The sequence below is a fragment of the Pholis gunnellus genome (genome assembly GCF_910591455.1).
Source record: "Pholis gunnellus genome assembly, chromosome: 15".
Classification (NCBI taxonomy): domain Eukaryota; kingdom Metazoa; phylum Chordata; class Actinopteri; order Perciformes; family Pholidae; genus Pholis; species Pholis gunnellus.
Window position 1 is genome coordinate 12020634 of NC_136542.1, and position 246544 is coordinate 12267177.

The following is a 246544-nucleotide window of genomic DNA, read 5'->3' on the forward strand; positions in this document are numbered from 1 at the left end:
CATCACATCCCAGTCTACCAGCAGAGATCACCTCCACAGCCCTGACTTCTTAAAAACTCTGCACTCAGGGAGACACCCATGCACTGTGTTATTGTGTTTTCCAATTTGCAAAATGTTGTGGAAGTAAAACTTGACGATGCAACTGTTTTCCTGTATAAAGACTTTGATATGATATCTGCTGTGGTATGTTTTATTTCTAACATTTATTTTTTTAAATAATTAAAACTTGTTTGACTGATCTGACTATTGTAATGTTTGGGAAATGCTTGATATTTGCCTTGATGTTTGAGCATAAACAGTAGTAAGAAGCAGAGGGGTCATTCCAGGATGTTGCTCCCAATCAGCTGGAGATGAGATGGAAATATTCCAACAGTTCTTGGCACACACTGCAATGGGAAGGGTCTGTCAGTTCAGACCCTGGAGTCTGTTTATCCTTCACTTGTATTTTGCTGTGACAATTGTAAAGAAGAACGTTCGGCTCAAAGAATGGCATATAGGTACATTTGTAGATAAAAAAAACTAATAGTGGGGATATATTTTGCCTAATGACTGACCAATATTTACTGCTTAAATTAGGAAGAATTTCCAATCACAAAGGAACAATTTAAATATTGTAAAACATGCAAACAAAACTAAGTGAAGATATAAATATTCCTCCAGGACATGTCATGCTCGTGGTCATGACAGTGTGACAACCATCTGTTGCACGTTTTATTTTATTTTAAATGCAGCATTATACAAAAGTGCGTGTGCATATATCGCAAATTCACTGATTTCCTTGGTATTTCCCTCCTATAGGCTAATCAGTCCAAATCGGACTGATACGGTGGTTGGAAATCTTGAATGACAATTTGTCAAAGGTGGATCAGTCCATTTAGAAAGGTGTGCTGTGGCGGGTGTATATCAACATTCCTCTCTGACACGAAAGAATAACATTCTTAAAATTAAGATCACACTCACACAATTGACTCTTCGTTTTATTTCGGCTAAAAGCGACCGCACCACCGCTAAAAAGCCACAGTGTATTAATCCATCGCGCAGAGTGGTACAATCATCCGAGCCTGGGCTGTAAGGGGGGTATATTCACTTTTTCACGACTGAGGGAAACACAACGCCGGGGAGGAAAAAAAACCCCACTAAAACAATTGACAGTCTGGTTTTTATGTCTCCTCAAGTGTCTACGAAATGTCTACGAAGGCAGAGCAGTGTAAGTACGGCTGTGTGTGTGTGTGTTTGTCCCGTCTTGTCGTGGGGGGTTTGAGCACTGGGAATGTGATTTTTGTTTTAAGAAAGCGAATGAGGGGAGCTGTCCTTGGTGATGAAACCGCGGTTGCCATGGCAGGTTGCAACACGTCCTCTCACTGCAGAGTATGGCTGGAGGGCTCAGCGTAGACAGGCAGCCGCTGTGTATTTCTCGGCATGTTAAGGGGAAAAAACAATTTAATGGCTACATCGTCATATTATCTTTTTGTATTATTTTTTGATTGACGTGGCTGGATGAGGCGCGTGCAAAAAAGCGGGGTGTGCTGCTGGTCTCAAGGTCGACCTGACAGATTCTTTACTGAACAATATGGTGGTGTAAGATTGATCGATCATGGGGTTTGATCACACCGTCCTGATGGCGGTTCTTAATTTCCTCCTCGTTCCTCCGATTGCCTTTGAACAGGTGGGAAGCAGCCTCTGCCTCCAGACTCTATTCCATGTTACTGACTGATCTCTGCACAGTTTTAATCAGATTTTGCTCGATTTAAGTATGTAACAGGCATACGATATGGGTTTCAAACTTGGTGTTTGAGGCTTCATTTATAATTGGCTTAAAGTTGTGTGTGGCTGATGGTTTAATATATGGAAGAATTAATCAGGCTAGTATCAGAAAAAAACAACAGAAAACAACAAATTGGCAGCTGTTATCTCCATATATATATATAAAAAAATGTATTACTGTGTTTATTCATGAAAATGTCCCTCAACATGTTCAGATTTAAGAAGAGAGAAGCTGGTGTACGACTGTATGTTTTGCAACACAGGCTCTGACAACACATGCTCAAAGCCTGCGGCTGTTATTTTTATTTTGGGGTTTGTCATACAGGTCAGGGAGGAAGCTAAACACCACTGCCCAAAGTCACAGAAAATGGGTCAGCAATCACCCACTCCAACTTCATTTAACCAGGCAAAAATAACACTGTCATATCGTTAACAGTAACGTGAGGACAATGTTAAACCGAAGGGGTCACTGCTGAAATGTCTCTCAGTATCATCTGCTAAGAGATGAGTAAGCCCTCTCTCGTGTCTCATGCTGACTGCATTTTCCCAGCTTGTCTTGAGACTTGAACCGGCAACCTTTTGTACATGAGCGTGTTTCTGTAAGCAATAGGTTGCTGCGTCCTCAAGGGTTTCCCGTGACCTCGCTGCTGTACCAAAAAGGTCACCTGCTGAAGGCCATAGAGCCATGAGAACACAGACTCTTTGTTTAACTTGATAATTGGAGCATCTGCTATACATTACATGCTGTCTTACATGGATCTTAACCCAGAAACAACAACAGAAACACAGCTCTATGCATCTTCTTCCATTTGCCTTATCTGTGTACTCAGATCCAAATAATAGTCCCGTGTTGATTTGCTTGTTACTCTGCTCTTTATTTTGTCTAGTTGCCTCTAAGATACGATACTTGCAAGAGTATCACAACCGTGTGCAGCACAATATTTATCCTGTGCCCTCCGGAACAGACATTGCAAACACACTGAAATACTTTTCCCAAACTCTGCTCAGGTAAGTACCCTGCTCTGGAGCCAACAGGTGAAGTAACAGACTGTAGAATGTGTGATATCTAGCTTACCTTCTGGATCAGACCGGTTAACTTACAGCAGGTTGACACGCTCCCTGAGAGGGATGACAGTGATATCATTAAATGGCTAATATGAATTTAGTATATCAAGACGAAGTGAGGGAACTCTGACTGCCTTGCCTGCACTGCTTTGAAAGATAGAAGAAGATGGAGCAGATGTCATCGTGTTGTTTTGAAGTAGCTGCATATTTATTGATTCAGTGGTCGCCTGCTAAATGAACGCTTCCTTGGGACGGCCTGTTGTGTCCTTCCCAGAAGGGGGCTGTTGGAGGGCAGCTCCTCGGGCTCTGCAGTTGCAGGGTCAGCCTGCTCCCTTGGGTGCTGTGAAAGCCAGAGGAAGGAACAGCATGTTATTTCCTCCTCCAACACGGGTCAAGTAGGCAGCCATTTTGGACACATCTTATTTCACAATGTGTCACGTCCCTGTTTTTCCAGCTGGAGCTTCTTCACATAGAAAAGTAAACTGCAGTGATAGAATATGTTCGGATGTCTTAAGGTTGGTTTAATCTTACTCCCTGCTGGCATCGCAGACAATATTACTGCTGTCGAAATGTATTGGCTAATTTACAAAAAGGGTGGGATTGCTAAAGGTTGAAGTTGTATGTCCCACTTTTATCATTATTTTCAGCTTAGGGTGCAATCTATTTGAGATTGGCAGCCGGCCTCAATTCTACACTTTATGCCTCAGCCCCATAAGGATTATTCCTCTGTTGAGTGATGCTCACAGAGTGGTTACTTTGTGCTTAGCCTTTGCTGACGGGCTGTCCAGCACCAGCAGCCACTGTGCTGTTTTAAACATGGCCTCTCGTATGTCTTTCGCACAGATGGATAATGACGGGGGCTGCGACTGTGGGAATCACTTTGATTCAAGTGACGATTTTGTCTCTGAGGGGCAGCGACATTCTAATGCGAAAGGAATGACTCGCTGTGATGCCACTGTTAACAGTTGCATGATATTTTCCCGAAGCAGAGCCTCTTAGTCTCAGATATGCAGAACAAGTAATTCCCCCCACTATTAGAGGGGTCTGGTTTCCTCAGCGGGGACTGCAGGATTATCCATACACCTGTGCCTTCTGAAGCCCGGGGTGAAACAACAGAGAAGAATTAAAAAGAAAGAGAGGGAGAAAGTGGGAGTAGTGAGCCTTGAAAAGTGGAGCAGGCATGTGTCATGTTCCTGGAAAGAAAAACTGAAATGGCTAAAGGAGGTGGTTGCTGATTCATACACCAATTTTAGGTTCAGGTCAGATGTAGAACAGAAAACGAAGAAAGGTTAACATTTTCTGTTTACTGACAATTACATATATGCCTCCTATAAAATGAGGCATAGTTTTTTCATATTTCTGCAAGTCAGATTGAGCTCTCTGCATCAGTGCATCAGATGCTGGCTTCATGCCAAACTGTATCTCTCTGAGAAGAATGACTGCAGGGAGCAGAAATCATGTTTACTATTGTTTAGTCATGGTATTCTCTAATTCTGTAAATTGATGAAGTCTGATTGTTCTTTGGATTACTGCTGCATAGTCAATGATTTCGTATTGACAGCGCAGGGTTTGACAGTCAATGTATGTCATGTGTCTGTATCAGTGCATTTCTACATGTGTTTTATGTGTCGTACATGTTTGTAATTTTTCGTGTTGTTTGTACGTACGTGTGTATGTATGCACACGTGTGTCTCTTTGTGTGTAAATCTTCAGTGTATGCGTGTGAGCGTGTCTGTTGATCTCTATGTTCATTGTTCAAAATAATGATGTTTTCTATATGAGAAATTGGCAGTGAAAAAGTCATACTCTGAGATACGGTCTGTTGTTTTGAATCAGTCCTGTTTGAGTTGACGCTGTACAATACGCAGCTTTGTGAATGAATCTACGCTGACTAAAATCTTACAGAGTATAACTTTGAGGGGATAGTTCAGAAAATGTTACATTCTGCTGTTGACAGTATGAACTGTCAAGCGACATGCTCAACATTATGTATCTAATGTTATGTTAACCAATTTTGAAATCCCCTTTCTCACTTGCCGAGAATGCTGTAACTCTACTTTTTGAGTGACCTTTCAAAATAAAATAAATAAATAAACAATACATCAGCATTTATAATCTGGGCTCTCTTGATAAATCCCAATCATTTGCCTGATAGAACAGCTTAGCTCTTTAATAATGTGCAGTAAAAAGAGCAATGCTCTCTGGCCGCCCCCCTCCCCTTCCCCATCCTCACCCTAGACGCTCCACACTCAACCCAACTAGTTTTTCCTTTTGTTTTTCCTCTCTTAAAATTGAATATGTCCACCACCTTCCCCAGGGGACAGCAAACACAATTGTCCATCCTGCATTAGCTCACAAACATAATGCTACCAGTCATCTCCCCCTGATACAACCTATTCCTTTGTCATTATAGTTTCTCCTCTACCGTAGATTAGTTGTTACATTTATTTTAGAAACCTGAATCCATATGCCTGTTGGATCTCATTATTTCTCCTGATGATACTGGTACAGTATCATAACGTATGCACACGGACATTATTTCTCTGGTGCAATAAACATGTGCTGTGACCTCGGAGCACTTGATCTAACCTCACACACATGTTTATTACTGGCTGAAGCATGTTTCAAAAGTGTCACCTCTGTATTTTCCCGAACCAATTTGGTGTCACTCCCATCCTTGACAGCCCCACTAAAGACAAGGAAATTTCTTTTTTTTATTTCTTTTATTCCACGGCTCATTGGCCTTTTTTGCATGGTAGCCTCTGACCTTGCTGATTGGAAGATGGCAGCCATCGAGGGACAGTCGTTTGCACTGTGCCTTTTTGGAGAAGTATGGGGTTGCCACTGAAAACATGCCATTTTTTATATTTTTGCTCCTTGTCACCAGATACGCATGAGATGCAGTGATCATTGCAGTTTGTGCTCATGTTTTTTTTGTTTTCCAAGTGCAAAGATAGACAAAACGAGATCAATTGAATCAAAGTCACTCTGAACAGACAAAGCAGGGAAAAATTGCCCGTGCCTTCAGTGATACAGTCAAATAGTGAGACACTGCATCCTATGTGGGGTTTATCTGGGTTTGTTTTTTTCTATTTACGCTGTCTCTGTAGTGCCATTTCAATGTAATGTGCTGTTTTTTTGTGTCTTTGTTGTCTCTTTTTTTCCCTTGTTCCCCTCCCCTACCCTCCCTCCCCTACCCTCCCTCCCCTCCCCTCCCGCCCCGGAGCAGCATTCTGTCCCGCACAGGCAGGAAGGAGAACCAGGAAGCTTCCAATTTGGCCGTGCCCATGACCATGTGTCTTTTTCCTGTGCCATTCCCACTCACCCCATCTCTAAGACCACAAGTCAGTTCCATCAACCCTTCAGTTACTCGCTCCCTCCTTTACAGCGTTCTGCGCGATGCCCCGTCAGACCGCGGGGGGCAGGGGCAGCAGAGTCGGGACGCTCAGCTCTCAGAGTACCCCTCTCTGGACTATCAGGGCCTCTATGTGACCCTCGTGACCCTGCTTGACCTGGTGCCCCTGCTGCAGCACGGTCAGCATGGTGAGTCAAGGCCCAGTGCACCACTGTTTGTCATCATCATCCCCGAGCCGTCTGGCCTGCATGAAGCCACTGCTGCTTTTTTGGCCTCTTTTGTAACTGGAGGAGAGAAGTCCTGCTGAGGATCTTGAGGGATGCATGGGGTGATTGGGAGCACGCTGGATCCTGTCAACTTAATCGTTCATAAGCCATTGGATATACCAGACATAGGCCTTCTCTTCTGTGTATCATATTTGACTGCATGTTTGTTATGTAAAGTGGGAGAAATGTTTTACTGATGATGTCATGTGCAAATATACAAGTTAAATGGAAAACGCACATTGGCAAATGTAATGTTTTATTTTTTTCAATACATTTAGAATACATCTGAGAATGACTTATTTCCACACTGTTTTTTCACGGGCTAAAGGCTGCATCACAGTCAGTGCTCTTGTTTTTCATGAATATTTTACCACTGTTAAAAAAAGCTCAAAAGCATGAAAACCCATCTTCTTGACGAGAATGCTCTACTTTTCCTGAAGGCAAATTGTACCTCAGTGGCTTTTAAAGAAAGCTCACTGCCCTCAGCTAAAGTTCATATTCTAAATGTTCTCTTTTTTTACTGTTATTACTGTTATAATATATAAAATATGCAATGTCTGAAATGTCATGTAAATTTGCCATCTGTGGCTGCATACAGTATGTGAGTACTGTATGTACTGTTAATTGAATGAGTGTCTGTGTATCTCTCTTTTTTTGGCCTTTTCCCTTTTTCATCAGATCTGGGACAGTCCATATTTTACACAACAACATGCCTCCTGCCCTTTCTCAGTGATGATATTCTGAGCACTTTGCCCTATACTATGATCTCCACTTTAGCCACATTTCCCCCTTTCCTCCATAAAGACATCATTGAGTACCTGAGCACCTCTTTCCTCCCCATGGCTATATGTGAGTATGATCATTTTGACAACTAATTCACTTTTCGTCATAATAAAACTGTACCTTTATGTTGATATAATTGGTGATTTATGATGTAAATCATGAATCTATAATATAAATGTATAAAAGTAATTTCATTTATTAGATGGTATTTCATTTATAAATAAAAAAGTGAAGTCATTCTTTCTCTTGCTTGCTTGCTGTAGTGGGCTCCACTCGGAGGGAGGGGGGAGTCCCTGCCTATGTCAATCTGTCTGCCTCCTCTATGCTAATGATTGCAATGCAGTACACCACAAATCCAGGTAAACCACCACATTGGCTGCTTTCACGCACATATAAATTACACTGTGATGTTGTGTATGGCTCTCTTTTTAAGCTGGCTTCTTCTTCTTTCTAGTGTATCACTGTCAATTGTTGGAGTGTCTAATGAAGCACAAACAGGAAGTGTGGAAGGTAGGCTACAGATATGAGGTCTTTGTAGCCTCTTATTAAACTATATTTAATTTGTTATGTCATTGTTTATTTATCATGGTTATGTACCTTTTTTTTTACATTTAATCTAATTTATTTACTTTTCATATTTCATTTGATTGTCATTCATTTTTTATAAACTGGCATTGTGCTAGATTTGTGCTGAATGTCTGTTAGATCACAATCTTTAATAAATAAAACTATAAAATTAGACAAATAAGCATCCACCAGTTGCTATTATAAATCAAAACCTTCCTTCAGCTTCAATTTGTTTATGTATTTTACTTTGGAAACATACACTGTATGGCCTAAAAATACTATTTTCAAAATATCATTGCACTTTGTAATTACTGTTGGTACTGTTTAAACTGTGTGCAGGACCTTCTGTATGTCATATCTTATGGCCCATCCCAAGTAAAGCCTCCAGCTGTGCAGATGCTGTTTCATTACTGGCCCAACCTGAAGCCACCAGGAGCCATTATTGAATATCGAGGGCTTCAGTACACAGGTAAGGTTCTCTTCGTGTCACATCTGCTGCTTGATCTGCCCTTGACCTGACTAAAGGTCTAACACAGCCCCAATGTTTCTTCTTTTCTCCTCCCCTACTGCAACTCTTCAGCCTGGAACCCCATCCACTGTCAACATATCGAATGCCACAATGCCATCAATAAACCTGCTGTCAAGGTGACTTCAGTCTTAAAAAACCTGTTAAACAACCCTTAAACATTAACTATTGCATCACAGGTACATGCATGGTTGTTGGATCCCACAACCCTTTATTACATTATTACTGTAAGAAGACAGATTAGCATCACACTCTGCTTTCAAAAGCTGCTTACCTTGAGAATATCTTTGGGAAGGCATGGAGCATGTGCCACATTGCTTTGCCGAGTTCAACCGCGCGTGTCAGTGTGCTTGCTTTTGTGAGCCCCCTTGGTAAATAAATCAGTGCATGCCTGGGCAGCTGTGGGAGTGGGGTAATGATATCAGCTTCTATGCTACTTTACAACAGCCTCTGCTGTTGCTGCTCTGCTTTATCAGCTCCACCTGCTTTTATTCAACTGTGCTCAAAACCGACAAATAGACTAGGAACAGGGGCATTGACAGATTTCAATTACCAGGAGCAGGGAGGGGGTATGGAGGGAGGGGAGCTTAATTGGAAGCCGTGACCCTGTGCAGCCCTTGAGGATATGGGTGGCATCAAGTGAGCACAGTAAATTACAGTGCACCATCTGAACATTGAGGCCATGAGCATTGAGGTTTAGCACAGGGCCAGGCACAGGTTGCAGGAGAACAGAGTGCAACATATGCACGCAGCCATCCACGCAGAGGCGTGGGGAGACAGGTATAGGTGTCGCATGACTTCTTTGGCAATACCATCATAACGCACCGTTGGAGAGTGCTATGTGAGAGGGACAAATGGAAAAGGCTTGCATTCTGAAAAATGTGACCGGATGCACTAGGACATTCTGGTATTATGTATTGGGACATACTACTTTTATTCTGGTATACTAAATAGTATGGTAGTATGGGTTTTGGAAGGTACAGGTAATGTATGATATGTTTTATTCCACTTCAATTGGTGGCTATGTGAAAATGACCAAACCATTAACGAGGTTTAGCTTCGGATATAGCATCTTAAACTTTGTCATGAGTCTTTGGTTAATATTGGCAAAGGGATTTGTACCAATTCCATGGAGTTATATTGCTTTTTTAACATAATGCATAATGTTCAGTCCCCCCCCACACCCTGATGGTTTTTGTACAGTCCCTACATGTGCAGAAATGGTTTTCTTTCCCTCTTGTTTGTATGCAAATAAAACATCAAAATACCAGTATGTTCATCCATATTCTAACACTACCTGTCTTACTTTTGCAGATGTGTATAGATCCTACTCTTTCTGTTGCCCTGGGAGACAAGCCCCCCCCTCTTTATATATGCGAGGAGTGCAGCCAGAGGATAGCAGGGTATGCATCTGTTTCACCTCTTTTCTCCATCCCCCTCCCTAAACACAATGCCATTCAACGCCTACATCACCTACCCCGTGCCTCATTATTCATCTTTAACCCAGGGGAAATGCATCGCCTTGGTTACGTAATTCCCTTGCCCTGATAATGAGATCGTCGTCACGAAACCACGCAGCCACTTGTTTGTCTTTTCTCCAGTGTTTCGCATGCAATAATTGCGTGACTCTGCAGTGTTACTTGATATTGAGCGAAGGTATATTTGTGCCCCAGCTCTGTTAGGAGGTTAAGACTGCTGTGTTTACACTAGGTGGAATTATATACAGGCTCAGAGGAGCAGTTTGCCTCTACATCATGCATTGTTTATACATTTCTGTCACCTTTTCAGAGACCACGCTGAATGGCTTGTTGACGTACTCCTGCCCCAAGGTGAGCGTTCACAAACAAAGAGGTGTTTGATTGTCTCTCAGTCGGTCTTGCTCCCCGCAGACAGTGAGACATAGTGTAAATGTGACATACATGGAATATATTCAGTGTAATCTACAATATACAGGTTTTTAGCATAAATATATTAGAGAGGGGGTTAGTATAGTTACCCATATTTGTTCCTTTACTTTGATAATGTTTATAGCTATAGTTAAATCTGATACTCACAGTCTAGTCGTCTGAGGATTAACTTAAAAAGATGTTTCCATTGAAACGTGATCCATTTAAAAAGCTACTTCTGTTGTGTGCAAACTAATAATAATAATAACTAATAATGCAAACTTAATTTGTCTTTGCAGCAGAGATATCTGCAATTTGTCAAAAGAAGGTAAGACTCTCTCATTTGCTCATTTTTTTTCTGATCCATCCCATTACAGCACGATGTCATATTGAACATTATCCAATGCTTCTCCATATTGAGGAAAGAGAAACCTTTGCAGTGATTTGTTGTTACTGATTACCCTCACTCACCTTCAACTTCACATACAAACACAAATCAAACAGAACACGTGCTTTAAATGGTTTTTATCACTCAAAACAGAAACGAATCATGGAATCCATTGGTACCTGTGATACATAGCAAGGTCATTTATTTATGAAACTGACATGTTTTCCTCATTGAGAAGTCCGAGCAGCTCAGTAAAGACCACGTCATTTCAAATGAAGCTGCTGGGGCGTAATGTTTGTTTGCTGTTGTTGAACGCACTGCTGAGGGCAAGTGCTCCCTGAGGGTTTCCAGGGAGACAGAAGTAAAACGGTGTGAGATGATCTCAGGTATATTCCCGTCAGGCTGAGCAGCCGCCGTCAGTGGAAACAGCTGGCCTCCATCCTGGTTTGTCCAGCAGTTTATAATCCACAGCCTCCCTTTCTGATCAGGCTTTGTCACACTCATTTTAGAAAGCCCTTTCAACTCCCAACTGGATTTACACCAGCTCAGTCATCTTCATCTGAGAATAGCTACTTATAAATACACCATGAGACCCAAGATAGAACATACTGTAAACAGCCACAGCGTCAGTAATATTTGGGAGGTGTTTTTTGTTGTGGAAAGCAGGGTGGGTGAGAGAACTCATCATCAGAGGACAGATATGTTAATTTGATAGGGTGCACTGCATCCCTCTAATGGCACAAGATTAGAGGCTGATCAGATTAGGATGGCTCTCTAGGGCCATGCCTTTTATTTTTAGAAACCTGAGACACCGTTGGGATGCATAAAGACTTTTTCTATCGCTGTAGATGTGGACAGATTAACATCCCTAAACAAACGCATGTCGGAGAGGACGATATTCAAAGCCAAGAGCAGTTAGTTGCGTTTGAAGGGTCTGGAAATATGCTTATTTTTAGAGGCTTGTCATAAGGCATTATTGGCTGATTGGCCGTGATGGTGGCATATTTTTATTTCATTGCCTACTGATCTCCTCCTCCTCCTCCTCTCTCTCTCGTGTCTTTGTAGAACTGCAGCTCTCATGTGAGGAGGGCTGTGGTCACCTGCTTCTCGGCTGGCTGCTGTGGGCGCCATGGCAACCGGCCTGTCCGCTACTGCAAGCGTTGCCATGTCAACCACCACAGCAGCGAGGTGGGGGCTGCGGCGGAGACCCATCTGTACCAGACCTCGCCCCCCCCCATCAACACCCGGGAGTGCGGAGCGGAGGAGCTAGTGTGCACCGTGGAAGCCGTTATAAGGTACAGCTGACATGTCACAGCCACAGTCACAGGGCATATGAAATGAGATTATAAATGTCTGTGCCATGTCAGGATGTTTGTGTTTTCAGCTTCTTCTCCATCGATATGACTCTCTTATGTCTTCTCTCCTCCTCTCTGAATCCTATGCTATCCTCTCCATATCCATCCAGCCTTCTCAAGGAGGCCGAAATTCACGCCGAACAGCGTGAGTTTGAGATGAACAGACGTCGTCAGATGGGCCTGTCCGCCTCCCACCACTCTCTGGACAACATCGAGTTTGACAACAAGGAGGACGACCAGCACGACCAGCGGCTCCTCAGTCAGTTTGGCATCTGGTTCCTGGTGTGTAATCAATAACAGGGAGTCGTGAGATAAGGATGTGTACAGTGCATGGCCTGTTATCACTATACCTCGCTAAATTTATGGTTATCTGACTGATTAGTTTACTTCTCTGACATCTGCAGGTGAGCCTGTGCACACCCAATGAAAACACACCGACAGAGAGTCTGGCTCGGCTGGTCAGCATGATCTTCCAGTGGTTTCACTCCACCGCCTACATGATGGACGATGAGGTCGGAAGCCTGGTGGAGAAGCTCAAGCCTCAGTTTGTCACCAAGTGGCTAAAGACAGTGTGTGAAGTGCGATTTGACGTCATGGTCATGTGTCTGCTGCCCAAGCCTGTTGAGTTTGCCAGGGTAAGATCGATTATAGAGGATGTGCAGGGTGCTGATGAGGATGGGAAAAGGTTATATTCAGAAAGCACAACTAACATGAACATTATAACTGCAAATATCCAGCCAATGCACCTCCAAACTTCTGTTTATCTCAGCCATAGCTCTTGTTAAATGTTGAACATATGTCATTAAATCACCATGTCACTAAGGGCTGAGATTTATTCAAATGATGAAGGGGAAGGTCATCGTCTCTTGGCTATGTCTGATCTAAGCCAGTCCGTTCACACTTCTTCCCAGGTGGGAGGTTACTGGGACAAGTCATGCAACACAGTGACCCAGCTGAAGGAGGGCCTGAACCGCATCCTGTGTCTGATACCTTACAATGTCATCAGTCAGCCACTGTGGGAGTGCTTTATGCCTGAGTGGCTGGAGTCCATCCGCACCGAGGTGCCCGACCACCAGCTCAAAGAGTTCCGGGAAGTGCTCAGGTACATCCACAACCTCAGTGTTTGCAAATTGTAGCTGTTATTCTTGTACTAAAGACATTTGTTATTTCAAATAAGCAAGGGTGAGGGTGATACAATATTTCCTCATGAGTTACTTGTACTTTGATTTCCGTTTTTGTCTTTTAACGGTGTATTTTTCTTATTCCTGGATATGACTGGCCAAATGCACACAACATGACGTCAAGATATTTACAGTGCAGCTATACAACACACTCTGATAGCGGATGTGTTTTTTTTCGTTGTCCAAACATTAAAGATGAATGATTGGTGTCATTCCACAGAATCAGCGAAAGAAGACTGATTGTGAAACGGTATCCAAGGAACATAATATTGTGCTCTGCCTTCTGCTTACAGTAAGATGTTTGATATTGAGCTGTGCCCCCTGCCCTTCTCCATGGAAGAAATGTTTGGCTTCATCAGCTGCAGATTCTCTGGCTACCCAGCGTCTGTGCAAGAGCAGGCTCTGCTGTGGCTGCATGTAAGCGAGCATAAACACAAATTCACACACACATGTCCAGTTCACAGCCTACGGTTCTGTCAACAGTGCGTGTGAATTGAACAGGTTATCATAGAGTGTGAGAGTCTAGGCAGGGGCCCTGCTGAATATGGATCTGGGTCACCGAATGAGACTGAGAGAGATAGGAGGGATTTTGCTTTTCATCCCATATGCACTCACAGCTTGCTGCCCTGTATACATGGATCAATTTCAAGTTTTCTGTCGCAACCGTGATCAAGAGATGCTTTGATTCGCCCACATTAAATAGGTCACATTCAAGAAGTGGTGAACATTTTGACTCTGTAAATCTTATACCCATATCTCTGCTTTAGTAACTTAACAGATTATAGTTTTCCATACCCTTCCTGTCCAGTGAAAACCATGTATCACCAGATGACTGTAGATAAACTGAAGGATGAAGTGGTCCTTTATGGGTTGAAAAAATTCTTCTTAAGCTAAATATACTGTTTCGGATCAGGTGCAAAATTAATTGAAAAGCGTCTGTTTCTCTGAGTTCATGAAAAGTGCATTCAGTTTATAAAACCTAAGGAAAGGATATGAACACGTCTTCCACCACAGCAGATATTTTAGCACTGGAAATAATATCAAAACTGTCTGCATAATATGTGGACAAATATTTTCTTGTAACTAATGTGAATGGACCTTTTAAATATTGTTTTGTTTGGACGCAGGTGCTGTCAGAGCTGGACATTGTGGTGCCTCTTCAGCTGCTGATCGGGATGTTCTCTGATGGTGTGAACTCTTTGAAAGAGCTGGCCAATCAGAGAAAAGCACGCGCCTCAGATCTGACTGGCAACACTGGGGCTCGCAGGGTGAGGGAGACAGCTGGGCCGAAACTATTCCGCAAAAAATACAAGATATAATAATGATAATAATAATAATACAGTAAGAAACAAAACAAAAACATACATAACCAGCATCACAGGTTAAAAGCAGATTTAAATAGGTGAGTTTGAAGTGCTGGGGGAGAGAGTTCCAGAGGGAGGGGGCAGCAATAGAGAAGGCCCTGAACCCTGTGAGGCTTCAAACTCATTTTCATTTATTTTAGATAGTTTAGCTGCAGAATCAGTTATAAGCCAGGATTTATAATATAAAAAAAACACTTCACTCAACTCAAAACAACACCTGATTCGATGTGTGTGAGAGCTTTTTTTGGGGCTATTTTTGTGTCAGATACCTCTTTAGGATGATGACACATTTCTATTCTTCTTTGCTTCTATTTTATACCATTCATTGGGTTGGACTGTGTGTTGCCATGGTAACTGCCAATGTCTAAATATAGCTTCCTTAAAGGGCTTAATTGAACTTGACTGTGGTGCAGATCTATCATTGGAATTTATAGCTGAGCAACTCTGCACTCACGTGTTATTATAAATGACTGGTGGAACGTTGGAGATTAAAAGACTGCCAGAGGCGTAAATGGTTTGAATTTTAAGTGAAACACATAAAACTATACTTTACTTTAGCGATGTGCTCTTTGCCTGTAGGTGAGCGTGGTGTCAGATCCGGGACGCCATGGGCAGCACAACACCCTCAGTCCGTTCCCCAGCCCCTTCAGGAGCCCGTTCCGCAGCCCCCTGCGCTGCAGCCCCTTTAAAAACCTGGGTCACGCCACCGGCCACTGCGCTCTGGATCTGGACTGTGACGATGACGACATGAACCTCGGCTGCTTCATCCTCATGTTTGACCTCATCCTAAAGCAGGTAACCACACAGAAATAAGAATAATATAATATTCCCAGAGGGACTACGGGTCTATTTCTGATGCCCCTTGGCGATGATAAATCTAAAAATATTATTATTATTTATTGTTAATATTTGTATAGGAGTAAAAAACGTCTTTTGACAAACAGTATATTGTACTAAATATGTGCCAAGGATGAACACCGAAGTGTAAACAGTCTAAAAAACAATTCTTCTTCTTGTTCATGACAACAATGCCCACAGGTGGGATCTTGAGATGTGTGCTGTGCTCCACTTTCTGTTCCCCCTGTTTTTATGGTCGTATTCCCTGCTGTCCCAGATGGAGCTCCAGGATGACGGTGTGATGCTGGGTCTAGACAGCAGCCTGGGGAAGGACATCGTGGGCATCGTCAACAACGTCTTCCAGGCTCCATGGGGGGGCTCACACACCTGCCAGAAGGATGAGAAGGCCCTGGAGTGCAGCCTGTGTCAATCCAGTATCCTGTGCTACCAGCTGGGCTGTGAGCTCCTGGAGAGGCTGACCCCCCGAGAGGAAATTCGCCTTGTGGTGAGACACAGCATGAATTTGTATGCATCTAATATAAATTAACCTTTGAAATGAATGCTATGCTAAGTGTTTGATTGCCTCTACAGGAACCTACAGATACTTTGGAGGAAACCTTGCTACTGGGTCAGCCAGATTTCTCCCTTGGTGCAGGGAATGGAAACGTGGAAGGAGACAACCCGAGCGGCGCGCACACTGACAACCCTACCAACCATTCTCCTGATAACTCAAGTGTGTATCAGTTCCGTGCGCAATGTTGAAAATCATTACATTTGTCAGTCATAACAAAACATAAGTTCATTCATTGTTAACTGCCAGAAGATTGCCATTAATATTTAAAGGAATCTTTTACCATTTTGAGAAATACACTTATTTGTCGTAGCTAAGCTGCTAGCTGTAGCTTTGTATTTAATGGAATTATTTACCATTTTGGGAAATATGTTTATTTGCTTTCTTGCGAAGAGTTAGAAGAGAAGATTGATGCCAAACTCGTGTTTGTGCTGTAGATATGAAGCTACCGCTAGTAGCTAGTAGGGAATAGCTAGCCAGGCTCAGCCTACAAACCTATCGCTCACTATTTAACACCATATATCTTGTTTGTTTAATTTAGAAACTGAAGTAAAAAGCATTCACAGGTAGTTTTTGTACCTGACTCTTTATTGGCCAGGTGGAGTGGCCAAGAAATAGCTGTTTCCATTCATTATGCTAAGCTAAGCTAACTGACTTCAACCACGTCTGCTCTGTTACAGTGCATGTAAGTAATGAGAAAGTTGAGTTGTTTCTAACGCTACCCTCTTCCCTCCAGCCATGAAGAATAACTCTGATAAGAAGTTCTCCTACCAGCAGCTCCCTGTGTCTTTGAAGCTCATATACACCGTTCTGCAGGTACTTGGATATGAAAGACTGGAGGCATCCAAGAGTTTTTCTGTGGTTTATTTTAGTGTGGAACACTTTGAGTCACACATCTCGTCTGTATTCAGGACATGTCCAAGTTTGATGAGCCTGACATCTTGTTCAACATGCTGAACTGTCTGAAGATCCTGTGTCTCCATGGAGAGTGTTTGTACCTTGCCCGCAAGGATCACCCTCTGTTTCTGGCCCACATCCAGGAAAAGATGCTCATACCGAGGTGTGTGCTGACAGTTACTTTAATCAACTCCTTGACAGCAATGTGTGCGTGTGTGTGTCTAAATTGGTGTTCTTTGTTTCAGTCTGTGGTCCATGCTGAAGTCAGAGTTTTGCCAGCTGGCCTCCTTGGCTGTGCCTCAGCTTCTCCACGCCCTGTCTCTGTCGCATGGGGCGGACATCTTTTGGAACCTCATCAACACAAACTTTAACAGCAAAGACTGGAAAATACGATTTGAAGCAGGTGGGTTATAGGCTTATGGTGGTAAAATCACATATGTTGTGTATCTGATATCTGCCGTTGCTTCTCAAGATGGTTTGAGAGTATCACCGCCTCATCATGATGTGACTAAACCGTTCATATTTGGTTTTATTTAATTATTTTGTAAGCAAAGTGGTTTATGAACCATTAGATGAATACCCCCAGTCTGCTTATGTAATATGCTACCAAAACCACTGCCTGCCCACATCTCCTCCTTCTGTTGTCATGGTTACCTTGTGGCTCAAACAGGCGGGACAGAGGAATTGTGGGATTGATTGAAGGTTTTTTTGTCTCCTCGTGATTGGCAGAGACGAGCTGTAAGACCTTGAGACAGAGGCAGAGGACTCAATGCATGAATACAGGGAAACAGGAGAACAATTGAATTGACAATAGCCCCAAACAAACGGGAAACATGAGAAGGTGTAGTTATTAGCTTATATATTTGTATATAAATAACCTAGAAAATAGTCATTCAGTGTTCCCAACTGGTCAAATTATGCGTCATGACGGGTTAAAATGCTGATGGTCTATATCGTGACCACATGCTCTAACATTGTTACACCCTCTTCTTAGTAGTGTTGAAACAGATAGAACTGTTGAGTCATACATACATACACACACACATATATATATATATATATATATATATATATCTTTAAAACCTTTAATGACCAACAGGCAATGTGGTGCAGCTCTGGGATTTGTCTTAACCTCCACACTGACAGCTAGTGGTCAACACTGGGTAGTATCCATCAGCCCAGAGAAGGGCTTTATGGATTTCAGAATATAGCGTCTGTTTTTAGATTTTAATCTAAGTGAGTCATGATAAGTAACACCAATGATTACTGGAAGGATCGTTTTTTACTGATTAAAAAAATGTATTCTACACACGGGATGCGGGACATTATGATCTGAACTTATGAGTATTATATTATAAATAAATTAATAAATAATAAATATATTATTACAAACATGCAGATACAGATATTATGTCATTCAAACTGATTTTAAGCAGATTTTATATTATTATCATTTATTATGCCATTTCTCAGTGAGTTAACAAACACAATTCATTTTGATACAATGTATTATGTAAAGCAAAATATGACTTTGAAATAGTTGCTAAGTAATATTTTAACTTAACGTCATCAATGAGCTCTTAGCTGATTCTCTTCATTATATTTAGGTAATTATGGCCGGACATGCAGGAGCTTGGTTGTCTCTTCTTATTGTGAAACGTGTCTGTGTCGCTGATGATGTTCCTGTCCACTTTATATTCTCATGAAAATTCCCAGTGGAGAAGGTAGCGGTGCTGTGTCGGTTCCTGGACATCGGTGCGGTGACCAAAAACCACTTGCTGAAGTATTCCCTGGCCCACGCTTTCTGCTGCTTCCTGGCCTCTGTGGAGGACGTCAACCCAGCTGTGGCCACCCGGGCCAGACTGCTGCTGGACACCATCAAGAGGCCAGCCCTGCAGGTTGTTAGGCCCCAATTAAAGTCAGATGCTTATTGGATTTAAATGCTGCATATATGTTTATGTCCCGCTGTATATTTACATGTGTGTGTTGTTTATTATGCAGGGGTTATGCCTGTGCCTGGATTTCCAGTTTGACACTGTTGTGAGGGATCGGCCTATTATCCTCAGCAAGCTCCTGCTGCTGCACTTCCTGAAGAAAGACATTCCTGCGCTGAGCTGGGAGTTCTTTGTCAACCGTTTTGAAACATTATCTCTGGAGGCTCAATTACACCTGGACTGCAACAAGGAGTTCCCTTTCCCTACTAGTATGTAGCTGCTATGTCCTCATTCAGAGTGTTTACAGCTGCTCCACCTGCTCTGCACTTTTCTTGACAGACTATTTATTGTAACATAAACATTACAGCCTAATAGTGCTTCATACTATAATCTTTGTTTTGACAGCCATCACAGCCGTGCGAACCAATGTAGCCAACCTCAGTGATGCGGCAATGTGGAAAATACGGCGCGCCCGCTTTGCCAGGAACCGGCAGAAGAGTGTGCGTTCCCTCCGTGACAGTGTGAAGGGAGGCCCAACAGAGTCTAAACGGGCATTTTCACTCCCCGAGTCACTGAGCAACCGAATTCGTGAGTAGCACAGATCAACTTTCATTCAGTCTGTGGTCGAACAGTGTTTGCAACTACTTTAAGTGCCTCATAGGTGCTTTGTTCGACTTGAAGTTACAGGTTCAATCCATGACTTTATCTAAAGTCAATTTATTATCACTTCGTATGAAGAGAAGCACCTGACGCTGTCTGCATTGTCCTGATATGGTGATCACGGCCCATTTCCTATTCTTTGTGGGTGAAATTAAATGCTTATTTGCAAATACTATTTGACCAAATTTGACCCATTTTCCTAATGTTTCTCTGCTCACTTCTTTTTTCCCAATATTCATCACACATCTAAATATTGCTTTGTTTAATAAAGGAGGAACTCCCAACCATGTCATTCATTTGATCTTTGGCTCTGCACAGAAAGCTCTCTTTTGGAGTCTTTGGGAGATTCTACTTGTGTTGGCTTCTAACGCTGAGATTTCACATGTCTGATTAGACCTAATTCGTCAAAACACTTGGATTTTACACTGTTCCGAGGCCATATAGTGTGTTTTTCTTTGTTTTTATGTGTTTGTGTGTGCACATGTGTTGGGTGACCATGAAGCTCACACATGTGTCCTGTACTACCTCCCCTGTACATTCTCCTGAATTGTGTTCTTCGTATGTGGTTTTTAGCTCTAAGGCTTACGAGGCAAGAGCACTCTGCCCCGACACTGGGAGATATGATAGAGAAAGTCCTGCCAGGTAAATAACAACCTAAATCTGAAACATTAGTTTTCATAATCACATTATATTGGAGGAGAATGCAGTATGATTATCAATAACGCCACGGTGAAATTAGGACAGAAAATATGAAAAAGCAATGTTTGCTCTATGGGGACAGTCATTGTTTTTTCATTCTGTTCACACAAATTTTGACACAGGGTACATATAAATTAAATTGACTTGAAATATCATAAAGTTGCAACACTCTTGCTAACAGTTAGCTGGTCTTGTTTGTGTTTACCCTGTTTACATATTCCATAAACACATTGCACTGATGTATGTGTATTGCATGATGATGTCTCTGCCTGTCTTGACAGAGAAGTGGACAGGATGAGTTGACTCCTCCCACCTCTGTGTTCTTACCCCGCCGGTCCTGCACCCTTCCCTCTGCCCATCTTTTCCTCTGTCTGCATCACGTTTCCTCCCGCACTTTAACCCTGACACTCCCTCCCCTCTTGTAGGCCAGACCCCGTCTCCCGAGGACGACACCGTCATCAGAGACCTGCTTCCTGAGGACGCGGGCATCGACCACCAGACGGTTCACCAGCTCATCATGGTGCTCATGAAATTCATGGCTAAAGACCAGAGCAGCGCCGAGGCCGACATCGGCAGTGCCAAGGCCTTCAACACAGTGAAGCGTCACCTGTACGTGCTGCTGGGCTATGACCAACAGGAGGGCTGCTTCATGATTGCACCTCAGAAGATGCGCACCTCTACCTGCTTCAACGCCTTCATCGCTGGCATTGCACAAGTGATTGACATTTTTGTTGGTATTCTGTGACTGCAGCTAGAGATTAACTGCTATTTTCAACAGCACATTGTGAAGAATATGACAGTATAACATGAATGCCGAGGAATTTAACTGGTGTCTCTTGCAGGTGATGGACTACAATATTGGTTTGGGGAAGCAGCTGCTCCCCCTGGTGGTCCAGGTGTTAAAATACTGCACGTGTCCCCAGCTGAGACACTATTTTCAGCAGCCGCCTCGATGCTCTCTCTGGGCCTTGAGGCCAAACATCAGACAGATGTGGCTCAAAGCCCTGCTAGTTATCCTCTATAAGGTATTGTTACTGTATGTTAATAATAATTTACTTGAATGGATTATTCTTTCAGTTTCCTCGTTGATATGTTTTTTAAACTCTAAGTCTCTAAGGCTGTTACATATTTTCTTGCGTACAAGCTTATAATATATTTCTATCCGTCTAAGTACCCTTACAGAGACATGGACGGGAGTAAAGTGGTCCTCCATCTGATCCACATCACCATCAACACACTGAATGCCCAGTATCACAGCTGTCGTCCCCACGCTACGGCAGGACCACTCTACAGCGACAACTCTAACATGAGCCGCTACAGCGAGAAAGAAAAAGGTGAATCAAATTAAAGTTTGTTTTTTATATCAACACCAGACTTCTAAAACACCTAGTCTGCAGTACATTTTTTTAATTGTTGATTAACAATTGTGTTGTGGAACTCTCTTCTTATGAAGGATATTATTTATGACTGCAAATTAGGGGAACAATTTAGAAGAAAAGAACTTCTGTGCAGGTTATAATGGGATTAAATGACAGTCTTCCCTGTGAATATCTCTTCCCGAGGGTGTTTGTTTGCCTCTGAAATACAGCACTGATGTAAAAAACATTTTCTCCATCTTAGAAGAGGACAGTGTATTTGATGAGTCAGACGTCCATGACACGCCAACTGGTGCTGCTAACAAGGAGTCACAGACCTTCTTTGCCCGCCTGAAGAGGATTGGCGGTGGCAAGTCTGTGAAGTACCAGCCGGTAGAGCTCAATGCCAAGAAAAGTAAGAAGCAGAGGCTTTCAGAGTCAAACATATAGTATAACAGCAGAACATGTTTTCGAGAGGAGAGTCTCACTTTATCTGAGTTTTATCTTTGTGTATCAGGTGAAATTGAGCTGTCAGAGTATCGTGAAACCAGCGCCCTTCAGGACAGCATTCTGCACTGTGTGAGGGAGGAAAGCACCAGGAAGAAGCGGCTGCAGGCCATGCACAAACAGAAGTCTCTGGACATTTCCAACACTGACTCCATCCTCTTCAATCTGGACGAACACCGACGTAAATCCTGCATCGATCGCTGTGACATGCAGGTGCCCCCGGGGGACCTGCCTCCATCCTCAGCCACGACGCACGGCAAGCATCATGGCAAAGGATCATCGGATGGCTCTTCGGTTCGGGTGGAGGGCAGTGATGCCGTGGACCGGCGGGGTTCCAAGCCTGTCATCCCAGAGGTTCGCCTCAGCTGCATGGAAACCTTTGAGGACAAGTTGGACCTGAGCTCACTTGGAGGATCAGCTCAGGGGAAGGAGGACCAAGACCTCATTGACCTCTCCTCTGACTGCACCTCCATTCCAGAAAAACACTCACTGCTCTCCATGTCCGACAGCGACTCCTTGGTGTTTGAACAGTTGCCTCCTCTGAGGATCGTAGAGAGCGATGAGGAGTTTGACCTTACCACCCTCATAGCCTCCAAGTTCAACGGGAGTCCTAAGTTCTCTGCGTCCCCTGCGAGCAGCAAGACTTTGCGACTGTCTCCTGTGGTGCAGGTGAGTGTGGAGGATTGCTCTAGTGACGTTAAGACCGCAGACCTGCTGGTGGGATTGGGAGGCTCAGAGCAACCATTTGAAGCAAGGAAGCCAAACCACATGACTCCCAGCGCCTCTCTGGATCTTCCTGACCGAGTGGAAAATGTCTGCCATGAAAGCCCGATGACCCTGAAGCAGAAGAGAGACCTGCTGAGAAAGACGGCACATGTCCCCGACACCTCCCTTGACGACATGTGTGACGAGGTAAAGACCGGGATCGTACCAGGGACCAGTCCCTCTGGTCGGACAATCTTCTTGGACATCCCAGAAGACAAGGCAGAGCCTCTGTCCTCACCAGAAAAAAGCAAGAGTGATAGCAACAATGAAGAAGAGGATGGGGATGACGAAGAGGATGACGACATGGGTGACGAAGTGGACAGTGACCAAAAACCTGACAATGCAGACGACAATGATGAGACGGAGTTTAAAATCCAGATTGTTCCTCGACAACGGAAGCAGAGGAAGATCGCGGTCAGTGCCATCCAGAGGGAATACCTGGACATCACGTTCAATATGTTCGACAAGCTGAGTGGTGAGCAGACCACAGAAACCGGTAAGAAGGAAGGTTGGATAAAGATAATTGTTATTTTCAATAATCACTTTTTGGAACAGTGTGTTGGGAAATGTGTACGTCGACCATTTAACCTTTTTTTAACTAAACTTAAAGGACCATACCAGTTCTTTTTTTTTTAAGTGTAAGCCTGTTTACTACAAATCATCTCGACTTTAGGTCAGAGTTAACCCTTTTACAAACGATGCTGATGTGTTTTAGAATTCATTTTTACCATGGTTACAGGCAGCCAGTGGTTACATATTTCGTTACAGTAAAAAGATCAACTAGAGTCTATGAAAACATCACTTACAGATCACATCAGGGCCTCACCCCAGACTTAATCACTGACTCACAGCTTATGTTCCGAACAGATTTTCCTGTCAGTCTGCACTTCATTTACATTGCTGCATAATGACAATACAGCTTTGACTAAAATGAATACAGGCTTAATGTTCGCTGTGATGGATAGCACAATTCAATCAAAGACTACTGATAGATTTTCACACACTACTCCAAATAAAATGGAAGCCAATGGCCGTAGTAAGCATTTGACGATGGACAGTATGTTATTTAATGGCTACATGATTTTTGTATAGAGATGAATATTGACAGACATGGGTATGCTTCTTAAATTCTTTCTAATATACAGTATGTGTACTCTAAACATCTGTAAGCTATCATATCTGTATCTAACCATCCACTCCAGCTGTGTAGTGTCCTGTTGCTTGTTTCTATGAATGTGTTCACTCCTCCTTTCCTTTCATCCTAAAGCTTTAGAGCTTCAGAGCAAAACCAAAGATCAAACTGCAAACTGTGATTTTTTCTAAATTTGAAACTGGTGGTGCGGGAAACCAAACACTAAACTTCACATAAGAGACCGTTATTAAATTGGTACTAAATCAACTTTAACTTTAATCTCCTAATTGTTGCAAAAGTAGTGCTTATTACTACTGAATGTCCATATCTTAGTCGTTTTTTGTATCGGTAGAAAAGGGCATATACTCTGATGCCAATGCCCCGCCCATTATTTACCCATATTGCCTTGCAGATCACAAAGTTCTGTCTACATTGGAAAAGCCAAGAGAATCTGCCTCAGCCCCAACGCTCGAAGCTGCTATGCCTGAAACAAGCCACCGCTCTTCAGTATCAAGTAGGATCCGAATACTTTGCTTCTCAGTCCCCTAATAAACCTCATTCAATTTGACTGTTGTGGTATCATTATTAGGGCCATAATTGTCCATTTTTAGATTGTTTAAGTGCGATCTCTTATATAAACTGTACAGACAACAAAAACACTTTCTTTTTGCAAATTATCTTCATATTGGAGCTGGAAATATCCAATAAAATCACATAATATTGTTAGACATCTTATCCTAAAGCCATTAAAATCACTGAGAAAAATGCAAAACAATATGTTTTAGAAATTCTTTTTTTCAAAATAACTTCGCTCAGAAGTATTTTTTAATGTTGCAGTCCCTCAAGCAGACTAAATGCTTGACTTAATTTAGTCCTCATGACATTTAAAAATCACATCGACAGTCTCTTTTCATGTGTGTCTTACCTAGTTCTTTGTAACCACACACACTTGATGTCGAGCTGAAACGGTCGAAGTAGGTACTTCACCCCAGGTGTTGTTTTTTTGTGATGTGACCTTTAGCTCAGTACCGTCAAGTGAAGCGAGGCTCTCTGGGAGCTCTGACCATGAGCCAGCTAATGAAGAGACAGCTGGAACACCAATCCAGTGCGCCACACAACATCAGCACCTGGGACACGGGTCAGTCACTTAAGACTTTTCTTTATCCTATAATGACCCCTCGAGGAGACATATGGACATACAGTAGTAACATATTGTATCTACAGAATTCAAATAAAGTAAATATTCCTCATTGACCTCATTTCGCATCTAATAACTGACTCTTAACAAAAGCCTTCTGTTCTTCTTTCTAATCACTGATATTCTTCATTTTCTACAGGGCCAACAAAGACCAGTCTGCTCTCTGCACCAAGCACAGTCAGCATGTTTGTCCCTGCGCCTGAAGAGTTCATTGATGAGCAGCCTACCACGATGTCTGACAGGTGAATCAATCGATCAATCAGCAGCTGTGCTCGTCTTAAAACAGGTTATCATAATGCTTAGACTGGCCTGGTTCCTTTCCGTGCGATGTCCCAGGTGTCGGGACTGTGCAGCCGTGCTGGAGGAGTACGACGAGGAGACTCTCGGCCTAGCAGTGGTGGTTCTCTCCATGTTCATCCACCTCAGCCCTGATTTGGCTGCGCCAATGCTCCTTGACATCATGCAGTCTGTGGGCAGGTACAGCTGCCCCTGCAATCTACATCCACACAGCACTTCACCTTTAAATGAAGTTTCATAACTCACACTCAGAACTCATGCATAATTCATCCCAAAGCCCTAATCCACTGCTTTAACTTCTTTCAGGTTGGCATCGAGTGCCAATTTTTCTGGACAAGCTGAGAGGTATGAGACATTGAAATTGTCATAACGGTGTTCACTGTGCTTATGGCTGGGTTTAATAATAAATGTGAAGTGTGACCGCATGTCCAACACAGCCTTTCTCCCTGTGACATTTTGCAGTATGTTGATCCCAGGGAATGTAGCAGGTGTAGCAAAGCAGTTCCTCCGCTGTATGTTTCACCAGCTGGCCCCTAACGGCATCTTGCCCCAACTCTTCCAGAGTAACATCAAAGGTCTGCTCATACCACCGACTACTGACTCAAAAGTCCTTCAAATGTACCTGCACTATTTCTATAGAGACGTACAGCATGTCTTAGCTGCTCATTTCTGTGTGTTTTGACCGTGTTGCACAACGTTTTATAACCTATAGTAGATTTATATTTAAATACTTCACTTTACATATTTATTTGAATGTATCTAATTTTCCATAATGATAAGACGAACTCAATAGTTTCCCACTGGTCTTTCTGTCACATCCATTCGATAAATTCAATCTTTCTTCTTTTGCAGATGGAAGTTTTTTGCGAACACTTGCGTCTTCCCTGATAGATTTTAATGAATTGAGTTCTGTTGCTGCCCTCAACATGCTACTCGAGGTGGGATTTTCTTTTTTCTTCATGCAATCGTGTTAAGTCATTTAACCAGCAGGAGGAGCTCTTGTCAAAGCAAAAATCCTTTCTGGTTACAGCTACATGAACAGCATAAGCCCATCTAAAACAACAAATCATGAGGGCATTCAAGAAAACCTGCCTTACTCTACGCCAGTGTATCAGTTTATTGTTACTGTTAAAGTTAAATAAATGACACAGATAAGAACCCATTGATGCATGAGCTCATCCAAGCAATCATTTGTGCTTCAGCGTCCTAAATCCCCCACTCTCATCATGAGCATTGTGATTGATCAGGACTGAATGATCAGTTAAATGGAAATATCTACGCTTATAGAATTTCATTATATAACCCTGCTATGGTTTATGCCTCTGTGCCCTCCAGGGTTTGAACAACAAGAAGAGTCTACCAGCAGGGGGCACAATGCTGCACTGCCTGGACAACATTGCCACCTTCATGGAGGCTCTTCCCATGGACTCTCCTAGCAACTTGTGGACAACCATCTGCAACCAGTTCCAGACCTTCCTCACAAAACTGCCCTCTGTGCTTCCTCTAAAAGTAGATATTGACTCTCCCGTTCACTTAGTAATGGTCTGATATGGTCTAATTTGATTATGGCTGGAGGAAAAAGCATCTAGCAGTGCCCTTGTCGGGTTCAATAGGATAGATGTAATTGATTTGACTCTGGCAATTTTGACCTCGGAGGTCAAATTAATGTACTCTAATCAATTTATCGCTGCACCCAAATCTAAAGTCCGGGAATATGGCTGTGCACCATGCAGTACATTTCAACTTTTGCATTTTAAAACCTACTTATAGTCAAGATTTTTTCAACTGTTTTTTTTGCAATATGTGTGTCTCATTAGTGCCCCATGGATTCCAGTTTGAGGATAATAATTTGTCTCCTGAAAATCCCAACAACAAACGCAACCCGGGTAAGCCACCCCAGGTCAGAATTTCATTTACTGATATGTCCAAATTTGAGTAAATGTCTAACCCTCTCTCTTCTTCTTCCACACCACAGAGCCTCCTGGAGTCTTTCTCCAAGCTGCTGAGTTTTATCATCCAGTATGGCATGTTCAGCCTCTCCTACCTCGTAGAACTATGTGGACTGTGTTACAAAGCCTTCAACAAGGTACTCTTGAGTGTATTTACATATAATCCTTCTGTGTAGGAGGAGTTTAATATGTAGGAATGAAGCCTGTGTTAATATCCAGTGTGTATGCAGTGTTGAAAGAGTTAAACCTTTTAAACTAATCTGCAGTGTTAAAAATGTTGAGCTCCTGTTCGCAGGCCTCTCACTCATCACTCTTTTGGTGCTCTACCTACTTCCCTGACTCTCCAGTCAGCCAGAAATGTGGCCATGTGTCAAAGATGATTAAGTAGGCAGTCAGCTAGTATTGATTAACATGATTAGTTGATGTGCGAGGGCCGACCGTGTGTTTCTGAGTGGCTGTCTCGGACAGAGATGGAGCCAGGGCTGTCTGCACTGTTGGGCCAGATGGATCCTCAGTCTTCCACCACTGTCAGCACTGCATGCTTTATGTCTCCTGCAGTATTGATTTTCTACACCCTCTTTAATTCCTCACCGTATATAATATCCGCTTTTCAAAACCCAGAGTCACCATGAGCAATTGCTTTTGGAACCTGTCCTGTGCAGTTGCAGTTGGAGAGGAGAGGTTTCTGGGAAGCGCCCGCTCAGTTATCTTTGGAGGTCAGGTTTTGAGGACACAAAGTCAGGTTCTCTAGTCCGACTAAAGTTTGTCACACCATGCACCATTTGTCACGGGCAGCCGCACTGCACTACGCGCCAAATGCTACCGGGCCCTCTAGCTTAAGAACAGCCTATAATTTGCTATTTACCAAACCGACATGCTCCACTAACTTTTAATTATGAGAGTGCGGCGCACAGGTATGCACATTAACAAGCCACACAGTGAGAGTCGGAGGCAGCTCTGCATTCTGTAAGAGTGGAAGAGCATGTGCCTGCGCCTAACATAAGCAAACACGACTGCATAGAGAAAGAGAGAGGCAAAGTGGAAGCCAGAAGATGACAGTGTGGTTTGTAAACAGGCAGCTGGGCTTTGTGTGGAAGGGATGAACAAAGAGAGCAGCCTGTCCTCGGGGAGGGAGAAGGCAGCCTGACAGCCTCATCTGAGCTGCCTGGGACTCTGGGAGGAGAGATCTGGACTGGCCTAAATCTACTCCTCAGCTTCACTATTCTCTGTCTATTCTCTGTCTCCCGGCCTAGCCTCCCTCCCCTCTCGCCGCCTGTCCTTCCCCCTCTATTCAGACTACAGAGTTTATGCTCTCCTCGCAGCATGAGTAAGGGAGAGTGATAATAGAAAAAGGCAGCCTTGCTGCATCAGTACATTTACTCCACTCTTTTATCTCCTTGCATCCAGGAAAGAGATAAGTTCTACATGTCCCGCATTGTGGTGTTAGAGCTTCTGCAGGCTCTCAAGTTCAAGTCTCCTCTGCCTGACACAAACTTGCTACTGCTGGTTCAGGTAAAAAAATATTGTTTTATGCCCTTCAGTTTACAAGAACCAAATAAATCAAAGTGTTTCATCCTGAATACAAATATAAAACCTGCTGTGGAATTTCTCAGTTTGTTTGTGCAGATATTGGTACACGGCTGGCAGAATCCACCATCATCCAAAAGCACATGATCTTAACGCTGCCGGGGGTAAGACTTTATAAGATGTGTGTTTGGATCTTATTAGAATCAGCCTCATAAAACAGCGTGAAATAATGATAGTTCCCCCACTGGGATTCCTCCTAAAGGATAAACCGTTTTTTGTTCACCACAGTGCACAACAGCAGCCATGGAATGCATGAGACAATACATAAGTGAACTCCTGGACTTCATTGCAGATATGCACACGCTAACCAAACTAAAAGTAAGTCTTGTTCTCCGAGTGAGTGCCACAACTCTCAAAGTTGTATTTTTCATGTTTTGCTTATTATCCAGCCTTATCTTTTCCTGATTCATAATGTGTCACTCAGAGCCATATGAAGGCTTGCTGTCAGCCGCTGCACGAGGACACCTTCGGGGGGAACCTGAAAGTAGGCTTGGCACAAGTCGCCGCCATGGAGATCAGCAAAGGCAATCACCGTGATAACAAAGCTGTGGTCCGTTATCTTCCTTGGCTTTATCATCCGCCATCCACCATGCAACAAGGGTAAGAATGAAGAAACGTCAGTCGACCCAAATTACATGAAAACATATTTCCTCACATATCTCTTGCAATATTTACCATAAATCGTCCAGGTAGTAAGATATCCGTCCATGAGGCAAAAGAAAAAACGGTTCACAGTGTTTTGGTGTGCAGGCAGAAATCTCAAAACCTGAAACATTAACATTAAGTAAACATTAAGTATAACCGTGAGAGGTATGACAATAAAATATAATCGAATATATTGTGGGCTGATTTGTGAAACTGAATTTCCATGTTTTTTCTCTGAAGGCCAAAAGAATTCATCGAGTGTGTGTCCCACATTCGTCAGCTGTCCTGGCTACTTTTGGGCTCCCTGACGCACTGTGCCCTGCACCAGGGCTCCACCTCCTGTATGCCCATCCCTCTAGATGCTGGCTCCCACATCGCAGATCATTTAATAATCATCCTCATTGGTTTCCCGGAACAGTCTAAGGTGTGGCAGAAACAAATCCCTTCAAATTGTTCCCAGGTTTGGTCAATATAATCTATAACCTCCTCACTGGCCTTTTCTGTTTTGGTCTTGATCTCTGTCCCCAGACGTCGGTGCTGCACATGTGCTCTCTTTTCCACGCCTTCATGTTTGCCCAGCTGTGGACCATCTACTGCGAGCAGGGGGCCGCTGCTCCGTCCCTGCAGAACCAGAACCAGACAGAATTTTCGTCCAACGCCATCCTCACTGGCCTGGAGTTCTGGAGTCGGGTTACACCCAGCATCTTGCAGCTCATGGCTCACAATAAAGTGGTGAGTGCTCTGCCAATTATTTAAGGAAGCTACGGTAGAAGAAATATGCATGGACATGTGGTGTGTTTGGATTGATTTCTATTTCATATGTGATGAAGAAACTGTAACTATATTGGAGAAAATCACAGTTTTGATTGATTTTCTTTTTCTCTTAGATGGTAGAAATGGTGTGTCTTCATGTCATTAGTTTGATGGAAGCCCTGCAGGAGTGCAACTCAACCATCTTTGTCAAGGTTTGCTATAATTCTGGTATTCTGCTACATGGTTAATATATGATCACCTAAACAGATAACATAATATGTATCCATTCTCACTCTTTCCTATAGTTAATCCCTATGTGGCTACCCATGATTCAGTCAAACCTTAAGGTAAGGCTTTAAGAAAAAGCTCTGATGCAGATTAATAAAATGCAATTTGCTGTTGACTCATTGCGTGATGTCTAAAATGTTGTCATCTTCCATTCCTTCCTTCATCAGCATCTGTCTGCGGGGCTGCAGTTGCGTCTCCAGGCCATCCAGAACCGTGTGAACCACCATTGTCTGCAGGGCCAGGCAGCCGGAGCCCCTCCGTTTGCTCTGCGCAAATGGCTGCAGTGCACCCAGTTCAAGATGGCTCAGGTGGAAATCCAGTCGTCTGAGGCTGCCTCGCAGTTCTACCCCATGTGACCTGCTCTGCCCGTCGCCTTGGGTCCAGTCTGGGTCCTTAGACCTGCATGCATCCTCTCTGGACGAAACCCTCTGACCAAAAAAGGACTCTTCTGTAAACTGATGCTGTGGGATTCACTTGGACTGGATCATTTTCAGCATCTTTAGTGTAATACTTGTATATGTACAGTAAATCTATGCTATTTTAAAGTGCTATCACTGGAGCTAATAATTAAAAGTTTGGCAGGCTTGTGGGAGATATTTGCATCAGGTGCCTAACTGTTGTTTTCAACAGATTTGAAGAGTCTGAGAATTTCTATAGACACATGTTAGTATTAGTGAGGGTGTGAAAGCAAATGCTTGTTGAATCTTACAGTACATACGCTCACTCTATTATATATATATATATATATATTCTATCACTTTTTAAGTTGCTTGGTTGCAAGCTGGATAATAAAAGTATGATTTTTTCTAAACATTGAGAACACTTTGTCATTTCATATCAATTGCCAACCCATTCAAAATTCAAATGTGACATTTACTGCCCTTTGATGTCCCGGCTGATGTGGGAAATGTCCAGTTTACCATAATGCAGATGGCAGAGCGATAAAGTCGGCTCTGTTGTTTTTCCTCCTGGACGAGAAACCGAACCTCAGGTGTGTCCGGGAAAATCACATGACATGCATTACTCAGCCCCCCGTCTGAGATCCTTGTCAGACTGTCAGTCATGCTGCCTCTCGCCATCAGTACTCTGATCAATCAGAGGCCAATCTGAGTCGCAGCAGCAGCTTTGTAACTCGATAAGGTGGAGCCAGACATTGGAGGTAAACAAGACTATTTTGGTTGTGCCCCCCTCCCCGCCCCAAAATGGAAAGCCCACCCCACGTCTCCATGCCCCTCTTCATTGGCAGCAGCGAAACAGATTGGCCCACGCATATACCAAGCAAACACAATTACCTTTGGCCTAATGTGGTTTGTTGTGATTAAGCATTGTTGTGAGGTCTAACCGCATTACCACGAAGCCCTTGTCTGAGAATAACAGATGACATGACAGCAGGGCCAGAAAGTCGAACAGCACATTAATCTTTGTTTTGATCTTCACTGCTGCAAGGATTTCATTATCAAGCTTTAAAATGAATTAGATCTGATGATATTAATGTATTCTGCAAGAAGAAATTACTTTATTGGACAAAAATAAGTCAAATTTGATTTGCATATATTTTTCAGAAATGTGCTTCTAGTCACTGCATGTGTAAGAGGACCCATGTTGAGAGGTGTATGCCAAATGAGTCACTAGTGTAATGATATCACACATTGTGACTAATGAACACACGCGCACAGACACACACACACACACACACACACACACACACACACACACACACACACACACACACAAACACACTCACACACTTTCCCCGGTGAACCCAGGCTAGCTGAATCAGGCTGCAGTGCCCCTTCTCATCAACCTCTAGTCTTGGCTCATCAAAGAGCCGCTCTCCTGCTGTGTGCCTCTGTGTGTGTGAGTGTGTATTAAAGTGATGCTGGATGCAGGTGTGTATGTGCATGTATTCCATCATGTGCACAGGTGTGTGTGTGTGTATTTAATCAAGTCCCCCTTGCTCTGGCGTTGCATCTGTCAGCCACTGCCACCGTTGTGATCGTTTGAACTCGCAGCCCTTTACGAAAGAACCTCTCTCATTAGCAGCAGCTTATGTAATCAGTGTCCCACAGGTATCCAGCACTTTCCCCGCCCCTGCCTGCTGCCTCCTGGAGGACCATATGGAAGCGCTGACCTGATGAGCAGGCAGCTGGAGGCAGTGAGGGTAATTAAAGATGACCAAATGCCTCTCAGGCAGAGAGGGGTGTGAGTGGGTCCTCAAAGATTGTGAAGGTCAGCTTTGAAAGGACTTTTGAGCTCTCATACACACAGACATGCATGCACCAGCATGGTGTATCACCAGGTGTGTGCAGTGGTGACATTTCTTGATTAAAGAGCAGGTTGAGTGAGGTAGTCTCATACAGGGTGCAGCACTATTCTTTGTACGGAACCAATTTTTAAGAACCCACATTTAAAAGAACCTGTGTATCGGCGCCCTTTTGCTCTTTGGAAATACCTTCTGAGAGGCTCACAAAACTTGTTGAGACAGTGACAATCCCTGGTCCCCCCGCCTAGTGCTGTCACATTGCTTTTATTACAGTGAAATCCACAGCGCCCTGGCTGGACAATGCATGAATGTTTAAATTGCTCAGAGTGTCCATTGGCATTACCATCAAGTGGCACATCCAAAGCAGGGCAGGCAAAGCACTCTATGGTCCCTCATTCACATTATAATTCATTGACATTCCTCTTCAGTGCTCCTGTGCATCAGCCTGTAGTACAGGTTTGTCCCCCTTGTTTGTTTCACATAATTAACTACAGTTAATGTATAATGTGCAAATTAAAATAGAAATAGAAAAATGTCTATACGATTGAATTGAAGACAAATTCACAGAAGTGTTTTTGAATCTAATTCCTTCTTTTAGCTTCCTTCTAAACCCCAATTTCATTCTTGCTTGAGCAGCAGAAATCCTTCACACACATCCATGAGGTTTCGTCACGTGATTATTTATCGAGCCCAGAGCGAGCACAATATGCAACGTATAAGTTTTCTTGTTTGCGTCATTAAGCCCCATGGAGAGCAATATGCTTGATAACTGCAGCTCATTAAAGATGCACTGTGTGAGACAGACTGAGAACATGTCCTCCACTGTGGGGGGCCCAGGAGACACGGCCAGCACAGCTCTCTGCCCAAGACATGAACGGCGCAACACAGCACATTGCAGACAGGATGGGCAGGGGCATAATGTAACAAGCTCACTTTTATCACCTTGGCCACACACAGTCCAGTTTGTCTGCCATAACATAACAACAGATTTATATCATATGCCTCTTTAAACACAATAGGCTGTGGGTCTGTTGTTATGTACAGTTTTATTTACAACTGAAAAACTCAGCAATTAAATCAACTTATGCACATCTTTCGGTTTGGTATAATGCATAAATTGTGTATGTACTATTGATTGCCATATATACATTAATGGCTTGCTCCAGCAACATGACAACATTGACATAACTCTAAATGGTAGCACATTGTTTAAGTTTTACTATGTATAAACATATGTTCTGTTACACTGTACATTAATTAACAGTCCAGAAGGCAGATATTTAAATATCAATATTTACATTCATGCATCCTTCATTTCTCTCATATAGGTACATGGTGGGGTATACTGTTAGCTAATATCTGTGCATGTTTCGATGCAAGCATGTGTTTTTCCAAATTTCCACAGTTTAGCCAATATCTATACTTAACTGACAGCCACAGAGTACAGCCCACTCTCACTGAGTACACTCATCTGCATGCACGCTCGCAGACAGACAGACACACAGACAGACACACACACACACACACACACAGTCAGTCACTTACACTCACTCTCTCTCTCACACACACACACACACACAAACGAATGCACTCATGCACAGACACACACAGCTTTAATGTATAAAAGCAGAACAGCGTTGAGTGATGCTCCAGTTCAGCTCAGTTGTGTTTTTCCAGCGGGGATGTGGAGGATGCCTGCGACAGCACAGACACAGAGTCACACACACACACATCCCTGCTGAGGCCATCCTCTGTGCAACCTGATCTCTGGCTATTGGCTAAGTCTCCTGTCTCTCACCAGTCACAAGGTCAGGCCTGGGCTCATGTCCCCAGTTTCTATAGCGATGGGCTAAGCCCCTCTTGACAGATAGAAAAATGAAGATTGTCAAATCCAAACAAAGCATGACTGAAGGCATCTAACTGACCCCAAGACTCTGAAACAACAAGATTGAACCAAAAGGCTTGAGATAGCAGGTTTAAGTTGAAGGGGAGGCAAAAACGGGGACTGGATTATGATGCAGCACATTAATAATGTTTGGAAAACACACATTCACATAACATCATAGAGACCCCTGACGTTTAAGCAGAAGTCTCAGGGAAACAGAGAAAAGCATATCAAACACCCAGAGACAAAACAACCGATACCAAAACTCAAGCGTGTTTTCTGCATCAGTGTCTCAACAAACTGACAGCAGGCTTAAAGCATCGGAGCATCACAAATGGATAATACGGTTTATAAATGATTCACTTAAAAAACATAGCTATTAAGAAATCAAATTAGTTCATCAAGATGTTCAAGATTTGTAAAGATGTGAGTAACTTACAAGACAGTTTATTTTTTCTTTTAAGTAGAAAAATAAATTCAAAGGTAGATAAATAAGTAAAGAAATTGAGCAAATAATTCAATGAATGACTGAAGTATATTACATTGAGCCTAAGTCTTCGGTGGCATTTTTGGCATGTTAAAATAACCAGTATGTCCCACGTTGATGTCGTCGCTCCTCTTTTTTTTTTTTCATATGGATTTCTTTAAATTGCATAGTCAGATGAATCCACATCTCAGAGCCGACAGGAACATAATGCCTCTCACAAAGCATCTGTCTCAAAAATGCAGAACAAAAGATGGACCGTGTGGGGATTGGAATATAAAAAATGTTGCATTCTCTGTAAAAACGGCATGCACGTTATTTATTTTGTATGATGGGCTTGTCCTGTCTGCTGTATCGTCTGTTGTTCCATTGCAGATGTCAACAGTGTGTGAGGTCTGGATCTGCGGCAGACTGGCAGACGGTCCCTCTCCAGCCAGCAGCCAACCAGCCTGTCAGCAACACTTGCTGTTACTAAGAGCATAATGTTCAGCCTGCTGTGCCACTTTCGACACCATGGGGGTTTGTGGATTTCTCTCTCCGTCCTTTCTGGCTTCCTTTTTTTTTTTACCTTCCATCTTTTGCAGCTCCTCTTGAGCTGAATGGTGTCTTCAGTCCAGGCAACATGCCAAGCAAAGAGGGAAGGTTTACCTATTTGCAAACCTCGGATAAAACCCTGTTGCATTCTGGGTGAGAAGGGATTGTTGTATTTGGGGTTACGGTGTGAGACGGTAATGGTGATGTCACTTCTTACGTCCACCAGGAGACAGTCTATACCACAGTGTTGTTCGTACCCATGGCCTTCTTGTTACGGATGCTCATGGCATATTCCCCACGACTTGTCCCGTTCTCTTCCTTTCGTAGTGGTTTCCTGCGAATAAATATTTTCATAAAGTAAAGTCAAATTCCTTGACAAGAGAGTTACATTTTTCTTCATTAAACAGAGTTTCTAGACTGTTAACCTTCTGGCTGAATTGATTTCTCGGGCCGCTCTAGATGGACTCGCTGGTCTCAGCGATCCTTTCTAATAAGTTCAATGTTCAAAGGTCACTTTTGCAAAAAGACGGGGAAAAGACACATTGCAACACAAGGGATATGGCAATTACCTACTCTGACTGGCAGACGCAATCTTCCCTCTAAGTAACGAGTATGTGTGTGGCTGTTAAAAAAAACTTTGGAATACCATCAATACGTAACCTCCTCTTGCGCTGTAGTACCCTGTCCTTTCTATGAAGACGTTCTGGTGCAAAATAAAGCTGCAACACATGATCCCCTTGCTGCTACTGGCCTGTGAAGAGCAGTATCATTCAAAGCAGCCCTTTTCATGCACTACTCGGTGCCTTTGTGGTTATTATATTTGTCCAGTGTACTGTGGCTTCTGCACCGACCCCCTCAGCTGCTCTCTCCTGCTTGGGCTTATGTAACTCGGAGACATATCTGAATACAGTTAGTACAGTCATTGTTCCACTCAACACTGTACTATGCCTTCATTGCCACAGAGGACCCTTGAGCGACATCTTAGCTCAGTGTCTCCTCTCCCCTTCTCTCCTCTGAAAGCCCTGGCTGGCCAGTCCAACTTTGACAAACAGTCATTCCCAGTCCAGTCTTTTTCCCTTGTCGGCCATCGTGCAACGGGGGAATCCTTACAGGGTGAAATGAGCTCATACTCGACACAATGCAATCTAATCTAACAACCCTGCAAGAAAAACTATGTTTGTTAAGTTTGTAATGAGAGAAAGTCAAAGAAACTATGTTACTTTAGAAAAAAATAAATAACACAATCTTCCTCTCTCAAATGAAAAGTTGAATAAACATAAACAATAAAATTCATACAGCTTATGGCAGCTTATGTCAGCTAACTTTGGATATATGTGTAACTGAAATTACTGAGTTAGTACTCTTTACCAATGCTGTACACAACATTTTATCATGTTGCCATTATGCCCTTATACCATGATTGCCACTTAAATACAAAATACATTGACTATCTTTCAGACAGCTTGTTGTGCTGCTGAATTACGATATTAAGTTATATTCTCTCTGTTATTATATCCATGGACTCAAAACGTTACCACTGAGTTGAGTCAATACCTTTGACAGGATCTCAGTAAAAATGCACCATGCATCGTGAGCTTCATAATTGTAGCATTTATTGTGCTTCACACTTTGGATTGCATTAAAGTTCTTGCCCCCATGTGTATTCACAAACATTCAAGACTGTAAAATGAAAAAGGACAGCTGATCAATTTCCGTTATGTAAAATGTGTTTTCGTGACATTTCCTGGAGGATTTAACACAATTGATAGTCTAGCAAATGTGTATTTTTCATGAATATGCTAAATTTGCTCATTTCCTCGGCTGTCAACTCAATTTGTCTACTTTCTGTTTTCGTTGCTCCCTTAAACATTAGCCAATCTGATTCTGCCACACCTGTTATTCAACCATCTTGTTGCTGTCAGGTTTTAAAACCGTTCCTGTCTTGGCTGTTTTTCAGCTGTCATTTCAGCGCTGTGAACCACGTCAACCCCTCCACCTCCTGGGTTCCAAATACTTTCATCTGTCAAAAAAGTCACTGTCAGAGTCTTCACCAGGCTTTAAAGCTTTCGACTAAAAAAGACATCACAATGGGGTCTACATAATAAACACTTGCAATATGCCTCCTTTGTCATTTTTAGCTATAGCAACACGGCTCTAAGGACGGCATTTGGCATCTGTCTGTCAGTCTACAACTTTGGTCCAGACTGAAATATATCAACTGATGAAACTTTGCACACATTCATGATCCCCAGAGGATGACTCCTACTCACTGATCCCCTGGCTTTTCCTCTTGTGCCACCATTTGTTTGTTGTTTTTAATGAAACATGATTGGATGGATTGTCATGGAATTTGGCGCAGACCTTCATGTTCACCTCAGGATGAATATTTATTATGAATGAATAATAAAATACCTGCAAAACTAATGACATTGCCACTCGCCCTTGACTGTACTTTGCTGATTAGCAAATGTTAGCATGCTAACACACTAAACAGAGATGTTGATAATGGTGAACATTACACCTGCTTAACATCAGACCAAAGACTATAAGAAAACATCAGAGTTAGCCTTGCCACAGTGAGCATGTTAGCTTTAGCTCAAACCACCATTGTCTCTAAGTAAGGCCTCACAGAGTTGCTAGCATGTCTGTAGACTCTTAATCTTGTTATAAAGTTATCAAAAAGTATACAAGTCATTTAAATAATACAAGCTCTTACTTTTATTTGACGCTTAACTTTGTACATTGAGCTTTCTTTTCTATTACAAAGTCTCAGATTGATTATGATATTTGTTTTTATATTCATATGATTATGAATAACTGTTGAACGACAAACAATGAACAACAGATCTTTTGTGAACATCACACACTGCATTTAGTCCATAGTTTTTGGGGTTGTTTTGGGGATGCAAGTAAGTGGCTCTTGAACAAAGTTATACACAAAACGCGAGGCAATGACTAAGACTTCCTGTGGGACTCTGTCAGCTGGGAGGGGTCATATGTCTCAGGACACAAGGGATCCATGCCGGCCATGTAGGACAGATTCAGCTTGCTGTGTCCCTTGTGGGACCCAGGGAAAGACTCAAAATAGAAACTGTCCAGCCCCAGGGTGGAAACACATTGTGCCGCGGGGGAGAAGATTGTCTGATGCAGCTACAGCTAGGGGAGTTGGGATAGACCAAAGTGTTCTCCAAGGGACAGGCGGCAGGGTTTACAGCCAGTCTGGGAATTCTTCTACTTGGAACAAAAAGTCAGCAGGGTTTTTGTCGTTATGCAACATTCTTGCAGCTAACTAATTATTTTAATTTTAAATATTTTTGACGGATCAGTTATTTATCTGTTATGTTGTAAAAAGGCCGTCTGACACTGTTGATTTATAGCCTGCTGGAAGGTGCTTCGGCCCTGTTCATTTCTCCCAGGACGTAATCTCTGCTCAGACTGACCATGTCGCTTTCGGCCACCACACAGGGCAGAGCAATGGGGCCTCAAACCGACCTCTACCCAGGCCTTCAATAATAGATGCCATGCTGTTGACACATGGCAGGTGGCAACACAACATTTCACAGGTTAGATGAATATTTCATATCAAAGCTGTGCAATCACAGTGCACATTCCTGTTTGAAGTTTGGGGAATGGATCATGGTGAAATTGGGACATGTGTTGAGCTGTTTACAATTACTCCAGCCATCTGGAAATTAGAGTAACATGCTATGGTTCAAAGAAAGCACATTAAAAAACAGACTGTAAAAATCTGCCACCGGTTCTGATGGTGCTGGTGTAGTCATTTTGAAAATAAAACAGAGATTAATTATGTATTAGTAGATATTGGATTTTAAACCACTTTGCCTGACAAGTAGTTTCCTTTTATTGTATCTCTGGCTGAGCATTTTGGATATACTTTATTGCCCTTGGACAGGAGCAGCTGTGATGTATTATCTGTCTTTGGACAAGCCTCCCAGAGCGGTAAGTGATTGGAAAAAGCATCTAGCTTCATTAGTCAGTTGGTTCGAGTTTTGTTTGTTTTGGCTTCTTGGATGGCTGACAGCCTGGACTGCAGCATCATGTCTTTTGCTTCGGATGGCACAGCAACACTGGAACGCAGCGTGTGTCTGAATCCTCTTCCCTGTGCTTGCACACACCAGCCTCCCTGGTGCTGTGGACTCTGAATAGAATTGTATGGAAGTGTTTTTCCTTTCCAGCCCCTTTGCTTCTGACACATGACTGGCAGACAAAGATTATAAAAAATAACAAAAGGCCAGGAGGGCTGGGACCCGCAGAGCTAGCTCTTCTGCTGTCTGTGATGCTCAGGCCTGGGCCCTCGGCCAGCTGATTTTCATTGGGAAAGCCCGGAGCACTGAGGGGCTGGAAGGGCTATATATAACTGGCTGTGTTATTCTCACTGACAAACCCCGTCTCACACTGTTATTGACTAAGAAGCTCAATTACTGCCTTTGCTTGCTTTCGTAGACAACATGTTTTCTGTCCTTTTCGCTGTGTTATTTCCTCAACCTTCTACTCAGGAGCGATGGATGATTTGAGCAGCTGTGATAAATGTGATGGAATAAAAAAAAAGAAATTTCCCTGGACAGCTCTCCTATTGGCCGGTGACTAATGAATGTCTAATGAGGCCAGTCTGGCTGGACCTGTGTATTTTTCCCTTCTCATTCAGAGTGGAGGGCAGCTTGGCGTGGCACAAGGTCTGCAGTCTAGAGTCCACAGAGTTTCAGGACACGACCCGCTTGCATGTATAAAAGATGTAGCCTGCGACTGAATGACTGCGCAAATTAATTCATAAATAATGACTTCGGTTTGGGGCTGGAGCCCGTATTGCAACAACACTTTCTTACCACTGCTGCATTAAAAAAGGTGCCCCTTGGCTACACAGGGGGCTGGAGAATTGCCATAATGAATTTCTGAGCCAACCACCCATTACTTCCGCTGCCTGACTTTGCCTATTTGTTGTTTAAAGGAAGGAGAAATAGAGCTCTAATGAGGAAAGCCATGTCTGGCATGCAGGTTTAATGTAATTCCATAAATATAACAAGGTATGATACTAAATCTATTTAAATACACATAAATAAAACATAGAAGTAGCTCCCTGATTTAGCACACACATCTGTGGCTACTCTCACATGGGTGTGTGAGAGTCAATGTTTATGCCATATTTTATAGAGTGTGTAAATATGCCAAGATGATGTATCTGTATGTAAAGATGTTGTGAGTATATGGATGGGTGCACACAAATCGCCCCCTCCTCCGCATGCCTCTCTGTGCATGTGTGCTGCTTTGCACGATGTGTATGTGTGTGTGTGTGTTTGTTAAATGTCTGCGAACATTAACATGGATGTCAGAGTGCATGTGTGACACCGTGCCGCCTGAATGTCACACAGAGAATTGGGTCTGGGTTGTGCTGCAGGCTAAAACCTCACGCAGCCTTTTCTCTAATAAGCCAAATGGGGGAAACAGTTCCCGCTGCAATAGCGGCGTCTTGGGATTCCTCTGCTCGCCTCTTGCTTTCACTTTCATGAATCCAGCTGCCGCTTTAGGAAGCTTTAGACGCTTATGCAAATTAAAATCAACACAGCATTGTATGGTCGGGTCATTATGCACTTCAATAAATTAATTTATAGGATGTTTCTTGGTGACTCAGTGTGTTGGATCTTTCTCAGTGACATTTATAACCCATTCCATTGTCTAACCTCTGACCTCAGTGTGACCCAGCAAGGTGATAACGGGGCCGTCGTTGCTTCACACACAAAGGCAAACAGTCTCCCATGGGTCAAATTACATATGACATGTTGAGTAGCCTGTCTGTGACAGTTCGTATTTCAATTTGTCATCACCTAAGAATATTTCAGAGATACGTGCGAATAAGATCTAACTGGAATACTATAAGAACAGAAAAGAGTAAAGTGACATCCAACCTCTTGATGGCCTTGTAGCAGATGATGATGGCTGAGAGCAGGAAGACAACCGAGGCACAGCCCACCGTTCCAAGCACTACAATGTCCATCTCCATCCACCACGGCCTCAACAAGGGCACCTCGGGATCTACCACTGAGGAAAAAAAGAGAAGAAGAGGGGACAGGAGGAAAGAAATGTGGATACAAAAGTAGAGAATGAGTAGAACGTATTTAACAAAATAAATTAGATTTTATTTTTTTATTACAGTGCTCATCCCTTTAGACACAAAACTAACTTGAGTTATTAGTTCCTTCGTGGTTGTATCATACGACATGATAACACGGCAGCATGAAAGTGATTTTCTTCCCTGTTCTGAGTTGGGAAGTAGCTGTGTCCTCGCCTGTTCTGCAGGTCTTAGGTTCAACGTTCAAAGATATCCAACCCGACACAATGAATCATTTAAGGTCCCGTCAGCCTTCCTTACACCAGCACTCTTGTCCACACCAATTACTGTTGCAGGAACCTCCTGCTCTTTCCACATTAGATTTGCGGTGTAAGACCACTCACCAGGAATGTTGTATAACATTGTGTGCATCAGCAACTTTGTGTCTGGAATGCAGAACTTATCTCTTCTCTTTCTGCAGCATTTGATGCTGTACCAGCATCTATTAATCAGTTTAGTCATGTGCATATCCATCCATCTATCTATCTATCTATCTATCTATCTATCTATCTATCTATCATCTATGAATGCCGGTTTGTTCCAGTTTTGTGCGCCTGAGAAAATACACTGTGCTGTATATATCTTAACAAACTCAAAGCTCCTGCGTTTACAGTTATTTTGTTATGAATGAGAGGAAGGGTTTACACCATAGCAACAAATACTCCTTAGTAATGCTGTGGACTATTTTCCAACACAGCACATTTCTACGGAGCAAATAACAAGACACGGCTCTCCCCGGTACAGCAGACCACGTCATAAGTCACTATGAATTTAAAAGCTCCTCTCAGCCAAACTTCCATTTTAATCCTGCGTTTTTGTCAACGGCTGTAGGATTTAATTCAGTCAGTGGTAAGAATGTACTTCATTGTGATAAAGCACACTCCTTTGAAAGACTTTGGAAACCATTTTTAGCACATACAGACTTACCTAACAGTGCCAATTTGTCTCCCTTTTTTACAGACTTTTAGCAGATAGATAAGGTCTCAGACATTGTCCCAGTTTTTCATATTAGCTGTGCATATTCATTGCATTTTATAGACTACAGTTTAAAGCCAAATTTCAGCTCTAATCGTTTTGCAAATTGGGCTACTGAAGGAATATGAAGATAATTATGCGCCTGTATGGATTAAATTGAGAACTGAAGAAAAAAAACTTCCTTTAAATGAATTATTCATGGCGTCTCCACCCTCTGCAAACATTTCTGTGTAAAGTTGAAAAGGAATAGAAATTGGCCTGCTTATCATGTTTATCGTGACACACTACTGTTTATGGATGAGTTCAGAACTCCACTCATGCGTTGGCTGTAATTGGGCATTCAAACCCCCACCTCAGCTTACAGTCAGATGGTCCTGACAGCATTCATGCAGTGCCCAACATTTACAGAATAACTCTCGATAGGTAGCTCCTACAGTGAGTCAGTGGGGAAATAAGGTCCATTTAAATTGACCAGACAGAAAGAAATCATTGGAAGTGATTGATTAAAACCTTTACACTGCTGCCTGTTGAGACTTTGATGATTTAGTTCTCCTCCCTACTCATAATATTAAGGGCTCAGGGTGAGTGATGCTAAAGAGTCACAGTAATAGCTCAGAACGGCTGCATCATCAGAAACGCCTGTCCCATATTTCAGTGCACTGTTCATTAAGGTGCTTGAGACTACATACAAATCATATCAACTTTCAGCGAACAGGCTGGTGAAATATGTTTGCCTATCTGTCAATGGATTTACCATCTCAGAGGGAGTGTCGGAGGAAAAACTGCTGTAACAGGCAGCAGATCCACACAGATATACACGCTTGTTGTATGCAAGCACTAACACACAAAACACTTACACACACACCCTGATTGCCGCCGGCTCAACTTCAAAACGAAGCTAAAACTACTGGGCTGCTTCATTAGCTCCTTATCTCTATCAAATTAAAGCTAATTTAATTAACTTATCTGTATTTTAATCAGGGGTCCTCCGGGGGAAACCCTACCACTGAACCATTGCGGTTGGCAGCCCAGCAGGCATGGATTTCACAAGCAGCTGGGTACTCCCCAAGGTCAGACCCGGCATAAATTAGTCCTGTGTTCAGCTGTCAACATCCTGCTGGCTCTATCACACGCACAGACGCACTCTTGCAAAACAGTGCCCATGCACGGCCTCTCACACAGTCATCTCAGGGGGTCGATAGTACATTTTTCTTTTGAGCATAAAAGGAAACACTCCACGTCAAAACAGTTTCTTCAGACTAGCCAGTTGCTTGACACCTGTGTTTGGCTGGGAATGAGATCCAACTGTGGAGCGAGAGCAAACTGAGAGAGTGAGACAGACAGACTTGGAGCGAGACAGGTGTGAAACCTGGGAGTGTGAGCTGGGAGCTGGGAGTCTTACCTGTGGTGCCCAGTAGCCGTGGGGGAGGCGGTGGAGGCGGTGGAGGAGGAAGGGGAGGGTATCTTCTACAGTGGCATGCCAGCTGGCACTGTTCGCTAACTTTCTCCGCCACAGTCCGTGAGCATGACCTCTGGAGTTCTCCCTTATGGTGAAGGGGAGAGAGAGAGAGAGAGAGAGAGCCATTGAAATGACTGAGGCACTGTCCTTCAGTGCATTACTCACGAGTGCCATCAGCACAACACTGTGCGGCACAAATGGAGATGCTTGAACACTCAGCAGCCTCTTAGTTAGCAGCACCGTGGATATCCTCTCAGCATTCTTTTCGTAATCGCAGCTCCAGTGTTGTTGTCACCGGGGCTGCTGTGTATGTAGTACATGCAGAATAGTATCACGTCTATGGCTGTAGCCCGCTCCCTGTAAGAAACCACCCACCAACAGAGTGGGCAGCAGGCTGCCCCGAGGAGTGTGCGTGGGTGGACTTGGAAACTCAAGCAGATCACATTACACATGAACCCTGGCAACACTGCGTGCGTGTGAACAACAGCTCACCACTATCTGTAGGCAGCAGCACAGGGCAGAGGTTAGCATACTCATCACTAACATATGCCTGCTGCAGGGATCCTGGTGGGATAACTGAATATTGTTATTATAAAAACACAGTTGGCCACTCCATGTTACCACTACAAGAGAGCTGTGTATGCGTGTGTGTGTGTGTGTGTGTGTGTGTGTGTGTGTGTGTGTGTGTGTATGTGTGCAAAGCTATATTTCTCATGCCTTACTAAAAACTCTACATATGCATGCCAGTCTGTATTTCTGAAACACAAGTGTACCCTGGACTTGTAATCCCAACATCTGGTGAAAACACACTAAGCAATGCTTTGCATAATAATCGTGACATAATGAGTGCATAAGTTACTTGAAAACAGTTTCACCGTTTTTTTTTATCCTTCAGAAAATCAAACTCCTGTTACATTAGTGCAACATCTTCTCATGCGTAAATGGACAAGTGGCGCGCATGAACACGATCCTTACCTGGCATGAGAGTAAAAACAGTGAGAGAAGGCAATGACCGAAGAAAAAAGGCCAAAAACTTAAAGTAAATGGCATTAGATCTTGGACCAGCATTCCTCTTGCGCTGTTCTCGAAGATACTAGGCAGCGATTCCAACAAACGAATGCAGTATACATAAGCTTGAACTGTTTGGGAAATAACCATCCACCTTGTCCAGTTCAGCGGCGATATCTGTGACAAGCGTCTCCAGAAATAGTTTATGCCACAATCATTTTCCTCTTGAGATCCCGTTATCGATAGCATAGGACAGGCGAGCTGGTGGAGTGAGTAGCAAATCTCGATAATTCACATCTCGAAAGTAGTTTTTTTTCTTATTGGCACTCAGATAGCGACCTGAATCACGCCGCTACTCCGTGCAATGTGAGGGCGGTGGATGGCCCGTACCTTACATCCCTCCTCGGCTGCAAGCATGAGTGCAAATGGGCCACTCAAGCCATCGAAGTTGAAGAAAAAAAAAAAAAAAACGAACAGAGAGAGATCCTCAGTAATATCGTGCGGCAGGATTCCTCACAATAGGATCACACATCCCCTCAAGTTATCTAGGCTGAAGACTGTATGGGCGAGTCCGGAGGGCAGAGCCGAGGGTTAAACTGATGCATCCCCCCTCTGTGCCAAAATACAGCGGGCTGTTTTATACGGGAGCATCACCACCGCGCACTTGATGCAGCGCTCACATCAGCTCATCCTGACAGTGTGCTCAAACAAATTCACCCTCCGCTTCTCAAAAAGTCCCCCCCCCCCCCCCCCCGCCCCCCCCCCCCCCCTAAAACAACACACACGGAAGGTGGTAACGTAGGCGTCGTTAATGTCAGCGGTTTGTTTGTGTTTTTGTTTGCTTGTTTATATTTGTGTTATTTTTTTTATAGTGGTCCAGGCAGAAAGTGTAGCCCTCAATGCGTGGAGGCGAGTCCGTAAGGATGACGCGTACTAGACCGAATTAAAGTGAAGTGGAGAGAGAGAGAGAGGGAGAGAGAGAGAGAGCGAGAGCGAGACGCCTACCTACTGAAAACACTGCCGTACCCATGTTTGATGTGCTGTGTGCCTGCTAGAGCACTCTGTGGTCCAGTTTCCCAAAGTAGGCTGAGATAGGCTAAACAATACTGATGTAACCTGGCATTTACTGCTAAAGCTCAACTGCAAAGACATCTTTAAGATATGTATTAGATGTTTATTTATAAAAACAGGGCTTTTTTTTGCCACCATATTGATATATTTTATAAGAGGTGATGCTAGGCCAGAGTGCAAAGAATCAGTATAGTTTTGTAAGAGCAGAGTTGCATAATATTGTTGGTGGTCTTCACAAGGCACAGTTATGAAATTACCCCACAGCCCCTAGCCATGTACATGGTACCAGAGAGCCAACGTGACATTCACAGTTTACTGAATTTACTTAAACAGATAACTGTCAGTGGGAATAAAACCTTGATGCTCATCTTAGTGTCATTAATAAGGGAAGCAATAAGGAAGAATAGTTGTTTTGATAATTATTTGAAAACATGTTATTTTACATCACTTGTATAAGAAAGTCTCACACTAACTCCTAATGCTGACAGTGGGTTACTTTATTGATCACAAATCTAGAGCAATTGTTGATTATGGGATTACAGAAAATGAATCAGTAACTATTTTTTGTATAATTGTTGATTGTCATTCTAGAAGAAAAAGCTGCAAATTATACCAAGTTCAAATAGAATTGCTGTTTTTTCAGTCTTATATAATTGTAATTTGAATATCTTTGGGTTTGGGACTGTTAATTGGACAAACTAAGACATTTGGAGATGTTACTTTGGGATTGAGAAAATAGGGATTTTTTTCACTACTCTCTGACATTTTATAGACTTTCATCAATTATGAAAAGAATGGTTAGTTGCAGCCCTACACCATTTAAATACTTTCCCTTCAGTATCCACTGCAGGGATCTTTGTTGCTGCCGCAGCAGTGTCCCTTCAACTGTTAACCATCCATTGTCTTGCTTGAAGGCATTTGTTTGCAGGTTTCTCTGCTCAGTACACCAACATGCTGCCTGGCCTGTATGACATTTCCATTGCTTACTCATGTTTCATGAATCCACAATAATTTGCTTTACCCAAATGACTTATGTTTGAAAGTATTGCTTGTGGTTTAAATAACAGAAGTGACAGCCAATTGTGTCACAGTCTGCTTATTCCAAATAACACAAACAGCATCCAAGCCAATATTCAAACTACTTTAGACTAAGATCAATGGAATAAGCATCCAGCCCATACAGCCTTTTGGTCAGCTGAGCATTTATCCCATCTCTCTTGCCTATCAAAAAGCTCTTCACCGACAGTAATGGGGTGAGCTAATGCACAAGAGCAGTAGATGACTTTTGGAGTGGAAAATCCACATATGACGCTGAACTGCATTTGTGCATACAATGCAGGGATTTCTCAGAGTTTCTGAAGTATAGAGCAAGCCTGGATTTGGCGTATAGTGTGCCTGGCGGTTCAGCTCGTCCATCCTCTACGGTCTGTCCCAGTATCGATTATCTGACAAGAGGAAAGCACTACATCCTCCTGGTTCCTTCCTGCTGCCTCACCTCCTTCCAACTAGCAGCAATCCGCCACAACATGCATCACTGTCCTTTTATACTCAGATAAGAAAACCTCTTAATAAAATTACTGTGGTCTTTCAGTGTTGTTATTCTTGCTGCGATATTTAATCAGCATCTCTGGAAAACAAACAGAGCAAATTAACTCCACTGCATTTATGTGTGTTTCTCCTTCATTGTATAGCCCAGCTTGGCTGTATCATTGTGGAGGTAGATTGCCATCTAGTGGGAAAGTCTGGCAACACGATTAAGTGCTCTGTAAACATATTAACAGATCATTGGAACAAGTGGATACAGTAAGTAGTGGAAAGGACAGAAAGTGCATTTTTGTCTGAAGTTGGTTGCTGGATTTTTGTTATTCTAGAGGTTTCTATTAATTGTAAACTCATCTGTTCTTATGTTGTATCTGCAGATACATTTTTTGTCATTTCTATCCCAAATCAAATATGTTTTTTACAAAAGTAAAATAGAGAGAAAACATGAGTGCATCATTGGAGACCCCAAACACTCCCTGACTGCAACCTTTTCTCAGTGGCAGTTTGCCTGTGCTCCCAAGATATACAAGTAAGGTCCATATATTGGGTGCACATGCAGCAGTTAAAGTATCACTTTAACTTGTATGTTATGTTGGTTTCCCTGTACAGACTTCCATGACCCGTTGGATTAAAGTGTAAAGGTAAATAAAGAAATAAGTGAATATTGTCATTTGGCTCAGTGTTTTTCAGTCCCATAAATCAGCTCAATCCTCGACAAACATTTCGTCCACCTGTCTTGGCACCAGGACAGCGTCACATTGTGGGATTTAAGGATGCCACTATGCTTCCTCTTTCTCCCTCACTTCAAAAGCACAGGAGTGGGGTGACAGGCCAGGGGAGGGGAGCCCCATTGTTAATTGGCCTTTTCAGCTGAACAGAGAGGTGAAAGGAAGAAGAAGAGAGGAGGACAATAGGGTCCCATTGCCTCTCCAGAACAAGAGGGATGCACTGCCTAAAAAGATAGACCAGTCAGAGCACATATAGACCTGCGGGGCTCTCCTCAGACAACCCCAAGCTGAGTGAATGAGGCAATCAATCATGTTGGCTGCAGCTCCCTTGGAATAAATGGCCTGTAGCCTCAATGTAGACTGCAGAATGTTTTTCAAAAATGATCTGTCCTGGTGCTGGTTCAGATAATGCTTTCAGGGTAGCATAGTGCACAAGCATGAGGTGTTACCAGACAAACAGTTTCCTCACATTTCAGTCCTCTGCTGCTGCGGTTCAATGGGACGAGGTACTCTTTTTTTTTCACTTCAATAAGGGGATGAAGCTCAATTAGCATTTCACAAGTCCCCTTTTCCTCCTCCATTGCAACCTTCCCCGCGGAGCCCATGCTTTCTCTGGGGATTGTCCTGTTTTGGGCCCTTGTTGCCGTTGGCAGGGTGACAGTATTCGAGTGTGCAAACTTGTGCTATTGTCCGCGGGCCAGAGGGAGCCATGGAGACCCCATAATATGACACAGGAAAATGTTTGCTGATGGCAATTCTATGGGCTTTGTCCGACTCTTTCTCCTTCATGACGACTCGATTTAAGTCTCTAAATGTTTGACTACAAATGCAGGAGTGCTATCCAGCTCCTTTCCCTTTGTCCCGCGAGGTTTGAATGAGTAATTCAGCCTTTGTGTCGCTCGATTGAGGGGGCAAACAGAAAGACAAGATTCTTGAGCGTTCAAGCCCCTTTCCATGGTTATGCACTCTTTAGATCCCCCCCTCACCAAATCCTACAGCTGACATCACTCTTGGAGGGGGGGGGGGGGGGATCTATGTTTAAGACTAAACTTTAACCGCTCCAGAATAAAGTTAGACTGCATGCCTATTTCAACAAAACTTGCGCTCATTTTTATTCATGCGCACTCCGGCTTTTGGGAGATGTTTGGCCAACGCGCAGAACCGTGTAGGAGAAATATCGCATCCCCTCATCGGCTTTTCTCCAGGTCTCCATGACAACAATTTGCAATGGTGAAGAATTCGATACCAAGGGCGCTTGGAGGCTGATTGGGTGCATTGTGAGGGGCCTGGGGTCGCTGATTGGTTCATGGAAAGCACCACAACTACAAGGAGTTTATATTCATTCAACTTGTTGAAGTGCTCAGCCTGGAGGGAAGTCTGTGCTTGGACTGTGGCTTCGAGTGAGTCTGGAGCCATCCGGCAGTGGTGAGCAATGGGTTATTATTACTCTGAAAAAAATATCAACTGAGAACCATCACATTCACTTTTGATGAATTTGCATTTGAATTTGAATTTGGTTGCAGAATTCCTTCAAAAGAGAAATGTGCAATTGCGCAAATTCTAAATTGTTTTTCTGATTTCCCTTCAGATCTTGATGGTGGACTAAAAGATCCAACATGGACTGATTTGATCAAAGTCTTTGCAAATATGGCGAACGCAGACAGTGAAGTCAAGACGTTGCTAAATTTTGTGAATTTGGCATCCAGCGATATCAAAGCGGCCCTGGACAAGTCGGCTCCGTGCAGACGCTCCGTGGATCACAGGAAGTATCTGCAGAAACAACTGAAGCGATTCTCCCAAAAGTACTCCAGAGTCCCGAGATGCCACACGCACAGGTCTGCCGAGTATGGGTGCGCCAAACCGGTGGGGACTGGTCACCAGAGTGTGAAGGTCACGGAGAAGGCCGGTTCGGATGCGCAATGTGCGGAGAATGTGGGGAGCGCCGTGGAGCAGGTGCCCATGAGGAAACGCCAACTACCAGCCTCGTTTTGGGAGGAACCTAAATTGACCCCAACTAAGAGGGAGCACTCATATTTAGGATTAAAAAGGAACCATGCAGGCACTTCCGAGGGCAGTGAGAATGACAAGAGGAAAAGGAGTTGCGATAAGGATGATACAAAGGCCGCTCTTTCGGCATCCAGTCGGCGCAGCTCTGCGGATAAAGAGACGCTGAAATTGGACCTGACCTCTCACCACTGCGTGAATGTGTGCGGCTGCTGCCCCTTCCAGTACCACGGACACCAGGTCCTCCACAGTCACATTGTTGTCCCACATCCGCCGCTGGGACTGTGGACTAAAGCAGCAGAGACAGAGCGACCTGAGCATCCTTATGGACAGAAAATCCACACGCACGTTGTGGTCAAACCCATACCGACCAAACCCACCGTCCAGTCACCGATCTTCAGTGTGTTTGGATTAATTTAATTTAATTCCCCTACTAATGGAGCGGTCACACCGAAAATGTGTAAATAGGACTAATTATGTAAAGCCAACTCTTCGTTTTTCAACATTTGTACATGAGACACTTCCTCGAGCACTTATTGGAAACTTAATCTATTTTTATTGTTTAAATCTAAAGGGCTAAGTTGCACTTGCAGAATAGCGTCTTCATGTGCACTTTCATGTCAGTCTGATGCCTTTCCAAGTATCTGAAAAGTGACAGTAATTTAAAAGGTTTCTACTTTTAGGTTTCTGCAGAGGATGAATGCTCTTTTTTCAGCACCAAAAGTCAGCAAATGAATGAGCACATCCTGTTTTACTTTTGTCTTTCAACTATGAGAATAGAATGTGGGACATAGATTGCTTTTTTCTTTGTCAAAGTAATGTATGATAGATAGGCCCATTTGAAACAGTGACTTTTATTTTTAAATAAATGATTCAACTTCCCTCGAGAACTCCTTTGGGCATTAGATTATTTTTGCTTTCATTGAGCGTTTCTGTGAAACTACAAAACACTCTGACTGACAGTTTAAAGAAATTTATTATCACGTTTTACATATGTTATAAATAGACATTTCACACATAGAGAATTGCATCTACAGACAAAAGATATTCGCTGAAGCTAAAAAAAGAAACACATATTGATACATTTAGTCACATCTATGATGCCTATTTTGCTTGAAGTTCCGATTAAAGTCAGTCAGCCAGGCTCAGGTATTTGATCACTCTGTCTGGCAGAGGTAGACTTGTGAGAGATTTCAGTCTGTGTCTCCCCATTTGGGTCCGAATCCTCAATCTGCAAAGGTGCAGCAGTGGACGAGGTAACGCTGTGGACAGGTCAAAGAGAAAAGATCAAGAGGATTGTCGCTTGCATAATTGTAGACCACATTTACGTTGTATGCATGTGTGAGGAAGTGAAAGACAAAAAGAGACATGTTTGCATGTCAGGATGATAAGATTTTGTCAGATGCTTACATGACTTCCTCTTAACAGCGAGCCATTCTTCTTGGCTGTCCAGCTGTTCAGTGAGCTTGCTGCAAAGCTGAACATGACCGACATGATCCAGCAGCAAGTTTATGATCGGTCCTGCCCATTTACACATGACGGATGTTGAGATCCACTCACAGAACTGAAAAAGGGAAAGAAAATACACTTAGAAAGAACATTTCAGTTATTGTAAAATCCCAGTCACTGTTTTTGCCTATTTTCCACACCTGTGTTGCTCTTTCTGGTGGCTCACTGCTTAAAGGAAGCATATTGTTGATCCGCAAAACAATTCTGTTGCTGCCATATGTACTTATCTCGGATCCTCCTGATGTTGGGTGAGGGTCACAGCCGTATGTGCAGGTAAAACAGGAGAGGGCATCACAGCCATTGTCCAAAAGACACTTGAGCAGAGGCAAATTATTCATGCAAAGGGCAACAACAGCGGGAAACATAGTGGCGTAAGAGGGTATTCTGGCGTTGATATCGGCCCCTCTCTCCAGCATCAAGGACACAGTGCTGACACAGCCCTGCTGCACAGCCATCAGTAGAGGATTGACTGGGTCCAGACTAAGATCAGCGCCAGCGTTCAGTAACATCTCTGCTGTCTCGGTGCTGCGGTTGGCAATTGCAAAGTAGAGCGCTGTTGCTCGTCGATCAGCATAATGGATGGAGCGACTGTTGGCCAGTGTGGCGTTTACATCTGCACCTGTCTCGAGCAGCACAGCTGCCACCGTGTGTCTGTTCTGCTCTGCTGCCAGGTGGAGGGGGCTGATACTACAGTGGCGGAGCCTGGCTCGACTTGTCACTGAGACAAGCAGGGACACGATCCTGCACACAGAGTGAGGACACAAAATACATGAAGACAACAAATACTAAGCCATTTCTAAAACTCTTGTCATGGCCTTATTCATAATAACCACTCTATTGTACATTATAACCACACATTTTGTAGGTGAATACAAATATTGCAACTTTGCAACCGTGTTTTCTGTTGTAATAACACCTTATCAACAATTTACTTACTCATGGTGTCCGAATTGGGCGGCAATATGCAGCGGCAGCAGTCCTGAGTTGGTGGGTTTGTTGGCATCTGCATAATTAGTCAACAGCGCTGCAACGCTTTCCTTGTGGCCATTTCTACAAGCCTTATGCAGAGCTGTGACCCCATCACACGTCTGCATGTTCACATCTGCACCTACAGAAAAGCATGGGTTTTTTATAACCTTGAAATGGGGATTAGAAACATTAAAAGGAGTAATATTTTTATGCAGAAAGGTACCTTTTCCAATAAGGTAGCAGAGCGCCCTCATCTGTCCTCGCTGAGCTGCTACAATGAGTGGTGAGATGCTGTAAGTATTAGGTGGATTGATTGTGGCCCCGGCTCTTATTAATATCTCACAGATCTCTGTGTTGTCCCTGGACACAGCCTCATGGAGGGCCGTCCAACCCAGACCACAGCGCTGGTTCACAGCGGCCCCATGGGTAAGAAGGAGGCTCACCATGTCCACATTCTCCAACTCAGAAGCTACAGAAACAGACAAGTCATTTGGCTGTTATACAGTTATCTATATTTTCTGAATAGTTCTGTTGTGTAGAACACTGCTGTACCTTTGTACAAAGGGGTTTCTTTGTTCTTGTTGCTGATTTCGGGGTCAGCGCCTGTCTCCAGAAGGCACTGCACACATGACAAGTGTTCACAAGACACAGCGAGCAGCAGGGCCGTCTGCTCCTGCAAGGTACGTTTGTCTACTGATTCTGGATGGGCTGGTGCAGAAAATATTCTTATCAGACAAACCAGTTTGGTGACTCGTTTTGCATTTTGAGAATGTACAGAGCACCAAAACGCCTCTTTGAATAGATCTATATTTTTTTCTTTCTCATATTGTCCCTCTGAGCCCATGCAATTCAAACAAAACAAATGCACTGCCTTTAATACTGCTTTTAATGTCATACCCCTCAGTATGATCTTCAAGCACTCTTTCTGCCCGCAGAAGGCAGCATCATGCAGAGGTATCCAGCCATCTTTGTTCTCCTTCAGCAGGCTGAGAGGAGCAGATGTTGCCAGATCATTAACAGCCTCCACATCCCCTCTCCTGATGGCAAAGACCACTGGCTCAACATCCCTTAAAAGGAAAGAAAAAAATGCAACCATGAGATCTCCAATATTTATATTTAGGCGATAAAAATAATAATATGCTATAATATAATAAACAATTTTAATTGGTATAACATGTTATTAATGTAATCAAAATCAAATATGTCCTACTCATATTCTACAACAGTTACACAGAAGACCTCATTTGAGCAGAAGGACACCCAACACACAAACACACACAGACACACACGCACACAAAGACAACAAAAGACTCACTCCGGCTCTGACGCTCCGTCGTTCTGTTTGTCTCCTCTCCTCCTTTCTCCTCGCAGTCGCGAAATATCATTTTTACATTTACGTCGACCATCACGGAACTCAGATAAGTATTCAGTATAGCTGAATTCCGTCATTACTGATGATGAGAGATTTCACGGCAGTGTTTCCTCTCACAACGTGACGGCGGAGCAGCGTGCAGCGCCAAGCGGGTCTCAGCTGTGCCGTCTCAGAGATTATTTTGGGACTGTCAGGCGGCAGAGTGACGGGTTTATCCATATATGACTCGGACATCCAGAGATAAGGCTGCACAGCACTGAAGATAATGCAGCCGAGATGTCTTTCTTTGCACACGAAGCCTTTATTTAATTGGCTGGTTTCCACATTAAACAATCAGTTCATAAAAACACTAATCTTAAAGCGTACTTTTGGAATAATAGGCCAGTACAAGAGGAAAAACACAGCGAGGGACAAAAATGAGTACTAGGGAAGATTAAAGGTATAGAGCCACCACAATTCACGAGACACTCATACAGAAAGCCACAGACATTGCAGTCCTGGACTGTATCCAGAATGCTATTTAAATCTTGCTGTTATGTCCTTCATTGCTGTTAACAGAGGAGGTAGCTGCTATAATGAAATGGACTATACAGCAATCAGTGCTGTAAGACTTTAGAAATACTGGGGCCACGAGTGTGAATTCCCCCCACTGATCCTTATAGGCTACACTTTTTGTTTTGACATTTTATGGATTTAATTGTGCAATTATATTTGAAGTACATTCAATTTTCCCAAGTGATAGTCGAGAAGCTGTTACAATTGTATGTTTGAATCAATTTAGTTTTGGGTCAAACTTTCAAGGTGAGTTAAAGACTCAAGTTTGCAGTCCTCCATCTGAGAAGCACCTGATTCAGCTGCATACTGCTGGGAGACGCACAGAGAACCCTCTCTTCACTCTTCTTATGAGAATCTACCTTTAAAACACACCGTATGTAATTTGTGTGTATTTGTAGAATGTACATTAAAAAAAACAAATTCTCAGAAACATGTTCGCTATACGGGCATGTGGTATTGTTTTCATATCAGAGAAAATGAAATAATTCTATACCCCAGGCATTTATAACAATACGTGTGAAGCACTGGCTTTATTTAAATCTTCAAGCTTTTACCTTTCCTTTTACCTAAAAGCGACAACAATGAAGTACTATTGAGGGCCCTACACAAATTGTTTCCCAACTTTTTAAAAATGTTTGAAGTGCCACTTGTAATTTACGCACTATATCACTTTGAGGGGGCTGCAGATTCTCCACAAGAGGGAGGTTCTTTTTCATTGACAGACCACATGCTAATCTATGGCATCAATTAAAGTAATAGCAGAAGCAGTTTATACCTGCAGATGTATACACTTCACTGTCTGCTTGTAGAAAAGTATAGCTGCTGCACACTCACAGGCCTCCTGCAGGCAATAAGCATTTGAGCAGTGCTGTTTTTCTTTTACATTTTTTCTTTGTGTGTATTTTCAAAGTTAGCTGAAAAAAATATAATAATTTAACATCTTTTTGAAACATTTTACTTCCAAATGATGTTAACCACTCAAATATTGTGGAACTATTTAGCTTGTTGCTGTAGACATCAAATGTTAGATTAAAAAGTGTTTTATTTCCCTTCCCTTCAACCAGAGATAACATTAGGCTTATTTTCAGGCACTTCACCACCATTTCTTTTAGTCACCTGTATACTGAACTAAGCAAATGAGCCACAAACAACGTTTATACTTCAAATATTCAGCACAGACAAAGTAGTGTTCTTTGTTGTTTTCTTTTGAAGACTAATTATGCTGATCCATTGTTGTGACAATTTATAACCATGCCATTTATAAAATACTACAATTTATATAGAAAATGAATAAGCACATGCCGTCACTAACCACAAAAAAAAGACTGATTTCAAAATTTCAAAAGGATTACTCAGGGATGGTTTTATTATAAGACATTTGCACGGGGGAAACTCATGTGCATACTATACAGTACTTCTCTTAAAAAAGGCGAGTCATAAAGTAATGTTATGTTTCCTCACCTGAGCAGGTTTACTGTCGAGTTGGCGGATGTGTGGCGACTCAGGGAGTAGACAGCCAGCCTGTCTTTGATATCGTTGTTTAGTCTCTGGTAAAGAGACCTGGATCTGCTGACTGCGATCATCACAGGAGGAGATGTGTTGTCCAGTCTGAGGACGGAGACATCCAACAGCGTGCTGCTGTCTTCTTCATAGACCAGAGATGAGCCTGATGATCCAGACCAACAGAGTCAGAACAATTACATCAGCAAATGTACAAACCTGCGTAAACACACATACTCTGCAGTCACACTGTGTGAATTAGAGACCAAGATCCTTTGACGGAGCTGAAATCTGCACTTGTAGACATCAGAGAGCAGCAGCTCAGGCAATGAGGATGGATGCCTTTTAAGGGCATGTTCAACTGTGTTTGATTCCACTTGATTCTGCAGCTCTAGAGGCAACGCTGAGGTGAGGTCGTGTGTAGTGTTACAGTGAGTTATGCAGCAGAAAGTTGGCACAAGAACAACACATAAAGTTGGAGTTCGCGTTTATTTGCTCAACTATGAGCAAGTGTTTTCTTAATGGTTTGAGAAAACACTGTTTATTTTAAAACAAAGATAAAACATACACAGAAAGAGGAGAGATTTGGAAGACCGAGTGTATCAAATTTGTCTTTTAAACTTAACTATAATTCAAAGACACTCACCACGTGTCAGTGTTCCTCGTCCTCATTCAAAGAAGTTGCTTTAACATTACAAACATGTTGATCTTTATAACAAGAGAGATGAATATCCTTCTGCTGTATTCGCTCTTACTGTCTTGACATGATGAAGTGTGAAAATGTGCACACAATGACAGCTGATTTTTGTTTCAACATACCTTCTTCGGAAGTGTTTGTGAAGAATGCTTCCTGTAATAAAACTGGAAGTTGCTTCTGGTTTACTTGACACAAACAAGTCTATCAGCATGTCTATTTACAGCTGGAGGAACCAGACTACTCTGAGGTTGTTTCCAAATTTCCAAACTATGTTGTCATTCTCTGATTCCAGGTTATGCAAAAAGAACAGCCAGCACCCACAAAACTAATTGTGATTTACTAGCTGTTGCTTTTATGTTCACTTTGAATGTGACAGGAACTACAGATACACTGCTAGTTCCTGTCGTACATCCATAAAAATAAACCGAATACGTTTATGGCAGTTACCTACATCTCTAAGCGATCATCACATACATACATAAATGTGTATAAATGGGATGTACATTGATGCCATGTGCATGTGTTGTCTAAAACATGTCTGAATGGGATCTTTAATACAAAGTTGCCAAAGCAGCAGACCTACCTTCATAACAAGAGATATGAATATCCTTCTGCTGTATTCGCTCTTACTGTCTTGACATGATGAAGTTATTTTTATTGTATATATTTTTCATTTTTTATACTTGTATTTTTTACTCTGTTACTTTAATTACTTAAGTATATTTTTTGCTGCTGTAACAAACAAATGTCCCCTTGCGGGATGAATAAAGAATCTATAAGGAGAATCATTTTTAAGGAGATAAGGAGAATCATTTTTTAAGGTATTCTGGTTCTACTTTTTTGTCAAAAAAATGTATCAGACAGAAATTATAAATCAAAGCAGAGTATGAGCATAACGTCTAAAACATGTCTGGATGGAATCTTTAATACAAAGTTGCCAAAGCAGCAGACCTTCTTTTCTTAATTATGCTTTTATTATTATTTCAATGTCAATACCTGGTTAACTGGAACACATTTCACTGGTAAAGTCTGCAGAGTAGTTTATCATGTGAGCTTTTAACAGAGTTGATAACGGTGCATCCCAAACCCTCTCTGGACTTCAGCAGAGTCTGGGGACTCGGTTCTCTGAAATTAGAACGGAGTGAGCGCTCTTCGTGTTCTCCTCGTGCCGGACCTGTGACGATCTCATTTCTGTGCACACGTTGCTCTCGTTCAACTCACTGAAACAGAAACCGCCCCTCTGGCAGTTGCCGTGACAACGGAGAAACGATCCCTGCACATTCCCTGTTGTCTCGCACGCGGTTCCAAGGAAACTGCAACACAAATCCAGGAAAACATCCGGAAAAGACGTGAAATAACTGCAGGACTTGTTAACTCATCAGGATTACTGGACAATATATTTGCAAAAACAAACAAACAAGCAAACACGATGACGTCCTCCCTGCCTGTCCTAGATGACAGCAACCCCCGACTTAGACTGACGGTGGAAAAAAGAAGAAGAAACATTTTTGTAACACAACTGCAGGACACCAGGTAGGCCGGTGCTTGTGTTATGCAATGGGAGGCCAACTTTGTTCCTCTTAAACCCATAAATATGTCAATTGAATTGTTCTGAAAATCAATTTCTCATCAGACACGGAAAGGAGGAAAATGTCAACTACCTACCTGTTGTTACAGAGGTGAGACAGAATAAGTAAGCGTGCTATTAACAAATGACGACCTAGGAAACTTTATGAAATGGAATATGACAATAGTGATACAGAAAATTAAGTTTTGTGGCCTGTGATGACACTCTTTTTTTTTAAGATAGTTTGCATGGAGCATTGAGTGTTTACTATATGTTTAGACTTCCAGCAGAATCCTTGAGGCCGGAGTGAACACTTTGCAAAGGACCCTGGTTCTGAAGAAACAGGCTGAGTTGGACAAAGTGAACCAGCAACTCGCACTCAAACGACAGGAGTTTAAGAACCGCGTGGAGGCTCTAGCTCGGAGAAGGTCTGAACTAGAACTAAAACAGCAGCAGGTGAATTGAAACCCCCTGAAACTACTTGAAAGCATGAATGATTACGCTCTAGATATCCACTGATGACACTGGCCAATATAAATACCTTTGGGATCTGTATTTTCACCCAGGCTAAAGAGAGGGTGATGAAGTTTGAGAAGTTTGTGGCTGAAAATGAAGTGAAGCGACGCCGAGCGCTGAAGAATTATGAGGCTGCACTTGAGCTGAACATTTCTAAACAGAGAGAGATAGAAGATCTGACAGATCACCTGAAACAACTTAGAGCAAGGTGAGAACTCTCAACCGACGCCTCAATGCAACGATCACGCCGTCACGTTTAACCTCAGTTTGCCCATATCTCAATTCACAGAAAACAAGTTTTAAAGGAGAGAATGTCAAAATACAAAATCTATGAGGACTACTTGATGAAAACGATAGATCATTTCCCCAGCAGTAAGTTAAACACACTCTTATTGGCCTCCATAATCAAACTTTTACATGAATCTGTTCTGCTTATCCTAATGAGTTAATTACACACTGGCAGTAAGATGGACCAAACTGCGCAATGTCTTTCAGCTTACCTTGATCATGGGTCTGAATCTTTGGTGACGCCCATCATTCGGCGTCACGAGATCCTGTCCATCACCCACCGGCAGCTGCTGCAGCGTTTGGGGCGTCTGGAGGAGGAGGTGGAGCAGGGCGAGCAACAACTGCTGATCATGAAGCAGGAGCACAGTATTAAAACAATGGTCAGACACACGCACACACAAACGCACACACACACACACACATATTCAGCTTGAATGAACGACCTATTAGAGTTTGTACGTGTGTTGCAGATGGCCAATAAGGAACTGTCTGAACTCCAGAGTGAGTTAGAAACCCTCAAAGAGAAAAACAAGCAGGCAGAGGTTAACCTGCTGATGAAGCAAGGCCTGAACAGACAGAAGGTATGCTTTCCAGATTATGAATTGTAAAGGACTCTGAGCTTTACAGATCGGAGTTCGGGATAGAAATGTTTTTAAATGTGCCATTCCTCAGGTTGAGGAAGTGGGTCGTTTGATCATGGCAATCAACAATCTTGCAGAGCAGTGTTATCTATCAACATATGGACCTCTGGAAAACATGAACATACTGACAATGATGGACATGGTGAAGGTAATATCTTAAGAAAATAGTTGCTTGCTATATGGTAGTAATTAACGTTCCTTTACCTACTTTTTAACGAACAAAGAGTATGATTTCAGGAGTACATCCTGGACAAGGCGGACACGGAGAGGAGAGCGAGGAGACTGATGGAGTCTGGTTCTGCCACGACGAGAAGGAAAGCTGCGACCGAGAAAAGAGAGAGGGGGTCAATGAAAAGCATCGGCAGTAAAACACAAATTAAAAGTTCAAGTAAAGTCAGCAGAAAGAGTGAGACAATGAGTTGATGTGGAACTTGAACAACTAAACATGGTGTCACTGCTTACAGTAATCTAAGTTTGTTGAGTGTGAACATTCATTTTTGACCTTTTGATGACAACTAAGCAAACGATGCCCACTGAATGGAGATGCATGGAAATTAAAACTCTGGGTAAAGCATGTAAGCGAACCTTGTGTTAAGATATGTTTGTCATCATCTAAAAGTGGTTTGACTCTTTCAATTTTGGGGGTTTGTGTAACAGAGTTTCAGTGTTCAAAACTCTTAATGCAAAATGCAATGCACCACATTTTGCACTTAACATTTCAAACACAAACATATTTTGAAAATGTCTTTGGAAATTAACCATTGTTGCATTTTAAAATAACAATGTTTACAATCAAATGATGCTGTCAGACAAGAAGTAGTGCCCTTCAAAACGGCCTATGCAACGGTATGTAAGCAATTTCTATCACATTTAGATTATACAAAGAGCAATGCGAAAAGACCTGTGATTTAATGAGTATGATGTATAATAAATGATTCTGGGATATTCTGTATTTTCTATTATTAAATCCTGTTTATATAGTTCAGCAGAGAGAATCTGACTTTCCTGTTATAAATCCTACACACCGTGCAGGAACAAATGCTGCAACCATTTACATTTTCTGTTCCACATAGTTTGTGTTTTTGCTCAACACACCAAACATTTGCAGCAAAGCAAATTCCTGAATCTGGCCTGCTCCATGTTCCATGCTCCATGGCCTGCTCCAACAGGTTTTAATAAAGCCCTTTAGTGCAGACAGTGATCAGAAATTAGGTTGCAATGCTACTCCTCTGGGTAATGCGGTTAAAGTAGCAAAACATGTTCAGTTTGAACAATTATGTAATAATCTGGGCTGTTAGGCTGTGAGTACGTTTACCCAAGTAGACTATTGTAGATAAGGATCATTTTAAAATACCCTACTTGTACTTTACTTGAGTATTTCCATTTTTATGCTTCTACTTCACTTCATTTCAGAGGTAAATATGAAACTTTTTACTCCACTACAATAACGTGACAGCCATAATTAGGCTACTTGTTACGTCAGCGATTCAAAACGTTTCTACAGAGAAATATGATGCGTTATTGTAGGCTATATAAATCAGGGTTGATATCGACCACATAGATCGTAATGCAGTAACTTTACCTTGAACATAGGCTTTCTACTTGTAGCAGCAGAGGTTCATTGTGGGTTGCCATTTCTCTCTTGCATAAAGTCTCCTACGAAGGTATGACTCACACTGTACTGTCCCTTTAACACGTGCACGTGGTATCTGCAAACATCCGGTTTCCAGAAAATGGAAATACGATTGCAACAATGTTTTGACACACGGCTTTGACAACCAGATTCTTGCTACATTGTAATTACGTTTTCTCTCTGACATTGTTTCCATGTTGCTGAAATACGAAGGGATGTCGTGCTGGTAGTCGACCCTTAAAACTGCTGCTTGGTCTCTAAATAGTAAAGCCGTTTGTTTCTCGACAGATGGAGGCAGGCAGCCTCGTCTCATGCAGAGAGGACATCTCTTCGCTGTTTCCTGAGCAAACGCCGGGTGCCAAATACAAAGTAGGACATTTAGTTGGGGTGGGGTGGGGTTGGTATAAAGGCTACTTCAAGTGGTCAGTCGCCCCTTTTAAAGGCGTCAAACTGTCGCATAATAATCACACCTATTGTCCTTTGTTAGGATTTAAGCGGTCAGTTTTCCACCGTCAGACAAGTGCGCGGAGATGGAAACTGCTTCTACAGAGCCCTCTGCTTCGCACACTTGGAGTCGGTGCTGCACAATGCCAGGGCTTTGCAGAGGTCAGTTGTCGTCATTACTGCCATTTTTAAAAAACGGAAGTCACCTCAAATGTAAGGTGGTCATATCTTATTGGTTTGACTTTCAGGTTTAAGGAGAAAATTGTTCAAACCGATGAAGACTTGTCTTCTGCGGGATTTGAAGAGAGGTCCTTCAAGCACCACCTGAACACAGTGAATAATGCATTTCTTTTTACAGATTTTATTGACTTGCCATGATGTATACGGTTAGGAAAGCCCACGTTTTAATAAGCCTAAAGAAGTCTTCATGTGAGCAACAACAAGAGGAATTTATTGTTGGGAACAAACCATTCAGATATTACAGAAGCAATAATACAATCAGATTACTAGTTTGGGCCTTTGGCTCCCACGAAAGTGGTGTTTATAACAATACACACGTAAAGGCACATACAGGTGTTTAGTGCAAAATAGATCAAGTTATGATAATTTGGATAAGTGACTGTTTCTATGGTGGCGTCAATCTCCGACACCTGAGTCAGCTCCAGAACTAAATTCCATTCACAAGCCATCTTCTGGATAGCAACGTCACTGATCTGGCAACATGTCACAACATGACTAATTTGGTAAAAGTATTGCAAGTCAAAACCAATTGTACTTGTTGACATCTTGAAGTTCTTGGAACGGCTGAAGGATCTCAGGGAATTAAAATCAAAGTATTGGAGGCACACTCGTCGAACTAGCTTAACCCAATGTGTGTAAATACCTCGCTCTCTTGCAGGTTGTTAACGTAGTGGAGCAGTGCCAGGCTGATGAGCAGGAAGACACGCTGCTCAGGCTCTTCAATGAGCAGATGACGTCGGACAGCGTGGTGCAGTACCTCCGGCTGCTCACTTCAGCGCACCTGCAAAACCAGGCGGAGTTCTTCTGCAACTTTGTGGAGGCCCCAAATCTACTAGTCTACTGTCACCAAGTTTGTAACAAAGTGCCGCTGCCATCTAGTGAAAATAGTAGATCCAAGGTTTTAGTCGAGGAGATATAACTGTCAGGTTTGGTAATGTCTTCGCTCTCTTCACTCAGGAGGTGGAGACCATGGCGATGGAGTGTGACCACGTGGACATCTTAGCTCTGTCACAGGCCCTGGATATTGGCATCCACATCGTCTCTATGGAGGGCGATGAACAGCAGTTGGCTCACCACGTCATTCCAGAAGGTGCTGAACCCTCCCTGTACCTCCTCTACCAAACGTCACACTATAACATTCTCTACCCGCGACCTCAACACTGACCAGAGACACACACGAGGACTCGGCTCAACTCAGGAATATTGACTTTGGTGGAATAAAAATCCTTACTGGGCTTTCAGACACTTATGAAAACAGATTTTTATAAAGTCTTGCAGTGTACAGCGATTCAACAACATTTGGAAATACATTTTTTTGTTTTTGCACATTGTGCAATAAGTATTTAAATGAATTCATGTAAAACATTTACATAAATCAGCAGAGATGGCCTCTCTAAATACACACATTCCATTAAACATGTCACTGCTGCTGCTCTTTTTTCTGCTGTTTTGCAACACCTTTCTTTAACTTCTGTTTCTTCTCCTGTAATGAAACCCTGGTGAGAGCATTCCCCCTCCCGGGTACAGGCATTTGAGGAACGGAGAGCTTTCCCATTTGAGTAGGGTACTTGGTCCTAATCCCATTGTTGAATACCGGCTGGGCGATCAGATACTTCAAATGCTTCTTCATCCCCTTTACCGCCCTCTGCTGCTCTCTGTCATCGTCTTCATCCTTTCCCCTGCCTGTGGACATAGATGGTATATTCAGTTGTCTGTATTTTAACATTTTTAAATAAAGGGAACCTGGTGTGGAACATGTTGTGTAATGTTGGTCTCACCAATTAAAAGATCATCATCCAGGTCCAGCTCCATAGCCTCCGCTGCCTTTCTGAACCAGGAGTTGTGCTGCTTCTCCTTGCCGTTGTGGAACTCAATCTTCTCGATCTGTCTGGCCAACTTGACCCGCTCCTGTGGCCAAACGCACTCAACAATGAACAATCCGATATAATCTCTTTAATGTCACATAAAGGCTCGTGCTAATGCTGGATCTCACCTTGATGGCTTCCATGCATTTGCTCTCTATGGGGAACATGGGAAGCTCCTCGTCCTTCCCCAGAGCCTTGTAGATCTTCTTGAAGTTCATCACGTCGTCGGGGCCTATCAGCAGCAAACTCAGACCCTCTTTGGTGGCTCTCGCTGTTCTGCCACTGCGGTGGACGTAAGTCTCAGACGTCCTGGGAACCTGATGTTCACAGGAGGACATGATTAAACACATTACACCAGCCTTCCATAGAACAGCCTCTAACACAATATTTCAGCTAACAGAGCTATGCAGCTACTCAAACTATGCAGATACTCATGTAAGGAAACGGCTTTCTAAAATAATGAATGCCGTGGACAAAGCTTACCTGGTAGTGAATGACATGCTCAACATTCGGGATATCCAGTCCTCGAGCTGCCACATCAGTAGTCAGCAGGACACAACTGGGAATGAAATTTTGATATTGTGTCAAGTGTCAATTCAGTAAGCAATGAGAGAATGGTGAAGTGTTGAGTTGACTACATGTCAAGGGATGTGACACTGAAGAGATGCTAGATAATGATTAATAGCAACTATGTAAGTATCACTTTAAAGACAGAGCTTATTACAAAAACTAGGGCAAGATGGCAGCAACACAAGCACACGTACAGACTATTCAAAGCGCACTCGAGTTGTTTCTCCACCTTCCACTTTGAGGAGTGCAAACTTGTAAACTACAGAGCATATATTGTTGACATGCATTCTGATTAAACGATGGAACAAGTCATGGGAACATAATCCTGGACTTTTCAGGCATACCAGATAAAACCCTGAAGGCCTTAGTTGCAGTTAAGACTTAAGACAGTTAAGACTAATCTAACCTGAGGTAAAGCCCTTCAGACTGCTAGTGCAAGCGTGTGCAAACCTCACCTCTCCCTCTCTGCAAACCTTTCCAGGTTTTTGAGGCGTTGCTTCTGGTGCATGTTGGCATGAAGGGGCAGTGGAGTACAGTCCAAGATAACCAGCAGAGAGTTCAGTCTCTTGATACAGTCGATACTGTTGGCAAATACCATGGTGCGGCCAGGATACTGGAGCAGAAAGTAATAAAGGTAGAAGTCCTTCTCTTCCTTCTGACAATGGATTCGGGTCTCAGTCAGGGTCTCCACAGTTGCCTCCTTCCGGGTCAGGTCAACGATTTTGGGTTTGGACCTGATCCCCACTTTGACCATGAGAGCTTCTAGCTTGCTCCTCTGGTCCAGATTCTTCTTCTTCTTCTGCAGAACGCGGTTGGGCAGGCTGCGATCCATGGTCAGCGTGGCAGAGAACACAAAAGTCTGCCTCCTGGGATTAAAGTGAACGGTGTTCAGCATCTCCAGCAGACTCTCCAGCTCCGCAAAGTGGCCTCTCTCTACCATGCGATCTGCTTCATCAATGACCAGGCACCTGCAGAATAACACAACAAAGGGAACTTAATAAAAAGGTAGCATGAACAAAGATCTCTGTGAATAATCAGCATCATAGAAATATTCATCACACTCAAACTATTCCTGATGTTGATCTAGCTTTCTGTTGGGAAGTCAAGTTCAATAAAAACTAAATCTGCTTTCAACACACAGTGTTCTGCTGCTTCTGGCTTTTTGTTTGACAATGATTGCACAGGGACCCCTCCTACAATAATATGCATGCAGTCAATGCCAGGTCTCTTTGATTTATTGAGCCTTTCACTGCTGAAGTTGTACTTAAGGCCCATTCATTCATTCATTACAGAGCTTTTTACACGCTGTAATTTTAATCTTTATATGACATCCTGTATGGTTCCCCGCATTTGAAAATTAGCTAATGTGGTCCCTCCGTACCGGCCAATAAAGCACATTCCATATTTCTTTTTCAGTGTAAACCGGACACTACCGTGTAAAAAGCATTTATGAAGCTCCGTCTACCCTCCGGCAACCCAAACCAGTAACGCCTTTAATCAAAATCTGATGAATAAATAAGGAAGTAGGGCTCGATGATAATTCAGTGCTACAGTTTATTGGCTTTCAATGGCGTAGTATTGTGATAACATGATCATGTATTTAGTATATTGTTATCAAAAACTAATACGTTGTACTGAAACACATCAAACTTGAGAAAATAAAATACTCAAGCGCTCTTTACACAAACCTCTCCCAGAACACACAGAATCCTTGACACTTAAACAAATTAGAAATGAATATAAAAAGTTATTTTGCATTGAATTATTGCAATTGTTTTATGTCTGATGACCTTTGTCTGTTGTAATGCAGCACAGTGGGACACAGTGTATTGTAATGAATATCTGAATATCTTTATTATTTTATTTATCTGTGATTTTCCACATATATGCCATATCTTGATGAATATAATATTGATATCTGAAATATATTGCAACACCATATAAGATAAAAGGTGTGAATAGTGACTCACCTGAGCCGTCTCAAATTCTGCAGATGTGGATGCCCCTCCTGGATCAAGTCCCACAGACGTCCTGGAGTGGCAATAACGATTTCTGGTCTTCGCTTTAGCATCCTTCGCTGTTTCTGTTGTGCCATTCCACCCACCAATATTGCCGTCTTGATGTCTACACAAGAGTAACACATTGAGTATCTTGACATTCATAATTACGTTTGAATTATCAAATACTTGAATGACTTTACCTGTAAATTTGGCGACAGCATCAATGTGGTGCTTGACCTGAACAGCCAGCTCCCTGGTGGGAGTGAGCACCAGTCCAAGCAGAGGCTGACTGCCACCACCGGCAGCTTCTTCTTCTGCTTCAGCGGTGGGCTCAAAGTCGAACTCTGCATTTTCGATTACTTGAACACACCCAAGCCTCTCATCGTCATCTTTTTCTTCACCGTCGTCATGTTCGTCTTCGCCGTCATGTTCATCTTCGCCGTCATGTCCGTCTGCGTCACCTTCATCCTGCTCTGTGACGCCTTCATCCTCTTCTCCCTCGGTGTCCACGATGTCCTCCTCGTCTTCTTCGATCGCGGTCTCGTCTACATCTGGCAAATACAAACTCTCCACCTTTGGGGTTGATTCAGTGTTGTCGTCAGTTGGCTTTTCTGGATTGTTCTTCCACTCTAAGATGGCGTGGATCATGGGAATACCAAAAGCCAGTGTCTTCCCACTTCCTGTAATGACAGCGCTCACATTAGCTTCACTGATGGACACATGAGGACATACTATTATAGGACAAAAACAAAGGGTGTTTTATCTTACCTGTCTCAGCCGCCCCCAGTATATCCATTCGATCCCTGATAGCTGGAGGCAAAGTCAGGGCTTGTATGGGACTCGGTGAGCTAAATCCAAGACTGCTCAGTGCCTTTAGCACAGGCGAGGGGACAAACAGGTCCTTCCAGGCACTCACATCTGCTTTTTTGTCATCGGGGCCAGATTGTGCCGCATTTGTCCAATTCTTGATCTGCTTTTTGCTTTTGGGAAGCTTTGTGACTTTATCTTGAGTGGATTTTTCTTTTTCCAGACCCTGGAGGTCTGACTCCTGGTTTGGCTGTGCCTCTAGGATTTTATCTTTTTTTATCCGCTGCTTCGGTTTCTTTTTCTTCTTTTTGTTACTCTTCTTTATGAGTTTTTGGACATCAGGTTCTGAACTGATTGCTGTATCTTTAGAGGAGTCTTCTGCAGGCCTTGCATCTTCTCCTCCCTCCTCACCTGCAGCCACATCCTTCTCTATCACTTCTTCAGCAGTGTTAACTGGCTGGTCCGATCCCTGTGCAGACACTTTCTGATTTTTCCTCTTTTTGGCTTTCTTCTGAACTGGTTCAGCTGTTTTCTCTCCCTCTTTGCTCTCCACAGCTACCTTCTCTCCCTCACCGGCTTTTCTCTTCTTCGTTTTCTTCTTATTCTTCTTCTTCTCCTCCCTTTTGAGTTCCTTTGCTGATTTAGCTGCATCCTTCCCAGAGTCTACCAACCGGTAATCTGTCAGCTCTTCAAAACACACCAGACCCTCCAGTCCCTCCTCGGAGAAGATACTGGGATCGAGCTCTAAAGCTTTCCATTTGCCTTTCATATGAATGCTCCGTTTGGCTGGCTTTAACAGCCCGGAGGACATGCGCTTGTTTCTGGGCTTCATCTTCATTATCTTCATTTTCCTACAAATATATACCGAGTCACGCCAATACGTTGAATTGCCTGCCTCAAACGGAGCAGTTAAACGCGTGGCGGTATGTGTGAAGTTAGCTCGCAGCTAGCTGAACTCCAACTATGTAGAAAATACCCGTAAAAATGTCAGAACCGATTGGCTTTTTAAGCCATAAACAACATTACAACAACTATAAGTAAAAGCAATCAACACAACGTACTACCTTGACTGGCTTAGTTGTTTTTCTATGTCAAAATACTGTTACAAATGATGACAACCACGCATGACACGAGGGCGCCGCCATGACAGTGTTGATCACGTGGTTTGAAAAAAACTTTATTTGTCCAATAACGGTGACAGAGTTTTCTGCGGGAGAGAAAAAACTATTCATGTGATATATTTGAAGTGATCAGGAGCGTGCTGTCTCTAGATATAGTGATCATATTCATACAATCAGTTATTGATACATTTCAGAGAAAGAAAAACGTTCACACATGTGTTTGAGCTGACACGTTTTTATTAAGACTGGATGTGTTATAAGGCATCTTTAATAAAAGGTTTATACATTCATTGTAAGTAATGACTAAATTCATTATTTAAAACCATCTATTCATTTTTAACACTTCCATAATGCCAGTGAAACATCTCTTGCTGGTGAGCGTTTGCAGGTATAAATGTTAAGTCAGTAAAAGGTAATGTTTCTCATTTTTTTAGCATCATAAAAAGTTAGTAAATCATCTGTACACATTTATAAATGTAAATAAATCATGGGCGAAGGATTTTTACAATAATTTGCCAAGCCTGCAGTTTTTAAATGTTAATACATATGTATATCTACATACATATGTATATCAAATACATATACGTGAAACATCATATATTAACATATACGTTAATACATATGTATATCAACCTATATATATATATATAGGTTGATTATATAATTAATACATATGTATATCAACCTATATATATATATAGGTTGATTTCCAGATGTAAAAGAGATGAAAAGCCAAAGTGCCCTTGTGCTGGTGCTCACATGCATATACCCAGCCCTGCTCATTTAGTTTGTGTTTTGCACACATCTTGGTCTGAGAGCCGATTAAATTCAAAGAAAGGCATAATAATGTTCATTCTTTATTGCAGAAAAGAACAACACAAGCTTTAAGATGCATGACAACAGCCATTTAAAAGCCTTAGTAAACAACCCAGTCATGACTGCTAGTTTTTGGTAGGGTCAATCACCCTGCCCATGAACAGCAGACAGTTTGTGGCTTCATGGTATATGAAGAAGAAAAACGGCCGGTTGACAATGAAGGTACTGGGTAAGGAATATGCAATAATGCCAGTTGTTGTGGCAGCTGCTGCAATGGTTCCTGTCTCGTCCACTTCGATCACAGCCTTGTGCAGCACCTGTGATTTTACAGTAGAGATTGAGAACAAATTTAACATCTGCAGAGGTTGGAATATGCAAGCATGCTGTTACAGCATTGTGGAATGGAAAACTAACCTCTGACACTTTGAGGCCTTTTTCTTTACTCAGCTTTGTCAAATTGGCTGAATTACTGAAGATACTGGCCATGCCCATATCTGGCAGAAGAGTTTGCAGGGAATACGACTCCTCCATCTTGAATTTGGGTAACTTGACATCCAGTGTGCTGTGAACATAAAGATATGGCCCTCAATGTTGAGTAGACTCACTTGTTATCGGTTGCTGTAGGTGTTTGAAATTATGTATTTGCATGTTTGTTGAAGTGCTTTTTGAAAAACCTTTCTAGAGGAAATGTCACAAAGTGCTTAATGGCTCAAATACAACAGAACACAGACGATAAAATAATAGACAAACTACAGAAAGATGAGTTTTTCAGGTCAGTGTAAAACATTTTTCCACATAATTACTTTCTATGCACTTACATTTTTCGCAGATTTTTGATCCAGCTGAGGAACTTCTTCGCAGTGATCCCATCATCAATTACAGTGTAGTCTATGCCTTTGTTTGGTAGCAGGATAAGCATGGAAACGCCTTCCTGATATGGTAGCTTCAACACTTTAGCACCAAGAGGAACATCCTCCATTGAGTAGAACTTATCCGCTAAAAACATCATCGGTACTTGCACAATGTTGTAGTTGTTAATGTAGAACGGTGCATTTTCAGTAAAATTGGGGTTGAAAGGCTTCTGCCAGGATCCTGTAGAGGAAATGATTCTGTTAGTTTAATTGTGACACCAATGGTCAAAGGTCGAAACACAAATGGGTGTCAAAGCACGGTTAATAACAACCTTACTAGGGTGATTCAACTTACCCTGGAAGAAAATTGTGTTGATTAACACGAGTTGGGTCAGTGGATCCAAGGTGGACATCATGTCTGTCACTTTGTCCTCAGTCTTGTTCTTGATATACTCATTGATGAACCTGATACTCCCTTCTGTGTCCGCAAAGTCTACACTTCTGATGTCAGCTTCAAAAAATGTCTTGATTTGATCTTTAAATACTTTCTCTACCACAAACTGCCGGCCCGTAAAGAGGGCCATGCCTTGGTCCAGTGTCAGTGATCCATTCTGTGTGATGTTCTCATGAAGGAGTTGAAAGAGCGTTGGGATACGTTCTGGCTGGTCAGCCCGCGCCAGCTGCTCCAGGTTGAGTCCCTTCAGTATTTCCTTGTGTGTGATGCCATCAGAAGCCATTAAAAGAGCAGCAAAGCTGGTGGAGATGCTCAGAGGTGAGAACAAGATATTGTTGTCATGATAGCCGGAAATTTTTCTGTATAGGTTCATGGCAAAGTCCATATTTTTGAAGGAAAGATCTGAGATGGTGGTGCTCGGAATGTGCGCTTGGTGGACAGGAGCGAGGAAGCCCATGCAGGCTACAATTAAAATAAATCCCATCTTCATTTTGTGTACCACCATATTTTGACGTTTGGTTGCACAACCTGAAACAGACATGGAGATGTCAAAAGATCATTTCAAAAAAGCACAATTGAACAGTGACACGATAAATATCCCATCTGCTAAAAATTAGAAAACAAGATTTGATCCCATAAATAACGTTTGTTTCCTTTCTATTACCACCAAAAACACTTAAATTAATTCAGTTTTGAATTGCAATAGATTGTTCTGACTAAATATAATTTTCCACGATTGACTAACTATCATACGTACCATTCAGCTAGTGGGAGTCTACTTCTGAAAGCTACATCTATTATTTGGGGAAACAAAGTGCAAGTGTGCTTTGAGCGTTACATATTAACCACGAATCACCGCCGGGTGTCTGGTTCCAAATGAAGTCAGAGTTGTTTTTGGAACATTCAGGGTCTATTTGCCAGAGGTGATGCCACAAGAACCGTCAATAATTGCATATTAACATTGACGCACAAAAACTGAGACATGAGAAACTTCAGGAGGAGTGAATGTCACTTTAATCCAAGAACTAATACATTAAATGAAAGAACGTGCTATGGTAACATGGAATATAAGAAAAATGATGAGTACTTATTGTGTGAAGGAAGTGAGTGAAAATAAAAAGATGATAAAAAACCCAACATTTTATACCCTCTCGCAAGTGCATTTTAAATAGACAAAGCCTAACAGATCCTAAGAAAATGAAAACAATATGAAGCCATCCAGCACAAGAAGCAACACTTTGCATGACATCTAATACTTATGTGGAGGCATCAAGATATATCCATGCTGAACATGTCAGCATGTTCGTAGGTTCCAGAAAATGTAATAACTGTAAACAAACTCAACAGTTTTAATGCTGTAATGTGATCAACGATGTGTGTTGCAACATGATATTGTTTTTTATGAAATAAAAAAAACCCCAAGAGAAAAACTCTTCAAAGCGATGTTCTGTTCCATCTTTGGATTTTAAATTACACAAATAATGAGGTTAAATAACAGTTGTAATTCATTCTCACTATTTGACCGTCATTTTGGAAGATCATCAATCAGCTGATGGCTTTAAGCCAAAGCAACCTCAGTAAAAATCTATGTATCTGCACAGCTAATGTGTATAACATTGCTCAAAGTGTTTGTGGAATACGGGATCAGTCGAATCAGTGCAATTAAAAATAAGTATCTCAGGGTAAAACTGTTGCCTGTTTGTGGAGGTACATAAAAGAGAGAATGATCATTTTAACAATCTTTTCTTTATAAATACTCATGAGAGAAACAACAGATGTTGGACATGTCAGACTTTTTTTGGTTTTACGTGATTTTACTGTGCTGGAAAAAGGAGCTATGTATTTATTTATCAGCTGCAGTTTCATGCCATTTACAGATTGCTTCTTTGTTCCCCATTGCATGTTAACTTATTCTGGACAAGACATGAAAAATATGCATCAGTCAAAAGCATCTTAGATTCAACCAACCATCAGCATCCATCAAAAGTGGACAGAACACCCTTAATATTGTGTGTGTTAATAAGTGTTTGTGAGCGGTGTAATCTTACATTTCATTATGCCTACTTATACACTTAAAGGTGATAACAAAACCACAACATCAACAATATGTTGTTGTCTAAATACCTTGGAAGTTCACTCTTTGACGTTCACAAGTCAAATGATTGATGAAGTCAGGAATTAATGACCCACACGTTTTAGTGCCGCTGGCTAAAAGATAGTTCAATAAACGAAATGATTCCAAAACTACACTGGTGTTCTGGTGTTCTGGCATGCGTTGGATTCACATCTAATGTCCAACAAACGCAAGTCCAATGGAAAGGTGGGGGGCTCTGTCATTATCCATCAAACTTTTATCTGTGGTCCTAACATTGGTCTCTCACAGAACAATCATCTCAGTGTAATCACCCCAAACAAGTAAACACACCCTGTATGCTGAAGATTCCTTTCCATCTCTTGCAGAGAAAAAACGAGAATAAAAAACAGTTTACAATAGAAATAGAAGGCGACATGGTACAAAGGCAATTGCAAACTTGGATTAACTGCATCATGAGTTCTGTAGTCACCCTTTTCCCAGCGTCAGCGTCTCACTGAGTCAGATTGGACTAACTGATGCCTTTTCTTTGTCGTTGTTCTCTTCTCTATAGCCTGTCAGCGAACTAATCAGGGGAAACGGGTCAGCCTTCTGACTCTCCTTATGTTCGCATGTGCAAAAAGGTTAGAGGAAGGAGCAAAGCTACCCCGGTATTGGGTCGCCAATCCTGGCAGGTGGTAAACAACATAGGCAAACCTTGCACACCTTCACTGGCTGGGCTTTTGTTGTTGGTCCTCTTCAGAGCCAGTGTTTACTGATCCTTAAAGAGGGGAGAGGCTTTTTGATTAAATGCATTATAATAATCTGCACTGTATGTATATTATATACACACACACACACACACACGTTTACAAAAATATATCAAAACTACTTACCTGAGCCACCTGATGATTTGGTGTCTGGTTGTTGAGGAATGTTCGGCTGAGCCTGTTGCTGCTGCCTGAGGAGTCAAAAGTGAGGGTTTGCATCAGAATCCATGCATTCATTTTCCGTTCACTCAAAAGGGGGTCGACACAACATCATGAATACTTCCAATATAAATGAATTACAACAATAAATATGATGGCCTAAAAAAAATAAATACCACCAAAATAATGTTTACATAAACAGGTGTTGATAGAAGTTGGTTAAATCTACCGATCAAAGTAGGCTTGTCTCCTCTTCCGCAGTTCCTCGGCTGTGAGAGCCTCATTCTGGCCGGCTCGTTGTCCTCCTGCAGCACTGCCTGCTGCCTGGCTCCCCGATTTCACATTCCCCATTTCAGACTCTGAGGACTTGTTGCTCATCACTGCACCTAATAATAATAATAATAATAATAATAATAATAATAAGACGAACCAGGGGCAAAATGTGCTAAAATAAGACTGAAATCATTGATATGATCAATGGAAAAGGCCTAATTAACAGTGCAATATATATATATGCATATATATAGAATCGTGAGTTTATAAAATCAACTGTTTTGTTGATTTGTAATTCATCTGGACAAAGAAACAATACAATATTTTCAAACCTTTGGATAACTCATCATTTACCTTGCATGCTAAGCTGTATGGCCCTGCGAAGATCAGCTTCTTCATCTTCCACATCTATGTCCTGTCTGCTGAGTGCCAGAGCTTTCTTCAGCTCTTCATCTTCATCAACAACCTCATCCTCCACACCAAAGACCACCTCTGACTGGCTCTGAGCTGCTGACCTCCTGCTCACAGTACACGACTTAATCAGTGGCCACAAGTAAGCAGAATAAGCCTATTTTGAGCAACTTGAAACATTAGCTAAGCTACTTCTCCATATCGTGCTCTCTGCACATACAAGTACATACCCTGCACTTGTCTGGGCTTCATCCTCTCCAATAAGCCTTGGTCGCTGCTGCTGCTGCACCCTCATGATCCCAAGAATCTGCTCCGCTTCACACTCTGGGAGGTTTCCTCGGATCACAAATATGGAATAACCTGCACAAAGTCCACTTTTAGACTGGTTTCTGCTTTGCAACAACTAAACGTTGCATAACAAAAGTCAATCTTACGATACCTTCTTGTTGTAGCTGTGCAAGGAAAAGTGCTAGATAGGTGTCTGATATCAACTCTGGTCCAGTCAACAGGGAATTCAGATTAAACCACTGCAATGACAATACAAGTATTTTTAGTAATTTAAAGTTGCGTTAACATGGTTTATTGTTTGTTTACAAGTGCCTCATACCTGTTGTCCAAGTTTCCGTATAGTAAACCAGTGCTCCTTGTAGTTGCAAATAAAGGCTTTCTCATTTCTGAAACAGGAAATAGCTGTCACCTTCAACTTAAACTGTAAAGTATTTATAGGATTACAGATCAAGATATTACACAATAAAGTCTTTTACATTGGATTAATCATCAGGCTCTGGTACTCCCGGCTGTTGAAGAGGATCAACTCCAAACCCCACACTCTCAGTGCATTGCTAATTACCTAGAGGAATTAGATGACAGAAAAGGGTAATTTATACCACTAACTCATAATGGTTATTGATCTGTTATTAACAACAATAAAATGTGAATCTCTCACTTGTATTGAAAAGAACCCGCTGTCATCCATGTTGCCAGATGGTTGCTGGAATCACATTCACGGAACATAAAGTTAGAAACTGTTTGAATACACAGACAATAAATAGGCTGCTGCTCTAGCATTCACTTCTATGTCTCCTCACCTGTAAGAAGGTCCTATACTCCTCACTGGCCATGCCTCCTTCAGCCATCCTCATTCTCTCCTCTTCATCGAGCTGATGAGCAATGGTGGACAGATCCACAGGCGTGAAGTACTCACCCTGCAGGAGGTTGTTGAGACAGTGTTGGGCGCAAAGAGAGCCCTCTTGCTGAAAAATAAAGGTTTAGACATTGATAAGACACCAGCGCAAATTACTGTTCTAACATGACAACACGATGACACAGTTTTTTTTAACAACTTAGTCAGCCTTTTGGACATGGAAATAGCTGACGTAAGTACTAAAATGGAGTTGGTATGTCCCCAACAGTTATACACTGGTGGAGCTACATACAGCTAGCTTACGCAAACAACACAGTTAATAACGTTACTCGTTTATAAAGACCAGATAGCTAGTTCGTTTTCTAACGTAACAAAAAATAACACGGTTGCGGCTGTTGGAAAGCTTTCTGCGTCGTTACTACAAGCTGAAACTTTTCATGATCTCTGACTAGCAGGTGCAGTTAGCATCGTAGCTGTCTGGACAACAATACTGACAAACAACACCACACATCTCTCAACACCGGCCAGATAGCGCCGGTAAACACATCGCCGCTAGAAGATCCAAGGCTTTCCGAAAAACACAACGAATTACTTGGGGCTTCATGTTTTAATTTCAACGTTTTAACTTACTTTCTCATGAAATATGGACTCCATATTCAGCTTTCTGTCAAACAGTGAACTCTGACCTAGTATGGCCCCGCTCCATTCATCACCACGGAAAGAAAGGACAGTCTCGAGCAGCGCCCTCTAGCGGCCTGGAGCCCACACGACCACCGTCATCATAACACCAACTGATTTATACATTTATATCAGCGACGTCATTGAAATCACTGTTTGTGTGCGGCACACAGAGCAACTGTCAACTAACGTCACTGTGTCGCTTCATAGAGACACTGATCCACTAAGTATCTGTATTAATTCAAACATGTGTCCATAACAACATTTGACTAAACATATATAGATTGACCCGAAACGTAACCTAATAATTGTCAAATTAAATGATGTATCAATTAAAGACTACCACCAGAGGGCGAGTGTGGCAGATATTTTTGTTTACAAAATGTTTGTTTTGACCGGAGGCATATTATTAATAAAAGACAAATACATTCATTTATAAAATAATAAGTCTCCTATTTGACCTATAAACTGAAATAGGAGAGGGCTCGTGAGTGCTTAACTACACCTACATATTTCGGGGTATTCTAACGGTCAAATAACGTCGCAAAAGGCTTCGATTTCAAGTGGAACAGTTTCCTAGTGACACCTCCCCCTTTACGGCAAATGGAATATGGCGGAGGGTAGGAAATCCCCACACGGACTGGAGCTCAGCAAGGTATGATTTTCACACAGCTAACATGTCTCTCCGTGGTGATTGAGACTCGGGGACAAAACGCAGTAGTAAAATGTGTTAGTTTATATGAACAAATAGTCTGACCGGGCCGGTAAAGGGCCTCTACTTCCCAGGCTAGCACCCGCGGTTAGCTCCTGTGCTAGCTACCTAAACGTTTAAAATGTCCCTGCCGAGGCTGCGATATTTAGTGGCCATCAACAGTGAGTGTGTTTAGCTGGTTTAGTTGTCAGTACTTGTTAGAGTTCTCAACACAGTCGGGGAAGTATGCCAAGGAGGTGTTTGTTCGTACTGTCTTAATCTCCAACCTGTGGTATTTTGATTATCGCTTTGTCCATAGCGCTTCAGCATGAGTTTTTCATGAGTTTGAACACCATTGTTGGCTGTTGTCCGACTTCAAACTCCTGCAACATTTTGTCAATCATAAGCTATTGTCCAATACGTTGTTGCAGCGTGACAGTGAAATATGTTATTATTATTTTAACGTTAGATATTTTACAGTATGACACTTGTATTGTCTCTTAGAACCAGCATTATAAAACCTGAACATGTTTTGATATCTAGTGTAACTCTAGCCTCCAGGTATAATGTACATATGCGACTACAGCTATTATCTGCCAGTATGAATGCTGTTTAAAAAAAAAACAGTGTTTCACCTAACCGTTTCAACTGTAGAGTGGGCAATTCATGCACACCTTTGAGTACTCTAAAACTATTTATATCATGTTAAACTACTACATGTTTCAGCTTACCCTTTCCTCAGGGGGTTCAAAGAAGAAAGTATTGTCTAGGTCTGCTGCTTCTCCCCTTTTATAGGTAAAGAAGTCCCTCCATGTGCCATTCACACTTCCTAATTTAGGCCTAAAATCAATGAGTTATCAAAGATTACCTTCCAGCCATTGATGCAATATTTTATTAATGGCATCCAAAGTTCCACTCTTTTTGACTTGTGCTCTACCATATGCTGTATAATATAGTGTGTATATATATATATATATATATATATATATATATATATATATATATAGTACCAATATTAGTTATTCTTGCTACATAGGTATGACAATTCCAACAGTAAACACTACCCTGTGTACATGGTGCTTTTCATCCAGCTGCCAGCCGGTACAGTAAGTGTGGAAGTGAGCTGCAGTAATTTGGCAGACATCAGGAGGAAGTAGGGTGACTAATTCCTGAATGCTGACCTAAGTTATTGAGAAGTTGTTAAGAAATCGCTCGGTAATTTTCTTTCTCTCCTAATCTTTTGTGGTGCATGTTTCTTCACTACAGATTTCTAAAGACAAAACTAATTGAAATCTCTGCTTAGTGGGAACATCAGCAGTCATTCAAATAACATATTGCTGCCTTTTTATTGCAAAAGTTTTCCTCTTCCTAATTTTACTCAATTGCCCTGAAACAAAGATTAGAAGTTTTAATTGATTATTAAAGATGATTCTTTGCTGAAGTTAACATGCATCTCTGTATCACTGTGACTTATAAATGTGGTTGTGAATCACTGGGTGGAGACAGATGTGAGTCACTGCAAAACAGTCATGCCCTCCTCGGTTATCTGGCAGGAATGGCTGGAGGCTGCAGACAGCAGGGCGGAGCTGTTCCGTTACCTGAAGGAGCAGGTGCCGCAGATCTTCTGCCTGAAGAAGGAGTCCAGCCCTCAGGAGGAAGAGGAGCTCATGCAGAGCCGACTCTTCCTCCCTCTGGAGTGCTTCCTGTTTGGAGAGGATCCTCAGGAGGGTCTGGAGAAGCTCAAGCAGGGCAGCACCTCCTCCCAGCTCTGTGGGCGCGTCTTCAAAGAGGGGGAGACGGTCTACTCCTGCAGGTCTGAATAGATCCTCTGATCTTAATAATAATAATAGTAGTTATGATAAATATACTAGATATTTATTTGCTCCTAAATGTCATTTTAAATACTGGATGATTCATATCAATATCCACATAAAAGAATACTTGTTTTTGGTTGTTGCTAACATCAAAAAGTACTTCCACAGCACTCTGCCCCAAGTATAAACCCACAGAGTTCAAAGACAGCAATATACATACGTGTCAAAATAGCATTTTTAATTGAATATTCTTGTGCTGCAGAGATGCCTTGACCTACACGTCATATCAGACTTAAAGAACACTTTCCTTTTATAATTCAGATCATGTGATGTGTTTATTGTCATTTGCTCCACCGGGTAACAAATGTTGTACAATGTATTGCAGGGATTGTGCAATAGATCCCACATGTGTCCTGTGCATGGACTGCTTCCAGGACAGCGTGCACAAAGGCCATCGTTACAAGGTTGGTGTCAATATAATCTTCATGTTTTTTTGGTGTGTGTGGGGGGGGGGGGGGGGGGGGGGGGATTTTTGAGGGCTCGCTGTCAGCTTCTTCCTCCTTTTGATAATTGTGAATAATAGAAAATCAGTCCTCCATTAGATTTATGTTCTGAGATTTCTCACTGGTTACTATGATTCCCTCCTGTGTGCTGTAATGTCAACTTGATTACTCTTCTGTGTGCCCTTTAAGCTTTAGGAGAAAAACACAACAGATCTGTTCAAATCTACGATTAATTAATTCATTATTTTTGTCCTTCCATGTTTAAACTACCACAACTTGAACAACTTAATTGCTGTTTGTGTATGTATACATTACTCTCTCTTAGTGATAAACCATATGTACATTTTTTTCCAGATGCACGCGTCATCAGGCGGGGGCTTCTGTGATTGTGGGGATATAGAAGCCTGGAAGATCGGCCCCTGTTGCTCCAAACACGACCCTGGGGCAGCCACGGCCATGGTAACGGTGAGTTACATAATAGAGTGGAAAGAGGGACGTTGGAGGAGGAGGAGGGGGAGGGAGGGGGGGGGGGGTGTACTTCTCCCTGTCCCTTTCTGTGTCAGTGAACCCCAGAATGCTTATTTTCCCATCTTAGTCCTGGATGCTGCTCTCTTGGCTGTAGTTTTGGATCCGGAAATGAGAAAGAAAAGCACTTTGTTGACCTGAGAACATTTATAACCAGCTTCAGAGATTGGAAGAGGTGACTAAGAGCTGGTGGAAAACGGGTGTCGACGAGACTGGTTGAAAGCAGCCTTTCCACGATTTCTCTTATATCCTGCCGAACTGTGCAGTATTCAGTTTACGGCTTCTGCGACTGAACTGCAGCGGGACACATGGTGATTGATTGTACTGCTCAGCAGTTGTTTGTCAGGCCTTTCTTTGCTGATCAGTGTTTTTCTCTGATAAGATCCCGCTCAGAGGCTTTGAGCAGATGTACAGCTAGACGGCTCTGTGCCATTTTCCGTAAACAGCAGGTGTTCCTATTAACGGAGCCGTCACCGGCACCAGTCTGGATTGCTGCTTTGTGTTTTCTACACCAGATCTGAACGTGTGCTTAACAAGCAGAGGACCATGAACGCATCTCCACACTAAACATGAAAACCCCATCATGCCGTTTGAGACTTCTTCTTGGTTAGACTGTGGTAGATTCCAGTGCTTGTTCTCACACAGCCGTGTGACATAGAGGCTGGTGTAAATACACCGACACAATGTATGTTTGGTTTGTGTGTTAAATGTCAGACATTTGTATGAAATACTTAGCTGCTATGTGGAATGTTTGCTCTCAGGGGATTTGATGTATAAACTTCACAGGGTCAGCTGCCTGTTGAGCTCTTAGTCAGGAAAACATTTAGTCCACTTCTTGTGATGTTGTAGAGTTGGTGCTGGAGACACAGGAAATAGGGAATTAGTAAAGGTTATGGCAACAAATTTAATCTTGGAACACTTTCACTTTGATCAATATAAGATCAATCCAGGTTGAAATTAGGTGTCACTAAATAATAGTTTCTATAAAGTGTTTCCAAAAGTGTGAGTCCTGTGTGATTGTCTCATTTTGTACAGGATGAGTGTGTGTTGGAGCCAGACATATACAGCCGCGCTGAGAGGCTGTTCCGGATACTGCTGCACTACGTCACAGATTTCTTGGTGTGGGAGGAGATCCTCGAGCTGTCAGCGGAGCTCCAGCCCCGGTATGGCCCGTCTGCATATGAAGTTATGTATATGCATGCGATCAGAGTACACAATTTTAACTTTGACAGTGTATTCACCTATCCGTGCAGGACAAAAGACAACGCATACTACTGTGTACTGTACAATGATGAGCACCACTCGTACGACCATGTGATCTACACCCTGCAGCGTTCTGTTAACTGTGATCAGGCTGAAGCACAGACACACACAGCACTTATTGACAAAGAGGTATTTTATGGCTGTATTTGCTCATCGCGTTTCCTTTACAATACTGTCATGATTTGAATTCCATACTTGCAGTCATCATATCCATTGCAGGTTTTGCTATTTTGTATTTTTGTGCACAGGGTCGGCGGGCAGTAAAGAGAGGGACCCTTCGTTCCTGTCAGCAAGCAAGAGATCTCATCAGGGTAAACAGCAGTGGGATACCAGACATTTAAAATAACGTTGCGTCTTAAATCTGAAATTGTTAAGTGAGCTCTAAATCTAAACACTTCACTGCTGTGTTGCAGTCCAACTCCGAGCACATTTCGCTGCAGCCACTACGCGTGGAGATCCTTCACGCAGCAGTAATGGCTCATCAAACCTTTGTTCTGCGCCTCGGCCCCTGGTTCCAAAAGATCATCGGTTACTCAGGTGCTGCCATCATTGTCGCCATACTTGCACCACACAAACGCAGCTTTATTTATTGATTGTGCACCTTCCATGTGTGCCATCTTTAGAAAACATGTCATGTGACTGGGAACCTATATATGTGTGTGTGTCTTGTGCAGTGGGCTTCAGACAGGCCTTCTGTCAGGTGGCCCTAGAGGCCAATGCAGACGGAGACCGGCCTTGCATCATCAGCAGACTCATGCTGCACGATGGCAGGATGTACAAAGGCACGTACACCCGAGCTTGATTTTCAGTACACGCTTAATTTCAACTTGATTCCAAATGTCACTAACATGAAGGTGTTTTTCTGATTTCCTCAAGGAGCTCGCAAGATAGTTCACGAACTGATTTTCTGTAGCATGCTAATGGAGACCGAGTTCAAGAGGCTTTTTGCTATTGAGTTTACAAAGGTAAAAAAGTAGGGAATGTTTTACATTTTTTGCAATTCTTTCACTCTGCTTAAACTAATACATGCTCCATCTTTGTGTTTTCAGTACTATACGCAGCTGCAAAAGGACTTCATTGTTGATGACCATGAGAGGAGCATATCCATCACTGCTCTGTCTGTTCAGATATTCACTGTACCCACACTGGTAAGGGCTGTTTGTTGTTCGAGCCTTGTACATCAGTGCCGTAGCATCTGTCTCTGCCCTCACATTCCTGTTCCTCTTCTAGGCCAGACAACTCATCGAAGAGGGCAATGTTATTAAAGTGATCGTCGGTACAGTCATGGAATTGCTGCGTGAACATCTGGACAACAACGATCGCTTCTTCTTCCTTGGCTACAACTCCGACAAGTTCTCACGCATCCAGATCATCTTCCACGACCTCAGGTCAGTAAACTGGCAACAACTTTAATTAACTCTGTTTTTTCTTAACTTTCTGGGTCTTTATCTAAGATGTAACTTGTGTCTCTCAGGTATATTCTGATCAGTAAACCCTCAATATGGACTGAAGAGCTGCGGAGAGAGTTCTTGGAGGGATTCAAAGTCTTTCTTGGGCTTCTCAAATGCATGCAGGTAATACTTTTCTCAACCCTGATTTAATTCATGGGTATTGTGCAATACCAGGGCCATTACAACTTGACAAACCAGATATTTAATCCACCCTGACCTTATTTCTTCTTTGACGTCTTATATTAGGGTATGGAGGAAGTGAAGCGACAGTTTGGTCAACACATTGCAGTGGAGCCAGAATGGGAGGCTGGCTTTTCTCTTCAGATCCAGCTTCGCCACATTCTTGCTATGTTTCAAGACTGGTGTTCCTCTGATGTGAGTTGTCATGCAATTTGTCCATCAAACAATAGATTTATCCCACAAACAGAGGGAGTATAACTATACCCCCCCCCCCCCCACTGTCTGTGCTCAATTATTGCTTGTTTGCCCCTTCAGGACGAGATCTTGCTGCTTGCATTTGAAGAGTGCCACCGAGTCCTGATGCAGTGCAATAACCAGCCCTTCCACAAGGAGGCCACTAACCACTACATGTCAAAGCACATCCTCCATGTTCGTCCCTACAAAGTGTCTCAAGAGCCAGTCAGCATACACCTGCCCATCTCCAGGCTACTGGCTGGTAGGAGAACTCGTATTTGAGGCGCTTAGTGATTTATTGGTATTTCTCTGTCACTGTGTGAACTTACTACTCTGTACGTTGTGATCCGTAGGTTTGTATGTACTCCTGTGCAGAACGGGGGCAGTTGAACGTCTGGATAATCCTGTAAGTGACATGAAAAGTCTTCTATATGTTTCCTAAGCTTTAAGTATTCAGTGTGTGCTTTCTTAACTTCCACTGCAGGCATGACAGAGTTATTATCTGTCTGTTGCAGGAGCGCTTTGACCACACCTTCCTGGCAGAGCATCCTCTGCGCTGTGTGGTGCTGGCTGCTCAGGTCTCGGCTGAAATGTGGCGGAGAAACGGGATCTCATTGGTCAGCCAGGTATACTGCATTATTTGGCTGTTCAAGGCTTTGTTTTTATGCTCTGTTTTGTTACGTGCTATGTTCTGTTAACAAATGACAACTAAATTAATATTTTTTCCCACATGATCAGGTCTATTACTATCAGGATGTAAAATGCAGGGACGAGATGTATGATAAGGACGTTCTCATGCTCCAGGTTGGTGGCAATCGGACATAAAGAAAGTCTTCGAGATTTGTTAATATATACACATAATGTGGTGATCTATGGCTCTCCATACAAATTGTTTACAGATAGCTGCTTCCAAAATGGACCCCAACCACTTCCTCATGCTGGTCTTGTTGAGATTTGAGGTCTTTGATTATTTTAAAGGAAGCACAAACAAAGACCAGGCAAGTAACACCCCAACAATCATGCAGAATAAAAAAAGTTGTCGTATTAATGGATCTACTTAGTGACGAAATGCAATACAATTTGCAGGATGAACTGATACAGTGGAACCGCTTGACAGAAGAGATGCTGTACCTCCTCATCGTCGTCATTGGTACAGCATCACATTCTACTAATCAAGCTAATAAAACAAACTTGAGTTGGTTGAATAGGAACCATACTGTAGTGTCTGACTAGTGTTGTGTTTCCAGGTGAGCGCTACGTCCCCGGTATCAGTCAGGTGACCAAAGAGGATGTGACCATGAGGGAGGTTATCCACCTGCTGTGCATTGAACCCATGGCTCACAGTAGCCTGGTCAAGGGGCTGCCGGAGAACGTAAGAGACAGTCTGAATTAACGAGTTCATTTCTTAGTTATTTTGAGGGAATAATCATTTGAAAACGAGTTCAAAATGTTTTCTTTGTAGGAGAGCCATGAAACAGGCCTGGAGACTGTTATTACCAAAGTTGCCACCTTCAAGTATGTAAATACTGTGAAAGAGCTTTTGAGTTTTATCTAGATCATCTTTTCAGAGCGAATTTAATCCGTTTATTCTACTTCTGTTTTTAGAAAACCGGGAGTTTCCGGGCATGGATTGTACGTCGTAAAAAAAGAGCGTCTGGTAGAATTCAACCCTTTCTTCTACCACTATTCAAGATCACAGCATAGCAAGGTAATGCAATGTCTCAACACCAGTTTTCCATTAACGTGACACATTATTGTTGAATGTTCCTCATTTCATTCTCATCTTTTACTCTTTGCAGGCAGAAGAGTCTCAGAAGAAGAGGAGGACTCACGAAGGCCATGATAAAGGTGATCAATGTCCAAGATGTACTGATCTGTACTCCAACTGCTAATGAATCAGCTCTACTAACATTCCCCCTGTTTTTTTTTATTTAAATTCTCAGCTCTGCGTCCTCCGATGCCCCCGGCCTTCTGCCCAGCTTTCTCCAGCATAGTGCGTCTGCTCAGCTGTGACATTATCATCCACATCCTGAGACACACCCTGCAGAGAGCTGCAGAGGACCGGGCGACTCACTGGACAGAAGCCATGATCCAGAGGGTAGACAATGCATCTATTTCTTTTCTTCCTTTACAGAGTCTACATTGCTCGGCCTTTGCCTTTCATTACTCAAACCCCTTGCAGTAACGAAGTGCATGCATTTACCACACAGGCCCTGCACCTGATGGGTCAGGCGTTGCTTGAAGAGAAAGCACAGCTTGAGGAGAGCACTATGGAGGAAGTGGACTTTGATTTCAGCCTCAAGGCCCGCAGTGAGTGAAACCTTAATTGTTTTGTGTACAGCTTACTTACTATTTATCATAGTTCTCAAAGCTATAAACTGGTTTGTTTTTGTGGATTTTGTGACATAAATGTCTCTTCTGTTCTTCCAGGAATTGGTTCAGAACACGGCAAGTCAGTCTTCCTCCTGTTGTCCAAGATTAAGACGGTTCCTTCCCTGGAGGCTCAAAAGGACATGGTTAAATGGGTTCTACAGGTAGAATATACAATGTAACAGTTTATGTCATTTATGTAGACTGATTCTAGTTTACTTTAAACCCACTGGGCTTATTTAAAGCCTCCACCTATATATTATTAAAATGTCACATTATTATAGAGAACACAGAAGTAATTTACATAAGATATGACTATGTAATATTGATGACAAAGCATTTTAACAATATATGATATATTACAATAACAATACATTATCAACAACAACAAAAGAAAGAAAATGTGATTGTGTGTGCGTGAATATGTGCACGTGTGAGAGTGATACTGAGTGATGATTTATTTTCCAGTTAACGACAGCATCTTATACGAATGTTTTTCTGCTAGATGTTTGAGATTGTCAAGTGCCTTAGAGAGAAGTCCAGTCCAACGACCTCCATGAGTGTGGATACAACCAAGCCAGAGGAGGTAAAAGAACCATGAATGATACATAAAAAAGGACCAGTATTTACCTGATACAATTGACTCTACTTAACTTTTTACTTGTGCCATTTTGGCAGTTGAATGGGTGCAGATGAAATAACAGAAAGGGAAAAAAAAGTATCAAATATGCAATTATTCTTTTTTTTACTTATTATTACTCCCTACATTACAGGATCCCACTGACGATGCATCATTCATTGGGTTTCCTTAAATAACAAAAACTTAACTGCGTTGTGTATCTTCTCAGTATTGAGACGTTTTACGGTCTGACTTGTTATTATTCCAGAGTGCTCAGGACAAAGAGAAAGCTGAGCGCAAAAGGAAGGCAGAGGCAGCCAAACTCCACCGGCAGAAGATTATGGCCCAGATGTCTGCAATGCAGAAAAACTTCATTGAGTCAAACAAGATGCTGTATGACAACATGCCAGAGAGTGGGACACAGGGAGAGCCTGTTGCAACTACTGAGAGGTGACCATTAAAAAAAGAAAACTATCCATGGGTGTGTTTAGCTGGCTTGCGATCAAAATCCAAGCCAAATTCATTTGACTAATTCTAGTTTGGGTTATGTTTATTCTTCCAGCTGTGCCATGGAGCACACGGAGCTGTGTGTAGCCATCGGGCCCCACCGAGGGTCCTCTCCGGCAGAGAGGGAGGTGCTCACCTGCATTCTTTGCCAGGAAGAACAGGAGGTTGCGGCCCAGGCTGCAGCCATGGTACTGACGGCGTGTGTCCAGAGGTCCACAGTGCTGACGCAGTGCAGAGGGAGGATACCGACCAATAGAGCAGATGGTCAGTCGTCATCCACTAATCAGTCCATCGCATCGTTAACAACTGTAATTTGATGGGGGGAAATCAGACTCATATGTGCATTGTATTTCTCCCTTAAAGGGACAGGGACGTTATATCCCCTCTTCATGCCTCCTGAACTGGCCGTTGGAACCCACACTGGCAGCTGTGGACATGTCATGCATGCCACATGTTGGCAAAAGTGAGTTATTACAAGAACACATTTGCTAATTCTTATTCTGTCAGTTCTCCCCCTGTGTGTGTGGTCCACTTGCAGGTACAGTTGACAGGTAATTTGCCATTACGGTGGTGTTCTCTGTATCTTTCAGATATTTTGAGGCTGTTCAGAATATGACCAGGAACCGGCTCCACGTTGAGCTGATCATCGACCTGGAGAATGGAGAGTACTTGTGTCCCCTGTGCAAGTCTCTGTGCAACACTGTTGTCCCTCTCATCCCGTTTGAAAGGTTGATGTTTAACTAGTAAGTCCAGTTCACCGTCTTCAAGCCAATCTGCAATGGCTCATTAGTTGTATAGAAGTTATTTGAATATGTTTTCCTGTATACAGTGAAAATGCAGAGATAATTGGACAGCATTTGACCCTGCCTCGCTGGATCCAGATCCTCTCCGCCAGGATTAGAGGACTCAAGTCAGTCACTCAGGAAAATGGTAAGAAGACATACTCGACATACAATGATTGCATATCTTTGGTTGGGTGAACAGGCCTGTGGCATTGCTGTTGTGTGTTTGAGGTGTTTCGGTCTGTTTAACTGAAACGGTGGAAAACCTGCACAAAATGTCCAAATATAGATGTGGAGCATCATCAAACCTGGCAGACTCCTATGTGAATGCTTTTTGATAAGTTAGTGTGCCTTTAATGTGAACTCAACACTGCAGTTGCTTCATAATAAAAAGCTATAATTAGCTTTATTTGATGACAGGTTTTTACTGTAAAGCAGCTGAAAGATTTATTTAGCAGCAAACCATCTTTGAAAACATAGAACGTGTGCATGCAGACAGCAGATGAAGGCTGATAGTGGCTTACCTCAGTTTGATATCAGCTCTTCAGCTTCAATAGTTCCTAACAAGTACCATTAAATGCCATTATGCCTAGTTGTTGACATGTGACATGAGATGAATGATGATTTTCTCTCTCTTGTGCAGATTGCAACACCGAGAGCAGTAGTGTGGATGGGGACACGGGGCTGTGTGGAGAGGGCCAGGCAGACTTTAGATCCATTCTGAGCTATGGAGTACAAGAGCCGTGAGTGAAACTGGCAGCTCCTCCTTCACTGCTCCTCAAGTCTCTGTGTTTCCCGTAATACATTTGAATTCTCTGCGGCTGGTTGTTTTTAGGAGGAAGTTCTCCGCCAGCGTGGTGGAGATGCTGGTTGTTTGTGCCACCACAGTTCACAGGGTGGGACTGCAGACGGCACCCAATGAGCTGTGCCCACGCGTGCCCCTTATGGCTTGGAACACATGTGCCTTCACTATTCAGGCCATAGGTACAGTCAGCGTTGTATGGCTTGTTGTGTCAATCTGCCCCCTTTTCATGTTTTTGCAATTCTCAAAATATGTTTGCATGTCTTCACAGAAAACATATTGCAGGAAGAGGGCAAGTCACTCTTCGGGTCCTTGCAGAACAGACAGGTTGGACAAACCTTAAAGTTAACAGCTGTGTCATAATGCATGTAATGTGTAGTTGTTTGGGTTTGACGTGCTCAGACATCAGTTTTTCCAAATGATTCTCTTTTTTTAGCTTGCAGGTCTGAAGGCAATTGTTCAGTTTTCAGCAGCTCAGAGAATTAAGAGCTCCCAGGCTGTCATTCAGAGGCACTTTAACGACATGTTGGGGGGTATGTGGTCATTTAAGAATACATGCATTTATTTATTGGATATTATTGTACAGCGTGCTGTCCGTTTGCCTTGTGGTTATAACTGCTACTTCTTTCGCCAGTGTTGCTACCGGCCATGGGCAGAAAGAACACCCCTTCTCTTCTGGAGGTGGACTTCTTCCATCTTCTGGTAGGTTCCCCCTAAAGGAACAGCTCTGTGGAGAATGATGGACTCTAACACAACTATTGATGATTAATGGTTATGATGGTTATTGATGTATGCATTCATGAAACTTGATGACATTTTTTACATTTTGATACAATTCATATTTAAGTTTTTGCCAATTTAAAGCTATTTTTTTGTTAATGCTGTACGTGTTCTTGTATGTTTTGTCAGGTGTGCTTGGTGTTGTCTATACCGGCACTATATCAGGAGGAGGCTGTCGACTTGCAGCCGTCTGCTGTCAGCTCTGCCTACAACCACCTGCACATCCTTCATCTGGTCACCATGGCTCACATGCTGCAGGTCCTCCTTTCCTCTACAGGTATGAACCACAACACCGTACCTTCTGGTTCATTGACTGAACTTCTGCAGAAAGCTGTACAGTATCGAGGAGGATTAAATCACGGTGTCATTTCTACCTAGATTTTCCTGCAGTAGCTGGAGAGGAGACAGAAGAGTCGAAAGCAGCAGCAGAGCTCTACACTTCAGTGTCACAATACACTGAAAGGTACAAGTGTTTCTCATCATCCTATTGTTCATCAGGCGAAATACATTAGCAGGATTTTTATATGGTTAAAATATCAAGTATAACATCTGTGGATTAGTTCAATTGCGTGTAGTGTGGAATGGATTTTCTGGCAGTAATAATCATTCTAGTAGATTAAGTAAATTATTTTGAGCTCAAAACTCACGAACATAATATTAACTAAATGAAGAGATCATGTGTTCTGATGCCTTGACTGTGGAATTTAAAAGACGATACGAATGTGAGCTAAAAAGATTACCTGCTACAGATGTAGACGTATATTTCATGGATTTCTCTTTTCCTTATTGGAGGGAAGCTTCGTGTTTGTATAAAGAATTCATCTTGTTAAAAGTCCATTAAGTCATCATGCTGCTGCTGAAAGTGAGTCTGTGAAATGTAAGCTTCCTGGTGGCAAGTGGCCTGTTTTTCTTTCCACAACGGTTTGTTTGAAATCATTTCTATCAACCCATTTTGATTTGTAAGGTGTTTCTGACTGTTCCTCTTCCCTGGCCTCCCCTTTTGAAAACGTGGGTTCATATCAGACCTGAAACCAAATGATGGCCGGATATACATTTGTGATTTTTGAGGCAAACATTACTGCTTGTTGTCAAGGCTTCTTGTTTTCCATGCTGCCTTCTCAGAGATGTACTCGCCAATGTGAGCTGTCTTCAGCTTGTTTGACAGATTGTTCTGTGGTTTGCTCATCAGGCCGATTCCAGATGTGTCCGGCCTCTCTGTGGCAGAAAGAGTGAAGAGAGGAATTGAACCTTTCCTGCGCTGTGCTGCTCTCTTCTTTAATTGCCTTACAGGAGTACATCCTCCAGAGGAGCTTTGTAGCACTGCTGGTAGGTGAAGTATTCTATCATAACATACTAACATATGATGATTTAAAGAATTCAATATAAACATTTTCGGTTTCCTGCAGTTGCCTCACAAGGACAGATGGAGGCGCTATGCAGCTACTTGGCACTACCCTCCAATGTGTTCCAGCTCTTCCAGGAGCACAGAGACACTGTTACTCCACTGCTGAAAAGGTAAGTGATAAACATTGAGGCCCGGTCAAAGTATTTGATCAGGGATCTTTTCATATTCACTGGTGAGGTGGGCGGTTTCATGACGATGCTTTTTCTTCCGTAGGTGGTGTGGGAGTCCAGCTGTAACCAAAGCCCTGAAAGGCAAAAGTCAGACAGTCAGGTAGACTTTGGCCTTCGTGTTACTTCAGTCCCACTTTTATTTTGTAATAAATCGGCTCCTAATTCTTGGATCAATATACTCTTTCTACAGATACCCCAGGAGAAGGAATCGTTTGATTGATCTTCCTGAGGATTACAGTGCTCTCCTCAATCAAGCCAGCCACTTTCAGTAAGTGGGGAAATTACAGGTCTTTCAGTGGAAGATCTGCTCGAGATGTTCACACCTCTTGTCCACTCTACTTTTCCCCAGGTGTCCCAAATCCACAGATGATGACAGGAAGCACCCGACCTTGTGCCTGTTTTGTGGGGCCATGTTGTGCTCTCAGAGCTCCTGCTGTCTCAGCCAGCTGGATGGAGAAGATGTGGGAGCTTGCACCGCCCACGCTGCTACCTGTGGGGCTGGAGTGGGCATGTTCCTCAGGTGGGGGAATTCTAGTCCTTGGAGCATTTTTGACTTTGAATCGCATGTTGTCTTGTTTGAAACGTGCTGCATAACTGAAGTTTGTTCTCATGTTGACAGGATAAGAGAGTGTGAAATTGTACTGATGGCCAGTAAGACTCGAGGAAGCACATACCCTGCTCCTTACCTGGACGATTATGGGGAGACCGATCCTCACCTTGGGTAAGAATCATAGCATCTCTTCCAGGTGCTGAACTGAAAAAAAATACCCTTCTGCCTGGAATTGCAAATGTAGATATTTCCTCCCACAGGCAAATAAATAATAGCTGCCATTTAAACACCGCCACCACCTACAGACATTGAGTGTTAAAACCACAGTTTTATAGTTCAGGCCTGGTGCCTTTCTTCAGTGACACCATGTGTCCTTGTTTGAAATTGGCAGTACTTGATCAAATATATTTAATTTCCAAATTGGGAGCAGGATTATATTAAGTACAATTTTAGTAACCCTGTCCTCCCAATTAAGTCTCGGAGAGTTTAATGTCCTTCAACAATGATGTCACTGGAAATAAACCTACTGATTATTTGACTCATTACTGCTTCCGTAGGCAGCCTATAGTCCTGGCCATGAAGTACATAATTTTCTCATATCCTATGTATCGTGTGTTTCTTGGACAAACCTTGAATAAGTCAGGCCTTCTGTCTTTTTAATTTTTAGAAGGGGCAATCCATTGCACCTTTGCCCGGAGCGCTACAGGAAGCTGAACCAGCTGTGGCAGCAGCATTGCATCCTGGAAGAAATCGCCCGCAGTCTGGAGGTGGTCAACGTTATGTTTGCCTTTGAGTGGCAGATGTTGTGATGATTGCTCCAGCTGTCGTGGACGGGAAGTAAAGAGCACAGCCATAGAGCACAATCTGCTCCAGTGCTCCTTAGGCAGACACACACACACACACACATACACACACACATACACACACACCACCCTCCTACAATCAAAGGAGGCCTGAGCAGCCAATCCCTCCCTGATGAAACCCCCGCTGGGGTCAAGAGAGGTGGGTCCACTCAAAAGATGAAGATTAGTGGAGGGTAAAGAGTATTGAGCAAAACCAAGTCGCCTTGTTTTAATTTGATTGTCTGCTGTCAGGAGTTTCTGCTAAAGTAATGTTATTTGCAAAGAAGCTCATTCAAATAAAGACAAACATCAGATACACACCAACATGTTTTAGTTATCAGTTTATATATTTAATTTCTCTCAGTAAAGCTGTGAATTTTCTGCATTCTCTTTTTGGTTTTATAAAATATGATTTGTCATAAGTTATTATGATGTTTTGGAGGGTACAGATTAGAAAGATCTCTGAGATCTCACACATTTTGGCTTTTGCCCATTAACTATGTAGACACTCCAGATGATGGAGCCACACACTGTCACCTTTACTCACATATAGAAGCGTATGTAATGGATAAAACATTTATAAAAGATACATTATTTTCAAAGTTGTATTAAAACAAACTTGGTATTCTGAGAAAAGTATACAGTATACACATACAAAAGTATACACTTCCATGATTTCCTGATATAAATACTTTTTAGGATAAGCATTTTGACGCTATAATGTTCAGCCACTTTTTGACATTCATGGTTATCAGTCCTCATTGACCTTAAGAATCAGTGAGTGAATTATGTAAAACATCTCTACCGTACTATATAGCATTATGATATGCCCTGTAACTAATATACCCTATTAGGTCAAAGTGATTATGAGTATCAGATGTCCACTGTATGTTTATAATGAATAAAATTTATCAAGGGGACCTTTGCTCGACAGATTAGTCATATTTCACCATCTGGTGGTAATCCACTTAACTCGAATTACATTTCCCACAAAAATTTCAATATTCTATTTAAAAGGGAAATGTACTATATCATATCTTTTTCGGTTATTACGTCTTTTCATGGAAAAGTGTGAATATGGAATGTGTTGTTTGACAGTACTACATGACTTCCAGGCTATAGAAATAAAGACACTAGCCTCTATGAACTGCTCCTGTGCCCTGAATCCATCTGAGTACAGTGTAATGTTTTATGGGATTAGATTTGTTTCATTATAATGGATTAAAAATCTCCTCGTTGCTCACCCATAGAATAAATTAATCTATTTTCCATCATCAATATTTCATCATCCATCAAGTGAGAGCCCCGGGTGACGTATAGATAGCAGGATTATCTTATTTCATCCTGCATTTTAACTCTATGTCTCACAGCGAGAATTAAAACTTAATCAACCCACATGTTTTAATTTAGCAACCTCCAGGTTTCTGTATTTCCCCAAATGTTTTAAGCTGTTCTCAGCTGCCTTGTGCTCCATAAGGTCTGAGAGGAAAGTCAGTAAAAGACAGACAACATCCAGCCAATACGATCATCATTGAAACACAGACACAGTAGCCTAGTTAGCAATGTACTGGTTTCGAGTCCTTCCAAAAAAAAAAGCCAACCAGCACAGAAGGTTTATTGTCAAGTTTTTGTTAGGTCATCCTAGCATGTGGCTGAGGTGTTGTGATAAGACCATGGTGGCATTGCTGAGGCACATGAGTCATTGTAGTGATGGCTTGAACGTTCTATAAATGAATGATGTGTTATTGTGAGTAATCAATTAGATTCCCGTCTGGTTATGTTTAAACGTTTTAACTAATGTAAAAGCTTTAACATACGTATTTATCACATTGATACTAATTTGTTTCTTTAAGTCCGGTAATATGCACAGAAAGGATCCATTGATCCCCAGAACTAATGTAAAGCTCATGCTCTTCCAGGTCTTATACTGCAATACCTAATTAACTTGAGGCCAAAGCACCCTGCACCTAGATTTGTGGAATCTAATTAAAATATCCTACATTCTTGCTATAATCATTTTAAACTCTTGACTGCATTTTCTATCGCACTTTGAGAAAATCGTGCGAAAAAACGTGGGCTTAAACTTCTGACCCACATCAAGTTGCTTTTCACTCCAGTGTTGCAACTGACAGGTGTGTGAAACTGTTTTGGGCAAAGCCGTGATACACAAGCAACAATATATAAATTGTAAACAACCGATTACAGTACAGATGTACATTTGTGGTGGGTGTTTGGATGTTTGCATCATCAAAAAAGTGTGTATGGAAAAAAATTCTGATTCAATAATGGTTGTAAAAGGTCAACAAGGCATTATCTGCATTTTGCAAAAGATTTACCCCATCGTACTAGAACATGTGTTGTATATTGTGTGATATTATCCCCAATATACCTTAGTCTCCCCACACAAACACCTTTGTATAGGTATTTGTAATTCTTGACTCCTATGGATAAAAAAACAAGTAAGAACAAAAGTTTTTTTTAAGTAACTGAAAAGGCCCTTACTTGGGCTTTCAGGGATGCTGTTCTCTGAGGCCTGAGGAGAGGTCAACTGGCTTCAGGTATCTCCTTCGGTGGCACATTGTCCGGCCCGTAGTGTGCTTTAGAGGTGGAGGGAACGTTAATGTTGGGGTCTCCATTGTTGGCTGTGTCTATCTGGTTGCCCTTGCCGAGGCACTTGATGATGTTCAGGTTGGTGCGGGCGGTTTCCATAAAGCTGTTCTCCAGCAGCCAGCCGTCAGACTCGGAGTCGAGGTCGCCCTGTCGCAGCACGTTCTCCAGAGAGGTCTGGAGGTAACGAACGCCTGTCAACACTGACAGCTAAAACAAGACACGCAGGTACATTTTACTGACATTACACAAAATGATGACATTTTGTATCTGTACTTTACCCTGATAGGCATCTGACTAAAGGACAATAGAAGAAAAAACTTTCACAATATAGTATGTTACAAAAATGTCATTAAATCTTCATAGTATAGTGTGTCATACTATTTTATCAACAAAATGTCCTAGTATAGTGTGCCATAAAAGAAGTCATAGTAAAGTATGAACTAAAAAATGTTGAAAATATGGTAATACTATAGTATGTCATAATAAATGTGTAGCCTACAATAAGTTCCCCTTTAACTTCACCATTAGGGCATTAGGTTGTTATCAACTTGTCTCTCCTCACCTCAAACAGCCAGATGAGGAGGACTGTGAGGCCAATGGACTGCATGATGTCGGTGAAGTACTCCAGCAGCGCCTGGCGACACCCTTTCATCCACAGGTTCAGCGCCTCCGTCTGGTGCTCGTAGTTGAAGTGAGCGGAGTTGTTGGTGATCTGCTGCTGGATGCAGGGCCGAGGGGAGTTGATGTTACAGCAGCTGAAGGGGACTCCGTTCATCAGGTACTTCCCCTCTACGTTACTCCTTAACCGGCTAGAAAGCAGGAAAAACAAGCTCAGGGTCCGTCTTTATGCTTTTTATGCATCCATGTGGACTTGTAATATTTGTTTGGGACTGTGATTGTTTCTTAGGAGGGGATATGTAGTTAAAATAGCTGAAAAGAGGCTATTTGACTTTTTACAAGAGCAGTGAAGTATAACTTTTACTTATCCCAAATGTATATTTATTTATGTTAATTAAAAAAGATTAAGTAATAGTCACAACTGATGGTTTTAGTGTGTGCAGTGGTCACTATGACATCAAGTTTGTCAGTGTTTCAGGGCTTCATTTTTCAGTTAAATACCTAATGTTAGGACATAATACACATGGATTCTTATGCATATTAGTGGAGGTTTTTATCTCAACCAATAGTTGCTCCTCCTTCACTTTAGTCTGCATCAAAACAGACAATTTAAAATAAAGGTACTCAAGTTTAACCTATTCTTTTGTATGTTATTCATCCTAACACAGAGATTGCTGGAATATTCATGATTTTGTTCTGTTTGGCAGCGTGAATATACTCTTAAATTAGTGTCCTCATTCTGTAGTTTGCACTTACTCCACCACCTCTTTTTGGGACATATCCAGGTAACGGTTGCTGATCCACTGTATTTGAAACCAGTCTTTATAGCCATTGTTCCCACAGCAGTGGAACTCTATCTGCAGCATGTCCACCGTTTGCTTCAGGAAGCATCGTCCTGGTGTGTCTGTGTCCTTATAGAACCTGATGGCATCTGTCAGCCCCAGGTTCAGAGAATCCTCTAGCTCCCCACGCATGCTGTAACACATCAGAGCCCCTACTAGCACGCAGAAGGTGAAGAAGAAGGTGCATATTATGTAGGGCAGCATGATCAGCTTCCAGCGCAAGAACTTAGTGGTGTCCACGCAGTCGTAGCAGATCTTCCCTCCCAGGAAGTTTATGGCACAGGCGATGAGGCCCACAGAAATCAGCATGTTCGGCACGTACTGGATGTTCCTCTCAGCCATCAGCTCTCCTCGCTTGTTGATCTCCACCTTGAGGAAGAGCCCCAGGCTGAACAGGAGGATCCCGGTCAACACTGAGATCCAGTTCAGGATCCACAGCACCTGAGCCAGCTTGTCTCTCTTGTTCTTGGTGAACTTCAGTCTCAAGACCGCCATCGTGTAAATCTCCTGTAGGTTTTCTTTTCAGTCTAAGGGGGATTACTGGTGGGACACAGGTAGAGCAGGGGAGAGGAACTGGTTATCCTCCAGGGGGTGTGGGGGGACCAAGGGGAGGGGGATTGGTTGTACACTTCTCTGAAGGTCCTCTCATAAGCAGCTTAGCCTGGTCGTCATGATCGATATCTTGTTTACGCTGCATTATGGTTATACTGTAGATGCAGCAGATCTATGAAAAGAGAGTATGAAAAATATATATTCTCACACCACAGCACAATTTTCTTTGAATGGAAAACAGTCATTTCATCAGTTGTACGCAAACTGGAAGCAATCTACATGTGAGACAAACTGAGAAATGTTTAACAAGATGTCGTTTGGTTTAAAAAAACATTTTTCTTTTAAGTGGAGTTGTCCTGGCATGTCTCTCTGAACAAAGCTCCTAAGAATACAATGTAATAAATAACTGGCATAATGAAACGGAATCCCAGAAGTGCACTGTACCTACTTTATTAGGGTCAGTATTCCTGCTGAACATCTGGCATTATTTTCCTCATTTTCAGTTTGTTTTCCTTCAGACATCCTCAGATTTATTCCTGAGAAAGGCGAGTGGTTGTAGTGACACAGATAGTATGAAGGCAGCCACGGCAGCATTAGTGAGACTAGTAGCAAAGTCCTGACCCTCATCCTAATCCCCCTTAATCATTAATCAACCCTCTGGGTCCGAGAGGGATTTGGACCCACCTTCTGCCACCTACGCAAATCTGACTGTCCCAGCACTGTGAAAGCAATTGTTGACGGCCATTGTGTTTGTGTGTGTTTTCATAGTAGTGGGAAATAAAGAGTAGACATCCATCTGGACATTCTGGAAAGTGATATTTTATAGTAAATCGCTCTACTTTCCAGGTATGTGGTGTTTTTTGTCCACAATGCAACACTGCATTTGCAAAATGATGAGAAAAAAAAAAATTGCTATTGACTGGGGTGTGGCCAAAAAGTGCCAAATGCCTGAAAGATTCAAGCTGTAGAGAGCAGAGTACCTTTCCTCCCTCTGTCCTTTAAGAAGTTCATTTCCACCTCCTGCTATCTTGTCATCCTTGCTGGTCTTAGCTATTCTGTTTTCCAATTTTAATTTCAACACGCACAATAATAAACACTCGCAGCCAGACTGCAAATCAGCCAATGAAATGTTAACTGAGAGTGAGATTAGTGGATTAACATGTACCAAAGTAGCTTGTGTAAGAAGAGAACGTTACCGTAACCGCCGGGCCAGTCAGCTAATCCACAAGGCAGACCGAGCACACAAGACTGACCGCTGTGCTGACCAAGAGTGACGCTTAACGGAGCTACCGGAAAACCAAACCACGTAAGTATTGAGAAACCAACACATCTTTACAATTATCTTTATAGAGGCTTCTCAAAATAATAACTACCACATTCACAATTGAATCTGTTCTTGCACAATTGATTTAATTATGGAAACATGTGTAAGAGAGGTTTTCCAGGCGTAAGTGCACAAGTTGTGTAAGCACACAAGGACATTATATGAGTTATGGTTAACACGCTTACAGTACTAAGGATGTTTTCATAACCTTTCTGTATTTTGCTGTGATGAACCATATCAGCATTTGTTTTTCTTTTCAGTTATGGTCCTCTGATCCCACCATGTGAACTCCCTTTTCTTAGGGCATCATGCTGGATACAGAGGGCCAGTGGTCCGAGGCGTTAGCCAGCAACAACATAAGAGCCATCATCCGCTGGCTGCGGGAGCTTACAGCTGAAGGTACATCAGGAGCATTTTACTACCATCAAATTAGAATTCTGTACACTATTTGCAAAAACCCTCTTTTATTAATTCAGTGTGTTTCATTAACATTTCATCTCCATTAATACATTGCTGCAGGGGAGGCTGATGTGGAGCAAATCCTCCTGACTTTCATCTGCTGGGTACAGAGGACATCAGAGTTAACTAAAAAGGAGTTATTAACACTGTGTAAGAACATGTTCCTTTATCAATTATGTTTAAATGTTTAATTTCAAAGCATACCCTAAGGATCGTTTTCTTACATTTTTCATTTATATATATACATATATACATTGTGTCTTCTCCCAGGTTTCAGCTGCTGCCAGGGCCTGTGGATGTTTCTGGACCGTAGCTCTTTCAACAGGGTGCACATGCTGCTCCAGAGACTGAGGAACCTGCTCACCCTGGCCCAGTGGGCAAGAAGGCAGCTCGGTTCAGCCCACCTCTGGCACGGTACACAGAATGCACACAACCTAAACAGCATGATGGTTTGGTTGATATTTGTCACAGCCCTTGTTGTCCTAACTGTTTGACATGTCAACTACAGATTGATAGAATTCCAACTTTTTTTCCAGGTGTGGGGGTCCCATGTGTGGTCTGCAGGGATACATTCGGCTCCTCAGACATCAGACGTGGCTGCTGGAACCGAGAGCACAGGGCCCTCAAGCAACACATCTGGCTGGGGCGGCTGGTTCAGTGGTGGGGCATCATGGGACTTCTGCCCAAGTACCCTGGTACAGATATAATCACACAGGGTACATTATTTTGATGTGATGAGCTGTTCTGTCACCTCTAAATAGCTTTTCTGTTCTCTGCTGTTGCTGTCAGAGGCTCACGAGGTGAAACGTATCTCTCAGATGTGGAAGGAAATGGATCAGAGCCATCGGAAAGCTTGTCTCGAGACACCTGGGTAACTCTGATGATTTGACTTGACGGAGGAATTCCGAAGCATTGTGTTTGTTTTCCTGCCGCTGAAGTTTCTCTTTTTATTTCTTCTCTGCTTTTCCATTTTCTTACATTTGACTAGATGGGAGGAGGGAGAAATTAAAAGATTTAGGTCTTTGATACAGGGTATGGTGACTCAGCTGGACAGTCAACATGGGTGCATTTGGACTTCTGAAGACGGCACAGACCAGTGCTATCCTCCTCCTAATCTGCAGGCTCTGCTTAAGCTTGTGTTGGTGACTCGTATCGACAACATGGCGGTGCAAGCGCTTGTATCCATCAAAATACAATATCAGCAAATTCTATCCTTTTCTTCTATTGTGCTCTATTGTGCTTTGTTCTAGATACATACTGTATATGTGATTCATTAGTTCTTAACCTATATGTATCACAGCTCATGTACTTTGTCCTGGATATGGCGAACTTCCTGCAGTGCAAAGATGACCTCCTCCGATCTTTCTGCCACGCTTTTACTATTTCTTCCGGCTTTTCCCAACAAATCAGGGCCTTCTGGATGCTTGATCATGGACACATCAAGGTAAATAACCAAGAAGCAAACTTTATTTTATACACTAAGTGAGTGACAGCTGCTGACTTTGAAGTCATTAAAATGAGCCCTACGTGCAAGCTGACGAGTGCGACTCAAGAGCCAGTTAACCATCCTGTTGATTACATTAGTTTCCTTGTTTTAGCAGCCATGAGGGTCTGCAGATGACACTAATTGGCCACTTGAGTAGCGCGTATGATTAATGTAACAACGCTCCACGGCCACTCAGTGATGAATTTACAGTGTACATCTCTTTTGGAAAAAGAGATGCTTTCATGAACAATGAAACAATTGCCAGTTTATTTCTTGATAACAACAAATCATTTTTTTTTTGTCATGGATGTTAGGAAACCTTTTAAATGTCAGTCCAATAAAAACCTTACATGCTGCTCTTTGTCATGTCACATCCTACCCAGGCCTCCATGGAGTTATTGCTGAGCCCCAGGGCTGCTGCTCCCTGTCTCTCCTGGCAGCATCGTTGCATCATCCACTGTTTGCTAACAAGGAAGCAGCCTCAGTTGGCGTTAAGGTACCTCCACTGGACCAAACCCGCAATAGAGAGCATTGAGGATGCTAAGCTCTGTACAGATGTGCTACTTCAAAACAGGTACACTCTCTGGGACACTAATGGCTGGCTTGTCATGTGTTGAATCATCACTAATTGTCTTATTGTGTGTCGTTGACGATGTCTCTGGTCTCCAGTTGTGTATCTGAAGCCTGGGCTCTGCTGAAGAGAAGCCACGCAGAAAGTGACAACATGGTCATGCACTTCCTCCGGACTTGTAATGGATTTGGTCTGTGTGCAGAGGCGTTAAAGTGCATCCCTGCAGGATACAATGTAAGTGAATGTCTTGTAATACAGCGAAAACATATGCACCAAACATACTGAGCTGTGAAATGACTTTTTTTCAGGATGAAGGAGACGTCGAAAATGGAAATACAAGGTCACAGTTGCCACTGATGAAGAAAGGTGAGGCAGATTAAATGAATAGGATATCAAATGGTATCAGAATAAATTAAAGTGTGTTGTATTTAACCCTCAGATTTCATTTTAGTGTCAGCAGGAAGACCACCCTGCCCGCTGTCTGCCAATCTGTATCAGGCTTACAGAGACAACACAGTGTCCCCAGAGGAACTGGTTCAACTAGTCAGACAGGCTGTGATGGAAGTGAGAAAGCCCCATCCTAAGATAAGGTACTGTTTGTAGATGGCATGTGGACAACAGATAGATTCTTAATTGTCCTTTTTCAAGTATACTTATTTCTGCAGTCTGTACAGAGCCTCACTTAAACACATTATACATATGGTACATGAAAGACCTATAGCCTACATCCACACATACACACCTATAAAACAAAGCACCTACAAACAGAGATTTAATTATGTTAATATATGTTCAGTACCACAAAGAACTCAACATATCTCTGTGTTCTTTATTCCAGTGAGGTGGTGTGGCCAGAGCACAGAGCGAGAAAATCGAACAGCAGAGAGATGTTTCTGTCAACCCAGGCTCTCCGTCATCTCACGCCCAGCCCCTCCCCAATGGACAGGGTGGAAGAAACAGAGCGGACACCACATGCAGATGAACCAGCAGAAGAAAAGCCTGTCCATGATGTATGCATTGTCAATGTCCCTATGAAAAATGACCACAAGAGAATAGATAATTGATTTTTTAGAATAATGATCCTTGACCCTATCTGTTCTTGTCCCAGCAGCAACCTGAGTCACCAGAGCACATTTCTTCTTCTCGGGATCTGAGCTCTGAGTCTGTCTCCTCCTTCACCTCAGCCTCCTGCTTGCCTCTGTTGAGACTGGACCATCCTCATGTGTATGAACGTACATTGACTCTGCAGAGGATCTCCTCTGTCCTCACTGATGGAGAGAACCAAAGTGGGGAAGAGGAGGAGGAGGAGGAGGAGGAGGTAAAAGAAGAGAGCAGAACCCCTTCATCAGTTGACGCCTTGACACTAGATGGCGCCACAGACCCTATTTTTATCGGCAACTTGAACAAAGACATTGTGGTAGAGCTGGTGCTTTCTGCAGAGGGTAAGCTTTGTGTTTGATTTTATTTGTAAACCATTCACATTAAGATGCAGTCATGAGATAAAAAGAAACTTCAACTACTTATTAACTCTAATTATATCACGCTGAATCGTGGTTTACTGAATGGTCACATCACTGCATGAACTTTCATCTGCAGAGAAATTGGCCTGCTGTAAAAGAGAAGAAATCGTTCCCGGTCCCCCAGATGTCACTGATCTGAGGAGCTCTGCATTGTCACTCAACCAAGAAGAACAATCGGACTGCATCGCCTCACATATTTTCAGTTTCAGTCTCTCCTGTGCCCCGTCTGAAGCCACTCAGGACCTGCCGACTGACCTTCACCAGAGCCCTCTGTCAGAGGATCCTGTTGCCAGTAGCTCAACGTTCTCAGCAGGGACTGGTCAGCAGGGCATATCTCTTCTCACCACAGTGTGCAGCTCTATTTTTCCCACACAGCTTCAGACCTCTGGTAGCTCTCTGACCCCTAGCCTAACCTGCAACATCATTACCACCTCTGCTCCTTCTGGCACCACCAATGAAAACTCCCCCAAAGCCCGATTAAAGATGGATGAACATTGTGTTGAGAGCTCCTTAACCTCGCTGGATCATTGCAAAATGGAGAGGTGGTGGAAACAGGACCTGGAAACCTGCAGAGCTTCCACTGGCCTTCTACCTGCTACAGAGCCAGGAGCACCGATCGCATCAGGTGAAGCGTTTGTGATGTTTTTATGTGTCTGCGCCGGCGACAGCCGTGGTCGGAGGAAATGTGTTTAGGTTGTAGGTTTTTGTAGGTTTGTCGTATTTCCTTCCATCATATGACATTTTTATAGTTAACAATGTTATGACTTTTTTCGCAAAATACTATACTACAGTATAAATTACATTTTATGAAACTTTTTATTATCATAAATACAATGACATTTTTATGGTATTTGTATGGCATACTATAAGATTACTTTGTAAGTGATTGACAGAAGTTTCAGCCACTAAAAAGCCAAAGTGTGGGAGTTGTGTGGGAGTTGTGCTTTCTGTGGCTTGTTTGGCTGTAACTCCTGAACGCTTTGACGGAGAGTAATTTGGACGATACCGTTGAAATCTGTGTGAAGTGCTAATGTTGTTAGCTGTGTGCTATGCTAAGGGAGACGCTCTGGCCCAGGTTTTCGGAGCATTCTCTGAGTTGTTGGCTCGCAGAATGTGACGTCAAATACATGATATTGTGGCGGATCTTCTTAGTTAGTTAGTAGAATAGTTTATAATGGTGTTTGCAGTGTGTAAAATGGTTTGGATGATTAAGTTAAGGAGACTTTTTTCGAAAAATATTCTTTATTTTATTTTTCTCTTTATGAAAAGTCCATTCTGCGACATTCGGAACCGAACGGAGACCATGTGGGCTCCGTTCGGGTCCAAGAGGTTTGGCATAGTATACTAAGGCGTTTTCATTACATTTTTATACATATTTTTAAGACATTTTTATGGCATAATACTTTGACATGTTCATTTCTTTTCTCAAACTTTACCATGACTTTTTTTATTGCATTGTATACTCTGACTTATATGATATACTGTACTATGACATCTCATGACATTTTTATAGGGCACACTATACTATGACATTTTTAGGAATTTATTTCACGTCATATTATCGAATTACTTTTTTGTCTTTTTATATACAATACCATGACCTTTCTATGACTTTATTCAGCATACTATACTATGATTTCTTTTAACATACTATACTATGATTTCTTTTAACATACTATACTATGATTTCTTTTAACATACTATACTATGTCTTTTAACATACTATGCTAAAGCTTTTTTTACATGCCAAAGATGACACTTTTTTATAGCATATTATACTTTGGCATTTTCATTATATATTTTCATGTCATATTATACGATTACTTTTTTTCAGCAAACTATACTATGCCTTTTTATGACTTTTTGACATAATATACGATGATTTTGTTTTACATGTTACACTATGACTTTTTTATACAAACAATATTACTTTTTATGACTTTTCAACAAACTATTCAGACTTTTTTCTTTATATACTATACCGCAACTTTTTTTTCGATGTACAAATACGACTTTTTATGACTATTTTCGACATACTGGCTTATTATACTTATTTATTTATTTTACTGTATTCGGCATACTATACAATAACTTTTTTCAACAAGCTATACTATGTCCTATGAGTTTTTTCGACATACAATACTACAAATTATACTAGATCTACTATATTATGACATCTTTATGGCATACTATACCATGAATATGTAATGATATGCTATACTATGACTTTTATTATGGCCTATTCTATTGTTCTCATACTGTTTATGGCACACTATACTCCTATTCTAGGAGTGGGGAAAAAATCGAATCCTGGATACATTGCTGTTCTTTCATGAACGATTATGACTCGATGCAGAAAAGTCAATATTGAGAATTTTAAACATAATTCTCAACGTTTTGATCGCTTGTAACAATTCTGTGACAATTCCTTACGGCTGCCCCTGAACGCAACACACGTAATACACGTGTGTCTTGTTTATGAGGCTAAATACTAGCGCAGTTTTAGTGAATACAATCCGACTGGCACCCCCGGACACATCTCTTCTATTTGTTACTAATATTGTAATAATAGGAGATAATGGAAGTAAATTCATCTTTTTCTTTTATTATGAATCATTACAAATATGCAGTGTTGTAAAAAAAACAAGAAATATAACAAGATAAACAAGAAATAAATCATGTATATACAATTGTTGATGCATCAAGATGAATTGATGATCGTTTTATAATGGCACCGTAGCCCTTTGAATCATCTTTGAATCGTGTGGTGCCTAGATATTCCCACCCCTGATATTTTACCATAGCCTTTACTATACTGTAAACATTTTTGTGACATGCTGTTACTTTTTATGGCAAACTATAGAATGACTTTTTATATGGCATACTTAACTAGGACATTTTAATTACATCTTTTTACATACTATACTGTGACTTTTTTACGACAGTTATACGGCATACTGTTCTATGTTTATTCATATTCTATGTTTCCAGGTGGGCCGTCTGTTCATCCCTCCCATTCTCCTGAAAGCAATTCCTGAGGATTAGCTGGAGAGAAAATCTTAACATTGTCCACAAACTTCCACTTTGACGCAAGGATCAACAGATTAGATTGTATTGGTCAAAGGTCACCGTGACAATATTAATTAACTCAAGAATGAATATGCATTCTTATTGCACACCACGCCATACGTTTTTTACAACATACTATATTTATCAGCCTTGACATCGAAGCCTTCATCTGAGGGGGAGCTTACGCCCCGGGCCCTGTTTGTCGTGGTGGCTGGTTTCATCCCGTCGCAAACTTTACACTACTTTATGTCTCAGATTCCCATTTTTGAATGTGTTTTCTTTGGAATATATTTTTAATGAGCACTGTTGGAGGGAACCTGAGATCTAAGATTTTCATTGCCTTCGACTGCTTCTCCGTAATTGTGGAGATGACGAAGAATTCTTTATGGCATGCTATCCCATGACAATTCTTTATGACTTTTTTTTATGAGTTTCTAAATTATGGATTTTATGACATACTATACAGTGACATATTTTGAGAAATTTTCATTTTTATTACGTGCTATATTATGAGAACAACAACAACAACAAACTGCAACATTGCCGGGACAGCAAGACTGCTCTTCTTCCTCCTCAGGCTAAGGAGGCTCGACATGGACTCCCAGATACTCTGCAAAGTGCCCCATCAAGAGCATCCTGACCGGCTGCATCACTGCCTGGTGTGGCAGTTGATCGTGAGGCTCTATGGAGGCGGGTGAAAACTGCTCAGCACATCACCAGGACAGAGCTACCATTCATGGAGGACCTCTACACACATGGGTGTAGGAAGAAGGCCAACAGGATAATCGGGGATCCCAATTAGCCCAGCCACCAACTGTTGGGCCTACACTGCCGCAGCATCCAGTCCTGTACCACCAGGCTTAGAGACAGCTTCATCCAACATGCCATAAAACTATTAAACACTTGAGCTTTCCTCTAACTTTACCCTGATGTACTTGATGCAGCTTAGCGAAAGTTCAGTCGGGAGATCTTTCCGCTGTCATTCATCTATTCTCTTGGTCTCTCTTCGGGTTCTACTCAGAAGATCATTATGGGCGTTCGCTCTGAAACTAACTCACCAGATTCTTTTGACATGTGATACTGTGACTTTATTATGTATTTTTTTGACATACAAAACTATGACTTTTTTTGACATAACATACTTTTACCTTTTTTTCAACATAAAAACATTTTAAGACATACGACATATGACTATTACTTTTTTCTTAATGCTAAACTATGACTTTTTACGACTATATATGACTTTTTTATGACTTCTTTGACATGATATACTATAGAACATGTTGACATACTATAGCGTGACTTTTCTTCCAACATTCATGACTGTTTTTACAAGCTATACTGTGACTTTTTTTATGGCTTGGACAAACTATTTTTTTTCAACTTTTATTGCGTTAGGTTTTTTTTCGACATGACTTTATGACTTTTATAAAAATACAATACTATAAGTTGTTTATGGCTTTTGTCATCAAAAGCTTTTTGTCATACTATATTACTTTTTAATGAATTCTTTCGACTTTTTAATACATTTTTCGAAATGCCATACAATTACTTTTTTTTAACATTTTTCGAAATGCCATACAATTACTTTTTTTAACATTTTTTCGACATCCTATATTATACTTTTTTTGACTTCCTATTCTATGACGTTTTCTACATACTATACTATGACTTTCATTACTTTATTCAAACAAGTTATACCATTACTTTTTGAAATCATATGCTACGACTTTTTGGACATTATATACTATGATACTATACTCATGACTGTTTTCAACACACTTAACTATTTTATTTCGACATACTATACTATGACTTTGTATTTTTTTCAACATACTATATTATCTTTATGGCATATTATACCATGACTTATCAGCATACTATACTATGATTTTTTTATGACGTTATGGCACCATATTCTATGAGGGTATATTTCTGAAATACTATACTAAAGCTTTTCTTACAAACCAAACCATACCACTTTTTATGACTTTATTCTGCAACATTTTTCAAATGCTAGTTAAAAGTAATAAATACACACATTTATTGAAAGAACACATAAACTAAACTAAATAACCAAAACAAATCAGTAGCCGTGTCAGCCAAAGAAGAGTCTTTACAGCTGGCTCTCCCATGAGGCTCAAGTGTGGCCCATCAGCAACCACCTGAAAGACAGACAGTGAACAGGACACAGACCCCTAGTGGAAGGGAGGGGTCGTCTCGCCTACTGTACAATGACTTTATTCTCCACAATATCCTCCGACCTTTTTCAAAATAATATCCTGGGACTTTTTGATGACTCTCCTACATACTATGCTATGATTTTTTATGACTTTTACTACATATTTAATTTTTACATAATATAATATAAATAATAATCGTTATGGCATTCCATACTATGACATATTTATGACTTTCTATGACATACTCTACTATTCCATTTTCAAGCCATTTTTATGACCTACTCTACTGTGACATTTCTATGGCATTCTAGACTATATGACTTTTTAAAATATATTTTGTTATACTATAATATTCCTTTTAAATTTTTAAAAATGACTTCACTATGACTTCACAGCATTATTAAGGCATACTATGCTATGACTTTAATGATATAGCATTCTATGAACATTTTCATTGTTTATTACGCTATAACAATATTTGAGGATATTTTATGACACAGTGTTGTGACTTTTTCATGCAATACTAAACTATGACTTTTTATGGCATACTATAACATTACAATTTGTATCACACCCTATACTACATACAACCATGATAGTTATTCTAATTTATATTTGAAAAATGAAAAGATTACCATACATATAAAACCATATTCAAACCTATGCAACCATGCGTTGTACACTGGTTCTTAAAGAGAATGAAATGTGTGCTACCAGTTACCTTGTTGACATTTAGAGCTCCCAAAACGTTGCAAAAGGTCATTAGTAATATTCTAATTGAGAACGCAATTTATGTCATTGCTAGCACGGGTCTAAGGATGAATACGTTGTGTTTGTATTAGGGCTGGACATAAACGTATGTCAGAGGTGCTGCTGTTCACTGCAGGGTGCTGGACACCGGCACATGTACCAACGGCGGGGGGTCTTTGCTGCTAGGTGAGGGAGACTGTCGAGGAAGTAAAGTATCAGTGATTGGTTCCGTTAACCTTGCTGCAGTCAGTCAGTCATCCGTAAAGCAACCCCTTCTACCCCCTCCCCCACACTTTCTATGGGGGGTGTACTGTCTACCAGTGCAAGCAGACCTCCCTCCATCTGCTGAATTGTACTGATCACTACTGGGCCTTAGGGATCTACGGCCTATTGCCCCACACCGATGTCCCAACCTTGTGACTGGGACAAGGGTTAAAGACATAACAGTGGAGCAATGTTGCATAAAATTAAAAAGATAGTGTCAGGCTGTTTCCCTGTTTCTATTCTCAGTGACGTTTCCAGCAATAGATCATTACAACTGGTGGGATTTTAATAGATAAGACATTCTGACATTAACAGTTTCTTATTCACGGTTTTGTTTCTGTTCATTCACAGATAATAAGAGGCCTGCTCTTGTACTAGGCCAACCATATTCCTACAGTCTGGGTGACTTTAGGGACTTCACTGCAAAGCAAAAAGGAGACAGCAGAGATGATAAACAGGTACCTTTTTTTTCTTCAAATGATACATGCTGTACATTGAAGCTGTGGAGTATTCAACACAAGGAGATAAAAAGCCAGTCGGGCCAGTAGGGGTCACTATTGTTCCAGTCAAGAAGCTTAACAGCATCCTCTTATTTGGATGATCTCATTTCTTGTCCCTGGGGATTTTGCTTCATCACAACCCAGCAGGTGCCCTCTTTACTACCCTTCATCCCTCTTTCTCCTGTCCTCCAGCATGAACACTATTGCTTTTAAGAGATCCGCCTACAATTATGTCATTTTCCAAACATGAAGGCAGTGTTTCTGGGGGATATGCATCATTTGTATTGTATCTTGAAGTACAGAGTCAAATGTGGATGAAATAGCCCAGAATGTAGCTATTATTCATTTGTTAAAAATAGAACACCTCACACTGATGTGGTCACCTTTTTATATTGCGTAATTGTACTGTTGGGCATCAACCTGGACATTATACTGCTTAGCACTATTATATCATTGCATGGATATGAGTAGGTAATTGTTTTACTGAGGTTTCATTGGATAATTGTTTGATTGGGATGCAGTCACCTAATTATTTTGTTCAGAATTAGAGACCATATGGAGCTTGGCAGGTGAAACGTGATTAGGCCATGTTAATTTATGATGATTATACTTCAGGCCTGAGTACCCTATACTGTACAAGCAGTGTGTGTCTATCACGGCCAATCTATTTGAGATGTATAGTGGATGTTTGTAGTAAATGCATTACATCCATTAACTTGCAGTCTCAGAGTGCGTTTCCAGGGGGTTGTTTTGAAAGAAGTGCTGTTATTGTTATCTAATCGTCCATCCAGGCCATAAATGACGCTGTACAGGATTCGCTTAATTGGCAGATGGAGAGATATTCATGACTAATGTGTGAAAATGTGTTGAAGACAATCCCTAACTGGCCTCTAACGCCAGAGTGACCAAAGATAAGAAAATCAGGATATTAAACAAAGTTATTAGTGTAGACTACAAATTTTGATCTCGTCCCATATGACCTCAAGCATGACTGTTTATGATGGGATATTCACCACGGTGAAAACAAAAGCCATCGATTGAATCGTAGAAGCAAAGCACAAAGATCATGCTTGCTTAAAAAAAGATATCACAAAATAAAATTCTTGAAAACACCAATATTTGCACAGAGAGGCAGATATAGTGTTGCATGTTGAAACATTCAAGATTCGAGGGGAGACGAATGGCCTCTATTAGGAGCATTTAATCAGTGCTCCCAGTCTCCTGCGCCCCCCTGGGGAAAGATTAATGGGTACAGGATATTTCATCAGGTCCTCCACATCACTGCCCAGGATATGAGGATCTAATTGTGTCTGTTTCTGCTGTTGTTTTGTGTTACAGACAGACAAAGAGGAGCCTGCAGGTTGCCAAGGTGCCATAAGAAGTGGAAGAACACTATTAAGAAAAGGAAAACGAGGGAAGAGAGCATAACGATTTAGCACATCTATGACACAGGACAGTGAAGAACTGAATGTAATATATTCTGTCTTTTAACACGATGCATCTTTTCTTTTGATTTAGAAATATATTTTGAGTCAAAATCTGAATTTGATGTATTAACCTAAAGCAATATTGTAAGGATTAACTCACACCCGAATGAATTTACTGACCATACGACAGGCTTGAAGTTGTCCGTCTCCCCTTCCTCATCAATGGAAGCCGTCAGATTGTTCTGACGGCTTCTTCTATCAGAAACCTCTCCTGCCCGGTGATGTTGTCCTGCCACACCCTTTTTTCTTCCACTGTCACACCACGTGTCGGAAACACTCAATAATGAATTTCTCAGGAATTATTGATAAACTTAAATTATTGAATAAGTCGCTAATTAAAACTCCAGTAGAATATAAAAAAGTGGCTTGTATGTATTTGTATTATCTGGTCAAAAGGATGCATGTTGGTCCATTTCAAACATAAATGTACTACATTTTAAATGCAGTGATGGTGTCCTTGAATATGATTCTGCACATATGATTATTCTCTGGTGTTTTTTCCTCTTGAAAAAAAAGGATGTTTGCTTTGCTGCCATTGGATCTCATGAAAAATGGATGACCTCCCATGCTTTCTGCTGCCCATCGCTCCCCATATTTGCACAGAGCCAAGGGACTACATTTGAGTTAGCATTCTCCTCCCTCCTTCCCTCCCTCAGTGGCTTGTTCTGGGGGTGAATAACTTAACACATATTTCAGCTTGACACACTTCTCTGTACGGAGTCTCCACTGGGTGCCTAGTTCACCAGTCCACACATGCTGTATTATTTAAAAGTGTGGTTTGGAGTTCTGTGGGTGTGGATGTGCATGTAATCTCCTGTTTGTGTAAGAAAGGCATGCCTTGTGGAGTTATTAGGCCTTACCCTGTGACCTTGCAGGTGTGGCAGCACCTCTGATTCCTGATGATGTCTGCTAACAACATGAGCATGGCAGTATACAGTATGGTTCCCTTCTCATTTGTTCCTACTTTTTTCTCTGCTGTTTCTATTAGAAAAAATAGAAAGAAGTACAATACTCCAGTGATAATATATCAACAGAAAGGTCTAAACTGCAAAGTGATTTATTACAGGAAGTAGTCGTCTGGACAATTTATCATACACATAATAAAGATCTGCCAAAGCAAAAACAAAATGCCCAAGGAGCATGAAACATAAGCAACAATGATGCTTTCAAGCAAACCAAGACAACACATGCACATAAGCACAAACGCAATGACTCAAGCTAACCTGAGCGCTGATAACGTCATGGAAATCAGAGTGCTGCGATGCAGCAAAATGACACATAAATCATGTGCAAGGGAGAGGATGCAGAATGCTGCAGTTGGTATGATGGATACAAATAGCCGTCTGATGTTTGGCAAGCTCCAGTATAAATACTTGTCTTTGTGTTGCATGGGATATTTCCCAGGAAACTGCTGTACGATTAATATTGTCAGACACAAAATTATTCAATGCCAGCCTCTTAAAGAAGCTGTTCATTTTGCTGTTTCACATTTGCCATCTAAAAATTGAAGTTTTTACACTTTCTAATCCGTATCAAAACTGTTTTTTTAGACAATTAGATGGTCTTTTTATCCCAAGATTTTGCAGCATCCTGCATCTTTAGACTACATCAAGGCAAGGATTGTCTGAGTACGCAGATGCCTTGCCCACTGGAGGGCACTGTGGCTAGGTGGCCGAGGAAGGTTGAAAGACACCTTGGCCAGCTCACCAGATGGGCTCAGTGAAGTGTGTCAGATGGCTGCGACAGCTACCTGCCCGTCCTTAAGGACTGTCACCATGTATAAACAAACCATTACTCTAATTTGTGAGTGCACTTTATTTTGTGTGTATGTGTGTGTGTGTGTGTGTGTGTGTACAACATGTGGGTATGTGCAGAAGGGCAAGACTGCATTGAACCCTCTGAATAAAGAGTTGCACCCACAGTATCTAGTCGACGTTAACAAAACCTTTTAACATCAACCTCTCTACAAACTCACGCTGTGAAGACAAACTTTCTCAAAATCTACAGAAATGTATTTTAAATACTGGATATTAAAGGGTTTCCAAAAATAGCAAACATGGCAAGCAATTTTGGGGACATTTATGGGAATTGAATAATGCACAAAACATGAGTAAAACGTTTGAATTTGTCTCTCATTGTAAACATCTTAAAAGCATCAAAATCTTCAATGAAGAGATTGAACACGCTGAAACAGAACATGTAATGCTGAATGTATCAGATGAATTGTCCTTCTAAGGGGTAAACAGTACGTTTCTTCAGGGGTTAAATGCCATCATTAACTGTTAATAAGAACACCAGTGACGACCTCCACAGCCTGGATGGAGATAAGATGGAGAGCCTTGAAGGCCTAAGGCTGCTCATTCATTCGTAGCAGCGCGTCGGATGCTGAGCCTCCACTGCGCAGCCGCAGTTTTTCCAGGACGCAGAGAGCCGAAGAGGGAGACAGAAAAATGGCCCTCGATAATTTAATTTTTGCCCAGTGCATCCTTTACTTTTTAGCCTTCGTATTCGGTTTCATCGCCGTGGTGCCTCTGTCAGAAAACACGGAGGACTTCGGAGGGAAATGCCTGCTGTTCACGCGGGGAATGTGGCAGAACGAGAACATCACGGTGTCGAAGCAGCGGTTCATCGTGGAGGAGTGGGGAAGCGAGTCCTCCTGCAGCTTCATCACTTTTGTCGGGATATCGTCCCTCATTCTGTCCGCAGTGCAGGCATGGAGGCTGCTATTCTTTCTGTGCAAAGGACACGACGAGTGAGTGACCGTTTACCTGCGCGTGTTCGACCCTATTCAATACCAGCACCATACAAAGCACCAACGGCTTAAAGTGAATGTGTTTGCACGCCCTGATATGCGCGCTATTCTGGAAGAATCAGAGACTGCATGTTATAGCTAGGCTATTAAGATAAAAACCACAGAATTGTATTAAAACAACTAGTCACTGTGGTCCTCCATTACAAAGATGGAGGGGATACACTTGTGTTGCCTTTTGAAAAATCTAAATCATGATGTGACTCGCATACAGACAGACTGTGTCACTATCAAGTACAAAAATAATTAAATCATGCTGTGTAATAGGCCTAAGTATGTTAAAGTGTTACAGTCCACATTTATTTCATGATTATGCAGAGATTTCACCGTTTTCCCCCATTTCTGTTTACCTGTCTGCAGCTCCATCTTCAACGCCTTCCTCAACCTGCTGATCAGCTCCCTCGTGGTGTTCACAGTCTTCCTGTCCAGCACCATCGTCAGCGTGGGTTTCAACATGTGGTGTGACTCCATCACAGAGGGCGGGACAATGCCTAGCAGGTGAGAGAGAGCATGCACTGCAAACTCAACTTTTCATCATACAGCCCAGTGGTGGTTCTTCATACCGGCTTATGTGTCATATTTTAGCTGCGAGGACCTGCAGGACACTGATCTAGAACTCGGCCTGGACAACTCCGCTTTCTACGACCAGTTTGCTATAGCTCAGGTAAGACCGTGGTTAATATTGTTCAAGCCGGTTAAACTAAATCCTGAACCTCAGTCATATTTACAATAAGTGCCTTCCGTCCTTCAGTTTGGCCTGTGGGCTGCATGGCTCACCTGGTTTGGGATTGCAGTGATGGCCTTCCTGAAGGTCTATCACAACTACAGAGAAGAGGACCTGCTGGACAGCCTGATCCACGAGAAGGACCTTCTACTCGGCCGCTCCTCACGACGTAACTCTGACCTCAAGATCGGCCTGATCTAGAAACCAAAGGACACACAAACACACACTCGCACTCACTCGTCCGGTCCTCTCGCCTGCCATGAGAAACACCAATGTTCGCCTCTGTAGACAATCAAAGTAGCTTTTTTCTCCCATTGATTATGGATTGAATCAAACAGAAGGTTTGAGATTTGTTCTTCAAAGGCAATTGATTTTCTCTCTCAAAAAAAACCTCCCAATTGTTAATCCTTTCGAAATCCTGCTTTATTGAGTTTATTCATCCACTGTGTGCAAACCTCTTCAACACACACAACCATAGTTCCAACAGTATTAAAACCATTTAAGGGAAATGTACACCCGGATTTTCTCTGCTCATGAATATCTATTAACGGTATTAATAGCGTGGACAGATTGGCTGACAGATCATGTTATCTTTGTGAAACTTCTGCATGGATATAATGCATGACAAATGAATAGGGTGAGGGTTTTTAGATGTAAAGGGATGATATTTAGTTTTATACACCATTAAATGTGTTCCTGAAGAAGGATGTTTTTTCTGGTAGGATGTGCACTTCTTCTTGATGAAGGGAGACTTCTTTGTATGCTGCTGCAAAGTAAAATAATGGCTGTTGCAGTGCGTTCACACTTCTCAGCAGTTACAAAGAGTGTTTTATGAAAATGACAAATTGTAGTTAAGAACTATAATGTATCGGGCAGATGGCCCAAAAATGCTTTTAGCAATCTGTGTGAGATTAAAAAAAACAAAAACAAATCCTATTTGTGCCAAATAGTAACTCAGGCTTCTCCTTCACACTTTATAGACTACGAACCAATACACGGTGTTACTGTGAGTAGGCGCATAAATGTACCTGCATGCACCTCGCCCTGTTACATACACATCACACATTCACTTATTGCCAGAGATTACAGGAAGAAAGCAAGTCAGCTCCTTGACTTTGATAGGCAATGACAGTTTTATTCAAAACAACTGAAATCATAAAACGGTAGGAACTAAGAAAACCCTCCATAAAGGCACTTCTTACAAAGTGACCATAAACGCTTGGACAGCCGTGAAATGCAGCTTCTATGCAGGACATGAGTTCACTGGGTATTGTTTTATTGCTAATGACAATTTAGTTAGACAGTACAGAGCAGAGAGTGTTTCTTCTATACAGGCGCTGTTAGCCTTATATTGCTTTGACATTCAAACGCAAAACCTCCAATCCAACGATTTCCTTCCGAGTTCCCTGAAACCTGTTATATAAAGAACTATGTTTTACTGGAAACCATGTCATGTGTGTTATTGCTCATAATGAGAGGTCTTTGGGATGTGCATCGCTGTGCCCATTGATTCCTATAATCCATTTGTGTGTTTTTTGTTTTTTTTTCTGCTTCATTTGATAAAGGGACTCATAAAATAACACAGAATCTGATTCTGTCGTATTTCAGTTTGGCCTCATATTAATGGCAAAGAACTTGATAAAAACGATTTATATTATTTTTGTCCAAAGCTTGATGAGCATTTGACATCACGGTTAACACCTGAATATTATTGTTTCTAAATAGAAATGTAACAGGTAACAAAAAGTTACAAAATTTAAAAGAATTGAAAGTTGGATATTTTCGTAGATGCAGCTATACAGTATAGAAGAATAAATAACATTTAGGATCAGGGGTATTTTGTGGGATTCAAGCGGATATAAAGAGGAACACTGTCAAAAGCGTTAGTATTCATTGAGTACGAGTATATTCTCTTCGACGTTCATAACATTGTGCTGTAGATTTTCTCCTCAGTGGAGCTAGGAATCAGCTGAAGACCCGACAGCCTGTAAAGAAAGACGTGATTTTCATCTGTTCGACATTCAACCCGGTGCCGTGAAGTGATGCAGCCCTGTGTTTTCTATCTCACGGATAATTATCCAACAGTTCAACATGTGTGCTTCCGTCCACCTCGAATGTGCACTGTGCCAATCAAAGCTGTTTCCAAACTTCTCTACATTCATTTATGTGCAATTACAAGGCTGAACATGTTTGATAGTCCTTATTATATTGAACCATATATACACATTCAGTTCTGTGTGAGATCTGATGTACACAAACCATGTATTGAAGCAAAATAAACATTTGCATTCCATGGAAACAGTCACTCACATACAATAGACCGTGAACATGAGCGATCGAATGGTCGTGGTGATTCACCGAGCGGTATATGTGAGCATCAACATTGCAGATGTGCAAAGTCATAGCTTAAATAAGGAGTGGCGTGCCCACCACCATAGCACATTTGTACATAAAGACATGGAAGCTACATATTTCTGGGATTAAACATTTTTCCCCTTTTTCACTGCGAGGGTGGTTCAACTCCACAGACAGTGTACAGAGCTTTGCCAACAGGCTGAGGTGTTTGTCGGCCCTTGTAGGCTCCTTCAGAGACAGGAAAAAAAAGAGGGCTCTGAAAAAAATGAAAGGAGGCTCCGTGTCTCCACCTGTGGTCGGCCTCAGTCACTGCATGGTCAGCCATATCCAGCAGCCCCACAGAAGCCGTTTCATATGCAGCACGTAGACAGACAGCGCGTCCTCCAGCTCCTCGCACACTCGCTGTGGGCGCCGCCGGTCTGTGCAGTACATGGCCACACCCAGGAATGACATCAGCAGGAAGAGGCAGGTGAACAGGGCGAGGTGGGGGCGGGACGGTGTCGTCTCATAGGCTACAAACAGAAAACCACACAATTTAACACTTTGGATTTGTAAATGGTCATTTGAATTGTCACATGCACAGATAGCTCTCTGTCCTGTTGACCTAACAAAGTAAAGACCTCAAGAGGCAAGTTTTTTATGGAAAATTGAATGTGACTATATATATATATTTTTATATATATATACATACACTGTGTAGTGGAAGCCTTGTCACACAAGCTGGTGCTCTGTGTGTTTCAATCATTGTTAAGAAGGGGGTGACAGTGAAATGCTCCATCTTGCATGGCAGGCAATAAAGTGACATTTAAAAAAAAAAAACACCTTTGACCTAGCATTTGATTTTCTCATGCACATTAATGTAGTAAATTGGAACACTTTCAGACAGACTTACCACCTAAACAGTCACAGTAAGGAATGTCTGTGAAGCCGACAGAAAAGAGGCCAGTCAGTCAACAAGAGCCAACGTCTGTGATGTACAGCAGCTGCTGAGCCCTCATAGACTCCACTATCTCTCTGGAACAGACTCTATGGAGCCTCATTTGCATGTATAATTAATTCTGAAGAGTAAATCACTTGCTGATGTTCGGAAGTCCCACAGCATTACATTATTTTTAAATAGTACAGAATCCCCAAAGGACCCAAGTTTACGATGCAATCTCAGGATGTTGTAATGCATTTTGTCCTTTCTCTTTACTGCTAAGTGCAGGGCACACACTGCTGTTACATATGCAAGCTGGGATGGCGCACACATTTTGAGGATTTTCTTTTTTTTTAATAAACAATAAAAATGACATTCATCTTGTTACTTTATGAATGCATTCCTTTATTCAGGCTTCTGTAAGTAGAGCGAACGTGTACATGAAAATAAGGGTGACATGAAGTCACTGGACTTGCTGGGTCAGCATGTTCTCTACGGTTACACAAACACATGTGTGCCGGAGCAGGCTGGACCATGTGACAAACTTTACTTGTCTGTTTTCTCACCATGTACTGTGGTCTCCGGCTCCCTGAATCGAACCCTCCGTTCGCCTTTCCGTCTGTGGTTGGGTTCTGTGTCTGACCCGTAGTTGGGACTTGGCCTCTTTAGAATGGAGGTGGGGACTTTGCCATTGGTTCCCTGCATCAGACACAGCTGAGGATGACTATACCCATATAACAAGCTCCTGATCATTTCAAAGGCAGCCAACAAATAGCTGAAAGGCACAGATCTTCTACAAACAAACTCATATCCAGAGGAACATTGCTAAAGGCAAGTGCAGGTGTTGTTGACACTACCTTGGGTTTCTGTGCATCCTCCTGTTGGTGGTGGCTGTCGTTTCTGTGGCGGACCTCTGAGTGTTTCTCCCGGTGGGAATGAGGAATACAGTTGACGGTGTCTCTGATGGACTCTGCAGCAGCAAAGCGTTTGGACAGTGCAGTCACACACTGACCCAGGGAGTCTAGTGAGAGAACCATGACCATACATGAGTAGTGATCTAGTGCTGCTTCACACAGCCTGCTCTGAAGAGAGAGAGAGACAATGAGGCTAGCTAAACATACAAAGTTAAATATACAAATGTGTCTCAGAAAGGACGCCAGCGTTAACTCTCTCAGCGCCAGGTAGAGCACTGCTTACTAAGTAACGAACAGTAAGTCAGGAACATCTAGTTCACATATCACTTGTAAATATGTTTGCACAAAAAGAACAACAAAAAAAGTTCCTCGGTACAAAGTTACATTTTCATTGATCTCGACACAGTTTCTTAAAAACAACTACTTCCAATAAAAGGTAAAAAGGAGGTAAAATGAGCTGAGTCTGGTTGGTCCTTTATTGATATTGTGCGAAAGTTTCCCATAACTCCACTAAATACTGTGTATGTTTCATCTGTCAACACTGGCTGTTGAATCATCATTGTCTGACTTCAACAACTGATAGTCAATAGTTCTCCATCGAGACCCAGAACAGTAATAGATTGACTTGACAGAAAGAGACACAGACAGGCAGATATACAGAGGAAGTGTACACCTTCTTTGTATAACAAACAAAAGTAAAATATGTTTAATCTGTGAGAAAACATGTTTTTGATCATTATAAAACTGACAATGGAATTTTATTTCTTTTGTACATATGTATACATATGTATACACATAGATTAACATGTTACTTAGACAGAACAATGCTGCTTTGGCTAAGGCCAACAAAAGTAGCAACCCTTTGGACTACATACTCTATATTAAGAAATAAATGTGCTAAATGAAAAAAAAATAAAAAAAATACACGTGAATACCACTTCAAAAATCCTACAGATATTGAAAGATGGTCAAATATTCCTCACTTTCCAGTTGTTTGGTTTTTGAGGTAAAGTCCATCAAAAATAAAAACAGGAGTTGCATTTTTAGGGACAGTTTAACATATTTCATAAGAGACTATATGAAAGTTATTAGTGGGGGAAAAGTACATCATTTCTTTATGCACATTAAGGTTATCTTGCTAAACAAGGTGGACCAACTCAACACTAATATATTATATTATATATATACACACACTGTACAGTATATATAGACAATATATACACACACAAACCACAAAGTTCCCTAAGTCCTTAAGTAGTGAGCAATTTTGTTAGTATAGTCTCTGAATGTTACCACATACTGCTACACAACATGCTACATTTGACATTCCAATTCAACTCGCAAACACACACATAGTTTGTCCACTGGCTGACCCAGTTTACAGTCACGGTGTCTAAGAGACAAGAGCTGTAACACGTTAAACATGCCTCTGTTCAAGCATCTTACTGTGGGTCAAAGAGGATTTCTGTGTACAATACAAAATAAAAGGTCGCAAAAGGTGCACAGAGACAGTATTCTGATCCGCAACAGCAGATACAACCACTCTCTGACCCTGCACTTTCTCACCATTTCACCAAACACGTTAACATCATCGGAGGTGTTGTAAATAAATCTTTGTCTTTATATGCTGTACACTCGGCCCAGTTCAGCACTACTGCCTCTGAAAGCTGACTCGACAACAAGGCTGGTTTGTGAATATTGCTTTTTACACCACAGCAGTCTTCACAAAAAACGCAGAGTTCAGAGTGTTGCTCCCTCTTAATGCAAGCCAAGCATACGTACTGTACAACAAAACTGCCCTCAAACTGTCACAAAACTGCTTTTCTTTTTCGCTCCGCATAAAAGCACTCTTGTCCGACATGACTGCAAGTGTTTATTAATTTAACATGTTCACGGGTTGACATGGTTTACAGGGTAATGAATGGCTTTAACCACATCGTCACTGTGCTGCGTGTCTCTAAAGCACAGAGGAGATAACTTGTTCTTAAGATTAACATCACTGTTCTGGTATTGTCATGTTCTCACGAGACAGCGAGGTCTCCACCCTCACGCTTCAGACTAAATGTTAAATCATATACAACCAAGTTTGCTGGTCACTGCCAGGATGACAGCAGTGTTTACTGCGCTACACTGTGTCAATCATCCCTGGTGAGGGTTTACCTGAATATTCAGTCTTGCCGATCTCAGCATAGACAGTAGCCATAAGCTCCAGGCTTCTGGCTGTGACGGGGTGGTCATTACCGAAGGCCCTCTGATGGATCTTTGCAGCCTGAAAGATTAACGAACAGAGGGCAGAGATTTGACGTTGACACAAGAGTGCCGTAAACACTTTCAGTTGTTGAAAAATCTAGAAAAGAAGCAAAGAGAACGATGTACATACCTTACCGCTGTATTCTAAAGCGAGATGCGGTCTGAAAGAAAAAGGAAAATGGCACCGTTAAACAAATACAATTTCTTTTTCCATCTAAACGCAAGACAACGACAGCGGCACCTGATCTTAATCTAATGTAGTGGCCCGTGCTGCATTGCCAGGCCAGCGAAGATCTAAACATGTGAGTGCTGTGATTAGACACGGGGAGCAGGGCTGCAGGTGCTCAGGCGCATCACGGAGGAAGTGGAAACCTATTTCTGCCAGCACTGACTGCCCCTTTTCTATTCTCCAGGGTGAATTACAGAAGGCATGGCGCTTACAGGTTGGTTTACTGACTTGTGCCCTTCCACTGCTCTTCTGATGTGGCACATTGAGAATCTGCCAGCTGTTCCGCTCATATCTGCCCTGGAAAGTCAGCCAAAGACATTCATCACCCTCACACCCTCACGTGTGCCTATAGATGTAGAGCAAGCTCTGTTTAGTGTGACAGATGTCAGCTTTGTTGTTCCAAACCCACACTTCCCTTCAATTAGTAATGGACAGGTGTCAGTTTGCACTGCTTTAGAACATCCTTTTCAAAGGGACATCTGATCGGCAAAGACAAAAAAGCCCTTTGCCGGTCCAAAGGACTTGTTACGACATCAACGAAAGATTCAGGGAGTATTACAACTTCCTGTCGAATAGAAGGAAAGACTGCGACTGAGGCTTAAGTTAGGGTAGTAAGAACTTTGAGACATTAAGAATAGCTTCCCCCCCTCCCCCCTTCGAGAAACCAAAGCTAATTTGTGTTTGTTCACCATTTTGTAGATTTATAGTCCTCACAAGGAAAGTCTGCAAGGAAAGATCATAGAGTGGAATCAAATTCCTGCTTGTTCTTATTTAGCCAGAAAATCAAAGCACAATCAGTACCGTCTCATTTAAGTTGAACTGCTGCATGCTGCTTGCATTAATAAAGCACTGTGACCAGCCCTCAGTTGAGCAAACCTTCCACCCTCTGTCACCCTCTCCGGCAATCAGGTTAAATGGCCTTATCCCAACAATGACAACAGAGGCACAGAACATACGTGCATGCTACGGCCTAACAAAGTACCCGTGCAACAGGAGACACCAGATCCAGTTAAGGTGTTCCTTCTCTAACACTCACGTTAAGTGTGGTGTCTCTTTTCTCCATATCTACAGAGAAATTCAACTCTAGCTAAAAAGACTTGAAGCCGGATTTTATCTAGTTCGGGAAATTTCCATTCCAGACAACTCTGTGTACGTGAAAGTGGACATGCATACATTTTTTGTCTGTAACCACATATTTCAAATTTTCTCAATGACAAAATATTTATAAACATGACAAGTAACTATAAAATAGTTAATAAAAGCAAAGATAAAAGTGATGAATTACTTAAAGTGGGCTTTTGAAACTGTCACACAGATTTACCCCAGCAAGCCAAATTCTGTGATCTTGTAGTAAATTATTATCTCAAGATTATTTCATTCTGAGATGAAGAAACACTCCGGGTTTGGCTTTTTTAAACAAATGAGAATTTCATTGCACTGAGCAGGTGCTTTCAAAATAAAACTGATAACAGAAACAAATGCAAACATATTGTTTGCTTTGTTACAACTGAATCAGCACCATTGTCAGTTCAGCTCTCTGAATTTATATTTATATTTATATATATATATATATATATACACACACACACACCATCACAGTGAACTATAAATTCACTACTGATGAGCCCACTGAGCCTTTAAACTCCCAGAACATGTAACGCCTCATTAACTCCACCACAACAGAAGCTACTGCAGGACACAGTTTTACCTACTGTTTGCTCATGATGCAGAGCTGGGCCAGCCGTTCGAGGTGCTGTGCCTGGGAGGCCTGCTCCGAAAGCTCCTCTGGGGTTGTCCATCCTGCAGAGCCCAGCGTAGCCTCCTCCTGAGGCCCTGTTACACAAACACAGGGCATGGAATCACAGTCAGTCCGCCAGCAAACCACTCTTTCCCTTGGCTTGTCCGTCTGTCTGTCTCTCTCTCTCTCTTGCCTCACTGTCCTTTGATCTCTTAACCTCTCTACCACTGCACAGAGTTTGAAAAATAAAGCCCAAAAAAATAAATCCTAGATATCTGGCTATCCGCGTGTCTGGCACTGCTGCGGACTTTAAGCTTGAACAGCACAGTGGAGCCAACTGAGGACTTAGAGACAAGAGAGCAGAGATAAGAGCAGGAGAGAGCGGATAAGGGAGTCAAACAACACAGTCACCACGCCCACACTGTAACACGGAGACACACGCAGGCACACAGTGACACACCACGAACATACGGATTGTACTGTACACACCAGACACACACACCCACACACATACAATAATGGAGGTGGTAATTAGTTTGACTTGTAATCCATGCCACTAGCAAGACCAAATAAATCATTGTGAGTTGCAATGATATATTAAACAGGTTGAATCTTTTGTTTGCATCACAAAAAACACAAAATGACAATTATGTGAGCTGTCGGTTGGGAAATACTGACAAGGGTACATTTGAGAATGAGAGCTGGTGAGCTGCAGCTATGGTGCCAGCTCTGCCTCTGGAGAAGTCCAGCATTCAATCCAAGTGAGTGCTGAATCAGGGGCTTCGGTATTCTACAGCGACACACAGCTCCTAATGAGAAAGTGCAAAGTGTGGCCATTTGTCTTCTACCATGTCTGTCCCCGTTCTCCTCCACTGTGCCCACGCTACACTACGCTGCGCTGCTGCCTCAGCAGCAGACACAGAGGAAGAGGCAGACGTCTGGAGCAGCAGCAGGTGATTTATGAGCAACCTCGCTGTGAATGCCCGCTTCAAGCTCCACCAGGTATATTGTAAACAGAGATGGACTTGGGTAAAATGGGATGTCATTGCATATTGGCCTAATCAGTTAACAGTTTCAGGTGTTACAGAAAACACTGTGTAATCGTAATTAGTTTGTAGATGCAGGTTACTCTTAAATCATTTTGGAGAGCTGCCCACTACAAGCTCAGTCTGACAGCTTCAGAGCATCTGGTGCTTTGCTAATAGCCTCAAAATTAGATACAAAATATAATTTGATTCCATAGTATTTTGCATCATGCACGATTCCCAGTGATGCGAGTCCAAAAACAAAAAACAGTTAACCTTCATTTAATAGGTCTATATTTTTGTAATAATTTCCTTAAAATTAGGAAATATTTGATTTTGTTCCTTTTAAAAGGGAAATAGAGAACATGTTTAGAGACTGGTGCTCAAATTGTTTTTTTTTACACTTTCAACCGATCTCATTTTCACTGACTAAAATACTCGATATGTAGCTTAGTAATTAATTAGAATAAAATAAATGAAACAAAATGAACACTATCTCCATTTTACCAAAAAATAAAGCAATAACAAAAGACATTCAAAGTCAAAGTAGATGGCATATCCAAGGCTGCATAATATACGTACAGTACATGCATTCTGTATATGCACTTACAGTACATCCCAGGAAGTTTTCTTCCATATCTTAATGTCAAAAGTACTTGCCTGTGCTCCCATGAAGAGTTGTGAGCTCGATCAATGCCACCTCATAGAACATTTTCTCTGCCTGGATGAACTGGAGGGCCTTCTCATCTGTTTATATAGGTGAAGGATCATCTCAGTTGTCAACAGGATTAGTCAGTTGTTGAGGTCAAAAACAGCCTGGCTTTTTGTTTTTTCTACCCCTCTCTCGAATAACCCCGCCAGGCAAACAGAGTGTGTAGTAATCCAAAGGGGATTGATGATCTTGAAGTCCGGGTTTTGCAAATACAGATTTCAACTGCTGGTGTCTCTGTGTCATTGCTTATGAGCTGTTATCCACAGTTTTTGGTGTTTGTTCAGCATTTCAACAAGTTTCAAATGCTGAGCAAAACACAGTGTGGTTTATCTGATTACACCCCGTTGTATCAAATCATATTCCTATTTTAGTACTTTGAGTGTTCTGTACAGAATCCTTTTGGTTGAGCTGAATGTCACTTTTGTTTCCATGAAAAGACTCTCTATAAAAAGCATGCTAAAAATAGACCTCTTCACTGTGTCAGAAGCATTCCTACTGAGAGTCCGTCCCACTGTAATATGACACCATTGATGCTTGTCAGGTGAATTTAAAGACCAATGGGAAGAAGAATGCTTAAAATAAACACAGCCCTGCCGTTCTAAACGTCCTACTGAACACCAGATCACCAATGTGAATAACACTATAAATTATACTTTAGGTATTTCCCTTTTCACTTTATTTGCCAATTATTCTTTATTATATATCTCACATAAATATCTACAACTTTAATAATGAGGTTGGAAAGATGGATAATACGTTTTCAGTTAAGCATGGAACTGAAAACCACACCAGCTGGTTCCCGTCACTTTGTCACCTGGACAATAATGTCAGTGCTGCAGGACAGGCGAGCCACAGATCCAGCAGAAAAACCGAGACACTATGCAGTTAAAATCCTATATGTACATATGATCCTCAACAAAAGTAAAGGACAGCTATTAAACGGAAAGATGAAAGATACTCTGATGAGCACCACAAGATACTAGAAAAGATGATGGCTGGTGAGGGCTGGATGTTGAAAAGCTATGAGTGGATGTACATCTGAATGAGTTACTGTAGAGTACAATAAAAGATGACATAGCAAGTCCGGTCATGAAAACCCAGCAATTTTAATAATAAAGTGGAATTTTCTGTGATAATACTACTATTGCATAACACACATTTTGTGTTTTGGACACATTTTGAGATGTGCATTATACCTTCCCCAGTTCCTGGGAGTCAGCTGGCAGCAGGCAATAAGGTGAGTGTGTGGAGGACCATCTGGGAGGGAGGATTAGGGCAACAGCCATCATCAAAGGTCAGTCTACTACTTCTGTCTGCTATTTTTAGCCTGACTGAACCACAACACCACCACAACGGGAACCTCACACGATCCTCTCCACTCTATGCACATCCAAACAAACACAGACACTCACACAACCTCCCCTGAACTGGTAATTGAACTGCACTTCTAAACTCGACAAGAACTTGCATGACCACTGGCACCTTCAAAAAGGCACATCTGATCACACGTGCAGCACAACTCTGCTACGGGTACACTGAAATGAAGTACTATCAACTCTAGCCAGTAGAATTATAAATCGCATTATCAAATATGACTACATGTAATACTACTATAGTTATGTACTGCATCTCCGCTTTAAGAATGTAAATTTAGGATATGCACGGATTTATGTCTCATGTCCCTGTTTATTGGAGTTTAAAGTTAAACGTGTATCAGTAAACACTCAGCAGCCAAAAGAGCTTTTGGCTTTGGACAAAGGTCACTTGTCGATACTGCCAGCTCTGATAACGATACATCAAGCCTGGACTATGTATAATCAACTTTGTTCCCCAATTGTGGATTGTAGTTTGACCCCATAGAATAAATGTGAGGAGACACAGCCAATTCCGTTGTCGTAAGCATTTGTGTGAAACCCCAGAGTTCCCATATCCTCTTCCAGTTAGAGCACATTGACCCTTCACCTTCCTCCCTGGAGGACCATTGCAAAAACCACAACATCCCTACTTCAGCTGCTATGATGCTCACGAGAACTATGAAAATCGAAGCAACTCTTTCTTCTTCTCATGTTATTGACAACGACCTCATGCTTTTGTCCGCTGCACACAATGATATTATTAATGAAGGCACCATTAGATGCAATTCTTACTGTATTGTTATTGAAAATATCACGTTTGAGATTAAATTCTGAATACATAAACACTTTTTTAAATATTTTGCCTCTCTCTTCTGCTGACCTACTAAACAATGTGAGATGTAATTACGTTTTCTTGACTGTAAGCTCACACCAAAAGTAAAATAATGTTACAAGGTAAGTAGCTCTACCATACAAAAAAGAAGTCAGTTTGACATGACAACACACGTTACTATTGACGACTTCATGTACGTAATTAAGTTCTGTATGTCAAAAGATTGAACCCCTTCGTGGTAAACGCCCCTCTTGAGTAGATACCTTTACATGCTGAGAAGTGGCCTACTGATGGCTAATGAGGAAGTGAAGCTCAGCAAATCAACCTATTTTGGAAAATGGACAGTAAGGGGTACAGCCTTGCTGAGGTAGATAACCTGAGCTGGCAAGTTAAGTGTTGGTGTGTCTCAGTAACGGTGAGAAGAGCCACAGAGGTAATATATCCTGCAACGTAACACCTCTCCATTATCTCTATGTCCTACACTCCTATAGTGTATAGAAGCAGTGAAGTGGCGATGAACAGGCTCGTCAGTGCAGATGCAGGTTAATTAGTGCTCTTCCACTCTGTTGTGCAGAGATAAGAGCGTGCAAATCCTCTTAAGAGACAGACACACAGCCTGAGCTGCACACACATAAACGTATGGCATTCTGGGACAAATGTGTTATGGACTCGCCCACAGACATCCACTTATCCCCCTCAGTTTACACTGCTTTCTACAAAGGGTCTACGTCCTTCATTGTGCTGGAATTTGCCGCGCCTTCAACCACAGACAATCACGTTCACCTCACAGAAAGAGAATGCTAGTGCTATAGATAGCCTGCGTGCTAACACTTACAGTTTTGAAGGGACGGTCAAAGTTAAAGTGTTGGATGTGAAATGGGGAGTGAAGCTTTCCCTTAGTTAGTAAAGGATACAATTCTTTTCAGTGATGAAGAGTTCTGCAATCTGTAAATCACAGACAAGGGACATGGTTAATAATGAAATAGACAATTACCAACATAATTCCCGGTTGTGTGCGTGCATGGTGTCATGTGCTGTCATAACAAGTAATTCTGCTCTCCTCGCAGCACCATTGGTCGGGTCAACATCGTTCCAAAGTTCTCGTGTAGAGGCTTTGTTTTGACATCAGGGACATTCCTTCAGGCATTACCAAACAGAATTAAAATTGTTGCCATGCCTTTGTTGGAGAGCTTTGAAAAGGACCCCAGTATGTAATCTGCTAAGACTCTGTGACCTGAAAAATAGCAAAACATAGCCCACACACAATGGGGACGGACTTTGACTGGATACTACAATATTTTTAACAATGTGACCAGTCGAATAACACTGTTACTGTATGCGAGTGACGCGTCCGATACCTCATTCAGCAGCAGGCACACGATCAGTCCTACTCTGAATGAAATTATCTTACAGTGTCAACACGGGGACACATGATTGACTGTGCTGTAAAATTTGACATTGGTGTTGGCGATACCAAGGTTGAATGTGTCCTGTGATATGTGACACTTTATGATGATCTGAAGGAGAAGTGATACAATGTGTCAACACAGCTGTGCAAATACATGATACAGCAGATTTTGTGGACGCATGGAATGAACATGCATGTTGGTATGTGGGCGAACGACAAAGAAATGTTATGGTGTGTGTGTGTGTGTGTGTGTGCCCAGTCTTCAGGCATCTGGCTCACCTGGTGTAGGCAGTTGGGCAAATAGGTGAAGCTCTGCACATGGGTCAGTCCCAACAGGCAGCTGAGGAAGCAGTGGAGGGCGGCCTGATACTCCCCCTGCTGCTGGAGCTGCTGTCCCAGCTCATACAGGCCCTCCCTCCCCCTGTTCAGCATCCCCAGTCCCAGCCAGAGCCAGCGCTGCCTCCCATCAGAGCTCAACCAGCCGACGTTCCTCTCTTCGCCCCTCCACTGAAGCACCACAGGTTGAAAGAAACAGCCACACACAGAGTGAAAGATTTAAAAATATGCAGCTGCTCACATAAACACAGACAGAGAGGAGCCAGAAGGAGGAGTGAGCAGCACAGCTTCCATTCAGTCTCGTCTGAGCACTGTAAGTCAAGGACAGGTGGTAAGAAGCAGGCTGAGGGAGCTACGGCGACTAACATAGAAAAGATCCATTCCCCTCCCTCCTCCCAGGCTGCACCAGGAAAGGAGGACAGAGGAAGTCGGGGAGTATTTGCTGTTTGAGTGGCAGAGCTGTTGACCAATCCCTGCTCTCCTCATGTACAGTCGCTCTGCCAGCGTGTGCTCAACACACTGGATCTCTCTTCAGTCCTTGAATATGGAAATTGTAACACTGTAGATGTTGATGATTAAACTAAATATAGTGTGCACATGTCCTGTGATGTATATCTAAAACGTAGTATATAATAAGACTTGCATTCATCCAGCTTGACCTAATTTTCCCTGCTACTGTGAATTCAGAGCAGTGCATTATGTATAGATACAGTACAGTGTGTGAGAGAACCATTTTATGTCTTACTGCCCTACTTATGATTTATAAATGAGAAGTGCATAAGAAGTTTGCGCCAACAAGCAGCAACTAGAATAAATGCTGTGTGAGGGCGTTTCACATTACCTCAGAGAAAGCAAGCTTTCCTACATTCTTTAAAGCACACCAGAGAGCTGATGCAAACACAGGGTCATTAGGAACAGCCACTGTGCTGTATGAGAGAGACAGAGAAAGCACTCCTCACTATCCAAACAAGGACGACACATATTTATTCACAAGGAGTGCCTCCTCTGGATGTGTGCTCACTTCCCTTCACACTCTGCTAATCAACATTAATGTAAGGCCAATATGTGCCTGGGGAGAGAGAGAGGGAACGGAGAAGAAGAGATACGACCACATCACACGATCCGCGAATGATCCAGAGGATCATGAATGGGTCTCGACTTTGAGAGCAGCACTCCTCCCCACCCACCATCGCTCCACTTGAACACAAGCGTGGTAGCTGGAGGAAATGCATGGGGGAAACACAAAGCAAATGGGCAGAGTCAGTCTCCATTAGTGTCCGATGCACCTAGCTAAGCTAGATGGGATTTTAATGGTTGTGAATGGCAGTGGACGGGGGGGGGGGGGGGGGGGGACAGAGAGCATTAAACTTGCACTGGCAGGTCAGACTTAGGGAACTGTGAGAAGTGCTCATTTTGGACTAACAGCACCTTGAGAAGTGTGGGGGACTTGATTATGCTGATTCAGGGTTGCTTTATCCTCTCCAGCTGGAGTACCGGGGAACACAGACAGGTGATTGTGTTCACTTTACTGTTGTGTTCACTTTACTGTGCCATCACTAGAGTTGAAGTGGAATGCAGCGAGAAAGTAAGCAAAGCTTCTGATGTGATTGAGTTAGAAGGCCACTGGCTGACTCTCAGTGTTCAGTCCTAATTGAAAAAGAGTGGGCTCCATCTCCTCATTATAGGCCAGTCAAGCTGAACAGAAACACATCAGCTGAGAGGAGGCGGCACGGGATGATCTTGTCGTCATGTTAACAACATTTGACAACAACCATGCAACAGGAAACCCAGCCAGGCAGGATTATAACGCTTTCAAGCTGAAAAAGCGTGATGACGCATCATTTCTGATACGATTACAAAATAGCAATATGTAGGTCAAGAAGCCATCGTGCTTGTTATGTTGGGCGGTTAAGTAAAGATCTAGTTACTTTGAGAGAGGTACAATGATACAGAATTTTTTAAACTATTATTTGTAAATATGTAGAATCAGACACACAAAAAAAACAAAGACTAAATTAAATGAAATACATCCAGCAAAAAAGTAGGAGCAACTCAAAATGTGTAAAAGATTACTGGTGGTACACAGTTTGTCCGTACACTAGTTCATTCAGTTGTCTATACTTTAAAGCAGATACTGTCAGGGAATCTGTTATGGATTATTTTTAGGATATCTGTGAATGAATCCACACGTCTTTTTAAACGCGTTTTCCTGATATTTGAAATGTAAATGGGTGGAGAACCTCATAAGTAGCAGATTAGAAATCCATCGCAAGGTGACCATTTCCTGTAACACTTTCTAAAAATGAACATTTATTGGGTATGTAAAATGTAAAACTACATATATACTATGTAAAACACTACTGCGTGTAGGCATTCATACAGATTCACAATACATCCCGTCATGCAGATCAATATGTCAAAGCTGTCCACTGTCTATAGCGTATGCCGAAGACTTTCAAAATGTTAGCATTAAGGTAACTCTTGGCTCACTTTTGACTATTGTCACCATGTGTCAACTTCAAATTCTCAGCTATTTTATAGCATATTTTACATTGTGTTTTAATACTGTTTGGAAAGTCCCTGTAATATTCTACATTGGCTATAACTTAGCATATCATAGATTGGAGAACTGTTCAGCAGTAGTGGAGATTTACATTTTACCAACCGCCCTGTGCTTCTCCAACACGTAAATGTAAAATAGTTTCTTGGAAGATTGACTAATTTGATTTAGTGGCACCACAAGGCTGTCAGTCATTTACTCACATCGTGCTCCAAACAGCTTTTCGTACATGTACTGACAGTCATTTTGACAAAGATATTGACTGATGTTCGCTACTCTACAGCGCAAGAAAGGAAACCTACCTGTAATTGGAATATTGATTGTCTGTCTTACGGAGTTGGTGGACAAATACATCAGTGTGATCAGTAAACACTCTCTACGGCCCCCGATCCCAGGAAAGCCAATACAGCAGACTAATGCAAATGAATGGTGAGCAGGCCCTGCAACAGAATGCAGAGCAGAATGAAACAGCGACCTATCAACAGATATAAATCGTCAGCAGGTTATTGCAGTGCAGTCAACCTCAATATATTCAATTTGTTTTAATGCTTTGTATAATATAAATCTACACTGTGCAATGAGTACATATTCAGCTGGTGTAAAAATATCACAGTATACACCCAGTAAATGACTACAAAACGTTATCACAGGGTTCAAATCAAATGTGGCTTTCTATTTTGTTCTGAAAATCTCCTACTGTGGATATTTGCGTTCCTCTTCTTCTGACTTACCATAAAGGTCATTAATCTTAGATGGTTTTCATTGGATAGAATGCATTTTGCATTGTCCAGCAGGTTTGCAGAGGAACATTGCCTCTCTTGTGTCCTCGTGTCATCTCACGACACTGCGCATGGCCCTACATCAGCATGTACTATTTCTATTTCCTGCATTGTGCACATGCAGCCACTCTATGCAATCTCTCTATAGCCTAGAGGCCTCTGGTATGGAATATTTTACTCTGCATGAGTGACAGCAGCTACGTCCCTCGCTACAGTATGCCAACTCCAATGATGTGAGAAGAAGATCAAGTACTCTTTTTGATATAAGGCACCACAGAGATCCTGCAGAACTGAGTCTTCTGAGTCGAAGAGAAAAGCACCACTCTTACAGACATGCTGCCTTGCATCCTTGCTAGGATATACATATGCTGTGCCTGTACTCTGGATGTTAGAGTCTCTAGTCTTGGGCAACTGTTTAAAACCCTTCCACTCCCCATCCCGCTAAGATTCAGGCTCTGGCAGTTTAATAGTCTTGGACCTGACACCACCAGCTACTGAAAGGCAGTTTATGACCTCCATGTAATCAGCAGTAAATGCTGCCACCATCTGTCTCTTCTTACTCAATTACCTGACCCAGTGACTTTTACTGACAAACACTGTTCAGGTAAACAGTGACGCAAATCCCCCAGCTAAGATTATGACACATCTATACATCATCTTGCACTCTTTATGATTTCTTTTTGACCAGCTCTCATATCAACAGTGCTTCAGTTATGAGCAGAACATTCTAGTATGAATCATAGAACCTGTACAACTACGGCTTTGGGGGCGTTACAACTTGAATCCTCATCACTGATTAATTGTGAAAGGGTCACATAGTATATACTTCACACTCAGCATGACTAACACTGTGAATCCCAAGCTTTATTAAAAAAAACAGCCTCTTAACTGGGTTTATAATGATTCATCACAGGATGTTAAAAATCAATTCATTAAGAACTGTTGATTAAAGGGAATGCCTCATACAACTTTGCTGGGCTCATTTTCTTTTGCACCACTCTTGCACACCCTAGTGGACAATCTGGGGATGGAACATAGTCTGCCGTTTTCAACAAAGCTTTGTGAAACAGGGTGAAACACTGTGTGTCTGTAGTTAAAGAAAAGCCTCATCTTCAAACATTTTAATGTCAGTCAGTTTTTTATATATAGTTCATTACCACAAATGTAGCAAAAGATGAATATTGCAGTATTTAGACTACGCTGATGATGCTGATATAAGCATTGGTGGAAGAAATATGACTTAAAGGGGTTGTATCACGAAAAAAACTTTTGGGTATCTGGAGTGCCTACCAGCCAACAAACTGTGAAATAAGACAACCCAGTCAGTTTGTTGTGTGCCTACATCCCAAACTGTGATTTCAACAAGCCATTCAGATTTGCCTCCTGTTCTTATGTCGCATGCAGGCTCATTTGAATATACCGCCCCCCATCTGAGTTTCTCCACACACAGCTTGACAACTACCTTTGCAAAGATGAGCAATATTTTTTATCATAAATCAATCAGAGCAGATTAGGCTTTTTCGGGAGGGGGCTTAAAGAGACGTTCACTAAAACGAAGCGTTTCAGATAGAGGTTGAATACAGGTATATTCAGACTGACAGAATAAGAAAATCTTGTTTTTTGAACATTAATGCATGTAAACATGTTCTAGTACAAACCCCAAATACAAGTATGGACCTGACAATGAGCATCGGCATCTCCTTTAAGGAAAAGTAGCAATGCCACAATGTAGAAACACCCTAAAGTAGAAGCAAAAGTCTTGAATATACGGAGTAAAAGTACATAAGTTACCAGCAAAACGTACTTAAAGTACAAAAAGAAAATGTACTCATTATGCAAAATGGTTAATGTGTGTAAAACAGGTAAAACTGTACTCACCTGAGAGAAGTGACTGATGCTTTAAATCCTTATAGGCACTGGTGTTTTATAGCCCTCTTTGCTTATTCTGAGAGATCAAGGCCATCTGACTGCAAAAAGGAAGTCAGGGTTTCCTTTCTCTGTGTGGGAGGTTAACTGAGAGACAATATAATTTAATTCTCACCGTTCAATCGACATGTCTATGACTGCTGTCTGTTTGAGACTGTCACCCACTCCTACTCATCCTCTGATACTCCCTTAACCATCACGTTTATTAATAGGTCTCTCCTCAAAAGCTCTCTTTCCATTCTTCTCTCTTCTATTCCTGCTGTTGTCTCAGCCACTTTAAATGCGTATGAGACAAGATGTCAGAGTGTAAGATAGGAACAGTGACACAGCTGCTTACTCACCAACAGAGATCATGATGCTTACAGTCACAGGATCTCTGGCAGGGTAGACATAACCCTCTTTCACACTGCATGGTCATACTGCAATAATCATTTTAGAGCATTCTAGTGAAATTTATAATAAATAATTGAGACGTTAATGCAAAAATACAAGCCAAGGGCAATCAAGCTAATCGCAGCAGATCAGCCATGGACACAGTTGTACCAGCTACATAGTCCAGCCAACAGTACACACACTCATGTAAAGCTTTTAGGGTGTAAATGTCTTGTCTACACAGCGCCAACTGGCATCAGCCTAAGGGTTTTTCTAGACGAGCAATAGGTCACGGGGTTAATGTCTGTGATGAATTCAAATAGGCATATGCCACCTGTCAATAGAGGTATAGTGTCAACAAGACACCTGCGGCCACACCGGCCTTGTTGCTGATCATCATTTCATCATTTTCCTTCACCCGTGTTCCCCCTCTTCGAGCACAACCATGCAGGTGTGGGCCAATCCATCAAAGTGGTTACATTTGGCTGCTTTCTCCCGTTCAAGGTGACCGAGTGGGAAGTGTAATGATGAGATCTAGGAGGTTTTCATAACAACACCAAAGCCCAGTGTTTTATGAGCTGAAAACAAACAAATATCACCGGACAGACAAGTGTCTCCAGCTGAATATGACGTGAGAAGAAAGAAAGTCAGCTGTGAGGTAAGGCTGTTTTCAGTTTCCGCCACTAGGAGTCTAAATTGAGCCACAAAGAAACACATAACAGCAGAGCTACTGTGTGTCACTACAGTGTCATTACTGAAAACTGTTCATGTTCATAACATTCCACTAATGCCGTTTTCCAAAATAAGAGCAAATAATGACACAGTTGTGGATGACAATAGCTAAATCAAGAAATTGACATTATAGTGCAGGTCAATTAAAATGGGAATTAAGCGACAAAGCAACTGCAAACAAACCAATGGGAGTGTTTCTAATGGAAATTAATTTTAACCAAGCTAGCTGTGTGGATCTACTGGTGTGATTCTCTCATCTTTCCTCTAAACGCCACCATGAGGTTGACAATGTTGGTTTTTAGGGAAATGTCTCAACAGCTATTGGATGGATTGCCAAGCAATTTGACACACATATATTCATATTTCCCTCATGAAAATTTGTAATAAATTCCCAGACTTTTCCTCGAGCAACAACAAGGTGGTTTATGAGCAAAAAGCTGCAAAACTAATGACATTCCTACCAGCCTCAACCATAGCATCTATAGTGCTTATTTGCAAATGTCATGTGAAATATTGTACCTACTAAACATCAGCATGTTAGCATTGGTAATGTGAGCATGTCAGAATACTGATTTATATATTTGAGCATTTTGCTCAAAACACAGCACAGCCTCATAGAACTGCTACCTTTGAAATGTTGATCTGTTGAAACATCTTGTTAAAATGTGTCTTTGCTGTGAAAGCTTTCCTAAAAACAGCTCAGGGACTACTGCATGCTCCTAATCTGATAAACTGAAGCTCTTTGCAGAGCCCATTTCATCTTCGCTCTTATTACATGCTGGTAAAATGGTGATTTGTTGGATGTTACTGTTGATCAGAGTAGCATAGTCTAGTCGAGCAAAACTGGCAAAACAGCCCGATATCAACTCCTGCTTTTCAATGTAACGCTGAGAACACTGATCTGGTTCCCCCTGCATGACTTCATATAAGAAACCTCAAAAAGAACATGTGTAGAAGAAGAAATTAGTTTTACTTTTCTGAATATTCTTTCACATTGTCTTTGTGATTCCTTCCAGTTCTCTGTAACAGTAACCTCTGTGCTGAGAAAAGATTTTACATTGAGTGAAACCTTTGATACAGCGTGAGGAAGAGCACAGGACAGCCCCGTGAGAGGTCTTTTGCTCGGTGGAACAAAGTAGTATTAAGCTTTTGTAAATCCACCCAGACAGGCATGCGAGGTGTGTCTCTCAGACGCCCTCCTCCCTCTGAGACTAACACAGAATACAAATGTTGGGTGATAGTTTCAATGTCCCTTTTCTTTCCAGAGAAGATTAGTTGAGCCCAGCCCTCTCTGTTTGTTTAGCTTATTTCCTGTGATCCGGTTTATATTCATGGCCAGAACTGACTCTGCGCAGAGAGAATTCTACAGTTTTGTTGTGAACTTCTTTCTCCACTGTGCAGTGAATACAACTCGTCTGGACCAGCCGTAAAATTCGACCCAGGTTTGAAGGGATGCCGATGATGAAATTAAAGGTCAAGCGTTGTCTCTTTCCCTATTCAGTGACCCACAGAATGACCACGACTGTGTGATGCTGCTGCCTCGGCAGTCGGCGTCACGGTCAATCAACCACTGATTCAGGCTTCAGAGGCACACACACACACACACACACACATACAAACACGTACACACCCACACACACCTCACTCTATGATAACTCAATAGGTATGGGGATTATTGTGGAAAAGGCAGAGAAGGGAAATGACCGGCAGGGACTGGCCACACACACTAAATGTTTATGTGTCATTATTTATCCTCCAAGACAAGCTCTCCACTTCTACTCTCAAATTCCTTTTTATTATGGTCCATTTAAAACCAGGATAAGAGGCTTTTAAATTTAATTGGTTGGAAAGTTTGGTAGTTTTATTTTTTTTGCGGTGAACTGGTGCTACTGTACACACTTAATCCTGGGAATTTCCAATCGTTTTACATGCGAGTGGTTTAGAGAGAGTAAGGGAAATTGGCTCATCGCTCAATAGAGCTGTGGAATTTCTGCTGATGACATTTCCATTAACAACAGGACATAATATGTTTATAGATTCCTGTTTGCTTGGCCCTTTAATTTCTCCCTCTGCAACACAGTTTCTAACAGCTGCGTGGGCGTGATGAGGAGGGAGGACTTTATAGATTGTCCATGCAGTGGATCTATAAGCAGTAAATTGTGCTGACAAAGCACGGTGAGGTGGCTCAGATAAAAAAAACTACATTGAATGGTGACTTATAGAACATGCATAGCTCAATTAAGTCGGTGCAATGAGATTGAATTACAATAAGTAATTTTACTAAATGCACCGTAGGAAGTAAATTATCGTACGCAGTACTATTGCACTCTTGAACCCGATATTTTCAGACGATAATGGTTTGAGGTCATTGTGACAAAACAGATTTTCGAAATCAAAAGGAACACAAGAAGAAAAATCACTAATGTAAGCTGCTGCAGCAGTTGCCAGACTTCCTGTTTCTGTGTTGTAGCCCTGGTTTCAGCTGTTCTGGTGTTAACAGACAACTCCTGCCACATGACGTCCATTCATTGTCAGCAAATTAGATCCAATTCTGTATGAGCAGGTCTGCTTATTGGGTGTAATTGGGTTTGGGAGGCCCCGATGATGTGTCTCTTCCATTGCAAGGAGATTGTTGGATTTTTGATGCGAGAGAAGATGTTTGTCTGTCTTGTAGCGTCAGGATTATATGTAAGACTGACACGTTGTGTGCAGAACCAAGAGAAGCCAAAGTTACCAGTGAAGCGGGACACAATTCTTATGTCTTTTCCTTTTCTTTACATAGCCTACATTTATATTGAATAAATATATTACATAACACATTATAATGGTGCTCATCTTCACACATCCCACAAGCAGGCTATAACAGAAAATATATAATTACCTAATAAAAGGGTCACGAATAAATTTCTGTCTTATGAGTGCACTAACCCAATAATTGCATTTAGTTGAATTGATGGAAAACAGACTGAAATTAAGTGTGTATTTAAATCTTTTTGCAAAAACACAACTAACAAAATAAAGCAAAATAAATGCTTCTGATTATAGACCAGAACATCTGTTCTTGTTAAAGGAATATTGTCCTTTGCTGCCTTAGCTTTGATAGCAGTATCTTTTTTAGAAGGATATAATGAAATATTGTCCCTGCTACTATTTCTCCACAACAAATAAATTAATAAATAAAAAAAGCTCCCTATACGTTTTTTTCAGTTTGGCCGTTTTTTTTATTTGAGACCATTTCAAACAGGAATGAAACTGTGAAAGTGGTGGGGGAGGTGTTGCACTTTTACAAAATAGGATTTGTAGCCGTAGAAATGACACCCTGAGACAAAGCTGTCCCTTATGTTGAGAGGATGCCGGTGGTGTATACAAGTCTCTTTGAATTGTTACAGTAGAGAAGATGCAGGACACGTGTATAGCCACATCTGCCCTACAATGATTACACATTAAGAATTACATTGGTCACCGGAAGCCAAGAGCTACTGCTCCATGAACTGTTTATTTACGGAGTCATCAACCTCTGGACAATTTCATCATGGGAAATAAACAACCAGGGTCACGGCCTTCACTGGTGAAATATGTCAACTCGTCTGTGAGGCACCACGTAAATAAAACATGTTGGCATGGAGACATAAAACTCAAATATTAGGTACACACACACACGCACGCACGCACACACGCTCGCTCGCACAAGGTTTAGGCAAGATGTAGCCCCGGTTAAACCATCTCAAATCAGTGTTAGAAAAAATAAAATGAGAAGCTTGTGCTGAAATTGCAGAGCACCTAATTAACAGAATCCATCTGGGATGGCAGCGTTGACATAATTTGGTTTTCCTTTAAGAGAGAAAGAGCTGTAAATCTCAGTGTGAATACTCTTTTTAATGAGCTTGACATCAAAGAAATGATTCTATTCAAATAAAACAAACCTGACGATGATCCTAAAGTAGAGAAAAGCAGCATATTTACAGTCTGACATAAAAATGTAAAGTATGCTTTATACCATGTAATTAACATGGTTTGAAGTAAAAAGTGTAAAATCCACCTGATCACATTATATGTGTGTACTCTGCATATACTGCCCATGTTGTATCAGCATTACGGGTTTGACAAATTTGCTTTCCCACCCTTATGGCAGCTCCTACTCCTTCTCCACCTGCCCCAGTGTGTGATGCATGAATCAGAAGACGGGTTAAAATAAAATATGAGCATAATTGCTTGTCTGCGAAATAAATCAGGGCTTTTTTTTTCAAAAGAATGACAGGCATGATCGGCATGCCGATTTATAGCACATCCTCTCATTTTGTGGTAATAATTGAGCTGAATCTAAACCTTGCTCTCCCCTCCACACAAACACATCTTTTTAAAAATGGTGTTTTAACTGTTCTCATCTGGCTGTGACGCCCGTAAAGCATGTCCACTGAGGACGTCGTGTGTGGGTCGGGATCTCTCATGGGAAATCTAGTAGTTTGTTTGGCGGGAAACAGGAGGCGTAAACAAATGGAAGGCGGTGGAGGATTTACAGCTTCCTGATGCATACATCTCTGTGGTGGGACAAGCCCACCTGCTCTGCCATGGCTCATTCTGACAGGCTGCAAAGAGACAGTCGGAGAGACTAACCTGCTGCTCCTGTGATTCTTAGGATGTACTAGTGCTTTTCTGTCATACAAGGCTGAAGTAAAATGTACTAAAACTGCAGAATTACCTTCCAAGCAGTAAATTAAACTGAGGCAAATACACGGGTGGCTGGAAAGAGCTGGCAGTGGATTTGCGTCTGCAATAAAGGTTGAAATAATTAGCCACAACTGCCCTGTAGTTGGTTTAACATGTCATCCTATAGGGACATTCTGGATGATAAAAAGGGAAGCCATTCCCTTATATCAGTTGAATGCAGCCACGCGTACCAGGGATTCGGTTTCAATGCAGCTCAGGAACCTTGACATGCCTTTATCTTCAAGAATAAGAAATAGAGTTATATATATTTGATCAAGTTCTGACAGCAATCAAAAAACCAAGGTAACTGGATATTTTGAAGATGAAACTATGAATAACCACATTGAGTGCAGAAATTCAGGAAGAAAGATACACTGTAGAGCTCTGTATATGGCTGACCTGCTCAGAAGTAAACTGTGTGAAAACGCAGCTTCTACACTGTGGGCCCATCTGGACATTAATTACATATAAAGCCAAAACATAAAACAACACGAGTACATAATGTATAATATGCATTATGTTGCACACTAAATTTGTATGCAACCACTGATGCGTTGATTTTTTTATTGCAGGTTCCCTTGACTATAAAGCTAGGTGATTGTATTACATCTAAGATAGTGAAGCAGGGTTTTACTGTGAGCTAATAAAAAGCAAAATCCATCTGCAAACGCTTGACAGTTTCCCCTCCAGGAGAAATGCAGTGGCCGTATTGTAAAATCCATGATAATTATCTTGCAATATTGGTTTTATTACTGAAGGAAGTATCCCAAACACATGCTGCTTTCTGTAATAATTGAAATGCTTCACTGCCAAATCATGAGGGGAGGGTTGTACCCACAAAGCAAATAGACAAAACCAACAAAAGACCTGTCCAGACTTACTCTATGGCATTGTTTACTGAAGAGAGGCATGAACTCACATTAAAAATGGAAACATTAACTTCCATTTCTGTGTGATTTTGGATGAGGTATTACGTTTCTAACAATGCAGGGCATACTTTCCTTTCCGGCTACTTCCCAACTACTGCATTACTGTAAATTTGGTATAGTATTTAATAAGAAAAATCAACAATGTTGTATTGTTATAGTCACTGTTTTAGGTTAACCTTGTGCATTCATGCCCAGCTCAATCTCCGGGTTTAAAACAGGTTTACATTTGCCTTTCATATAGACAAGCATACTGTATATGCTGTAACTAAATGTATTAAAATGAAATCACTGTAGATGATGCAGAGTGAAATATTCAAAACCAATACACATATTTTGACTACAAAAGATGGAAGTAATCTGTACCTGTACCAATTAAGTTATAAGTATTATTTTAAAATTGAGACAAATTCGTGATATATCTCAAAATATCCACTAGAATTAAAAACAAGGACTTAGAGTCTACAGCCATGCGAGCAGCTTTGTGAGGATGTACTGGGGGGGAAAAATGGACCTGGCGCTACAGGAAAAGTCAGTGTATCATTACAGTTATTACAATTCAAGGACATGGATGTCTGAACCAAATTTCATGACAATCTTTCATATAATAGACATTTTTCGAAAAACAACAAATGTCATCACATGGTGTAAGTGGATAAAGTAAATGTGGACCCACAGACTGCATGACAAACTGACATTGCCATCCATTGAGCCACGGCGTTATAGCTACATATATTCAGGTTTTAACACAACAGGAGTTTAAGAAAGTAATTTAATATCAGGATGTTGGATGCAGTCTCTTGTCAAAAACCCTTTCAATATCTATAAGCCGTGCACTGATCCTCTGAATGGTCTAGCTGTGGCTTTTAACACAAGATTTCTCGGCATGGAAGCACCTTGTGCACAATGTTCAGTGTCACTCCCTGGATTTATTCTTTGTGTTGTGATGTTGGTGCATCACAGTGGGGAATCCCTAAAGCCTAACATACATCTTTCTAGTCACTTCCTGCTAACCAGCCAATATATGTGGGTTCACCATGCCTCTTGCCTGATTAACTTCTTGTCAGAGGAGAATGGACCCAATAGGAGGGAAACCTCAGCATGAAGTGCACTTACTGAAACCATCGATGGAGAGCAATCTACTGTAAGACTTTATCCCTGATCCCCATCTTCCATCCTCCTGAAACCATCCAACTGTAATGTACGTAAAGATCTCTGTATAGAATCGCACAGCTCACTGTCAGACCTTACGTGGCCCAGGACTAAAGATTGAGGGGGTCTGTGTGTAATCCTGAAGGAATACTCCTCTAATTCAGTGCGGAGGCCTGTCAATGAAAGAATAGACATTTTCAGTTTTGCTTCACATGCTTGTAAGAAATCATAGAGGTGTTATACGGTTTCTATGTGTGTGGCTGTATTTGTGACTTGAGAACCATTAAGGGGTTCATTTTTGCCTTCTGGCTTACAATGATGTCATATTTTAAATTCAATCCTGAAGGGATTGGAGAGGGAAAACTTCACGGTGCATATGGAGCACAGCGCCGGGCTCTGCCTGGCTAAAAGCAGTCTGGCAGCGCAGTTCAGTAGGGCATGAGGCTGTCATAATTGCATCCGCTGTTTGAGGTCAGCGAGTATTGGGCTGAATGTGTATTATAGATGGAACCTTGTGGAGTGAGAGGAGCCCATTACTGCAAGTCCAACACAAGAGTGAAAAATGAAATGGCTTTTAAAAAACTGGGCTGCTGTAACATTTCAGTGCCATACGTTGGTGGAGTAACTGTGTCAGTTGCACCGGGGGGTGGGATGCGGGGAGAAGGGGGGCGAGTGGGAAGCTCAACAGGCTCTGAGATGATCGAGTGATATGAGAGCAAGGTGTAATTTCCTGGAAGTCCCCCAGAGAATCCCGTCCCTGGATAGGAATTGTCACAAATTGTAGATACACTGCTGCACATACACACGGCTTGATTCTCTTTTGTGTCGACGCACACACACGCATATGCACACACAGACACACAGACACACGTGGAACCGAAGCTGTTCTGCACTTCTTTTTACTGAGGGAGTAATTGGCTACAGATGCTGCTGGGGAGAAATGGGGCAAATAAAACAAATCTAATTGCAAATAAGTTACCTGGTGAGTTCAGTTAGATATTCTCCTTCAGGGCCTTGGAGGAAAGAAAAAAAAAAAAAGACAAGGGGGGTGGGGTGGTGGTGGTGGTGGTGGTGGGGGGAGTACACCTACTGAGATACACCCAACGCTGCACCTGCCACACCTGTTGGGTTAATTGGATTTTCTGACATACAGAATCTGATCAGCTGCTGTGCAGTACACTGGTACGTTTAAATTGTATAATTATTTTCCAAGCCTGAAGAGGGCAGACTTCTTTTAAACTTGGAAGGTGGCAGTCTTTATCACATCCATATGCTAATGTCATACAAGCTATTTCAGCTTATTATAAACTGTTTGTTATTTACAACAGCTCTCAGTGCATGCAGCTATACATCAAAGCCACATAATCCTTCACATAACAGTGTTGTATTCGAATGCATGGGGCTCGGCAAACACACTTCTATCAGATCCATTAGTTCCACCAATGTAACAGTGACAATAGCTTGATAACTGCCCAGCAGGCAACAACAATCAGGCGAAATAGAAGTGTATTTCTCTGTGACGTGAGCCATAAAAGGCATCCATCCAAAGAAGTGTGTGTGTGTTGTCAGACAAAAGCCAACACAGTGGCTCATGGGCTGGAGAGCATAGAAAACACCTGTATTCTTATCTTTATGATGCTGAGGTGGTGCTGCTTTCCATGGCTGAGTCTTTTACAAGAGCAGGAGTTAACCTCGTTCACATCCTTTTGTTTTCTGGAGAGTTCATGTCTGCTACTGTGGAGTTACCATTTATGGACACATCGATATGGAGATGATAGACTCGACTTCTGAAGAGAAACGAATCCTCTTCACACAATTACTTGAATTTAATGTCCAGAATAATAAAATCTGATCTATAATTTGATCATTTTCATGCTATGGAAACAGAAGAAGGGACTGCAACATATTTAGCTGCTAATAAAGAGCCAATTAAAACAACCGGACATCTCTGGAAATCATTGTGCTTTCATTAGGAACATGCTGGAAACAGCAAAAGCAGAACATGGCCATCAGAAAATGACTGTCCTTTAAACTGAAGGAGACAAGCTACTTAACTTGCGAAATGGTCCTTTCATAGAGAATGAGGTCACTATCGAAAAGAAATGGTGCAATTTCTGAAGCGGTGACAACACATAAATAAACAGTTTTCCCTTTGTAATCACATTTCTGTATTGTTAAACCCAGTGGTGAGGGGCAGATTGACGTTATTACTTTGTGGTCACCAGGTCCATCGCTCTCACTGTAATAGTCCATAAAATTCTACTGCAATCATCTCTCTTAGTACAGTAATGTTGCAATGTCTTTGAGAAACAATGGGATGACTCACACAAGATGATATGTCTTTGGATTCTGTAGTGAGATCGGCTTGTCTCGGACAAAATAATGGCGCCGGATGCCGCTCTGTCCTCCCTTTCATAGTGGAAATGAAAATGAATCAGGGCAAAAGATAAAAGCTTGACAAGCACCACAGTCAATCCTTCAGTTTAACAGCCAGAGAATTCACTACTGAACAAATGAAAGTGGGCTGCTGTGGAGAGGGGAATAGCATTATTGTGAAAGCGAGAACTGAGCGGTAATATGTGTGTGCGTGTCTTTGTAGCTACTGTGCACTTTCTCACTTACAGAAGGAGAAGAGAAAGGAGGCGAGCATGTGTTTACAGGATGTGGGCTTTGAACGGAGAGGATGGGTGAGCTTTAGGCCTTCCTCAGAGAGGGCAGATTTGACCAAATAAACCTTCTCTCTGAGGGGGAACCGCTGTATTATTCACTGCAGCTCGCTGAGGCAGTGGCCACTTGGCAGTGATGCAGTGACTTCTAATCGGTAAGTAAGTCTAGCATCAGCATTTCACAGAAGACGTGTTGCTGTCTCTTGGGCCGCTGACCTAATCGCTGGAGCTAGCAATGAGCGGACTAATCCATCAATGTGACACCGCCAATCCCCCCATGCCCACCACCTTCACCACACACACACCTAGTCTCTCTTCGTGGGTGTGGACAGTGAGGAACAGGGACCCCAGGATGTGAAACTGTAAACCCAGGGTCAAAATGACAAAGATTGCTGCTTAGGTTGTGTTTTCTTATAGGGAGAAGCTTCAGTGTGGCGGAGTTGGGAGTTTTCACAATCACAGACCTCTAAAAGTTACAGTGTCCTTTTCCTCTAATCAGATAACCACATCTCCTGCGTGAGGTGCTGCAGGCTTCACTAATCTCATTACAACCCCCATGTGGCGACGCTGCAGTGGAGTCCCCCGGACGCCACACCTGCTCACACATCAGAGCACTGCGCACTGATCTAATCAGGTGATATGCCCATCATTGATTTTCAGCTATAACATTTTGAATAGGATTGAAGAGAATTGAAGCGAGGACACAGACAGGGGAAATGACCAGGAAAAAAAAAGAAATGGGATGGAGAGACAATACAAGGAAATGAGAATGATGCGCGTGATGATGGAAGATCCACGACTTACTGCGTCTGCTGTCATCTGCATATCCCCAGGGCTCAGACAGCAGCAGTATTGAAAAGTGACTCTCAGACATGGGAAATCCTAAAAAGTATTTATCTTTACAAATCCTTTAATTTAATGCTAAGCCTAAGACTTTTTCTTTACACTAATGACAGTCTGCATGACGCATTGAGACACGTTTTCTTGTATAATTTGTTCCTGACATATATGAGGTAAAATATTCAAAGTTTTATGATATTTAATTTATCACGTGCTCTTTCAGATCCACAGACAGTTAAATTGTGGATAATGGCATCGAGAGGAATGATAAGCATTGCATTGTTTGTTGTATCTCTTCAACTCCAGCTCATTAATGCCCTCTCACTGTTGCTTCTCTTGTGTCGGTCATTGGAGGGGAAGGCACATAGCAGGTCTACGGAACAATAGGAGGATTAATGGGGAGTCGGCCTGGCTGCTGATATGAGGTCCAAACAGACAGAGGACTGGATCACTCCCCCCCAAGGGACAGCTTAATGACGAACATTAAAAATAATTAGGAAAGACAAAACCGTCCTGCTCGAAATTAAACCTCCTTAAATCCAAGACATGTCCTTCTGTGAGCAGCATTTGGGCTGTTCAATTATAATCCTCATGATTACAACAGATATGTTACTCTAAACGCCATGTATCCGTTTTCATGATGTAGTGTTTGCCATTTAGTATTCAATATGGCTATCGGAAGAAGTCTTTTCAGAAATTAGACTGAAATGGACAGCTATCAGGTAAGTTTGCTCTTTGAACGCGGTCGTTTTGTAATTCCTTTGTTTTTCAGCCAAAATAGCAGAAATCAGTTCTTATGGATTTGGAGTTTTACAGATTTTTGAAGAAAAGAGGTGATTAGGCATTAAAAATGAAAAGAAGATGATAGTGGAATCACCATGTGCATTATCCGTTTTAGCCCAGAATATATCCTTAAATAGACATTAATTATTCAACTTAAATCACTGAGTTAACGAGGCTTTAATTTGCTTAAGGGTCTAACTACAACAAGTGTGAAGTAGTACTTTGCATAATAATTTTCCATGTGGACTTAATCTGGAGGGTATTTAATGAAATTAAAGACAGATCTTTAACTATGACTCTGTAGGTTTTCTTAATCTAATTTCATAACGCACATCTTGTTACCAAACGTTTAACGGCCCTGGCGTCTTTCCACTCACTGCAATAAACGAAACTTTCAGAACGTTGAAATGACATGACAATGATGCAATGAATCATGGGAATAGTTCGTGAAAGGACTTTACCCCTCACTTGTTGCATTCTTCTGCAATTAGCTTTCAAAATTAAGAGCACAGTAAAGACGCTAATAGATTTGTCAAATCCTACACGGCAGGTATTAAAACAAATTATTAAATGAGTCGGGAAAATCAGTAGCTTGTTGCTGAAATGAGACCTGGCCATTGTAATTTCACAGTAGAGGGCTCCATAAAAAAAAGAACGTAACTAGAGAAGCTGGGCTTAGGGAAGTGATTTGTGTGAGTCTCACAACCATATAATTTATAGGCCGTTGGGGAGTGTTAGTTAGAGTTACATGTCCAGTGGACAGCAGCTTCATATTTCCATAAAGCCTCCTTTCAGATCCCACACTGTGTATGAATGTCAGAGACATCCGTCTGCTCTGCTCTGGGGAGGACTGGGATGCTGCCAGAAGCGCAGTGGATCCCTGTTTCGGAGAATGGGTGGGACGGAAACAAGAGACGGCTCCTTTTCCCCCTCCTGGTCCCAAAAGAAGGGGTGTATTGGCATCAGCAAGCTGCAGACCCCCTCAGATAATTAAAAGTGAGGTATAAATCAGTGTGTAAGCAGTAATCACACAAGCTCCTGCCAACTACCCACAACGATCATAAATCTAGAGGAAAACAAAGCTTCAGCACTAACAAAGGCTCTGCAATCCCCACTGATCTGGGGTTGGAGATGCATTTCATAGAAACCACATTGCCCTTCTATTGCGGACAACATGTATCTGTAATACTGAAGACGTGGTTTTATGTTTAAATGGATTTGAATTGATCCGAATCAGGATTGTCATTTAAGAAATGCCCTTGTACAAGAATATGGATTGAGAGAAATGTCAGTGGTGATGTTCCTTATGCAATTTGAATCTCCTTGGCCAGTGTTTAGTGTGTTTTCTTTGGGAGAAAACCTTCACAGGGGCCAGAAGAAAGAGAAGATGTTACCACTTGTATGCAACATTTTGACAGGAACAAGTAAAAGCTGAATGGAGCCGTTGTTGGTCTTGCATCGGTGTGGGGATGGGGAGGCGGTAGCAGAACAACACATCACGCACCGTATTGATTTGTGAAGAAAAAAAAAAATAGAGAAAAGTGTGAGACATGAAAAGAAGTTATTGATCCTTACTGAAATCATGCTGATTAAAGTCTGGGCCAAGAGGGAGGTCAATAATGGTTCACCAGTGAATGCATCCTGATAAGGTCAGGGATGCCACACTTTACGTGCACAAAGAAAGAAAATGAAATACAACCACTGATTTCATCTCATTTTCTTGCGTACCAGTTAGTGAAACACATTTCCTTTCACATGCACAAAAACACAATATACGTTACAGCCTCAAAGACATGATTTCAAAAAGATGAAAGATATTATTAAGATCCAATAGGATGAGCTTACAATTTCTTTGTTCTTTCCTTGTTGCTGAAAGAGAGTCAGGGACAAGGACCTGCAGCGTCGGGATCAAAGCTTGTCTTGTGCGCTGAGCAGTCAACTGTACAACGCGATGCCTGAGGACTTATCTAATAGTGCAGAAATGACTTCCCTCTGTCAATGAAATTAAATCAAGATGAAATGCTCACCTCAGCAGGTTGTTAAATGAGATTCAGGCAAATTCTGTTGAGAGTCACTAACTGGAAAAACAAAAATCAGCAAGTGTCTCAACATTCAGCAAAATACTTTCTTTAAAAGCTTGTTTAAAGAAGCAGCATGTTTTGCTTTTCAGGACAAAAATTCCTAATCGGATCCATTATTACATAAACCCCATAGCCTGATCTCTAGCATTAAGCAAAGCTGGGGTTTATTACAGCTAAATAGAGAAAAATACATGAAAAACTTCTCATCTAAGACCACTGGGCAATAGAGCAGAGACGGATTATAGCATGTCTAAGCTATCAGAACAAACATGTTGTGTACTTATCCTTCTGCTAATCTGCAGGGATCAAAGCTTGTTACTGAGATTACCTGCTAATCAGCACAAAAAGCACAAGTGGATCCAACGGACAATGATATTACTCTGTGGGTGTGTGTGTGGTGTGTGTGTTCAAACCCCCTTGTGATCAATAAGGTTGTAAGCGTGCGTTTAAATCACGCTGCCCTCTGTTCTTGGGTAAACATCCGTGTGAATGGCAAAGACAGCTATAGTATAGTCAGTGTTTTCTCAGTCAGTCCCCCGATTTTAAACAATAATGACTTTTTAATGTGGAACTGTGATTACATTGTCATGGTGAAATATGGGTCTTCTTGACCGCAATGGAAATGAGGGCCTAAATGTGAATTACTACAGTGGCATAGATTACAGCAGTGCTCCAGGTGAGGCAATCTTCATAAATTCAAATCTAATCTTAACAGAGCCAGCAGTGTCAGCCAGTGGAGAAGGCCTTCACTGAGGGGAGGCAGGGCCAGAGGAGACAAAGCCCAGAACTCAGGCTACATCAGTGAACCCTCAAGACAAAATGAAGGATCAAAAAGCCAAACCATTAAAGGAATAGTTTGACATTTTGGGAAATACACAGTCATTTTCTTGCAGAGAACTTCATGAGGACGTATATAACACTCATGTCTGTAAGGCAAATATGGAGCTAGCCAGCAGCCAGTTAGTTTAGCTAAGCATTAAGACTGAACATGGGGGTAAAAAGCTCTATCCAAAGGTAACAAAATCAGCTTTTTAGTGCTTCTACAGTACGATGACCAAACATCCTGGTTTATCCTACATTTTTTAAAGCTGGTTGTCTCGTTTCCCGACAAATATCTTTAAAAATATCACTGAAACATCCCAGTTAGCAACATTCACCTGTAAGTCGTCCCTGTTTTCACCATAATGTTTTCAGTGCTTACATAGACTATACACTTTTGTCCCACTCATTATGAGCTAACCCAATATTAAAAAAAATAAACATTAAACCACACGTCAGAATTCAACAATGAATTCAATGCTTGTATGTGTGTCAGTCAAACAATGTGTTGTTGTTGAGGCCGTAGCCATGACGCTTGCGGCCTTTTCTGACAGTATGCTAACGGTTAGCTGATTAGCCACCCTACTCTGAAGCTTACCGATTAACTCATTATATCTTGTTTGTTTGATCTTGGACAAAAAAAATAATCAGACACATGTTAAACCACAAATTACTGTTTCTACAGATACAGCTTTTGTACAGGAGTGTGCTTCCACTCTTTATGTTAAGCTAACCAATAGCTAGCTGTAGCTTCAACACACAAGAATATCGATATTTTCCTTAATGTCAAACTATTTCTTTGACTTGTTAAAACATTGTATACTCTCTTGTTGACTCCAAAAACATCTTTTAATTAAAAGATAAAAACTTGTTGAAGGTGTTTCCAATGTAAATACCTTTTACAATGCAAATCAAATCAAAAGTGTAATTGTCTAGAACTAACTATGAGTTTCTCCTGAAGTGTCTTCCACGGTTCAAGTAATTGTCTCGTTTTTAAACATAATATTTGTTTTTTCTCCGTCCAGGACATATGTCAATTATATTTTATTCCCCCATGAAGTGGTGACACAATGGTGTCAGCGAGGTAGCAAATCACAGGAATGTGTTGTGGGGCACCGCAGAGTATCTGTCAGCGCGTTGTCGGGGCTGCTGCCCTGGTTTATCTATCCTCTGCCTGCAACTACAAGTGATCACAGTTTGATGGCTCAAGCCACGCACCTCACAGGGACATTTCTTATTCAAGTCACAATGCTTTCATTGACGTTTTAGAGCCTGTGGGGCGCTGCGGGGATGATAGCACAGTTCCTATTAGCGGCGAGCATTTTGACATCCTGACAGAATTCTTATTACGTCGACAGCAACGACATCTCCTCCAAGTACAAATCATATGAGAGGAACTCCCTACACCACGGTGGGAATATAATATGTTTTCATGCATATACTAAGCTTTCATTTTGAATACCCAGTTCACATTTGGCACTCTGAGGAAAGAACATCTGAGGACACAGACGCCATGTTCTATGTATTTTGCTCTGAGAATTTGGGGATTCAGCTCACTGAAATACAGTTGACAATAATTGCAAAAAATGGCTCTATTCAAAAAACACACCTAAAACTAACTATTAACTAGTTTTAAATATTATGCCTTGATTGTTTATTTTGTACATAAACTACAGAGTAAAAACAACTGTTCTTGTACATAACATGTTAACTAGTGAGCGTTCACATTTGAAAATGGATTTAATGATCAAGGACGACTAGGAAAGAAAGCCATGACACGTGCAGCTGTTGCCCCAGGTAACGCACTGTTTTTGGGAAAAGAAAGCAAGTGAGAAAGATGACAGGATGAGCTTTGGGAACAAGAATGAAAAGAGAGTAAACTTGTAATTGTCTCAAGACTTGTCCCTGTGAACTGTGTAGGCAGAACATCTCAAGATGTTGCAAATAAGCCTCAATGGTTTTTTAAAATCCTGGCTACATCTTAAATACTAAGCTCTTGGAATAGTTTCCACTTGGCTGGTGCTGCTAATCACATATTTGAAATATAAATGTGCATGTCTTTCCCCTAAGAAGGTATATCTATTATAAATTACCCTTTGCTCCACTGATACATCATACATTAACCTTTGTCAGCTGACAGGTCATTAACTGGCCTATTTAACTGAGATGCATCAGCAGACAGAGGTGCATTTACCCAAGAGGCAACCTCCTGTGATGAATGAAGCCACACGGATGATCCAAAATGCATTTCCTCAAACGGCCACTTGAGGATGGCCCCAAAAGCGAGTCAATCCCCATAGACCTCCATGTTAAAATGCCCAACTTTACAGCCTGGTACAAAGAAGGGTTTTGGTCTCTGTAGCTAGTTCGTGACAACTGTACGGGGGTATGAATTTATAAATTACTAACCCGTTTCAATTATATTAAGGCCTAAGGTTATGCATAATTAAGGACGTGGCTGCTTTGAGTGACAGGTTGATGCTAGCTGCCTCCTCTCCTCAGCTCCACAGACTATCCTCCTCTCTGCTCATTTTTAGAGTTAGGCTGTGTCATCACTGCCGAGATGGCGACGATCCGAGCCACCACAACAACTCTTCAGAAACCAACGGGTGACGACACATACTACACCCATATTCTATACAACCATCACATGCCAATATAACTTCAGCTCTTTGAAGGTCATTTTCAGCGTCTGCACCCGGGGCTGGAAACATTAGAGATGCAAATAGTTGGGGGATTTTTGGCGCTCTCAGTGACCCCCTGGTCTGAGGGAGGCATATATTTCTGCGTGCCCTCACTCCATGACAGTGACACGGTAAAAAGGTCAAAGCCCCCGAGCGTGCCACTGAGCTGGCAACGGCATTAAGAGCCCTGCCGTAAACCTGCCCCACACAGCTTTCATGGCTCAACGCTCTCTTCCCATGTTCTCCCCAAGCAAACACAGCATTTGCATACCACCCTGCTGATGTGCCCCAGACAGAAATCACAGAACAAAAGAGATTATACAAGGGTGAAATACAGTATTATCGTGTGTGTGTGCGCGCACATGTGTAAAGTAAAGACAAAAAAAAGAAAATCCAAATAGATATGGTAATGAATGAATCTGGGACTTTACACCTGAAGTGCTCCCTCTCTACATGTTGAGATATATTGAAGGAACACATTCTGAGAATAGAGAATAGGGAATAAAGGGCAGTTGAGCGAAAATGCATCTCCTCTGAATCCCTCAAGCCCTCACATGCAGCCATTATCCTTCTTGTGTATGATTCTCTGATGCCTCATATGCTCTGGTAAAGTGCTCCTCTCATTAAAAAACAATGTGATATCTCCAATTTCTAATTAAATAGGACATTATCTCAAAGACAAGCTGGAGTGGAATGAGGCCCTCAAACGAGTTATGAAAAAGACTAGCTGCTCATAGCCTAATCATGCTTATGTTGATCTCAATGGTGTCTTTGCACTCAACTGATACTCGGGGATAAAGCGGGGTTATTGCAAAGCTAATCTATGCAGGAGAATGGTTATGTTTTTTTCCAAGTCTATTGGTAATTTGAGAAGTGCTACTTTGCAGAAGAGAAAACCCATGAGGTTTGAGGCATTTGATGGAAAATAAAATGGTTTTCATCTTTACACAGTAAAAGTGAGTGGGTTTTTTGAAGCTGAACTCGTACGCCATTGCTGGCTTTGGCTGCAGGAAAAATAGCTTGTCACCTTTACTCAGGTACAGATAAGCCAAAGAGGAAGGAGGCAAAAGATATCTGCAGCAAAACAGATTAGAGGTGAACAAAAAGAAGTGCTATTCACCATAATACAATGCAATGCACAGTACACGGTGAATCAGCTCTCTCAGTTTAAATCTACTTGAACACTGAAAATACCAAACAAAACTACACTGCAGGTTGTCTTCTGCATCATTTGCTGTTCTTATCTATTATTGATTTAATCTTTGTAAAAATGTGTATGTGTGTGTGTGTGCCCGTCCACACAGGGATCTCGATAATGTCATTTGTTCCAGCAACTCAATCTGCTGTACTCCGGGAGCAAACCAGTCCTTTTCTTTCCTCAGGACAGTGCTCCTACACAGCGTAGAAGGAGCATTCTGTTGCCCTGCTGACAGCCTGAGCGGCTTGTTGGCCTGAATATTCCTGCGAACACTAAGTGTTTCACTGTCAGCTCACATCACATGCATCAAACATGATGGCTGCTTCCTGTGTGTGTGTGTGTGTGTGTGTGTGTGTGTGTGTGTGTGTGTGTGTGTGTGTGTGTGTGTGACTGCGCACAAGAAGCGAGTGGTAATGGGTTAAATCAGCTGAAATACCAGTTAGGGCAGACGGGGGCTCCATTAAGACGCACAGGTATAACAGCGAGATGTCTATGTTTACATCTGAGTGCTTGAATGCAGCTCACAGACAGTGGCAGAAAAAAATACTCCCATAACAGTTTTAAAAGGTCTCCACCATGTGAAGACGGTAAATATATTTCCTGCAAGTGAAATGCCATTTCTGTGTGTAATAAAACATATACGGTAGTACAACATGCCATAAAAGGTTTATTCATGTAAAAAAGGCAGTGTCGCCTGTAGTAATATTAAATTGTGCCATTTTGCAAGCATCAGTGATTTGATACGAGGAGAAGACCCTAAAAGGCACCTTTCCTGTCGCAGTGCCACGGGGCCACGCTGGCCATTCACGGAGAGATGACAAGGACACAGCCCAGATGACTTCTCCCAGCACCGGGGCTGCCCGGACCTGATAAAGACGCATAATTACACAGCTCCATTTATCTCGCAGGGTCAATGCCATCTCTACCTGATGATAGTAGGAACTCTCATGCACCAAAACTGATAAACCATACCTTCAATTTCAGATAGCATTGTCTCCACTATTTTAATCAGCAGTTTGCTTTCTGTAGATGTGTATTGCAGTGAACCTGGAAATAAATGTGCGAGATGATTGGCTAACCTCCTGAGGGGCTTGTAATTATTTCCTCTGGGTTCTTTCATAACTGGTGTAAAACCCATTCTCTATTACACATGATTTAAAATAACTAATACACACATTCTTCCTTTGTAAACATCTCTTAGATTTAGCAGAAGTAATCTCACTGGTTTGGCCATGTCGCTGGTGTGGTATTTAGCCATTTCTTTGAAACGATACCTTGTATGGCATAAAGAATTGTTTCCGTGTTAACAAGTCAGATTCTGGTCTTCACCAAATTTTGAATAAAAATGTACTTGGTTACTAAGTGACAAGTTTTAGCAGCAAACAACTATTTGCTATGTAAAGATATAGTGCAGTAATGCCATCTTGAACAGAGAATAAAGCAAACACACTGTGTTGTAATCCCAGTTTCTCTGTACTTTGTTTACGTAGCCGGTCCGGCCATGTCTGCATGTTAGCGCATGTGAGTCCCAGTGTGTGTGCGCCACACTTGCTAGCTAAACGTCAGAGCTTTGCACTTTGCTCATACGTCGATTTCTGCTGATAATGGCGTCGCGACACACGCCGTTGTAGCGCAAGTGTAACGCCCACCCTCCGGTTCCCCCTCTGGTAAATACTGTGAGCACTGTTGTCGTTGTTTGCACTGTTTGTGCTTTTAGCACCATTACCTGCATGCCACCGTTTCAGCCATCTCCGTGTTGAAAGTGGTATGGAGACGATCCCTCCATGATAGATCCGTTCTAATTTACAAATGTAGCACATTTTAACTACTGTTAATGTAAAATGATGCTCTGAGTGACCCCTGAAACTTACAGAACTCAAACTCCATCTAAACTCTTTGTTTGTAGCTTTAATTACGTAAAATCATGAGCCAAGTGTGAATTATTGATCAAATCTAAATTGGTATTGATTGAGCCTAGAGATGAGGGAAATAAGGATGGCAGGCCCTTTACACACCATCAGGAGGTGTCACAGCATGCCCGATGTATTTCCAGTCATCCTATGGAGCATGAACAATCACATTTCCTCTCAGTTCCCCAAATGTCTACCGGTGTTTCCATGTTTGTGTCTGGAGTGGGAGATTTTATGGAGGTCTGCGGAGAAGTTGCACCCTGAATATAAACTCGATCATATGGGCCTCAATGGCTCTCTAAATGTTATGGGTTGAGATGGAAATATACAATGAAGGCGAGAGAAACGGCTCAATAAATCAACTGGAGATGTTGGCCGTCATTCAGCAGTAACACATAAGGGCTGCTGAATATTTATATTAAAATAAACCATAAATGAGAATTTGCTTTGAATTAAGTTGATTAAGAAGCTGCATATTGACCCCTTTAGCAATAGACAGCTTTAAAAAATAACGTACAACATGTAAGTAGGCAATATATTGAAATGCTTTTCATGAGCAGCTACCTATACGTTTCAGTATCATGACCTGCATTGTAAATTTCTTTGGAGGTGCAATTTATATTCATAGACCTTTAAAAGGCCTGTTACACCAAAGGAGGCAGTTATTCAAGTCGTATGAACCCATATGGTTCAAGATCCTTCCCCAGATTCTTATTTGACAAAAGGGATTATTGTAAAAAAAAAGTTATTAAGTAGGAAAAGCCGTCAAGTCAATTTGAAATCCAATTTCAAAAGACACAGAGCTGAATTTGACAGTTTTAAAAACCGGCTAAAAGTAGGTCCTTAGTTAATGGCAACCCAGAGGACTCCCAAGCCACTTAGACCTGCTCACAAGCAGCTAAGTGTTGAAGCAAATGCACCTTATTGTTTATTTTGTATTAAACAACAATACACTTTTAAAAGTATATTTAGATGGCGGGTGACTCAATAAGAGTTCACAGCTCATCAACAAATCAAAACAATCAAACACCGGAGATGCTGAAGGTTTTTACACAACTTATAAAATACCTAAAACATTTGTCACTACTGCTGTATTGTGTGATTGAATGAATACAAACAGTGCTGTAAAGCGTCATCAAACAGACTTCATTCAAAAATCTAAAACAAGCAGCCATGTATCGTTATCGTCAAGTAGTGTTCCAAACAAAAGGCTTTAAACCTACAGTGCTCATAAATATTGCACATTACGGCACTGTTGGAGTTTATTAGCACAGAGTAGAGACAATACTGTCTCCAAGTCAACATGTGAAAAGAACAAAAGACATTTCTTACCAATCCTCACAGCGTTCTCACCCTTTGCAGACTAAATCTCAGACAAATTGTTGCAGTGATGGATACTGTTACTGTAGGTCATGGATGAATCAGATTGGATAGACAGTGTGTGATCGCGCTGTCTGCGATAGATTAATAGAAAGCGGAGGTAGACTGCAGCTCTTGTGTTCAGGTCTGAGACGGTCAGCTGTGAAATTAAACAGGAAACCGACATGGGCAAGGTTTGTGCAATACAAAACTGGATCAGCCCGACTGCATTTATAATTGATGAAAACATATCAAGTAGGTGTGTGATGCATCGGTGAATTATAAAGTGAAGTATGTTATCCAATGGCAAAGGTTTATAATATAAATAAAACACAGATTTTGCCTGTCCATGCAAAACATGTTCCCAAATTCAAGTCAATTAGATCAACTCTCTGATCCCAGCTTTAGAAAATGAGTGAAATGGGATTTGTGTGCTTAAAGTCACTGCAGAGCCAGAACCACAGCTGAGGGAGATAAGGAGGAGAAAAACATAGAAAGGAAAATAAATGGAATCGAAAACTAAATGTAGGCAAAGGTACAAGTCAGCTGTCAGTAGAAAAACACATTCCCCACGAGCAGCAATCACAATCCATATATCATACTGCGGTGAACCCATCATGTGTGTGTGCACGTCTGCCCTTACTGTATGTGTGTGTGTGTGTGTGTGTGTGTGTGTGTGTGTGTGTGTGTGTGTGTGTGTGTGTGTAGGTGTGTGTGTGTGTGTGTGTGTGTGTACCAAAGGGGAAGGGAAATGCAGAGCGTACTGAATTATTGAGTTGAATTTTCACGGGCTGAAGGTCAGTGAGCGAGGGGGGAAAGAAAAAAACCGCGGCTGATTAAAAATAGATGTTTTCTTATTGTCCGCCATGCCAAGTGCTGAAATATCAAAAATTGCAGAGATGATTATTCCCCGAGTCAACACTATCAAATCATCTCCATGAAAGAATAAGCTTGGAGATATATGAGCAACAGCATTGTGACTAGATGCTGAAGTCAGCTTGAGACAAAATGAAAGTCCATCAGAATGATGCACATGACTGAGGACGGGCTGATATTAGTCACAAAAAATCTATGATTATTAAGTACTAATCTTGATTACGGCCTCCATTAGCACATCATAATTGATCTTTAAGGAGCTTCTGAGATTTATGCGTCCCCTATGCAGTGAAACTTTACTCCAATAACAAAGATTTCTCAACCAGTAGAAATCCATTGTGGACTAATTGGATTATCAGTGGAGAATTACAAAGTGATCTCATGCCGTTGCCAGCAGTCCTCTTAATGAGCTCTGTCCTCATAAACGTAGCATTGGCCTTCTCTGGCAGTCTAATTGATATTTCATTAGAACCTTTCTATTTATGATTTTAATGGCTTGTCCTATCGCAGTACAAGGCAGGGCTGTTGGAGGGACTAGACGGAGGTTCCTATTGGATATATTGTCAGCTTCAATGTGGTTCGGTGCAGAATCTAATAAAAAAAAAATGGATTTATGCTTTTACCCTTTGGATACTGGTTTACAAGAACATAGAGTCATTAAATATATCTAGATGTCCTTGTCCTTCAAGTGCACACAGACCTCCATGTACATCTAAGGGATGTGCTAAATGCTGCACATTTCATGTCTGTCCTCAGCTGGAACTAACCATTTGTAATCTGCTTCTTAGACTACTTCTGTACTTACAACTTTCTTGCTTTTTCTTAAGTAGGGATGTGACGACGCCAGACTTTGAAGTTACAATTATTGTGCTAAAAAAATGTAGTAAAAGTACTTCACATCAAGTCCGTCCCGGATTTAATCAAACCTAAAAAAATTATACAGTGAACTGTATATATTGCAGCTTTGTCGAACTATTCGAATGCGGTAGCATTAATAAACACACTATCAACACAAAGCACGGTGCTCTATGAAAATGACAATAATTTGAAGTTTTTGGCCGTATCCGTGAAGATGTTTCACCAGTGGTGTGTAGTTAAACCGATAAGTGGTTCCTGCTCATTGAGCTTGCCTCATCAACACCTAATTTGATGTAATGCGTCTCCACCCTTGTTTAAGGGGCTCGGCCCGGACAAGTGATGGCTCTCCTTGTCAGACATGACACCACTTCCAGCCGCAGACCCCCCCATCACTTCCTCTTTACAGCCTGATGAATGCTAATGGTAAAGTGGCGTCAGATATGGTGGAGGTGGAGGTCGTGGTGGGGGTGAGTGTGCAATGAAGGGTAACTGTTAAACTACTTAATAGATGTATACTGCCAAAAGGAACCTCATTCCCCCCCTTGCACCTGTCCTGAGCCCCTGGACCGCTTGACAATTTGTCACACTCTTTCCATTCTACTCTAGCCTCATTTGCTTGGCGGACAACACGATGGAGTGTAATGGCTCCACAGGAGAGGCTATGGGTGGCTCATTGACTCTGCAGGACCATAGCAAAAATCTATAGTAGAGTTACCTAAAAAATACCATTGCGATACTCTGTGGCTATTTGTTTTAAGACCTTGACGCATGTTGCCTCACTTCTCACTCGGCGACACAGCCGGCGTTATGGCGATGCAGTCCATCATCCAGTAACAAACTCTGCACTGAAGAAGCATCATTACAAGCAGAGGCCAGTCTTCTAATGACTTGTGTAGAGCGAAACCCTTGTTCTGTTTGAACATGAAGACTTATGACCGCGGTTGCTTATAGGGAGTGAACACAGCTACAGTAGTGGTGGAGTGGGGAGCAAAGGCATGGCATTGTGAGTTTGCGCTGATCAAAGGGACGGGACTTTGATGAATGCTGTTCATTAGGCTCACCCGAGTGGGTTTAAGGGAGAGGACTTGGGGACATCAATGGAGGGATAATAAGAGATAGAAAAGGAGGGAGAGAGAGAAAACAAGAACTATTGAAGGGTAAGATGAGTAATATTATGCAACAATATGGACACACATCGGCATTTCACCCCTAAATCATTTCCAATGCATCTTTGCATTGAGTTGCCACTATATTTCCAAAGTGACCACTGGGTGGAGACAGCCGTCTTGTGAGCAAAACCTCCCTCTGCCCGGTGCGTCATTTACAGCAGGAGTCCACGCATTACTCTGAACTGCAGCATTTTCTGTATTAATCTAAAGTAAATGGGGTAGTGTGTCAGTGCGGGGAATTATGTGTTAATCTGGGGGAATGAGTAATGAGCAGCCATTAAAAAACACAGATACTCTGTGGGCAAAACCAACTGCCCTACAAGTCCACCTGACTGATTGTTTTATGGATGGAGGCTGACGTGAACAAAACGGGGAATGACAGATTAACTCATCCTCCACTCATTAATACCTACAACTGGATTATGAGGTTGAACTCAGCTTCCTCTGTCTGTGCTGAAGTCTCAGATGCTGGCGTAAAGCCTGCGTGTGTCATTATTGTATAGTAAACTTAAGGCTTAATGGGGTTCAGAGGCAGAATTTCTGTGATAAGGAAGGAATGCCAAACAACAACCGCTCTCTTTCGGTTTGCAGCAGAACTGTACAAATGGATTTGGTATGCTGTCCGCCTACGTCTTTGGTGAAAAATATGGAGAGAGAGAACCAGATGTCACAAGAAGTTTTCTGAGACACCTGAGATTCAATTTCGGAGATATGAATAGCATTTTCCAACACGGTGCTCGGAAATTAAATGGACAGACGACAGCAAATGGGGAATCTGTGCTTCAGACTGTTATTTTAAAATTCCCCGCTCATAGAGGCTTCTCTTATATATTCAATTCAATTGCAATTCAATTTCACCAGAGCAATCTCAGTATCTCAACCGCTTTCTAGAGGGCTTTCTGGGTATTTCATAGATATATGAAAAAAAAAATGTATCCAAGAAGACACAGGATCCAAAACAATTAAAAATATCTCAAATAGCAATAACAGTCTGCAAACTATATAAATATTATAAGAGTTAAGGATACATTTGAAAGACGCATCTGCGGCTTTAGGAAAATGTTAAACTAATGCTAACTCCTCAGGTTTATAGGTTTTCAATTAAGTTGGCCTTTTATTATTGAAAATGCACACAGAGTTTATTGTAAGCCTGTCTGTTCACGTTCTTCAAGAATGGAGGCCTGATGAGAGCAGGGATAGGTATGAAATGTGTAATATAATGCTCCTGTGAAGTGCACCAGCCAATGATATTTTACCTCATCATGCAACACTTTCATTTGCTTATTCTGCCCATAGATTCTGCCTCGGTTGAGTGTTAAGCAAACAGTATGACAGGCAATTAGCTTCCCATGACTTCATCTGTATTCCGTATTTATCATGTGATAATGAGGATTATACTCATTAATATGTGATGGTGCTAGAGCAATTAATGTGGCGCAAGAAGAGGAAGCAGATGTCCAAAATGCAGTAAATGTTGCAAAGGATTATGGTGCATTATGGTATCAAATAAAAAATGCAGAAAATCTTACTTTGAAAAGCAAACAAGTTACATATGTAACATGAGTGCTATTTGTGAAACGACAATGCTATAGTCCACATTTCATGGTGTGGGGTATTACAAGATTAAGATCAAATAAAATGTCCACAAAGCCAACTGGCTAGTTTTCTTAGAAGCAACATCATTTGCACCACAAAGGCCCTCTGCTTTTGCTTTTGAGATGGATCCTTTAAACGAAAAAAGGGAGGCCTGAGCCACCTTCTAAGGATAACTCCGCACCTCTTCATTATTCCTTATACGCACAATTAATGGAGGGGTTTTTTTCTCCTTTCTTCTTAAAGGGCATCTCACGAGTGATAAACTCCGGATGCAAAACGGTTTCGAAATCTGCTGAAGTGGTTGAAGGGATGAAGGAGCATGGGGAGGGTGAGTCGTAAACTGCAGAGAACTAAATTTGGATGTGAGATGAAGACAGACAAGGTGGTTTAGAAACAGAGACATCAAAGGAACGGGGGACAAAAAGAAGGAGGCAAGTTTTCCGACCGTAGTTTTTGTCTCTTGAGATGTACTCTGATACCACTAAAAACCACAAGTCCTGTGCTTGATGTGGGACGGTGAACAAGCACAATTTCTGGTCGAAACCAGTTACACAGACCTGTATCTACAACTGTAGCTTCTTACACATCACTGTTAGGCCATTGAATCATACCAAACCTTCTTTATTTGCTAAAAAGAGAGTTGCTGCGGTCAGTTCATTAAACTCTACCTAGCTTGGCTACCTTGTTCAAAAAACAAGGTAGCCAAGCTACATCAAAGGAGCCTTCCAACAACTTAAAAGCTGTTATATTTGCATGTATCTTGTATAATATGTAGTGCTGGATCTTAAATTATTTTAATAGTAGATAACATTATCGGCATTGCAGAATTCAATTGAAAACCATAGGTTCAATGGGCTGTACAGTACTAGACATATTGTAGCTTATACAATCTTTTGTCACTTTGCTGGATGAAATATGACACCATTCATTTTGAAGAAATTGTGACATTTTAGCTTTTTGTTAAGATAATTTAACAGGGATTAAACCAGGAATTGAGTTTAATTGGGTTTGAGGGCTTGCAACGGAAATCAATCTTTGTATTAAACACAGTTCATAGTTTTCAGGCTACACAGACCACAAAGCATGCAGCGCTGTATATGTTGTCATGCATCATCCGAAACAAATCAATCTGTTGGTGACATTACTGATGTCAGAAAGAGGTTAAAGTCTCGTTTCTTACGGAATTTAAAACAAATGTCAGAGTTTGCATCACAAACAAATCTTAAATACCGTAAAAAATGTATTAATTATAAATACTAAAAACACAGAATTATTAATATGTAGACTTTACACATTTATCTCTTTAGGAAAAACATATGTTTTATGCATGGTTGTTAGACACTAATCATCAATATTTTCAAACTGCCAAAGAAAGATGGCTTCTTCTGAAGCCATCTTGATGAAGGAGGGAGCCATGACAAAGTCGTTCATCTCTGGATGACTTTGGCACACATTAAGAGCACTAGGTGGTGAATGCCATGGCAGCCATGCAGCGGGACATAACAGAGTCCCTGTTAAATCCAAATACTCAATGCATGTGGTTTGAATGTGCCGCTGAATGCAGCATGATGATCCAAACATGAAGCCAAGAAGCCATGCTTGAGGCCAGCGGCTACATTAGCTATACTAGTCGTGCACAAATCTCCGACCAAACTGTTGGTGGTCAATTGCATTTTGGGTAATAGAGACAAGGAAGAGGAATGCGTGGAATAAAAAGAGAGGTTATCTTTGGTTGTGCTGCATCAATTTTGATGCTTCTTTTCTTAAACTGCTCAACGTGCGATGTAAAATTGCTGGATTACTCTCAATAATATAGTACTAAAGTTAAGAATTAAGGTAAAGATTTAACATAAATATCTAGTTAGGTTCTATTATACCATTGAATCCTATCAAGGGACTGTAGATACAGTATATCATAGTCATTTAGTGATATGGGTCAGAAGAGATCTATATAATCACCCCTTTAACCCAAAAGAGAGCATGGCTAATAGCCTACCCAACTAGACATAGTGATAATGTTGATGGTTTATTGACTGCTTCATCGAACGTTCTCGGTTTCCTTTCCCCTCTCCACAAAGCAATCAGAGTTTAGATTTGGTGACACACAAAACAGCACAAACCCGCTGGTAGTGTGAGGGATCACTCAAGTCAAAACACTTCAGGAGAGCAGGTACTGAGGTTCTTGAAACCAGATTTCTCAGCTATTAAAGTCAGTCTTCCTTTTCACTGTGATTGTGACGGATATTTAAAGCGCACAAACGCACAATTGCATCATGGAGTGAGGCTATCGAAAACCCTGTCAGTCAGGATTATACATCTTGGAGACATGGCATCTCATTAAGTAGGTTTCTTGAGAGATCTCCATTCAGGCAAAGAAGACAAGTGTGAATGACAGTAAACAGTGCAGGTCTATGCCAACTGATACTAGATCAGCAGATATTCCATTGCAGCTCTGTGGCCAAATCTCTGATGTATGGTTCAGAGCTGAGCTCCCGGTATTGTGTCTGCACTCATTCATTGGAGCGTAATCCCATATTGAGGAGTAATCCACAGGCTGAGCAGTCAAAGCGAGCTCTCCTTCTTCACTCAGCCAAGCCTAACTGAGGTGGCTGAGGGGATTTTACAGCGCTCCCTGCTCTGCCTACAGGGTCAATGAGAGGTGAAAATAGACCGGAGCATTCACAAGGTCTATAAACTGGTTAAAATGTGCACACATGTAAAGCACAATGTCAGATTTCAGGGACGTACATGGTGGAAAGGTTGCAGTGGGACGTCGTTGGAATTTTGATTAGTTGGCATTTGTTGTGTGCTCAGCAGAAAACACTGGGGGCCACACTGGGTGCGTGTACGCGTGATGCATGCAAACACACGCATACTTCTCTCAAGGCATATGGTAGCCCGATTGACTTGTTCGGCATGCATCATTCATAATTCTGACTGTCTGAAAAGAGGTATATTCTTTGGGAGGAAATTCCCCACATCAGCACTCTGCTGTAATTTCCTGCAACGCTTGGGACATGCCACAGTTGAATGGCAAGCTAAATTGCAGCAGGGAGCATTACCTCCGAAAGGTGCCTCGCTTGCTCTTAGACAGGGCTATTAGCACTGGAGTGAGCCCAATGATACGGCGGCCCCCAAGGAGCCTGCGAAAAGGAGAGGCTGTAATGATGACAGTCACCACCACTCTCCAGCTATTTGTGCTTCTGCTCAACTGAGCTGGTAAATGTAAGACATCAATCAAACAGAATTTCCATGTCTGTATTTTTTCCCTAACTGATATCATATGCTAGATATCAGGCGAGTCCCATACCAACGCAAATGAGCACATATAGCTGCTATTGCCCACAATCAGTGCCATCACGTCTATAATAGATGGCTTCAATGTGAATTGACAAGTAATAATTGTCGCTTAAAAGTGGCTCAAGTCTATATTTATTTTTTCTATTACTAGTTGCCCAAATAGATAATTTGTTATGTAAAAATAGTAATTATATATTTTTTTATATAATTGATCAGCGCATTGTTTTGGTTTCAATTGCCTTATGTCATTTTCAGAAGCAGCAGGCAGCTGTTTTTTAGAAAATTAGCATATTTTGAATGCTACCTACCCGGCACCAAACAGCAGACAGTTAGCGACGAGCTCGTGAACAAAGGGGAGCATTTAGCTGCTAATGAGTCAGATATTTCAGGAGTCAGTGGAAATGGAAAATAAAACAGGGCAAAAGCAGGGAAAACATTGCATTTTACAATCATCAGATGTACGGAAACACAACATCACATTAATCATAATGTGGCTCTATATGTCCCAGATGAGAAAATAAAGGTTTACCATAATGCTACAATAACGCTAAACTGTGACAATTTGTCAGTCTTGTGTTTACATCTCGTTTCTACTGCAGGTTTAAATGTCATTTCATCAGCCAGTATGTCAGTTAACACTCTCCTTTGTCTCCTTTTGTATAACAATATCCCCAAAAAATAGGCCAAAACAAAAAATGGGCATGCTATTAAAATAAGGTAATACGTTTTTTCAAAATTATCGACGGAAAACAACTTGTGCTCGTCTCTGGTAGAAGAAGCCATCTCACCTTTCCTGGCAGTGACTTGTACACCTGCAACACTCTGTCTTATCACCACTACCCAGACACCAGCCGTAACAAACAACCTGTAATCCTCTTAGTGCTGTAGAAAAACACTGGCTCAACAGACCCATACCACTATTAACAGAGTGAACCAAGAACTATCATACAGTTAATTACGCTTCTTATTTCCCTTGTTTTTATTTCTAACATTTTCTGGTCTGTGGAAACTGAATCAATAGGACTCGGAATCTGTGGACATTGAGGAATATTTTAAGCTGCAGTGCCGTGACATAAGAGAGGATGATGAATTTTTCAGGACCTGTTTGCTAAAAATGTGGAGTTAATTTCATGGAGTGAAACTGTATCTTCACATAGCTCAGACAGACTTGTGGGACGGAGCGCTAGACACAAGGTGAGTTTGTTGGCATTCATTGCTGTGTGTGTATGTGTGTGCGTGTGTGTGTGTGTGTGTGTGTGTCACTAACGACCTTGAGTGTCTCCTGCATGCTTGCCACTGTCACCATGCTGGCACAGTCTTTGATTAGGAGTAATTAATGCTCTCACATCTGGTGGGAGCTCCCTCATCCCTTCTTAAATCTGGCCTCATGCTCTCCATATATCCTTTTAATGTCTCTGTCTCCATTTCAAAACCATACAGAAAAATCAGTCAATTATCTGATATGTGTCTTGCTTCTGGGTGTTGAAGATACCGTCCATACCTCTCTCAGTTGAACTTATCCAGAGGTATGCGTGTCGGTGTTGATATGAGCGAGTCTCTGTCATTGTCACCTTAGCTGTTGCCCAGCTTTTGATCTGGTTTGCCTTCTAAGCCGCACTGCTTCAATGTGCAAGAGATGAAACGTCTGTTTTTCTGGCAACCTGAGCAAAGCAAGTCCCCCAGCAGTGATCCTTAACCAGTTTGGCCTCTCCCAGGAATTGCACATCACATGCTCTCAGGAAAAAAAAGAAATGGAGGGAAAATAAACAGTTGGCGAGAAAGTCTCCCTCCAATTACTATCAACAGATGTGAGCCGCGGTAGACACAGGAGGGGTAAAAATGGCATAGAGCTGCATTTTACAAACCAGGTTTCTATCCAAATGGAGCATAAATTTAACAGAATTTTCAGAATGTCTGCAAAAGAATATGCAAATCTATGCACATTTCAAGGATAGATTTACCACTTCAAATTCTTATACATTTTCAAAAAAAGTGGTTCTTGATTTACGATAAAAAAAAAAGTTGTGAACATCCCTAAATCTCAGACCAAGACAGATAATGGTAGCCTTCACTCTGACATAGTACAATAAAGTTACGTATGTAGCATCCAGGAACAGTTCCCAAACAATGGGCAAATACTACACAGATGCTATCGAATAAAATACCCCAAGCCTGACAGACCGACCGAGACTAGTTACAGTTGCCAAGCTCGATTGGACTATGACAATTGCTGTTTTGGTGAGGGTTTATTCAAATAGTCAAATGGTATACTGCTCAGGCATGAATTCAAAGATGTCCTCCTCAAATGGCGACTCAATAGTGGCTTAAAAAACACACAGGGTCGGGTTACACAAAGTAAACCATAAATGGCGACCCAGGGTTTTGTTCCAGGGTTTTTTTTTAACAGCTCCGCTGTTAACACCAACCCATTGAACGCTCTCCACACAGCACCACACCCTGCCATGGTCCTCTGGCCCCCTCCATTTCCTTGGCTCAGTACAGGGAGCAGCTGACTGCCAGAGAAAGGGCCATGTCCAGCCATTATCACTCCCAGCATGGGGCAACATGCAGACAGCGACAGGGCGGGGGAACTCCAGGAGTGTTTATTTGTTAAGTCTTTTCTTTCTGTACTGTATTTATTTTCATCATGTTTTCATGCTCATCCGAATTCATTTGGAGAAAATAGAATAGAATATCCGCAAGGAATACATTTTGGAACGCCAATTCATTATTACCTGTGGCTACAAATTATAAAAGAATTAAAAACCCTCATGTTGTGTCTTTGTTTGATGGTGTTCTGATCAAAAACAGCAACTTTCAGGTGAGATCATATTTTTTGTCAGTTGCAAAATTCATCTGGCTTCACTGATATGGAGTCATGGCACCAGTGATAGAGCAAAGCTGAACATTTTGGGGGGATTGCATCAATGGATTAAATCTAGCAGGGGGTCTTAGTCGAGGTTTTCTGCGTATCTGGAGATCGCTGGAGTTGGGGGATGTGCAGAGATAAATATTCAGCAGAGATGCACACAGGTGAAATGCCGTCAATGCATGACGGCATGAATAAACATTGTCCCCTGTTCTGCGACAAATACAGCCCACGAGCAAATTGTTGAAGTAATTGACATCCCAAAATGCTCTCAGAGCCACCGAACCAAACTGCAAATGGAGGTTTCACCATGATAACCAGAGATGACTTGACCACTGGGCTTACTCCCCTTCCTCTCTCTAGTGGTCGGTTCTATTTAGGCTTTCAGCCATGATAAGTTTGCTTTATGTGCTGTAACAATTATGCATTTTTTGTGTATGTGTATCCATAAGTGTGTGATAAGTAAACTTTGTAATGGTTAGTATTTATATAATCAGGCACTGCTTGGGCAGCAGCCTCTGCAATGTTTTGCTCGAGGTCTTCGGCAGGCAGACAGTGCACCAGGCCCAGCAGGCCGAGCAGCAGTCCCAGTATGTGGGCAGCTCTAGGCCCACAGTCGCTCTGTGGCCCATGAACAGGGCTGCTGGGGCTGATAAGACCCAAATCTGTTGGGTTCCCTGGAGCCAGAACTAGCCCTCAACAGCCCTGTCCTGCAGTGAAAACACCAAAAATAAACTGAGGGGTGCACAGAGGGACACGCTCAAGTCTTTGCTCCAGCTTTTTTACAAATTCACAGGAAACTGTCAACAATAAATCACAGGCGACAACCCTGAGGACGTTTGGATTTAATGAAGTGAGTTGGTTCAGAAAAGACTGAGGGATATTTCTGCTGTAGCAATGACATTAATGTTTCAGGAAGAGGAGAGGTGACGATTCAATTTAGAAGTCCAGTCTTTTCTCTATCACTGAATGAGAGCTAATACATCAATAGCACGGTGCGTAATTAGAGGTTCTAGGCTATCTTTAGATGGATCAAGACATTAGCAGCCACAGGCAAAGGAAATGAGCGGAGTCAAAATCATTTATATTGTTCAGATAAATTGAAGCTGAAAGCAGTCGTCCATAGTGCGGCTCTGCATTGTTCTAAATTCACACAGTCAAATGAGCAAAGACCTGTACTCCCATTCAGAGCAATCCACAATTACTGGGATTTCACAGCACATTTAAATAGAATAAATAAACCTGGGAAATTTAAAACTAATCAAGCCTGTTGAATTATGCAGTAAAGTGTGCTGTGCACTTGATATGACCAGCTATTTCTACAGGAAAAAAAAGACAGGGCCATTTTTCCATTCTCTGTGATTTATTTGATTATATAAAATGGAGGACAAAGGGAGGAGCGGGCATGGGCAGCTGCTGTATGGTAGCCACACATCTAAAGCCCCGATGGTCCCCTATGGAGACAGAGATAAAACCAGAGCACGCATGAGAATGCAACATTAGTCATTTGCTCTTGTAGGAGCATTAAAGAGACACAATCTCTGAGCTGGAAGGAGCATGTTCTGCAATGCCCCGCTTCACTGAATGGATCTATACAACAGATGTCGCGTTCATTTTACAAAATTTCTACTTATATCCTTCATCAAATTATATTTCTTAAATGTACAACATGCAGTTGGAATAGTTTTGCAGCTAATCTAAATGTGCTTATTTTCAAATACACATGATTTGAAGAAAAGTTTTTCGCTTTGAAAGGCTGATATATAAGCCCACAGCATGCACTGTGCACTTGTGCGCCATCTACTCCTACCAGCATGTCCAAAGAATATAGAAGCTAACAACTGATCCAAAGACGAATGAAATGCATACGTGTAGCCAGTCAGGCCCACATGCACACAAACATGCACACGCATAAAGCCAAAGGGTACATAATCTTACAAAGGAAAGACATATCCCCAAGAGACTCCATTTCCAATTCCCAGATTACAGCCCCACTGGTTAAATGCTGATTGAAGATAATTTAATCATCTCCAAGAGAATGTCGGCGCATATCTTAGACCAGAAAAGATTTAAATAAGATTCTGGTCAGGGATTCTAATTATGGAAATCCTGAGAAGAAATATTGAACTTATCACTTGTAATTTACATCTTCAAAGGAAATTAGAAGTTACCGCCACTTTATTCAAGTGGAGCAGTATTAGGAATTTACTAACCATCATGTATCAAAGTCTATACATTTTCCCACAGGTAGTGAGGAGTATTTTAAAAGATAACAAGGGATGGGCTCAACATCTAAGCCTGTCTGTCGGCATGAATCTCAAACTCTGTGGCATCTTAGCGACGGAGAAAAGTCCATAAATTGATGATGAGTAAATGAGCAGGTGCTAGATGCTCTATGCTAATGGTGTTGTTTGTTTGAGACGTGAGGTAGCTCTAATGGGCTCTGCACAAATTGCAAAAAACACTTAAGACAATCTGAGCTGCAAATTTCTGCAAATTTCTCCATATTTTTGCATTTGCACCAGAGGTCCAGATAAACAGCATAGTGTAACAATTTTACATCATTGTTCTCACAGAAATCTTCTGCTGCTGAGGTTTTACATCTGAACTGCCACAAGGTGATAATGAAATCAATACACATCACACAAAACCAGTTTACTTTTTAAGGGGAGTACGACTCAACCTGTGAAAAATGTTGCAAAATGTCTTCTGTGTCCTTGGAGGGGCTTTGTTAAGTCTAAGAAAAATGCTCAAGGGACGTCATCAGTGTTAACTCAGCTGGAGGTTGAGGAGACAACAAGTGCAAGAAATTGAAATAATTCTGAAATACTTTATAGGATTGCCTGTTGTGCAGACATTACCTGAGGAAACGATTTCAATACTGTCATTAGCGTGTCGCACCTCAAAGACAGAATCTTTTCTGGAGGCATTGGGATTTAACGAAAAAGGCAACCAAAGCTGGTTTTCTGTCTGTGTCCAGGGTCATAACTAGTGAATTGGTCCTCCATGAGCCACCACATGAGGAGTTAAGATTGACTCCTTTCTGGTGAATGTGGTCCATCTGAACCCAATCAATGTTTAATATTTGAGGTAGCTCAGGTGAGGAGAGGCGATGAGAGGGCACACGGACAGACTCACACAATCACACACACACACACACTATCACAACAAAGTTACTTAAATACACATACACTCACACCTACTGTAACACAATCATTTACACCCGCTTCCAACCATCTCTTTGAAGCAATGAAAGTCACAGTCTAAAGGGAGAGAAAAGTAATAGGATTGCTCAATTAGGTGCCAAATGGCTTTCTGGGGGCTAGTATTTCATCTCCACTGCCAGTGCAAGCAAAGTGGAAAGAGAGGCATAGGCTTCTGAAAGGTGAGTGCAGACATAAGCTGCATATTGGAGGGATTTTATTGCCTTTAAAACACAGGGCTGATACTTGCTACGGTGCTGGGGAGCTCAAGGTCTATCACCCAAATTACCTGGGCAACATGTATGCTGATGACGTCCTGAATCAACCGAAGCATCCACTGATGGCATAAAAGGAAGATTACATTTTCATGCAAGGCTGCATAATGCAATTTTATTTGTATTAATGGGGCGAGTACAAGGGAACAACAACCTGCAAACACAGTGAGGATCTCTTCTACTTCACAGAAAAATGTGCCCAATGCACTGTAGGCAATAATGACCACTCATTGTTCCACCTCCTTCCTTTGCATCAGATCAAATTGCTACTTTTAAATAACAATAGCAACAGGGAGCCAAGAGTGGCAAAGGCAATTTAGAGATTTAAGCCTTCTTCTGTAATCACCCTCACACAGACTGATGTGTAATTCTCAAGAACTAATCAGAGAGGTCTAAAACTGAAGGCTCAACATTCGACTCGGTCTCGCTTTCAGATTTGGCAGTCCACCATTATGCCTGGAAGGAAAGGACACTAGACAACCTGCATTATGGAACTATTTAATCAAGAGCTTACAGGCAGATTTGGGACTTTTGGACAGAGCCAGGCTAGCTGTTCTTGTCTCCATGCTAAGCTAACCTAACCAGATGCCGGAGGTAGCTTCAGACCAGAGAGTGGTATCAATCTTCTCATTAACACGCCACAAGGAAGTGAATACGTATTTTCCATAATGTCCAGCTATTCCTTTAATGATGTGCAATATTTTATTGCATCAATACATTCAGTAGTGAGGCAGATGAAATCCCTCACCCTTCTCAAATGAAATTCGGAAACCGGTCACTTCCGAATACCCAATAATTTCACACATCACTCCAAACAAAAACCAGAAGAGTGTAATATCAGCAGTCCCTCCGTTACCTAGGCAATCCTTGATTAATAACACTCACAACATCTTTGTTGGACCCCACAGATCCTCTAAACCTTTCCTCGACTCCAGGGCATGGCATATTGGAATTTCTTTCCCACTAGTGTTTTATTTACCATATTACTAATTTAGTATGGCCTCGTTATCCAGGCCTTCTAGGTGTCCGGTTCCTCCTGGGAGGCCCTGTCGTAATTGTGTTCAGCAGATCTGTGGCGTAGAATTGCTGAAATCCCTGACCGGGGCAGAAATGAGAATATCAATAAAAACAGACCCTGGATGATCTTTGCTTGTGGCACAGCGCTGGACGGTGAGGTTTGTAATTACATTCCCCTGAATAATTGAAATCACTGTCCTCCGGCTATAAGTTCATCTAACTGAATGTTCAATTTTATATCATTTTATACATCACATATTTGACATGCAGTCTCTCGGGCAGTTATTCCAGGAAGTCATTTAAAGTGTCACAGGGGGCTCAGTGCGGAAGTCCTAACAGCTCAGTAAACAGACGACGATGGCAACTTGGTCAAATATGAACTTTTGTCACTCCACAGACCTCTGTGCTCCTGGCTGTTCAACCGACGCTCTATAGCAGACACCATGATCTGCAAGGTTGTGGTAGTTATCTGTGGAGGCAGGCGGAGGCGGATGGTCACTCTGCACTCATAAATTGCCGTTGGGGTTTATGGCGGTGCACTAGCGGAGCAGGTCTTGTCAGTTCATTATCACAGTAGTATAGCTTTCTGTTTTCACGATGTCTGCTCGCGCTGCAAGGATTTATTTCCAGCGCTGTGGATATGGATATGTCACTGCGCCTTTCCTATCCAATAGAGAGCTGAGACTCAACAGCGTTTCAATCATTAGCTTACACACAGCAGGGGAATTATTCACACAGATCAGCTTAAACCGCTGATGGCCAGGGTGTTTGCATTTTGATGCTTGTAGCAGTGATGCTACGCCAGTTTGATGAAGAGATGTTTTCTATCCTCTTCCTCACAATGTTTACATTTTGCCTCTTCCAGTAGCATCAGATGCTGACCTTCACTGAAAAGAAGTGTCTCTTATCTCCCTCTTGCTTAATTAGCTATCCATATGGTAACACCTTTACAAGACTATTAATATGCTAGCGTCATTATTGTCTTCTTATCAGACAATGCAGAGGCTTTATGGCTTTCTCAATTCTCATTAGCGTCACATAATGGATATATATGCACTGCTGGGATGGCGTGAAAGTGACTTTTCCTTAAAACGGACACTCTATATAATGCTACTTGACTCTATACTATCTGCACAGAGCAGTCTTAAATCGGCTAGATAACAAAATGTGAAGTCGGTTTGGGGAGTAAGCTAAATAATCTAATTAAGAATTGTCTAATTTGTCATATAATTGACTGAGAATACGATTGACTAGCTGGGGCTTATAACACCTCAGTGACAAAGGTTAAATGAGTGTAAAACACTCTTTCCAGGAGTCTACTGGAAAATATCAGTATTTGTCACACGCTCATCACTTGAGAAAACATAAATGCAAAAACAAAAATCCTAACTTCAAATGAAACGCTGACTGAAGCAGCGTTTAATTAATTCCAGGGCTGAACAATAAGGATTGCCTGTTTGCCTGTAATAGTAAAATGCCACATCGAGCTAGTGAAGCTACTCACTCGCCAATTACACAAGTGGTTAAAAAAATAATCAAACATGTTGTTTTGTCCGGTGCTGAACATCTCAAAGTTCACGAATGCAATTATGAAAGTTCCATGGCCAATAACAGGGACAGTGATTGATTGTGTTTGTGGATGTTGTGGATGTTGCTGTCAATATGGAAATAAAAAAAAAACACTTCAATCTTTTATAGCTGTAAATCTCTCATATCTATGACGAAACAGTGATATGGGAGAACCCCACATAGAGCTTTGTGTGAATTCCCTCCACACTTCACAAGAGAAACATCTCATCTTAAATGTGTGTCCTCCTCTGTGTGTCGACATTCCTACAACTGACAGCTCAAAAGGAAAAACAGGCCGGAGCCTTCATGACTGAAATATTTGAATAAAGGCTCTGATTAATAAACTCGACATAATGTATAAAAATCTAAATTACTGAATACATCAATGAAAGAATGCTGTAAATATCTCTAAAGTATAGATTTTTCAGCTAACGCTCTGCAGACTTATATTGAATTATCCACTGAAATGTCTCTTTCCAAGGTCTTTCTTCCTTGTTCATCCTAAAGCAATTATGGCCACTGTAGCCGGTATGAAGTGCTAATCTCCAAACCAAATTATCCAGAATAATACTCTGATTCAATTGAAAGAAACGGCTCGGAGAAGACCCGCAGTCCACTTAATGACCAGACCGATGATTTAGAGTCTGAATGTGGTTCTAAGCCAGAGATTGAATCGTGCTCAGCAATTTCTGAGAGAACATCCACATGCAGACTGCGTGTGCAGCGTGTGTGACCTTGGTTAATATGCTCGGTCTCACACACATATGGCCTTTCTTTTCAATCACCTGAGGGATTGATTCCACACTGTGACCCAGAGTTCAAAGGAGGGGATGATTGCTGTTTTAAATATGTCTCATTATATACAGAGGAGGGTAATGTTCCTCACTAGCATAACTCTGATGGCCTCAACCCTTCCTCCCCCGCGGAGGTGATTCGGGTTTTTTTTTTACTCTCCCATCATCAGTCCTCGTGCCAAGTGAAGGCACACATCGTCACCACCAAATGGCTCCGACATCAAATTGGGAAAAACAACCAATGTCTAGTGATGATTACATTATGGCTTTGGAGATAGCTAATTTCTCAGACTCTGGAGAGTAAATGGTGGTTATAGTTGAACAAGGATGCTGTGAGGCACAGTCCCGGCCAAACAGCTACTGCGCACCCAGACACATACTACAGCTATACATCCCAGCAGGCGGTCTTTCCCTGTGGAGCTCTTCAGCTGTATCCTCCACAGACATGCAGACATGTACTGCAGAAGTAGATGTCAACAAATAACACCACGGCATACATCTACCAGAAAACATCTGAATGTAAATGCAGCTTCTGATCCCTTGGGTTTCCTCTCAGAATGCGGCGAGAACACGCAGTGTGTGTCCTCCGCCACACACACACGCACTTGCTTTGAATCAGGGAGGGACCTGCTGGTCACATCCTATAAGTAAGTTTGCACAATGTATTTGAAGACCGCAACTCATACATATTTCAAATCTCAGCATCGCCTTAAGCTTTATAGTGAGGCACTTATTTTGCTATTCCCACCAAGGGGATAAAAGACAGCAATCTCATGCATCGAGCTGTTCCCCTCTGCTTCTCTGTTTGTGTGCTGGCGCTTGCTTTGCTGATCAGTGGATGGGCTCCAGCGCTGGCCACAAAGCCCCTCAGATGAAAAGCAGAGAGGAATAGGGATTATCTCCTTCAGGTGACCTTCCTCAGAGACAGAGAGCGAAAACACAAGAGGCAAGGAGGAGAAAAAGACTCCGAAAGGCTAAGACGCATAATCCCACTTTCTCTTATAGTGAGAGCAGGACTATCCATGCATGGGTGTGGATGCTGAGGGCATACACTGACTACAAAACCACGCCTGTTATCTCCACTCAAAGATGCAGTGGGATTGGATTCGGCCAGATTCAAATAGAGCAGGATTGGGGCTTTCACACTTTTAACATTCCTGGAAAGACACAGCAGTTCACATGTGTGTGTGTTGGGAGTGGTTTCCATCAAGAGGTTCATTATTTGTTGACACCAAGACAAAATATGTGCTGAATGCATTCCTCACTCAATACAGAGCACCTTACAGAGGTCTGGACGTTGTTATTTACTGAATCAAGCCATTAGAATCAACAAAACATACACACTCACACTATTGTAAGTCAACAAAATGGATTGCCTTTCTGACAGGCATGACACGGCGCTGACATCAAGTCAGTTTTACAAGGCCTGTGTACGCATCAGACTATAGAAGAATGAGTATCAGTGGGATGTGTTAAACCTCACAGAGGGATTTGAATTCATGCTGAAACATTGTCTTCATTATCTGGGCCCAGCACTCCCGGCCTCCAAACTCTCAGCTCAATAAATATGGATATGAGGGGAGATTTATTGACAAAAGTTGGTGAATACAGCAGAGGTGCAGGAAATTGTCTCTGAAATACTGCTACTCTGAAGAGCCGCAATGCCCTATTGTGAAAGACGCGATGAGATGATTTGTTCTGCCGAAGCAGGTCTGGAGCCTAATTAGCCGGCTAATGCTGCCTTTATTACCTGGCTTTGCCGTTGGCCCGCTTCCACCAGGAAATACACAGCCGGCTCTTGGAAAAACGAAAGCGATCACTTACAACAAGGAGATGACAGCGCGGCGAGTCAAAACAAATTTGAGAGTCTGTTACAGTGACTCTGCTCCATTGCTCACATGCATTTGCAAGCCTTATTAGAGGAGAGGGACAGCTAATGTAATTGTGCACACTGGCCGTGATCAGAGTAGAATCTGAGTGGGGCAGGAGCCAAGGTTTCATCCATCCAGCCTCGACTCAGTGGAGCAAGTCTCCTCACTTTGTTCATCAGGCCAAGAATAGCTATATCACAGGCAGCCTCGCAGGGTTCAAGATTAAAGTCTGGTTGCCCCAACGAGTGACTTGAAGTGGACTTTTAACCTGACTTAAACACATCCATCCATCACAGAGTGCTAAGAGGTTAGGTTGCAGTTACAGGGCTGACACAGAGACCAAAAGACAACTCTGTGCAGCTGCGCCCTATAAATCTCCATGGCTGACAGCAGCCCAAAGCTTTCTATCACTGGTTTCACTTGTATACAAGCTACCCAGTGTGCTACCAGTCATGTGGTTGTTCCAATAGTGTACTACACTGAAACTAGACAAGTCATTTACGACTGAATCCCACTTCAGCTTATTGCATTTAACTAAATAATGGCGTCTATTAAACAGTAACTATTTTTATTTTCTTAGTCAAACAGTATATACATCAGTTGTATGCCCTCTGTAAAAGTGCCCTGCAATCCCCTCCCATTTCCCTTTCCGACCATTTCAAATGGCATGCCTTCATTTCCAGTAATCTTCAGACTCGCTTGACCAGAGCTCTGCCACTCCTTTACTTGTTGCCCACAGAATCTCATAAAGCCCTCCTGCTTCAATGGCCACCCGTACCTGACAGCATGTTATTCCTCCATCCATCCCAGGCAGTGAAACCACTTGCCTCCTGGTTGCCTGAAGCCTCCGATGAGTCTTTCATTAAGGCTACTGTCAGTTGTGTGGCCCATCTTTTCTCTCAGCCTTCTCTGGCTCTGAGGGCACTGCCAAATTGTTTAAGGATGGATGATCTGTCAGGAGGGTCCAGAGGAAATAGAAACATCCCTATCAATCACCAGGAGCCTGTGACACGCACATACATACACACAAAGAAACACAAATGAAGACATACAACCAACGAGAATACATACATTCAGGCATGCATCCCGTGCACATCAAGCATCGTCCTGCCTGCTGAGCTTCTGAGGCCCCAACCACTCTGAGGACCTGGCTGTGTTCATTGTATTGACTAACAGAAGCTCGGTGTCGTACAGCTCTCCACAGGAGCAACTTGGGCCTTTGTGCCAAAGCGCTACCACCTCTTGTGCAGCCATTAGACAAACTATTCATAGCAATAATGAACGAGCCTGTTGAACAAACAGCATTTCATGTGGAGAAGAAACAGGGATTTGTCTGATACTTTGCAAAAAGATGCTATTGTAAAACAATATATACATTATTAATTGGCAGTGCTAGAGAGTACATGCTAAATTCTGCATGTGACTGAACTGTTATGAAGTTTGTAAAACAAGTTTTGGCTCATCTTAGTGAACTAAGATGAGACATTATTGTCACAGCCTTTCATAATAAGATTTTTCCTGTAAAAGGATAATAAGGAGTCATTATTGGCAGACACAAAAAGGGTTAGAAAAACAAAAGTCTCAGTGCAGTAGCTATAAGCTGCTTGCATACCCTGTGTATGTATATGTGTGTGTGTGTATATATGGTATAATGGTCAACCATAGGGCTGTGAAAGAGGCTATAGAAAGAGATCCTTGCCTCCTTAGCTTTGATCTCCACTTCATTTCCAAAGGCAACACAACTTAGCACAACACCACAGCATGTCTCCAGACTGTAATTGATCTTGCCTTCAAACATCCCCCATGCAGCAAGTTTCCATCACCCACTGGATCTTTGTTCTGGTAAAGTCCCTTCACATATCTAGAAGAAATCAATCAAACTGAAAACATCTGTCTGTGGGGAAACGTCTGGCCTCGTAATTTATTCAATTCTTTCCCTAAAGTTTAATTAGTGGAGATGGATAACATCCACTGGTAAAGTATCCGTTACATGAGTCAAATGCAAAACAGTAACAAGTCTAAACTCTACGTACGACATGTGGCTACTCAATCTTTTAGTGGTGAGAAATAGCTGGCAGGGAGACTGGCACGCCTTGCTGTGGTGCCCAAAGAATGCCGTTAGGTCTGAGGCCCAATCCACCCTGACAGGTCAGGCATGACCTTTAGACCTACATGACATTACTGGAGCATCGGAGCATGTCAGCATTGGAGGATGGAGGCTGGGGGAATGTTTGGGGAGAAAGGAGGAGGGAGGTTTGATAAGGGGACAGTCAACCTGGTCCAGAGGCTGAGGTGGGGGATGGCTGCCAGAGGCGGTGCCTTTAGGGGACTCACAGAGGTCAAGCGGTACTGGTGGTTATTAAAGAAGCCCCCATAAAACGCTGTACTGGTCCATGATTACACTGTCAGCCTGTAAGGGAGAGGATGCATGGGGGAGGAGATGCAGAGGGACATCCCGAAGAGAAAAGCTGTTTATATTCTCTCAGGAGCTCCTTGGAATGAGTTTAAATCCCAATTTGTGATTTTAATTAAGACTATAATTTACATAACCGACAGATATTGAAGGTAGTATAACAGTATTCTGCTTATCCAAGATGTGGAGGCATTGGATAGATGAATGGAGTAACTTTAACAGCAGCCGTGGCCTGAAGACTTTATTTACTATACTCGTCCATTTGCAACATGAAACAACATTCTTCTTGTTCATGTTGACAGATGACAGTGTGACACACTTCCCTCTCCAACAGTCATGAATGACGTTGATGGGCAACCCAACCCTCAGGCAGCGGACTGCTGATTTTCTTTGGTGAAATATAAATACATGCAATCTATTCTGCTGTCAAAGGACTATGATCTGCGGAAGGCAGTTTGACACGGTCACTGGTAAAGGGCTTTAGGCAAACAGCCATTGAGAGAAGCCATATGGACATGAAGTTAAAGAATACGGGACAATGAGGAACACAATGGAAATGGAATTAAAACCAAAATAAGCCGCCAGCTTTTTGAAGCTCATGTGTAGGAGGGACACAAAGAGAGCTTGGTCATCAAAATAGAAGTTTGAACCAACTGACTGATGATGACCACATGGTTTACGTAAAATATCTTCTGCTAACCCCTCCATGTACCAAAAATAAATCTTGTCAAATGCAAATAAGCTACAGGTCGTGGTGGAAAAAGTCGATTGAAAGTGATTTTATCATACCTTCATTTGCTGCTAATAATCAATTGCGGAAATTTGCATCCAAGAATTTTGAAGAAGAAAATGTATGTAGGTGGACCAGCCAAGTCAATTACATACATTTGATACACTGGAATATCAATTCATTAGGTGACTATACCATGGTTTCTCTCAAAGGAATAGTTTGACATTTTGGGAAAGATACTCATTTGCTAACATTCTCATAGTTAAGAGCGGTTTCAATCCTCTCATCTAACTCTTGGCAAGAGAGCTAATAATAGTATTTCCCGAAATGTCAAACAATTTCTTTATTATTGTTCTTGCAGGTACTGTTGGCGCCGTTTATCCTTTGTCAACCCTCCTAAGACCCATCTTAATAACAGTCAGCCTGTACAACAGTTTGATAGCCAAATTGTTGCTAATATAAAAAATTTGCTGTAAAAACCCTACCAAAATTTTAATATAAATGTGCATTATACAATGCCTACAATTATGGCAAACCAGACTTGTTGGAGAGAATTTGTGCTGACTAATCTACAGTAAGTATATTGTTTTTCCCGCTAATCATTTACTGCTGTGCAGTATTCTTGTAACATTTCAGAGAGGCTCTAAGTGTCACAGGGTTCACAAAAGAGAGTGAGATATATCAGGGTCTGGCTGTGTGGTGGCACTGTGGGACCGGCTAGTGTTTCTGCAGATGTGAAGGGCAGTTTGAGGACAGCTAGTCTTCCTCCTCTAGAAAACAGGCTATAAATACAGAGCGAGCAAACAGAAGCCCTGACCAAGTCCACTGGGAGTGAGACTCAACTCGTATGAGAGCACTTACAGTAGCAGAGACACGGTGCTGAAGCACGGAGGCTATTGTTTGTTAACTTCATTAGGTTTGCAGTCATCTAAGTGCTAGAAGAATTACATAGAGTATAATAGCATATCCTGTAGCTTTTATATTATTTATAAGCTCTGCTGATGGTTTATTGCAACTAGGGCTCCGTTTTAGGCAACAGTATAGATCCAGAAAGATTTTAAAACATGTATTCGCTCATGTAGGTGTGGCTGCGGAAGACTAATGACAACAGTTTAGGCACAAGGAGTTTCAAGCCACACTACAGAAATTACAATGAAGGCCAACCGCTGGTAGTATTTTAATGATTATACATTTGAACACCCCAGGGAGAGGTGCATGAAGGCTTGTGGGCCAGCATGTAAAGGCTGGGGGATAGAGGGGGTTTGAGTGCTGAATTGACTTTTCACAGCACGCCTTCCGAGGTAATCAGTCATTTTGACTGGCAGCGTTTGTGTAAATGTTCACGCCTGTTCAGTGGCCTTCTGCCTCACACATGTTCCACCAGCAAGTTCCTTCCTGCCTGGAAATTATGTTGTGATCTCTCTCTAGCATGCCACAGAGTGATGCGTGTGTCCTGCTTTGCCATAGCAGCAAGAGCATAACCGTAACCGAATCCTTTAACCCGTGCTAGGGAACAGTACACAAGCAGCCTTTGTCTCTGCCCACACACATATCAGTGGGTAAATTCCCCCTATCGCATCCTCATTGGCTCAAGATAAGACGGTAAGAGCAGAGTGAACGTCAGTCTTTAGGGTTGAGAGTCTCTGTTGGTGTTTTTTTTACCCTTTGTAAACATTATTAAAAAGGAAGTGTATCTGGATGGAAGATGTCTCACCCCTCCCCGGGTTTCTCTGTGGCAGGTTGTTCTATCTGCAGTGCCTGTGCTCTCTCACTGACTCTTATCACTGCTCACTCGTCCCTCGAGCAGGACCTGTCAACAAACAATCACAGCAGGAAGAGAGGAGGTCACCTACACCCACACACTGATGGCTCCCTGTGCCTCTGCCCCAGTAATGGTATCCTAAAGAGAGAAATCGGCACATAAAGAAGATAAAGCCAACATATCCATGACTTGCCCTGCTATAGCTACGGTGCTGTAAAAACAACATTATGAAGGCCAAATGCAGGCATGAGAGAAATGATTAAATGGGAAAATAAGGCTATGGTAGTAAAACAAAGGAGTTATGGAATTCTTCCATGTGATTTTTTATGATTCAATCATCGTTCCCAACAACCTCTTTACTTCAGCTGCCTAGTGATGTCATTGTGCGGCTTGACCCAAAACGCTCAGGTTGAAATTAAGTTATTGAGATATTAATCTAATATAAAACACATTGTAGTTCCTCCAGAGAAAGACATGGATATCTGTACCAAATGGCAATTCATCCAGTAGCTGTTTTTTGTTTAAAACCATAAATGTGAACCACATGATGCGATCAGAGAAAAAAAGTCAGTCAATCACCAAAGATGGTAATTCATCCTCTGTGAACCTGTCTGTACCAAACGCTCCATCCATCCACAAGATATTCTACTGGATAACTGAAATGTTGACCTGCTGGTGGAACTAGATAACAGGTAATGGGATCACCAAAGTCATTAGGATTCATCCTCTGGGGATCATGACTGTCTGCAATAAATTGTATGTCAATCCTTAATATAGTTGTTGAAATTGTTTAGACTGATTGACAAGACATTGCCATCCCAGAGCCATATAACTAGAGCCTGACTAAAAAATGCTACATCAAAATAAAACAAATTTAAAAGCTCTGGAATGAAAAACGAAGGCAGCAAATCTAGATTTTAAATATGGAAACTAATAAAGGTCAAATCAAAGTATTTTTGTTGTGCAAATAGAGCAAAAAAATCTTTCTTTCCTTAACTGCCACAAACAATCAACTAACCATCAACAGCTGACTCTGTGCCAGTCTTGGAAATGCATACTGTCACCTAGAAAATGGTATGGGGACAGGCCATTACAGAAGAGTCACTGTATTCTGACTGTGACACTGGCTGATCCATCTCATCCCGCTTATGCCGAGTCACTTAATTCACAAGGCCAAGCACAATGCTGATCTCCGCCACTCGAAGCCTCCTCTCTCACTCTGTCAAGGACAATAACTGTACAGGGCTCCTCAGCTGCCATCCAGCAAAGAAGCCGCTATATGTATCCAATACAAACAAGCCAGCAGGGAGAGACGGAAAACCTCTAGAATAGAAAGAAGATTCTCCAGCAATTCAGTGTTTTCTGGTGCACAGCATGCTGCTTATTGGTGTCAAAATGACCATTTGGAGAGAAGAGGCCGTCACTGTGAGGGAGGGGGGGGGAGGAGTTTCTTATGCTGAGATCATTTTGCACGGCAGCTGTTGCAGTAAAAGTAAATATCAGTTGACAATCTTCGTCTATGTGGATGATTAAAGCAACTTCTTTTATTTGGAGTCCCTGTGTGCTATTACCAGTCTGGGCAACACATACATGGTTTGACTACACATTGTAAGTCAAACAAAAGCGCCTATTCAGTGTGTTTACTGCATGTGATCATGAGCAACCGGAGATAAACTGGAGCACGTGGTGGCCCTTGGAGACAGCGTACTTCCTGGCTCAATGGTCATAAACCTCAAATTGATTTTCAATTTCTTAGCCTTTCTGTATGGTGCCCTAACATTATATGATGCAGTTACTGACTGCCCTTTCCTCGTAACTCTCACATATTTATCAGTATGGTCATTCACAGCATAACTCGTGATCATAATATCTAGCGCTCAATAACAATGGTTCAGTATTGTGATACAGGCTGATATGCCATCAAGAGTGTAGACTTTACAACTTTAATAAACAAATTTAATGATAGGATCAGTCGTAGTGTATACAATACTTCAAATTTGTGAAATTAATGCATTCACTGTTTTTTAGTTAAACAGTTCAGCATGAATCAAATTCTTTTTAACATCAACAAAACAAACAAAATTATAAATCCCCAGATACATTTATGAATACAAACTAAACTGCTCTAAGGCACAGAGTGAATGATGAAATTCCATTTTTTCGCTCAAGTCTAATTTCTTATAGTTTTGCAGTTACAGGTCAGAGAGTTCACGTGCAGGAATATAAAACTACATCTACAGTTCAGTATAGTTTCCCCTCCAAGTCCTGGAGGAAAACTTTATCCTTTGGAAAACTATGCCATATAAAAATACCTGCTGGGCTACAGAAAAAGTGTGATGGTTTGGATGAAAAGCTAGCTCATGCAATAGATAATGATAGTCATGAATGATAATTACAAATATGCCATCTTGTTAAGTTGTCATTGCCTGTGCAGCTTGTAACCTCAGGTCCTGTTCTATCATGCAGCGCCTCCCCCTCTACAGTTAGTGGTGTTGGTACCTGTCCTCTATGAGAGGATCCTTTCACAGCACGCTGGCACTTCCCTCCCAAAACCTGAACCCAACCCAAACCCAGATAGCTCAAACGAAGCCCTGTAATCACAAAGTCCCCGCAGTGTTTATGGCCCAGTGAATCAGGAGCATGGACAGATTTACCCATGGGCCTCCCAGGGCCTGTTCCCAGCATCTTCCTGACAAGAACAGACAAACTCCCTGCTAATGACAGCTGAAGACAGCCTCAGTGATGGATGGCTTAAAGAACATCCTTACCTAACCTGATGTAGTGTTGGCAAATCCACTTATGATTTGATCAATATTTAGAAATTAGTATTGGAGACTGAGCATAGAGTTTACTGTAGTTTCAGATTTGGTATTGGACGCCATGACATCCCCAAGCGGCAGGAAGCAGACTTCTTGCCACCTGTTATGAGAGCAGTCCCAAATGGTGCATTTTGGCTGCTTGATGTTCACACTATTTACAAGTGAGGGACTCTGCTCAGAAGTAGCAGATACTAACAGACACTTTTCCTGATCGATGCTCATTCTGTGTGTCACGGGGGAGTTGGAAGCACTTTCCCTGCTCTTCCCTCCTTTTTCGCAGTCTCCTCTTTTCTCTTCCTCCTCCTCTCTTTACATCAGCCTTATGTCTCCACGGATTCTCCCCATTAGCCACTCTGCCGGCTTTCCAGTCTGCAGAAGTCTCCTTTTAAATCAGACTGTATGGTGACTATAGCTACGTGGCGTTGAGGGACCTTATCCTCACCATATTCCTCTTCCACCAGGAAAACGGCAATCAAATGGCCTTGGAAAAAACTCATTACTGTAGTATTCCTCTGCGGTGCTAAATTGTGATTGCAGGGATTGTGAATTTCTTATCAAGTTTTCAAGAGAGCAAAAAAAAGAGGACAGAGAGATGCATGCCATGCCTCCTAGATTAATCTGGGCTTGGCTGATCCCAGCAAGTGACAGCGGCGGGAGTCTCCAAGACGCCAAGCGCTGCAGCTCATAGGAGCTGATAAGCATTGCACACAACGTACAGAGACTCTCACTGAGCTACAATATGGCAATGTTTACACTTGCTCCAAGCCATGTACTAGAAAGCCTGCCCTGCATAATCAGCGAAGTTTAATTTCATTCCCTGTAGTGTGGATCACCTGAGAAAAGTTGGATCCACACAAGCTCAACAAGCTATCGCTGTATTTTCCTGCAATCACGAAATGAATGCCAGCTGAATTCAATATATGAAATTAATATAACAATTAGTGTATACAAAGCTAAAAAGTAAATATTAACATTGTTATAGGGCAATGTAAATTGTGAATGTTCTAAATGGGAAGTAATTTCAAAATGATTTCTGGCTATTTTCTGAGCGGTTTTTGCATGTGCATATGTTTACTCACAGTGCAGGAGATACAATAAACAGATACATACTCTAGATGATGCACATGTCCAATATACTGGAACATTAGGGATAACTATTATTGTGTACATACAGTTTGTGCATGTAGTTAGATACTCAAAACTGCCCATCACGGACCTTCCAGCAGCAGGATGTCACAGAGGTGCCATGTTGTCCGCTCATAAGTCCTAATGAGTGCGGTTCCAAACACATAAAATGTATTCACGTGTCAATCAGATCTACAACAGGAGTGCTCCTTGTGCCATCCACTCTCACAATCTGATTGAGGTGTCCAGCTGGAGACAATTTAGTCTTCCATGCTTCTAATAACACTCGGTACTCTCCGTTTTTCATTATTCAGTAGTTGAAGCAATTTCCTTTACCATGACCCTTGGATGTCTTTAACTCCGTGTCATCGTGGTTGCAGAATTTTATTTCTAAACAACAGAGCATCGGTGTTCTTATGTCCTATGACGTCATGTTGTGGGGATAATATTCTGCACTGAGAGGAACTGAAACTGACAATTTCAGAAGTTAGAGAAAATCTGTTTACATCTGCAGTTTTAACATTTATATGTTATGTGAGGGCTAATTCATTTTTTGTTTTGATATTAATTACTGAATCACAAAAAATATTTTGATCTCTCTTACGCGGATGTTAAATGGAATTGTTTGGTTAAATTAGCCTGTATTTGCATTTAGTCGCACACTGCTTTCCATTTGATTATACACATCTCAGCCAAACAGAATACATTTGAATTTAAACTCAGATGGGTGCACAGTATTATGGTTTCTGTGCAGCCTGTTTAATCCTCAAGGGAAATCAGATGGGAGAACGCAGAATAATCTGTCAATAATTGAGGATAATTTACAGCTAAACTATAGACGTGTCCAAACAATAAAACTATTTGCTTCTATCCATTGCAAACTATTTGTTATGATGAGGCTATGCCCTTAATTGGACCCAGCGTCTAATCGATGTGATATCCGACCAATTGCCCATAACTCATCATACAACAACAGCACCAGCAATCACAAATCTACAGAAGTGTCGATACACTTTGCTAAAATGATATATTTACTGTATTTCCATACACATCCATTTTAACCCTGTTGTCACAGTGTATTGATCTGTGGAGGCCCTGTGGAATAGTCAAAGCCTCTTTCAGGTATGTGGATGTCGTCGTTTGGCTATAAGACCAAATGCTGTATGACAAAGGCCTGAGGAGGATACTGTGGCCTGAGATTCAGAGAAGTAACGCTGCCAACCCATTCATCTGAATCACATTATGGAAGTGTCCGTCCCACGAGAGCCTGTGCACGCCGTCATTCAGGATGCTCAGGTGTTGCTCCACTATCATTAGTGGTCAGCGTTTCAGGGAAGAACAGCCCAGGCTGTGAGTAAATGGAGGGACTGCGGTGGTGGAGAACTGAAGGGCTGCTGCTTGGAATGGCTCATGTTTTCCACCTCTTGGGTAATAGCTATGGATCACTATGTAATCATCGCTCTTTGTTATGTGCTGCGACTTGGCTGCTATGCTATGATGGGGGGGCTGCAGAGAGATGAGGCTGCCAGTACAAACCTGGACCATAGTCAGGTTAGAAAAAAAAAACAATTGAAAATACAAGAAGTTAATTGTATATCACAGCCTTGGATGAGCTGGAAAAAAAAATCTCCATCTGTACTTGAAGGGTTACAGAGCACATTACCAAGCAGTGCAACTATAATAGGCCTTGGTTACACTTGTCTTTTCAATGCGATGGGTTTTGTCATCTGATCACACCAGGATGCATGAACTGTCAAGTCAGACCGAGATCGGACCTCCATCATTTTCTTCCCACATGGGAGTTCCTCTCCCCAGAGAGAGCAAAGGGAAGAGAGGAGGAAAACCGTGGCTGGAGCAGAAGTGTCGAGCCTGCACAGACATATGCCGACACAGCTGAGCTCCAATCTGGCGCATCCCATCACAAAAGTTGCATTGAAAAGACAAGTCTATGCATGGCAATAGCCACTAAAATGAGTTATTATGTTTAGGTAGCTTCTTTGAACATCAAACCAAAAGAAAGTACAGGTGACCCAGTAGTCAGAGTGGAAACTGAGCAAAATAACTGAATAAAACAAATCATTAATTAAATATGGAAAGAGGTGACTTCATGTTGAGGCATCTTGCACTTCTGTGCCAAAATATTATGATTATCGTCACGAAAGGGAGAAAAAAAGAAAACCTCTATGAAGGGGACTGGGTGTATACACAACTATTTTCCTCCAACAGATTTATTAGAGGTCACGCACTCATAATGAAACAGAGATGCTGCTTTTATTTACTTACTACTGATTTACGACTTGGCAACCGTCTATTCCAAAACCGCCTGCAACAATTTCCCTTTTTTTTTGTCCTTCCTTAACGATATGATGATTGATAAATGCTTAGGTCATTATCACAATGACAAAAAGTCATTCACGCATTCATTTAAATATCTAGGTCATGTCTTTCAGAGGAACTTTGCTCTCACGAAAATGCATCAGTGTCCCTGCTGTTCTGCAGAGACAATATATTTATGTAGGGCTGCTTACTTATTATAGCAGACTGATCTGTAAGTCTGCATGTGCATGCAAGTTTTACCTCTTGTATCCTTGTGCATAACATTTATAGTGGTTCAAGCCCAAGAAACAAGGACAAAGGAAAATGTGAAGAACAGGTGGATTATGAAAGACCTGTCAGTAAAACGTAGGCAAGCTGAAGGCCTAAAATAAAACACCTGTGATGTGAGGTGCCCTTCAATAAACTGAGGGACATCTGCGTTGCAATATATTTTCAAACTATCTAAGAAGATGCTCTTCTCTAGTAGAAAATGTTTTTAGAGCAAAATAAAACCAGAATGGCAGATGTGTATTACTGTCTCACTTAGGGGATTAATCTAACAGTCCAAAAATGTTTTCTAGGGAGTTAATGAAAAACAACTATTGAATAGTTAATACCAATATCAGTCTCAGTACAGCTCATTGTGCAGTTTGTGGTGGAATAGGGAGCAGAAGTTCATTTGAGCAGCATAAGAAGCGACCTGCATCAAAAGAAGAGCTCAGTGGCTGCACACAGTGTGCCCTCTCTCTGACCCGTGTACTCATGATCCGTCTGTGTGCTCCTCTCACCTCTGAAAACTAAGAAATGTTTTGGAAATCTGATAGCCATGGAGTAAAAACTGCAGAAATAGATTTTTTTAAACGCTCTACTAAATTATAAATGATGCATAAACCCTTAGTGTATCACCAGACTGTAGATATTTTACACAACTGCAAAACTTTAAGCCAGTTTCAAACATATTGATCAGACACTGCAAATCATTCAGAGAAAAGTGTGTCTGCCCTTCACACCACTATTACAAACGGCAAAGTACTAACAGCACACATATTAATATAGCCACATAACATTTAACCATATAGCACCTATTACTATGGCACACTGTGCATAAATGTCACAAGCCAATAAAGGAGTTTCAGCACTTCCCCTCTAGGATTATGGGAAAGCCTGTTCAAATATCTAAATGTCAACCGCGCATAAACACTTTTCAATTACGCTCTATGCAAGCAGCAGCTAGGGGCGGGGGTCACACACGCTTTCGCAAGCCTCCAATCCCCATTGGGGTTTGATCACACCTCACAGAATTCACAAACACATTACACAATGGAAACATCTCATCGTGCAACAATTAGTGTTTGAAAATACGACGGAGCTTAGCGGCAGACTTTGAGATGTCACTATCAAATGAAAAAGAGTGAACAACCTGTCGGTTATTAAATGTTTAGCAGTAGATATGAGTAGTGACCCTGAAGATAAATGCCGCCGTTTGTGAAAGTTCAACGACCCTGTATTACTGCAATCTTCTCGTGTGGGGTGGTGATGATGATGGTGGTGATGATGATGATGGAGACTGCTGGCTGCCTGTCATCACCCCTCCACCAGCACATGTCATTATTGTCACAGCAGATGATGGGTCATTTGTGACTCACTGGGGCCAACAGGCATCGCTGGACCTTTTCTGACCCGTCTGCTAATTACACCCCCAGGACATGAGGAGAGCCAATAAAGACGGAGCCGCCTGGATCAGTGCTGTCCAACAGTGGATGTCCCGTCTGGTTGCCAGTCAGATATGTGGCTGCTGTTGTCGTGCAGTCATGACCCCAAAATCTCAGGAAACACATGAGGAGATCTCAGAGACACACAGGACACTTAAACTACTGGGCTTCTTAAGAGTGTTTGTGGCTTCATGGCCACTGCTGGGGGGGGTCTGCGAAGCCCATGCAGATGAGGGCTTCTTAGTTGTGTTTCCACAGGCTAATTGCCCAGGTTATTAGCATAAATAGCAACCCTTATGCCCCAGACTGGGAGGAAGAACTCCCTGCCCAATTATTACAGCCACTGCTATGGTGGCAGCATGTTCTCCCAGCAGCCTGGTTGCTACTAGTGTTAGTGTAGAAGTAGGAGACAGCTGACTGGCTGTTCCTTGTGCAGACTTGTGAACCTGCAGCAAGCCGTCTACAACTGTCAAGCAGTGCTAAAGATGATGCTTTGTATGATATGAGGAAGAAAACGCACGATAATAAGTGTTTGTAAATATTAATATAATATTGCGTTGATTAAATCATGCTTTCAGGCTGCAACGTGCTCTGGGACTCCAAAATAACCACTTCAATAACTTGACCTTGAAGATTGGGAGATAATTCAATATTATCTTCAATTATAGCATCGATGTTATTGTATCAACTTTCAGTGGAATTATATAGCGATAACATTAATATACAATGTTATGGTTTTGCTCAGGTTGAAGACAGGAAGTGCACACGCTGGGACTCCATGTACTAAATGATGAGCGGTCCTTCCGCAGAGCTTTACCAAGCTAACAGGAAAGTCAAGAGGATGTCAGTCAAACACAGGCTTCGTCCTAAATCACTATCTTGTTCACTCTTTAACTACTCCCTATACAACTTTAACACGTAATAAAACAAATTGCGATTTTTGACACAAATCACAATTGTTTTGTCATCACTGTTAGTGCAGTCGTTCTTCACAGAGGACATTTTGACATGATGGCTGAATTCTATTTGACTGCTGTAGTTTCAGGGTCTTTTTAATGTGTATACTGGCTCATTGTTCCAATAAGTCATGTCAGTGTAACAAAGACATTGTCAATGTCACTGGTAACACCTGTGCTTTTCCCATTACTATTGCAATGCGTTTGTTGTTATGCACCATTCACCTCGCCGAATTCCTTGTATGTGTAACGTACTTGGCAATAAACAGTTTATGATTCTGTTAGTTTATATTGGTTGCTTTAAAAACAGCCTGTTTCTGCATCTGTAAATTCAACGCCTTGTTAGCAGAAAGCAAACATTGACACATGGATGAATTTAATTGTCAAAACTAAGGCTCTATAATGAAATGTCAGACAGTTAAGATAGTACACCATATAGTAAAACAGAGTGGTTTAAATCACAGATCACGTTTTAAATGATGAAACTAGTTGTCCTGCCCATAAGAAGCCAATGAGTCAGAAGATGTAAAGATGGTTTACAGTTAAAAAGAGCTTGTTTTTACATTTTGCAGATTGAGAATCATGTCTATCAGTATTTTCAAAATGAATTACAGCATGTGCTGTAGCTCCGCGTTTACATTTTCTCAGTACCGTGGTGCTCCCACATTGTTATACAAAGTATAAAAGCATTTCCCAGATATCAGCCAACACAAACATGTTGATAAATGAAAGGTTAATGTAATACGACCCTCCTAAGGAAAATTAGACAATTTGCAGTGACGGTACCAGGGTAAATCTTGTGGTTATTGGTAGTCATACTACACCTAAGTACAAACAGAATTTTATTCGGGCTTTAAGGACTCCGCAGGGAGAGATATTTCAGTGAGCATCCAGAGAATAAACACTTTATTAACTTCTTACTCCACAGGCTCAGTTGGCTGCACGGAGAGGGAGAAGAGAGAGAGGACATATCACAATACGATGCTCAAAGATATATTTCTGTTGAAGGTTAAACTAAAGGTAGGCTCTAAATTATTTGTTTGTACAGGAGACATATCTGACCTCAGATTAAGTAGGGAATTGGGGCACAATATGGAGAACTGCATGCAAGTATCTGTCCCCTTCACGGTAAAACAACAGCAACAGGTCATGCAGGGTAACAAGAGAGGGATACACAGAGAATCCACTCATTAAAACTGGAATGGGTGATCCAGGGGGAAAACACTTAGACCCTTTAGCCTCTTTCTCTCTTTTTTGCACTCTTCAATAGCTCTCTCCTCCGGCTGCTTAAGGTTAAGGTTCTGGCTCTGTGCCACATCAGATGTGTGTGAGCACTTCTCCGGTTTCTCCTGAAGACGTGCTCAATGTACAAATTATTCAGCACCCTCGTCCCCCTACCAGCCCAACGCAGAGTCCTTTGTCAGGAGGATCATTAAGCTGCGGGGCATGGGTTACAAGCACATTCTTAGGAACGTACATGGGCCAAGAACAATAAGACGGGTTTGCCTGCATGGATGGCATCATGTAAACAACAGCTCCATCAGCACCATTGGATATCTTACTCTTAGAAAAATAAAATTATATATTGCCTATCATAGGGGGGCCTCATTAAGGTGTTATTGCGAGGTTGATTCGTCCAACTCATAATGTTGTAAGACTGCGTTTGCCGAAGAAGGTATGCTACACGGTGCTGCATTTCCCATTTGACCTTTTTGGTTTCATTAGCTCCGACCAATGAAAGTGTTTCATGTAATAAATGACTTTTGTTCCTGGTGCAAGGTAGGAGGTAGTTAAGCCAGAGAAGTAGAGAATTAAAAGTCAAGTTCATAAAAATTCATTAAATAGCAATCTGCCTACAGTATACTCGTTATTGTTGTCTGGTGTTTCTCATGGCCATTCATCATAAAGAGAAAGTCTGATGTAATGTTTATTTTCACAAATATTACATTTGGGCATCTCATGCAGTCTCTTATTTAAAAAAATCGTAATACTTTAACCAAGAACAAAAGGATATTTGAACATCTGACTGATAGAAACTAAAGGATCCTTTGCTGGCAAAACATTTTTCCTCTAACACAAACAACGATGAACATTTTTCTTTGATGAAACTGTAAGTCAAACATTACTTATGTTACACTATTTTGCAGTACCACTGATCCTGACAAGAAGATAATACAATAGAAGCAATGTACCAGATAAGATCAGTGACTCTGTACCTTAAAGCTGCAGTAAGCATCCCAATCAGCCAAAGGACAATATATCACGTGTCCTACTGGAATATTGTCTTTGTATGCCTGGGCCTCTTTTTTTTTAAGACAATCTACAGCCTAGACATCGCTCTATCCCTCAGCTCTTTTTCATTTATCGGTTTCAATATCCTGTATCCTGACGAGTTTTGGGAACAGGGTGTTGACCTGACGTTTAAATCCCAGGCAAGTCCATTATGGTAAGACAGCAAAAAGTGCTGATAGAGGAGAGAGATACAGCTCAGAGGACAAAGAACATACATGGCCACCTGGCTTTACGGCCTAGTAGGACTATCTTTGTTATTGTGTATGTTTGTGGGTAGTACATCTGCCTGTGTGTGTGTGTGTGTATGTGTGTGTGTGTGTTCCTGTGATTGTACTGTGCTGACTGAGCCACGGGGTCACCAGAACATACCATACAGAGAGTTATGGCCAGCTCTACTGTGCTGCCTCCATTTCCCAGTGCAGCCAAATGTCTCCCAGCGGACCAAATCCTGTCAGATAAGAGCAGACAGCTATCGCTCCAACTCATCCGCACGGACATGCTGGCTCCACGGTGGGAGAGATTACGCCAAAAGAGAGGGTGACAGCCCTATCTCTAGGCTTTGGGGATCTCTGTGTCTGGCTTATCAGACCTGCTCTGATGTCTCTTTACCAATGCATCAACAATGACAGCAGACACTTGGAGAATCATATTTATTTATATATATTGAACTTTTCAGGTCAATTTATTTAAAGAGGATTCCTATTTGTATTTGGACATCAAATATTCTTTAAATTCAATAAAACTTGATTTTGACTAAAAGACTACACATTTCTAAAAACAACAATATATCACCCAGCATGATTAAACATCTTGCCAGTATTAAGACAAAATATATGCACTCACCTGTCCATTTTAAATGATGAATAAAGCCTTGTATTCATCCTCATTACCTCTGAGATTGCTTGAGCTCATAAAAGGACATATGCACTAGAGAAGCTTTTTCCTCTGTTTCACATATTCACCCGTTTCCATTTTCAACAATAAAGCTGACCTTGGAGCCACTGACCTATGGGCTTGTAAACATAAGCAATTTGCTACATGCTCTTAAAATGAATAGCAAATTAGTAGTAAAAAGCCAACTGAGGTAATGAAAAATATTCATTGAATATTTAGCCTTTAGCAGGGCTATTTGGAACGGCAACTGAAGATGACATGAAAAACTCAGAGCCACATATGAAATGAGACAAAAACAAGAAACGGCACTCAATGGGCTTTATGCAGTACACACCACTGTATATTATTGCACATTACTTCTGCAATGAACTGAAACACCACTTACAATTACAGTTATTAAGTTGCACTTGAGCAACTTCATGTAATCGAAAGCAACAGCACTGCAATAACTCTTCTTTTTGTAAAGCTTATAATGTTCACATTTTTTGACTGGTCACAGGTTGTGATTCGTGGCGGCGGACTACGTTATGTTGAAGGTGTCACTATCTAGGCTGCCCTGTATTGTTGTTGAACTGTGGGTCACCGATATCGCAAAATCCCCCAGCTTCTCAATGTATTGCATGTCTAATGCCAAAAGCACGGTTAAAAAACATTTTGCACGAGCATCCCAGGGAGCCGTTGCTGCAGGAGGACGTGAGTGAGAGACAGAAACAGCAGACTGCTCATTGCTCTTCCAGCACAGAGAGAGAGAGAGAGCTGCCATCATAATGGCATTCTTTGTGGCATTATTTCCCCTGATTCATAACGGTGGATGTAAAGGTTTCTGAGGACTTTATATTATCCAGTGGTTTAAAGTCAGTCAGCCTGGACTGGGTTTAGAAAGAGGGTGTGCTAACCTCAGCTCCTGATGGTGCAGATGATGGGCTATTGATTGGTTTGCTCGTTGTTCTGCAGGCTCTATAAAATGTGACTGACAGAGGCTTCCAGACTTTGAAGAAAGCCCAGCAGGTCCTTTCTTCAGAAGTCATGCAACAATGAACAACACCCATAACTATATACGATCAGCGAGCCACTGTTCCACGTGTCGGATGACATTATTACAATATTTTCTTCCTGCAGTAAAGAGAACTTCTTTTCATCTGCATGCTGCTAATTCATAAGAAGGCAAAGGAGACAGTTTCCATTCATGTTACAATGCTTTTTCAAAGCACTGAGCAGCTAGAACAGCAGCAGCGTTCAGTAGAGCCTGAGGGGATTTTTATTAAAAACACAGATTCTCCACATCCAAGCGGATGACTGGGATAAATGCACAGCTTTCTGTCAATTATTATCTTGCTTTCCATTGTACACATCTCCATTTGCAGAGATAATGACTTCTCACTGCCCCCAAAAGCACAGCAAAGTGGGCTTTATGGATGAAATCTCTGCACCACACAGGTATAATTGCAACCTCCAAACTGACATTAAACCACTCTAAACGCAGAATATAATTTTTCCTTTGAGTTCCATTTTATAAAAAATCACCATGAAAGCACTCCGTTTCGTGGAACGCTGAGCTTTCACAACGAGCATGTGTGAAGGCTAAAAAATAAAAATCCCCTCCGAAAAAAAAGTTTAAAGATTGCAATTTTAACAATTTGCAAAACGGGAAATAGATACTTATCCACGAAATCAAAAAAGTTCTCACATTTAACGAGATGAAAAGCAAAGTCAAAAACATCTCGCAAAGCCCATTAGATGTTAGGTTTGAAATAAAACGCACCGCTCACAATTGCAGCCAATTACATCACTCTGTCAGATATTCTTCCGTGTTTCGTTTGATCCAAGGAAACCAAGTTCCCCGAGTTGATCTTTAGATCACCACAAACACAACATGACAAGCTATTAAAAGCTGCTGACGGATTGTAGAAAATGAATGGAAGTACAGCAGAGGGGTAAGGAAGCTCTGTCTTCTAGCCTCTTTATTTTCTTGAGAAAGCCCTGAGGGCAGATCCGATTAACCACTGGGGAACTCTCCCCTCATAGCTGATGTTGTCTTGTTATCACAGCAGTCGGGGGAATGAGGAAAATTAATCTCCATGGAGTACTAGGGCTCTCTCTTATTCAGCAGGGAAACCAAAGTACAGCAGTGATCAGCATTCTGAACTATTTAGGACATCACTCGAGGTCAGAAACATACAGTTGAGGACGACATGCTCATTGTAAAAGGGCATCCTTGCTGTGGCTCCTAAGGGTGCATCCACAAGGTGGGCTTTCTACGTGTGTGCAAAGACAAAACCTCTCCAGCAGCATTCATAGCAATGCGCCCTAAAGTCATATCTTTCCTAATGTTCTTGCTTGTGGATGTGGACGGTAACTTTACAACAGATTTCTTTTTTATATATTTCAGAACCGGGACAATAAGCCAGCCAGCAAATTATGATGCAACAGGGCTAAAAAAAGACAGGCAGCTCTTATTTGAGCTGGGAACAGAGAACGTCTGAAACTACACTGTGGGTTTTATGATACTCAAATATGCAGATGACGTACTGTATATTAACGATTTAAACAAGAACACTTCATTTGATTATCAACTTGCCACAATTTTTTTACTTTCTGCAAAGGTAAGTAAACATTTTACATTTCAGATATCTGAGGCAGCGAACAGAGTTCAAAGAAACTGTCTCTTCTGATGTGGTGGGCCACTTAAAGCCTGCACACTGCCATCTCCAGGGCCAAGTCATCACCTCCAGTAAAGGTCATGGGCGACCGTGATGGATGGGCACTGCTGTGGATTTAATTTAAAATAAAGAGCAATAAACACAGGGCTCGTGCTAGTGGCAGCGGGGACGATGAAGGATCCATTAGTTAAACAAAGGTCGCAGGCTCCTCCCCCGACGGTGGCTGTCACCGTGGCATCACAAACAGTGACATGGGACAAGGGGCCAAAGAGGGTCACAGGGCGACATCAGCTCCACAGAGGTTCCTCTCTGTCAGAGCTGTGTTGTTTATCAGCCTTGTCAGAGAGGTTCAAGCCATACCTATTGGTTAGTGATAAGGGAATGACTATGAGGTTGTTATGAATGTCACACTTTGACGTTAAGATTCAGAAATTGAGACGAATTTTAAATGTCACTTCATTTGCATGCACCGAAGGGTAACCTGGTAGCCCTGTATTTAAAGTAGGGCAGGAATGCGCTCCTTTTCAAAATAACAAAACACTTAATGGCAGCAGGTGTTCCTTGTGATTTTAAGTATACTCTCTGAGTGGAAGCGTACGTTTGATTTGGAATATTAGAATGCATTTTTAGGATACACACCCTGCATCGTCTTAATTTAAGTGTCTGTGTGCCAAAAGCTAAAGACATACAGTGCTTATATTTCACAATCCATGTCAAAGCAAACATGTTGAAAACACTAATGCAGAGACCCGTGTAGCACATGGGTAATTTGCTGCCTTTAAATGCTCCTCACTAATGGCATTTAATAGGTTCCGTGGGCCAGAATTGTGACAGCATGATGTATTTGGCCACCCAGCCAAGCTAATGAGTGCCATCAAATGTGATTTCAGTTTTCAGCCGTGGTTATCTCAGTGAGTCCAATTTATTTAGTGTCACCTTTTAACTACAGCGTTTGGCATAAACACATGGCCCATGAAAACATGAGTGAAGGCTATCTCCTATTAGCCGTGCTGATTGGCTAGTGATGGAGGTATCTCGTTTGCTTCCGATTTACAATATGAAGCCTGATGGAGCCATTTGCAGCAGGACGAGGTGACAAAGAGATGAGGGGAGAGTCTAGACACAATTTCGGCTTGGTTGATCTCAAGAAGTTTAGATGTGATTGAGGAGCTCTGTGATGAAGGATTTGAATGGTAAGTGAAGAATGATGAGGTCTGAGATAGAGTCCTCCCTATCTTCTCCAACAGATTCATACTAAAACAATATTTACAACGGATTAGTCACAGTTGTACTGTCACAAAAGGAGAATTAACATGAAAATAAAATAAAAATAACGAACCTAAATAATTAAAATCCAACTAAATATGCTCCACAGTCACGATTACTGCTATAAAACTTTGCCTTCCACCACTTTTCGTTGCACTGTCATTTGGGTTTCATGACGTGTGACTAACACAAGCCCTTCTCCACTCTCTGCAAACATCATCTGAGCAAACAAACACTCCTTTATTGCTGTGACACAATACGGAACCAAGAGAACCACATCTTCACTTGACTTTTACTCAGATGGCCTGTTAAAAGCAGACCCTTTTTTGAGCATGCACACACTCGCAAGCCTTTATCAGATAACCACTCATTTACATGTATAATTATTACAGGCGCTTCAGGAGCCGTTTGCTAAAAAGCTTTATGCAAATTATAATTAACGGTAATTAAAAACCCGGCTGCCTTGAATGGGAGCCACGGTACCAGTGCATCATTTACAAAACCAAATTGAATCTTATGACTTTACTGTGTGAAGTCAGCAGGGGGTCTGAGCTGGGGCTAAACGCGTCCTGTCCAAAGAACGCAACAGCGGAGTCACATTGCTACATGTTTGGATGTGAGCCAACTGTTGATGCTAATCTTTAAATGCCATACTTATTCACTCAAACAATTAAACATCCATATACGCAATATGTGAAGATATGAAACTCAATGCCCTGGAGTCCCGCTTTATTTCCCAGCCAAATAAGCCCTGCAACTTTTAATTCATTATAGTAAATTATCTTAAGTGTTTTCAGCTGGTGTGCGTGCGTTTATTTGTCTGCGATAAGACCTTTCCTTCCTTTTTCACAATAAAGTTCCTTCAAGAAGACTGAATAATGAAGCTAATGAGGGATCATTGTAATCACCATATTCTTTTATCTAGCAATGAGTTTTATGATGTGTGAAACACCTCAGTTCAACAGACATTTAAAACAGAAAGACTGCCATATGCAGCTCATTCTAGTTTTAGACAGAATATTAGAGGCACACAGAACAGGCCTGCACACTTAAAGCTAAGTTGCATGTTGTTTCTGACACAACTGCACATCGACTGCTTCTTCACGTACAGGGATTTAATTGAGCACGATTGCAGATCTGATGGAGCAATCCTGGATCTCTCACTGGATCTTAATCTACAGAAATGCCACATTAATGTCATTTCAGAATCCCAAAGTAAGGAACACAAATATGAACACAAATATGAACACAACAACACAGTTGACTTGCCTTGAAATGATCTCCAGAGATGCAAAAAGGAAAAGAGAAAGCACAAGTAAGTATCTGCTGCTAAACAAGCGAGGAGGCTTATAAACTATAGCTGTGGGGAAAGTAGTAATGATAGTTTTCCTCTAAAATAAAGCTTACTGTACTTTCTCCCAAAAAGGATCAAAGAAATGAAGCCATTTAAAAAAGCTAATAAACTGCCAGAGGAATTCTTTATGGAACTAATACGGGCCTCCAGTTGTGCTCGTTGGAGAGGACGTGATCTTAAATTTGTTACAGATTTGCTGAAGATCAATTCCCTCAAAGTAAGAAACAAACACTGCACAGCATAATGGTTTCATTACTTATTAAAGTTGCAATGACCGCATATAAAAGCTACCACATGGCCACACGCGCGTATGGATAACAAGACAGGATACTGGATCCAGAGTGTGAAGTCCAAATGTTTGACTGGCATCATCAAACCACAGTCATCTCCATGATGCACTCCTTCTGTTGCGGGGATGTGCACATGCAGCATAACTGAGATGAGATGCATGTGTTGGGCCAAAGCTGTCACTCAGCATGTGTTAGGCCGAAGTCAGCTGCCGAGTGAGAATCTTAAACTATGCAAATCCCTCTTAAAACCCGGATATTGCTGTGCAGTAAAATCACATTTGAATTTCTAAGTTAAAGTTATTCATTAATAGCTTTCTGTGGCTGCATTTGATAGAATTAGGCGAGTCCAGATTTCTGTCTTTCTTCAAATGTCCTCATTGGTAACATTGTAATACTTCAAAGAAATTGAAATTTGGGGAAATACGCTTATTTGGTTTCTTGCCGAGAGTTAGATGACAAACTTGATACCACTCTGATGTTTTCACGGAGAATCTGAAGCTACCGCCAGCAGCGTATGCTATCCAAGTTTAGCATAGGATTTAAGAACAGCAAGCCTGGCTCTGTTCAAAGGTAACTAAATCTGTACCAGTGCTTCTAAAGCCATCTAATTAATACTTCATATTGAATTTGTTAAACTTGCTGGACTATTTCTTTGCCTCTGCCATTGGACAGGGCCAGGCGAGGTGTTCCCCCTGCCTCTAGTCTTTATGCTAGATAAAGCTAACCTGCTGCTGGCTCCAGCTGCAGATTTACCATATAGTCTATGACTACAATTATGAGTATTTTACTCATCCATTAAATCGGTCAATTATTCTTTGATAAATCAATTGATTGTTATGTCACTACAATGCCAGACAATAGTAAAAATGCACTTCACAGCTGCCTTTAAATTGCAGGTTGTGTCTGACCTACAGTCCAAGAACAGAAAAGTCTCACATTTGAGAAGCTGGAACCAGCAAATATTAACATAACGTTTTTCCTGGATAAATGACTTCAACAAGAGAGTGGTATCAACACTTTCATCTTACTCTCAGCAAGAAACAACATAACCATATTACCCAAATGTCAAACTATTCCTTTCATAAGAGTGACATTTCTCTCTTCACAAACTAGGTTGGTGCTGAATGCGTTCCACTTTGAAGGAGACCTCTACATTGAGGATATTGGTCTTGATGATTTCCCGCCTCCTGTCTTTGATGTGTCCTGGATTGAACTTGGTTACAGGCTTGCAGCAGAGGGTGACACACCTCACATGTTTTACACATATCTCCCATTATTTTCAATCCCCTCTCCATTGCACATCTGTCGGGTAGATATCAGGCCTCGCTCTATAGACTCTATACCCACATGTCTTAGGACCATCAAACTGTCAGCCAGGATTTACACGAGATGGGCGGAGAGGAAAAACCAAGAAATTATCTTCTCCTGCACATCTAAGGGGACAAAGGGCAAATAAAGGGAGCAAGACAGAGGCCCAAGTGTGAAGAAACATGCTTGAGAGTAAATAACGTGTATGGCGAAGCGCCTCTCGATGGCTCCCAGCATGGGATGATGATTACACGAGGCATTCCAGCTACAAGGAGAATGGGGATTTTAGAAAAGAAAATGAAGAAAGAGAGACGATAGCTTGTTTTTTCACTTGCCATCAGACCACATATCAGTATCCTCAATGCATTGGTGCATAAAGACATTCCCCTACTAAAAATCCTCTGCTTGCACCATTTTATTACTTATTTCATTCAACTGTAAACCCACAGATTTTGGACAGCTGAACCATGACACTGAATGGTATTTGTGGCAAGTAGCTCTTGAAGGCTGCAGTAGTGATACAGATAAAAGATGCTGCATCGGGGTACAGGGAGGCACAGACGCATTGTCCCCCATTTCTAGCAGACAACGGTCAAAGATCTCACACTCTGTCAGTTTATTCATAAACCTCCCTGCACACAGAACACACGCGGTGGAACAAGGTGTGACGGACTGAATGGGGCCAAGGATGTGTATATTGATGGCTCTATCAGGACACCCCTTCTCATCATCTGCTCACTTATGTGTGTAATACTGACAGCTAGAATAATAATGGCTGTCAGACATCAGGGAAAGAACTGTTGGACCTTTACAGCCCACAATATATTGCACTTGTTTACCTTGCATAGTTTCTTAAAAATGGCGGGTCAGCAGAGCTTGAGGGATATTCATCAAACCTAAACCTGCTCAGTGGAAGGTGATTCTCGCTGCCTCTGACTTTACAGATGCTATTGATTCAACATGTTCATACATCTTTTAAGGTTTTGTGGAGAAAGCTATCCTAACAGAAATCTTTGTGATGCCAGAAAAAAGAGGGTTTCTGTCGACCTCGGTGTTGCAGTTAACTCCACAGCCTATGGGCAAGATAAAATAAGAAACTGCTCGTGAATTTGACATTTTTTTTCACAAAGTGTTCGGATATTTATATCCAAAAAAAAAGATAAGGCCACATCAAGTGAGAGTGGAGAGTTATCCAATGCTAATGTTGGTCAGTCAGATCACTTGAAAAAACAAAAACGAAACAAAAAAATTCTTATTTCTGACAGGGTGTGGAGTCAAAACATTGTCATAATTAGCATAAGTATTCTTGAGTTACGACCAAAAAGGGATTTGGTGAGGTCACGTTTACCTTGACCTTTGACCATCATCATAAATCCGGTCTGTCTCAAGTTCAAGTGGCATTCCCGAGATATCGCTCCAGATGTACATTTCCTGAAAAACATAATGCCTCCCCGCCACAGCTGTCTCCGGAGCAGAATTATTAAAAAAAAACTACCTGAACGAACCTAAGAGGACAAACAGACACACCTTGAGGCTCCTGATGTATTATGTGTTACTGTGCGTTGTCAGCTTATCACAGGGATAGGTAGGCAGATTTAAAAATATCAATCACTGAGGGAGTACACTCTTGCATGAAAGGAATTATGAAAGTCTGTAATTGTTATTCATGAAAAATACAATCTGACAAAGTAGGAATTTCCGATCCACAAAAGGCTTGCCAAGAGGCAGAGTGAAAGAACATGCGCTGCTTTATTGACAGCCCAGGGGAACAGGATTCCCTTCAATGAATATCATTTGGCATATCCCCATCCCGTGCCTTCAATAATTTACAGTATTGATTTGAAACAAAGTCATACACTGTGAAGTGGATAGAGGGATACAGTGCCTTCATTTAATGCTTTAGTGATCTGTGGCTTCTGATTTGGTACAACAACAACCAACTACAATGAAACATACTTGGGAATTTGGCCTGTAGGGAGCGTGGACACATCTATCTGTCAGTGTGAAATAGGGACTCAAAGAAGAAAGATGATAGGCACCACTGATGCGTCACATGTGACATCGGGATATCACCAAGGAGCATGATGAAATGTATTATGGGCCAAATAAACACTATATAAAAAGAAATCACTTAATCCACATTTTTGAAAAATCCTACAAGTTATTAATGGCATTGGCCGTCGTCTTTGACATTTCCAATCAATTACAGATTGTATCCAGGTGATTTAATTTGATTTTATGTTGCAGTGGAGCGATTTTGGGATGCACGGCATTAATCAAAGAATTATGCGGAGTGAAACACAGGGGAGGCCTGTTGTCACCGTTACAGCCAAATCAATCAGACTCTGCTGAGCCCCCCTCTGAACACACAAGCCACTTTTATTCTCCCGATATCTACGGATCTCTCTGTGCAGGTCTATGATACACACCGTCTATGCTGTTTTGACAGCGCCTTTTCTTAAACACCAGGGATATATCAAAGAATAATGTATTACATATTATATATCATATACATTTTAATTCAAACTCCTTCAGAGGTTAAGTTAACGCATAGGGTTTTCTCTGATATAATTCCTACACCTGGCATTTATGTTCTTTTTTTTTTTGAACACCTCGTTGTTAAACAAGAGGTACAGAGGGCTTCTTGTATCGTGTAGTGTATGAGTTATAGACTGAGCTGCTTCCTCTATCCCCCTCGGCAACTCAGAATAAAAGGCTTATACCCTTTTTTTTCCTTACTATTTGTGAATATCAAACATGTTATATCCTTTTCCACAAGCCCACCAGTGAATTAAACTCATCGCTCTTATCTTGATGGGTCTCATTTTTCTTTTTCCAGAGAGATTGATGCCGCTGCTCGCCAGGTGAAAGTCATATTCTACCACCCACTTGGTGTATGTGTAGGCCTGTGTGTGCGTGGGTGGTTCTGTATGCAGTAGGCAGTGGTCGGTTTAGCCAAAATATAAAACAGTAATTTCCCAGGTCCGACCTCCGTGTGTTCAAAGTCGCGTCGGTGTTTAGGTAGTTAAATCTGACTGTGCTCATAATTCACATCTGGATCTTTTCCAAGATGCTTATCTAACCGCAGAGCAATTAGCACAGTGCTCCCAGACTGTTTTCACTGTACAGCTTATCTGATCCCACTGCTAATATAACCTAACAAATTGAAATGAACGCAAAACAAAAAGGTCACAAATGAGCAATTTCTTTCAGATACCAGACATGATTATCTAATTTATAGGGCACAGACATTCGCTCGACTACCACGCAATGCTATCATATGAAACAAATGAATGGAAGCAGAGGATTTCTCGCTATACGCTTTATGGTAAATCATGTGGAAAGCCTTTTCTTTCTTTTGGTCCACCAGCAGATATCCACCATCAATCCCCCTGAGATCTGACTCCATTTACACCTCTGAATGACACACACTTCATCCGGACTAGGAGTCTAAATTATTAAATCCGTGCACCTCTCCACTTGGTGAAATGCTGCATTTGCTTCATGAGAAACCCCCAGTGACAGCCAGACACTATCAGCATCACCAAACCATCTTTGAATACATATTGCATTGAGAGCGATAGTGTCGTGACAAACAGTTAGCTAATAACCCAAAGTGATCCTTTTTTAATTTGACTAAATCGCATGGAGTCCCTCTTATCAACAGTGTCATATGTTCTGTGTGATGCCTCTCCAACAACAGGCTCCCAGCAGGGGATCAAGGATTAGGGGAGGATTGTTCTGACATCTCTGGAAAGCACACTACACAGCCAGCTGTCTCCAGTCTACTGGCAGAGGCTGCAGCCCATTCAGACCCGAGCCTCTGACCAAGGCACACACAGAACGCCAAGCTGACTGCAGTAATTAGCCTATTAAAATGGAGATCCAGGTACAAGTAGAACAGCAATATGAAGATCAACCACATTTATATCTTAAGCCCTGGGCAATGTCAAAACGGATTTGTACAGCAAGTCTTCCTTTCAGCTGGAGACTGCAGTCACATTGTCCAATCAGGTGATTGTCCAGCGAGAGTAAAATGAGACTATGTGGCATCATACAGCTCTGCTTTTCAACACAAAGGCACACATTTATGGTGGACCACCTCCACATAACAGCTTTGGGAAATGCATTTCACTAAAAATATTTTCCTTGATTTGTTTCGGGGTGCAATTTATAATCGGCATCAGCCATTAATCTGCACATACAGTTAGATGTCAATTCATTATTAGGTACACATACTGTAGTTGGAAACGAATGCAGTCTGCTGCAACAGCCCTGCATTAAATCCTTCATGAGCAGGAATACTGTTCAGCTTTAGTTCAAACTGTTTCAGAGAGGTGTTCATTTGACTGATCCTTTGGGAGGATGTAGTTTGTAGTGTTGTTGAACTGCATACATTATACAGAGAGGAGTTATTTAGCTTATACCATCTTTGATATATATGGGGTAGACGAAATAATAAGCGCAACTGTCAGTATAACAATACAATTTACAGCTTCCAACAACAGAAACCTTAATGAAGGTAGGATTTGTTGCAGTACTGTCATATTAAACTGCATTAGTTTTAGCTAAGTGTGCCCAGTAAACTGGCAACTGAGTGTGTGTCCAAATGTTTGGACTCATTATCATTCAGCCCACAAAAACACAGAATAGAAAAAGAAACTAGTGAAAAATGACCAGAAAAAAATGAAATCACAGATGCCATTGAAAACCCAAGGCCATGTCTTTAAATTGCAAATTTTGTCCAAACTCTAGACATTCACTTTACAAGAATACACGACAGATAAAATCAGCAAATTCCCACATTTGAGGCGCTGAAGAAGAAAATGTTGCACTTTTGCCATTTATCGATTATCATAATTGTTAAGAGTTTTCCGTTAATCAATTAATTGACTAATTGTTTCATCTCTAACTCTGCTCTAAACCATCTGAAGCAGTTTTACTTTCACAACAGCACCCAGGGTATGACATCATTAACTCCAGCAGCAGAGACCATCCCTCTCCTTGAGGAATTGCCGCCCGTCTGCACATCAGTTATAGAGGCGACATCAGTCTCTGGTATAACAACGTTGAATCACTGGCTGTATCAACCGCCTGGAACGAGAAAAATTAAGCTCCTAAATTTCACTAAGAGTGTCTGATGAGTGATGAATCTCCCCGTCTCCCGGGCATCCTCATCCTTTAATAAAGACACGTTGATTGTCTTTAGACGGTTCTCTGAGCGACACACAGACAGATAGACAATACTGTACGTATACTTGTATTTAGAGGGAGAGCGAAACCAACAGTTTAAAATTACAAAACTGAAACTGTGAAATACTGAACGATCCACATGTTTGGGTGTATATTTATGTTCCCTTTGACTCAAAAGGGTATTAACAATTCACTCACATTTATTGCAGTTGTTTGCTAAGCCAGGTGGGTCTCGTTAATGAAGTGTGCGTGAGACTGTGAATTGGAAAACTGCAAATGAATAGAACAGATACATTAAGTATTGATTTACGCAGAGGTGCCTACTAAAACGCTCAGAGGAAATGCATGCGTCTCTCTGACTGGACTGGGAACAGAACAAGCAAACACTTCTGTCAAAAAACGGTTCAAGCTTTCTAAAAACGCACGGTGACAGAATACAAGTCGTTTTTAATGGGCATCACAAAAACAGAACTGTGGTGATAGTTGAGGAACTAAATGATCACAGAGACGAGTGCTCGGGTGAATGTTCTTCGGCTCCAATCTCTCCTTCGCTTCGGCTGGCAGCCGAGTGAGGAGCTGAAAGTAGAACACTAACGATGTCCATTTAACACATGACCTGCACAGACATGCCAGCTCCTCTGTTTGACTTCAGAGCGCATGAAACATTTACATTCTAGATCACCGAAATCAATATGCTAATTAAGCATTAATCAATTGAATATTAACATGCTGCTTCTCAGACAATAGTCAGCCAAAGATGGCCTGTGTCTAGATATGTAGAGCAAAGCACACGCACGGTAAAACCACCAAGTCAATAATGTAGGACTCAAGTCTTAAGCCGAGCTTAGTATACGTCTTAAAAGGAGCATTATGGAATACCTATTCAATTTGACTGCTAAAGGTCATCACATCAATTTTCTCTGTCTTACAGACATGTCAATCTTAACATGAATATCTAATGAGCCTGAGAAGAGGTCTGGGACCGGCTGACAGTAGACATCCTGTTATTAACCCTAAAACTCTCTGAAATCACGAACCGAAGAAGCACGTACAGCACTTTTTCTACTGCAGTCAAGAGGAGAAATGATGTTAAATGTCAAATAATGTTTACCATATGAATTCCTTGTAACGAGAAGTTAAACTAAGTAGCTCCCTGACTGCCCATACTGAAGAACAGCTGGAAGACAAAGTAGTCTGTTGATAACTGTATGCAGTCATTTTGACATTCACAACCAATTTCAGTGGGTGAACTTGTAATGTTCCATAGTTTGAAACAAGCTTTAACGGTTTACTCTGCTAGCTCTTACTGTAGAAAAATTAGGTTGGGATATCAGAATTTTTCATTTCGCTGAAGGTAGGTTGACCTTTTTTGGGAGAGCAAAGACGGTTCTTTTATTTGCATTTCATTTACATTATTGTCCGCAGTAAGTAGTAGTAGTGCGTCACTTCTTCAAGAAGACGACTTTTACTTGCTTCATGGAGAATATAAAATGTCCCTTTTGCCATATGCAGAGTCTGTCTCGGTATCGGGGTTTTCTTAATGTGTACAGTGGAGGTGCACATTAGAAGTTCCATTTCAATAGTAAATGTTTAATTTGGGGACACGATTAAAACAAGCTCACTTTGACACGACAGTACTACTTTTGAAATGTTTTGGGGATGGTGTTGCAGTTTTATTGTAAGTCAAGAGGAGGGTTCTGGAGACAGCCTGGTACCTCAGTGGGTAGAGGCTGAGTCATCTGTAACCGGCCCAGGGTCATTCCCTCTCTCGCTCTCTCTCTCCTGCCTATCCCGTCTGTCTCTCTCACGATCAAATAAAGCAGAAATACCACAAAATAATATTTACGACAAGGGTTGAAAGAAAATACGAAAATATGACGGAAAGGGCCTCGCCTTTTTGCAGGTTAAACACGAGGTTGAGCTTTGCTCACCATCCTAAGAAAACAGACAATATCAAAACTGAATCTAGGAAAGCGGTTCCCTCTATACGGCCTCTAAATGCACACAAGAAGCCTAATCCCATCCACACTGCACCTCTAATCTCCACACAGAAGACGAACACAGAGATGGTTTTATCAACGGATGCACTCTTCCACTGTCTGGGCTCTAGCGGTGTGGATGCGGAGCTAAACGAGGTGGAAGGAGGATTAAAATGTCCCAAACATTCAGGCTGTTTAATTGAAACCTCCCCTGGGACACACGAGAGGACGAGAGGGCGGGAAGGCCGTCCAGGCAGCCACCTCTTGGGATCCTCGTAGGCGAATCCATTCCCTCGTCTCCTCTCAATAGGCGATGATGAATAGTGTGACATCAGTAACCCGCAGGGGAGCAGGCGTGTGCCCCGGTCCCCTGAAAAAAACGGAGCGTTCTGTGGTCTTTATGTCAGAGATGGCGCATGGGAGGGCGGGGTGCTGCTGTGATCAATAATTAATCAAACCATTAAAAGCATTTTCCTTTTTTTTGACAGGCCAATTGGAGCATCAGTCTTCTAAATACGAAGGCACAGAGTTTCTTTCGGGGATGTGGCACACTTTCCCCCCTATGGCCAGACTGGAAACTGCTCACACATCTTGCCGGCATCAACTTGCCTTATTGAAGTGTAGGATGCAGTGTTTCTGGAGTTTGGTCGACATTAAGAATTAAAGCCAGGATCTCTCTGCTGACTTTGACCTCTCTTTTTTGAAAATCTCTCTCTGGCCTCTAACTTTATAAAAAGGGAAATACAAACATTCATGGTGTGCTTTGATTATCTTAAAGTCATATGTTTGATCTGAACAATGGACAAGGTGATGAGGAGATGATACGGCCTGCAAATCTCACCTCCATTAACATACAAATAATAATGAGAATGAGGTTTTTGCGGTTACGGTTCAATACAAGGAGTGGACAAAATAACAGAAACACCTTACAATATATTACAAACCAATTCAACAACCTTGCAATCATTTCTTTGTCCTTTGTGAAGAGGATTAGTTGTTGTTGACTTTGCCTGAGCGCTGTTGATTCAACACAATGATAACTTTTCAGGCCATCATTTGGACTGCTTTTCTATTGAATTGCTCTATTTTGTGAATTATTTTGAATATTTTCCTTGCACATTGGGTTTTGGCCTTAATTTTAAAGGGTAAGAAGAAATCAGTTCCGAGACCACTACACTCTCTTTTGTGCGGCCCATCCCTTCTGTAAGAGCACTGAACCATGTGACATGTGAGTGATGGCTTTTTTCAAATCAATGAGATGTGAACAAGTGCTGTGATAATGTTGTTAGCTGCATCATTTTGTCTTGTTCTTGGTTGAGTTGGTGATTGATAGAGGTGGTAGACATTTTGTCCAAGGTCAAATGCTGAGAGCGTTCGACATAAACTTGCTGTGCAGTGTGAGTCCCTGAAAGTGCACCACAACAAAACAGCAACAATGACTATCGAGCCGTTGGGATGGCTGACGTATCAGTTTGAAAGGGACTCTTGAAGCTAGTAGGTATTTCTTTCTTTTTTTGTGGATAGATCTAACTTTCAGCCAGTGCACAATGATGTGAAAATCAAACAGATGTATTCCTGTGAGATTCACTGACACATCATTGCTTTAAATGCGTTCAACTTTGACCGGTGAAAAGCCAGAAGATGAATAAAGAGCCTGGATACAAAAGGCATAAATGGCTTCCCAGATCCATTTTCATTAAATGCTGAGAAAATGGCACTTAGCTTTTATTCACAGCAGACGTGGTGTCCATCAGGCTGAGAGTCACAAAGACTCACAGCATCCATGATAAAAAAAAGCCTCTTAAGCTAACACCACGTGTCTTTAATGGCGAGCTAATATGGGTAAAATTATTCCATGTAGGTGTCAGAAGCACACAGTTGCAGAGGCGCTGAAGTTGAATGGTTTAAATTGACCTTTATACAAATCCCCACAGATATTAAGGCTTCTGGCAATATCTTTATGAGAGATCTTTCCAATGCAGGACGGGAACCTACTTTTAAACTCACGCTTTAAATGGATTAAGCTTTAAAAAAAACAAAAAAAAAACATTAGAATCACACTGAACAGCTCATCAGCCCTTATTGTTACTTTCTACATGGCTCTGGGTGATGTGATTGTGAAGGTGCTAAACTCCTGTCAGTCTTACGTCACACTGAACTCACTGGTGTATACTCGTTTGGATTTTTAATTAGCTAAACTGAGAATATTAATTGGATGAGAAAATACTATTTCTTTTTGTTTAACAGATTAGAGATGCTTACTTGATTCTCAATTAGCTGCTGAAATTAAGCTGTATGCAATTGTTTGTGTGAAGCCCAGTTTGTTCCAAAGCTAATAGCCAGTATGCAAATGTTGTTGAATACAGCCGCACAGGGTAATTCAACAAGAGAGACAGAAAACAAATGAATTAGTCTGGGTTTAGTTCCTTTGATCAACAGAGAAGTAAAGCATGGCGGTCATTTTCAAAGAGAAAGTTTGACAGATCATTACTCTAGCATCAGGTTTCCACAGGGAACTCTTTGTTATATATTGGGCAGTGATGGGTGAAATTTAACTACAGTTAATCAAACAAGTTTTACTCAAAACTTCCTTTATTTATTTGTTTGAATTTAGGAGGAAATGTCGCCAGTGCAACCCTTCAATTGAAAGTAGTCTGTCTTAATTAACATATAATCCTCAAACTATCAGTTTTTAATCACAATAAATAGATCTTATTGTCCCCAAATGGAACATTAGTTTCAACAGAGTGTGCATTATGCTTGGCCTCCAGCATAGAAACATAACAACATAGCTATAGAATACATCGGGAGTTATTGTGAATTGCGAGTTATGGAATTCAGCACCGTTATGTCAAAGTATTGTTCCCATTATTGGCAAATGAGATACAGCACACTGTAATGGATCATTAAAAAAGAGGCAGGGTGGAACATGACATCTTCACTTCTGTTCTTAACCATCTGGTGGCACTCTTCCAGCTCTTAAAGACCCATGAGTGCGCTACACATACAGTCCCATAATGGGACCAAAAGCTGCTCCGCCCACTGAACAAAGGCTTTGTGATGGAGAAAACATTCACTTTATCCTTACAGTAACACAATCAGATAGAGCATGTATGTGCAGTACAGTGCCTGTTTACAATGCCCACTGTTCTTTGTTCCGTTATACTGAAACCTCGCTGACAAAGTTAAAACAAATTCAAAAATGCATGATCTGTGACAACCATATTAGGATTAATGAGATGCATCATTAATTATTATACGAGTGATGAAAACAAACTCTGGAAGTGACATTTCTGCATGTTTTCATTATTGTTGATCGATAAAGATTCTGAATTTCACTCAACGAACATCTTTTTTTGGGGATGATCAGTAGAATGTTAATAGTTCATTTTTCCTCACATGGTTTGTGCCAATTATCTGTAAGTGCACAGGTTTTATTGATAAGACACATTTGTGGTCGAAAAAAATATCAGCATGTGTGCATTAGTATGTGCATAGTGCATTTAAATGTTTATATTTAATGTTTTTTTACTCTGTTATTTTTATTGCTTTACCTGTACCGTAAATGCTGCTGTAGCGAAAAAAAGGTCCCCTTGCGGGATTAATAAAGTAACTATCTATCCACCTGTCTAAAACTGCAGAAAATGACATTCATACTGGATGTGAGCTCTATCTGCGACTAAAACTCTAAAAGATGACAACACAATTCATCGCACTATGTATCCCAACTGAGTGGTGGCAATATTTAGCCACTAGAGTTAATGCAGCACTTATGGCAGCTGTCCTTTGTGTGACTTGATGATTTAGCAGCAGTAAGTCGCACCATGAGCTAATGTCTTCCAGAGAATCACAATGACCCTTGTCGTGAGAGGACTTTAGCCGAGCCCTTCTTCTCCCTGAGTGGCAGCGACCCCCTCTCTCCACGCCCACCGTTTGGACTTCCAGCAGCCCCTCCTCAGCCCTAATGAGCCCTCTCCTGGGGCAGGGCTTTACCCCCGCCAGGGGTAAAGAGGCCATCATGTCGCTCATCTAAAGACGACACATAGCCATGACTTCCCCCTAATTGTGTGCCTGTGTTGCCTCATTTGTTTTCGTCGTTAAAAATTCACCCCCCATATTTTCCCCTCCCCACTGATAGACCGGCTGTAAGCAATTTGGGGGAGCAGATCGTTTTTACTGGCTTGGGACGGCTTTGAGGCCTCTCTCTCTGATGTATGGAAACACCCACAGACACATAGGCAGACTTGCAAAGTACAATGAAAATATTAAACACAAACACTCTTCATTATGCATACACACAGGCAAACACACACACACACACACACACACACACACACACCGCTGAAAGCCGTTGGGACTGTTTGATGTTTACTACTTTGAAATTCGCCACAGACGCAGACCGACTGCGACCTGTAGGAGAGGAGACCTTTAGCTGGCACATTAAATATTGATGCGGTAAAGTTATGCAGATTGTTTATTGACCAGCTTCAGAGAAGATTTTTGGGGGGGGAGGAAGAAAAAAATCACTCCTGTCTGGCAAACTCAATTCCTAGTGTAATTAGTTTGATTTCTGAATACCGTTTAAATGTACCTCCTCTTCCTGACAGTTGGGTTGTAATCCCAGAGACAAATGAGCAATTAAGAAAACTATTTTATAATATGCTGCCTTGCTTAAGTGCCTCTCCGAAGTAATGCTTCAGTTTGCAAAGAATGGACCCGATGAACGCGTATACTATTAAGTGTGTAATACCTAAAATCAGCCACAATTACGGCTGATTCAATGTAAACATGGCCCTCCCCCAAGTCACTTGACTTGGCTGTGACATTTGCCAGGTGGTGTTTGCCTTCACCATGCTCGGGTTATTATTAGTCTAATGCCCTCGAAGCATCCTGTTTATCTGACTGAAGGCAATTAGGACGCAACAATGCACCTACAACAGAAGCTATAGATAGCACACCTACATTATTCCAGGTCAGGATTTAATGGTTTCTTTGTGTGTTTATTTATTCCCTTCAAAACCCTACATGGACAGAAACATGGCTTATTATTGGACCGATCCGCTGGGTACATTTTTGAAGATAACATTTCATGGTATAAAAATAAGCATCTGAAACAACGGGATACTTGGTATTTTTCTATAAAGTGAATGCAAGTTAGCTAAGGCTGAATCTGCTAACTATTTTCTTTTTTATAAATCGATATCTTGTCTATAACTTGCCAGAAAAAGTTTTAAAAAAAAGAAGTCCAGCTTAACATCAACAGTCATTTAAGACTGCACTGAATGCTAGAAATGCTGAATTCAGCGGCTGATCATCTACACTTTAGTTTATCAACTGTTTCTGAGAAACCATACAAGTAGGATTGCAAATATCAAACGGCAGATTTAAGAAGCCATATGCTGTCTTAGATGTATTCACACATGGACTTAACAGTGAGTTGTGTATTCATGGGTCATTATGTCCCCGTCTACCCAGTTCTGAAGGGGCTTTGACCGCATCATTAACATCCTCCACTGATCTTGGGCAGAGCTACGCTTTCTTTCTTCCGTATGGCTGTCAACGCTTCATCTCTTCTAATGAAGGGGTTTTAAATAACTCATTTATAAAATATTAAATTATCCAACATTTGTAAAGCTGTGGAAAAACCTTAGGTAGAAGAAAATCTTCTCCAGCTTCTGGGGAGATGCTGCTTTGCCTGCCCCGGTCGCCTCACATCCCTGACCTGAGTTATCTATCTATCTATTTCATAAAAAGGTACAAACTAGTGTTGCATGGTTTGGAGGATATTTCTTTTTCACAAAAACTGTTAAAGTAATCTTAAATTACATTTCGAGTACATGAGCGCTAGGCTCCAGGAGTCAGAAAGATAATGATGTCAGCTTCCTGTGAAAGACACGTCCTACTACTGTCAAAGCGCGCTGACATGTAAATTAATCTTACCGTGTTTAATCAAGGGAGAGCAGCTCTATTGTTCTTCAGACTACCTGCTTCAGAGAGAGGGAATGTGGGAGGGCTGTGGAGGAGGGGAGAGGGTTTAAAAGGAAAGGACAAGCAGAAACACATAACATGATGACTCACACAGCGCGCAATGTAAACAGAGGAAGGAAAAGATTCATTTCTGTCACCATTTTCCTCAAAAATACTCCCAGACTCTTATTTCGTTATCATCTCATTTTCATGTTAATGTCACATTTTACCATGGAATTTGCAGTCATTGTGAAATCTCACATCTACCATTAGCCATGGTCGATGATATTACAGATCAAATCCAATTTGCAATAAAGATTTACACAGTGCAGGCTCACTGTGTGATACCTTGATGAATAAAATCTAATCAAAATCACTGAAACACACAATCACACACACACACACACACACACACACACACACACACACACACACACACACACACACACACACACACACACACACACACACACACACACACACACACACACACACACACACACACAGGTGAGTCACCTAAATCAGATACTGGGCTGATACTGGTGCCTGATCTGTTCTCCAGTGCTTGGCACCACCTTTGTGCCGTCGCCAGCATTACACAATGTTGTGGCATGTCGTGACCTTCTGTTCATCCAGCCAGCCCAGCATGAGTGCATTGCTGGGAATGTGTCCAAACAGCAACATGTGGTTAATCCCAATGAAACTATAGCGCACAGTGGAAGACAACAAAGACACAGCCTGGGTACCAAATCCCCTACAATGTTCCCACTTTATCCCAAGGAGCTGCAACAAAAGATAAATCCAGAGTGATAACGGGGAAGACAGTGATTCAGTGTTTTTGCCTTAGGTGAGACACCTGTTACTGTACTGACATGACAGAGGAAATAGAGATCAGAGAAGATGCTCAGGAGAATGGGCTTTTGCTTTGTGTGTGCATAGCCGGGCTCCTGTTGCTGACACAGTTGTTCACAACCCCCCCTTTTCACGCTATTTCGCATTCACACAAATACTTTCATGCAGATGCATGCAAGCTTGTATGATCGCACACACACACACACACGATCATAAGCTTGGGTAAAGGTCCCTCACACATCTCCTCTTGTGTAAATCAATAGCTTTAAAAACAGGAGACAGAACACTCCTCATTTTCTCTCCTGTTCTTTTTCATTGATAGTGTTTTTAAGGATGCCAGCAACTTTTAATAACAGAAAAACTAAATCCTGCTCGACAGACATCCAACAAGAGTGAGAGTGGGTAAATCAATGCTGGCAGCCATGCCAGAGCGAGCAGACATTAAATAGCGTCAGTGTCAGTTTACCTCCATGTTTAGGTAAGACAATCCCTCTGACAAAACATACCGATATCTGCCACACTGAGTACAAGGTACACACAGAGAAAATGTAATTAGTGCCTGTTTGCAAGCGTTGTCAATGCATGAATGCATGTTGTGATGGGCATGTGTGCCCAATACCTACAGGGGATACAATGCAACAAAAAGAAGAAAAAAAATCACTGGAGAAGAGAGAGTGAGGGAGAGAAAGCACACACGTGTGTGCGTGTGAGAGTGCATGTAGGTGGAGGGGATTAGCCTGATTGGCATGCAGGTGGGGTACTGCCTTCTCTGAATGCAGCAATATTCTGCAGCAACCCCTCTGACAAGCAGGTGCCACTCAATCACGTGAGCCTCATTCAAACCCTTTTTCTCAAAGCACAGATGGTGCAGGGCTGAATAACAATTGCACCGCTGTCATCCTTCCGAAAAAGCACACAAGCAAATACCAACGATAAACAGTATTTCATTTCATAAAGCAGACAGCTCACCTCCAGCTAAATCAGTTTACGGTTTAGCTGAGCTGAAGTTGATAATGAGTCCAAGAGCAGGCCTATGTGTGCGATTGTCTTTTCAGCAATTCATGCTAACTTGACAGCGTACGCCAGCCGCTGATCTCTCTGCTGCTGTTGCACTGTGCCTTCAGGGGATGTTTTCCAGAGGTAGCTTCCATTCACACCCTGCACTCACACTCAATATGGTGACACAGAATGTGTCAGAGTCGGGCTCTGCCATCAAGCTCCAGATAATTGTATGGCCTCATGGAGAGCCGGCACATGGAGTTTAAACTTGCCTTGAGCTATAAGCACACCACAGCACTGTCAAAACCAAAATGACAGAAAAGCAGACAAGAAGAGTGAAGACACTCTGCTTGCTGCCTTGAGGGAATAACGATTCTTAACAGGTCCCTTGATGGAAGGTTTTAGGGGGATTTTGGGAACCAGCGCGTGTGTTTTATCATGAAGGACACAGCAGGAACATTTGGTATATCAAATAAAATCACCTTTGCTTTTATAAATCAAGGATGTCCTCTTTATGGTGTAGATATCTGTATGCCTTTGAGTAAAGGGATAACACACAACAACCATTTCACAGGGACTTATGCTGAAGATTTCCACTTTGTATCTTAAATTGTCTCGCATTTGAGAGGAAACCAATTCCAGTTACGATGGTATCAGTCTTTTTTCACCAAACTGCGTACGCTCCCTAGATTGCTAACTGACACCTCTCCAGCCGATCCCACAGAACCTAACACCTTTAGATGTCCTTTAACCGGTTTATCATTATCACTCTTTTCTCCTTTCTTTCACTTGTTCCCTTCCTCATCTGTGCCCAGACCATGAAGTGACATCTGGCCCGTTTGGTCCCAGAGGTTAACACAAAGCCTAATGACTTAGAAAACCGACACTAAAATGTCTACCCGTAAAGAAGAGAGATGGGGCGGAAGTAATTGAAATAAAAATGAGCAGGATCCGCAAAATTGAGGAAAAGGAATTAAAAACTGCACTCCTTTTCAATGCGACAGGGAATATCTATCAACAGCTCCGTAAACAACCGGCTGCAACAGTATTTACCAAATAACCAAGTGTAGTAGAATAGGCTATAGGAGCATTGGTCAAAATCAATGTATTGTGAGCCAGCCGTCTGCTTCACTGGTCAGTATCCCTCCAAAACAACCAGGACACAACACTATGTAGTTGTGCCTATACACTGTATTTATAGCTGGAGATGACTGGATATCATGACGTACTGTAGCTCTGCTTTTTGTTTGAGGCTGCCTTACAGTTGTGATCTAGCCAAGTAACTGGTCATCTTAATCATAATAATAATGATTTTGATCTTCTGAAATAGTGTCTCGATACATATTGATATTGAGGAATCTGGTCATGAGTATTTAGATAATATAATTGTTCAGCCCTACTTTATTTTGTGATAATTGTTTGCAACTGCGAAACCATTTCAAGTGAAATCTTTCTTGATGGGAAAGGACTCCGTGTCTTGTCATGGAGTAACTGCTTTAGTTTATAGTCCTGCCAGCAATTCGGATCCGGAGGGGATCGCAGTAACATGCTGACACCATTTTATCCATTTAGTTGAAAATGAGAGGAGAGTGCCTTGCAGTTTTATGATCTTATCCCACTTGGCGAGATTTCTGTCGCTCCTGGTATGTCTAACGCCCAGGGCATGGAAAACAGAGAATATTCTCTTGTGCTTTCCCTCCCTCTCTCCGTCTCTGTGTGTTACAGTTACAAACACCCACACTAAAATATTTGTCTGCACACTAAAATATTTGTGCGTGGGTGTTTGTAACCCCTGAGTGCTTGCCCTTTGCTTAAAAAAACTGCACAGCTTCTGTACTGCTGAACCTGTCATCTGCAAGCCTCTCAGCTACACTGTTTACCTCTCGCTGGTGTTCCTCCCTCCTGGACGGAATGGTTCGCTGTGTGCCGAGTGAGTCAGCAGATCAGAGGAGAAGGCTTCAGGTTGAGAGCTGGCTGTGTTTAGAGTCTATGCCAACCCGTGGCTCCATGATGACGAGTGACCTGTAACGAGGAGATGACAGTCAGACACATAGCACCTACAGCAGTAAGCTACAGGCTGACGCAGACCAACATACTGAAGCCTTTTCCCCCCTCATGAAGCACCAGGACTCCACTGGCATTAAAGGCAGAAATATTCAGAGATAAGTCACACCACAGGTAACCACATTTTTACATATGACACGTGTAATAGAATAGGCTATAGGAGCATTGGTAAAAAGCAATGCATTGTGAGCCAGCTGTCTGCTTCACTGGCCAGTATACCTCCCAAACAACACTATGTTATTGTGCCTACACTGTATTTATAGCTGGAGATAACTGGATATCATGATGTACTGTAGCTCTGTTTTCTGTGAGCCACAGAACATTCTCGGCTCTGGCACTACGCTAGCATGTTAATTTAGCTGCACTTGGAAGACATTTCTATTTCTTGACTGGTGACTAAAATGAAACAACAAAATAAATTAGTATTAACCTTATGAAAGGGATTACACATCATATAATGGAAAAAAAGACTAAATCAAGTGGAAGATGGACACATATTGCACATACAATGAAAACCTTATTCAGATGTTTAAATCCATCATTTATACAGGTTTCATTTGTGATAGGGCTTTGGTAGAGAAAGGTAATCCGGATAACCAGCTGTTCTAACCCCTCCAGTACTACTGAATATGCTCAGCCTCTTGGTTTTAAGAAAAGATGCACATCTGGATCTTCTATACCGTAAGACATATAAGCACTGCCATACAAAAGGACAAATCCAAATTCAATCATAGCATTAAACAAAAAACAAAGCCTCCAAAATCTTCAAATAAAGCATATAGCCATAGGGTTGCAGGGTGAGAGATGGGGGTAGTGCTACATAGAGACAAAGAGAGGAGCAACAGCAGAAGACTTTCTGTGATTACATGTCATAACACACCGTGCTGAAGACTGCGGGTGTCCTGCCAGAGTGTAGATCACTGCCTGGGCTCCCTTGGGCTCCCTCAGTGGGTGACGGCTCCAGACCTCGTCTCACCTACTCCACACGCCTCCCCCCTAAAACACACAGTGGCCAAAATATAAAAAACGCTGCATAATAAATACAGCGGCAGGATGACATTTACTGCGATATCATATCCTTGCTGGCAGTTAATCAAAACTTCCTGCATATAATCATCACACTAGAGGACATATTAAAGTCTCCTCTGGGTTTCTCACTTACAGTAATAAGACAACAGGTATCACACATAAACTTAACTCTTAAATGATCCTTGGGGGGGAAATGCGTAATTGTGTTGATTGGAAAAAATATATATATTTTAGATTAAGCTTTAATGAACTAACTGATCATTTCAACACAACGATGCAATCTTGAGCATCACAGATTTTCTCCAAAAATAATCACATTAATACTTCATCATTAAACTGATCATGCCTGGTAAATAATGCGTTTGTCTACTAAAACAGTCGGATGTTCTCGTGCAGAGTTACATCACTGCTGGAGGACTGGTTAGGTTGTATCCACAGCTGCTCAAGGTTCAGCAAGAACAAACCAAAAGGCAAACATCATTTCTTTCTTAGTGTGTCAAATGAACGATATCAAAGGCCATGGTACGATTTTCCTTGACAGATGTACAGAATGCCATGAAACCCACGAGACACCAGGCTCTGAATCCCTACTTTGCCACAACACAATTATCATTTACTGCTGCTAGTGACAGTTCTGCTTTGTAACAGAAATGTATGTGCCTGTTTATCCTCCATCTGTGGTGGCATCTGTTTCATATTGTGCTCTCTTGGTTTGCCAGTGTTTGGAATCAACACATTTCAAATGTTATTTTTATCCGAACACACAATGGGAGTCGGGCAGGTAGCCAATGTCAGTATGTAAGATTTGCTTGGTTCTATCTGACAATTCTAATTATATGTATTAAAACCAGCAAGTAAGGATGACTGTCGAATAGATGGCAGTCTTACGCTCATTGTTTTGTGCGCCTCTCAAAAGAAAAAGGAGCTCATCATCCGTCAGTGTCAGGCGGAAGTGCATATAAAAATCACTTGAGCTAAAAGCCAGGGTCAGCGTGAACCTGATGTCTTCCGTGCTCCATCTTCTGCAAGGTCGGGATCCTGTCAAGTTCAGTGACCCCGGTTAAGAGTCAAGATTACGGTCACGGGACACCGGCTGTTTTGGATGGATGTCCATCTGTGAGCTGGCCACGAGGGTCACAGACACTTTAATTTGATAGCAACAGTGTGCTTTACTATGTGCAGCGCTCATACTACTACATGCAGTGTGCTACGTCACGCAGTCATAAATTTCCATCCGAGACATAAAACTGTCCAAATCAAGACCACACAAGGTGTTTTTTCTCTCTTTAGCTTTTAAATGTCACCAGAATTACATTTGAAATCCACAATTTATTTAAAGCAAAATCTAATGGTTCACATGTTTTTCTCATGTAAAAGGTGGCACATCATACTAAAAGCACCGTCTATTCAAGCATAAAAAACCAAAACTATAATTTTCTCTGATGTGCTGGCTGCCCTTTAAGTACATTTGGGTCCAGATTGAAGAGTAATGGAGCCTATGAAATCAAAAGAGGTGCTAGCCATGCTAAAAGAAAAAGAAGTGGGATTCACTACACACCATTTCACACATACTGGACCCGGAGCCGCTGGAGAATGTCAGAGGTATGTGCTGTTCAAGAAACCTGTGCATTTACACGGGCTTAACCCTCACTCAATGCAGAGGGGGATGGTGTACTGTGCCAACCATGAAATGAACCATTTCTGAGACATATCAGCTTAAAGAAAGCCATGCGGCTCCAAACACCTGTGAGGCTACACATTCCAGTTGAGCTAAACCACAATGTCAGCGTGCAGTACACGGCAACAGTAAAGTAAAGTTTATACTATGATAGAAAATGTTTTGCTTTTTATTCTACCTGCTGACAATCCATCCTCACAGCGAACAATAATGGAGAACCAACCAACCAGACCAGACACTGTAATTGTCCTCCAATAAACTAACTAGCCGGGATGACCTAATACGGAGTTTTTGGTGAACATTCAAAAAGGAGTCAGTTCGTGTAATCTGGCCTCATCACCTCCCTTCATTCTTTAGAGGGGGAGCTCATACCGACGTGCTTGGTATAAATGAATTGTGACAGTTTGAAAATTAGAGTGTGAGAAAAGGATGCAAGTTGTTTTAATCTCTACTGTGGGTCAAACAAGAGGCCACATCGCTGCAAACTCAATAATGAATTCTCAGATTTAAATGGAGTCACAGCACCAATGAATCACAAAGTTCTCCCATAAAACAGAGGAAGTGACAGCAGTGAGCCAGGCGGAGCTGCTCAGCCTCCCTCTCATCTGGCCTCCTCTCGCCCATGGTGTGTGTGTGTTGCTATTGTAGCCCTCGATGTCATTACCCTGCAGACAGAGGAAAGAGATGTGACGAGGTCACTTTTACTATGCCAAGCTGTAAAACTACTTTATGGTGACTTTCATGAGGAGCTTGCCGGTTGCTACCCTGTCACTCTTTATCTGCTGAGCAGCAGACAGACCACAGCTCCACCACGACCTCTGAACTCTCTCAGATTTGCCATTTGCACACTCTTCTTTGAATTTCAAGTCCAGGAAGTTGAAAGCTCAGCCTTTGAAGTTGGTGTGATTAACACATAATAACAACTCCATTTTCTGTTTTAACAAATCATGCTTCGATGCCATGAAACAGCTGCACTATGGTCACATAGCCGCGCAGACTGAGCCGGCTTTATGTGACAGCATTACGGAAAAAAAGCGACTCCTTTATGTGGCCATATCCCTGCGAATTTATAGACCGTGCTGCAGTGGTGTTATTGCGTACAAAGGTGACTAATGAGCACGAGGTGAGAAGTGAAACTTGTCATTAGAGTGAAGAATATAAGAGGGGCAAGCTGAGAGGGTCAAGCCCCGTGTGAAAGGAAACGGGGATGGTGATTGAAACTGCCAAGTAAAACTTGAGCTATGGGGTTGTGATTAAACTGAAAGGACAGACATTACGGCCCTGCTATCATTTAACACCTTGATTGCGAGCCTGCCACGTGCCTGTCAGACCGACTGCTTCATCAAAAGGGCTTTGTCTGCTACAAGAACCCAATTTGGTCCAGGGCCCTCCCTGGGAGGCCAAAAAAGACTGGAAAAAACTGGTCAGTAAAAATTGTCCGAAAAAGTTGTATTTCTATATATTTATATTCTGCAGTTATTCCAAAGCTGTGTGAGCTAAATTGATGGAGCGTGTGACTGAATTCCTCATAGCTCCTCAGATTAGACAGTAAACTACTCTGATATATGATCCATGCAGATTTAAAGTGGTTGTAAAAGTAAATAAAGAACTCACCTCATAACTATGACTTTATAAAAACTTTATAAGCGTGTCATGAAGATCGTCTATTATATTATTTGTAGCTATGATAGCAGTGTGGCTTTATGGATGGCAATGTCAGCTAATTGGTCATTCCAGACGGACACATCTGAACCACTACTGGATGGACTGCTTTGCTAATCGCCTGATTTTTTTCCCAGCGCCACCAGCAGGTAAAAGTTCTCTACTTATCCAGTGAAAAATCTCAACATAAAACACTGCCACAAAGATTTGTACAAACACTCGCATAATAACCACAACCAAGATGGTGAACCTTGTAAACACACCCGCTGATCATCAACATGAGAGATTGTTATCTTTGAGCACCGTGTGCACCACGGTCTCACTAAGAGGCGAGCTTGAGAGGTTTATATTTCCAGAGGTCTCCGATCATTTTTTTTTACATAAACCAGGCTGCACCCAGGCTGGAGCAGGAGGATCAATCTTTTTTCCTCCACAGAACAGGTTTGAACAGAACACGGGTGAACTGACACAAAATAGTTTTTGGTGAAGTATTCCAAAAAGATGGAGATTAAAAGCCCAATTTGAACTGAGTTAGGAAGCAAATTATGTCCAAATGGCTTCTGCTCTTCGTGGTTTCAATAAAATACTCACAAATTGGTGGAGCGTTATAGGCTGCCACATCAAAATGACAAAGTAATTGTGGCCAGGGCTATTTCGTTGGTATAAGAGAGGATTGTGAATAGAAAGAGGGCAGAGAGGTTGACTCTGTGTGATGTAGCAGTTCTTATATTTCATACTGCATTCTCTCAAAATAATAGAGTAGATCACAGCTTGTTTGAACATTTTAGGGCATCATTTATTGTACACTTTTGGTCTACATCTTCATTCTCTTTATAGTCAGTGTTGATAAAGCTCAGACACCCCATTCTGGTCCCCACCCGGGAGCTCTGGCCCTCCCAGTGACCCCAGCGCACCCAGTCAGACTAAACAATGATGCCGGTTCACCTCCTCATGGCCCAAGACAGATGGCTGGCTCCTCTCTGTGTCCCCACCATGGCCAAGGTCACCTCCCCTGCTCTCTGTGCACCTGCACCCCAACACTCCCATCATCATCATCATCGTTATTCCTGCTACAGAGAGACAAGCCACTGCTCAAAACCTTCCCCCTCCCATGTTAGCGAGGAGAAAATGAATCCTTTAGATCAGAACTCTAAAGTGTTGGTTCTAGCCGGACACGTGACCAATTTCACAATGAGAATAATAATCTCCCCCAATTGGACTTATTCTAAAAGAGTATTTAAGTAGAAGATTGTGTCTCGTTTCCTGTCCCTTGAACTGTAGGCCTTAGATGTATTGTGCTAGGACTAATTCTATTTGTGGTAAAGAAAGCTACAAGTTCAATATGTCCATGAAAAACGTATCCTAGTCTGAAAAGTGTCAATAAAAATTGCTGAAATGATTTTGGAAATACGTTTTATTTCATAGACGTACAGTAGGCGTAGAACATCATTTAGACATCGTGAGGTTTGATCTTTGAATTGTAATACCCCCGCTCTAGATTCTGCTGGTGTGTCACACCATGCTGAGGACTACATATACCACCTGCCAGATAATACCTGTAGCACAGCCGTGCAAATACAAAACCACTGCAAGTAAAACTTCACAGGAAGACACTTTTTAAAGAGTTGATCACTTGATGGATCCATTTCTACAGTCATTACTGAAGAGCTGTTCTGTTTCCACTAATGAAGACATGATGCAAGCTTGGCAAAAGACGACAGCAAAATACAAAACCGATGAAAGCACACTGAAATAACGTTAAATTACGACAAATGCCTCCCTTGCATTACCCCGAATCAATGGGCACCTGTGTCATTCTACACAATGCTCCACAGCAGAGTGCTGCAGAGGGGGAGTAGTATTGATGAGAGGCTGTGATCCATGAGACGGGCTACCCGTCACCATCAGTCCCTCCATCATGCATTCAATACAGCAAAGCATCAGATCAATGTCCACAGACACAGTCCTCCCCCCTGCAAAACTAATTATCTAAGCATTTTATACTGCCAAGTCCCCTCCATGCTTTGTTTATGCGGGCCGCAATTAGTGAAAGAGTCAATAAAAAAAACTGGGGGAGGTAACGTGAAGGAGGAACGATGGCAGAAGGTGAGAGGTGGAGTCTCAGGAAAGCTGCCACTGCATCGGCAGCAGCAGGAGGCATGAAGGCATGAAGGCATGAAGGCCGGGCTGCACGTGTAACAGAGCAGACTGCAGACCGGCAATTCTTCATGACACGGACTGTTCCTGTGAGTTTCTCACGAGTCGAGTCCGAGCGAGGTGCCAAAGTACTCTGTAGCATCAATTCCCCAGAAGTGTGATGCTGCTGGGTCTTTATATCACTTCAGCACGCACAATTAAGTTGCTGTGAATATTTATGACTGGTTTAAAGACATCCTTCCCCGTCCCCCAGGTGTCACAAAGTGGCTGTAATCAGAATTCAGAGGAGTCTCCTGCTCTCTGTCGATAGCCTGCTTGTCTACTGAGAGCTGTAAAACCCAGAGCTGCACTCCGCTTCTAAAGGTCTGCTTAAGTAGCAGAAAGCTAAATTACAGCCGCAGCACAGGCTCTCGTACTGCTATTGCCCTCATTAATGTTGGATATGCACATACGAAGTGTAGTTTCTCCAAGTTTCTCAAATGATAAGCTGTTAAACAGATGGCGAGGGCTAAATAATTGTAGACACAATGTAGTCATTAGATTTATTTTTTTAATCAAAAGGCTTTACATTGTATTGTACCATAGGAAATAATAGTTACTCTTCCTATTTAGTATTTATAAGCAGTATAGTCATTACGCGGTTTGTAACACAATAAAAAAAAAGGAGTTAGAGCCATTAGTAAATACATAAAAACACTTTATATACTGCTTATAAATGCGAAATAGATGGAAGTTAATAAATGTGAAGCAGTTAACACTAAAATGAGTACGTTTTGCCTCCTGTGTGTGTGTGTGTGTGTGTGTGTGTAGGTGTGTAGGTGTGTGTGTGTGTATATTTCTGCTTCACAGCAGGGGGATGGAAGCAACAATATTTTAATTAGACTTTTTTTTCCACAGGGATATTGTTTCTGTGCGCAGCAGGTCTAAGGCCTGCCATCTGTCAATAGACTGATTTTGAGTCAGTTTGAAAGCTCGCCCATGTGGTTGAAATTCTGAGTCAGATTAACCTAGGGGATACAGATCTGCAGCAATGTCACTCCATATCCTGACTATGATGTTCATCAGATCATTCAAAGACTCGACTATGTGGCAGAGCCCATAGATTTCTATGTTAACAGTACAGCAGTCAGTGTTTCATTTTCCTCCAGGGAGCTGCCAAGCCTAGGCCACCGGCTTGTAAAACCTAAAGACCTACACATTGCATATCTCCGTGTGCAGTCTTATCTTTAATTAAATTAAAACCTTGATTTCCCTCAGCTGAGAGCTGATTTCCTCCTGGTATAATTATGCCGGTCTAAACGTGTGCACTGGTGTGTTTGGCCACCGGCAGATGATCTATCCGGAGAGCATTGATCCCTGACCATCGTCACCAGGAGCAGTCATTACCTTGGTTTGTATCAGATTAAACCATATAAAACTCTGTAGTGCACAGACGCTTCACCAATATTTACCAATAAGATGTGTACATGCTAAGCATACAAGTTCCATTTAAGATAATTAATAGTTTTATTATTAGCTAGACACAGTTCCAACCAATTCATGTCATTCGATTTAGTATTTGAGAATCATCACTGTTGATATGCCAGCTCTGATCCTTCTCTCTATGGGAAGAATCAATGTGCAAATCAGTAAAGACATGAATCTACAAAATGAAGACAAAATAATGAATACTTTGTCTCACATGCTGGTAGCAGCGTGGCTAAAACATTTCCCCCGGTCCACCACTTTGGTCCAGGCTGAAATAGCTCACCAAATTGGATCGATTGCCATGAAGTAAGAGTTCACAAGACTGTGAACCTTATCTATGACAGAGGTTATGTTGACTTGGCATTTTAAGTAGGACTCAGAGGAGAGGAGAGCAATCAAAACCCTCTCCTGATTCAACAGTGTGTTGTGCAGTTAGAAAAAGGGATATCAAATAAGCAAACGTCTTTTTTAGCTTAATAAATACAAAACTGTGGCGTTTCAACTGAAAATGACCAGAGATTCAATGCTGACAGAAAGAAAAACATCTGACAAAGTACTTCAAACTGCTTCTGTGGTAGTTCCCGTTACAGTCGGTGTCTCCAGGGCCACAAACAAACAGCACTTTACAAGTCAATCTGTTGTGAGAAAAAAATAAAAATAAAATAGCTATGATTTTTTTTTCCCTCCCCTCTCTCTTTGTATTCGTTTCCCATCAGAACAAAGGGAGCCAACAGTGTGGGGCGAGCTGACTAACTTCCACTGCCCTCCAGGTATGCATAGAATCAGGAAGGCCTCTCTGTTTGGTATTATTCTCTGCAGCCGTTCTGCTGAAGGCAGCAGAGCCGCGGTGCCTTTTAATCAGCATCGACGTGGGAAGCTCCCATGTGTGACCAAAACCCCCAAGACAGAGTCAAGCAAAACAAGTTAGCCCCGCACTCCCTCACAATCTCTGCTTTCCTTCTCTTGCCTTCTCCCATTTCTTAGCCCCTCTCCAATTGTTCTGTGGCTTTAGGTTGGCGACTCCAGCCTCAGTGTTATCTCCAGACTGCAGCCATGGAAGCAAGAGCCAAAGTGTGGAAAACAAGATCCTGTCTCAAGCGCGACCTGGAAACGGAGCCTTATCAAATGCCAGGTATGCCTCAGAACATTTAAAAAAAAAAAAACTACCATAAAAGTGCTTTAGACATCAGTCAGCAACTATCTGCTCACCCATCCATTCATCCCTGCTGATTCACAGTCAGGATCATCGGCATAGGGACAGGAAAGAAACCTGCACAGGTCACTAGACCATCACTGGGGGAACACATTTCATATTATTTACCGTTTTAGGAAAAGAGCTGTTTGTTTACCCATTCGGAAAGGATTCACCCTCTCAAAGAGGTTCCCCAGAAGAGATCACAGTAATATTCAGTTAGTTTTTTCTTCTATAATTTGTTTTGGAACCGAAAACAAAGGGTTCCATAACTCAAACAGTTTCCTGACATCCTCGGCGCAGCAGAAGGAAGCGTCCTCCTCCCCTTATCTTACAGGAAGACGCTCTTTGTTCTGAACACAGTGGTGAGAATCTTTGACAACATCAAAGAGTTGCAGAGCGTTCCTCCAAAACGGAGTGCTAATGAGGGACGACCATCCTGCACGAGTGTGATTACAGCAGCTTCATTAAGAGCTGGATTGATATTGTGCTCTCAGCTCTGGAACTGCTGCCTTTGGGAGCTCGTCTCCTACTCAGAACTCGCTTTCACTGAAGATCAGGTCCATCAGCGATGAGTGACTGGGTTAAAGCACTTCTCTGAGGACTTTTGATCTTGAGAAAAAAAATAGACAATGAAGAGTAGTTTCTATTGTAGAATCTTCAGAAGATATGGCAAGCATGTTGAAAGAAGATCACATGTAAATCAGCACCCAACTAAGGATGACAGGAACTTCCCTAGTCTGGTGCACATTCTCCTCAGGGTGAAAAGATCCAGTGTGTGCAGCTCAGCTGTTTATCACTGAGAGCTATTCACTCAAAACAGAGAGGAAAGGGGAAAACAAAAGGGACTCTGTTAGCATTACATGTCACAAACCAGAAACTCAACAAATCACCAGAAACCAACTGAGAGCAAGAAAGAGGATAAATGAGAACAACTTGACCCTGGACTTTATTCCTTCATCGAGGGACAACTGTAAGAGTTGATTTCCAGCGCAGTGTTCAGCAGCCGTGCAGCACAGCATCTAGCCGCTGTATTTACAGCCTGGCCAATCAGCACTCATATTGTTATGGATTATTCTGTAAAATTGGTTTGGGTAATTTATCGTGGCTTATGGTTGGATTAATTGCTTGACCTTTTTGGTTGTGTTTGTGTGAGAGTCTGTGTGAGTGTCTGTGTGTGAGAAAGAGAAGGTAAAATGCAAACTGGACAATCATTTTGCTTCTACGAATCTAATCACAAAAGGAGAGAAAATAGAATCTATAAAATAAAGTTACTCATTAACTAGACGAGAGATCAGCTGATCACTCAGGGCCCTTATTACCTGCTCGACAGGCTTTCAGCAGAATCAATTAGTGACAATAGATCTGACTCCACCTTTTGATATACAGACCACCGTCTCCTCCCCCTCCTCTTCCTTTAAATGGGGGCGAATGATTCAAGCGTCCCTCCACTTCTCCACCCTTCTCGTCCCATCTTGCTATAATTATTTGAGTTGCATTAGGTCTCCCATTAAAATTAGCAATGTTTTATGGTAATTCCTGTTGAAAAACCATGTTGCTGAGGGAGATAATTATCTTGATTATTCAGGCTCTCATACCCACGATGCACAGGGCGCAGCCTCCCATTTGCTCGGGGCCGTTCTCACCCACAAGTGGAAATAATTGAAATGTAGCAGATGTTTAATTATTGCTATTTTAAAAACACAGTAGATTGTAATGAACAGTGTATCATTCTAACATTACCACGTATGATATTCACATATTTCATACAGAGTAATTATTTTCTCAGCAATATCAATGTAGAACTAGTGAGATGTTTATCAAGTTCATGATTCATCACAACGAGGGAAATCCTGGATTAATCCCAGCGTGCTGCAGATCACAACATGTGATCAGTTCTCCCTTCAATGAAGACACGTACAGGACTAACATTGTATATACAGTACAGAAAATGTCCAACCCAAATATTACAGCAGACTGGAGCAGAAAATACACTATATATTAAATGATGATGTATGATATGTGCAATACCAAGGCAACATGATGGATCAGTGGCCGGTTCTGAAAAAGGCTTTCCACCAAAGGAAGACGTGCTGGCCCGATATGATCTGGAATTCTCTCAATAACAAGGGCACAGGTCTCAAAGGACATCATCTATTATTCATCTGAAGATCTAATGAATTAACAATGAGATAATCTCAACATATATGTTTTACATCACAAACAGGAAAAACACTATTATCGTGAATATTGTCTTATTTTCTTACACAATTATCATTCTAAACAGACTGCTGCACAAGAGCAATATTAATATGAGATTGAAATGGAAAATACTGTCAGATCAAGTCAGTCAGTCAGTAAGTAAGGCCGTTATATCCTTTTAAATGACACAAACGACAACACGTATTGATATTGTTCCTTCGTTACAGTGAACATGGGTGCTGTAGTTTATTTTGAGTCAATCCAACAAACACCATTCTGCTGCTGAAAATACTCACTAGCACTTCCTATTGACCCACTGCAGATAATAGTCACAAATACACAATGTACTCTTGTTTGAGTAACGTTTCCTGAAGACTACAATACCCACCTGCTTTAGGAAATCATCCAGCCTTTTATCAAATTCAAAGTGTATTAGTGACCTGTATTTACGTTGTTAGAAGAAACGTATGTGCCTTGGGCCAGTCAAAAAGTATTGATACGGATGAACACATTTATTGTTTTTGGTCTTTTCATGATATTTGTTGATGACAATCGAAAGATATCTTATCGTTTAGGACCAGAACAGAACTATCCATCTTACACCGTATAAGACATTCTCATCTTCATAATAATTAGCATTAAAGGACCCCACAAAAGATGTCCATCTGTCTTTGTGCTTGTGAGGGCAGATGTCTCTCACCCTATGGTCCACCTCTCACCCTCTGAGCCTCCCTCCTCTGAAGCAGGTACTTTAATTAAAACACTGCAGTAGGACTGTACCATGGCAGTAACACACCCTCTTCTATTGGAGGAGCAGGTCGAGCCCAGCATCAAGCTGAAGCGGATGCACAGGGCCTGCTAGGACAGAGATGTGATAAGACGTTGACACGATACAAGCATGTCTCTGCGGGGTGGAGTGAGGACATGGAGACGCGGCCGTGGTCCAGCTGTCCCTCCCTTAGTGCCAAATATTTCAGTACACACGCAAGCAAACAGGATATTTGACGATATCTGCTAAATATGTAAGCCCACAGCAAAAGAGTCAAATGCAGGATGTGATTAAAGCGGGAAATTGCAATTCCTCCTAGTTTCCTCTACACAGATTTCTGTAGAACTTGTTAGCGCTGTTGGCTTGTCAGCCTGTGAATTACACTATCCATCATGTTTTATGAACATCTCAAACAGAGAGAGACAGCCACACGTAAAGTCAGACTGGCATGCCCTGCAGCGGTCCCCTCTCCTCCTGAATCAGTCACAGAAACAGCCCGAGTGCACATCTGTACGCTCGTTGGTGGAAATGTTTGGAAAAAGCTAGCGATGTAGCAATGTGTGACATAATTATCTCCGTCAGGAGAATCGTGTAATCGGTTGCATGTGTGAGTATTTCCGTGTGTGAATGAGTGTGCACCTCTGTGTCTGTCCACAGGTTATTTAACTTTCTGCTACAGCAAACTGCATACTTTTTTGGGTGGCCGATGGACCTCTCGTGGTTGCGATGACTCACTTTCTCAAACCACCCTTTATTGACCGTTTTATACTGCTATTAACTGCCTGTTGACTCCTCGCTCACTACCCTTTACTGTAGTGATAACATAGCCGAGTGCATCTGCTAATCAGACTACAGCGGGGGGGATTTGCTGGGTATTTTGCAAACACCTAACAAAATGGAAGGTATGTTTGGCTAATGGAACTACCAGTACAAAAAATGCTGCTCTGCCCCTCAATTATACTGTTTCGGACACTGTTTGACTAACCGCTAACAGACCTGTACTCACACTGCTATACCGAGCCGCAAAGTGTGTTTTATAACGCCTTATAGCCCATTCATATCTAAACGCGAGGTTAGCCAGTTGAGGGTTGTATTCATTGAATAACACAATACAGCAGGGGTCATTGCAGATACTCCTGGCGGAGAACTGCACTCTACTGATGCTGAGTGCACCTTTCTAGTTATCGTTCATTTCAATTGGAGCTGTAATCAAGGTCTTGGATTGGATTTTTGCCGTAGACAAGTCCAAGTCAACTCCACAACCTGGTCGTATTGAGAGTGTTAAGACCTGGTGTATTGAATTCAAAATCACTGTAAAAACACATGATTCTACAACTCTGAAGAAACCAGAGCTTTGATCAGGCGTCACAGTAATCTGACACTCCACAAGGTTTTAATCTTGGACACCGAATGAGTAAACTGGATGACATCATTGTACCAGCAACGCTGTGGATGATGTGGTTAAAGTCGGATAAAGGCAGACACCCTCACTAAGGATATTATATCTGCAATCTCTGAGCAAAACATTTTCAGTTCAATTCATTTTATTCTGCACCTCCAAAAACAAAGTTTAGGTGCGAGGGAAAGATTACCATGCAAATTGTGCGTATAACTTGCACATATGTGTGTGGGTGTTACACAGCAAGTGCATATGGGACAAGCTTTGTATGCAGGTTTTTCCCTGGAGAACGCAATTACAGACCAATTTACACGCCCTCCTCTTTCTATGCCGCATTTATCTTCGGCAAAGTGCACTTGGGTTGAAATGAAGCATGGCAATGGTCTCTGTTTATGAACACTATCAAAACACACTGGAATAGTCTACCATATGCTTCACCATGCTCAGGTTGCCCATCAAAATGACTCCAAATTAGAAAGAATTCATCCCTTGTGTTCCTATTTGATTTGCTTTCACTCCAAGTCCACTTAGCTTCAACAGATCACTGCTAATTGGTGTGGTTTTTTCTTGCCAGGACGGCTGCCACATTGATGGAGCCTTTCTCATTTTTTGTTGTTTGAATGTCTACAAGACATGCGTCTGTACAGCGGTTAACATGCACGCACAATGCTATGCTTAACACTGCGGCCAATAGAATTGTATTCCACTAATGCTTCTTTGGATGAGTAACTGAAGAGTGAGGGTAATCTCCCGAAGTGGTAATATGTCTACAAATACCATTTAACAAAGCCTGATGAATATTCACAGTTATCTTGCCCAGGCAGGAAATCCCTATCAGCCATTTTACAAAGTATCGCACATAATTATGCCACCTCTAAAATGGAGATCTAACGCCCGTCTTGTCTGATGCCTCCCAGCTTCTAATTAACCAAATTACGGCATACTTCTCCCCCCATTGATTACTGCTATGGGGATTGATTATTTCCACACAAACACCCATGCACAGAACTGCTGCAGGTGTGAAAACTAGTTGTAATGAGAAGTGTTTCAAATTGTCGAAAATCCCGACAACATGAAAGTAAAATATAGAAATTGTGCAGTCTCCTGTTTGACCTCATTTGCAAATGAAACATGTTACAGTTTTTGTCTAGTGGGGGTATAAATGTCCTCTAAGCACAGACAAAAGTCTATAATAAATAGATTCGAATATATATATATATATATACACACATATATATATATATATATACACACACATATATACACACACACACACACACACACACATCTATAACCGCCATCTTAGCCCTGGATCTCTGTGTGGTGACACAAAACCACAGCACACAGATTACCCGTTTAGGACTACAGCGATGGAAAGGAAACCTGATTTAACCCACAAAGTTGCATCCACAGACCTTTATAAAGATGGACATTTTGAACAAGAGTGAAATTGCAAGGTGAAATTGAGTACGACTGGATGGGAAATTGCAGGCAATGTTTTGCCTCTCGGTGCAGAGGCAGTGTAGGCTTGTGAGGTGGTCATTCAGCTGCACTTCCTCAGAGTTTTAAATTACTGATCAGACTGTGTTTCAGGCTCAGCTTAAGGTCCGTTGCACTTGCATTATTAAGAGCTGAGTAATGCATCTCAGCCTTCAACCACACCTCAATTGAAAGGTAATTATTAAAAGGCAGTTAATAAAATAGTCATACTCAGGTTGCTGTTACAGATTCAGCCTTCGAGAAAAACTAATGTCAAGGACATATTTTAAAGATACACAAAACACATGTACGAAAAAGTCTGTGTTAATTAGATGGCTGTAATTTCATGCAGCGCGGTGTACGAGTACTCACATCATCATACAATAGTAGTCTGAGCCTGAGGCTTCCTTTGAGCGAGCTACTGGCCTTATGCTTTTTATGAACTACTGTAACCTCATAACCACACTGAAAGGCCAATTTCTAAGACAAGCCAAAATAACAGTTGAAAACAGGTAGGCCAACTTAAACACATGCTTGTGTGCAGGCATACCCTTTGTTACACCTGTAACACTCCCATGAGCTGGGACTATATTGACTTTTCTTCTGCATCGGAGGACACATCAGCTGTCGACACGTCCATCCAAAAGCTTGCTGACCATTATTATTTTCATCCGACAGAGCAAATGTTGCAGCTGTATGCATGTGTGACATTCAGAAGAGGTGATTTGCAATCTCTCTACCACGCTGACATTCAACATCATGGGCTCCACATTATGATAGAATCTTTTTTTTTTTTTTCTTCCCCTCTTGGGCTCTCAGAGAGATGGTGCCTGCTGTCAGACTGCCATAACAGCATCTCTCTCGCTCTCAGCCCATGGGGTACAGCTGACAACACATGATCCTCAGAGCCAGACAGCCAGCTCGAGCACAGCAAGAGAGCCTTCAGCTAGTGCTGACATATTCCAGGGCCCATTTCAACAGATGGAGTTTTTACAGGTACCGTTTGGGGTAAAATACCTCGCTTGAGGGTACAGCATCTGGTCCATCACAAATTGGATGGTGTACCCTGCCTAGCCCCCCCCCCCCCCCCTCCACCTCACATCTTCAACCCCCATCACCTCACCCTTCCTTTCTCCTTCCCCGTGATGTAGAAGATGGGTACTGTCCATCAGAATAAACTGAACCAGCCCTGCTTTAGCGCATATGCAGCGCTGGTGAAGCATTACCGTAATTCCTACCAATATACGGCACTAAACATTTCAAGCATCGCATCAACAGATACAATTCACTTCCACTCTGAATTCTTTTTCTCCTCAGCTAAGGTCTGTGACATGACACAGCGCTAAATCTCATTTCCGCAGCAACTTGAGCCTTGTGGACCACTCCCGAGTCTCCATCACTCATGCTGCGCTCAATAACCTTGGACTCATATTTCTCTGGAAGAGATTTAACGACTTGCAGAATTACTTTGCGGTTGGTTGAGCCTGTGTTGATGTTGATATCTCTACTTTTTACTGTCCTGTGACCCGTCAGTCTACTCCTGTTATTTATCATGACTTACGCCATGACACAGGAGCAACGCCCAACCGGCCATTCATCTCCCCGTTAAATAATACGTGCCAGACCAGAGGAGCAAGGTGAACTATGAGGTTTTGAAAACTGCAGCACATGAATTACAGCCATCAAGGAGTTCCTCTGAAGTTGTGCCACCAAGCGTCCTGCTAAGGCCCGACAGGCTGTAAAAATGAATTTACACATGCAAGGCAGTTACTGTGCTTTAGTGAGCTGCTTAATCCTGTTAGAGGGAATGTATTAGTTCTTATACGACAGAATGCCACGAAATAACCGCTGTGTTATGTACGAACTGATGCAAATACTGAGCTAAAGCATAAAAAGGCACTGGAAGAAGACACTAAAGAGAATTGCACCCTGTTCCCATTCCTTTGTCTCATATGTCACAGAAAGGTTCGCTGAATAAAAACACAATTGGTGAGAGGGAGAAAATCAATATTTGAAGAGTCTCAGTCTGTGCATTTTAAGCAGTCTATGAGACAAAAAGCATGCATATTCCACCGTGTCTGAATTATTAACAATTCTATGGTTTGTCTCAGTATTCTTGGAGTACAATGTAAGAGAGGACAAAAGCAACATTAACTGTTGGCAATAACATGTATTTAAAGTATCAGCGAGTGCCATTGTTTCAGTGGCAATTTATATGCATTTGTTACGAAATGTAAAACATTTTAAAACAACTAAGGGCTGTGACTTTATGTTCAAGACTACTTTAAGATATACATACTCTTGTTTATCTCCGGCCAACACTCTAGTTTAGTGGAAATGTAAGCAATTCTGGGAGCATTCCTTGCAGTCGATATCCCGAGTGATTTCTTATTTATTTACTCATACTAATCGGTATTCAGTCCACACAACTCCATCACGCTAATTTCAACATACTGCACACAGCAGGTAATTCATTTACTAAAATGTGGTGCAGAAACTAGAATACATGAACAAAATACACATTACCTCAACTCTGTATGCGTTGCAATGATGCACATTCACACTGCAGCATGCTGTGTGTGGGCAGTTTGATAGGCCCACCTTGCTTCTACCAACAGGGTAGAGGACCGAGATAAGTATGGAGGAAAATCATTGTCAATATGATGAGGGCTTCATTAGCACAACCTTTATTTGAGAAATTAATTTGGTTTAAGAGACCTACTGTTAATAATGTGTGTCTCCATTTAAAAGAATAGTCACACAGGAATGAGAAACCCTGAGTGTCCTTTTGTGCGGATCATTGCTGAATAGTCTTGTTATTTTGAGGTTTGTACTGTGGGTGTGAATTAAATCTTGCAGACAGGATGAAAAGATGAGGGCTGACAGAGAGACACTCCAGTTCTCATTAGAATACTGTCTATGTCATGGAGGTATTTAATTGGTCTTATGAACGAATATATGGCATCCTATAACAAAGACAATCCTAATCTCAATGCAAAATGTTCTTTTATTTCTTTGTCACATCTGATGAAGATACGAGAGGCAGCGCCTAGAACGAGATTAACGCTGATATGACAGCAAGACAATCATGGCAGACAAATGGCTAGTAATTCAATCAGTGATGCAGGACATGTCATGTCAGCCAGTCTATTGACTCTGACAGGCTGCACGAGGTGCTGGCAGACCTATATTGACCCGGGGAACACAAAGTGCTGATGCATAAATGTGTGAATTAGAATGAGACCGGTCTCCTTAACATTTGACCAACAGCTTAGAGGAGGCAGACCTAAAAGTGTGACCCAAAAGAGAAGAAACTCAGTGCATCTACATCAACATCCATCTGGAGAATATTTGACACTGGCAGCCATGTTTTTTTCTTGGTTGTCAATGGTAACTACAAAAATAAAATGTCATGCACAAAAAAAAAAAAAAAAACACAGAACACAAAAGCAATCTGCACAATGACCTATGAGACAACTGTTCTGGTATCAGTTTCCTGGGCCACCAGTGTTAGTGGTCTCATTAATACAACAATAACTGCTGCTACCATGGATGTTGCGCAATACAAATCCCTGTACATATTAAGACAATTCAGTTGCAAAATATTGAGATACAAAAAAAAAAAAGATGAAAAATAGCATCCTATATCCCTTCAGTTCTCATTCACATCACAGCTCGGATGCATGCACAGCCACACAGATCCAGATGCCAGTCATTAAATAATTTATGTCCGGCTGAGATGAACTTTGATTTAATTGATCTGGGCAAGCCGGGTGGAGAAAAACTGATGGGCCACAATGTTTGGATTTGATTCAAAACTGAAAGAGAATGAGTGTGTCCGGAGGATTTATTGAACACATTACAGCAGGAAGCAGAAACAAGCGCCTCTCACCAGCATGACTAATACCATTACAAAACAAAAACCATAGCTTGTGTTTAGGTAATTACTGTTTAAACACAGTTATGGACTGTTGATTAACGCCTACATCCATCCGCCACAGTGTAGATAAAAACACACAGCACCATTCAGGCTTTTCATTTTACTGCCATCTAAGCCCTGTTGGCAATTGGAACACGTTTTGTCCAATTTTTCCTCTTTTCCTGGGGCACAGCTGAGCCTGATATGCATAGGTGCCCAAAAGGGATGATCATCTGATATCAGTGTGTGTGTGTGTGTGTGTGTGTGTGAGAGAGTTTATAGGTGGGAGGGTGGGGCTCAATCATGGAGAACTCTTAATCAGGATTCTTACCTTTGTTCAAAGGCACTCACAAAGGCTTTATCACAATGACGACAGAATTAAAAAATACAAGGAAAGGAAAAAAATCGGCGGGTACTAGAAGTGTCAGACTGTACAATATGTGGGGGCACATGAGAACGGGGGAAGGCAGGTGGCGACACCTGTGCCATGACACCTCAACTGCACCGCTTGTATGAGGAAGGTGTTGCCAGCCTCAGGGGTTAGACAGTCTTTCACCTTACTGTACTTGATATTATTCCACCGCCTAATGCATGCAGAATAACACAGACTGTGTGCACACAAATATGGGCAAGCAACCGTACACACGAAGAACAGAGAGGTGGATGGGGGTGGAGACACCGGCAAGGCAAGCGAAAGAGAAGGCACAGCACAAAAAAAAGCTGCTGCTGCTTGTGTAAATTGGCTGTTGCTGCCTCCTCTTTGCCAGATTAACTCCACAGGGCAAGGAAGAGGAGGAGGGAGCGAAGGAGTGCGAGTGGGGGGCTGGGTTCAGTCCTTTCATCAAAGGGCCTTTCTTTCCCCCTTCTCTTTCTTTCTCTGTGTGAGGGAGTGCCAACTCCAGAGTGGGCAATCCATTCTGTGATTGCATGTCGAGAAGTAAAAGCTACATTTTCTACGCTGGAAATCACACCCGACAGAAACAACAAGCTTTGCCCAAACTCTTGACCAAATGTGCATCAATCACACATATTTTGCTTAAATGTAGTGCAACAAAAACACTCGATACAGAATTTGTATTAGAGTCAACCCATTGGATGCGCTTCAAGCAGAATGGCAGAGCACTGGAATAACAATGAATTATATGCATCATCCTCATGGCCCATTATTCCCATTCCAGCTCCTGGATCCTGTGTTTTGGCGTGCGGGTTCCAGGCCCTACGGCCAGGATGTTTTAATCTGTAGAGCCTGGCCTGAGGCCATGAGGCCATGAGGCTGACCCTCAACCCTGAGAGACAGGTCTGCTGACAATCCTCTGCTCTCTATTGTGAGGCTGTCACATCCCTTACTCAAATCCCCGGCCCACTTCTGTCATCTGCGCTCCCCTGAGTGGGTGTAATTACATTAAGGAGTCAATGCTAGCTCAAACTTCCTCTACACACATCTCCATCCTGCTGCATATTTTAGCTTTTCCATAATCCTGACCTAGAGCAATAATAATGACCTGTGTACAAGGGGCCGACCCCCTAATAGCTCCAAGACAAGACTTCGCTTACTTCGGAAAAAAACAGGCAATTATGAACCATTTGGCTTGCTATGTTTTCTGCTTTGTCTGTATTCTGATTACATTTAGGATTTAGTCAAATATCTTCTGGGATCTGTGCAGCCATGGTCAAATTCATATCTGTTTTGATGAAAAAAAGAGATGGAATATAATTTATTGAATGAGATATAGCCTACGACAAAGGTGGGTTTAAGTGGATGTCAATGAAAGATCTCTGTATATTAATCTTACTGTAAAAGATGAGGAAAAGGCAAAGGCGTGTAGCCACGCTAGATAAATTATGTTTTATTCAATAGGGAGGGGCTCAAGTTCACCATCTTAATCTGATTTGAGAATATTCACTCGGCTTGATAATTGCTTTACCACCAAACCTGTAGTTTAATTGCATCACTTGGTTAATATCTGCATTCGGCTACTGTTAATCTAATTCTGTATGGAGGTGGGTGAGCATTGCACTAGCGTTGTCTAAATTGAGTTAAAGGCTATCGTTTTCAGCAGATTTCCACAGATTTCCACAGCTCTAAATGGATGATTTGCTGGTGTGCAAAGTCCCTGAGGAAATCAAAGCCTGATAAAACATTAAACTAAAGTGACAAAAGAATTGCTGCATCAAAATAAAACATTAGTCATCTTGGTTTTACCTCTGCTTTACAATGACGTATATAGCATTAATAATAAGCTATTCATCCTTGCTTCATTATAGTGGAGCAGCTCAACAGAAACAGATAAAGAATGCACTTGTTACATTCTGTAATCTATTATAATAGAAGGTTTACAATTCCAGTTTGAAGTTATTTGACACCATCATGCATTTTACATTACAGTATCAATACTTATTTTTCACAATAAAATTGGAATTATTTTCAGTCTTACGTATTTTACGCAGCTCTGATGTTTAGAGGGATGACTGTAGTTATATCCTCCGTCACTGAGTTAATGTTACATATGATCTTATAGAGCAAAAACTAAAAGTTTTCCAATAAGTGAAATTGTTGCTTCTACAAGTGGAAATGCCCATTTTAAATGTAAATCAAGGGTAGCTGAGGAAATACAGCTGTAACAGCTTCCACTTGTATGAATTATCTCATGAAAGATCAAAGTACTTCAGGCCTTATGTTCAATCATGTACAACCTTCCTGAATAATTCTCCATAATTCCTCGATTGATTAGATCATCACAGTGTATTTGAATCATCTGGAGTACCTCACATTGCTATTCTGGAGTATGAAAAAGAAAGGAATAAGCTCCAGCACAAAGCTAATGCACCATCCCTCTCTTCTCCTCATACATAGGCATCAAAAGTATTTATCCATCCTCTGTCTTTGGAGAGTGAAAACAATGAATGTTGCATGGATTCTCTCGCAAGACAAAAAGTGCCAGGTTTGTTAGGAAGGCTCCGGACCCCCCGCATAGAACCTCCTCTGAAGTTACTCTGAGAAGAGAGGAAATGCCTGCCTGCCTCATCGAGACCCTGCTACTCCATATTCATGTGTGGATTTGGAAATGGAGGGGGACTCACTCATCAAACATGGCAAAAAGTCGAACGAGGAGCAACTCGTTTTTTGGGTAGGGGGGGGGGGCCTTTTTCAAGTTTGCAGGGGTGCACCGTCATTGAAAGAATACAAAATAGCAGGCACACTACGTGTTTGCTTTTGTGGTGCAGAGAATTAGGCCTCCTGTAGTAAGCCCCCCATGTCCATAGAACAATAAATGCAATGTACTGGTGCCCATCTGTGAGCCAATGGGCATGTAGGTTAAAATAAGGTATGTTCAGGCGCATTGTTGGAACATTGCTGAATTGAGGAACCTGGTCTAAAGTCAATGGTGCAATATTTTCTTGCCATTTAAAAGCCACATTATCGAGATAGTAAGATGCACCTTCATAGGCGGACATACGTAGAGGCTCATATGCAGTCAAATGGAGATGTTGATGTGACAGAGGATTGGGAGACGGTGGAGGCAGATGCTCCCTTCCCTTGCTTCACAATATGCCACGGTAACATTGTAAAGGATAGTTCGGGTATTTTGAAGTGGGGCTGTATGGAGGTACTTATCAGTGTATTGCCTACAGTAGACGGCAGTGGGCACAATCCCAGCTCAGAGAAACAGGCAAGAGCACCAGCACGGCAGCAAAGCAATATACTGCTGTGGACGGGGAAGCAGCAACATGTATTTTATCCCCCGTCAACAGACAGCGACAAAATGTTTATTGTGAGCCCTCCTCAGAAAACTCATCAATACAAGACAATTCTAGGACTGTGGCAAATTGCTAGAAGCTTCATTTACATTTAAATTCTAAAACCAATATTTTAATAATTTTATTTGCACGTCTGTTGCAGATAAAAATAAGGCTGCACTAATATTATAAATATTTTACTCTTTGTAGAAGTACAATCCTGTCGTGGCTGCGTAGGATTATTGTTGTTTCCGACTTGTGCGATCCAAACCTTTCCAATATCTGCAGAGCTATAGTTCATGTCCAAAAGGCTCATTTATTGAAAGAAATGTGTTTTTATGTGATGAAATATTCTGCTTCAATATGTATTGGCGTTTAGATTAAAATTAAAACGCCTGCTTCTCCAATTTGCAAAATCTGCCATTTAAATAGCAATGCTGCCACAGCTGCACATGGCTTTTAAAACGAATCGGAGATGACACATTATGTCCAAAGCACACCTATGATTAATTAAGAGGGTATATACAAGTCCCCTTGGCCCTTACATTTTTCTTTGCGTGCAGATTATGCATCGTTTAACTAGCAAACGCAAAGTTGGACTCACCCTGAATGCTCTTGGGCTGTGTGTTGTAGACCGTGCATTGTCGACCATGCACTATAAATGGTTTAAATAGGGCCCATAACGCTTTTATAGAACTAGCCATTCATTTTGTGATCAAGGTAACCTCAAAGCTACAGCCAGTCTCCCTTGCAAACTGACCAAGCTGTTGTGGGTCCTTCCATGTTGCTCATCAAAAAAGGGGTCACGGTGTCTCGTTCGAGTAGAAATAAAGCTTAAGGTTGGAGGATGTTGCACTGCAGTGTGGCAAAAGCTGAGCCGGGAGCAACTTTCTGATGGACAACCCTGTGTTTTTAACTGAAGCCCTCTGCCGCAACAACCGAGCTTTGCCCGTGCAGGGGTCTCCTTGAAAGAGATTGAGCCTGTGCTTTCTGACGCAGTGCTATTGTTGGTCTGAACAAGGCCCGAGGATACACGCGTCATGTTCATGAGTATCACGAACCATAAAGGTTCCTATTCAAGAACATTACAGATGGTTAGAAGGTCTTTTGAACAGGCAACAATACACACAAAGCATTTTGTGTGTGTGTTTCTTGGCCGTGTATGGCAAGGGGACGAGAGAGGACGGGGCTGGCTGCCAACAGATTGTCAAAATGCCCTCAGTGCAGAGTCCAGCTGCTGATTGTGCCATTTAAATGTGCTTTTATCCCTTCATTATTTCCACAAAGAGAAAGATGCATTTTCATTAAAAAAACATCTTAATTATACCACTGTTCAGATCAGTGTTGATTGGACTAGTGGAACAACCATTGACGTTTTACATGTTATTAGATCGAACCATACTCTAGCTCTTTAGACTGGGACCATCATACTCAGAGACGGACCCTGTGGGCCCTAAATGCGCCCGCATTTTTCAAAGTTTTCTTCTCCATGCTGAGGAGGGAGTTTTCTACGGGTTCAAGTCTATTGCAGCTGTGCATAAGCGCCAACATCTCAGCCAAGATAAACTCTCTGCGTGCCACTGCAGCCAGCCTCGTCACATGAGATGTGTAACACTACCACACAACTGCAAATAAGATATGACCCAATCAAAACTGCAGCAACTAACCAAGACCCAAGTGTTTCTCCTCAAGAATTGTTTGTCTTCAGCCGGTTGTTATCGTGTTACCCACTCCATCAGAGCATTTGGAGGTTTTATGGTGATGTGATTTATATGGGCTTGTGGCACATTAATGATGCCAGGGAGCCTTGCCTGCCATCCATATTCATGAACAACTGTGTTTGGGGAGCTGTGGAGATGGGAGGAGGAGGGACTGCCACACGTCCGCCAAAAGTCTCCCGAGCACAAAGTGTGGCTGGTGGAGCTGCTGAGGCCTCAAGTTCACATGCCTGTAGGCGATGGCCCACCTGTTCATCCAGATAGTCGCATTCCCAGAGAGAAGATCAATTCTTACGAATGAACAAAGAAGCAATGCGCTAAATTCTGCATGTCCAATGCGCAACTGCCAAACTTTGACCATAGCGGCTACTTGCACAGAATACAAGCTTACAGATAGTGACAGCTTAACAATACATATGGTTATACGGTATGTGCCATTTATTTAAAAAATATATATATATAAAAAATATAAATATATTTTTTTATGATTGATGTGGCTGAAAAACTGAAGTGTACCACTCTAGATTAACCATTTCATAAATTATTTAGAAGGAGTTATCAGAAGCTAATATGCTAATATCATTTTGGAGACGTTGTAAGAGGATCTGGTTTACTGTACACTGCAGGGAAGAGGGAAGCAGGAAGCAAAATGCATGTGGAAATAAATCAGTAAAAAGCTCTTCAGCTCCTGTTAAGACATTTACTTTTCTGTAAATATGGCCAAAGAGGGATTGCTGTATAATTCCAAGTACAAAATTAGCATGGTCAGCACATCTCTCATAAATTAATGGGTTCCCCAGGATATGCACTAAAATGTTCAGAACTGCGATGCGATTGTAAAACACTGACATTACGCATTTGCCTATTTAAATACTTAACTCTGAGGTCTGGCGGCAATTTAACACCGCCATTCATTCTCGCCTATATCAATAGAGAAGGCAGCAGGATTTCACGTCCTATTAGCGATCATGACCCAATCAATGAGCTGTGCCTTAAAGCAGCTGACGGCTAATTACGAGGGCCGATCTCCGTGTGCCATGCCATTCAGGTAACCAGTGGTAATTAAAGAGGAGGAAGAAATATCTGCTGAAGGTTGTTCATAGCACAACAGAGGCAGTGCAGAGTGAATTGCATGGATACTCCAGGGTGAGGCCTAATTTGCTCCTGAGCAAATCAATAAAACCATTTCATCTCAGTTGCTGCGGAACAACATATACTAAAACACAATGAACATTACCTCGGGGAAATTTGCACAAGAAATAATCTTACTGCGGCTATTTTGAGCAAAGTTCTTCATTTGGAAAAGAAAGAGGCCGAGTGTTGTCAAGGACATTATGTGTTGTTCTATCCTCAGAGGTGTTTCCATCCACTTTCATTAAAGTAACAACAAGAACCAAAGTCAAATTACTGTTGTTCTACAACAGCACGAAACAAAAGAAAACATGCACTTTGTTGTAAAAACGGTTCTCGCTATATGACAGCTAACAGAAGAGTTATTCATTCTTTGAGACCAATCATAAAAAAGGAGGCTGGTTACTAGAGTCTGTGATTTTAATACCTTTGGGAATCTGCTTAACTGTACTAGCTTCCATATGGGGCTCCACAGAGAAATATAATCATAAAAGAAAAGTAATTAGCAGGATCCTCTTGTAAAATAAAAGTCATCCACAAATCCTTTGATATTCAAAGATCTTTGCGCACACAAGCGTAATAGATAAGTCATCATTTCAGAACAAGATTTCAGTATACTACAGAAATGTGGAATTCAACATGTGCACACATTCAGGTTTCCTCCTCATTTCTGTCACTCTCATCCAAAAGCCCACACTAGGCTCCAGCAGTGCTGCTCATTACTGCAGTGGCGAGAGCTCCTTCAGTCGGGGTGTGGCAGGAGTGGATGTGTGTGCCTCTGATAGGTCAGAGAGGTCATGCTTTCAAGTGAAGGAGATGAAAGCTGTGGTTGTTAATTCAGGCAGGCGAGAGACGACGTTGTTGACATGCAGCGACTGGTGGCGGCCATACGTTTCAAGCTGTGGACGAGGGTCATCGTGTCGGCAACAAGTGTCAGCACAGGATGGGCGGGATGGGGGGGGGGCATTTCTCATCGCGGCTATGTTTAAAGTTTGTCACTCAAGCTGAAACTTGGAGTTCTGTATGCTTCACGCGTTTCTATACTTTGTCTAATGCAGTAGCAAACTATCAAACAACACCCTCTGGTCAAGAGGCTGATTTAAGTAAACTATAGAAGATATTTGAATATGTTTGAGCACATTTTGTAAAATAAACATTTTTGCAGCATCATCTCTGGCAGTTATATAATTCTTTGTTGGAGTAATCAATTATAACAATAATACCGATAACGAGTTGTTGCAGGGGAAAGTAATGATAGCAATAACAAGGAAAGTAGGTAAAAACAACACTTAAAAGAGGGAGGAATTAAATGAGATATATAAATAAAATACAAGAAACACTAAAAACAACTAAATAAATACATTTTTAAAGATTATAGAGGGGTGTAGCTCTTTTTAAGGCAATGTAATAAAAAAATACTACTTTACAAGTTAAAAAATATAGCAGAATATTTCAGTAGTTGGACAAATTGCTTCCATTTTAACATGATTGCCAGCTTTAATGAAGCACAGACACTAGTAAGAATGATGGTCCATCAGTAATTCAGAGGACACATTTTTTCTCCACCTTCTTTTGGCTATGAATGAATAGCAGAGAAAGAGAGAGGGGGGGGGGGGATTGTATCAGCCTGCCAACCAACTCAAACAGACAAACAGCAGGACACACGCTGCCTGCCAGACAATCCACCATCACGGCAACTGTTGCCACGGCACGGAGCTGCCAGCCCACTTTTGATTAGCGAGCGTCTTGGACGCGATTGGCTACAGTGTGAGCGGTGAGGTAAAGAAGGGTCTTAAATGTTGCGTAATTAACCTCTTCACTTGCACATATTCCACTTCATACATCACAACTACTGACAGCCTCCTGTCAGCAACCTGCACCAATCATGCTCTAATGTGGGAGACCGAGAGGCAACACAAAGACCGTGTTTGGGCTGTCACCACTGTGGTGCGTCTGAAACCGTCTGATGAGACAATGCACTGTATCTCAGTGGTGACAATGAAGGGCCTGCTGCTATGGAAAAAGCTCATGGGAAAGAGAAAAAAAAACACCTCACAGCTATAATCATCATCATCTACATGTGTCAGTGAAAACAGCACACACAATCAAAAGGTGTGAGCGAGAGGCAGACGAAAGCATGATGGGTAGGACCGGGCTTCGGCTGACTGGTGGATCAACCCAGAGGTTGGACCATGACAGTTTCATTATACTTTTTTTTAGACGTGTTAAAATAATGCAAACTGTGGGTGCGATGCAAAAGATTTCACAATACGGTGAAATACAGCGAGACATAACTAAAATATACCATCATCACTGCAAACTGCTCATTACATGAACTTCTCCTTTTGAAGGAGAAAACAGAGCTGCAAAGATTGTGTGAGATTAAAGTTATCGTATAGATATAACAGTTAGTTGTTGTATTCTGCACACAACACTGCAATTTAGTATTGCCAAATCCAAAGTCAGCAAACAAATCAACAGAGCATATTGTGTAAAGACACTACTTAAGATAGATTTCACACACTTGACGGTTTGGTTCACAGTGCACAAGGGTTTCTGAGAAAGAAATCAAAGCCCCTCAAGATGCACAAAATGATTAATTCCGGTAAAAAGAGAAATAAACGCGCATAATTCTTCTATCCAATGAGAACGAGAATCAAGTAGCCATGACAGTGACCTGAAATCACATTAGCCTTGCTTTTCATGAGTCACAGTTCATCCGGGAAAAGATGGTGGGTGCCAATGCTCTTATGATTTAAACATGTACTGATCTAAAAGGACAGGATGTAAGAAACATGACTTGCCAATCATAGCTCACTGAATGTGAAGTCAGCCAAGCAGAAAGAAAGTGCTTTACAATAAAACGTGTCCTGCAATCTGCTGATGCAAGTATCCATCACACCGTCTGTCAAAATGCAGTCCCCAGGTGGTAATCTTTCTGAAACTATATGCTGATAGACGTTTTCATTTAGATATTCTGATTGCGGCGAGTAAGAAATGCTCCACACTCAACAGTAAATTCTATTTAGCCGTAACAACACAGACAACCATCACGTTTTGGACTTTACATATCGTCATATCTTGGTGCGTAGTTTGTTTGACCCCTGATCCCCACACAGGGCAGAAAGGTAACAGATTAAACCATCAGGCACAAGCCTTGTTCCTTGAGTCCGTGGGCTAGGGTTGAGCTCAGTGGAGTGAGGAGCCACCCTGTAGCCCTGCTTCTGCTGTCCACCAGATGGCTGCTGCTGGGAGCCAGCTAAGAGCCTGCCTGGTGGCCACTGAAACTTATACGTAAAGGGGGCTGTCGGTTATGAAGAAACGTCTATAGACAGACTCATTAAAAAGGGTCTCTTTCATCCCGCCTGCCCATCTGTTAAGAGAACACAACCTAATGGAATGACTGGCTATTCAGCTTCAATGTGCAATTAATAGTAATATCCCAATGAGCACTTTTTCTGGAATTAAATGATTTAGCTTCATCTATGTGAATATTGTTTTTGTTTTCTGGCCAGTGATCTCCTGAGTGCAATTTGCAGATCTTTAAAAAAAAAGGTGGAAACCTTCGAAAAAAACAACAACAAAGACCTGCATAGGACAACACCAAGTCATTAACTTGACTGTTGTGTACTGCAACCTGCGCAACTACTGATGTAAGCCAGGACTTCACCCTGTCTATGTTTTCTGTGTAGAACCTTTTTTAAATCATGAATATTCATTGCACATTAGCTCCTCACATCAGTATTCTGAAAGCACTTTAAAACAGTGTTTCTAAACAAAGCCTTTATGTAAATCAGCACTTATCTACAAGTAATGTGGACCAAGGGACTACGAGACCACTGATAGAACAAGGTCAGTGCATGTGCTGGAGAAAGAAGTTCTCCTCATCACTCTTTGACAAGGTCAGTCAGTGCATCATGTACTGAGCAAACACAATAAACCAATGAATAACTAGCATTCTGAACCACATACTGTCATCAATTGTGGTCAGGACCCGGTCGACGACAGAGAAAATAACACCAGGATAAAAATGTAATGCTTCATCCGTGCAAAAAGATAAAACATTCAACTCTCCTGTGACTCATTCGTCCACCAGCACTGTGTGACTGCAGCTCACCGTCAGACAGCATCAGAGGCTGCGTTTGTGTGCACATCTTCATCAGCTAGACACTCATTACCTCGCCAGCCTGCAAGCTGTCAACACACAACAGGCTGTTTGAACTCCTGACCCACATCCTGCTCGTCCTCCTACTCGGGGAGTTCAGCGATGGTAATGAAAGGGAGATGATTCACATTACAGTTTGTACCAGTATAAATGATTAGCCCTATATCATCTACATCATTACAACTTAATGTATAATGTGGCAATGCTTGCAAGTTCCCTAGCCTCTCTTGCCCCGAAGCTTGCTAAATTACACACAGTAAAAAAGGTTAAATCTTCAGTGGTGGGTCATTACAAGTTGTCTCTGAACGGCTAATTAATCCACGTTCACATTATGGATTGCTTTGGTTTGATTTACTGCCTGTAGCGTTATCTCAGCTCAGTGGCATGTTGTCGGACTTGTATGGCCACCCATCCTGAATTTACAGTACACATGGCGGAAAGCCTTCAGGACTACAACTCTTAAAATGTTTCTGTCTCGATGCAAAACTCCTCACACATGCAATCTGTTCCGAGGATGGAGATGTCAATGGTTACGACCCCCCTGAAGCACGACCACGCAGGCACGGACCGTGTGTGTGTGGGGCTTACATCTTGCCTAGCCTCTGATAATTTAAGGACTTTTCTCCACGGCAGCTTGTTTTAATTACTGAAAATAAGTGGCAGCATTTGGTCAGGTTTATGGGACTTCTTCAAAGTGCAAGCTTGGTTTAGACCGACCAATCTGTGGGACTGCAGAGCTGTAAATCCAAAAAGTGAGCAACCACTACCACTAACAATGCCCAGGGCAGATGCAGGCAGCCTAACACAGGCAGCGGTGGATAGAGAGGGTTCAAAAGCTTTCCTTTGATATGAAAGTTTTCATTCAATACGTCTGAAGCTAATAACATTCAGTCTGAAGACATGAGGTCATCGAAAATGATGAATACCAAAGGAATTAAATAGTCTAAATGCAATTTTCTTTGAGAGATTTGGACCAGCATTTGTAGGCTTTAAACATCTCGTAAGTGTCAGAGCGAACTCTCTGCTGTGACTCAGTTTGACAGGATAAACCACTTTCAACCATATTTTCCTTCCCTGCACTGATTTAAACTTGCCT

At 41.8% G+C, this 246544-nt stretch overlaps 13 protein-coding genes across 14 annotated transcripts; 6 read left to right on the forward strand and 7 right to left on the reverse strand.

Annotated features, from left to right (window-relative positions):
• Positions 1-1185: 1185 nt before the first annotated feature.
• Positions 1186-30930, forward strand: unc79 (unc-79 homolog, NALCN channel complex subunit; the record flags this gene model as incomplete). Its single annotated transcript, XM_079174695.1, has 50 exons — positions 1186-1207; positions 2652-2772; positions 6059-6372; positions 7129-7299; positions 7497-7592; positions 7688-7743; positions 8140-8269; positions 8381-8445; positions 9641-9729; positions 10115-10155; positions 10512-10540; positions 11666-11895; positions 12066-12237; positions 12360-12590; positions 12867-13057; positions 13430-13553; positions 14264-14404; positions 15080-15295; positions 15615-15842; positions 15929-16070; positions 16645-16724; positions 16820-16968; positions 17051-17208; positions 18522-18703; positions 18807-19008; positions 19145-19327; positions 20524-20813; positions 20941-21123; positions 21270-21432; positions 21719-21868; positions 21971-23221; positions 24270-24371; positions 24879-25061; positions 25195-25297; positions 25392-25532; positions 25659-25697; positions 25815-25927; positions 26205-26290; positions 26688-26861; positions 27170-27238; positions 27328-27438; positions 28709-28813; positions 28915-28992; positions 29117-29206; positions 29313-29488; positions 29774-29957; positions 30062-30265; positions 30421-30498; positions 30592-30633; positions 30742-30930. 50 exons carry the CDS (start codon positions 1186-1188, stop codon positions 30928-30930), a joined length of 8067 nt encoding a protein of 2688 aa, XP_079030821.1.
• Positions 30931-35974: 5044 nt separating this feature from the next.
• prima1 (proline rich membrane anchor 1) lies at positions 35975-45442 on the reverse strand (the record flags this gene model as incomplete). Its single annotated transcript, XM_079174895.1, has 4 exons — positions 45274-45442; positions 44242-44383; positions 41662-41788; positions 35975-36074 (listed from the first exon to the last, which is right to left on the reverse strand). Exons 1-4 carry the CDS (start codon positions 45364-45366, stop codon positions 35975-35977), a joined length of 462 nt encoding a protein of 153 aa, XP_079031021.1. The 5' UTR covers positions 45367-45442.
• Positions 45443-50294: 4852 nt separating this feature from the next.
• LOC306707439 (protein FAM181A-like) lies at positions 50295-51071 on the forward strand (the record flags this gene model as incomplete). The annotated part of the gene is made up of 1 exon (XM_079174899.1): positions 50295-51071. One exon carries the CDS (start codon positions 50295-50297, stop codon positions 51069-51071), a length of 777 nt encoding a protein of 258 aa, XP_079031025.1.
• A 537-nt stretch (positions 51072-51608) lies between these two features.
• LOC306707759 (ankyrin repeat and SOCS box protein 2-like) lies at positions 51609-56683 on the reverse strand. The gene is given in 9 exon segments (XM_079175352.1): positions 51609-51913; positions 52062-52215; positions 52301-52901; positions 53097-53268; positions 53353-53598; positions 53682-53837; positions 54027-54196; positions 56518-56669; positions 56672-56683. Coding segments are annotated over 9 exon segments (1791 nt in total). The 5' UTR covers positions 56681-56683; the 3' UTR covers positions 51609-51782.
• A 1999-nt stretch (positions 56684-58682) lies between these two features.
• Positions 58683-61153, forward strand: ccdc197 (coiled-coil domain containing 197; the record flags this gene model as incomplete). Its single annotated transcript, XM_079174697.1, has 9 exons — positions 58683-58786; positions 58887-58932; positions 59100-59276; positions 59387-59544; positions 59626-59708; positions 59832-60004; positions 60095-60205; positions 60297-60413; positions 60503-61153. The coding sequence occupies 9 exons, from the start codon at positions 58683-58685 to the stop codon at positions 60686-60688; spliced, it is 1155 nt and encodes a 384-aa protein (XP_079030823.1). The 3' UTR covers positions 60689-61153.
• An 839-nt stretch (positions 61154-61992) lies between these two features.
• On the forward strand, positions 61993-63746 carry LOC306707012 (ubiquitin thioesterase OTUB2-like; the record flags this gene model as incomplete). Of its 2 annotated transcripts, XM_079174284.1 has the most annotated exons (6): positions 61993-62061; positions 62187-62267; positions 62386-62504; positions 62591-62675; positions 63241-63432; positions 63540-63746. In XM_079174284.1, exons 2-6 carry the CDS (start codon positions 62187-62189, stop codon positions 63744-63746), a joined length of 684 nt encoding a protein of 227 aa, XP_079030410.1. In that variant the 5' UTR covers positions 61993-62061. The 2 variants fall into 2 exon arrangements, with proteins under 2 accessions (XP_079030410.1, XP_079030411.1); XM_079174285.1 differs by having other exon boundaries at positions 62000-62267.
• Positions 63747-63984: 238 nt separating this feature from the next.
• On the reverse strand, positions 63985-68924 carry ddx24 (DEAD (Asp-Glu-Ala-Asp) box helicase 24). The gene is made up of 8 exons (XM_079174283.1): positions 67786-68924; positions 67218-67697; positions 66988-67141; positions 65473-65985; positions 64931-65006; positions 64576-64764; positions 64361-64490; positions 63985-64265 (listed from the first exon to the last, which is right to left on the reverse strand). Exons 1-8 carry the CDS (start codon positions 68669-68671, stop codon positions 64003-64005), a joined length of 2691 nt encoding a protein of 896 aa, XP_079030409.1. The 5' UTR covers positions 68672-68924; the 3' UTR covers positions 63985-64002.
• A 962-nt stretch (positions 68925-69886) lies between these two features.
• On the reverse strand, positions 69887-71571 carry serpina10b (serpin peptidase inhibitor, clade A (alpha-1 antiproteinase, antitrypsin), member 10b; the record flags this gene model as incomplete). Its single annotated transcript, XM_079175414.1, has 4 exons — positions 69887-70078; positions 70176-70323; positions 70580-70853; positions 70968-71571. 4 exons carry the CDS (start codon positions 71569-71571, stop codon positions 69887-69889), a joined length of 1218 nt encoding a protein of 405 aa, XP_079031540.1.
• A 486-nt stretch (positions 71572-72057) lies between these two features.
• atxn3 (ataxin 3) lies at positions 72058-76574 on the reverse strand. The gene is made up of 11 exons (XM_079174112.1): positions 76525-76574; positions 75839-76003; positions 75697-75741; positions 75515-75600; positions 75358-75424; positions 75190-75277; positions 74981-75110; positions 74694-74857; positions 74296-74452; positions 74034-74098; positions 72058-73918 (listed from the first exon to the last, which is right to left on the reverse strand). Exons 1-11 carry the CDS (start codon positions 76546-76548, stop codon positions 73866-73868), a joined length of 1044 nt encoding a protein of 347 aa, XP_079030238.1. The 5' UTR covers positions 76549-76574; the 3' UTR covers positions 72058-73865.
• A 601-nt stretch (positions 76575-77175) lies between these two features.
• On the forward strand, positions 77176-93197 carry ubr1 (ubiquitin protein ligase E3 component n-recognin 1). The gene is made up of 47 exons (XM_079175128.1): positions 77176-77227; positions 78817-79076; positions 79463-79541; positions 79935-80045; positions 81141-81268; positions 81359-81497; positions 81617-81679; positions 81782-81905; positions 82043-82150; positions 82245-82333; positions 82418-82516; positions 82599-82756; positions 82843-82942; positions 83066-83194; positions 83315-83495; positions 83587-83639; positions 83749-83859; positions 83972-84037; positions 84133-84231; positions 84320-84383; positions 84481-84605; positions 84696-84748; positions 84839-84941; positions 85033-85081; positions 85177-85331; positions 85444-85543; positions 85664-85767; positions 86109-86189; positions 86491-86672; positions 86785-86993; positions 87093-87192; positions 87320-87472; positions 87559-87659; positions 88155-88254; positions 88347-88495; positions 88585-88640; positions 88750-88846; positions 88948-89015; positions 89223-89370; positions 89472-89556; positions 90283-90419; positions 90500-90608; positions 90712-90768; positions 90859-90936; positions 91018-91188; positions 91288-91389; positions 91886-93197. Exons 1-47 carry the CDS (start codon positions 77183-77185, stop codon positions 92025-92027), a joined length of 5220 nt encoding a protein of 1739 aa, XP_079031254.1. The 5' UTR covers positions 77176-77182; the 3' UTR covers positions 92028-93197.
• Positions 93198-94604: 1407 nt separating this feature from the next.
• Positions 94605-96625, reverse strand: LOC306707682 (photoreceptor outer segment membrane glycoprotein 2-like; the record flags this gene model as incomplete). Its single annotated transcript, XM_079175246.1, has 3 exons — positions 94605-94877; positions 95233-95479; positions 96045-96625. The coding sequence occupies 3 exons, from the start codon at positions 96623-96625 to the stop codon at positions 94605-94607; spliced, it is 1101 nt and encodes a 366-aa protein (XP_079031372.1).
• Positions 96626-112730: 16105 nt separating this feature from the next.
• tmem179ab (transmembrane protein 179a-B) lies at positions 112731-114067 on the forward strand. The gene is made up of 4 exons (XM_079174132.1): positions 112731-113047; positions 113465-113602; positions 113690-113768; positions 113856-114067. The coding sequence occupies exons 1-4, from the start codon at positions 112746-112748 to the stop codon at positions 114027-114029; spliced, it is 693 nt and encodes a 230-aa protein (XP_079030258.1). The 5' UTR covers positions 112731-112745; the 3' UTR covers positions 114030-114067.
• A 553-nt stretch (positions 114068-114620) lies between these two features.
• Positions 114621-128192, reverse strand: cUnh14orf180 (chromosome Un C14orf180 homolog). The gene is made up of 9 exons (XM_079174134.1): positions 127845-128192; positions 127072-127102; positions 123919-124005; positions 122208-122328; positions 120397-120427; positions 120177-120285; positions 117960-118123; positions 117669-117801; positions 114621-116695 (listed from the first exon to the last, which is right to left on the reverse strand). Exons 1-9 carry the CDS (start codon positions 127995-127997, stop codon positions 116490-116492), a joined length of 1035 nt encoding a protein of 344 aa, XP_079030260.1. The 5' UTR covers positions 127998-128192; the 3' UTR covers positions 114621-116489.
• Positions 128193-246544: the final 118352 nt, after the last annotated feature.

Excerpts from the sequence above, each read along its gene's own strand:
- ubr1 (XM_079175128.1), top strand. The coding sequence starts at position 77,183 with ATGGCGGAGGGTAGGAAATCCCCACACGGACTGGAGCTCAGCAAG. Across the intron at positions 86,190-86,490 it reads ATACAACCAAGCCAGAGGAG|AGTGCTCAGGACAAAGAGAA; the intron begins GTAAAAGAACCA and ends TTATTATTCCAG. Across the intron at positions 90,420-90,499 it reads GGAGCTTTGTAGCACTGCTG|TTGCCTCACAAGGACAGATG; the intron begins GTAGGTGAAGTA and ends GGTTTCCTGCAG.
- cUnh14orf180 (XM_079174134.1), bottom strand. The coding sequence starts at position 127,997 with ATGCTGAACAGGGGGAGGGAGGGCCTGTATGAGCTGGGACAGCAGCTC. Across the intron at positions 124,006-127,071 it reads CTTCATCACTGAAAAGAATT|ATGAGAAGGCCCTCCAGTTC; the intron begins GTATCCTTTACT and ends CTATATAAACAG. Across the intron at positions 117,802-117,959 it reads AGGATGCACAGAAACCCAAG|GGAACCAATGGCAAAGTCCC; the intron begins GTAGTGTCAACA and ends TGTCTGATGCAG.
- ddx24 (XM_079174283.1), bottom strand. The coding sequence starts at position 68,671 with ATGAAGATAATGAAGATGAAGCCCAGAAACAAGCGCATGTCCTCCGGG. Across the intron at positions 65,007-65,472 it reads AGGTTTGCAGAGAGGGAGAG|TTGTGTCCTGCTGACTACTG; the intron begins GTGAGGTTTGCA and ends TTTCATTCCCAG. Across the intron at positions 64,266-64,360 it reads GGATGATGATCTTTTAATTG|GCAGGGGAAAGGATGAAGAC; the intron begins GTGAGACCAACA and ends CTATGTCCACAG.
- tmem179ab (XM_079174132.1), top strand. The coding sequence starts at position 112,746 with ATGGCCCTCGATAATTTAATTTTTGCCCAGTGCATCCTTTACTTTTTA. Across the intron at positions 113,048-113,464 it reads CTGTGCAAAGGACACGACGA|CTCCATCTTCAACGCCTTCC; the intron begins GTGAGTGACCGT and ends ACCTGTCTGCAG. Across the intron at positions 113,769-113,855 it reads ACCAGTTTGCTATAGCTCAG|TTTGGCCTGTGGGCTGCATG; the intron begins GTAAGACCGTGG and ends TCCGTCCTTCAG.
- atxn3 (XM_079174112.1), bottom strand. The coding sequence starts at position 76,548 with ATGGAGTCCATATTTCATGAGAAA. Across the intron at positions 75,278-75,357 it reads TACGGAAACTTGGACAACAG|TGGTTTAATCTGAATTCCCT; the intron begins GTATGAGGCACT and ends TTGTCATTGCAG. Across the intron at positions 73,919-74,033 it reads CAAATCATCAGGTGGCTCAG|GATCAGTAAACACTGGCTCT; the intron begins GTAAGTAGTTTT and ends CCCCTCTTTAAG.